The sequence below is a fragment of the Sturnira hondurensis genome, unplaced genomic scaffold, assembly GCF_014824575.4.
Source record: "Sturnira hondurensis isolate 20B ecotype Veracruz unplaced genomic scaffold, ASM1482457v3 Scaffold0003090, whole genome shotgun sequence".
Lineage (NCBI taxonomy): Eukaryota > Metazoa > Chordata > Mammalia > Chiroptera > Phyllostomidae > Sturnira > Sturnira hondurensis.
Genome location: NW_028075721.1, coordinates 8,155,123 through 8,388,851, shown reverse-complemented (window position 1 = coordinate 8,388,851; position 233,729 = coordinate 8,155,123). Strand labels below are relative to the sequence as shown.

Here is a 233,729-nt window from a genome sequence, read left to right as displayed (position 1 = left end):
ACCCTGTTCTGACTGTTCCCATCAAGTCCCATTCCGATGATTCACTCTTAACACTCAGAACCTCCCTCACCTGAAGATTTCGCCACCCTTCCCAGAGACACCCCCCTCCTCCCCACGGGCCTTTCCCTGACACCTGTAGACTCGTCTTATATCTCAAGCCTCCCCCTCTCCCTTTTTCCAGAGCCTTCCTCACAAAACCCTTCTCTTTTACTTTCCCCAAAACCTCCTTCCAGCGCTCGCCTAAGAGCCGTCTGAATGTTCACTCCCTGTACTTGATTAAGCTGGCAAGGGCCAGGTTGCTCACTGCGAAGTTCCTGTTTTTCCCCTTTGTAATTAAAAAGCAATATGTGGGAGACACTTAGGGACCAGATAAACACCCTGGTTTTGTTTGGGAGGAGAAGTGAAAGAGTCCTGCCTGAAGGGACAGGCTAGGAGTCAGGCATGGACTGAGGGCCAGGTGGCCAAGCCAACTTTGGCTATATTAATAATATGTTTTCTTCTAGCCCAGAACACTCTTCTCCCTTGGATCTTCTGGGCCTTTCTTTTGTCTTGTGCTCCCACCCTTTATCACGAGCACTTCCTCACGCAGCCCAGGTTGCTGTATCACTTTCAATGCTAGAGTTGATACCTGGAGAGAGAGGGAGTTCAGAAACATCAATATGTGGCCGCCCCTCCCATGACCCCCACCAGGGGTCCAGCTGCAACCCAGGTTGCTGTGACGCCAATCCGTTTTCACATTCTGTTTTCTAGATGAAACCCTGCTTTCTCTTTCTCAATATGGTGAAGAGGACAGACTGTAGAGTCAGATCCATCGAGGTTTGAACCCCAGCTCTGCTACTTTCAAGCTCGGTGGCCTTGGGCCAATAACTTAACCTCTCTGTGCTGCAATTTTACAGCATAAAAACAGTAGTGGCACCTACTTCACAGGTCTATGGGGAGAATTAGACCCGGTAAACCCTGTAAAAAACACTTACAACGCTGTCTAGCAGATACTAAGTGCTCAATACTATTATCACCAGACCCAGGGCTTTTCTCCTGCCACTTTCCCCTCCTTGAGACCATCACACACCCTTTCAGTTCCTTGCATCCTACAAGCTTGGCCACCTCTACCTCCTCTACCTTCACCTTGCCATCCTCGACTCCTTGTTACTCTTGAAGTCTCACCTTGAAGGTCACTTTCAATGTTAGAGTTGATACTTCTCTGGTCAGCACCCTATCCACATCCTTCAGAAAGTGGCATATTTGGGGGGGTGTTTTAAGATTTTATTTATTTTTAGAGAGAGGGGATGGGAAAAAGAAAGTGGGAGAGAAACATCAATGTGTGGCTGCCTCTCATGTGTCCCCTACTGGGGACCTGGCCTGCAACCCAGGCGTGTGCCCTGAGTGGGAATCGAACTGGTGACCCTTTGCTTCACAGGCCTGCACTCAATCCACTGAGCTACACCAGCCAGGGCTTGTGTGTTTTATTTTTTAAGATTTTATTTATTTTGCCCTGGCTGGTGTAGCTCAGTGGATTAAGCGCAGGCCTGTGAACCACATGAGTGCGGTTTGATTCCCAGTCAGGGCACATGCCTGGTTGCAGGCCAGTTCCTGGCAGGGGACGAATGAGAGGCAACCATACATTGATGTTTCTCTCTCTCTCTCTTTCCCTTCCTCTCCCTCTAAGATAAAGAAAGAAAATCTTAAAAATTTTTTTAAATTTATTTTTAGAGAGAGGGGAAGGGAAGGAGAGAGAGGGAGAGAAACATCAATGTGTGGCCGCCCCCCCATGACCCCCACCAGGGGTCCGGCTGCAACCCAGGTGTGTATCCCGACTAGAAATCAAACTGGCAACCCTTTGGTTTGCAGGCCCATGCTCAATCCATTGAGCCACACCAGCCAGGGCAGAAAATGGCATATTCTGTAATCACCTCTTTGCCTCTGCCATTGTGAAAATAGCAGGAGAGTGCAGACTGAGTCAGCACGCTCATCCCTGGCTCACCCAGCACTCACCACAGTTGGAGGCTTTCAGTGCACACCGGGTGACCCACAAGTCACTTACCAATTCCAGAGGGGAACCTGGAGGTCAGCCCTTTGACCATGAATCAAACTTACCTTGCCCCCGGGCCCTCTGACATGATGCACCAAAAAGGGACATGCTGTCTGCCAAAAAATGCTTAATGTGAGTCTAATGACAACGACGCCAGCAGACAAATGCAAACTGGGGGACGTGCTACAGAACAGCTGGCCATTGCTCTTCAAACGTATCAGTGTCGCCGGAGAAGACAAAACTCTGCAGCAGCATCCTTGATTAAAGGGGCCTGAGAGGTACAACTAAATGAAGTCTATAATTCTAGATTTGGTCCCGGGTGACAAAGGCAGGAAGGAAAGGAGGGAGGGGGGAAGGGAAGGAGACAAAGTACAGCGAAAAGAACACAGCACTATTGGGACTATAGGGGAGATGCGAGTAGGAGATATATGTGTACCTTACATAGTAGTGTTATCCAATGTTGGGAGTGTGAGAATCATACTGTGGTTATGCAGGAGAACCTCTTGGTCTTAGAAGTTACATGCCACGCATTTAGGGAAGAAATGCCAGTATCTACAGCTTAGCCTCCAATGGTACCCCAGAAAAACGGCTTCCCATGAGCACAAGCAAGCACATAGGAGAGGGAAGCAACTGGGAGAAATGGTGACAAATGGAGAAGGCAGTTGGACTATGTGAGCATGCGACATTTTGGCAGATTCAGAAAAAAAATGTTTTAAATGTTATTTATTTAGTTTTAGAGCAAGGAGAAGAGACAGAGAAGGAGAGAAACATCCGTGTGATAGAGAAGCATCGATCAGTTGCCTCTCTCGTACAGGACCCCACGGGGGACTGAACCCGACACCCAGGCGTATGCCCTGACCTTTCGCTTTCCCTGACGCTCAACCCACTGAGCTGCACTGCACTGATCAGGGCAGATGTGAAAATTTTCAAAGTGAAAACTAGAAGAAAAGAAAGCATTTGTGAAATAAGTGGACTTGGGAAGTTGATTCCTGCAACCTGCAAACCTCTGTAAATCTCTGTCACACAGGAAGACATGAACGTTCTCAATTTCTTTTTTTTTTTTAAAGATTTTATTTATTTGTCGTTAAAGGGGAAGGGAAGGAGAGAGGGAGAGAAATATCAGTGTGTGGTTGCCTCTTGTGAGTCCCCTGCTGGGAACTGGCCTGCAACCCAGGTACGTGCCCTGACTGGGAATGGAACCACGATCCTTTGGTTCGCAGGCCCGCGCTCAATCCACTGAGCTACACCAGCCAGGGCTCATTCTCAATTTCTTAATGTAGCCTTAGGATTTCCTGGCAAGTTCCTGCCAACTAGACAAGACTAGAGGTTCTTAATGCTGAACCCTCGTATGAACTCTCTGGGTTCCGGGAACCCTCAACGCCACGTGCAAACTTTGTGGGTCAGTGTGCGTGCATTCTCTCCTGAGCATCCCTGAGGTTCTCAAAGGAGGCCATGACCTACAAATGGTTCCAAACCGCTGGTCCAGCCCAGGCTGGGGCCCCATTCCTTGCCTCCACCCTCGCCCACCTCTGAGTGCATCTACCCTCCCAGCACCTTCCTCTCATCCTCGCCACCTAACCCACACCCATCTCACGTAACCTGCTCCCACACCTGAAGGAGTGCCTAAGGATCCACCCACACACACTCTGGTGCAACATGCTCCTGGATTTGGCTGACGCTTCACTAACGCGGCCCTGAAACCTGCAGTCCGTCCTCCCATGACCCAATGGAGTATGTTTTGTTGGTAAGTAGGTTGGGTACCCCATGGAACTGGCGAAGACCTACCACCCCTCCTTCCTGCTAGCTCACCATCAGTGTACTTGGTGTGAATGAAGATGGGCAATTAGACATTGTGCCACCCATGCAACCCTCACTGAAGGAGTAAGTCTCATGGCGGCTTTGTGGGGGCAGGTATGTGTGTGAAAGAGAGAGAGAGAGAGAGAGAGAAGGAGAAAGGGAAAGACAGGGCAGGGTGGTTCAGTGAACCTGAGTCAAGTTCTTTTCATTACTCTGTGCTGGGGGTGGGGGTGGTGTGGGGGGGTTTGGGGATGAGTGTAATTCAGGGTTACATAGGGGAGAGGGAAATAAGGCCTCCTGAGTTGGCCAGCCCAACAATTTTATACCAATCCCGCCTATGACCCCAAAGTCTATCCAAAGACCCTCCAAAAACAGAACAAAAACAAAAGTGTTAAATCCTCAGAACACCTCCTATCTCCATAAAGCCCATTTCCAAAACATTTAAGAGGTTTATAGGCCCTGGTTAGTGTAGCTCAGTGGATTGAGCGCGGGCCTGCAAAGCAGAGGATCATGGTTCAACTCCCAGTCAGGGCACATGCCTGGGTTGCAGGCCAGTTCCCAGGAGGGGACACATGAGAGGCAACCATACATTGATGTTTCTCTCCCTCTCTCCTTTTCTTCCCCCTAAAGATAAACAAACAAACAAACAAACAAATAAACAAATAAAAAGAGGTTTATAGGCTTTTGTCTTGTATTGCTGGTTCTAAGAACCTAGCCTAAGGAAATAACGCAAATAATGGTCAAAGAATTATTAAAAGTGATGACAATTTGTGTGTTTGATATTAGTGAATCCTGCAAAAATTCTGAGGCCAGAAACCATTGAATTTACACTTTAAATGGGTGAATTGCATGGTATGTGAATTATATCTCAAGAAGTTGTTTAAAAGTTCTACAAGATTAGGTTTGTCGTCAAGATTGCCTTTTTGCAGTCTAGGAAACCAAGGCTCTAATGAACATACCACTGAGGGGAGCTAGGATTTGAACTCTGGTCTTTTCAACCGCCTAGTCTATTGCTTACACCCTTTTATGATTCAATATACTCCGCCAAAAGACCCAAAGGCATCCTTCATAAAAAATCATCATCTTTAAATTATGCAAGTATAAAACAACTTAAATATCCCAAATTGGGGATCACTTAAATAAACTGTGGTATATCCTGCAGTGAAGTATTAGACGTCCCTAAAAATGATAGTTATCATGAATTTTTAGTGATGAGAAAATTTTTTTTTAAGATTTTATTTATCTTTAGAGAGGAAGAGAAGGAGAGAAATATCAATGTATGGTTGCCTTTCATGAGTCCCCTGATGGGAACCGGCCTGCAACCCAGGCATGTGCCCTGACTGGGAATCGAACCGCGGTTGTTTGGTTCGCAGGCCCGCGCTCAATCCACTGAGCTACTACACCAGCCAGGGCTGAGAAAAAAATTTTATATAAAATTTTTAAGTACGTGTGTAAGTTACCTAAGTAATTGTGGTAAGCAGGGTAATGCCACCCTCCTCACCTTTTGTATGCAATAGGAATGCACGAGGCCACCTCTGTTCTTTATTTTGCTTTGCTTTGTTTCAAAGCAGGAAACCAGAGTGCCCGTGTAGGTACTCTATTACTAGGCACGTCCTGAGGCCTGTGACGAATGCATGGGAAAAGAACTGCAAGGGAATGAACTAACTGCCTTTGGGTCTGGGGATCATTTGGTTTTACTCTCATAGTCAGAAAAAAGAACCTATATTTACAGGCTGTTGACTATGCTGGCCCTTCCTCCAACAAGGGGTTGGGGAGGAGGGTCTTATGTCTTCTCTATAATACCAGGAGTACACAGGGAAGAATGGATTTTCACGCTGGTTGTCCGATGCCCCAGCCAGGTCACTGAAATGTGTCCATTAGGGGCCCACAGGCTGCGCTCCACCAGGGGACATCTGCACACAACTTCTTTGGGGACATCACTTACTGATTTTTTCCCCCTATCACTCTTACAGTGTGACTCACTCTGCTTTCCACCCAGAAATTGCCTTCGAGTGGGGGGGAGGACATAGGGCATAGTGTGTCCAAGCTTGGAGCAATAGAAACAGAAATTTTCTGCTGATGGGTTTCCTTGTTTTATTATTTACCCTTGTCTGACTGGAGAGTTTGAACTCGCTGAGATTCTGGAAAGAGGTGGGTGTTGGGGAATGGGGGCCAATGCTCTCTGGGAAGGGAGGATAAACTCCCGGAGACCGGAATGTAAATGAAAGCTCTTTAAAAGGGATTTGCATTTTAAAGAGGGTCAGGACTAGGATGGATAAAGTGAATAAAGATGGAGTTTAACCTGGAGTTACCTGTGTGAGTGACATGGAGGTGGGAGGGGGTATGGTATCTAGGAGGACAGGCCTGAATTGCCCGAGGGCCACACCCACTCCGAAGTGGACATTTGGAGGGGAGTGGGCTGAAATCGGCAGTAGCAGGCAAAGCCGTTGCGCTCTGCAGACATTCATCCTCTTCCTGCCAAACTGCTCTTCCGAACTGTTCAGAATCACCATCAACTCCCACGTGGCAACCATCACCAAGTCCATCTGGCTTTCTCTGCAGATGGTACCTCACTGCCGCCCTTCTGTCTCGATGCCGGGAGCCTGGGCTATCAGCCACACCGTCTCCTAGCACAGGGGCTTTCAGTCGGCCCTCTCCAGCAGGGATGTCTACGCCCTCAGTCTTGCCAGGTGCTAACTCGGGAATCCTTGACCTGGGCTGGTGGCTAGACCTCAGTGGATTCATAAACTTGGATGAAAAAGATTACATCTTTATTCACTGACCTCTAAATAAAATGTAGTGTTTCCTTCCATTATAAATGGAAAGGAAAGACAAAAACGAAGCACAGTAGGGTTAGTGGTGGTACCTGTGAGTGTGAAATCAGAAAAAGTCATTGTCCTGCTGCCTGTCACTACCAGACCCAATGAGCAGAGAGACAGGGATTGAATCTTTGTGGGCAGTTTATTCAGATGGCTGGTGATTTGAGAAGACGGCAGTTTTGTAACCTAACAAGCTGTCTTAAATGCCATTTTATTTTATTTTTTTAAAGAGTTTATTTATTTATTTTTAGAGAGGGGAAGGTAGGGAGAAAGAAAGAGACATCATTGTGTGGCTGCCTCTCACGTAGCCCCTACTGGGGACCTGGCCCGCAACCCAGGCATGTGCCCTGACTGGGAATCGAACTGGTGACCCTTTAGTTTGCAGCCTGTGCTCAATCCGCTGAGCTACACCAGCCAGGGCTTAAATGCCATTTTAAATTGACCCTTTTTATAAGGAGAAGAAAAGTGTAGGTAAGTGGCTTGGAATTCAGGGGAAAAGTTAATCAGATAAAAGCTGCAGCGTTCTCTCATCAGTGTCCTGGACGGGTGGGCTCTCCCCTTGGCACACAGTGGCTCAGATACCATCTTGAATTGCTTGCAGTCCTCCCGGGGCACAAAGGTGGAACTGCTTATGGTCTCCTGGAGTCAGGGTGGGTCATACCTTCAGTTCCTGGAACAATAGCATTTTACGCACGTTCATTACTAAGCTTATTAGCTATTACGTGAACTAAAATTTTCCAAGTCTCAAGTCCCCCATCAAGCTTGTCACCAGTAGAAATCACAAAGAGTGGCTCGTCACTAGGCAGCTGGTGTTATTTTAAAGCAGGGAAGTTTGCTCTTCAGAAGAACCAACTGCTGTGAGTGTTGGAGGCAGATGGATATGAAGGAATCTCCCTGACCTTAAGCTCTTTCCCTGTGTTTCAGCCTCTACTCTTCCTCGCTTTAGTGCATCTGTTTAGGAGACTCTGAAACCGAGATGTGATAGCTTTTTATTCCCCTAACAGATACCAGAGCATACACCCTAAGGATTAAACACACACACACACACACACACACGTAGACCCAATGGAACTATAAGATGATGCACCTGTAAACTAAGCTCTACTTTTTGTTTTAGGAAATATGCCTCCTTTCTGGATGCTCACAGGTCTTCCTGTAAGACTGGAAGCTGACACGCAAAGCCGAGATGCTTGCATGGACTCTGTGAACTGGTGGGGGTGGGGCAGGGGGGCGGCTGCTGGCTCTGCTGCCCACAGAGCACGGAGTACAAGGGAGGTTCTTGTGGAGGACCTGCAGCCCTGGAGAGCACAATCCAAGCGCAAGGAGATCAGAACTCCTCACCCCCTGGGTGAGGGCCAATCCCTTCATGGAGAAGGTGGAGGAGGAGACACAGAGACAGTGAGAGAGACCTTTGGGAGAAGGTGGTCCTGGTTGCAAGCACAGTAGATGTCGGTGGCATTGCTGGTGCCACTTTGAAGTCGAGCAGGGACTTGCTGTAATTAGTGCAAGAATGGTGTCATCCTGCCCTGGCTGGTGTAGCTCAGTGGACTGAGCACAGGTCTGTGAAGCAAAGGGTCGCCGGTTCAATTCCCAGTCAGGGCACATGCCTGGGTTGCAGGCAAGGTCCCCAGTAGGGGACACATGAGAGGCAACCATACATTGATATTTCTCTCCCACTTTCTCCTTCCCTTCCCCTCTCTCTAAAAACAACTAAATAAAATATTTAATAAAAAAAAGAATGGTGTCATTCTGCCAATGCCGTAAGCCTTGCACCCCATTCTAAATTACCATTTGCCCCAATATTGTCTTTTACAGCAAAAGAATCTCCTCTGGAACCACATGGGGCATTTATTCATCATGCTTCTTTCTTTTTTTAATCGAGGTAAAATTGACATCCAACATCATGTTAGCTTCATGTGTACACCCTGATGATTCGGTGCGCGTATAAATTGTGAAATGAGCACCACGTTAGGTCTGGTTATCACCCACCGACACACAAAGTTACAGTTATCCTGTTTCTTTACTCTCTTCCGGTGCAGAGCCGTTCCTCAGTGTCTTGTCCGAGATTATAGGCTGGTTGTTTTGCAGCCTGTTCTTTGGTTTGGGGTTATCTGATGTTTCCTCACCATCTGCCCCAGATCATACCGTATTTTGCTGTGTATAATGTGCACCATGTTTTGGGCCCAAACTTTCAGGAAAAAAATCTTTCAGTTTAATTTTTTAATTCAACATTTTATGTATTTATTCTTAGAAACAAAACCGATGATTATATTCCAGGGTATTATTTGGCATACAGGTATTGTTACTGCTTTCTAGAGCCACACTTTTAATGCATAAACTTAAAAGAATTAAAACCATTTTTATACCACCCATGCATAACATGCATCCTTATTTTTCCCTCAAAAATCTGGGCAAAGAAGTGCGCATTATACACAGCAAAATATGGTACATCTGTGGCAAAAATATCACAGAAATTATGCTGTGTTGCTGTGTTCTCCTCACATCTTATCAGCTGTATGCAATTTCTATTTGTCCCACTGCACTTGAGGCATAAACTTCAATCACTGACTGTTGAGGTAGCGTCTGCCAGATTTCTCCATCATAAAGTCACGTTTATTTTGCCTTTTTAAGGAATATGTATTTTGTGGGGAAGTATTTTGAAAACGATGCCATTATCCTGGTCCCAGTCAAACTTTCTATTTACTTATTCGCATTGCTATGAACTCATGGACTCCTCTTCGAGTCCATGAGCTATATAATCAATTATTATCATTTTGATGTTCAAATAGCCCCTTATTTGGCTCTGCTAGTTGGCTCCTGCATCCTTTTGATGTGTTCCATTGCCCTTTGGGCCCTTCCTTATATTTTGGCACCAAAGATGTCCCAGGCTCATCTTATCATTTTCCTGCCCCAGGCCTGGAACCAACTCACCCTCCCAGGGTCTGCTTCCTTTCAGTGGAGGAGAGCATTTGGAAGCCAAGATCTGGGCACGAGGGATGCTCACTCTCATTGGACCATTGCTGCTTTCAGGCCTCCTCCGGCTCACTGAGCCAGAGAAATATGCACACACACACTTCCATCTGCATTCATTCTATATATATCTGCATCTATTGAAAACCATGAATTCACTCCACATCCCCAGTTCCAGGCTAACACCATGGAATCCATTCTAGTTCTCCCTCTTCCTACTTTTGCGACCGTCTTTTCTGACAGTGAGCAATCTGGCCTGTACCAGGCTCTTTTAGGTGGAGGACAGAGGGTTAAGAACGGTCTCTCCGCAGAGGCGACATTTAAGCTGAGACTTGAAATGAGGGTATAAGCCACGTAGGTTCTGGAAAAAGAATGTTCCGGCCAGAACACACCGCAGTTGTCCTCACAGTGGCCCTGAGCGGAATCAGGCTGGTGGGCCTGGGGAAGGAACAGCAGGAGGCCTGCGCCTGAGCCTGAGCCAGAGGGCAGATGACGTCAGCCAGGTAAGGGGAGAGTTCAGGTAGCAGCGTGCAGACCATTGTAAAGGCTCTGGTGTTCCTGAGGAAGGCAGAAAGCCCCTGAAACATTTCAAATGTAGGAGAGACGCAGTTTTGTAAAGGATTGTTCAGACTACAAGTAGGGAAGCTGGAAGACCGTTGAGGAGACCCGGGGAAGACCAGTGAGGGGCGTGGCTGGGCAGGTGGTGAGAAATGGTCTGATGGGGGTGGGGGGAGGATGTGTGATAAAGTAGTTGTGGCCTGTAAAGTGAGAGACAGGTGGTGGCACGTGATGCTGTGTAAGTGTTCCTTAAATAAATAAAACAGAAAATTGTATGCAAGCACTTAGCGCCGCAGGTGACTTAATGATACACGAATCAATTGATGAATGAAGTTGAAAACTTTCCCAGCAGGCTCCTTTTCCCCACCTATTTGATTCTGGCCACCTTGGCAACCTGGAACAATACCTCCTGAGCAAGGCTACCCTTTCTCAATCAGGGCTCCCTCCCACCCCTCCCCCATTCCTCCCAATGAGTCAAAACTCCCACTTCCTCCAAGCCCGGTCTCTGCAGGGTGTGGGTCGGCATCTGATAAGCTCATCACAATAAGTTAATGACTTCTTGCAAGAGGCCTACCCCTCCCAGAGGTATTTGCATTTTTTAAAAGGTGGCAACTTATTTGCTTCGGTCTGGGAATGTGGTGGGATCTCAGACAGTGTGGCAGGGTGGCAGAAGAGGACACTTGGTTTTGGGCAGCACGCACATGACACCTCCCAGAGGTCGGGGCCACTTTCAAAGGAGCTCAGAGGCAGCCCAGGCTGCAACACCAGAATTCGGTGGGCTGAGATGTGTGGTTTACGAGACTGGAGCTCTGGTGCCGGAATCCGGAGCTTCCATGTGGGCATGGAGGCTGGGACCAAACTTTCAGGAAAAAAATCTTTCAGGTTAATTTTTTAATTCAACATTTTATGTATTTATTCTTAGAAACAAAACCGATGATCATATTCCAGGGTATTATTTGGCATACAGGGATTGTTACTGCTCCATGCGGGCATGTGGGTCCTGGGANCTCTGCAGGGTGTGGGTCGGCATCTGATAAGCTCATCACAATAAGTTAATGACTTCTTGCAAGAGGCCTACCCCTCCCAGAGGTATTTGCATTTTTTAAAAGGTGGCAACTTATTTGCTTCGGTCTGGGAATGTGGTGGGATCTCAGACAGTGTGGCAGGGTGGCAGAAGAGGACACTTGGTTTTGGGCAGCACGCACATGACACCTCCCAGAGGTCGGGGCCACCTTCAAAGGAGCTCAGAGGCAGCCCAGGCTGCAACACCAGAATTCGGTGGGCTGAGATGTGTGGTTTACGAGACTGGAGCTCTGGTGCCGGAATCCGGAGCCTCCATGTGGGCATGGAGGCTGGGACCAAACTTTCAGGAAAAAAATCTTTCAGTTTAATTTTTTAATTCAACATTTTATGTATTTATTCTTAGAAACAAAACCGATGATCATATTCCAGGGTATTATTTGGCATACAGGTATTGTTACTGCTCCATGCGGGCATGTGGGTCCTGGGACCACCACGCTGTAAGGAAGCTCAAAATAGCCCACGTGGAGAACCTATGGAGTGGGCTCAAGACTAAGAACAGAGAGGAGAGAGACAGAGAGAAGAGAGCCGGATGCCTGGACGTCTGCTCTTCCCATTTTAATTACATTCTGGCTGCCACCTCTTGAGAGACCCCCAAGCCAGAAGCACCCAGCTGCGACTTTCCCAAATTCTTCAGCCACAGAAACTATGAGAGATAACAAAATAAATGTTGTTGCCCTGGCTGGCGTGGCTCAGTGGACTGAATGTCAGCCCGTGAACCAATTCCCAGTCAGGGCACAGGCCTGGGTTGCAGGCCAGGTCCCCAGTAAGGGGTGTGTGGGAGGCGACCGCACATGGATGTTTCTCTCCCTCTCTTTCTCCCTCCTTTCTCCTCTCTAAGAATAAATAAGTAAAATCTTTTTTAAAAAATGCTGCCGTTTAGGCTAGTCTGGGGTGACTTTTTTCCTTAGCGGTTAAAGCTGGGCGAACCCCGGAGGGCCTCCTTCAGTTCCGGTACAGCCCGCTACCCCTTTCTGGCCCTGGCAGGAGTCTGTTGGCAGAAGCCGCTGGGCACAGCAGAAAGCGGGAGAGGCACTATACTAAAAGCGGCGTTGTATGGGAAAGCCCCTAAGCTGACTCTAAAGACCCCAGTCCCTCCTACCAATAGCCTCGAAGGGTGCTGCCAACAGGGCCCCTGTCCTCACTGCAGTGGATGACTGGAGAGTCACCTCTGAAGAAATACCAGAAAATTAACCCGTGGACACTACGAACCAAGCTAAGTCCCCATGTAGCAGCGAAGCCTCAACGGTGAGTCTTTTAAAACAGATGTTAAATCTCGCTATAATTCATATCCTCAGAGAACTAGGGTATTGCATCCTTGAAGCAAGGATAGGATTCCATTTTTTTTTTCAAGTATCTTGTTTGCAAAATAGAGGCAGACTCGTAGATGCAGAGAACAGACTGACGGTTGCCAGATGGGAAGGGAGTTGGGGGGCTGGGTGAAAAAGGCAAAGAGATGAAGAAGTACGGATTGGTAGTTACAGAATGGTCACAGAGATCCAAATTACAGCATGGGGAATACAGCCAATAATACTCTAACAACCACGTATGGTTCCAGGTGGGTACTTGAAATGCTCGGGGGAACGCTTGTCAAGTGTGTGACTGTCCAGTCACTACGCTGCACACCGGAAATTAATACAGACTAACGCTGGATGTAAACTGTCACTGAAAAAAATTTACAAATAAAAAGTGTCTTGTTTGGGGTTCCCCAGACTCTGAGATGACGCTTCCAGGGTGAGTGATTGTTGGCAGGTAATCCCAGGAAAACACTGGCTGTGGAGTTGAAAAGCGAGTGGAGAAGAGAAAGAAGCCAGTTAAAGGCGCCGTTCTAGCCGGTCACCACTGTGGGCACCTGGAGTTTGATCTGGCCGGGAACCCCTGGAGACAGCCGAGGACAGCCTCAGAGGTACCCCAACCAGCGTGCAAGGCCCCACAGCTGCTTCCAAGGGGCGCGACCTTCATGACGTCCACTTCGTCCTGCGCTTGGGCTGCGAATGTCACTTGGAAGAAAACAGTCTCTGGGCAGAGCTCTGCAGATATTTGCCGTAAACAGCCTGGGGCAGCGAGGTGCCAAGGGGTGAATGCCAAGGGCCAATGCCAACGGTGTCCGCTACAAGCAGCACTCAGAAACGGGATAGAGTTATAGATCAAACAAGTGACAGCAGGAACAACACACGCAAGGAGGGGCGAGAAGGAGAAAGGTGAAGACGTATTGACTTCATCGATCTGGGGTGCGGGCTGGGGGCCTCGGGATCGTTTACAGCTCCCTGGGCGCAGTCACACTTGAGAACCACTACTTGGCAGGAAAAAAAGAATCCTTTCAGGTCCAAATAATGCAAACAGAGAATCCTGATTTAACCAGAAAATCATAACTATATGGGAGGAAGGAAGAGAGGGGAGGCAAGGGGGTGGGGTGGTGAATATGAAACATTACACCATCAGCATCAGCCACTATAGGAAGCAACAGCCCATGAGCATAGTTCTCTGAAATATGGAGGTGAATGCCAGGAGGAACAGCTGAAGGGCAGTCAGTCATTTTCTCCGAGGGCAAGACTCAGAGAGGATGTGTGCGCCTGTGTGTGCGCATGTGCCTGTGTGTGCATACGTGTAAATGGGGGGGGGGCGCATTACTGATTTTTGCTATAAACATTATACTATTATTTAATTGTTAATACCATGGTCTTGCACAGATCTGATCAGAATTTTAAGAATAGTTGTTAAAATAGTCACTGTCAAGGAAAAGGTGAAACACATTATGATGTATGCATTCAGTAGAAACAAGGTGGCTGCATAGGTCCTGACGTGGATGGATCTTCGACTCAGCATCACTGTGACGGGCAAATCAAAGGCATGCTAAGCCAGCATTTGCACCGAGTGCGTGCACACAAAAATTGAGCTGGAGGTTTCCCATAGAAACAGAAAAAATGTCCACATAGAAACACACAGATAAAGATAGACTCAGCTGGGGGTTAAAAGTCAAAGCAGATTTAGTTTGGTTTCATTTTTCCCCAGAAAAAGATACATTTTTTCTTGTCGTTTGTAAAATTAAATTAAAATTTAAAAATTGAATATGAACAAGAGGATGAAAAGACAAGCCACGGATTGGGAGAAAATACTTGCGAAAGACACGTCTGACAAAGCACTGTTACCCAAAATACAGTCTACAAAAAAACTCTTAAAACAATAAGAAGATGAGCAAGCTACTTAAAAAATGGGTCAAAGACCCTTACAGACCCCTCACCAAAGAAGATACAGAGATGGCAAATGAGCCCATGGAAAGATGCTCCACATCCCGGGCCCTCGGGAAATGCGAAGTAAAACAACGGTGAGACAGCATCACACACCTAGCAGAAGGGCCCAAATCCCGAACACCGGCAACACCAGATGCTGGTGAGGATGCGGAAGAGCAGGCACTCTCCCTCGTGGCTGCCGGGGATGCAAAATGGTACAGCCGCTGTGGAAGACAGTTTGGTGGTTTCTTACAAAACTAGGGATATTCACGCCCAAAACATTTGGGTGTGAAAACTTATGTCCACACCCAAATCTGCACGTGGATGTCTACGTTCCTGCTTGCCAAAATTCGTAAGCAACCAAGATGTCCTTTAGTAGGTGAATAGAGAAATAAACTGTGATACATCCAGACAATGGAATATTACTCAGCACTAAACAAGACAGGAGCTATGAAAGCCATGAAAAGATATGGAAGAAACTTCCACGCATATTGCTAAGCAGAAGAAGCCAATCTAAAAAGGCTACGCACTGTTCCAGTCCAACTAGATGACCTTCAGGAAAAGGTGAAACTGTGGAGACGGAGAAGAGGGCAGTGGTTGCTGGGGGTGGGGTGGAGAGGGGGGTGAATAGGCAGAGCACAGAGTTTGTTTCTTACTTTCTTCTTTTTTACACAGAGGATTCTTAGGGAAGTGAAAATGTGATACCGTAATGATAAATATGTATCATTATACATTTTGTCTAAACCCACAGAATGTACACCACTAAGAGTAAGTCATAATGTAGACTGTGGACTCTGGGCGATTACGATGTGCCCTGTGGGTTCATCAATTGCGACACATGTGCCACTCTGCTTGGGGATGTTGGTAACGGGGGGTTATGCATTTTGGGGGGCAGGAAGTATACAGGAAATGTTCGTACCTTCCCTTCAATTTCGCTGTGCCCCTAAAACTGCTCTAAAAACACCCGAATAAAGAAAACTGAATATGCGTTATGTAGAATCTAGAATGTTCCACCATGAGCTGAACAATGCTTTCCTTTGGGGCGTGGATTGAGGTGGAAGGTAAGGAGGGAAGAAAAACCTTTTTTCTTCCTCTATGTCGTTCAGTAATAACTGTCTTACAAAGACTGAGAAAGTATGAGAGACGCGAGTAGAATGGGGTTCTGGGTAACTCTGTCTAGTGTGTGTCTCCTGTTTTTGACCAGGGAGGAGGGAGAAGGTTCTGGCTTGGCAAGGACATGGCCCAGCTCCAGGTGGATCTGGTAGAACCAGCTGTGACATCAGAAGGACGTGTTGACAGAGTGACTCACTTTTCAGGAGAGGTGGCAATAGCTCCCTCCCCTCCTTCTAGGTGAGGTGCCTGCCGGTGGGGCTGGAGCCTGCAGAGGGCCTTGTTTCAGCAATCCTAAAGGAGGAGTCCTTTCCAAAATTAATAGATGCGAGGGACCGTTTCAATCCCGCACAGAGCTGTCTTGGAGCCCACCCAGGGATGGGACTTGGGGGGATCTGTGGGCCCTTTGGCCTGGGGGGAGGGGCTGTAGTTTGGGATAGTGAAAGCTTCATTAATGACCTGTTGTTTGCAGGGAACTGGATCACATCTGGTGCCGAGTGGGGATCCCAGAAGCCACCAAGAGCAGGAAGCCACTGCCACTGTCAGCTGGAGGGCATGGGAGCAGGTGATACAACTGGAGCCCAGGGACCGGGTTCACCTGCAGAAGCAGGGAGCGTGACAGGCCTGTCCTCCGGGAGCTGGATCCCTGGAAGAGCTGCAGTGACAACCGGAGGCATGGTCCAGGGGAGGAGAGGGAAACCCCTCCAAGTTACTTCCTTTCTCTGGCCCTTTAGCTGACCCAGGAGCCTGGGACATGCAGCCTAAAGGGGTCGTTGCAGCCCCCTCCCTCCCTCCTTGCAACACAGGGAAGGAGAAGAAATAGACCCCAGGGCACAGGGGGCCAAGACTAGCCTATGGCCTTCCCACCTGGGTATTCCAATAGTTCATCCAGGGCTTGACGCAGAGCTGGGCTCCATAAATGTGTGTGAACAAGGGCCCAGCTGCTGGCGAAGGAGGGCACAGTGCCCCGTATTACTGACTGTTTTAGAAAGTAGAAATCTGGACTGGGCCTGGTAGCTCAGTTGGTTAGAACATGGTTAGAACATCGTCCAGAAATGCCAAGGCTGTCGTTCGATCTCTTTTTTTTTTTTTTTAAAGATTTTATTTATTTATATTTAGAGGGGAAGGAGAAAGGGAGAGAAACATCAATGTATGGTTGCCTTTCGTGTGCCCCCTGCTGGTAGTCGGCCTGCAAGGAACCGGCCTGCAACCCAGGCATGTGTCCCGACTGGGAATCGAACCGTGATCCTCTGGTTCACAGGCCCGCGCTCAATCCACTGAGCTACGCCAGCCAGGGCTGTTCGATCTCTTGTCTGGGCACATACAGGAGTCAACCAATGACTGTGTGAGTAAGTGGGACAACACAGTGATGTCTCTCTCTCTCTCCCTCTCTCAAATCAATCATTTTTTTAAAGTGAAAGTCTGGGTAACTGCTGCCGGGCAGTATCTACTAAAGTCGAACACACCGTGACCTAGCAGCTGCTCCCCTAAGTGTATACGTAACAGAAGTGTGTACACAGGTTCATCAGAAGAGGTTTACTAGAATGTTCTTAGCAGCGCACATTACAATAATACCCTCATGCTGGAAGCTCCCCAAAAGCTCATCAAAGAACAGTGAATAAATGCAATGAAATACAGTCAGCCCTCTGTGTCTGTAGGTTCTGCATCCAGGGATTCATCCCACTGCAGATCAAAGTTATTTTAAAAAGCCCTGGCTGGTGTGGCTCAGTGGATTGAGCGCCAGCCTGCGAACCAAAGGATCGGAGGTTCAATTCCCAGTCAGGGCACGTGCCGGGGTTGTGGGCCAGGTCCCCAGTAGGGGGCGCACAAGAGGCAACCACACATTGATGTTTCTTTCCCTCTCTCCCTCCCTTCCCCTCTGTCTAAAAATAAATAAATAAAATCTTTCAAAAATTATTTGAGTGGACCCTGGTTGGTGTAGCTCAGTGGATTGAGTGCAGGCCTGCGAACCAGAGGATCGCGTTCGATTCCCAGTCAGGGTACATGCCTGGGTTGCAGGCCAGTACAGGGGACTTACAAGAGGCAACCATACATTGATATTTCTCTCCCTTTCTGCTTCCCTTCCCCTCTAAAGATAAATAAATAAAATCTTTTAAAAATTATTTGAATGGAAGTAAAAGACAGAAAACTGTACTTGAACAGTTAAAATTTTTAAAAAATTAAAAATATATTAAGCTAATGTGTACTATGTAATTCAGCCTAGTTAACCATAGTTACCTCTGCCCTGAACACACACAGACATTTTTCCTTGCCATGAGCTCCCAAACAATACAGTGTGACCCAGTACAACGACTGTTTGCAAAGCGTAGATGTTGCATTAAGTATTGTAAGTGATCTGGAGATGATTTAAAGTATTAAAGTACACAGGAGGAAGTGTGTGGGCTATATGCAAATACTGTCTCATTTTATATGGGGGACTTGAGCACCTGAAGATTTCGGTTCCCTGAAACTGAGAGCGAGGGGGTTGGGTTGGACACGGACACCAAGAGAAAGCGCCCAGAAAACTCACCCTAGAAATGAGGTCCAGGGGAGCCTCCAGAGGACAAGGAGGAAACCCAGGAGGTGGCGAACTTCTCTGCTTTGGGGAGAATCACAAACTGACCTTCCTTCAATTCCCCACACCAGCCCACTCTGTGCTTGGGCCCCCTCTGCACAGGGACCCTCCTCTCCCAACCCTGCTCTTCCCTGGGGCTTTGCTTGGGGCTAAGCTTGTGATTGAGTTTGGAGTGATGAGTTTGACTCACCTGGATTTGAATCCTACTCAGTCTTTAAGTCTCGGCTTACAGCTCACCTGAGTCAGCTTTTCTCCGCCCCTTGAAATCTGCCTACATTGTATTTCTCTCTTACAGCGTCCACACCACTGTAATTCTTCACATCAGACTGCAGGCTCCCTGTGAGCAGGCACACAAGCCTTGCTGCTCACTGTGCAGCCCCAGGGCCAAGTTCAGAGCAGGCGCTCAATGTCGTTATTGAAAGAATAGAGGAACGTGCTCTGGCAGCCATCAGAGGAAGGTCCACCTCACAGGGCTGGTCTCTTTCCTATAACATGCAAATAGTCACTTGCCTGTAAGCCAAAGTTCCTCTGTCTGATTTGCCAGCATCTTCTCTTGGGGGGAAGAAAAGACCAGGCATTTCTTATTAATGGTTGAAGCTTAATACCTCAGGTGGGTCTGACCATATCATTCTGAAGGCAAAATGCAATGCTAGGCAGGGGACAGCATCCACATGGGGAGAGTAGAGGCTGTCAGAAGAAGGGGTCCTAGAAAAGTGGAGGTGAGGGCAGGCTCTAGACTTTAAGCTGCTCTGAGATGCTTTCTGTTTGTTGCTGTCTGGGTTAGTACAGGCACGTGCTCATTGCTTTCCAGAGCAGAAATGCCTCCTTCTAGAGCTTCCCAAGCACAGCACTATTGACATTTGGGGCCAGTTCATTCTTTGTAGTGGGGGCTATCCTGTGCATGGAAGGGTGTTTAGCAGTGTAGTGGGTTGAATAGTGCCCACCTCCCAAAATTCGCATCTACCTGGGAACTCAGAATGTGACCTCGTTGGAAAGAAGGATCTTTGCAGATGTAATTAAAGATCTTTTTAAAAAGATTTTATTTACTTTTAGAGAGGAAAGGAAGGAGAGAAAGAGAGAAACATCAATGTATGGTTGCCTCTCGTGAGTCTCCTGCTGGGAACTGGCCTGCAACCCAGGCATGTGCCCTGACTGGGAATTGAACTGCTATCCTCTGGTTCGCAGGCCTGCACTCAATCCACTGAGCTACACCAGTCAGGGCTTCAAATGGCTTTTTTTTTTTTAAATTATTTATTTATCTTTAGAGGGGAAGGGAAGGAGAGAGGAAGGAAACATCAATGTATGGTTGCTTCTTGTGCATCCCCTGCAGGGAACTGGCTCCTGCCGGAAACTGGCCTGCAACCCAAGCATGTGCCCTGACTGGGAATCGAACCGCGATTGTCTGGTTTGTAGGCCTGCGCTCAATCCACTGAGCTACACCAGCCAGGGCCTCAAATGGCTTTTTCAAAAAAGACTTCATTTATTTATTTTTAGAGAGAGGAAGAAAGGGAGAAAGAGAGGGAGAGAAACACTGATCAGTTGCCTCTCGCACACCCCCAACCGGGGACCTGGCACGCCAGGCATGTGCCCTGACCGGGAATCGAATTGGCGACCTTTCGGTTTGTGGGAGGATGCCCAACCCACTGAGCCACACCGGTCAGGGTTGAATCACCCAAGTTCTGTCCTTATTAGAAGAGGATGCACAAGGCACAAGGAAGTCGGCCACGTGGAGATGGAGTGATACAGCTGCCAAGGATTGCCAGGAGCCACGGGAGGCTGGGAAGTACTCTTCCCTAGAGGCCTTGCCAACACCTTGCTTTTGGATTTCTAGCCCCCAGAATTGCGAGACAATACATTTCTGTGGTTTCAAGCCCCTCTGCTGGTGGTTATTTGTTACATCAGTATCAGGAAACTAATCCCAGTGCCATCTCTCTGGCTTCTGTCCTCTAGATGACAGTAGCACCCCCTCAGTAAACACAAGCAAAAATGTCTCTAGGCATTGTTGGATGTGTCCCTGGAGGGCAAAACCGTCCCTGACCTACCACCCCTGCCCCCCAACCACTGCACTAACAGGGCGGATATGATGAGAAGAAGGAGCACAATGGGATGAATCTGGGTTTGCATTTCAGCCCCACCCAGTAAACCTGACCTTGGGAAAGCTGCTAAACTTCTCCGAAGCTTGGTCTCCCCCTGGGTGAAGTGGAGGCTGAGAAGGTACCTGTATCTCGCAGGACCATCACGCTGATGCAATGCAGTCATGGGTGGAGCGTGCTTAGCACAGTGCCTGGCACAGAGCTAGCACTCCGGAACAGTAAATGAAACAACACTTGTTGTAAGTGTTTTTATTAAGCAATAATAGGACCTAATGGGTAATAAACATATTAAGAAATAACAATGGCAACTGTCATTATTCTTATTTAAAGCTTGCAAGCCGAGTCAGTGTTTCACGTCATCATCTACTATGGACGGCGGCCAAACCGACTGCCAGGAGCTGTTTCTCGAAAGGCACGGAAGTGCCTGCTGTGGACTGCATGGTCTTTCCCCCAAATCCCAGGTATCGCATCGGGATTTCCCCACTGCATCTTCCTTAACACTTCACGCTGCTTGCTTTCCCGCCGCCAATACTGCCAGGACCATTGGGTCTGCTGTACGACACAGCCCATGAACAGGGCCGTTGGCGCCGAGGCTCAGGCCTGCTGCAGGTCCCTTTCCGTCTCCTGGTCTTCCTGCGGCTGGCATCCATTCATGACACCAGGTCTGTGAGCATGTTAAACACTTCTAAATGTGGTCCGCGTTGCTTCCAGAGCCCGAAGAGGCCTACCAGCCGCGAGAGAAGGTGGTGGCAGGGCTCAGCCTCTCTGCTGTCATCTGCAGAAATCCACTGTGGCCCCAAAGTTGTGCCCCTAAGCGGCAAGACAGAAGTCCTTTGGAATTTAGTGACTACATTTTCCTTGTGGGGCCAAACTGCTTCTCCTAAGCAGTTTATCAAGGCTTGCTCTTTCTTTCTGTCTGTCTTTCTTTCGATTTTATTTATTTATTTCCAGAGAGAGGAGAAGGGAGGAAGAGGGGAAGAGAAACATTAGAGAGTGAGAGAAACATGGACTGGTTGCCTCTTGTTCGTCCCCAAATGGGGACCCCGCCCACAACCCAGGCACACGCCTGGACGTGGAATTGAACTTGCCACCCTCTGGATCACAGGCAGATGCTCAATCCACTGAGCCACACCAGCCAGGGCACAGCTTGCTTTCTTACCACATCCAGCATCCACCCACCCCCAGAGAAATTTGCCCATCCTGCCCTCTTCCACCTCAATGGGAGTAGAGAGAAAGCTACCCCGCTGCCTCTCCCATCCCTGCCATGCACACGTCTGTGCGGAAGTTACCACAAATCCCTGTGAGGCCTGACCTTGTTGCTGTCCTCACTCCACGTGGCGACTGCTGGTTTAGGGGCTGTTCCCTCCATTTAACCGGAAACTCCTTGAGAGCTGGAAATGGTTTGCTCTCACCACAAGCATTCTGCCAAGATGCTCGGGATGTACCCGGTGCCTGATTAAAGATGTCTATTGAATTTATACCCATTTAATAGTCCGCCCATTTTTTTCCTTTCCTTTCAGGGAAGCAGGGTACTAGTATCTAAGAGAAATGCAGTTAGTGTGAATGAAGCACCGGGTGGTGAACAGAATAGAGGCCTCACAAATCGAATTTACTTCTTGGGTCTCAGTTTCTTCGTTTGGAAAATAGAGTACTGGATATTTATTGCAAAGCTGTTGCCAGGTATTCTAAATTATGCTTAACACGGTGCCAGGGGCATAGTAAGTGCTGAATAAACAGTAGCTGCTATTATTATCGTTTTAAGATTATTGTTGAAGAAGTAAAAGCAAACGCACTTAGGTGTCTGGTTATGGCAACAACCTCACTCTGGTCTACGCGGAGATGGGCGGGGCCTCCTGAAGTCCCGCCCTCATATTTGCATTTGGTCGCCGGGCAACGCTCGGCGAGATTGCAGTGGGATGGACGCGTGGCTGCTAGCACCAGGCGCGCCTGGCTTTACTCCGCCTTGGTAAAGGCCGCTTCATAGAAGGATGGCTGAAGATGACGCAGAGATGTCTCCCTACGAGCTGAGGGTCGTGGAGGAGCTGCCTGTTATCCAGCTGTGCGGGCTGGTAGAAGAGCTCAGGTACCGGCCTGCTGGCTGCCCGGGGCGGCCCCTACTCACTGTGCGGACTCGGACCTTGGTGCAGCATGGAGACGATCAAGTCCACATTGAACCCTGGGGAAACTGAGACCCCAAACAGTGGGGAAAGCACATGCCTTTGCCCTATATCCCTGTGTGTCCACCGCCACTGAACCAACAAGCCATTGATGGAGCCAGGACAACGCGGAGGAGGGAGGGCTCGGGGCCGGTGGTGGGGAGCCCAGAGGGTAACTGGTGAAGCAGGAGCTTCAGCCTAGTGGGTCTCCAGGTGCCAAACTGGGCGCTTACCCGTTGCTCAGCTCTGCCGCGGCAGGATGGAGCAGGTGACCTCAAAGCCCCTTTCCAATGCTAGGAATCTATGATAAAATTAAGGTGGCAGCTGAGATATTTTTAGTATGAGTCAATTTATGACTGAGCCAGTATATAAGCATGGAAATGGACAGCCGAGAATGACTGGCCCAGTGCTCCCGTATTTTTAGCAGTCCGTTTTACACCTACTACAGAAGGTGAATTGGGTATCGAGATTCCATGACATAGCTGGGGCACTTGTACAACTTACTGGTCGCACACAGAACATCTCGGCTGTGACGGCATGGACGTTCTGCCACGCATCTGTAACTAGTTCAGGTCAGCACTGAGGTATGATTACTAACAGCTCCTATTTTTTTGAGTGCTTCTTATGTGCCAAGTATTTTGCATATGTGACTTTATATAATGGCACAGTCATTCTAGGAGGTGGGTGAGGAAACAAAGACGCACAGGTTAAGTCACTACCCGAAGGTCACACAGCCAGTCGGTGGCACCCCACTGCCTGCGGTGGGGACATGAGGCTGACCAAGAAAGGTGTTTGATTTATTGGGCTTTCCATTGAGCCTTTTCCACTCGTCTTAAAATTCAGTCAAACAGGAATTGACCCATAACATATGAAAATACCAAAACTGTTCTCTCTCTTACATAAACATATACATATACATGTGCTATAAGTATGCATACTACATATATGTATATATGAAGTGAAGGCGTTAAAGAGTCACAATCCTGGCATGTACAGGATAAACGAGGTTTGTCATCCCAGTTGTTTAAAAACCATTTGTTCAAGCCCTGGCTGGTGTCGCTCACTGGATTGAGTGCTGGCCTGTGAACTAAAGGGTTGCTGGTTCGATTCCCAGTCAGGGCATATGCCTGGGTTGCAGGCCAGGTCCCCGGTAGGGGACTTGTGAGAGGCAACCACACATTGATGTTTCTCTCTCTCTCTTTCTCCCTCCCTCCCCTCTCTAAAAATAAATAAATAAAATCTTTTAAAAAATTAAAAACCATCTGTTCAAATCTTCTCCACCATTTAAAATAAACTTCCAGTGGATTCTTCATCTGTTGTCTGCTAGAAACTAAAAAAACCTGAGAAACATAAACCAAAGGAAACATCTGAAGATTATGGATGTGTGTAACTTTAAGAATGTAGTGATTCCAAAGGATTTCACAGTGGGTTAGGTTATTATTAATAATAATATTAATAATCCAGGGGTGTCCAACCTGTGGCCCAAAGGCTGCATGCAGGCCAGGATGGCTATGAATGTGGCCCAACACAAAATCATAAATTTACTTGAAACATTATGAGATCTGTTTTGCAATTATGTGTCACAATGTATTTCATCTGCGGCCAAGACGACCCTTTTTTCCAGGGTGGCCCAGAGACACTAAAAGGCTGGACACCCCTGAAGAAGATACTTGAAGGTGAAACTTGTAGCTTCATCTCAGCCGCAGTTTTCAATGTAATACCAGTGCTTTGGACTCTGCAGTTCATTAGATGTATTTTAAAAATAGACCAAATACTTAAATAGCACTTGCTATGTGTCAGGCATATAGTCCTGTAGGCTTTGTATTCCTTACCACAACCCTAAAGGATAGGCGCTGTTATCCACTTTACAGATGAGGAAATTGAGGCACCACAATGTTGAGTACCTTGCATACATAGCTGGTAAGTGTTAAATACTACTCACTTGGTGTTTAAACTCCTTTTAACAGAACTTACTCAGGTATGCTCTGTCTTACAGCTATGGAAACTCGGCTCTCAAAACCGAGACAGAGATGTTTGAGAAATATTACAATAAACTGGAATCCAAGGAGCAGCGACCTCTACGATTATCTGAAATTAAAAGATCAGGAACAGACTTTGCTCAGGTACACAGTGGAGATTTAAGAATTGTTTTATTCTCTCTGTCCCTTTAGATGCAGGTGGTGTTTGTGTATCTGCCTTTGGTGTGCTTTCTTTGGCCAAGTGACATGTGGCTTTGCCTCTGTCCTTATTTTGATTCTTCCTTCCCCTTCAAGGTTTCTCTTTCAAGTTCGTGTAAAGGGAATCACATTCAGTGAATAGTGGACTAACTCTCCCAGAATATCTTAGCATGTTTGAAATAATGCCCTTCAATTGGGAGACTCCGTTTACAAGGCACAGCCAGCCACACAAAGAGGTGAAGGGGGCCCAGTGTGTGCACCGGAAAGTTCCTTCCTCATTTAAAAGGGCCAGCCAGGTGGACTGATGTTGCCAGAGTAATTGATTTTTCAAGAGAAGCTGGAAATCTGAGCTATTTTGGTGGGGAGTTAATTTTTTAAATTTAAAATTGTGTGTAAGCCGGTCCTTTGAGAGCCCAACGATCCCATCGTGAGGTCGACATATTTTCTGGGCCACCTGCTTAAGACTTGTGGCTTAAATGCATAGGAAATCCCAAAATTGGGTCTGTTTGCTTGTGTGTTTTGGATGAACACTGCACCCCCAGATGCCATTTCTCTTCTGTGTTCAGTTCAGGAAGCCACAAGCTCCCAACTTCCCCTGACACTGACTTGCATGCTAATCCATTGCAGGCTCATGGTCTCTCCAACCTCGAGGCACTTTCCTTTATTTATTTTTCGTTCCTGGTCAAGCACAGGCCTTTGAAGTATTTAGCTCAGGCCTTAGGTTGACTAGTGAGACAGGCGTCAACTCAGACTTAATGTCGGAATCCTTTCGTATTGACTATGTTTTCTCCGGCTGTCGTTCAGCTCTTTTCCAGCAGGCCCGAGAGGTCATTCTGATGGCCGCCTCAGGCTGCTTTATCACCAACTCCTACTTGACAGTAGCTTTGTTTCTCTTGAGCTATAGCTGCGAGGCAAGCACAGATCCAAATCGCGCCCAGGTATTGAGCGGACAGCAAGCCTCAGCGTCGACCAGAAGTGCGAGCTTGTGCAAAAGGAGCTGGAGGACACGAAGGACGAGATAAGGCACCTGAGGGCCAATGCCGAACGGGACCTGCAGTATCACGAGGTAAACCTTTCTCTCTGCAGGGCGTCCCTCGTGGGCTCCCTGTTTCTACCCCGCCAGGGAGTACCAGTGCTTTGGACTCTGCAGCCAATTAGATGGACTTAAAAAATAGATCAAATACTTACATAGCACTTACTATGTGCCAAGCATATAGTCTTATGGGAGGTTCCCCTAACTGCTGGCACTTTGAGAAGGAATACAAGTGGATTAAGACACACCGAGGATCTGCCTTTAAGGAACTTACCACTGGTCGTAGGAGACAACACATTTTAAACTTTTTGAAAAGGAAAATTTCAAAAACATACAAATGGATAGAGGGTAGTGCAGTGAAGCCCTACGTACTTAAAAATGCATAATAATTTCTTGATAAGATAATACAAGGAGTTTGAGGTTTAAGTGTCAGCGGAAAAGCCCCTAAGCCGCCCCCCACGTGCCCGACGGTGGTCCGTGTCTCATTGGAGACAGACCCGGTCGTGTTCCTCCGGAAGAGAGACATCACTGGGAAGGAGCGTGCCCACGGGATGGAGCTGTTGGCTGGTGTTTGAGAGCCTCGCTGTGGGAAAGGTGTGTCTTTCTGCTCTGTCCCAAACGGGGGCACACGCAGAAGCACAGGCGTTGTCTCTGGGTGGGGAGGGGAGAGCCCAGGGCCGAGGCCTGCCAGTGAAGGAAGGCACTTCTGCCTCTTGGCCCACAGGGATTTGCTCTGCAGCTGCGGCCAACTTCTCATTTCTCCTTTAAAGTCATATGTGTTTCTGTGCGTCCTCATTTAAAGATAACCTCCATGTGTTGCAGCACAATTTACACGCACAGGTAGGCTAGAAGAAGCACATTTGAAAACACATGTTCATGTGCCTATGTGAAATTCTTTATGAAAAGATATCAACTGTATTTTCACTGAATAATGTCTTTTCATGTCAATACATGGATTCATTGATAACATTTTCTTTCCAAATTACTGAAGTATCTAGCAGGGTGCTTCTCTGTCTCCCTGCTGCTAATCCATCTCTCCTGAGGCGACTGTGCTCAGTGAGCTGGTGTATATCCTTCCAGACATTTTTACATTATATTGTATTATATGACACTATATTTAGCATTGTTAATGAGTAAATAATACTCGAGACATGAAAATCCATGTTTATAATGATACCTGAGCCTGTTTCTGTTTGCTTCCTTTTTTATGGAAACTATTAACTTTCTCGAGGCATGCTTTGAAATAATAACATTCATATCGTCAACTTTGTATCTTAAGGATATATTTCTAAGACTAAGAAGAAACGTTAGGTACTGAGACACAAAGGGGCCTGAGAACGGAGGTTTCTTTACAGGGTTAAACCCTTGGGAATTTTTGGAAACCGCTCTCCCTCTGTGCCGGCCCCTCCAGGCTATCATTGAGGAAGCTGAAATTCGGTGGGCTGATGTTCAGAAAGAAGTGTACGAGTTTGAAAAAGATATTCTGAAAACCATCTCCAAGAAGAAAGGGAGTATTTTGGCCACTCAGAAAGTGATGAAGTACTTTGAGGACATGAACCGCCGGAGGGTGAGTCGACAGGAGGTTGGGGCTCAGGAAGGGAGAAGACAGTCATAGAACGATGACTCGGGGAGGCCCCACGGGAGGCGGCCCCACTCCAGCTGGCCCACCGACAATGTTGTGCACGCAGGCGGAGGTGTAACATCTCCCAAAGTGTGTGTCTTTTTTTTTTTAAAGAATTTACTTATTTATTTTAGAGAGCTGGGAAAGGAAGGAGGGAGAGAAATATCGATAGGGAAGATACATCGATCGGTTGCTTCTCGCATGCCCTCCACTGGGGACCCAGCCTACAACCCAGGCATGTGTACTGACTGGGAATTGAATCGGTGAGGCCACCACTCAATCTGCTAGGCCACGCGAACCAGGGCTGTGTGTGTGTGTCTTAAAATGCAAGTTCATCAAGGCTAAAATCAACCAGACAGGCTGAATATCAATAGTATCTCAGATAGGTGACTTTTTTTATATCTTTCTTTTTTTTTTATTCTTTTTTTAAAGATTTTACTTATTTATTTATCTTTAGAGGGGAAGGAGAGGGAGAGAAACATCAATGTATGGTTGCCTTTTGTGCGTCCCCTGCTGGGAGTTGGCCTGCAGGGAACCAGCCCGCAACCCAGGCATGTGCCCTGACTGGGAATCGAACCACGATCCTCTGGTTTGTAGGCCTGCGAGATGACTTCTTTTTTATTATTGCTATTTGTTTCAAGATCCTATATGTTTTCTTGAGAAATGTGTGAATCTATCTAATCAAGTGACTATGTGGCATGGGACAGGTACATCTCAAGGTCTTTGAGTTCCATTACTATAAAAATGATGCCCTGGCTGGCGTGGCTCAGTGGACTAAGCAACAGCTTGGGAACCAAAAGGTCACTAGTTCGATTCCGAGTTGGAGCACATGCCTGGGTTGCGGGCAGCAACCACACATTGGTGTTTCTCTCCCTCTCTTTCTCCCTCCCTTCCCCTCTGTCTAAAAATAAATAAATAAAACTATTTTTTAAAAACTTGTTTAAAAAACAAAACAAAAAAACAAAGAACGAGGCATAAAATGCTCCTTCACTTCCAAAGATTTTGTAGTATATCAAGCTTTGGACCCTGGAGATAGGTAAGCTTGCTAACCCTCAGATGTTAGAGGTCATAAAAACTATATAAACTACCAACAGAACAAAAGACCAAAGAATCATAAGGTCCTGCCCTGGCTGGTGTAGCTCAGTGAATTGAGCGCAGGCCTGCGAACCACACGATCGCGGTTCGATTCCCAGTCAGGGCACATGCCTGGGTTGCAGGCCAATTTCCGGCAGGAGCCAGTTCCCTGCAGGGGATGCATGAGAAGCAACCATACATTGATGTTTCCATCCTCTCTCCTTCCCTTCCCCTCCAAAGATAAATAAATAAAATATTTTAAAAAAAAGAATCATAAGGTCCTTTTGTCAGGAAAGGCCTCTATACCCAAATTATCTTGAGATTACAAGCAATGGAACTCTTGTGTGGAGCAGACGCACCTTACTCTGCTTCTTGATCATGAATGAAATGTTATAGCTTGGGTAGATGTAAAAAAAAAAAAAAAAACCTTAAAATAAGTGGCTGATTGTCAGGGCTCAAGGTAGCTGCAGACTTATCAGCCTTTCAAACCAATAAGGAAGAAGAAGAGAAACGGATTAAAATTCACTTTTCTTTTTAGGATCACATGAAGGAGAAATTATGTTTGAAAAATATGTCTCTCAAAGTCCAGAGGAAAAAGATGCTTTTACAATTGAGGCAGGTACGTGGCTCTTTCTTTTTTCAAGTTCACTGCGGTAGACGGCATGGTGTCCAACCCAAAGACACCCATGTCCTGGTTCCTGGAATCTGAATGTGTTGCCTCACACGGCAAAAGGGTCTTGCAGACGTGACCCGGTTGAGGACCTCAAGACCGAGAGACAATCTCGGATTCCCCAATGGGTTCAGGGTAGTCACAGGCCCTCCCGAGGCAGGCAGGAGCTGAGAGAGAAGGTGTGGTAACAGAGGCAGAGCTCAGAGTGACGTGCTTTGGAGACAGGGGAAGGAGTCACAAACCCAGGAACGCAGGCAGCCTCTAGAAGCTTGCCAACGACCAGGAAACAGAGTCTCCTGAGAGCCTGTGGTAGGAATGCAGCCTTGGCCACACCTCGATTTGCGTCCAAAGAGCAATCGCTGGCTCTGCCCTCCTGAGCTGTAAGACGAGAGATTCGTGTTGTTTAATAAGGCCCTGCGTGTGTGTGGTCTTTTGTTACGGCAGCTGCAGAAAACCAATGCGGTTAGTGAGCTGGTAATCCTGCGGTTGGATTGGCTGGAATTTCAAAGTCCCTCCTGTCATACTTGCTGATCCTTAAGGGGAACATGGCCTGGGTGGCAGTGTTTCCGGTGTGTCTTTGAACTGTTGGCCCCATAGGCTCTCGGCGGAAGGCAGAGATGCGGACACGGAGGGTCTGCAGAATGTGCCCGCGTGGCTCCCCCCTCTCCTAGCTCTGCGTTTTCGTAACGAGCTTGAATTTGGGCGCTTGAGGGCATGTGTCCAGGAACACTGTTGCTTGGTCGACTTGGGGTCTCAAAAGATTCAACAAGCAGGGACAGCTTTAAGAACCGAAAGTGACTAGGGACAGATGTAAGATCCTCTGATTTGATCCCCTGCGTATACACAAGCACCGGGTGGCTTAGCCATGATAAAGTCGGCTCGGGGAGGGGGGTGATGCCCGGGCCTCCGCTGCACTCAGAGGACCACCACATCTCACCGAGGAAGCAGTGGTCTTGCTCCAGTCTGTTCTGAGCAGCCCCACCTGGAGCCCTGTGAACCCACATCGCTTAGGTGCTCCTTGGGGCCAGGGAGTGTCCCGTTTACTCAGACCTCTGTCCCCAGGGCCTGACACCCAGCGGATCCGCAATCCCTGTGTGTTGAGTGACTGAATGATGCCTGACTCCCCAAAGGTCACCTGGGGAGGCAGGGTGAGAACCACACGTGCGGCGCCCACAGCCTATGAAGTCACGGCCTCATGTCATTTCTCTCCTATTCCCGAGCCGTAGAAGGAAGAGGTGGGCGACGCCCTCCACGACGTGGATTTTCAGCAGCTGAAGATAGAGAACGCTCAGTTTTTAGAGACGATCGACGGGAGGAATCAAGAGCTGATCCACCTCAAGCTGTCATCTGGAACCACCCAGCAGGTCCTCAATTCTTACAAAGTAAGGTCCTCCCCGATGCCCAGGTCCCTGGGGGGATTCCCGCCCCCACTTTCCCGGCCACAGTGAGGTTCCCACAAGGGCTTAGACACCCTGAGCTCTCCCACTGTTCCCCGAGTTCTCCTGTGAGACCCACGTCTCCTGAAACACTCGGAACGTTCCCACAACCCCAGCTGCACGTTAGAACCACCTGGGAGCTTTTACTTTTTCAGAAGCTGTGAGGACATCCTAGTCTCACCCCGACCAATTGAATTAGGGGATAAGGGCCATGGATCTTTTTGTTTAAACTCCCCAGGGGATTTTCACGCACAGTGAGTTTTGAGAACTACCACACTTAGGGCTCTGTTTTATTTGGGCATATAATATGCGCTTCCCTGCTTAAAACCCTGCGAAGGAAAACCATCTTAGCTGCAAATCAGAAAACTACTACATAACCCCTTGTCTGCAAAGAACCTGTTTTGGAGAAAATGAGGCACTATTAATAAAGGAGGACCACAGGCACAAACAGGGCCTGTCCCAGCCTGTCCGATCGCCTGGCTGGTGCCAGCGGTCAGCTAATGTGGCGGTTTGTACTGCCCACCGGCCGGGGAGCTAAGAATGGTTTTTACAGAACATTTGCAACCTGTCTGATAGAGAACACTACCTTTGAAACCCAACTGAACAACATCACTTTCTCCTCCAGAAATCCTGTTCTTCTTAGTACACCTGTAGTCCAAACCATTGAACTTAATTGTCATCGTTGAAATTGGTTCAACAAAACCTTTGTGGAAGTTTTTTTTTTCCCTCTTGTTCATATACCTAACTACACAGTAGCCTCAGTTTTGCCTCCTGGCCCGCAAAGCCTAACGTATTCACTATCTGTCTGGCCTGTCACAGAGCAGGCTTGCTGGCCCCTGGCCTGGGGCCCGGGGGGCGGCAGTGACTACGGCCATCGGTGGCTTACAGATGGCGTCATCTGAGACTGTGGGTTTGAACGTGTAAAGTCGAGGCTAATGTTTGTCCAGTATTTCCCTTTTACAAGTGAAACACCGGAGGCCCAGAGAGGCAGAGAAATGGCCAGATTCAAACAACAAGTTTGGGACAGAGCTTGGAGTCACAGTCCAGCCCGTGTCCCACCCGACCCTGTTGTCTTGTCCTGGCACAAAGTATGGGGACAACACTGTGCTGGCATCCTGAAATCCACGGGGCTGAACACCCAGCGGGTCCTCCATTTATTCCGAGTTGAAGCCAGCCCCCGTGATTCCCAGGGCCATGCTGGCCGCAGAGCTGGGCTGCATGAGGTTACAGCGCATTGGACCTTATCCGGCAGCATCCACACGGGGCCTGCCTGGTCTTGTGGGGGGAAAGCCAGGGGTTCGGAGTGGAGCTACTGGTTTACACAATGAAATAGCCAGGCCCCAGGGCCCGAACTCTCTAGCACAGGCTGTTTGCAATACCTGAGCAGCAGGGACACAGGCCGCAGTGGGCAGAACGAGAGTCATTTCAGTCTGAATCCCAGGGGCCAATGTGCTTGCAAATAACGGTAGGCAGATGTTCACGGGAGCCCTAAGAGGGACGCAGCAAGCCCTGGGGGAAAGGGAGGCAGNGGGCCATGCTGGCCGCAGAGCTGGGCTGCATGAGGTTACAGCGCATTGGACCTTATCCGGCAGCATCCACACGGGGCCTGCCTGGTCTTGTGGGGGGAAAGCCAGGGGTTCGGAGTGGAGCTACTGGTTTACACAATGAAATAGCCAGGCCCCAGGGCCCGAACTCTCTAGCACAGGCTGTTTGCAATACCTGAGCATCAGGGACACAGGCCGCAGTGGGCAGAACGAGAGTCATTTCAGTCTGAATCCCAGGGGCCAATGTGCTTGCAAATAACGGTAAGCAGATGTTCACGGGAGCCCTAAGAGGGACACAGCAAGCCCTGGGGGAAAGGGAGGCAGAACAGCAGTGAGCTGTGGGCAGATGTCTCACCTCTGGGAGCTGCGTTCTTGTGCCTCAGGGCTCTGGCTGCTCTGCACTGGGTCCCCAGCACCAAGGACAGTGCCTGGACGAAGCAGGCGCTTGGCTGCTATTGTCGAATAGCCCGCTATGGTTCCTGTGTGTGTTTAGGGGATGGGAGGGTAGGTCACAGGGGGGACTACTGATATGTGTGTGTGTATTTATATATATATATCAAACACCCGAGTGTGAGATCTTATTGAAAACATGCAGCTCTGGCCGGTGTGGCTCAGGTGATTGAGTGCCGGCCTGTGACCCAAAAGGTCGCTGGTTTGATGCACCTGGGTTGCTGGCCGAGTTTCCCAGTTGGGGGCCGAGGAGAGACAATTGACTGATGTATCTCTTGCACATCAGTATCACTCTCCTCTCTTTCTCACTCCCTTCCCCTCTCTCTAAAAAAGTAAATAAAATAAAATATTCAAAAAAAACCATGTAGAATAACTTCCTGTACTACCAAGTGTGCCGAGGACTGGCAGCATGCCCGGCACAGGGTTAGTGCAGCGGGCACAGCTGGGAGGGAGGCACACTCGTCTGCTCTTTCCTGTGAGTCTGGTGGGGGAGCCCCGGTCACGGGGTCAGGGACGCCTTGTTCTCCCAGTCTGTGCCCGCAGTCTGGCACGTAATAATCATTTGGCTACTGCTTCAACATGTCCGTTTTAAAAAGACATTTATAGATCGAATGATTTGAGAGTGTTTAGTAGACATTAATTAACTGGGTTTTTGAATTAAGTTTATTGGAGCAACACTGGTTAATAACTTACCAATTTCAGGTGTACATTATAATTCAACATCTGTAGACGCTGTTGTGTGCTCACCACTCAAAGTCTGGTTTCCTTTCGTTACCACATATTTGACCCCCTTTGCCGACTCCACCCTCCCATGTCACTCTTAACTGACAATGAACTAGTGGTGCCTGGTGGTAGGGAGAATTCTAAGATGTTCCCCAAGACTCCCCACCCCCAGTTTCTGTACCCTGCCCTGTCCTTGGGGCTGTGAATAGGATGCATTCTGTCCTGTTCTGTCATTAGATTATATTGTACAGCACAGTGGACCTTAAAACAGGGAGATTACCTGGGTGGGCCTGAAGTAATCACATGCATCTGAAAGCAGAGAGTTTTTCCTGGAAGAGGAAGTTGCAGATTTGAGGCAGGAAGGAGATTTCCTGGGCGAGAAGTTCCCCACTGCTGGCTTGGAGACAGAGCGGGCCATGTGGAAGGGACCTGAGGGTGGCCTTTGAGAAGCTGAGGGCCACCCCTGCTGACAGACGGGAAGAAAACAGGGACCTAAGTCTTGCAACTTCAAGGAAATGCCTCTGCCAACAACCCATGACCTTGGAAGAGGACCCCACCCCCAAATGAGACCCACAGTCCTGGCCCATACCTTGATTTTAGCCTCGTAGGACCCTCCCTGGGCAGAGAATCCAGTCACACTGTGTCGAGACAACACACCACCATCCTGCTCAGAATCACAGGCAGCTCCAGTCACATCTTCTTAAAGGCCCTTCCCTGCGGGAGCCAGCCACTCTTTGAGGTCCCTTCCTTCCTGTCCTGTTGCTCTAGGGGACGCAGCAAGCCTGGGGGGGGGGGAGGCAGAACAGTGAGCTATGCAGTAAGTTGTCGGGGGATGTCTTCCTTCTCCTTCCTTCCCTTCCGAACCACTGGGTTACCATGAAGTCCCCCCTGCCCCCTCCCCCCAGCCAATTTTGGGGGGTTGCTCTGCTCCAGGGCCCGCCTCCCTCCCAGCTCCTTTCAGGCTCTCCTTCCCTTTTACCTGGACATACTTGACTTGACCTTTCAGCTCTTCCCATCACCCCTTCCCCCAGGGAGACCTTCCTGACCACTGGCCTCACATTCTTAGCACTTGGCCCAGGGGCAGTTTTATGTTTTTTCTTGCACCTCTGTCCAGCTGGCGAGCTGCCCCCTTGGCAGGGGGGGTCTGTGTGGTCTCCCCAACCAGTGCGAGGTACCTGGTGGCTGGGTTCTCCGGGTCTGTTGAGCGAGCTCCCTGGACTCGCTTGGCTCCCTTCTTACCTGAGCAGAGCCCATCCCAGCTCCTCCAGGATGACTCTTTTTCACCGGAAGGTGGGAGTTCACAGGGGACAACTCCAAGAAGCATGGGTCCGGGGTGGGGTGGGGGGCTGCAAACAGCGCCCCAGGAAGCGGCGGGGCAGTCCTGCAGGACCCCTCCCATGGCAGCAGGCCAAGCCCGGGCCCATGTGGCGGACAGTGGCGAGGCTGGTGGACTGTGAGATGGCACACTGCCTGTGTGTCAATCCTGGCTCCTCCTCGTCTCAGTTTGACCCTGGACGAGTCGATTCACCTCCCTAAGAATCAGTCCCCTCCCCTGCGCTCCCCACGTGTCAGGCACTGTGCTGAGCACACTTAGTCAGGATTGAACTTCTCCAAATCCTATGCGGTGACCAGACCAAGTTTAGGGAGGTTCTAGAACTTGCCCAAAGTTTCTCTCAGTAAAGTGTTGGGTGGGATTTGGACCCTGGTGTCCGGGCACTCTGCTGGTGAGGACGAGACTCCCGGGGTTCCCTCGTCCCCCGCCACCTAGACACCAGGATCTGGAAACCTGGGCGGCTGGGAGAAGGGCAGGCCCAAGTTCCTGTAGGTCCCTGCTCTTCTCCTGCTCAATAAAGAGCCGTCTAGCCTTTGTACCACTCTGACTGATCATCTTTGCTCAAGACTTGCTGTGTTGTTATATTGCAGACCAGGCTAAACCGAGCAATGGAAATGTTCGTCAGTCTGGAAAAGGAGATCTCGCAGAGAAAGGAGTTACTTGAAAAAATCGAAAGAGAAATCCTACAAGTAGAGGAGGTAAGAGAGAGTAAAATGTGCCATTTCTGGTATTTGTCCACAAGCGCTTCAGTCGGTGTCCGGCGACATCCATGCCTAGACCCTAAAAACCGAGACCCCTGGGCAGCGCCCAGAGGAGGAAGCAGCGCATAGAGACTCCCCACGTAGTAGTGCCGCGTGTCACTGCTGGGCTAGGTTCTGGAGGCAGCTCCTAAGGCAGCAAACACGTGGAGTCCAAATACTCCTCGAGATTTCCTTAAGTGACCCACAAAACAAAATATATGAAGTGCTATACATACATCCTTGCAAAAACTGCATAATGCACATAATAAGGTAACTGATATGAGAAAAAGCACATGCACCAAATACAGTTCTGAGTCAGGGGCAGAGAGGGATTTTTAGACCTGTAACTCTCAGTCGGCACGGCAGATGCTCGGGCAGTAGACCTGCGACCCGTGTCCTGGGCTCGCTCTGGGGCCCGTGGTCACCGTGTGAAGTGACCTGTGGCATCATCCGTCTGGGGACCTAGTGCTCTCATCGACTTGCTGGGCGCATGCAGTTGAGTATGTGCAGGGTAAGCGCCCCTAGGATGTGACCCGAAGAGGGGTCTTTTGGAAAGGGGGCGATAGAGTGAGCGCTGGCCTTGTGGTCAGAAGGCCTGGCATCAGGCTTGGTGTTGCTGAGTTCCGGCCTTGGAGTTAGGACTCAGTTTCCACATCTGTAAAATAGCCACCACAGCGCTGGTGGCGATCAGACAGGGACAGGACAACGCTTCGTCAGCCTCTAAAACGGTGAGTGCAGTCATTGGTGTCATCATCTCGAACGGGCCTGCAGTGTCCCCAGCAGTGGCTGGGGCCCCGAACCTGCCTACAACAGCCAAGCAGCACAGCACGATTCCATCTGAGCCGACACGCTCCTTCACCAGGCGGCCAGGCTCAGCTCACAGTGACGAAGTTCTGGCGGAAGTCCGTGTGCTCTCGCCACGCGGAATTCCTGCGTGTTTGTTTGCGCTGACATTTCTGAGACGACAGGTAAAACAGGATGTCCGTTCTTAAAAGCCGGGCATGCACTGCTCACCATATTTCTCTTTTCCATCAGCTCTGTCAGGTACAGTCCATACACCATGTAATGAACCCACTTAAAATGTTCATTTTAGTGGTTCCTGGTGTAGTCACAGAGTTGTGTAACCGCCAGGCCAGTGACTGAAGAACATCTTGTCACCCCGGAAAGAAACCCCTCCCCACTTCCCACCTCACCTCGCTCCCCGCTCCAGCCCCAGGCGACCACGAATCCACTTTCTGTCTCAGTGAATTTGCCTTTTCTGGACATTTCCTATAAAAGGAAACAAAATATGTGCTCTTTTGTGACTGCTTATTTAATTTGAATATAATATTCGTGTTAAAGCACGTGCCAACCCTTTCTTTTTGGGGCTGAATACTCTTTCCCTGCGTGGACAGGCTCTATTTTGTCCACTCATCAGCCGATGGTTGACGCTTGCTCTTCCCCTTTTTGGCAACTACGAATAAGGCTGCTGTGGACATTTACACACAAGTTTTTGTGTGAATGTAGGTTTTGCTTTCTTTTCTCTGGAATATATAGCTCCAAGTAGACTTGTGGGTTACATTTACGGCAACTCTGTGTTTCACGTTTACAGAACCTGAGCCAAACTGTTTTTGCGAAGTGGCCGTACCATTTTACGTTCCCACCGATGCTGCAGGCGTGAGAGCTCCAATTCTGGCACATCCTCACCAACTCTTGTTATTTTCAGGGGTTCTTTTTGTTGTTATCTTTTAATGGCTGCCCTAGCATGTGTGAAGTGGTATTCCACTGTGGTTTTGATTTGAATTTCCCTAATGACTGACAACGCTGAGCAGCTTTTCATGTGCTTGTGGGCTACTTACCTATCTTTTCTGGAGAAATGTCTATTCAAGTCCTTTGCCCAGGTTTTTGTTTTTTTTAAGATTTTATTTATTTTTAGAGAGAGGGGAAGAAAAGGAGAAAGAGAGGGAGAAAAACATCAATGTGTGGTTGCTTCTCACATGCCCCCTCACTGGGGACCTGGCCTGCAACCCAGGCATGTGTCCTGACTGGGAACCGAACCAACTGTGGGGACTTTTCTCGCAAATCCCATCCTCCGCCACAGATGAAAGTAAACATGACATGACATGATCTGCTTGGGGAAGAGAGGTGGCCAATCCCTCAAGAGGGAAGGGCCGTAAGCAGTGGCCAGTTTCTCAGGGGAAAAAGGCATTGAGCCCCCTCCTCCAGGGGCTTTTATTGGGTTGTAATACACAGAAATACAGGCAGTAAGGATCAAATAGTAGATAACATTTCAAAGAAATCTGAGGGCTTAGTCTGAGTCTGTCAGGAAAGGGGGTTGCAGAAACTTTGGGAGACATACTCATTTCCTCTTGGACCCTTAACATATGAATGAAAGCACTCTTAGCAGAGCAGATTTCACAGGGTTTTCAGGAATTCTTTGTGATGCCAGATTTTTCCCTGGGACACGCTATAGCAAGGCAAGGAGCTGCACCCCTCCCCAACAGGTATTCAGGCTTAAGGGGATTAGAGCCAGGAAGTACTTCTCCCAGAGGACATGGGGACACTGGCTATGTCACACAGCCTGCAGGCATGGGTCTATTGCTCTCTCTTTGTTGAAGCACCCCCCCCCCAAATCCTTCCATCATGGCCTCCCAAGTGGTTGAGTCTGGCTTAGGTTGCTCCCTGCTGTGAGGGGTCTTACCCATCATGGACTTCTGACCATGCTTTGGGGGCAGGGAGGAAACTGAGGCAGCATTTGCTACCAGAGACAAGCTTTGTCTCCTGTCGCTCAAATTCTGGAGGTCACTCACAGCCTTAGCCATGGGGCAGGGGCGGGGGGGAGGTGGGGTGGTTAGGGTTACCATTCCTGAAACCAGGCAGAGTGGTCCACAGCCAGCAACCCTTTGATTTATAGGCCCATACTCAATCCACTGAGCCACACCAGCCAGGGCCTTTGCCCAGTTTTTATTTGTTGTTTCTCTTTTTGTCACTGAGTTGTAAGAATCCTTTATGTGTTCTAGACTCATATCCCTTATCAGATATATGACTTGAAAATACAGGGTGGGGCCAAAGTAGGTTTATAGTTGTGGGTACATGGAACAGGGTTAATTCTTGTATTATCATTTCTTAATTATTGTATTATTTTCCATACAAACAACTGTAAACCTACTTTTTAAAAAAAGACTTACTTATTTTTGCCCTGGCTGGTGCAGCTCAGTGAATTGAGCACAGGCCTGTGCAGCAGAGGGTCACTGGTTTGATCCCCAGTCAGGGCATATTCCTGGGTTGTGGGCCAGGTGCCCAGTGGGGGGGCACATGAGAGGCAACCACACATTGATGTTTCTCCCTCTTTCTCCCTCCCTTCCTTTCTCTAAAAAAATAAATAAAATCTTTAAAAAATTTTTAAAAAGACTTTTTTAGAGAGAAGGAGGGAGGGACAAAGAGAGAGAGAGAGAGAGAGACACCAATGCGTGGTTGTCTCTTGTACACCCCCTACAGGGGACCTGGCCCAAAACCCAGGCATGTGCCCTGACTGGGAATCGAACCAGCGACCCTTTGTTTCGCAAGCTGGCACTCAATCCCCTGAGCCACACCACCCAGGACTGTAAACCTACTTTTGCCCCAGTGTGTATTTTCTCCCATTCTGTAGGTTTTCTTTTCACTCTCTTAATGATACTGTTTGCAGTACAAAAGTTTTTCATTTTGATCAAGTCCAAGTCACCTATTTTTTTTTCTTTTGCACTTTTCCTTTTGGTATTATAGCTAAGAAATCATTCCCTAACCCAATATTGTTCAGATTTACTCCTGCGTCTTCAGAAGTTTTACAGGTCTTACGTTTAGGTTTATGATCCATTCTGATGTGAGGAAGGGGTCCAGAAGCTGAAAGGAAGGAAGGAGATGGAGCGTATTTATAGTGTGTTGTACTGACCTTCCTAGTTACCGTCGGTCGCTCTCTCCATTTCCTCTGTGGATTGGAGTGACCTTCCGGTGCTATTTCTTATTCAAACACCGCTGCGCTTCAGCCTCCTCCTTTGGGCTGTTACTGTCAAACACACAACCTCTTTATACGTATAGGCCCCCAGGACGATTATATGCACATTGTTTTATGAACTGCTTCTTCAATCAGTGAGGAGAATACTGTCTTTTATAAAAAATTACCACCTAATTACCTTTCCTTGTGCTATTGTTTTTAATGTGGATTTGTAACAAAAATAGGAAAGTGAATTGAGACAGATCAAATAAAAATGTACTTAACTATATAACTGTATTGAAAAGAAGAAGTGAAACTTAAGAAATCAACATAAATAAAACATAGTTCAGAAGGAAGGAAGGAAGGAAGGAAGGGAGGAAGGAAGGAAGGAAGGAAAGAAGGAAGGAAGGGAGGGAATGAGACTTTCAGGTTATAGTGTTTCTGAACTGGAAGAAAACATCACAGTCTGCTTTTTAAAAAATCAGAATTGTGTGATTCCTCCCTTCACTGCTTTGAAAACTTGAACGCTGATTTTAGAGCCATACAGAAAATGGGTAGAGACGGGAGGGCCAGCAAGTCCCAGCAGGCCTGAAGCACCGGGGAGGGATCCTGGGGTTTAACTGATCCTTCCCAACCCAGGACCGGGCCAAAGACGAGGCCGTGAACAAGAAGCTCCGGAGGCAGCTGAGCGAGTTCCGCGTGCCGCCGGTGATGCAGTACGTCAGGGAGAAGGTCCTGAACGGAGACCTGGAGAGGGCCATCAGGGTGTGGGAAAGGAAGGTGGAGATTGCTGAGGTAAGTCACAGAGAAGCCCCCAGGTAGGCGGTCTTTCGTGGCCTTCATGTTTTTGTTGGGATTTTGTTTTTCAAGCTAAGGATACAGGTGTCTGTTTGGACATGAGACAGCTGTGGTTGTCTCAACTCTTTTTGTTGGGATTTTGTTTTTCAAGCTAAGGATACAGGTGTCTGTTTGGACATGAGACAACCGCAGTTGTCTCAACTCTTACGCCAAAATAAAGCATGACTTTTTTTAATCCTTCATTTTTCATTGTTAGGGGCAAAGCCTTCTGTCGCATTATCAGAAGAGACTCTGTAGTAATGGTGTGTTTTTAGTTCCTTGCTTTCATAATGAATTCTGGAAGCTTCTTAAGCCTTCTGCTCATCATTTCGTGATTGCTACCCTATACATGAAGCCAGTTTTTAAAAAAACTGGGATAATCATGGATTTTTAGTATTACTCAGAACCTGATTCCATGCATTTACATAGTTGCCAGAGGTCTTTTCGTTTCTGACTGACCCCGCAGCCTCTCCCTGTGACACAGTGCGCAGAGCAGCCCTGTGGCCCTGGTGAGCTGTGGAAGAGAAATGGGAAAGTGCAAAAATGCACTGGCATCAGAAAAAGGGGAGCACAGGCTGCCCAGGGGGCCAGGTTGCCCTGAGCGCACTTAAGACACCATTCGGAGCATGGCGCTCTCTTGTCCAGGCCCTGGCTCCACGCCCCGAGGCAGGGAATCGATGGGGACCCACACTCAGGCCCATCAGATCTGAAGTTGAGAAGTAGCAAAGAGTCACAGCAGGGACCTGCAGCTTCTCACTTCACTGAACAGAAACAAGCTCTCCAGAAGCAACTTCCAGATGCCCCTAGGTAGCCACGCCCTGCCGCATGTGCAGCGCCATCCCAAGGCCGGATGGGGCTGTGTTCTAAGGAGTCACAATTGGTTTTTCCCAAGTGACCTCCTCTCCTCTCCCCCTTTCCTTTTTGCAGATGTCCTTAAAAGGCTTCCGCAAGGACTGGAATAAAATGAAAACCACCAATGAGCAGTTGCTGGCCATTGGCTCCGCTGGGAAATAGCCAGAGGCAGGTCACGGCTGCAGACCAAAAAGAGATCCATTAAAATAATCAACTCTGTTCTAGTCCCGGGGTCCTCTCACTGTTCCCTGTGTTGGCTGGTGTCCCCGACGCTCCACCCAGGCTGATGGCCACCTCCCAGGCCACATCTGCCTGTGCGTGGCAGGTGTTCTCGCCGCCTGGCCCCTAGAACCCTTACCCTGAAAGAACCACAGGGCACTCGAATGGTTCCACTTGTTAGCCTACATTGAGTTCACGAGCACAAATGAAAGTGACCGTCCCACACGGGCAAGTGGGACAGAGGAGGGAGAGCCACGGGCCTGCCCGCAGCTGCCCAGGTGTGCGCTGAATGCCTGGCCCTCGGCCTCCCGAGCTGGAGGGCCAGCTCCTAGACTCTACACCATGACAAAAGGAAACACAAAGGAAAACAAGATAATTTCTCGGCGCTCCAGTAACCTGTCCTGACCTGAAGGAGACCCCCTCTCCCCAGCCTGCTGCTCCGGGTAATAGTCAAAGTACTCGGGCTGCTTGGCCTCCTCAGAAAGGCTGCCCATCTCCCTTATGCCCTTCCCCTGCGGGTCTTCACTCTCTTCAGAGCTGTCTTCTGGTTCTGAAGTTGTGGCCGTGGTGTTTTCTTGTTCTTGGGGTTGAGTTTGGGTCCATGTAACCTGGCTCAGCCCAGACTGTTTTTTCTGTGCCATGGTGGCCTGTGGCGAGTAGCCGTAGACAGGCGCCGAGTTCTCCCAGTGGTACATGGCAGAGAGGGGGAGGCCGGGCGTCCCAGTCTTGGACTCGATCCAGTTGCTGTAGTTTTCCAGCCTGATGTACAGAAACAGGCCAGGGCACCGCTCGCCCCCTTCGGTCAGGACTCCTCGCAGCACCCACAGATACGACTTCTGTAGCTGGCACATCATTGGGTTTCCTGGGTCCCCCTGTGGCAAAGGGCAGAAGGCTTCGAGTCTAAAAAATGTTTCTCTTTAAATATATCTACGCAATTTACTCAAAATGTTTTACACTGGTTTTCTCTGGAAATGGGATGGACGGTAGGATACTTTTTCTTTTTTTATTATATTTTTTCTTCCATCACCCTTTAGTCCCCTTATGTCCCCCTCCCTTGCCTGCCAGCAATCACCACGCTATCGTCCACATCCATGAGTCCCTTTTCACTCAATCCCTCCACCTCCTAACCTCCCCCCTCCCGTAGTCGGCGTCCTGCTCTCCAGCTATGAGTCTGTCCAGGATTACCCTTTCCGATCTAGGCAGCTACCACCACAAATTCCAACCAAACGACTTTTCCTTTTATTATAGAAATTATCTGTAGACTTCTGCAGTTTGCCTGTAGCTCCCCGGCTCCTATTTCATTGTCTTGCCCTTTCCAGCACTTAATCTAGACCCTCTCCCTGTTTTGGCTTCTCATTCCTCGAATGTCGATATGCCTTTCCTTTCTGGCCTGGACTGGTCACATTTCTCCCTCTCCTCTCTCTTTTGTCTCCATCCTTCGTTCTAGGTGCTCCCGCCCGCCCAGAGTCACACTGCCCCGGGAGCAGGCATTGGACCAGGGTCACGGCTCTTCACCAGGGTAGGTGCCTGTTCACTGCGCCTGCTCCCAGCACTCCCTGCTCCCGAGGAGCAGTCCTGGGGGCTCAGGGACTCTGCCAGGCTGACCTTATCTCACTTCAGATAAGAGGGTGGAAGCTTGGCACTCTTAACTAGGTATGTGACCCTGGCAGGTTGCCTGAGTTTGAAAGTGGAACCGCTTAATCATGTTACACTGAAAAGGGTGCCTGGCTAGTCCATTCAGCAGGTTTTTGCTGAGTGCTGGCCAGCTGCCAAGTGCTGTCCCCCACAGGGACAGCCAGGAATCTCAAGGGCTGGTCCTGTGCTTGTGAGTTCACCACCCCTGGAAGTGACCGCGGCTCGCTCTCAGCGCTGAGTCACACTCACTCCGCAGCGCTCTTACCAGGCAGACGTTATCCGTCTCCTCTGCCACATGAGTGCCACATCCCATCTTCTGGAATCTGGGGAAGGGACACTGGTCAAGGTCGTTCACAGAGACTTTCCTCAGGATACTCATCGTCATGTGATTCCCTGTCTGGACCGTGCAACAGAGAGCGAAAGAATCACTAACAAGAAGACATCCCCCAGGTCAACGCAGCGACAACTCCCGTATCCAGATGGGAGCGAGGGGAAACTCGCTTGAGGAACCCCTGGTCCTCACCGAAATCAGAACCTGTGCCTGAGATTTTGCCAAAATGACCTTTGCTTTGAACTTGACTGTGAATATAGGCAGAGACAATATTCATCCTACCTTGACATGGATAGAGGATGCGTTTCCTCGTTTGTTTCCCAAGAATAAAAGAAAACAAGGATGGCTTGCCCGAGAGAACGATTCCCTTTAGTTCAGGGAATGATGTCCCCGGTCCGTCTACATGTCTACACCCTCGCACTAATTTCAGGCTGCCAGCGGCCCATGCACTCCCAATTCTAGTGCAGGACTAGACGAGAAAGGACCGAGCGTAGGCGTGGTCTCAGGAGGGGCGAGCACTGGGAACCCACACTGGGGAGGCGAGGCTTCCAGACCCATTTGAGAGCCAAGAGCCACCTGGCTGCTGCCCCCGACAGCTCATCCAAGTCACCCCACAGCCACAGGCAGCACACACACAGCCCCCCCTCAGGGAAGGAAGGCATTAACTGCAAACGTGGGGTTCCATCCTGCCACCCAGCAGTTCTGCAGGGTGAGCGGCAGGTGCAGCCTTCTGCTGAGGAAACAGATGGGTTGGACCAGGCCGCTGAACCGCATCGCAGTGTCTGTCTTCAAGAGGGCTAAGTTATTGGTCGTCTCGGCCGCATTGAAGTCCTCGTGGAGGATGATGGTGCTGACCGGGTACTCCTCGTGGGCAAGCACTCTGGCGTCCATGCTGGCTATGCCCACGACAGCGACCGCGGACTGCCTGCGGGGAGCAAGAGGGTCTTGAGAAGCCAAGGCTCCAGGGAAGCTTGGCACATCCCCGTGTTCATATTTACTACTTTGTCAGCCTGGAATGAAGCCATCCGATTCCTCTTTCCTGGGCCAAATTTTACTCACCTTTTGGGGCCCCAGGAAATCTTATCTGAGCCCCTATGCTTGTGCCCTTCTTTGTAGGCCCACAGAACCTTGGGGATTCTTCCATCTTAACATCCTTTGTCCCACCGCCTCAAGACAATCTGTTATGTTATGGCTGATTATCTTTTTTTCTGTGCATTTTTTTTTACATAGTTGTAGTCCAAACAAAGATGTAATCTTTTTTTTTCTAAGATTTTATTTATTTGCCCTGGCTGGTTTGGCTCAGTGGATGAATGCTGGCCTGTGAACCAAAGGGTCACCAGTTCGATTCCCATCAGGGCACAGGCCTGGGTTGCGGGCGGAGCCCCCTGTAGAGGGCACACAAGAGGAAACCACACACTGATGTTTCTTTCCCTCTCTCTAAAAATACATAAACAAAATCTTTTTTTTAAAAGAAACTACTTGAAGACAAATTTCGCCAATTCTAGTGCTGAATGGAGAAAATCCAGCAAAAGGACTGTCAGTAAAGGTGGAATTCATTATAACACTAGATTGAACTAACACAAAAACTTTAAGAATTTAGGTGGGAGTACAAATGTGAACCTAGGCAATGATCAGATGGTCTAACCAAAGCTGAAAAAGAAGCCAGAGGGTTTCCCCTCATCCTCCATCGAAGTCTAAACGTGATGTACGGGTAGCTGACACACGCAGGGACAAGGATGCGCAATCACGCCTACAGCGCACGCAAATCTACAGAACCGGGTGAGGGAGGAGGAGCGAAGGCGTGAAGGAGGAGCTCCGGCGCCAGCAGAGTCTAGAGAGGACGGTCCAGAGAGAAACAAGACTAAACCTTCCGTGCGATCGCAGCTTTAAGATGAACCCACAGCAGAAATTCAAACTTGCCAAATTTGTCAGCAGAGACATACAAAGCAAAGGCCATGTAATGCAAAAAAAAGACGAAGCAGTAAAAACAAAAAAACATAAGCTTCAATGAAACTAAGAAGCACGAGTTTCGTCCTGAACATCAGCAGAAGAACGTGAAGACAACCAGAGGCTCTTCGTGGTGAGAACGGCCCCGTCTACAGTGACGACCTGACAGCTGGAAACAGCAGCAGCAAAGGACGCAACGTCCATGGAGCGAGCACTCCCGGAGGCCGGGTGGGCGCACACAGAGCAAAGGCCCTGTGAGGGCACAGGGAGGAGGGCGCCGCCTGCAGGCCGAGGGGAGTCCTCAGGAGAAACCACCCTTGGCAGCACCTTGCTCTTGGACTTCCAGCCTCCAGAACAGTAACCAATCTCTGTTGTCTAAGCCACCCCATCTGTGGCATTTTGCAGACTGACACAGGAGGGAAAGAAAACCCTCCCTCTATCAATGGGTAAAGGAATCAATAAATACAGACCTACAGGCGCACAGATACCCTTCAGTGCGCGGAGCAGAGACTGGAGACAGAGCCGCAGGGAGGGGGCCTAGTAACGGAAGTTCTGGAAAGGCAAGGGCTGGCTTTCTTCATAAATCCTTTGGTTCCTCATGAACATTATACTTTGTATATGTATTTTCATTTAACAATTTTTATTCAATTTTCATTTAACATATTTTAATTAACAATATGTATATTGTTAATTAAAATATAAATAGCATGTTCAAAACTTCAGCAGCTGCATAATATTCTATTAAAGGTTTATACTCTAATTTGTTTTGCCAGTTATAGTAATTACACTCTTTCCCCCATACTCTGTGTGTGTATATATACACACACACAAAATTGTGTATAAACAGTATTTATATATTATATAAACATATACAACATACTATAATTGTATATACTATTTAGAGACTATATTATATAATTTACACTATATGTACTATATAAAAGAGTAACATACTATAATTTATTTATCCCTGACAATAGTGCATTACGTTCCAGTGCTCTGCTTATTTACTATCCTAGGAACAACTTTGTGCATAAAACTTTTCCAGTGGTTGAAATTATTTCCTTAATGTGGAGTCCCAAAAGTGATATTACTGGTTCAAAAAGTAAGATATTTTGCAAAAAAAAAGTTATTCCTTTACTAACATTTTGTGGGTGTTTTCTGTCTGGTTTAAAAGAATGCACATTTACTGTAAAGAATTTGGAAAACACAGAGATGTTCACAGAAGAAAACCCGAGTGCTTCTGAGCACGTGGAGATGAGCGCCCCTGGAATATCTGTGTGTCTCCTCGAGGCACACATTTACATGTGTGGCAGTCACACTGTTGAGGTCTGAGGCGTGTGTTTTCAGATAAAGGGTCCTCTCAGGACTGGGGCCTTTGTGATCACAGGACAGTGGGAAGGAACATCCTTCCTGAAGACACTGGAGCGACAACTCTTCCCCTTTTGCAGATGAAGACACCAGACAGCTCCAACTTCGGCATCTGGGACTCCCGGACTCCAAGCGAGTCCCGAGCCGGTGAAAAGCCCTTCCACCCTGTCGCCAGGAATCCACCTCAGGCCGCCTCAAGTTGAGCAGGGAACAGAGCCCCCCAATCCAGCCCCAGGGGGCAGTGCCAGCCCAGGGGCAGGTGTACTGGCCTGTGCTCAAAGGCGGATGCGATGCTGAGGATCCAGAACTCACTGAGGATGCTGCCGAAAGCCAGGTGGGTGTGGTGGGAATCCTGCAGGGACACCACCCACGGGAACTCATTTTCGCTCACCAAACCCTCCTCAGAATCTTCTATGATGCTGGCTTTCTGGACACCACAGCCTGCAGAGGAAGTATGCAGGGGCCTCACTACTGGGGCAAGAAGTCTGTGGCCTATGGCCACCAGCACCGCACCAGACTGCAGGGCCCCTCCTGGGTCGGGGCACTGGCATTCTTTAAAAAAGCTCCCAGGCAGCCCTGGCTAGTGTGGCTCAGTGGGTTGAGTGCTGGCCTGTGAACCAAAGGGTCATGGGTTCGATTCCCGGTCAGGGCGTGTGCCTGGGTTGTGGGCCAGGTCCCCAGTGAGGGGCACTCGAGGGGCAACCACACATTGATGTTTCTCTCCCTCTCTTTTTCCCTCCCTTCCCCTGTGTCTAAAAATAAATAAACGAAACCTTAAAAGAAAAAGCCAAAAAGCTCCCAAGCAGATTCCAATGTGTGTTCTCAGTTGAAAACCGCAAGTGTTTTTGGGAAGGTCCTGGACGCAGCATCCCAAGTCCAGGTGACCCCTATTTGGTGAGACCTGGGGTAAGCCCCCTCCCATCTCTGGGCCTCAGTTTCCCGTTCTGAAACCTGGGGTGACACTCCCCTTGGAGTTGTAAAGATGATGTGAGGTGAGGTCATGGGGACGTGCTTTGCAAATTGTATCCCGTGACTGATAATGCTAAGCCCAAGGGCAGAATGGATTATCACTGGCCCCTCCCCTACTGCTCTGGTCCCTGTTTTCACATCCCAAACCCCAAGTACCCCGGGCCTCTTTCTAAATCAGCGGCCTTGAGTCGGGGATGTCACGTGATGGGTACCACTGGTCTACCATGGGTCACACCATTGGGTGGCTGCTTTTTCAGCCATTCATGCCACCACACACACTGCCCTGCCACACGCTGAGCCAGGGGCTGGGCTTGCAAGGGAGGATCTTAGGATCCTGGTCAAGGGTACAGGGCCTGGGGGGACAGACGCTGAAGTGTCATAGCCACACAGAGAGACCCACAACACAGGGGAGTGTGCCCAGAGTCTGCGCAGGAGGGGCCGGAGCTCTGCCCGGAGCACTCAGTGTGGGAGGGCTTCCTCCCCCTGGGGCAGCCTCTGAGGCCAGCCCCGAAGACCGAGTCTCCAGACCGTGACCCTGAAGTGGATGGGAGCTTTTGGTGCTGTCATTAAAGGACCACAGCAGCCTTCCCCACGATAGGGCAGCCGGTGACCAAACACCTTTATGAACTACAACTGGGACAATGAGCACACTGTTGGCAAGATGATGTCTCTAAGGCCACTAAGTCCTTCAGCATCACCTGGACAGGAATCCCATTTTCCCCATGGGACGCTGGCAGTCTACAGTGAATGAGCCAACCCTTCTTAACCCAACATGAACCTACAGGGTGTGGTGCCCTCTACTTTCTCAAAGCTCTAGGTGGCTAGTTCATCGACCTTGTAAAACCCTTGTAAGGCCAGGATACAATGAGGAAATCTGACTCAGAGATGAAATGTTGGACCTGGGTCACTTGCCTGAGGTGTGAGCGGCCCTTTCTGTGTTTTGTGGGCACCCCTTGGTCTCCTTGGGGCGCAGGGAGGTGAAGCAGGCCCGGAAGGTGGGGAGTTCTGTGGATGTATGTGTGGGGGGCTCTCTCCTGTCACCCACCCAACTGCAGGAAGACAGGGCGGAGCCTGATGGGGGCAGCAAGGTTGGGCAGAGCCTGCTTTAGTTAGGGACCCCTTCCTAGGCTGGAATCTTAGTCCCCGACAATCTAGAGGTCAGGGAGGGGACCTGCAGCTGCCTCAAAGCCCCTCCTGCCTCCCTCCCGGGCCCAGCCCTGCAACTGGGGTCGGTTTAGCAGCATGCTCTTTCAATGTAATCATAAAAGTCTTCCTGGGGATGGCCATGCTGTGGAAACACAGGAGGGGCCTGGCTCCCACGTGTACCAGGCTCTAGGAGGACACCTCCACCTGCCGGTGCCTGGGGGACACGCCCCCGGAAGAGCAAGGTGGGAGGCTGTGAGTGGAGAGCCAGCCCAGGCCCCCACCCCCTCTGTCCAGGGAGGCTCACTTTCCCAACTGCACTCTCTCCTGAGGATTAACCCTGACACCGGGCAGCTAAAGCTCCGTTGCCCTCGGTCCATGCCCCACAGTCCACTTCTTTGCCTGGTCCCCACTAGTAACGCATGCTCCCAGAGCAAAATGCTGTGAGTCATCTTCCCCAGGATCGTCCCTCGGACACCGACTGTTTACTTTTCTGGGACAACGCCCCCTGCCACGTGTTCCAGGACCGGCTAAGTCAGGAAGGGAGGGGGCAGCACACTCACTGGCAGCAGCGCGGGACACGGAGTCAGAGACGGAGAGCAGCACCAAGAGCATCCAGGCCGTCCCCGCCATCCCCCAGCAGAGCCGCAGCAGACACCATGGGCAGCTGGGGAAGCAACGCACAGGCTTTCAATGCTTGCAATGTCCGAGGCCCACCCCTGTCCTTCCTCGAGGTGAGGGACAGACCTGTCCCCGCCCTGTGGCTTGGTTCCGTGCAGTAGAGAGGCAGGGACCAGCCGCCCGGCGCTGAGATTCTGTTAGGATTCGGAGATGGCCCGAGGAGAGGAGGCAGCCACGCCTGTCAGTGCGGCCAGGGTCCCCGGCTGCCTGGAGAGCTGGGTCTCAGAGAAGCGTGGTGTTTTGACTCACGGAATTCAACCCTTGCCTTAACTGTGTAGCCATAAAACGCTGCTGAAAGAAAAAAGCAGGGGCCTCGGAGCACGCCCACGCAGGTTTTGGCCCCCACCACTACACTCTGCGGGCTGAGACCGGGCTGGGTTCCCGTTACCCAGTGACAGTTCGTGCTTTCACACAGCCACGACCCCAGCACTTTGCTCAGTTTTCCCACAATCACCCTATAGAGTTCATGCTATCACTCTCCCCATTTTACAGATTCGGAAGGTGACACTTTGAGACCCCGAGAAGCCTGCCTGAGGGCAGATGGCTGCCTAGTGCTGAAGCTGGAATCCAAGGTCAGGTCTGTCTAAATCCAAAGCCCATGAGTCTTCATCACCAGCCGTACCTCCAGGCCCACCCTTGCCTCAAACAATGCACAAGGGCCTGTCTGAGGAGCCATCCTCAGTCACCATGTTCCACTCACGACGCCGGAGGTTTCCTGTCGTCAGGATGGTCCTCAGAGTTCCTCTAGGGACTGTCCCTGCTAAAGGAGAAATGAACTCACTCTGCCCGTGCTCAGCAAAGCCCAACAGAGGGATTCCTTCTGCCACCTTGGGGAGAATGTTCCATTGTGGCATCACGGTTACCGTGGTGCCGCCAAGCAAACGTCTGGACATGGGACTCTGGAGGGGCCAGGATGAAAAGTCTGCCTGTTTCCTAAACTTAGCCAGGCACGGGTCAGACCCAGAAGACATCCCTTTCGCTGGAACGCGAAGTCCTGTCCAGCTGCAGCCCTGGTCCGTCCACCTCCTCAGCACCCACCCTCACCCTGCGTCTGCATGCGTCTGTCGGACGGGATGCAGGAAGCCCATGGCAAGGCAGGGCTCGGTTTTCCCACCCCTGTGAGCATTCTCAGACTCCCGGGGTGGCTCTCTGCAGGCTCAGCCCCGTTGTCTCCAGTGGCTTCAAACCGAGCTGCCCAGCGAATCCTGTCCAGTTGAGCCCTGTCCAATCACGGGGCCAGATGGGCGCTGCGCCCCAGCCTCTGTGAGCAGCTGATTCCAGCACCGATGCCAGGACTGAGGAAAGCGTTGACAACGCTGTGGTAAGATGCAACCCCATGGAACCTGCGGGCTCGCAGGCTGCTGGCATGGGCCCTCAAGAAGCATTTACTGAGCCATAGATGGGTGACCGGTGGAAGGAGGGAGGGCCACTGTCCCTTCCCCCTGCGCCCTGAGTGTCTCATCATCCTCTAACACCTTTAACACCAAGCAGGGCCTGGTTTCTGCTTAAAGAACAGATTGGGAAAATTGCTGGCTGTGGGAGAAGCGGGAATCGATCCTTCGGTAGGTCCTGCATAGTGGGCCTCTATGAGCTTTCATATNTGGCATGGGCCCTCAAGAAGCATTTACTGAGCCATAGATGGGTGACCGGTGGAAGGAGGGAGGGCCACTGTCCCTTCCCCCTGCGCCCTGAGTGTCTCATCATCCTCTAACACCTTTAACACCAAGCAGGGCCTGGTTTCTGCTTAAAGAACAGATTGGGAAAATTGCTGGCTATGGGAGAAGCGGGAATCGATCCTTTGGTAGGTCCTGCATAGTGGGCCTCTATGAGCTTTCATATTTTCTTGTTCAAAATTCACAATCACCCTTCCCGGAGGAAGGAATGACCAGAGCTTCCCAGGTGGATACTCGGGCTCAAACCCGTCACTTCCCCGAAGCCACACACCTGGAAAGTGGCAGGGGCAAGGCTTCCGACACCAGGGTGGTGACCCATCTCTACGGCTGTGTTTCTCAGCCTGGCCCCTGTGCTGCTGCTGTTACAGGGGGTGGAAGCAGAACTAGGGACGGAGCCAGAGTCCCTGGGCCACCGGGCAGGAGTCGGGAGCTGAGTGAGGTTAGTGCACCTGACCCCAACTGCCTCCAAACTGCCCCTGGAGTCGGAGTCGTCTTTACGTCCCTGCGCAAAAAGCAGCCCCAGGCAGGCCGACAGAAAGGCAGTTTCCTTGTGTGACCCTCAAGAAAGGCTCCGAGTCCTGCCATGGACCTGGTGAACAGCAGGCCTCAGAGTTTCGCCCTCTCTGGGCCACTTCGTGCTGACCGCCGACTTTAGGTGAATTTTTAAAGGAGTCATTACAATTTTAACAATTCTTATTGAACTCTTCCCAGTTAGTAATAATAGTAATAACGGTTTTATATCTTTGAAAGGAAATTCACCTGCAATCTGATGCCAAGGGCTCCATGTCCAGGATGTGACAGCGTGAAACAGGTAGTTTCTCTGCCAGTCACCCTCCATTTTTACTCTCTACCTTCGTGAAGTCGGAGAATCCCACTCTCAGTGAGAGGATTTCTGGAATCACAGTGGGTTGCAGCAGCTGTCAGACCGCTCTCGATGTTCACATTGGACATGGATCCCAAAATCATGGAGTAATTTTTTTCCCCCACTGATGACGGCTCTCAGGTGCTCCCGGGCTCACCCCATCACACTCAAAACCGGGGAAGCTGAAAACTTCTTCTGGGAAGTTGAAGGTTTTATCCTGGGAGAGAGTGATGGGTGGATTTCTAGGCTGCTTGGTTGCTTCTCCCGGAAAATGTTTCTTCCCATTCTGCTGTAGACTTGGAAAGTGGTTTTAAAATATGCCAATAAGAGGCCTGGCTGGCATAGCTCGGTGGATTGAGGGTGGGCTTGGGAACCAAAGGATTGTGGTTCAATTCCCAGTCAGGGCACATGCTTGGGTTGCAGGCCAGTTCCCAGCAGGGGACGCAGGAGAGGCAAGCATACATTGATATTTCTCTCCCTCTCTCCTTCCCTTCCCCTCTAAAGATAAATAAACAATAATCTTTAATTAAAAAAAGAAATATTTCAGCCGGAACAAAGGTAAAAAATAAAATAAAATATGCCAATAAGAGCTTTCCTATGTTTCAAAATCTCTTGTGAAGTTAACAGAACAAGGAATAGTCCAGGACTCCTTCATTTATGTACCACACACCACCTGAGCAGGGCTTCCTACTCACCACTGGTTTGTGAAGTAGTTAAGCAACGTACCTGCCCACCCAAATATGGTGCGGGCACTGCTCGCCTGCACTGATAGAACACCCCACAGTCTGGGGCACAGCCGACTGCACCTGCCCTAAGGCAACCCTTCCCCTCCCAGCTGCTGACAGCTCAGGCCTCCACATGTTTTTCCTGGACGCTCCTCCAGAAGCTGGTGAGAGCAAAGGTGACTCCAAGGCGTGTCCTCTGCCCTGCTTTGCAGGGCACGGTGAGAAGTCTTTCGAGACCCCCTCTTCTGCGGTGATGCTCAGGGCTGAGGGATGGGGCTTTACTACAGACCACACACACCAGAATTTTCGGTAGAGGAAAATGTAACTTCTAGGTAGCCACTGCTGAACTCACTTTTGTTTGTTGTTGTTGTTGCTGCTGCTGTTGCTGCTGTTTGGTTTTGTTGACAGATTTTTGGCTGCTTACTCAAACTCATGATCCTCTCAGATTCACCTGTCTCGGCATAAGGGAATCAATCACCCTGGAGAACCTGGGCCACTCCCTTTCTGATACGCTTCTATTTTCCATCCTATTTTTATCCTTCACGGAACCTCTCTTAGCCATCCCCTCGTTTTTGCGAATTAGAGTAATACCACCACACAGGCCTGATAACCCCTCAGGGGCGGACCTGTGAGCCACGCCAGGCTCACCAGGGCCTCCCATTCCTGGAATTCCAGGCCTGAGCCAAAGGGCAGAAAGAACAAAACCACTGGCGCTGCCGAGCCAGGCCAACAGCAGGCTCCCCGGCTCTGCAGCGGCACTGAGGGTCCTTCGCAGTTGCATCCTGCCCGGGACCTGGCTCCTCTGAACCAGTGCAGACCCGACCAGCAGACTTCTTTCCTGACTCACTAGGAGTGAGGCCGTTTCTGCTGCCTCTGACCAAGGAAACTTGACTGGTCCACTGGTCTGGTGCTCGGAGTGTCTTTCCCGCCTCGGGATTTTTACGGCACGTATGACAAACGAACGTTGATTCATAACGTCTCTTCGACAATAGGAACGGCAGGGGCGGGTGAAAAGCAGGCACTATCCCACTTGGACCCATAACTGGATGGCATGCGTGATACAACAGCATGCCCCACACACGTTCAAAGCCAAATCTTTCTGAAATTGTAATCCCTTTTATTGTCACGAATTCTTTACCACTCATCACTTCTAGATGCTGGCTAGTCTTACTGTGGTTTATTTGTAATGGAATCTTCAGCTGCATACTTCTCAGACAGCTATACCTTCCTCACCTACAAACCGAAAGGAATAGCCTTCGCTTCCACAAATCCGCCCTCACCTTTTCGTGAAGCACCCCACCTTGTCCACTGACCGTCCATTCCCTAATTGTTGATGGAGGCCGGTCCCAAAAACCATTTCACGTTCCTCTCACCACTGCCGTGAGGAAACAGCGAAGCAGACGTGATGATGGAATGCCACAACACCTATCAGCATCCGACCAGCATCGTAGGTCGGATGAATCGGGAGCAATGGGGCCTGGGGGCACTGGAGAGCAGGGCTCTTGTTTAAAGGGGGCAGCCATGGCCAGACCCCGTCTGGGACCTCCAGCTTCCACACAGTCCGTGGGAGAAAGGACATCTGGCTGCCTGCTAAGAAGGCCAGAAAAGCCCCAGGCTGGCAGGAACGTGTGTGTGTACACACTTGGAAGATTTCTAAGGCAGGAGGACACTGGGAGGTGTGGACTTAACCTCAAATGCGGGACCTAGAGAGCTCCCAGCCCTGGTTTGTGTCTCCAGTGCAGCACTGATCACAGCAGCCAACGGTGGAGGCAACCGGAGTGTCCATCCACAGATGAACGGATTAGAAAAAAAGGGGTGTAGACATACAATGGAACATTATTCGACCTTAGGAAAAAAAGGAGGAAGTCTTGTCACATGCTACAAGAAGGATGAGTCTTGAGGACATTATGTTCGATAAAATAAGCCAGTCACAAGGAGGTAATTACTGTACGGCTCCAGAGGAGTCAAGTTCAGAGAAGCAGAGAACGGAGTGGTGACTGCCAGGGGTTGCTGGGGGTGGAGTCACAGCGCAGTGGGGACCGGTTTGGTCAAGTGCAAACAGTGCTGCAGACCTGTCTCACGACAACGTGACGGTGCTCACACTACTGAACTGCATGCAACCTGAGAAATGGTGAAGATGGCCAATTTTCTTAGTTGTTTTTTCTTTTTATTTTTTTTTACCACAATAAAAAAGAAAGAAATTAACATCACAGGTGCAGGCGAAGTCCCAGATGTGCCCTGGAGGAAAGTCAGTCCTTCCCTCCCTCCCTCCCTCCCTCCTTCCCCCAGGGCATCACCACCAGGACCTCCGGCACTCTCTACACTTTCACTTAAAATCGCACACATAGCCACAAACCCTACGCAGCATTCTGTGCATTTTTAGAACAGTCTCACACAACATACAACATTCTGCTCCTTGCTCTTTCATATTATTCTGAGATCTAGTCCATTCATTATCCTTGCTGTCAAATACTCTGGTCTATGACTATGCCTCAATTTATTTCTTCCTTGCCCTGCCCAGAGAAATTTGAAGTATGTCCAGTTTTTAAAGTATTAACAGTCCAAGAAATGTTTTTATACAGGTCTTCCCATACGAGCATAAATGATTTTCTTTGTGTCCCACAGTGCTAGCTGATTACATGCTAAAAAACATCATTTCCTGAGCGCACTGAGTGAATATTACAATTAGTTTTCCTGGGAGGAACTTTCTCTGGATATAAGTCATTTCGTCATTATATTTCTCAATGTCAGCGACCAAAGCCCCAGAGGAAACGGGAAAGGTGACCTAAACATGCCCGTGTTGGGGCTCTGGGATCCCCCACAGCAAGAATCCGATCTGGCAGCAAACCCACGTATCTTGCCCCCGCCTTCTCTTGTTCAGTTCCACCTAGGATCCTCGTGATGCCCCGGGAAGGTTTGGAGTTTTCATGGGTTCAAGGCACATGGCATCCAACACAGGCTGGTGCTTTATGAAGGACAAAAATGGCTCTTTTCTCAGGATCCCTTTGCAAACTGCATTGGTGGCTTGAGGTCTGTTTCCTAAACAAGATGGCAACATTCAAGGCCCCCTTTGCCCCAAGGGCAAGTTCTGCATGGACAGGACTCTTCACCAGTCCATGGAGGGGTCTCAGTTCAACACCCAGACCTCCAAAAGAGCCTGGCTTGCTACTGCTAAAGGAGAAAAATGAGCTACAAAACAGGCTGCAGCATGTGACCTCATTTCTGGTCTGGGTGGGGTTTTTTTTTTAAAGCACATAATAAAAAAGATAAATGTAGAAGTGTCTGGCAGGTCACATCCACACCCTGAGGAGCAGATTAAGAATGTGGGGAGGGGGGCAGATTAAGAATGTGGCGGGGGGCGTATTGCTTTCTCTTGAATAAGCATGTGTTACTTTTATATAGGAAGGAACATTTACCAACAGCCCTCTGTGGAGCTCAAAGAGTAAAGTAATTTAAAAAACCTTTCATTATAAATAATCATTAACACAAATGACTATTTCAAAAAATACTTCATATTGTTCACACTTATTGGCCAATAAGCACTTACTGAATAAGAACGAGAATGATACTCGTACCTACTGCCATAATCAGTTTTAGCACATTTTCATTATCATGAAATCTGTGCTCATTGGCAAGTCACTGCCTATTTCTCCCCAACACCCACTTCCAGCCACAGCAAGCCACTAATCTGCTTTCTGTCTCTATACATTGCCTATTCTCAATACTGTTGTGGGACAACCTTGGTTCTTCTTGCCAACGCAGTAAAGAATTACAGATCGGCAGGTCCATTAGCACGCAAGCAGGGATTATGGGTGAAATGTTCTCATGGAAGAGAACGGCCCTCACCCAGGTCGGGGAGAAAGGCAAGAGCAGGGGTGGCAAGAGCCCCAGGTCCTTGGTTCTGAGGACTTATATAGCTGGTGGGATGGGGGTGAAGAAGTTACATATTGATTGACAGGTACAGGTGGTGCCAGTTGGGGGGAGGGCGTGAATACCCAAAGGGGTTTATGGCTTTCTTCCTTTGGGCACTATGGGCCCTTTCCCGCCTTATAGGCCTTGGGATGGAAGTACAGTTTCGAAGGCTTTCTTTCCCAGATAGTGCCAACGATACCTAGAATTTCGAGGACTGCCCTCCTCCTCTGTCTGCACGGTGTGTGCTGTGGTGTTGGGACACCTGGCAGCATTATGGGGCCAGGGTCAAGACTGCGGCGTCTGTGGGTGAGAGGTGCCTCCCTTCTCCTCTCTGCCTCGGTCTGCCGTCTGCCCTACCTACTGATCACACAAATGGAGTCTGACTGTAGAGTGTGTGGGAAACAGGAAAGGAGCGTGGCTTCGGAGATGGGCCTGGGGCTGAAGATAATAAGCTCTGGAACAGACGGCGGTGCCACAGTGTACGTCTGCTGAACTGAAGCGCACACTTTGACAAGGTTTAAAATGGTCAAAGGGGTCCATTTTACGTTATGTGTCCTTTTTACCATACCTTTAACAATCCAAGCTAAGGGAAGCCGGTATTTGTAAAGTCATGGGACAGGATCATATTTAATTTTCGAGAAGTAGTCATGACTACTGAAGAGAATTATTTTTGTCACATTGTGTTCAGAGAAACAACCACCATTACCAGCAAAATATCACCCCAAACAACAATGAATTGAAGTCGTTTCATTAAAATGAGGAGGTTAGCCGTTTTGTTTCTGCAACAGCAAGGTCCAATAATTTGAACGAGCACATGGAGATGCACGTGTTTTAGCTGTAGAAACAAAACAGGCCACTGTTGCATTTTAATAGACTCGGCTGTGCCAGTGACTATGAAGGCGTGCCTGTCAGGTCACGGGGCTGGCTTCACTGGGCTTTATTTGGCAGACGAGGAGAGAAAGAGAATCCTCAGCTTTTCCAAGCCGACAGTCTCTCACCCCAGCAGCCACACCAACAGTACAGGCTGTTTCGTCAGCAGCACTAACCGTCTCTCCCTCACCCCCGGGGAAAGCCTGGTTCCCACCGTGGACTGGACGAGGGAAGTCATCTCCCCCCAAGGCTGTCTGTCTGATCCGAGAGGTGGCTACACGCAAAGAAATGGCATCAAGTTCTAGAGCAAATTCAAGGCGTCTGTGCCATTGTGCTAAACCTCCTTCTGTTTCCATGGGAGGGAACGTTGCAGGCAGTTTCTGGATGGTTTGGGACTTAAGAGAATAACGGTATTCAGGAATACAGCAGCCAAGCATTCATACAGTGGTCTGTGATACTGGCCACACATTAGAATCATCTGGGCACTTAAAACCCCTCCACGCCCCGGCCCCACCCCAGACAAATGGACTCAGGTGCTGGGTGTGGGGTGTGGGCATCAGTAGTGCTTTCAAGCTCGCCAGCGACTCCAGTGGGCGGAAGAAACTGGTGTAACGAACTGCGTGGGAAATCGGGGAAGCAAACTTTTTGCCTCAATATGAAGAGTCCCAATGGTTCCAGAAAGCTTGAGCAATAAAGGGTAAAACTCTTGGAAATATTCTTGTCTCCTCCCGTCAGGGAGCAAAACCAGTGTGATCCATTTAATTTATACACATATAGACACACAACACAAATGTATTTTTACTGCTGGGCCAAACTCTCTGCCCAGTGTGTTAACACATACTATCTCACTTAATCCTCACAGCAACCCTGTGACACTGAATTTATGATCCACATTTTGAAGATGAGGGGACTCAAGGCCCAGAGAGGCCAAACAACGTGCCCAAGGTCACACGGCCAGTACGTAGTGGGGCTGGGACGCACACCCAGATCAGTTCAACTCCAACGGGTGTGCTTGAAATGACAAATGTTCTCTTGAAAAATACGTGTCAGGAAAGGAAGGGCCTGCTGAGCGGGACAGGTGCTGCACCCACATGGAGTCTGCAGAGGATTTAAAAAGGGTATCCACGGGGCGCGGTTTAAAAATACAACGCCACACAAGTGGAATGAAAGACTGTGTGGCCTTTGCAGAGAGGGACCTGGTAAACACGTCTGGTGCGCGCCGCCACCCAGCCTGGTACAGGGCACAGGCCATGCTGGTAAAAACTGGTCATGGATGACAAATCACTTCCTCATAAGGAAGGGTTCTGTTATTCCTATGACCCTGCAAAAGGATGCGTTCTGTGGAAGAAGTTATGGGTTAGAGTGATAGTTAAAACTTAATAACTGACGAATCCATCAAACGATGTCTTTTTAGAGCTTCTATTTCACATGGCGAGTTTATAAAACATTATCCATTTTGGACCACACAGGTTGTTCCAGAGGCTTAGAGCATTTCAGGAGAGTTGCAACAGAAATGGGAACATTTCCCCTCCAGTGGGTACACTGGGGCTTTCATTCATTTCCTGAAGTAAATAAATATACATCTTCACTTGTCCATTGTCCAAGAAAGTCCAGCCAGTGAAAACTTAAATTGACTTGCTTCCCCAGCAGCCCAACCAATCAAATGCCACCCTGGTGTTTGTGTGTCATGATCATTTCTGCAGGTAGGTGGCGATCTTGCTTGCGACATCCACAATCCTGGTTTCTCTAAAGGGCCACCAGCAAGGACACACCAAAAAATTAACATAAAAAAGGTTTCTACGACTTTCAGGCTAGAAGGGATTGGCCAGAATTATTCAAAGTCATGAAAAGCAGGGAACCTACAACCAAGACTGCTCTACCCAGCAAAGCTATCATTTAGAATCGAAGGGCCGATAAGGAGCTTCCCAGACAAGAAAAGCTAAAGGAGTCCGTCATCACCCAACCATTATTATGTGAAATGTTAAAGGGACTTATCTAAGAAAAGAAAGACTATGAACAATAAAGTGGCAATAAATACGCATCTGTCAACGACTGAATCTACAGAACAGACTAAGCAAACAAGAACAGAGACAGACTCATGGATACAGAGAGTGTTTTGATGGTTGCCAGATGAGAGGGGGTGTGGGGGGTAGGTGAAGAGGTGAGGGGATTAAGAAGTACAAATAGGTAGTTACAGAATAGCCATGGGGATGTAAAGTTCAGCATAGGAAGTTAGTAGCTAAAGAGCTTACCTGCATGACCCATGGACATGAACAATGAGGGGANATCTGTCAACGACTGAATCTACAGAACAGACTAAGCAAACAAGAACAGAGACAGACTCATGGATACAGAGAGTGTTTTGATGGTTGCCAGATGAGAGGGGGTGTGGGGGGTGGGTGAAGAGGTGAGGGGATTAAGAAGTACAAATAGGTAGTTACAGAATAGCCATGGGGATGTAAAGTACAGCATAGGAAGTTAGTAGCTAAAGAGCTTACCTGCATGACCCATGGACATGAACAATGAGGGGATTGCCTGAGGGAGTGGGGGGTGCTGGGTGGAGGGGGACAATGGGGGGGGACTGGGACAACTGTAATAGCATAATCAATAAAATATAATTTTTGAAAAAAGGCTTCTATGCTGAGGACTCCTGGGAAGGGACTTTGCGAGCTGCGATAGTGAAATGCTCAAAAGCAAACGGGACTTCCTGGTTTCTGATCACTGTTTTCAGAAATAACTGGTTTTTTTTTTAGAAAGAAAACTGCTTGCTCGTGTCAACTTACTGAAGCTGTTAAAATTACAGTTTTGGTGTTTCCTCTTTTCTTCCCCGGTGTCAGGTGGCGTTTGCATTCGCCTCATTTCCAAGGCGGCTCAGCACCCGGGCCTTCTTCCCAATGGACTCTCCAAGCAGAGGCTGAGAGAGCCAACCGGTCCCGCAGGAGAGCGGCCGTCTGCGGTGTCCCATCCACGTTTCTCCCTCTCTCCCTCTCCCTGCCTTCCCTGCTCTCTAAAAGTAAGTAAAATGTTAAGAAAGAAAAATCTGGCCACCAGCAAGGCGAAGGTGTAACATCTTACATTAAAATGTCCGATAACCTTTTTGAAACACTAGTTTGCTACGTGGGAGGGACTGTAACACAATTTAAGTGAGTTGTACCTGGGAACTCATATTGATGGAGAGTTCTGAAAAGATAAGAATGTCGACAACACTTTAGAGTTAGCACTTTCTAGGCTGAGTGAAGATGAAGATTATAATAAAATTTCCCTATCTTTTTCAAAAGATTTTATTTATTTATTTTTAGAGAGAGGGGAAGGGAGAGAGAAAGAGAGGGGGAGAAACATCAGTGTGTGGTTGCCTCACGCGCATCCCTCACAGGGAACCTGGCCCACAACCCAGACATGTGCCTTGACTGGGAATCGAACCAGGGACGCTTTGCTTTGCAGTCCAGTGCTCAATCCACTGAGCCATGCCAGCTAGGCTAAAATTTTCCTATCTTTTTGATGTACCTACCCAAGTCAAAGAAAAATAAATGTAACCTATTTTCCTTCTATAGGTGGCAATACTTCTACCATTAGCATCATCTTTGTTAAAGGGAGATTGTTAGGAATAATGTTTCTCAAAAAAAGTTAAACCTTTTTACTTTGGACGATGTGAGGCATACATGAAAGTAGAGGGCAGTATAGCGAACCACACTCCACCGCCCATGTCTACAGTCACCATGGCAACAGTAACCATGGCCAGTCTTGTTTCATTAGCCCAGGGACCCTTCCCCTCCTCTGGACAATTTTGAAGCAAATCCCAGACTATAAAAAACCTACAAAAGAAAAATAAAGTTATGATCCCACCCATAAAACACCTCTAAGGAATTCTGGGAAAGCCCATGGAATCTTAAAAAATAAATAAATGGACAACTAAGAAGTAAAAAGCAAACTTTTGCTTTTGAAGATGAAAGACATTGAATGCCATATCCTATAACACATGATGTGCTAAACCTCTGTCTATCAGACAATGTAGGAGTGTTTGTATTTTATAGGTAGGGGGTAGTAAGGCGGGACAAGAGGCGATACTTCATGTCCGAACAAGAGAAGCTTTTAATTTTTCTTAAGGCAACAGTGAAGCTACAGAAATGACCAAACACTAAACAAGAGCCTACATGGCATGCCCATCCCTACGTAGGGCTAAAAAAGTAAGAAGACCAGCTTAGAAGTTCTTGCAGAGTCATTAGATATTTTAAGGCAACCCGAGCAAGCCAGGGGGATGGAAAATTACCGACTTGTTAGAACAAAGCAGCGGCAGCTGCTGGCTCTAAATTTAGGAGCAGAGACAAGAAATCTTCAGAGCACCACCAAACACATCACAAAGGCTCCACCCACCCAGCACCTTTCGGAGGGATTTTCACCCTTCCAAGGATCCAAAGCACACAGCCACTGCCCGGGTGGCTGCCCAGTGGTTGCCCTCTTCCCCAAACCTCACGCTCAGCGAGACCAGGGCCTCTTTTCTTTCTCTACAGAGGGCCGCCCTTGAACGACTGCTCAGAGGGAAAGAAGGGACAGAGAGCACGCGCCTCTTTAAAGACGTCTGTGTTCTCCATGATTGTCGGGACTTTTATGATTTCACAGGTAATCTGAAAGGGCAGCACACGGTACTTACGTCTTCACACACCCCTTGAGCTCTTCCAGCCCAAATTCGGGAAATAAAATGATTCCCTGAAGCACTCGACTTGCACCATGAGGGCCACAAACACTCCCAGACAGCTTGGTGGGAGACTCCTCCACCCACCTCAAGGAGAAACCTAGCCAGCACCAGTAAATTCTTTTTCAACTAAATAAAGCCCCATGTAAACAAACCAAGTGCCCATCTGCAGATGAGCGGCTATACAAGCTGGGGTCCCCGACACAATGGAGTACTACTCAGCCATAAAAAGAACGAAATCTTATCACTTGTAACAGCTTGGATGGACCCAGAGGGCATGATGCTCAGTGACATGCCAGTCAGACGACATTTACCGCAGGATTACACTTCTATGTGCAATTTCAAGAACAATAAAATGAACAAACAAAATAGAAACAGACTCAGAGACACAGAGTGATGGCTGTCGGAGGGGAAGAGAGGTGAAGGACTGGGTGAAAAAGGTTAAAGGGTTAAGAAGCACAGACTGGTAGTTACAAAATAGTCCAAGGGGTGCGAAGTACAGCATAGGGGGTACAGCAAACAATATGGCAGTAACTACGTATGGTGCCAGGTGTGTACAGCAAACATCAGGGGAACACAGTGTAAAGTATGTGAGTGTCTAACCGCTATGCTGACACCTATAACCAACACAAAGTAACACTGAATGGGCCCTGGCTGGGGTGGCTCAATTGATTGAGTGCCGGACTGTGAAACAAAGGGTCGCCGCCAGCTCAGTTCTGACAGGGCACATGTCTGGGTTGCAGGCCAGGTCTCCAGGAGGGGGCGTGGGAGAGGCAACCACACAGTGATGTTTCCCTCCCTCCCTTCACCTATCTCTATATTAAAAAAAAAAAACCTTTTAAAAATAATATTGAGTGAAACCGTAATTGAACATTTTAAAAAAATTTTTTAAAGAAAAGGCACGGGGGAAAAAACCCACATGATAAGTAAACAGAGCAACTCAGGATACTTAAAAAGCAATTTCAGGAGCCCAAGCTTCTAGTCAGGGCACTGCCCCGGAGTGACTGAGGAGGTCACACAAGCCACGTGGGGCTTTAGTTTCGTCCTCCAGCAGGAGGGAGCAGCTTCTGCCAAGTCTCGGAAATATTGGTAGGGATGGCCAAACTACCGTAAACATATTTTGAATACTTTAAATGCTAACAGCTAGCTGGCCCAAGGGATTCTTGCGCTCTGGATGGAGTTCTAGTAGAGGATGAGCACCATTTCTTCTCTTTTCCTGCTGCACTTGAACCTGGAAGGAGGGGCTGTGGCCACCTTGCTTGCACGGGAAGCCTGAGAATGAAGTCAACACCCAGAGCAGAGCCGACAGACAGAGGGACGGAGGCCTGAGAGCACCACTTCCCGGTCCCGAGGCCAGCTCCCCCTGGGGCTGCTCGGTTCTGTCCACACATTCTTGTTTTGTTTAAGCCACTGGAGGCGGGGTCTTCTGCCACCCCTCACAATCGCCAGAACCCTGACAAGACACTCACTCAGTAACTCGGTACAAGGTACCTAACAGGGCCAAGTTCACTCTATCACAATGTACAGGGTGGGGCAAAAGGAGGTTTGCAGTCGTGAGGACACAAAACGCCAAGTTTATTCTTGTATTATTATGTATTCATTGCATTATTTCACATATAAAATTGGCAAATGTCCCTTGGGGGGCAAACTATCCCTGGTGGAGGACCGCTGGTGTACAGGGTCAGCCACGGAAGCACAACGGTCACCGAGTCGAAGCCGAACTGGTTACATACCCACACGGCGTGGGGTGCCGACCGGTACCGTCAGTATGAAGCTAACAAAGAAGCTGCCAACCATGGCTCGTGTGGGAAATTCCAGACATAGAATAAAATAAAATAAGGGCTGATAATACTACGGTGTTTAAAAATTCAGGCTACAATATATGTGGAGTGTTTACAGACCACAAGCAATTTCAGTTCAGTGCAGTTGTTTTTTCTTTAACTCACTATTTTAGTGTGAATGGCTACAAAGGCACAGGGTTTGTAGATTTTTCACTTCCGTGAGGGAGCTAGAGCAGTCCAACTTAGGGAGACAAAGTAGGAAGGTAGTTGCCAGGGGCTGGGGAAACAAGAAATGAGATTGGTGTTTAATGGGTGTGGAGCTTCCGTTCTACTGTACGAGATGAAAAGGGTTCTGGACATCAGTTACGCAACAATGTGAATGCATTATTTTTAACACTGCTGAACTTTATACATTTAAAATGGTGAAGATGTTGCATTTTATGTCATGTGTCGCTTACCACGAAAACACTGATCAAATTCACTTCATCTGTAGTGGAGAGTGAACGCTCCCCATGTTGACGAACCCAGAGAAGGGCTCTGATTGGCCTGGCTTTGGATAAGCGCTGGTGTGGACCAATCAAGGGGGGACAGATGGGGGGTGGGGGGCACCAGGAGTTTCCCAGGCTGCCGGAAAGCAGGATGATCAGATACCCATCCCTGACCCAATCAGCGCTAGCTAGGGATGTGGAATCTGCAACGGCCAACTTTCCTGCAAGCCACGTAGCTGGAGTGGTCAGAGAAGCAATTAAAATGTATACACTAGATATGTATGCTTTTTTGGTATATCAGTCTCACCTCGGTGGTGTGAGGGGTGTGTGTGGGCTGCCTCTAGCGGTCAGATTTGTAGAAACAGACAGCAGAACGGTGACTGCTGGGGCTGGGGCTGAGGCACCAGCGGTGTTAGGTACTATGGTTTTTCCCCTTTTGCAAATTTGGAATTGGCTCAGCACCTCCCATCTTGCAGAGAGGCTGGCCCAGGATTTAAACTCAAGGCAGGTGGCTTCCATTGCCTGTGCTCTTAACCACTGTACCACACTGCCATCTATTTAAAAACAATTCTTTTATTCTCACTTAAGGGCGTGCTTATTGATTTTAGAAAAAGAGAAGGGAGGAAGAGAGAGAGGGAGAAACATCAATGTGAGCAAGAAACATCAATCTTCTGCCTCTCACACGCCCCCAACCAGGGACCAAACCGGCAACCCAGCTGTGTGCCCTGACCAGGAATGGAACCGGTGACCTTTTGGTGAGTGGGATGACATGCCCACCAAGTAAGACACACAGGCCAGGGCATGGCATCTATTTTTCAAGGAAGATTAATTACTTGAGCCAGGAAAAAAGACTCAGTGGAATGGAATCAATACATCTCTGAGTCGTTTATTCCCCTAACAGAGGCTCAGAAAGGAAGAAAGCTGTAGCTTTTCTGTATCCACGGAGCGGCTTTCATAATCTCAAGGCATTTTCTAATCAAAGGCAGTTCCCAGAGTTGTCGCAAAAATGAAATGTAACTTCCACAGTTTCGGGCTGATGTGCCAGACGCATACGGCTATGCAAGCTCTTAGATCACGGGTTGACAGTGCATTGGCAGGCCTTCATAATGTATGGGACCATGCAGCTCTGTGTCAGCACCTCTGAGTCACGGCCGGTACCTGTAGGAGCCAAGTGGCATCCGCTGTACCGGGCCTGACTCGCTGATGTAAGCACCATTAACTTGACAGAGTCTGATGCTATGAAATTGAACAGGACTCCCCAAATTGTGATTGCTTTTCAATCTCTGCATGTAACAATGATATGATTTTGGTGTTCCAGGAACTACAACCCCTGTCACACAGCCTGAGGACTGAGCAGGCTAACGCGAGGTGGCTCTCAGAGGTCCCCTAGAGTATCCAATTTCCAGTGACAGAATCCACGCCCAAAGGGGACCCTGAAGAGAACTCTCTTATACACACTCACACCCCACAGGGTTTGGCTTTGCCTAATGCTGGCCTTATCTGTGAATTCCAAAGTATGTCAAAGATCTAACTCCTACGTAGCCAAGAGCATTTTCTACGAATAAGAAAAGGCTTTAATAAATGGCTTTATTAAAAAGTCATTCATTTTCAGTGAACCCGAGATCTGTATCTTCCCTAGTGTCTTTGTGGCATTATTTCTAAATGTGGCAGCTGCCAACAGTACTGCTTTTCTGTGTGTCTTCCTCACACTGTACGGCTGGCTGGGACACTAAATGCTCGGTTGCTGGCATTAAACACGTTTCTCCTGGTATCACTGTCAGGAGAACCAGCGTGGCTCATGTTTTCTGCAGTCAGCAACGTGGCGGGTGGTGTGATGAGATCAAGAACAGGAGGTGTGGGGAGGGGTCATGTTCTGGTGCATGGGTTTCCCGTCTGCTGAGCACTCACAGATTTGAGCACTGTTCAGGTCTGCAATAGTTTAGATCTTTAGTGGTCTTGGAGATGGAAAAAGGGAAAGAGAATTTTTTTAAAGTACTTGATTGTGGAATCAAATCACACACTTTGCACTTTAAATGTCACATTTGAAATCTCAGCTGTGTGCTAATAATGCCTTTTGTCTAGTGGTACTGTGGGATGCAGGCTATGTTAAAAGTGCATTTGTATAGATAGCCCTGGCTGGTGTGGCTCAGTGGATTGAGTGCTAGCCTGCAGACCAAGGGGCCGCCAGTTTGATTCCCAGTCAGGGCACATGCCTGGGTTGTGGGCCAGGTCCCCAGTAGGGGGCACTCGAGAGGCAACCACACATCGATGGTTCTCTCCCTCTCTTTTTCCTTCCCTTCCCCTCTCTAAAAATGAATAAATAAAATCTTTTTAAAAAAGTACATTTGTATAAACTATTCAGTTAATTTGTCTATCTTCTGTTATATAAAAATGTTTATCTCTTAAAATAGGTTTAACCAACAAACATTAGGTGAACAAGACCACTGTAAATAAGATAAAAGAACTCAGTGATGACGAGGTGACATGGATCATCCTTAACTGAGTAAACAGGCAACCGCATCTCTTTAGAAAAAGCGAGGGCAGTAAGTAGCTTCGCCGCAAGGATCGGAAGGCGCAGAGGGGCGTTCCCGGTTCCGCTGGAAGCGTGGGCCTCTGCTACCTTCAGCACACACTCCGACTCAACAGGTTCATACATAAGAACACCTACGTGGCTGGGCCTGATGACTGACTTTAAATTTTAAATTATGTGTAATGATATTCCAGAAGATAAAAGCTTCTCCTGGGACTGCACCTCGGCAGTTCGTGGGGCGCAGGGACACCCTTCCCACCCGAACTATTACATTAGGAGACACAGGTGGCCTCCCAGGGCTGCCTGCAGCTGGCGCCTGCCCGGAATCCACCCTCCCTTCTCCCACTAAAAGTCCCTATTTCCCCCATTAAAGGGGGCACAGGATCCTTGTAGTAGCGAAAGGGATGGTCGTGAGGACTCACCTTGGCTTTTACTACAAAATAAATATTTACGCTTCACATTTGCTTTATTTTTAAGTTTCTTGATGTTTTTGTAAAATGTGAAAGTCATACATGCACAGGCTGGAAATGTCCAACCATGAAAAAGGTCACACAGTGACCTTTGCCCCAACCCTCGACCTCCTAGTCCTCCTTGGAGGAAACAAGTTACTGCTTTTCTTAATATCTTTCTAGAAATACTCTATGCAACAACAAGCATGTCCATAAATAGACAGCCCCCATTTTCCCCAAAATGGCAATACGCTACCACGCTGTTCTGCATCTCACTTTTGCCAATTACACCTTTTTATTTATTTATTTAAATTTATTTATTTATCTTTGGAGGGGAAGGAGAAAGGGAGAGAAACATCAATGTATGGTTGCCTTTCATGCATCCCCTGCTGGGAACTGGCCTGCAGGGAACTGGCCTGCAACCCAGGCATGTGCCCTGACTGGGGATCGAACCGTGATCCTTTGCTTCGCAGGCCTGCACTTAATCCACTGAGCTACACCAGCCAGGCAATTACACCTTTTTAGATAATTGGAGGTTTACACGCAATGATAAAAAATGACACAGAGAAGTGAGGGCCTACAAACTAAAGGGTCACCAGTTTGATTCCCAGTCAGGACACATGCCTGGGTTGCAGGCCAGGTCCCCAGTAGGGAGTGTGTGAGAGGTAGCCACACACTGATGTTTCTCTTCCCTCCTCTCCCTTACCCTCTCCTCTAAAAATAAGTAAAATCTTACTTAAAAAATGACACAGAGAGACCCACGTACCTTTTGCCCAGTCACCCTCAATGGTGCCAGGCTTGACACTGAAGCTATCTTGGACCCTCCAGGCTAGTCTCTGCCACCTGAATGCTACCAAGTGACTGTCTCAGTGTCGAGTGACACAAAAGATTCATATGCCTTAGCCCTGCCTGGTTTTGGGTTTCACAAAATCGCGAGCGACAGTGAAACAGCTGATGCACATCAGTAAACTCTGGAGTGTTTTAAAATTTCTTTATGTAGACAANGGAGTGTGTGAGAGGTAGCCACACACTGATGTTTCTCTTCCCTCCTCTCCCTTACCCTCTCCTCTAAAAATAAGTAAAATCTTACTTAAAAAATGACACGGAGAGACCCACGTACCTTTTGCCCAGTCACCCTCAATGGTGCCAGGCTTGACACTGAAGCTATCTTGGACCCTCCAGGCCAGTCTCTGCCACCTGAATGCTACCAAGTGACTGTCTCAGTGTCGAGTGACACAAAAGATTCATATGCCTTAGCCCTGCCTGGTTTTGTGTTTCACAAAATCGCGAGCGATAGTGAAACAGCTGTTGCACATCAGTAAACTCTGGAGTGTTTTAAAATTTCTTTATGTAGACAAGCAGAACAGAATCTGACTCTTCAAAAAGCCGAGTTGCGGGCCTCAAGGGGAAAGGCGGCAGGTCTGTTGAAGGGTTTCCGCAGCCAAGGGCGAACCCTCGACCGGCTCCTGTAAGATTGACCAGGTTACAAACGCTTGGGTGACAGCTGTGCAGATGTGAACGCAGATTATTAGATCATATTTTCGGAAACTATTATTAATTCTGTTAAACTATAACACCTCACATCTTTGCTTGAAGGGGATCCTTGGATCCAGAGGGACCCCTCCTCACATCTGTGGTTTGTCCAGAAAAGTCTTCCCCACACTCAAAGGCCCCTTTCTGACGCCCCCTCCCCTGGGAATCTCATGCAGCAGGGAACAGGGAAAATGAAACGCAGGGTGAAACAAGTCCCTCTATTCTAGTGGTGTGACCGCGGCTTCTGTGTCTACTGATGAGGGCAACACACAGACACAAACACAAAATCTCTCTGCTGTTCCCAACTCCTGCTGGGTCTGGGGGGCGGGGGCAGGCAGCGGAGCCTCAGGCAGCACACCCACACAGGAGGTCCCCGCGTGACCACCAGTTTATTTTGATCTCATCGAAGGCGTTTTGGCTTGGTGCTCAAGAAATAGCTCCACCAAAAGAACATTTAAAATATATAAAAATGCACTCCAGAGACTTAAATCCATTCACCTTACGTAAGATTTCAAACATAATTCTGCAGTTTCAAAATGCAAAACAAAACAAAACAAAACAAAAAAACCTTCGATCATTGGAACCCATAGAAGATAAATTCTACCTGAATTTTGCAGGAAGAAGTTGAAGAATTATATCATCTATCACCCTGAAGTACATTTAGAAACTGGAATTGAGGACGGGGGTGTGCAGCCAAGCTGAGATCCATGAGGATAATGAATGGAGTTAGTCATTTAACACACACCCACTGAGTGTTCCCTGCGCGCCAGGTGACATGTGAGGGGCTGAGGACGCAGCAGTGAACAGACGCGCAGGAATAACGATGATGAGGACACTTACAGCGCCCTTCCTGGAGGCCAGGCCCAGAGCTAAGTGCCCCGTGTATATATATTTGACCTCAGGGTGCACAGATATCTAATTAAAATGTGGTACACCTGGAACTTATAAAATGTGATTAACTAAGGTTACCTCAATAAAAAATAAAAATAACTGGAATTAAACCATCTGAATTGTTTAATCATTTCTGCCTGGCAATGATGGACGAGCTTTACATATACACCCTGTATTTCTGTGCAAATTGAACCCAATAAAAGCCTGTGAAGGCGAGGGCCAATGTGCCCTCCCCTTGAGAGAGTAGCTGCGCCATCCCTTTTCCTTCACAGGACTTGGTAGTCCCTGGGAATTTATCCTGTCTCATCCATAATGCCGTGGACCCCAGGAGGCGGGATCTGCGTCAATAACTATACTGAATACACTCCGAATAGTTTAAACACACTGAAATTCTGTTTAGTAGACTGGTTGGCAAAATGCTAAGGAACACAAGCTTTCTTAGAGAAAAGAAGTCTTCCTGGCTTGCCCTGGCAGGTGTGGTTCGGTTGGATGGAGTCTCATCCAGTACACCAAAAGGCCGTGGGTTCAATTCCTGGCCAAGGCACATGCCTAGGTTGCGGTCTGATCCTGGGTCAGGGTGCATATGGGAGGCAACCAATCGATGTTTCTCTGTTTTCCTCTCTCCCTTCCTCTCTCTCTCCAGGCAATGAAAAAATGTCCTTGGGTGAAGATTTAAAGAAGAAGAAGAAGAAGAAGAAGAAGAAGAAGAAGCAGCATTTCTGGTTCTTATAATTTAGGGCATAGATAGATGTATACTGGATAAACTATGTACCACTTTTGTCAATAAATTGTTAATGCAATTATTACGTCATAAGCTCAAACTGTCGCTAATTTCACTTCTGGTGTGTCCACTTATTAGTTCATGAAGAGGACAGATTAAACAGAGTAAAAATATACAAGCGGTGACTAATTGCTTCATGGCCAGCCAAGGCATTAAATAAGAAAAACAAGGCACTCTGATGTTATCTTCAACAGGGGCCTGCTACCGCATACTAAAATAACTGTGGTATCTGAGCTTAGAGCCAATACTCTGGTCTGGGTACAAAAATAATGTCTTTCTTTGGCATGGAATCACTAAGCATCCATCTTCACTGTTTCAACATAAGACAGCAGAATAGCTTCCTATCTTGTCAGCAAATAGCCTGCGTTGCCTCCAATTAGACAAATTAATTTCTATTTCAAACTATATCCAGCATCATATATTCATTTCATCAGAGAAATGATCAACGTTGATTATGAATAGTTTACTTTTGCAGTGGATACTGAGGCAACATGAACACTGAAAATATGATAAAGGAAAAAACTCTCGTGTAACTACCTTTAAATAGATGCCTCCTAACTCCGAAACCTGGAGGCTGGTTTCTCGCCTGGGCTGCCCACGGGCCCGCCTAGCAGCTCTGGACTCCAGGGAGGCAACCTGAACTCATCTTTTGCCTCCCACTGCCCCTCTTCCTGTACTCTGTACACCTGTTCATGACATCTCCATCCACCTGCTCAACTAGGTTAAGAACTTGAATCACCCTTGACCCCTCGTTACCCTTCACTTCCTATATGCAGTTAGTTGCCGGGTACTGCCCCCGGAACAGCTTCTGAACTGGCTTCCCTGAATCTAATCTCTCCCTTTTCCACTGCACTGCCAGAATTCTCTTCTTAAAACTCAGACTTATGTTACTGCGTGTTCCAAAATCTTACACGTGTTTCCCCTTTTCCTATGGAATAGCCTAAACTCCTTAGAACAGCACCCACAGCTTTTCACAGTTTGGCCGGTTCCTCCGCTGCCCCTGGTTTTGAGAATACCCAGGATTTAATTTATGGAGGTGACTGAGCAATGATGACACAGAGTGGTCAGCTCGACTGGAAGTTTTATTGCTCATAGTTCTTCAAAGATGGAGAACATGGCCCAGGGCCTTTTTTTGTGGTTTCTCTGGGAGGGAATGAGCAAGGCCGAGCAGGCAAGTTTGAGAGAGCATAGGGCTGGATGGTCTGAATAATGTCGGTGGACTTTGTGTTACAAAGGTGGTCTCTAATTGTCCAGTATTTGACCTTGGGGTGATTTTAGAACAGGTGGCTTGGGATAGGAGAGTGAATCAAGGAAGTAGTTGGAAATATGGGCTTTGGATTGGTGGGTTTGTATATGGAAGGTAGGTTTGCAGGCAAGTTGTTTGTAAGTCTAGGAATAGCTCATCCTGGGAGGGGCAATTCATCGATAGGGCCCCAAGATGTCAAAGTATACAACACAGAAAATTAACAAAGTATGTTAATTTTCCCCACCCCCGACTAGACCAGTGACAGCGCCTGACACAGGCACCCAATCTATAGGGGGGCTGCCAACCCATGACCCTTGCGGTCTGCCTCAAAAAGATGAACTGAACCAATCAGATTTCCTCTTTTGTTGAGGGCCAGGGGAACTAGCCAGAACATAGCTGTAAGGANGGGGGGCTGCCAACCCATGACCCTTGCGGTCGCCTCAAAAAGATGAACCGAACCAATCAGATTTCCTCTTTTAAGTATTTAACTCAAAAGCCACAAAAGGAGATTGCCTGTTTCTTTCACGTCGCAAGATGAACAGAGATGCATAGTGACAAAACTGGTAAATAGGTCTGCCTGGATCAGGCCTGGAATGGAGGACTCAACGACGCCTTCGTTTAAGCCCCCAAACCTGTAAAGTGTTTTACATTTCATTCAAAAGTTTAAAGGACCACATAAACACAATCTAGTGCAGGCGCATCCTGAAGCTTTAATAGGCTTTTACAGCTTCTTTCTAAACTGGGCTACACGCTGAGAAAAGAAAACTTCCAGAGGGCCGACCCACTTACAGCTGCCCAGTTCCCCGTCTCGGGTCGCACTGAAAGAAATCCTTTATCGATTGCTTCTGCCTAGGCTGACACGCCTGGATCGATTATTCCAGTCTGGCCCGCCCCAGGCGCGGGAAAAGAGTTTCAATTCAGATTCGCGTTTGCAGCGACCCATTCAACCCCGGCAATTCCGACCTACCTCTCCTTCCTCCTGCTTTTGCATCTCTGACTCCCTGAGGTCTCCTGAATCACGCGACTGGAAGCAGAGAAGCTCAAGCCGCCGCAATGTCCGAGGCTTATTTTAGGGTGGAGTCGGGGGCGCTGAGATCTGAGGAGAACTTTCTTTCCTTGGACGACATCCTGATGTCCCACGAGAAGCTCCCGGTGCGCACAGAGATCCCCATTCCACGCCTCGGCGCTTTCTTCCCCGAGCGGAGCGGAGGGGCAGACACAGACAACGCGATCCCACAGGTTAGCCCTTTGGCTCGACCCTACATGTAAAGCCTATAGTTCCCGGTGGGCGTGGCGACCTTGGGGCACCGCCTCCCCGGCGCGCTGTCTTCTGGGATTTGTAGTTTCAGAGGGAGGCGGGAGACGGGCAGTGTGGTACCCGCTAACGAGAGTGTCCTCGAGTCCCGGCGCACTGCAGTGGTCTCCCCACCTAGCCTGGACCACCTGTACGGAAACTAAATTTAACCTAGGTTGATACTGACTGTTTTTGCAACTGTACACATCCAGCAGTGTTCTCCCCACCACCACGCCTTAGAATTGGCTCCTACCCGAACACTTCAAGATCAGGGTTCTGATCACGTTTGCCTTAAAACAATAGCGTTGGGTTCGGTAAGAGCATGTAATCAGTCTGGGACCCACAAATTGTTAGATTCATCCCCGCATAATGAGGACGGTATCAGCAACCACTGACAGAGAGCTTTGGCGCCAACGTGGATGGAGTGGGGAGGGTGTACTTTTCCTTTAATTACCCCTCTAATTCTTCAACAACCCTGTAACTAGGTGTTGTCACATACAAGGAAACTGAAGCCCAGGAAAGCTTGGGCAGAGTCTCAGGGATTCGAACTGGGGGCTATAGGATTTCACATACAAATATGCCCCAGGAACATGGCCTGCAGTGGTTAGTTTTGATTTCCTGTTTAACTTCAGTTTTGTTTAGAAGGTGTTTTTGTTTGGTTTTTATCAACGTGACACATACACGAAGTTAAAAAGTCAGATAGTACTAAAGGATAGAAAATAACTGGCTCTGCCTTGTTCTTCCCTAGGTCTTTTCCTTTCTGGCTCCGCGTGGTCTACTTTTTCTAGTATTTTCTTCAAGATTCACCTCCATATTTTTTTAAATTTATCTTTAGAGGGGAAGGGAAGGGGAAAAGGAGAGAAATATCCATGTATGGTTGCCTCTTCATGCGTCCCCTGCTGGGAACTGGCCCGCAACCCAGGCATGTGCCCTGACTGGGAATCAAACCGCGATCCTTTGGTTCACAGGCCCATGCTCAATCCACTGAGCTACACCAGCCCGGGCCGCCTCCATATTTTTAAATAATGGTCTTATCTTGATTTGTTGAAAATGTGGACATTACATATTGACTTTCCATTGTAGTAAATAAGAATTAATTCTGTCAGACACATGGGTAAACAGAGGCAAGCTGCCCACACTTTATTCAGATTTCCCTCACTTTGACCTCAAGTTCTTTGATGTTCCAGGGTCCCATGCAAGCGTACCACATGGCATTGAGTCATCTTGTCTGCTTAGGCTCCTCTTGGCTGTGACAGTTTGTCAGACTTAACTTGTTTTTATTGAGCATGACAGTTTTGTGGAACCTTTTCATTGACTCCTTCTACCCAGTTGTTTGCCTTAAGAAAAAAAAGATTTTATTTATTTTTCGAGAGAAGGGAAGGGAGGGGAGAAAGAAAGGGAAAGAAATATCAGTGTGTGGTTGCCTCTCACATGCCCCCTACTGGGGACCTGGCCTGCAACCCAGGCATGTGCCCAGACTGGGAATCCAACCAGCGACCCTTTGGTTTGCAGTCTGCACTCAATCCACTGAGCTATACCAGCCAGGGCTTTTTTCTTTTTCTTTTTCTTTTTTTTTTTTTTGTATTTCTCTTAGTTTCTGGTCTGCTATGGCCATCTCCTCATGTTTAAAGAGTTATGAGAACTGATAAGGCTTTAAAAAGGGAGCAAAACATTTCTCTCTTCCGTCATCCTAACGCTGTGGAGTGTATTGGGAGGGAGGGGCTGTAGCCTGAGTGTGGGCTGATCCCACTTTTCTTTACATCCCCCAGCGCCCAGGGTGGGGCTTAGCAGTGGTAGCCACTCGTAAGTGTATGTGTGGACTAGATACTGACTATTCAAAGAGAGTAGAGATGTTCATTGTACCTCTGAAATATCTGGAATAGGACAGTTATGCCTCTATGCCACATTTTTGCTCTCTCTGCTTTGATTGTATAAAACCATTTTCTCCATTCCATCACGACATAAAATCAAACCTAGGTCTGTATGACTTCACACACAAGTGCGTCCCCAAGAGGACAGGTCATTATATTATGCATGCAACGTGTATTTCCTTTTGTCGCACACACATTTACTTGGCTGTCATTCTTAAAATCTTCGTTCTTGTCTGATGCAGGGCTCGAAGCTGGATCTCCCCTTGTGGTTGGCCAAAGGGCTTTTCGACAACAAGCGGCGGATCCTCTCCGTGGAGCTTCCCAAGATCTACCAGGAGGGGTGGAGGACTGTGTTCAGCGCAGATGCCAACGTGGTGGACCTGCACAAAATGGGGCCCCACTTCTACGGCTTTGGCTCCCAGCTGTTGCATTTCGACAGCCCGGAGAACGCAGACATTTCCCAGTCTCTCCTGCAGGCAAGTTCGGGTGATGTGAAAACTGTGGTACTGCCCGTGTGTCAGGGGCCGGCTGTGGCTGCCACCAGACGAAGTTTAGAACATACACAATTAATGTATTACTTATGATTTCAGGTCAGCCGACAGTTAGATTCTATTTGCCCATTATATGTATATTTAAATAGGACTTCTCTACTGCTTTTTACATTTGCTTGCTAAGAGTTAGGACCAGCAGAAAATCCTGGAAATGTGAGGGGTGATGGTGATGGCAGGTGTCATGCGCTTAAATATACAATCGGGGCTGAGCCCCGGGCCTGGTCCGAGGGGTCCTGTTGGAAATACCTGCAGCAGTCGGTCATTGTGCCCTTCCCTTGCTCTGGGGCTAGGACCTGGCTCTGCTGTGTGCTGGCTGTGTGACTTGGCCCAGCTGCTTGACCTCTCTGGGTATCAGTTCTTCACCTGTAAAAGGCTGTAATAATAGTGCCCCAATTACAGAGTCCCCGTGTGATCGGGTAGAGCCACGTAATCAATGGTGACTTTTTACACAGTCACTTGTCACTATGTTACTATCCTTTATGATATAAACTTAGTCTAACTTTCATAGTTATTTTTTAAAATTTATTTCTAGAGAGGGGGAGGGAGGGAGAAAGAGAGGGAGAGAAACATCAATGTGTGGCTGCCCCCCACATGGCCCCCACTGGGTTCTGGGGCTGCAACCCAGGCACATGCCCCGACCGGGGAATCAAACCCGAAACTCTCCAGTGTGCAGGCCTGTGCTCAATCCACTGAGCTATACCAGCCAGGCTCGTAGTTATTTTTTATCCTGTTAAAATGAGACGAAACCTTTCTGCCTTCTGTTTTACTTCCTCATCAGTAGCTTTATCAAAACTGTTAAAATGTTAGCTCCCTGGGCTGTGCCGACACCCTCCAGGAGGCTTAAAGGTTGCCTGGCCTAACATACACTGGTGCTGTTTTTAACGTGGTAGCTACATGGGAAACTACTGCTATCCACTCAGAGACAGAAGTCAACACACAGACTGTAGACAGTTCAAGCTTATGAATCCCTTCTGGGCAGAAATCGTTCGCCTTCCAATGTCGCCAGGACACGTCCTTGAACTGGAACACTGCCCTTTTGGGGGGAGTTAGTGTTGTCTTCCTCCCTCACTGCTTTGAAGTGCTGGGGACGGGAGTTGCTCACGTGTGGGGTGAGTTTGCCATGGGATGGTTGCCGAACTGAAGCAGGGGCTGTGGCTTGGGCTCAGAGCCCTGGACTGATCCCCCTAGCTTGTATGAGTTTTCGTACTGCTCTCAGACTGAAAATAGCAGAAACTGCATTCAGTTAAATCGGGAGTTTTTCTGGTTGAAACCTGTCTGCAAGGGACCACAGTGTAGTATGACGGCCTTTGTTGCTAATGACAATAATGGGTAACGCTTTCTAAGGAGCTTGCTCTTGCCGGCTAGGTGCTCTACTCACGTTACTTCGTTGGGTTTCCACAATGACCCATTTCACAGGCAAGGAACTAGAGGCTCGGCGATATGGAAGAGCTTACGCAGGCCTCCTTCCCCCTGCCTCCCGAGAGCAGATTCTTCCCTTTCGTGCCATTCAGATGTTTGGGGATAATAGTGAATCTGATTTCTCTTACTCCCCTCTTCTTTAGACATTCATTGGACGCTTCCGCCGCATCATGGACTCCTCCCAGAATGCTTACAACGAAGACACTTCGGTGCTGGTAGCCAAGCTGGACGAGATGGAGAGGGGCTTGTTTCAAACGGGGCAGAGAGGACTGAACGACTTCCAGTGCTGGGAGAAGGGGCAGGCTTCCCAGATCACAGCCTCCAGCCTCGTTCAGAACTACAAGAAGAGGAAGTTCCCTGACCTGGAGAACTGAGGGCCGGAAGAGTATAGAATTGCTCCCTGTAGGCTCCTCCCTCTGTCCCTGTTAAGAGCCTGGGGAACCCTGTGATGGGCCAGAGTCATACCTCTTCTCATGGCTTTTGTCCTGCAGCCGTCTTGGCAGTGGTGTCGTCTGCTTGGGAGGGTGCCCCCTGGCCCCGTAGTTCTTCCAGAACTATCCCACCTTCCTGACCCACAGCCCAGGCCTGTGTCACCCAGGAAGCCACAAGGCAGAGACATCAATGTCCTTTATAAATAAAGATGGTTAATACATACAATTGCAATAGAAGTGGAACTCCTTGAGCTGGGTTTGGACAGCCTTAGATGTCCAGTGTCGCCAGCTCCGAAGGACAGATGAGGCCATCTTAGTCTGTTTACAAAATCTTCTCTTGAGCTGAGTCGCCTCGTCTTCCTGGTTGCACGGAGGACAGCGCCCCGATGATGCTGGTCTTGTCAATATCTCCTGCCACTTGCCCGTGGGGAGTTGCCCCAACTTCCACAGTCACAAGAATAAGGAAGGGAAAGGCAGCCGAAAACCATGGCTTTTACTAAGAAGGAGGCGCTGCTTTGCTCCTCACGGAACTTTGCAGTCAGCCTCGAGGGGAAATGCTTTTCAAGGGAGCTCGCTTTTGATCGTTGTAGCTCCCTCAGCCCTCCATTCCCTCCCCAGAAAAAGCTGCCAGGCAGGTGGATTGCAAAGTAGTTATTAAAGGGCGTTAACCAGCCCTTATTCCCTCAAAATTGAGACTTTAGTTTGCTGGTTACAAAGAGCCGTGTTGTTTGTTTTTCTTTAAAAAAATTTTTTTTTGAAGATAGGAAAGAGGGAGAGAAACATCAATGTGTGAGAGATACATCTGCCCGGTACCTCTCACGCGCCCCCTACTGGGGGGCTCTCACCTGCCACCCAGGTGCATGCCTTGCGTGGGGAGCCACACCAGCCAGGGCCGAAGGGCCCCGTTTGAGAAGTTTAACACGGCAAATAAGTGCACAGGAGGCCTTGGTTATGGTTTTTTTTTCCTTCAGTCCATTTTGCAACATATTTACATAGAGGACTCCTGACCATTTGCTGAGAATGTGTTCAAACGAGCACAAAACTCTTTCCCCAGAGACCCAGGAGGAAGCCTCCAGCTGAGTAGGGACCGCATTCCCCGGGGCCACTGGACGGTCTGAAGGACAGTCGTCTTTACGCCACTGCACTGCGGGAAATTGCCTTTGTCGCTGGAAACCGGAGAGGGACTTGGGTGTTCAGACTGTGTCCATGTCTCAGTGCCAACTTAGAACGTCAGAAATGCTTTCAAACTGCCTGAGACGGAATCGATGTTTCTACCATTTGATTCTGGCGCTACATAAACAGCCCACTGTGCGGTCCGTTTTGCACAAGCACCGTTTCTGTAACTCGACGGCTGCCGACCAGCAGGCAGAGGCATCAGAAAGCTTTGTGTTTGGTCGTCTTTGACAAACGTACCCCCGTCAATCCGTGTTTTAGCGACCGCTCAGTTGCTTGCACAATATTCATGAATAGGAGTGACACTGAGAACATGCTGTGTCTCACAGACAAGGGACTTCCCTGGCGACCACAGCACTGAAGTGGGGCCTCCAGAGAGAACTCGCAGTGAAAACGCATGTTGGTTAATTACTGGGCTCCTTATTTTCACAGAGAGCTTTGTATTTAACCCTAGGGCCGCTGCCATTTTCTTCTCTTAATAAAAACAGAAACGAAAGCCGAGTGCTCGGGCCACCTACCAGGAATAGGTGGGTACACAGGGGCTGGGTGCATTCCCTGTTTTAAATTTTGAACAGATTTTATGACAAGTAGCTTTTGAAACCCGTTTCCAATGGCGGATTTACCTTTGAGCCCATCAGTTGCTACCACTTCTCCCCATAGCTGTCTTCAAATCGGTCTTTTGGGTTGCTATTTGATCCCTTCAAAGAGGCAAATCTTTCAAAATGAGTCAACAAATTGCCTCAAATACTAAATCACTCTTAAAATTAAGGGGGAGGAAATGTGTGTCTTTCCCCTTAAAAGCTCTATATCGGGGCAACTCTGGAACCATTAGGCTGCAGAGGGGAGTTGAGCTAGTCTTGGTCTCCTGGGTCAGTTCCTCCTGACCTCTGACCTCTGGACCTCTGCAGGCTCAGTCCAGAGATCTCTTATAGCCGTTCTCCTTCCCTACTGGTCCGGTCCAAGGTCGGGCTTTGAATACCAACTACTTGGTGATGACTCCAAATTCTGTCCCCAGCTGAGCTGTCTCTAACTCCAGACTAACCCCTGCTTGACATGTCCACTCCCACGTCCGACCCAACGTGGCTAAACCGAGCTCCTAATCTTGCCCTCACAGTGTGTCTCGTGGTCTTCCTCATGTTGTCTGACAACTCCTTCCTTCCCTATTTCTCAGGACAAAACCCTGCATGTCCTCACCCTCCTGCCATTACTCAGTTATCTTGTGTGTCTGCCTCTAGGTCTTTTGCAGAACCTGGCCCCGCCTTCTCCCCACCCCACTCCTGTCCTGGGTGGTCTGTCACCCCCCTCCTGTCCCCCAGCAGTCTCCCTCAGCCTGGCCTCAGACTTGTCTCACCGTAGCAGCCAGAGTTGTCTCGTTCACAAGTAAATCAGATCTTCATTTTCTGCTCAAAACCGTCCCATCCCAGAAAACAGCCGCTCCACCATTCCGGCACCGTTTGTTGAAAAGTCTACCCACATGATTTGGTGTTGAATTTCCTTACTGTTTCTATAGCAGAAGTAATTTGTTTCTTATTTTAAATAAGCATTTCACCTTCTGCCTAAGAGATTTCTGAGCTTCTGGTTGACCTCTCAGAAGGTCAACCCTGGACCTGAGAAGTTTCTGCAGTACTGGGAAGTACAGAGTGACTCACTCAGGTTTACACAGAAATTCAAGTTCACTCAGTCCTGCTCTGGGTCTGTTTGTTCTCTTCTGTTCCATCATGCTTCCCGAACTCCCAGGGGAGCTTCTCATCCTTCTGCTTGGAACAGTTCCTTAAGTGAAAAGGCACTTTTACACTTGTCTTGGCCAAAGAAAATGACGGCAGAGGCCACGTGCGTTTCTGAAAGTGGGTATCTCTGTGTTAACTTGTTGAAGAAACTGTGGAACAGACACTTAACTCCAAGAACCTTAATTTCAACCACCCCTACCTAGTGTAGGTGAACCAAACATTTTAGTATTGAATACACGTAGAAACAACTTTCAGAAGACAATTAAATGCCCTGAGTCTAAAGAAAAGTGTCTAAAACGTGGAATTCTGTTGCTAAGTCCTGACACTGCCATTCTGGACGAGCAAGAAATCTCCCATCCTTGGTGTGTAGTAATTAAAACGTACAGTGAGTCACAGGCCAGTCTGAGAAAACATACAGTCACTTACTGTGAACAGGGCATTAATACAGGCGGATTAACCCTGTATTAGCCCTGTATTATAACCCTTTTGGAGCTCATTCTGTTCATTTTCTAGGCCTCTGCATTTCCGCCTAGCTAATCGAAGGAGACATGGTGTAACCAACACAGCTCATGCGCTGAGCAGCCCTTCTCTGGGACACAAGCGTCTCCCTGTTGCCTGTGATGTGGTCTGAAGCAAGGTGCCCATGAGGCCCCCTCCCGAAGCCAGAGGCCTCGGTCTGCCTGGTTTTCAGAGAGCCAAGTCATGTCAACTAAAAGGGATATCATTGCATTAAACTTTTTATGTGGACGTAATTTTAGATTTCTAGAATAGTTGTAAAGATAGTAGAGTGTTCCCGTGTGCCCCTCCCCCAGCCTTCCCTAACATCTTAGTCATGACCCAAGTGTCCAACATGGTCACTAAGCCAATGGCTTTATTCGTATGTCACCAGATTGTCTGCCAATGCCTTTTTCCTGTTTCAGATTCCAATAATCTGTTGCATTTAGGGGACAGTCATTTTTTGAAAGCAAAACGGAGCAGCAGACTCTTCCCTACATAAATTTCCCAAGTCTGGCTTATTGGAAAGGCTTTCTTGTGTGGGCGTGGGTGCTGTCAGGCCGTGCGGGCCCTGGGGCCAGCTGCTGGTGAACCAAGGAGGGAAAGAGTATTTGCTTTTCACTTGAAAATTAAGCCTTTCTCCCAATACTTGCATCTGATGGAAAAAGGCCTCTTGGATTTGCCTTAAAAATTTCTAACATTCTCTCTCTCTGATAGCAGTAACTCGATTTCCCATCTGGCACATACCGGCTAATTCTGTGTCTAAATGAGCTTCAGATGAGCGTGGCTTTACAGACGAAGTTATTAACAAGTGTCAGCGCAGCTCCCAAAATAGTGCCTGGGTGCTGCTAACTTTTCTGAAAAAGGAGCCGTAAAGGGAACACAGAACCAGATAATCCTCGTAACCCTCTCCCATCTCTGGTCAGTTAAAACAAAACAAAAGGCCAGAGTCATAGATCTTCCTGGCATTCTCTGCTCTCCCGCGTCACCCGTGAGAAAGAAGTTTATTTGACTCCCACGTGATTTGCGTGGCTCCCTCTTTGCAACTAAAATTGCTCCCTGAGGACAGCATCTTTAGTTTCAATGAAGAAAAACAAATGACTAGCTAAGGAGTACAGATTCCAGCTCCACCAGTGAGGCAGGTGAGAGAAGAGTGGTACAATTCAGTGAAGGAACAGGGTGGCGAGAATGCGTTTTGATGTTCAAAGAAAGGCCGGAGACAGAAACCAGCTCAGAGCCAGCCGTGCCAGGGGCACGGGAGGGGAGGGCGGCCTTATCTTAATGGGAACTTGAGGACTCGGCACTTGGCTATGGCTCTCTTAGGTTGAGGAGGAAAACATTTTAAAACCTTTTTAAAACACGCTGTCATTTTCTAATTTAGCACACTTCATGCTCACTCCCTGCTTTATCCAAGATTCCAGATAAATATTAAGTAATAGGATTTTTTCCCTAATAACTGAATGACGTCTGAAGCATTTTTTTCAGGCCTTGAGCAACAAACATTCCAGAGGATGCTACTGGCTGAATTTCTGGGTTATTTCGAAGGTTTTTTGGAAGCACACATCATAGAACATGAGACACCCTGTTCATGTATGACCAACAGGGAAAATCAAGTTTCCAGTGTTTAAAGCATTTTTGAAAGACATCAATAAAAATGGAAAACTTCACCTTGTATGGAAAGACTGCTATTTTCATAGATGAGTGAGATTTTAAAAGGCGTTTCTGCCCCTGCAGAGGAAACAAAGAAAGCACAGGGAAAAAAATGTGCCTCCGGTTATTGTGTGTGTATCTGCCAAGAGAACAGTGTGCCCCCGAGTTACAGGGAGATGAACGTCTCGCTTTGTTTAATTACAGCTCCAGCTCCCCCACCTCCTGGATGTCACCCACGCGGCATGGCAAGACACCTTGGGGGACTCACGTTGCCGAGCAAATCTCTCAGGAGAGAAGTGACATCTTCAAGCCCCAAAGATACACCTTAACTCTGGGAGCCAAAGCAAGAGAACTGATTTTGGGGGCACTGCTTGATGGTATTCTCCGTGGGACCCCTTTACTTAGGGCTACCATTTCTGTTTCCTTCTAGAAATGTCACGGGTGGTCGATGCCTGCTTGTTGGCCCACTTTCTCCCCGCCTGACTTGGGTTAAGGCGCAGGAAGGTGTGGGCCAGTGAATTTCCCCAGACCATCCACAGTTCACCCGCCCAGCTGCCTCCTGTCCAGGGAGCATTCTGCGGGCCTCTCCCAGCCTCCAGCCTCCACTCTGGGTGGTGTGCCCAGACTTTGTTCTGGAGGCCTCAGGGGCAGGGACATGCCTGCTCCTTCCAAATTCTCCCCAAATAAGCAGGTGACAGAGTAACAGAAACAGTTTCTTATCAGAGCTGCCTAGGCTAGTAGCTGCTCTGTAGTAGCTTAGAGCTGAAAGGGCACAGGCTGTTTAGGAAACCTCTTTCTCGTGTCGTATTCAATACATGTTAAAGAGTATATGCGACACATCTTTAAATTATGAAGTGTTAGAATAACACGAAACCCCGTGAATTTCCACTCCTCTAAGCTCTGCAACATCGGCAATGCTCTGTTCCTTCTGCTGAGTTCCTCAGCCTAGATTTTGTGTTTATTAGCCCCTTGCTCTATACAGCTAATTGAATATATTATTTTGATTTGCTTTTGTATTTCTTAAGATTTTATTTATTTGTTTTTAGAGAGAAGGAAAGAGAGGGAGAAAGGGGGAGAGAAACGTCAGTGTGTGGCTGCCTCTCGTGCTCCCCCTACTGGGGAACCTGGCCTGCAACCCAGGCCTGTGCCCTGACTGGGAATCGAACCAGTGACCCTTTGGTTCACAGGCTGCCACTCAACCCACTGAGCCCCACCAGCCAGGGCTGCTTTTGTATTTCTTTTACTGGGTTTTACGTCTTGACTTTCAGCAATGCTATTTCAGTTCATTTTTACTGCTGGAGGATGCTCTAAGGTGACCACAAGGCACAATTTCTATAAGCTTTCTCTTATCACTGGACATTTGGGTAGTTTCCAGTCTGTTTTTACCATTATACAGGGTGAGGCACGAGGAGGTTTGCAGTTGTGAGTATGTGAAACACAGAGTTTATTCTTGTGTTGGTACTTATTCATTATCGTATTGTTTTCCATGTGAACGACTTTTTTTCCCCTGTGAACCAACTTTTGTTTCCTAGAAGTATTTTTTTCCATTGTTTTCCCCTGTGAACCAACTTTTGCTCCACCCTGTAAAAGGTAACTGTTCTGGGCATAGCCTCCTACGCATCTGAATCATTGAAGAGTCTCTACAAGTGAAATTGCTGGCTTGTGCGCTCTGTGTGCACTCAATTTTGCAAGGTTGTGTCAACTTACTATCCTCTCAGCTACAGGTAAGCATCCCCATTAGAGATTTCTTACTTTTTGCCTATTCGATGGGTGTAAAATAATACCTTATTGTGACGCTGCTTTGTACTTTTCTTGGGACTCATGAGGTTTTTTATTTTTTTAAATATTTTTAAAAATTTAAAAAATATTTTAAAATATTTTAAAAAATATTTTTAAAATATTTTTAAAATTTTAAAAAATATTTTATTTATTTATTTTTAGAGAGAGGGAAAGGGAAGGAGAAAGAGTGGGAGAGAAACATCAATGTGTGGTTGCCTCTCGTGTGTCCCCTACTGGGGACCTGGCCTGCAACCCAGGCATGTGCCCTGACTGGGAATCGAACTGGTGACCCTTTGCTTCACAGGTCCGTTCTCAATCCACCGAGCTACACCAGCCAGGGCAATATTTTTTAAATTTTATTTATTTATTTATTTGTAGAGAGAGGGGAAGGGAGGAAGAAAGAGAGGAAAAGAAACATCAGTCAGTTGCTTCTCTCCCGCACCTCAGCCAGGGACCGAACAGGCAACCAGACACGTGCCCTGACTGGGAGTCAAACTGGTGACCTTTTCCTTTGCAGATGGTGCCCAACTGAGTTGCACTGGTCAGGACTTGATTATTTTTTTATATATTCATTGGCCATTCATGCTTCCCCTTCTGTGAAATACCTTTTTATGTGTCTTGCCCATTTTTCTACAGGTCCTTTGTACCGATCTATAAAAACATCCTGGATACTAATCCGTTGTCAGTTAATCTGTGTTGCAAAAAAAGCTCCCAGTCTCTGGCTTGTCTTTTAATGTTCTTTGTAGTCGCTTTTGGTGACTAGAAAGCACCTTAACCTACCTTTTCTTTTTTAATAGAAGAGAAAATAGTCACAAAGAGATGACAGGAATTCCTCACTATAAATATGTTACTACCAGAGGATGAGTTGGACCCTGACCTAACACCATATACAAAAACTAATGCAAGTGGATTAAAACCCCATCAGAAGATGTTTAAAAAATACCTCTAGGAAAAAAACATAGAGGGAAAGCTTCATGACATTGGACTTGGTAATGATTTCTTAGGTTTGACATTGGAAGCAAAGGCAACAAAAGCAAAACCAGACAAACGGGACCTTGTCAAACAAGAACACCACACATCAAAGGGAACTACAGAGTGGAAAAGCCCGCTGCAGGATGGGAGAAAAGATCTGTAAACCATGTCTCCCACAGGGGGTTAGAATTCAGAATGTATAAAGAACTCCTACAGCTCAACACCAAAAATAGTAAGAATAACCCCATTCCTCAAATAGGCAAAGGACTGCACATCTTTCTCCGAAGATGACGTGCAAGTGTCCAACCAACAAACGAAGATGCCCGGCACCGCTCGTCATCTGGGAAACGGAAGTCGAAACCACAGTGAGACATCCCCTCGTGCCGATCTGGATGGCCATCATTAAGGAAATAAAGCAAGGGCTGGCGAGGGCGTGGAGGATCGGGACCCCCTTGTGCGCCATTGGTGGGAATGGGAAATGGCACAGCTGCACGGAAAACAGTATGATGTTCCCTCACAAAATTAAAAATGAAGTGACCATCTGGATCCAGCAATTCCACTTCTGGGTCTGTATCCCAAAGACTCAAAAGCAGGAGTTCAACGAGGAGTTCGATGTGCACACCCGCATTTACAGCAGCGTTGCGCAGAAAAGCCAAGGGGCGGGAGCACCCCGAGGGCCCGTCAGTGGGTGGGTGGATAGAGAAGATGCGGCCTACACAGGCAGTGGAATGTTATTCGACCGTAAAAATGAAGGAAATTCTGACACCTGCTACATGGACGAACCTTAAGGACATGATGGTCAGGGAAATGAGCCAGCCAGAAAAAGGCAAATACTGCCTGATTCCACTTCTATGAGGAGGCCAGAGTAGTCAGACTCCTGGAAGCGGAGAGGAGAATGGTGGTTTCCAGGGACTCAAGGGAGGAGGAGTGGGCATTGCTGTTCAAAGGTATGGAGTTCAAGTTCAAGTACACGAGCTTTATTGCACACCTGCTGTCCCACACACTTAGAAGTGGTAGGAGGGTACATATTATGTTATATATTTTTACTACAATGAAGAATATTATTTATGAAGAATATTATTTTAATGATTTTATTTATTTTTAGAGAGGGGAGGGGAGGGAGAAAGAGGGGGAGTGAAACATCAATGTGTGGTTGCCTCTAGTGCACCCCCTACTGGGGACATGACCTACAACCCAGTCATGTGCCCTGACTGGGATTTGAACCTATGATGCTGTGATCTGCAGGCCTGTGTTCAATTCACTGAGCTACACCAGCCAGAGCCAACGAAGAATGTTTTTAAACATTGTTAAGTGTTATAACTAGCCACAGCTGTCGTTCATTGAGCACTTACCCTGGACCAAGCCCTGTGGTACCAGCTTTACAACATTATCTCGTTTACTTACTTTTCACAACACCCCTTGGAGATGCATTGCTGTTTTCCCTCTTTTTCCTGAGAAAGGGACAGGCTCAGTGAGGCTGAGTAACTGCTTCAGGTCACAGCAACAAGTGCTGAGCCCGAGGCTGGAGTCCAGGGCCGACTGATTCTGCACATTTGCCTCTTTGCGGCTCTATCCAGTGACCAGTGAGCAGCAGAGCCAGGCCAGGAGCTGGGAAGCCCTCCTTCCTCCACACCACTGGGTGTCTCTTCCTCCGGTTCTGGTCCTTCCAACGCAGTTTCCACAGGCAGCTCCACGCCGTCACCCGTGAGCGTCTCCTGTGGGAAAATTGGCCTGACCTGTGCCCATGTCACATGACCATTATCTGCAGTAAAAATAGGACTCCTTCTGTTCCAAACCAACATTCACGTCATTGACGATTCATGCTCATTCCCGAGATTGCATGTTGCTATTTTTGAAAAGTTATTTCTCATGGCCTCTCGCCCCAGGGGCCCTTGGCCCATTTAATCTGGGCGTCTCAATCTGAGGAACACAGTGCAGCCCTCTGGGTTTGATTAGATGTGTCCAGTCTACAATATTGGCTGTTCCAAAGACTCCCCCTGCCTCCCTCCATCCCTGCCCCACCCCTTGCTCAGAACAAAGTGCCAGATGGCTGCTGGTTGGCCTGATGGAAGAGAGGTTTGCAGAAAGAAGAGCCCACAGGACAAGGCTGGCTGGTGTCCAGCCTTTTCCTACGCAGATTTCACTGAGAGCAGAAACTAATCCCATTCTTTCATGTCTCCAATGACGGCCTAGAGTGCATCAGTGCTGGGCGCGGGGTCCGCAGTGAGGAGCGGAATGGTCCCTCCTCCCTGCCCCTGTGGAGTCCGCACCCTCGAGGGGCATTAGACCTGGTTGCTCCAAGCCCTGTGATGGGAAGTAAAGAGCGTGTGAAGGGGAACCACCAGGGGCAGCCCCTTTAAACCGTGCGATTATGGAAGGCTTGTCTGAATTATGACGCAGCAAGCATTGCCCCCGGCAGTCTTTGGCTAGAAAAGGGGAGCAAAGGGAACTAGACACTGAGTTAAATAACATGGGAAACACAAGCCTGCTTGCTAGCCAGGAATCTACAGCTTCACACCCCAGGGGACCACAGCATTGCTCCGCCACGGGAGTTAACACCACTCCCTTGCCTCCTCTGGTACTGAATTGTTTGGGGGTGAAGAGGAGGTGCTGGACCATAAGAGCCTCAGAAAGTTTGGTCATTTTGAGAAAACACCTGGTCCATCCCACACCCAAGGTCCTGGTTATCATCCCAGGGCGCTCTCTCTCTCTCTCTCACACACACACACACACACACACACACACACACACACACACACAGGATTGCACTCACCCAGGGGCTCCACAAGGACTAAACTCTCTTGCTGTGACCCCCACTTGCACAGTGCACACACCTGTTCTCTCCATGGCCCTCAGGAGGGAGCATGAACCCCGAAGCACAGCAATGGACGGCAGCTGGAAACACACGTGGAGCTGGCCGGAGGCGGGGCTGGACCTCGGGCTAATATGGAGCAGAAAGCCTGGGCAGTGGCCTTGACCCAGGCCCTGCTGAAGACGAGACTGGGCTCTTTCCGCAGCAAGCTGGGTGGTTCCAGAACATGCCCTGGTGTTCAAATGCAGAGTTGTGTGGTGGGGGCACAGCGCAGCCAGCAGGTGTGTCCCCCAGGCCTGGAACGAGGACAGGCAGGGCCCAGTCACGTGCATTTCAAGGTGCAAAGGTAGACACACGAAGGCCTCTCTCTAGTTCTGCGCGGTGAAACTTCACACTTGGTCTCCGTGTGCCCTGGGGCGGTGCTTAAATTTTTAGGAAGTGTGAAAGGAATTACCATCTCTGTAGCAGGTAAGAAGCCTTTAGTTCGGAGTTAGAAAAATCAGGCAAAAATAATGAAATTATGTGATCTTCAACTTCCCTGATGCAGGGGGAATGTTACCAAATTATCTGCTAAGAAAACCCGCCTTGGGCTGAGAACAAGCCTGAGACTCCAGCCCCAGGGGGCCCTTTTGAAAAGAAAGTTCCCTGCAAACCGCAGAACAGCTGTTCACGTCAAAAAAAGCCTGACTCCTCCACAGCCTCCAGCCTGACATGCTAATTGCTCTCGCAGAAACAAGTTAATGGGGTTTTAATAAAAATAGAACCCAAATAGGCGTTGAGTCCCCTATTTTTTGCAAACAGAGGCGCTGCCAGTTTCAGTTTCCTCAGGTGTCAGGGCTGGTCCCTGACGCAGCAGGGCCCAGCTAAGAGTTACATAAGGGCAGTGAGCTCATCGCTGCTGCAGGGCTTTCAAAGACCACACAGAGCAGTGGAACACCATTACCCAAGGCCTGTTCTATCACCATTACCTAAGGCCTGTTCTATCAGCATTACCTAAGGCCTGTTCTATCACCATTACCTAAGGCCTGTTCTATCAGCATTACCCAAGGCCTGTTCTATCCCAGACCTGGGGAGAAAACAGGTCAAACCTTGTCCTCCAAGTTGCTGCAGGCAGTAGGAGCTTGGGGGCGGGGGGGGGGGTCCTGTGGGGTTTGCTGTCCCGCGCCACTGTAACCAGGGAAGTCCGTGGGCTGCTCCTCAAGCCCGTTCAAATCTTCAGCAAGTAAACTAGGGGTTGGTTTAACTCATTCGTGGTTCCCGGGAGGATGGCCCAGGCTCTGTGCGGAGGCCACTAGCGTTTGTATCCCAGCTTTGCCATTTCAGAGGTGCCCGCCTTGGGACAGGTGGCTCATCTCTGGGCCTCACCTCCCTGATCTGTGAGATGGGGTCATGATTGTGGCTGGGTCCACCCTTGCAGGGTTGAGAGCAGCAGGGAGCAGGTTGTATATGAAGTGCTCAGGGTAGCGCCCAGCCCAAGGTAAGCCCCCGAATACTGCTGGCTGGTGGGGAAGATCGGGAGTAAACCAGTAGAAATGAAGATCTCAGCCCGGAATGGCGAGGAAGATACACAGGCTGACGTGGTGTGGGGGCGACAGGGGTGGGGTGCTTCAGACAGACCCTTCGAGGAGCCCACGGGGCAGCCAGGCACATAGGCAGGGGGCGCAGGAAATGCGAGGTCCCTGGGGTGGCAGACAAAGAGGCCAGTGAGGCCAGAGCACAGAAATGGACCAAGGGAAGGAAGCGAGAGGTGGGGGCGTTGGGTTGGCCAAAAAATTCGTTTGTGTTTTCCATAAAATAAAAGACATATTTTCCTTTTCATTTTCACGAGTTACTTTCTTGATTTGGATATTCTGAGTGTGTCGGCTATCTCTCCCTATTGGCTTCCAGCGGGTAGAGGCCAGGGGGGCTGCTAAACATTTTCCGATGCACAAGACAGCCCACGGCAGAGAGTTATTTGGCCACAATGTCAATAGTACCAAGAAACTTCGCAAAGCACTTTTGACACGTTCGATCAGTCACAGCACTTCTCCATACACTGCACACATCTTTTTTTGTGTTTCAGCTGTGTTTTTACCTTGCTTGAAATAATAAAGCATAATATACCAAAAATGTTAGGTATTTTCTTTCATCTTCAAAATTAGAATGGCTGCACAAAAATTCACCAATTTTGATAATTTTTTTAAAATGCATGCTGATATGACAGCTGTCACAAAACAATCTACAAAAATTGTTTTGAATGAAGTTAACGATGACTAAGCGCTCGTATGGAAAAAATCAAACGAACTTGTTGGCCAGTAGAGGTGGCCAACCCAGTAGAGGTGGCCAACGGCCAGGTCACATCAAGGCTTAGAGATCAGGGTGAGAAACAGGGAAGTGACACCACCTGAGTCACCTTTCCAAAAGGCGGGAGACCATTCTGATCTGCTGCAGAGGCACAGACGGGGGCCGGAGACATGGCCTTGAAAGACCAGTTAGGAAGCTGCCGTGATAATGGGGGTGACACCTGAAGGTGCCCAGACGGGGTAGGGGGTGGGGCAGGTGGCAGTGGGGATGCAAGAAAGTGAAGGGAGCCAAGAGGATGTGGGGAGGACCACGCGGGGAGTGAGAGCATGTGGGGGTCCAGGCGCTGCAGGCTGCGGCTTCGGCACTGCCATGGGCGAGCCCCATGGAAAACCAGGTTCAGGCCCACCCCACACGACCACCAGGCTGTGGCCCTCCGCCTTCCTCCTGGGCACGAACACGTTCCCACTTGGCTGTGCAGTTGCCCACATGACTTTTGTCCGTGTCCACACTGCTGCAAGGTCCTCACCATGATGACTCCGTTATGGTTCTTGGAGCATAAAAGCATCCTGGAGGCTGCGTCACCTACACCCCTCTTTGGTGACCAAGCTGATTCCAGTCCTGACAGTCACCAAGATCCATGGCCCTTCCTGAGAGGTCCTGTCAGCTTGCACATGGAGCCCCTGAGCAGCTTAAGAGGGGAGGGGGCATTGTGGATTTTGGAAGCTTTTTAAAAACTCTTCCCTATTTTTTACTATGTACTTTTTAATTGATTGCATAGGTAACACATGTTCGTGTAGGCATGGACTTGTAAAAGCTTTAAAGCATCCAAAACAGAACAGAGCGCCCCTGCACCCTCACAGCCCACACCCCAGCCCTGGCCCCAGTGCCTCCTGGGGGGAGCCCCACCAGGCAGGGGGCGTCCTCCCTGGCCTCTCTCAATGCCTATACTCTCTCGCGATGGCCTTTGTGTATTTGGGCCTTGTCACACACTGTGTCCTGTGCCCCCTTTTTCTACCTCGCAGTGTATCTCGTTAGCCAGCCACTTACTTTGGTGTTTCTGTTGTTGTTTTTAACAGTGGCAACAGAAACAGTGGTGTTTCTGTTGTTGTTTTTCTGACGTGGAGATGTCACATTTCGTGTGACCACTCACCTTCCCCAAGGGTTTGAGCTGTTGACGATTCCCACAGCGCTACCACTACCCAGTCCTCTCCCCAAAAGCTGCCCTTTTCCTTAAAAAAGAAAAGTTTGTTTAATGGCGAAAGTGGTTTACGTTCTTGCAAAAAATGTAAAGAATAGAAACAAGACCAGAAAAGAAATTGTAAGAACACTTGTAATTCCATCACCCAGAAATACGGCTTTTCACATAGAATCTACTTATGCAAGTCCTGTAAAATGTGACGTTTTCATGAAAATGTGGTCAAAATGTACACTCTTTTTAAACACCTGTTTTTTTGCAGGCAACTCTATGTCACAAAGATTTTTCCAAGTTGTTAAAAATTCTTCCATGTGAGGATTCTTTAACCCTGGCTGGTGTGGCTCAGTGGACTGAGTGCAGCCTGTGGACCAAAGGGTCACGGTTTGATTCCCAGTCAGGGCACAAGCCTGGGTTGTGGGCCAGGTCCCCGCTAGGGGCCACGTGAGAGGCAACCACACATTGATGTTTCTCTCCTTCTCCTTCCCTCGTCCTCTCTCCAAAAATAAATAAAATGTATTTGAAGAAAGAATCTTTAGCATGAATTCTTCTAGCTTGTTATGTGATCTAGGGGCAAGAGCGGAAAGCTTATGTGGAAGGAAGGAAGCTACAAGAATCCTTTCTTAAAGACATCGGCAACCCACTAGTGGGGTATGTTCACACAGACTTATTTAGGTAGAGAATTCTTCTACAACCCTGGTTCTTGGATGTCTTGGAGAACCTGATAAAGCCAGCTGCTTCTCAGTGATGTGCATGATCCCTCAATTTGTATACTATTCAGGGATGCATGGCCGGTCCCCTCCCCGCCCCCCAAATATTCCATCATTTTAAATGGCTGGAGCACAGCTTGGTGGTCAAGAATGTGGGCCCCACCCTGGCTGGTGTAGCTCGGTGGATTGAGCGCGGGCCTTCAAACCACATGATTGTGGGTCGATTCCCAATCAGGGCCCATGCCTGGGTTGCAGGCCAGTTCCCAGCAGGGGACTCATGAGAAGCTACCATACATTGATATTTCCCTCTTTCTCTCTCCTTCCTTTCCCCTCTGGAAATAAATAAATAAAATCTTAAAAAAAAGAGAATACGGGCCCCACGTCAGATCCTTGCTGGACTGCCTTTAGTCCCTCCGCCTAGCTCCTTACTTGTAAAATCCAGGCAGCAGGGGTGGGTGGTGGGTTGTTTTGAGGGTTAAGGCATTTGCAGGCATCAAATGTTTAGAACAGGGGCTGGCACATGGTAGGTACTAATTAAATGTCAGCTCTTATTATTCCCAGTGCGTTGCTTTTGTAACATTTCTAACTCTATCTTTGTACACATCTACAATTACTGCCCAGGGATAAACTCCTAGACGTGGAAGAGCCGGGTGGAATCATTAGCGTGTTTATGAGGTTGGGGATACATAACGTGATAATTATTCTAGGACTAGGTGTATGGTGTCAGGCAAATGGAAATAAATCCATGCCCTCGTGGGGTTTACCTTAGGAAGGAGGTAGACAGTACACAAATACAGAAGTGATCTATTTGGAAGGACCATGGAGAAAAAGAAAGCAGGGGTGGGGTTTGGGAGTGATGGGATGGGGTGGGGGTGCAGTTCTAAGGAGGGTGGTCCAGGAAGCTCCCCGAGAAGGTGACATTGGAGCAGAGACCTCAGAAAAGGAGGACACATGAGAACACCGGGGGGGGGGGGGCGTGTTCCAGGCAGAGTACATAACAAGTCCCAAGGGTCTGGGGCAGAAACTTGCCAGGCTGTGCGTGAGGGGGAACTGGGAGGAGAGGGGGACAGAGCGGGAAGGGGGTGGGGACACGTCACCTAGACCTGCGCTTCTGGAGCAGTTTGAATGTTGTCCAACCACAGGTCCAGGAAAGGGGAAGCAGGTGTTCAAGGAGAAAATCAGAACAAACTGAAGTGATGTTCTCCCGTGTCCCTCTGTGCCCGAGAGCACTACAGGGAAGTGAGCACTCCCGCTGTGCCTGCCGGAGGGATCCGAGGGGCCTTGTTCTCGGAGTAAAACGTGTGACTGTTTCAGATTCTCGGGTCTGGTCCCATTTTCCTGGGACAGTACGAACCCAGAGCAAAATGAGAGGACACCGGGCTCGTTTTGGTCGGTTCCCAGGCCGTGGTCCCGGACAGCCTGTCTGTCGGGCCTGCAATTTTGAGACAGTGTTTATCAGGGGAACTTAGTCCACAGGGCTGAGATGACAGTGCCTAGGATCAAGGGTCCCTGGGCCCGATGGCCACAAAGTATCAGCCCCAGAGACACAGGGCGGAAAGGCCAGCTCAGGGGTAGCAGCTCAAGGCAAAGAAGTGTCCAACCACAGGTTCACCTGGGAAAAGAAGTGCCCTGGCATTTCCACCCACTTCCTCAAACCAAGGAACCTCTCAAATAAACCAGGACTTTCCGAGGGCTCGGGAAGGACCACCAGACTTTGAGCCAAAATGGTTACAAAAGAGGGGAGACGCACCCGTGGTGTGGAACTGAGGCTGGTGGGTGTGGCTGTTGTCAGATGGGGTCAAAGAGAACCCTGACCCGACGCTCCCTCACTTCTCCTGCCCAGGCTTCACCTACCTTTGCCGGCTCGCCCATCTGCGACTCAGTTAGTGGACAGTATGTCCCTGCCCACCTGCCACAGGCAGGCACAGGGCTGGGTGCCACAGGAGAGGACAGGAAGCACCTGCAGCACCTGCCAGTGGGGCGGCGGGGAGACACTCTGCTCCACGAGAGGCGTGGCCAAGTGCCCCCCAAGCCCTGGCTTCTCCACATTGACATGAGTCTGCTTGTTCTGTCTTTTCCTCCCGCTTTCCTTCCCTCTTTCCTTTTCCTCCTTCTCTCTGTCTTGTGGGTGGTGCGGTTTCGCTGGTAGGGAATGGGACAGGATCGATAGCTTGTGCTGATAACCGTACCTGCGTTCACTTCTCAGCGGAAACCAGAAACACTTGTGGACAAAGATAAGACCAGACGAAAACACCCCCAAGAAAAGGGCACCTCTTCACCACTTTCACTGGGTGCTGTCCCCTCCCAAGGTCCTCATTCAGTGTTTGCTTTGCACAGAAAACGGCTCCGCGCACGCGTGTGTTTCTGTGGATAGATTTTCCATGGAACAGGGCTGCACCCCTCCTGCTTAATTCACGGCTGCGTTCCCCGCTCCTGGTTCACGAGAGGCAGGAGAATATTTGTTGATAAAATCAGTTGTGAATTTCTGAAATTTGTGTTTCTTGTTCAAAACGCCATGGACACCCTTTCACGGCCTCTGTCTCCTGCTCCGCGTGGCGGTATAGTACTCGCCCAGAACTCCGGCCCGTCCCCACGTTTCCGGTACTTGAAGCCATTGCGCCTACGTCCTTGTACACTCCTGCGACTACTTCTGCCGGCAGCCGTGGGGACAGAACAGCAGCCTCCCGAAGATGTCACCTCCTCGTCCTCGGAACCTGTGACTTGGCTGCCACATGTGACAAACGGACTTGCAGGTGTGATGACAGTAAATCAGCATGTACTGTTCCTCGGGCCCTGAGCTGGTGGCTTCGCCTGCACTGTCTCATGGAGTCCTCCGAGGGACTCGGCGAGGTACAGAGGAGGAAATTGATGCACAGAGAGATTAGGCAACTTGCGCAACATCACACAGGGCAGGGGCCCTGGGGGTCCCCCTCCCAACCTTAACTCTGGACCTAAAGGCTTCCTCTCAGTGCCTGAGGTGAGGAGGAGGAAGATGATCCTTACTTGGTACACTCTGGGCTACAACACTCACAAGAGGCCACTCAAGTCCCTCCCCGTGTACGACATCCACACACACCCTCCTCTCGCAACACACGCACGCCCACACACGCCACCCACCCCTGCGCACACCCTGGCCACCGGAGCCAGAGCCGTGTGGAGCGGTGGGTGACTCTGGAACGCAGCTGTTGGTGCGGCTGCTGTGCTGGGGAAGTGGGCGCAGGCCACGGGGGGTGGGCTGGGGGTGGGCTGGCTTGGCAAAGAGGAGAGGAAACTGCTCACAAGGTGGTCCCCATGGGTGGGGAGAGGGGACAGGCTGTGCCACACACCAGGAGCCTGCTGGGATCCAAAGAAGCTTCGAGGGGGAGGGGAGGAAACAGAAGGAAGGTGAGGGGGAAGAAGCTGCCCTTGGCCCTCTCCAGGGGACACAGCAAGGTCACAGCTCTGGCAGGCAGCATCTGGGCGCCTGCAGGAGGTGAGTAATGGGCCATAAAATAATGCGTCAGAGTAGGGCAGAGGGCAGCTGGTAGGAGCGGGAAACTGTTTGGTGAAGCTTCCAGGGCAGATAAAAAGGCTTTTTCAAAGGGGACCGGAGGAGATTCTGTTGTCCTCTGGGACGAGGGAGGAGAAAATGGGGTGTCTGCAGTTACCTGGAGAGCAAAAGGCTGGTTCTGCACCAGGGGATCTGACATGTTACAGGAGCAAGGGGGTGGCCCAGGAGCAGGGGGCACAGGATCCGGTGATTGCTGAAATTCCAGAGCCAGACTGAGGCCAGCACGCAGCCTGCTCACTTCCTCATTCCAGCCTCCTCACCCTCTGCTGGGGCAGGCCCAGCATTCTCCACCCGCATCCAGGAGCTGGTGGCATGAGGCCGGGTGCAGGGCACTCAGCTCCGTGCCTCTCCAGCTCAGCACCGGATCTGGCTGACCCAGTGTATGATGGGTGGGTGGTGGATGGACAGATAGACGGATGGACAGATGGACGGGCAGGTGGGTGGATAGATGGTACTCTCGCCCAGCCATTTCCTTTCCCATCTCCTGCAGGCCCTTCCCCCAGGAAGCCCTTCCTGGCCCCTGCAGGCTCCCACTGGAACCTCAATGACACAGTTTAGCAGAGTCTGCTCAGTCCCCATGTCATGGGACTCAGTGCTGGTTTCCTTCATCCAGGCATTAACCCTAAAGGCAAGGTCAATGTCCTGGTCAGCTCTGATTCTCCAGTGTACCCCCCCAGCCCAGACAGGGTTTGTCACCGAAGAGGCCCTCAACCCACTTTATAAAGGAAGAGAAATGATCCACTTTTGCCCTGGGGGGCTATGAGACTCAGGATTAGAGAGAGGGGGAGTGTTACTGGGGTTGGGGGGACAGTTCCTGCCCCCCAACTCTGCCAGGAGAGGAAGTTTCCATGGCCGCAGGCTCAGCAGCTCTCCTACTCCACCTGTGAGGTCTTTCTATTTGCTCTCAGTCATGGTCACGAGGGGACTGGAGAGGGAGGGTGACTCAGCCCAATTCATCATCACAATGGAAAAACCCAGTCACCTGTCCTCCTGGCACTGGGACCAGAGCTCTCTGCCTCTGGAAGGGCAACACACACCACACTCTTCAAGGTCCTTTTGTGTTTCACCTGCTCCCAGAACGAAGACTGGAGTGTGAAGGAGCATGGCTGGTTGACACTGGATTTGTGGCATGTCATGAATCCCAGCGACCAGAGATCTTGTGTTCCCTCCATGCCAGGCACTGCATTGATGACCCATGTGCATCACCTCAGAGTGGTTTCCCAACATGCCTGTGGCACTGGTTACTCTTTAGCCACCAGCGTCTGACAAGCCATTCCCATGGGTGTGGGGCCCCCCACCACTAGAGGAACTGAGAATCCCTCTGCCCGCCTCCCTTGCAGCTTTGCAGCTTTGGCAGAGTATGTGCTGTGGGCACCTCCAGTCAGACACACCTTTTTTTTTACTTAAATGTATTGGGGTAGCATTGGTTAATAACATTATATAAATTTCAGGTGTACAACTTTCTAATATGACATCTGTATACTCTATCATGTGCCCACCACCCGAAGCCTAGTCTCTTTCCATCACCTTGTCTTTGAGCCCCTTTACCATCTTCTTTGTCCCCGCCCCACCTCCCCTGTGCTAACTCCCATTCTGTTGTCTGTATCCATGAGTTTGTTCATTTGTTGTTTTTGTTTTATAGCCCACATTATCAGCGAAATCACACAGTCCTTGTCCTTTTCCATCTGCCTTGTTTCTCTTAGCATGACCCTCTCCAGATCCGTCCAAGTTGTCCCAAATGCAGACACACCCATTCTTGACTGTGAGTTAGAAACCGGCAACATGAGGGAGCTCAGACCGCAAGGAATCCCACCTTGGGCAAGGATGCTACTTTGGGAGCAACACCCCCATGGGCCCCAGAGGCAGCTGTGGCCCCAGTGGCAGTGTGCTGTGCCCTTGCCCAGGGGTGCTGCCGGCTGCAGCATCTGTGACCAGGGATGGGCAGGAGTGGTTTTGACACTAGCCCTGCAGCGTTGGCCATGACTCCTGAGGTCCTGAGAGTGTCCACCCTCCTAAGAGAGCCCCTGTCTGCTTAGCCTAGCCCAAGGTTAGGTGACGTGCCACAACCACCCAGGCTGCCCTATTAGCCTGAGTTTCACAAACGGGAAACAAAGGTTCGGCGAGGCCATGCCTCCTCTCCAGGTGAGGAACAGGCTGACCCCTGGCCCATTTTACACCTGGGGGAAGGGAAGTACGGAGAAGGCAGCAACACGGGCAGCATTTTGTCATGTATAATGTGCACCCATGTTTTGGCCCTAACTTTTAGGAAAGAACTCTTTCATTTTAATTTTTAATTCAATTGTTTATTTACGTATATGTAGATACTAGTTTTTTGTATTATAAAAAACTTTAGCGTATAATACTGCAAGAAATTTTATGTAACAAATAATCACAAAACACAAGGCCAGATACAAGGTATTTCAGGCACTCCCCACGTATAATGTGCATCCTTAATTTTCCCTCAGAAACTTGGGCTAAAAGTGCACATTATACACAACAAGATATGGTACTTAGGAGCAAGGCTGCAGGATAAGTCCCGGCAATGACGGGGCCCTGGGTCCTGCTCTGCTTTCCTCTGCTAAACACCCTGCATCCAGCCGGTCCCCAAACACCACGCCCCCTTAGGAAGGATAAGGAGGGGGAGGGGCTAAGAGCCCGCCCTCCGTCCTCCAGAAGGGGCGGGGCCTTCTCCCCGCCCCTTTCTTCAGCACCTTTATCTGCTGCAGTGGCCCCCCGGAAGAGGGGTTGTTCTTGCAACTGCATTTCTTCATCATCTGTTGTCTCCACTTCTAGGGTTCAAATCCGCAGCCTCGCTCACCTGAACGCTCACAGGGGGTTCAGGAATTATCTGAGCCCAGGGGGTGGCCTCTAGGAGTTCAAGGCCGTGGCCGACACCGTTCCACACGTGGACAGACAGGTCACAGTTTCCAAGCTCTTGTGTGGCAGACTTATGAACCGCCCCCACCCCGGGGGGGGGGGGCTACACTCCTCTGACAAGTTCAGAACAGGCTAGGCCTCGGGAATCGTGTCCCCGGGACACCAAGACTTCGTTGCGTTCAATGACGAGGTCTAGAATTATTGAAAAGGGTAGAACTCAGGAGAGCCTGGAAACCTCTCTGATGCGGTAACAGTTTCATCGTCAATAATAAAGGCGGCTTTTGGCTGAACATGTCAACCCTCCGCCTGGCTCTATACTGAGCACTTTCTTTATGTTCTGTCATTTACTTCTCAGGGGAACCCTGTGAGGCCAGCATCATTCCACCTCCACCCAGTGTGACATGGAGGCTCAGAGAGGCTAAGGAACCCACTGGACATCACACAGCCAGGAAGCTGTAGAATCAGCCCACGTTCTTAAGGGCTGGCTCCCTCTGGGCCACAGGAGCTTGCCAGCTTCCTCGGCCAACACTGGTGGTCCCATCAATTCGATGCCATGGCAGCTCCCCTGGCCTCACCACAAAGCAGCCCAAGTGAAGGGGTCTGGGAGGCGCTGCAGAATTTTCTGGACTTCCCACCCTTCAGCCACACCAGACCACCCAGGGGAGCCGGCGCAACTAGGCCCAAAGGCTAGAGCCCTGGCCAGGAGGCGCAGGTGGCTGGAGTGTTGTCCTGTTCTCCAGAAGGTCGTAGGTTTGATTCCCCGTCCAGGCACAAACCTAGGTTGTGAATTCCAGGCCTGGTTCTAGGCCGTAAGGGAGGCATTGGCAGCTGATTGAGGCTTATCTTTCTCCTTTCCTCTCTCTCTCAAATAAGTAGGAACAGATACAGACGTATATACCAGAGAGAGGGTTAAAAAAACAAAAACAAAGGCTGGAATCCGGGAGGGGCAGAGCCCGACTGGGCCCCAGGCGCCCTTCTCTTGAGCTGTTGCCCAAGTCCGTTTTTTCAGGTCATCAGATTTCCATTCTCCCGACATCAGGGGCTTTATCCAGGGGCTTTAGCGCTCCCTCCTTGGGGCAGCAGGTGGGAGCAACGCCACTGGGTCAGACCAGAGTGAGCCTGAGGAAGACGGGGTCTCCCAGGTCCCTTTCCCATTCGGATAGTGGAAGCAAATTGAGGGGGCCGAGGACCTTGTCACACCGGGGCGGGGGAGGAGTGGCGAGAAGGGGTAGCTGGGGGCCCATAACGTCCGCCTGGAGATGGTCTCTCCCGCGCGCATTCCCCAAGGAAACCCCAGCGCTCTGAAGACCAGAGCCCTGAGAGCCCGGTTCTTCCCGACCCCCCAGGGCTTTCCCGGAGCGGTTCCCAGGCAGCGGCGGGGTCGGGGAGGGGTGCCGCCTCCTCCCGGCTGGGGTTCCCCCTGGTCATCTAAACAAAGACCGCGGCGGAGGCCGCCCCATCCCCCGGGAACTCGACGCCACACGGCTGCAAGGGAACGGGAGGATGCGCGCGGGGCCCCCTCCGCACCCTGCGGAGTCCGAGCCGCGGGGAGCCTTCCTCCCGGTGCCTGCGGGAGGTGAGGAGCGGGAGGGAGGGGTGGAGACCTACCCGAGTGTCTCCGCCACGATCCGGTGTCGCCCGCCTCCGCATCCACCCACCTGCCCTCCCCCTGTGGCTGCGGAACGGCCTCCCGGGTCCAGCCAACCCCGTGGGCCGAGCGCCCCACCCACCACGCCCACGCGCGGGCACGCCTCGCGGTGCCCCGCCCCCGCCCGGCCTCCGCCCCCGGGAGCTGCGCGCGGCTGAGGGGCGCGGGGCCTCCGCACCCGCGTGTTGGCGGCGGTGGCGAGACTCGGCTTCCCGCCGGCGCGTCTGTCTGGCCCACGTCGCCCTCGGTGAGTTGGCGCCGCCCTCGCTCCTCTGTCACTGGGGCCGCAGCCACCCCCCTACCCCCTCCCCCGAAGTAGCCGCAGCGCACGACCCCAGACCACCGGAGCCCGGCGCCCTGCCCCGGGAGGACACCTTTCCCCGAAGCGAGGGCGGCACCCTCTCCTCCCCCACCGCACCCCGGCTCTCCCCCCTGGCCTTCCCAGCCCGGCACCTCCAGGGCCACGATCCAGGCGACACTCGAGAGGCGACAAGAGGGGACCCGCGACCCCCGCCCCCACCCCGACACCCGGGTGGCGGGGCCTCTTTGTTCCCGCTGCGGGCGCACGGCCCCCTCCCGTCGCCTCCCGGCCGTCGCCGCACCCACCCCGCGCGCTCCCTCCGCCTCCCGGAGCTCACCCCGACCAGGTGGCGGCGGCGGGCGCCTTTTAGGGGTGCGCGGTCGTCCAATTGGTGGATTTTTAAAAGCGTTTTGGAGGGGGGAGCGCGGCATGGGGCGGGGGGGCGGCGGCGAGAGCACTTCTGGCTCCGGCTGCAGCTCCTCCTTCGCTCCTCGCTCTCCGACTACTTCGCTCCTCGCCTCCCGCGTTCGTGTCCCCCGAGCCGGGCAGCGCCGGGCGCCGCGATGAAGGTGCTGGGGCACAAGATCGAGCTGCTGACAGGTACCGCCGGCCCTCGCCGCCGAGCAGGAGCGGAGCGGGGCGCGGCGGCCCGGGTTTGGGCGGCTCCGGCTGGAGCTGCAGGAGGGGGTGCGGACGCCCGCTGATTCCTGGCCCGTGTGCTGCCCGTTCGTTCGTGCGCGGAGCCGGCCCCTCCCGGCTCTGCTCTCCGAGTCCCCAGCGACCTCCTGGAGTCTCAGAGTGATCCAGCTCCAGTCGGGTCCCCAAAGAGGGAAAGGAAGCTTAGGGCCCCTGCTTTCCAGTCAGGTCCTCTAAGGAAGGAGCCCCTGACCATGGCCTTGGATTCCTGCTTCCTGTGACAGTCTGAGCCCCTCTCCTAGGGGAAGTGTCCTGCTAGGAGTAGATGCCGAGTGGCACAGGGAGTGGGAAGCCAGACTGGACTCTGGTGACTGGGGACCCTCACTCAGCCTTGGAGCCCCTCTGGAGAAGTGGCCAGATTCCGCGCTGGAAACCACATCCAGGGTGCTGTGGCCAGAGATCCTCAGAGGACATATGGGAATGCCCAGAGGAGGAGGCAGGAAGGAGCAAGGGCCAGGGGCCAAGGGGTTGAAAGGGGGACACACTCTCCTCAGGCGCAGGTGGCCTCCATGGTAGGGGTGGTGGAGGCAGGCAGGGAGGAGGAGGGCTAGGAAAGGGAAGCAGTCCAGATCCCAGCGGGGCCTGGACAACGGGGGTGACTGATCGGTGCATCTGGGATGGACTCATGGGTTCTGGTCAATGTCCTCGGCACCTGGGAGGTGCAGTGCCTGACTTCGAGAACCTTACCAGGAGATGGGGCACAGAAGCCCTGTTAGGAGAAAGGGGCAGCAGTCGGGGGGGGGGTGCACTCAGGAAACAGTGGGAGTCTGAGTGAGGACCCAGGGGAGCAGAGAGATTTGAGCAGGTGGCACTGTTCACACTGGACCAGAAAAGACAGGATTTCGTGGAGAGGGAGATGGCATTACAGGCTGATGGGTGGAGGCCCTGGCCCAGGCCCTGGGGTGTGAGGGAGGTTTGAACTGGGAATGATGTAAAGTGGAGACCAGAGGGCCTGGGGGGGGAGGGGTGTGTGTGTGTGTGTTGCGGGGTTAAGTCTGGTGAGGTGTCAGGCTGTGAGTACCGGTAAAGCGACAAGAACTGGCTGCTCCTTGGCTCTGTGGCCGCCTCACGGAGAGGGGAAGAGGGCTGGGGGTGCTCTTCCAGATCTGAGCCCAGTTAGCCACGGCGGGTGGCAGCCCCCTCAGTCCCTTGCTGACTTCTCAGAGCTCACCTGAGGCAGCCTGCCCACCTGACTTCACAGGGAACTGGCTGACCGCCGAAGGGAAAGTTTCCCCCGTCCCGTGGGGTGTAGAGCCTTGCAGCGGGGACAGAACTCCTGGATCCCTCCCGTGCTCCTGCACCTGCCCCAGAAGACCGAAGTGGGGATGCTCTCAGGAGGCATGTGTGAGGCTCCAGTGGGGGCCCAGGGTTCGGTGTGGGGACCCTTATCTTGTGGGTACAGAGGTCAGGGCCTACCCCCCCCCCCCATCACATGGGTCTGGCAGACTCTTTAAGCCCTCGGCCAGCCGGAACGGATGCCCCTCAGTCCCTGTCATTGATCACAGTTGCCCTGAGAAACAGTGCGTGTCCTCAGTCGCTGTCTTGTGGTCTTTGCAGCCCTCTCCCTCTCTGGAGGTCCCTGCCGTCCTCTGCCCTGCCCCACAGGTCTGGGTTCAAGTCCCAGCCTCACTTTGGGCAGCTGTGTGATTTCAGACAGGTTCCTTCATCCCTCAGACTTCAGTTTTCTCATCTTAGAGACTGTTGACCTCTCCCTCTGAGAGTTGGAATGGCTCACTCAGACAGCACCGGTGAGCCGCCTGGTTGGGGCCCACACTTCAGGGGCTTCATCTCCCCTCTGATTCCTTGGTCTTGACTGTCCCTGTAATGGAGAACTCCACTTGCCCTGGCTGGTTGCCCACTAGGAAGTTTGGATCTCTCCCCTCCCTGCTTATTTGCATTTGCAAGGTTTTGGCCCACATTTCCCATCGGATGATAGCAGGTCACAATCAGGGTGGTAGCCAATGTATTGTGGAGGCATACAGCAGGTGCTCAATAATTGTTGACTGACTCCAGGCTCACATGTCCCACCGTCAGCTGTCTCCCAGATAATTTTTTTAAAATCTTTTTTTAGAGTTTATCTTTAGAGGGGAAGGGAAAAGGAGAGAGGGAGAGAAATATCAATGTATGGTTGCCTCTCATGCGTCCCCCGCTGGGAACTAGCCTGCAACCCAGGCATGTGCCCTGACTGGGAATCGAACTGTAGTTGTTTGGTTCGCAGGCCTGTGCTCAGTCCACTGAGCTACACCAGCCAGGGCCAGGATAATTTCTTAAAGACTGCCAATTTTCTGCCCTTGCGCCGACCTCAGAATATTGTTTCGCTGGATCTTTTTTAAAAAGTCGTATTTATTCAGCTGTTGATAGTTTTCACATTCTTCCGTTTTATCATCGTGCCTGTTTTACGGATGAGGTCAGTCCCTTCCCCGCCTCGTCCCGCCGAGAAGAGGTGGAGCTGGGTGTCACACCCGCAACCCGAGCACCAGGCCCTCCCGTGAGTGGCAGCTGCCTGGCTTTGGGCCGTTCCGGCGGCTGCTCTGCCCTTCGCCTTCCTCCTCTGTAACACGGGGTCACCGTGGTTCCCGCCGGGTCATGGTCCTCAGCAGTAGAAGCGAGAGTGTTAGTGTTGAGTGCAGCGTCGGGCCTTCTGTCAGCAAGTGACAGTGGTGGGGCTGTTGTCCCCAAGCTGCCACCACCTGTGTCCTGCAGCCTTCATGTCCCGCTGTGCTCCACTCACCTGATGCCCTCCTCCGGGATGTCCCAGCTTCTTCCCTGAGTTCTCCACACAACCCAGGACTCCCTGGGAGTCTCTGAGAGATCCTGCTTGGGACTCAGGCTCCCGTCTAATGGGACAGGGTGGGCGTGGCAGGTGGCGTTGGGCCCTGCTGGCCGGCCATCCACAGCTCCGACACCAGGTGGGGAAAGCCAGGTGCCCCCACAGGCGGAGCTGGAAGGATGCCCAGGAGCTGTCCTGCCTCACCTGAGCGTGTCTTCTTGTTCTGGAGAGAAGAGGGCAGGTGGTAGGGGCTGTCTGGGGTGGCTGCAGGGGCGAGGGCGACTCGTGCGTCTCTCAGACGCCCTTGCAGGGTCTTGGGGGCTCAGGCAGGGCAGGGATTTGGGAATCAGGGTGTGAACTTCAGGGTCAGCTCCTGAGCAAACCCGTGACCTCTCTGAGGCTGAGGTCTCCTCGCCGGTTCAGTGGGGATCAAGGCCCTACGTCGTCGTGAGCATTGTGGAAAGGAGCCCAGCTCGGCCCCACCCACACACGCTCGCTGCGGTCCCCAGAGGGCAGACACCTGGCGCCCTCGTAGCGGGTGCTTTTTTTCTTAGTAGTTTATTTTTATTGTATTTGTTTCATTACCACTTATCACCTTTATACCCTCTTCTACCTCCACCTCTCCCCCACCCCCTGTGGCAGGTGCCTTTTTATTTCCCAGGGTGATGTGGGGAAGTGGGACACTAATCAGCAAGTAAACAGATGGCGAGTTTTGTGCGTTTGCACCCAAACGTCGCATCTCCACAGTAGTTGGGAGTCAGAGCGTGCTCTCGAATGGCGGATCGGGCTCTGAAACGGCCCCTTGGGGGCCTCGGGATGGGCTGTTGGACATTTTAAAAAATATACTTGATGTGGACTAAAGAGCAAAACTTTTCGGTCTGGAATGTGGGTGTCATTGTGACACATGGAGTGTGTCGTCTCGCGCAACTTCGTCAACTACATTGAAAAGGTACCTGCTTGGTGATGGGGGTGTGGACCCACATGGGACACGTGGGGGAAAGGGAAGCATGGACTTACTGCAGGAGGCTGACAGTCAGACCCCAATCCTTATTTCTGGTTCTCACGTTTCGGTAAACTTGACTGCTTCACCGGGGCGTGGCGATATAGGTGTGGGGCGCATAGGTAAGATGGGAGGCGTGCTTGGCTGGAGGAAGGGAGAGGTGTACAGTCACCAAGTGCACCCAGGGCCACTAGTGAGGGGCCTGTGAGTGATGAGCAGGCTGAGGGTAGGGGGTGTAACTTTTATAAAGGGCAAGTTGGTCGCGAGACATCAACAGCTTAAATATGTGGGTGGTCTGTGACTGGGCAGTGGGATTTTTTGGGACAGATGAGGATGTGTGCAGGTGTATTGGTTCAAGGATATTTATCCTGTGGTGGTTAATAGAGGACAAAAGAGCCCTGGCTGGTGTAGCTCAGTGGATTGAGCGCGAGCCTGCGAACCAGACAATCGCAGTTCGATTCCCAGTCAGGGCACATGCCCGGGTTGCAGGCCAGTTCCCAGCGTGGGACGCACTAGAGGCAACCGTACATTGATGTTTCTCTCCCTGTCTCCTTCCCTTCCCCTCTAAAGGTAAATAAATAAAATCTTAAAAAAAAAATAGAGAACTAAAGAAACCTGGAAGTAGTCACCTCAACGCCTTGCCGCAGGGGACGTTAACTAGGCAGGAGTGCACTCAGACCAAGGAACCCCAGGCAGCTGCGAATTCCGCTGCCGAAGCTGCTGCTCCGCCTGCACAGATGTCCCCTTTATGTACTACCCATGTCATAATAATGGCGGTGACAGCTCGCACTTCCGTGGCATTTGCCGTGTGCCAGGCACAGTCCTCAGTGCTTTCTCCATAGTAACTCATCATCATAGCAACCTGTGTGAGGGGTGTGCGATCATCCCCCCTTTTTAAGGGTAAGGAAAATGCGGCACAGAGAGGGTGAGTAACTCTCCGTAAGTCACACAGATATTAAGTGGCCAGCTGGGATTTGAACCAGGATATCTGGCTCCAGGGTCCAAAAGATGTTTCAAAACAGTTTGTGTTTTGTTTTGTTTTAAACCTTTTGCAGTATATAGATGAGCACTGGACAAAAAAGTCTGAAAGGATATAAGCAGAAAAATAGTAACAGTGGTTTCTGCCCTGGCTGGTGCAGCTTAGTTGGAGCATTGTCTCATACACCGAAAGGTCGTGGGTTTGATCCCTGGTCAGGGTCATGCCTGGGTTGCAGGTTCGGTCCCTGGTCGGAGCACGTACGAGAGGCAACCAATAGATGTTTCTCTCTCACATCGATGTTTCTCTCCCTCCCTTCACCTCTCTCTAAAAAATGAATAAATAAAATCTCTAAAAATAAATAAGTAAACTCTGGGTCTAACTCTGAAAGGATAAAGTACCCCAAAAAGTACAGCAAGCACAAAAAAGGGAAAAGGTCTCAGTGATCACTCAATATGTACACGTAACAGCCCTGAAGTTACTGCGTACACAAGGCATGAATGAACATACAGGTAAAAGTATTATGGATGTTGAGGACCGTGTTTCTCATCACGGGAGAAAAAAGTTGCCAGTGAAAAAGAGGGGAAGTTAGAATAAGCTGTGTGGTGTCGAATTGGAATTAAAGGTGTCGAACTGGAATTATGGCTTCTTCCTTTCCAACCTGGGCCTGGCAGAATGGCTTCTGCAGGGAAACGTCATGAGAAGGCTCGTTCTGTCTTCCACGAGGTGGTGACCAGAGAATAATACACCAGTGACGTCCACGAGCGCCCCCAGGGAGTGGGTTCCAAGAAGTGTGCCCCTCGGGCACTCAGAGAGATCCAGAAGTTTGCCAGGAAGGAGACGGGAATCCAGATGTTGGCGCCGACACCAGGCCCGACACAGCTGTCGGGGCCCAAGGAATGAGGGACGCCCCCACCACACCCAGGTGCAGTTGCCCAGAAAAGGCAATGAGGGGAAGATTTACCAAACGAGCTCCGAACATTGGTCATCCGTGTACCTGTCACCACTTTGAAAAAGCTGCAAACAGTTAATGTGGATGACAACTACCTGCTGATTGTCGAATAAAGTTATAAAACTGCCCTCCCCAAACCACAGCAAAAACGTATCAGTTTTTATCAGACCACAGGCAAACTCAAATCGAGGAACACTCTGCAGATGTAACGGGTGAGTCATCTTCAAAAGCGTCGATGGCAAGGAGGACAAAGACAGACTCGGGAGCTGTCCCTGGTTGGAGGCACCTGCAAGACCAGCAGATGCGTGTGACCTGGTGTCCTGGGTTTGGGCGTTACTGGGAAACTGGTGACTTGCATGTAAAGCGTTGGGTCAGTGTTTCCCGGTTTCTTGAGTCGCATGAGACAGCATGATGACGTTAGGAGAAGCCGGGTGAAGGGTATGTGGGGAATTTCTGTGCTTTGCCTCCTCCTCGGTTTTTCTATGAGTCTAAAATTGTTTCAAAATAAAAGGTGAGAAGTTGGAGAAAGTATTATGTCCTCATTTTGGCAGTGTTTTTTTCCTTTTGTATTGGTGCATAAAATGTGAGAATGAATTATGATCAGTGAAGCTGTAGAGTTGATGAAATCTGCTATGTGGACTAAAAATCTCCCTTTTTAAAAATGTGTTTATTTTTACAGAGAGGGGAAGGGAGGAAGAAAGAGAGGGAGAGAAATATCACTGTGTGGTTGCCTCTCGTGCACCTCCAACTGGGGACCTGGCCCACAACCCATGCCTGTGTCCTGACTGGGAATCGCACCTGGGACTTTTTGGTTCACAGGCCGGCGCTCAATCCACTGAGCCACACCAACCAGGGCTCAACCCCTTTTCTACACCCTCCCAAACCCACGTCCTTTCCTAGAGACAAGAATTGGTCCAGTTACCCTGAATCATTTGAGGACCCTTTCTTTTAAATTTGCAAATGCGTGCACCTATATTTTTTACAAAAATGGACGTATTTATACTTACTCATCTACGACGTGCCTTTTTCTCTTACCTGCATATTTTAGAATGCTTTCCCTCTCTGTTTGCGTGGAGCTTCCTCCTCCTTTAATAGTTGCGCGGCGCGCTGGGCCTTGGTGTCCGGAGCTCACGGCCCGCTCTCCCGACGCGCATTTGGGCTGTTTCCACTGTGTTGCTTCTCCCAACAGGGCGGCCGCGAGCGTCCTTTGTGCTGACGCCCAGCGCACACGAGGGGGCTTTTCTGCTGGGATAACCAAATACTTAGAGACAGAAGTGCAGAGTCGACGGACATCTGCATATTTATAAACTGCCAGGTTGCCCTCCAAGTGGGGTTGAACACCCCCCCTCCCCCGCCGGCGGCCCAACCGCGACAGTCGGTGCTGTGTCCCACCACCTCGCGACACAGGGCGGTCCCGATCCCTCCGCGGTGTGCGGCCTCAGCAAAGAGTCCGTGATTTGTTCATTCATCTCACCTCATTCAACCAAAGCTCGCAAGCGTCCGCGGACAAGAGGCGTGAGTGTTTTTGTTATGGATATCACTTGTGTAGAGGTAGGGTGGGGAAGGGCGTTCTGGGCAGCGGGGACAGCAGGACACAAGGCTCGCGCTCCCTGCAGGCGGGCTGTGTGTGCCTCCTGAGTCAGCTCGGGTCTCAGCGCTGAGTGTCCGATCCAAACACAGCCCAGAGAGAATGTGCTGGAAGGATGAGTGTGCGTGTGTGCGGTGAAGAGACGGGAATTCACGGGCCCACATCGAGGATGAAGCAGGAGAACTGGTCTAGTTCAGGTTGGGCACAAATGAAGGGGCTGTGCCCAGAGGAGGAGAGGATGGCTGGGACTGGAAAAAAATACTGTGTCCCTGATCCCTCCTGCCCTCTCCGTCCCCGTGGGGAGGCAGAGCTCTTGTGGACTGGGGCACGGGCCCTGGATTCCCTTACAGACTCTGCCACAGGGACAGGTCACTCCGTCCTTGAGCCTTNACATCGAGGATGAAGCAGGAGAACTGGTCTAGTTCAGGTTGGGCACAAATGAAGGGGCTGTGCCCAGAGGAGGAGAGGATGGCTGGGACTGGAAAAAAATACTGTGTCCCTGATCCCTCCTGCCCTCTCCGTCCCCGTGGGGAGGCAGAGCTCTTGTGGACTGGGGCACGGGCCCTGGGTTCCCTTACAGACTCTGCCACAGGGGGACGGTCACTCCGTCCTTGAGCCTTTTTTCCCTTGCCTGTGAATGAGGACATGGAGCGGGGGTCTAGTCCCAGTCCCAGCCCCCCCTCCCCGCCCCCTGCCCCAAGCTCAGGATGGGGACTCAGAGAGTGGCTGAGGGGCCATCCACCTGTAGGACTCCGGGCTGCCTGCAGTTGACAGACAGTATTATACCAGTATCACTTGTGATTGGACATGTATGTATCTCAACAAGGTGGTCACCCCGACAAGTCTGCTACCCACCTGGCACCACACAGAGGTGCTACACTATTGTCGACCCCAAACCCGGTGACGCATTTCACATCCTCGTGACCATTCTGCAACTACCCGCTTACATGAATCCCTTCACCTTTTCCACCCAGCCTCCCAACCCCACTTCCTTCCGGCGACCACCGAAATGTTCTGTGTCTGAGTCTGTTTCTGTTCTGCACAATGATTTTCTTAAACCATGACTTTCCGAGGAAGAAACTTCCCTGCTCCCCGCGCCCCCACCCGTGGGACTGTGGGCCTCGGCCTCTGTCCCGGAGCCCCACGGCACAGCCTGCTGCGCCCTGGGCTGTCCTTGATTTCCGTGGGCTGAAATGGACCCAGTTCTCCCAGTTCTGAGGTTTCTCTCCAGCCCTCTTCCCCTGCGCCCCGCCACTGCAGGCCATCTGTCCCTGCACTGCCCACTCTCAGCCCTTTTAATAGCACTGTCCTTAGGGCCGATGGTCTGGAGCGTTTCAGAGCAGACCTGGGCCAGGGCAGGGGCACCCAGTGCTGCCGAAGTGTTTGATCGAGTTGGGCGCTCAGCGAGGCTGGCAGTTTAAAAAGTCCTGAAAGAGTTTTCCAGGGTGGGACCCGTCTGTTCACTCCCCACCCAGGTGGGCGGATGAGCATGCAGCCATCAGAAAGGATGGAAGAGAAAGGGGTGGGGGCGAGGGGAGAGGACGCCTTGCTAAAAATACAGCCCATCTGCACGGTGTTAGCTGGTTTCCCCGGAAACCGCTGGGAACCAAGTGCTCCCGCATGGCGTGGAGATGCGGGACCTGGGGGCCCGGTGGGCACTGGCCTCCCTGTCCAGCCTCTGGGGACAGGGCTCTCCCAGGGAGCTCCACGGCTCCAGATTAGCCCCCCTGAGGGCTGGTGGCCTGGCCTCGCCCAGCCCAGCCCCGGCACATCTCAACCCCAAAGTAGACTCTGGCGGCCACCCCAGGCATTGAGGCAGCAGCGCCTTTGTATCGCTCTGAACAGCTGCTGCTTCATGCTTCTGACCGGAGGGGAGGTCTGGAGCTGCAGCCTGGTCTCCTGATGGTCCTGCCACAGCGATGGGTTCCATCTGGCCCCTGTGCCCCTGGGTCGCCGGGCCCACCCTCCAGTCACTGGGCCTCCCACAGGGAGAAGCCAAAGCAGCAGTGATGGGCAGGGGCAGGATATGGCCCGGAAGCAGGGTGCATCTATGGACCGACCACTGTGGGATGGGCAGCCTTTGGGGCAGAGGGGAAAGTCGGAGAGCTTCACACTTAAGAAAAGCTGAAAATAGCCCTGGCTGGTGTAGCTCAGTGGATTGAGCGCAGGCCTGCGAACAAAAGGATTACAGTTCGATTCCCAGTCAGGGCGCGCGGCCAGTTCCCAGCAGGGGACGCACAAGAAGCAACTGTACATTGATATTTCTCTCCCTCTCTGTCCTTCCCTTCCCCTCTATCTAAAGATAAATAAATAAAATCTTTAAAAAAAAAGAAAAGCTGAAAATAGAGTTGGGAAGGAAGAGAGTGTGGGAGGGAGGAGGAAAGGAAGAAAGGAAGGAAGGAAGGAACAGAGGGAGGGAGGGAGGGAGGGAGGGAGGGAGGGGTGGGCTCACTGGGTCAGGCACTGGGCTGGACTGGACTGGGAGTCCAAAGACCCCACTTCCATCTGGACCCGCCTGTGATCTCCCCTTGGCCTTGGCTTCCTCATCTCACTGCCCATAGGGGTGAAATCAAATAACACAAGAAAGCGCTTTGTGACCTATGGCATCCTGTGGAAGAGTAAGGGTTTGTCACCAACCTTCAACCAGATAGATCGACTTTTTTTTTTTAAATGTTGTTTTTTACTGATTTCAGATGACAGGCTGTAGTTTTCCATCTTCCAACGGGGATGATGCCAGGACGTTTGTGCTTCTCGTCACTTGGATACTGTATATTTTATAATGGCCTTTTCAGTCTGGTAGACACAGGCATTTCCCCATATTCCTCACTATCTTTTATAAGTCACGGACCCACAGTCTCACAGTTTGTGTGTCTAACCCCCTGTCTGCGGAGACCTAGTGTCTTCCGGTTTTTCTCTGACACTATAAATGGCACCGTGGTGGGCGTTTTTACAGGTGGGTCATTAGCTGCCCTCTTCAGATTCCTTAAGGAATTCCTTCCAGGGAGAGGATAGCTGAGCCCAAGAGTATGAATCTTGTCAATAGTTTGAGTTCATTCTGCAGAACTGCCCTCCAGAAAGATGTGTCAATGAACACACCCACAGCGCCCTGAGAAAATGCCAATTTCCATGCATCTCTGCCAGCTCTGCAAAGTTCGCCAGTTCCTTTGGCCAAAAAAAGGTGGGGGGGTTGCTTTAATCTAAATTCCTTTGACTTCTAGTGAGCTTTACTATTTTCTCATGTATTTATTCTGATCGAAGCCATACTGAAATGCAGGTGAGGGGTGGTGGTGCCAGGCTCAATGGATTGTGGGGTCCTGGGACCCTCTCCGTCTGCCCCTCCCCACCACTGGCTCCTCCAAACACACACACACAGGCATGTATTTATACACATATGTGCATGTATGATCCTCTCTTCTACTGAGGTTCAGTGGCCTGGGGTCTTCCAGGGCACCCTCTAGGGCCCAAGGCCTACCTCTTGGTGCCTGTGGGTTCAGTGGTTGCTGTGTGCCACCCCTCCCTGAGGGTGGTATGTCATGACATGCATCCCCCAGTTTCAACATCATTCGGCCTGCCACACTGCGGGCTGCCCCCCCCCCACACCCCTCTCAGGGCCACCTTCACCCAGGCTTGTCCTGCAAGGCCCTCTGGACACCCCCTGGCTCTGGTCCCCTCTTCATCTCCAGGAACCCACTGGCCACTTGGAGCACAGGGGGCGGGGGTTGTCCTGTATTGCTTTTCTTTTTCTTTCCTGTTTTTCTTCTTTGAAACGTATTTTAACCTTTAAGGACAAATAATGCAATGACATCCCGAGCCAAGCAGCAGAGCCGGGCGGCCTCCAAACCCCCCTCCCCCGCGTGAAGCTCTGGGATGGGTCCACAGGTGGGCCCCCCCCACCCATGGATCACTTGGGGTGGTGCTGTTCTCCTTCCCCAGCCCGGGCGGAGGGCGCGTGCTGGGAGAGTCGGAGCAAGGACCTGGCGTCCCTGCCGCATCCGGCCGCAACCCTGATCCTCGCCTCTCCCCAGGGCTCCTGCTCCACGACATGACCATGGCCGGGCTGCAGGAGCTGCGATTCCCGGAGGAGAAGCCGCTGCTGCGGGGACAGGACGCCATCGAGCTGGTGAGTCGCCCCCTCACCGCTCTGGGGCAGAGGGCACCCCCTCGTGGCCAAGAAGAAAACTGCATGTCTTCCCTCCCGTCTTGTCCCACTGACCCTCTATGGGGCGAGCCTCGCGCTAGGAATACTCAGGCCGGGGGTCCCCAACCCTTGGGCTTTGGACCGGTACTGGTCCGTGGCCTGTTAGGAACCGGGCCCCAAGGGAAGCTCGCCTGAGCTCCGCATCCTGACCCTCCTCCACCCACCGCTGTCTGGAAAAACCGGTCCCCAGGGCCAAAAACGTTGGGAACCGCTGACTCAGGCCACCCTGAGAAGCCTTGTCCCCGCCTTGGGAGTGTTCCTGGCCAGGCTGAGTGGCCACGTGACCACCACGCAGCCAACCTCGGTGGCTTTGGCTTTGAGGCTGGGAGGCTCTTTAGGAAAGTCACTCCTATTGCAGTGATGAGAAGACTGAGGCGCTTGGCCAAGGTTACACAGCAATCAAGGACTGAGGCTGAACCCAACCCCTGGTTCTGGGAGGCCCTGGGGCCCCAGGAGGGTGTCCGCTGGGCATTGCAGTGGGCAGCGGGGACCCTGTGCTTGCCCACCTGTGGGGGCCTTGCCTGGCCTGCAGCTTCCCCACCTTTTCCTGGCAAGCGCGGCAGTTTGAGGGCATGGGTCACCAGCATTGGCCGTGGACAGAGGCACCTGAGGTTGTTATTTTGTCCCAGAGGGCCCTCATCAGGGCTCTAGGGTTAGATCCCAGACTGATTTCTACCCCGCACCCCTCTGCGGTGGTGATGCGCACCCCCCCTTCCCTCATTGCCAGGCACAGCGTGGGTCCAAGCTCACTGATTCCTGGGGCCTCTGGCCTGGGGCTTTCTGCTGGTTGTGCCATCCCAGAGCCCATCCCACCTCCCTGTGTACAGATGGGGAGCCAGGGACCCAGTCCCTGACCTCGTGGGTGCCCTCCCCCAGCCTCCCACTGGAAGGAGGTGAGCCCTAGAGCCACTGAGTGCCACATGCTGGGACAGTGTGGCTGGCCGGGGCCCCATAAATTCGCCACCCTACCCCCAGGAGCGTGCGGTCTAATCTTAAGCAGAACCTGGAGTTAACTCACAAGTCCTGATTACCAGAGGGTGCCCCCAGCTAGTGAGCTGCCCACTCTGCAGGCCGCTTGTTCTAATCCTCCCTCCACCGTCTCTCATCCAGGCACTTGCGGGAGCCTCCTCACAGGCCCCTGTACTCTGCACACCCTTCTGCAAATGCCTCATGTCACTCTCCTGCTTACAGCTGGCCTGTGGCTGCTGCCTCCCTCGGAGTTGCAGCCACAGCCCTTCCAGGGCCCAGGGCAAGACCCCTGTCGTCCTCCACACTCTCCCCTGCCCGCTCCTCACCTGCCTCCTGGGCTCTCTGCCCTCTTGGCACAAGTCGGCCGGGTTCCCAGCTGTTCCTCATCCCTGGGATATGCTGGCCCGGGACGTTTTAGGGCTGGCCCCTCATTTTATTCAGGCTCTGCCCAAGTGCCTCTTCCCCAGAGAGGCCTCCTCTGGGTGCCAGCTCTAACACTGACACCCCACGAGGCTTCGTGCCTGGCCCCGGTGCTCACCTCTCCTGGGTTCTGCCAGACCCTGTGGGTTTTGTGGCCCAGCGCCTTAAAGCACCCAGCACGAAGCTTTGCCCACAGTGAAGCTGTAGGTGGGGGTGTAGCTCAGAAGGAGGCCAGCAGAGACCAGCCTTCTTGTGAGGACATGATGGGGCACATGGTAGCCCTTGGGGACCCCTGCCCCCGTCACATGAGCAGAGGTGGAGGGGTTGGGGCAGGATGGGGGTGTTGCTGGCTGGAACAGGGTGTGCGTCTGTGGGCGGTGCAGACAGCTCAGCACACCTCAGCTGACCTCAGCCGCACATGTCCTGTGCCTGCATCTCCCACCCCTCAGCGGGGCACCCCAAGAGATGCCCCCTTCCCCTTCTGGGGTGGCCTGGCTCAGTCCTTCGCTGCCCCTCAGAGAAGACAGCCCGTGTGACCAGCAGCCTGGCTCCGCCTTCCTTCTGCCGCCTTTGGTGTCTCTCGCCTCATCCCCCCTGGACCTGAACGAGGGTTTGCATGAGATGCCCCCACCCTGCACGAGGGTCTGCGTCCCAGTGACGCTGGAGGCCTTGGGTCCCCAGTTTCTTTCCTCTCTCTGCTCAGCACAAGTCCCATGCTGGGGACCTGGTCACATCTGCTTCCTCCAAAGGCACATTAACTCCCTGCCCCCAGCCCCCCAAACACCCTGGGTGTTCCCAGCGTGGCCTTGGTCAATGGCAGTGACACTGGGTACAGCCCTGCCTCGCACCGAGCGGCCCGGCTACCCTTCCCCAGGTGGTCACACTCGCAGGCAGAGGCCCCTTTTCCGGCCGCAGTGTGTCTGTGTCTGTCCCTTTCGGTTTTTTTTTTTTTCCCTTTCGTTTTTTGAGTCCAGTGAGGAGTGAGTACTTCCACACATTTACCCCCTGGCCCCGTCCCCCCAGGGCAGTTCCTCCTTGGCCTCTGGGGTCTCTGGGTTGTCTCTTATCATTCCTGCTGTTTCTGGGTTTGTGGGCCTGCCCCCCCGCCCCCACCAGCACCCTGAGAGCACACGGCACACCCTGTCATTCTCAGCCTCATCCTTTGCGCTGATTTTGTTTTTAACAAAACCGCCCCTTCCTGCCTCTGAGATGACTGAACCCTTGGGGTCTTGAGGACAAAAATGTCTCACATCTCTCTCCCTGGCCCCCTTGTGCCTGGTCCTCCAATGTGAGGGGGTACACCAGTAACCAGCCTTGTCCCCCGAAGCCTGGCTTTCGTCCCTGGCCTGAGACCCTCCAGTGCCATTGGATTATCTGCATTACCCTCTCCACCCCCCACCAGGGGCAGGTGGCTTCTGGTCTTCATTCTTTTCCTCCTCCCACTGCCGTGACTTGAGGTCATCTTCCCTGTTGATGTGTTGGTGTAGTAGAGGCATGGGGCACCTCGGTGGCATAGAGTCCCACGCGGGAGTGTCCACTACCCAGGACACACCCACAGCCACGCTTCTCCTCTAATGTGATAAGACGGACTCTACACTTGACCCCGGCCAAAGGGCGGAGAAGCAATCCATGTGGACCTTAAGCAGCTCAACCTCACAGCTCGGAGCAGAGAGGTTTCTGGCAGCTCTGCTCTTTCTGGGCATCCCCCCTCCCCTGAGGTTTCCTTCCCCGAATGAGACCCAGAGAGGATGCAGTGTCTGCACCCATGGGATGGAGTCCCCACTCCCCCGCTCCACACGTTGGCCACCTTGTGAATAGCGGGTTCTTCTGAGCCACGGTCTCCACGTTCCCGAGGGGAGACCTGTTCCCCCAGGTTTCTTTGCCAGGCTCTAGGCGGACAGCAGAGCCAGACGTGGTCCCAGTGGGAGAAGCAGGCGCCAGTCACAGACACATGGGTCAGCATAAGTGAGCCTGGAAGCAGGGGGCCTGGTGTTTCGACAGCACAAGGAGGGAGTGTGTATGCTGGGGCCTCAGCCTCCCGGTCCCTAAAGTAGGGGTGGAGGTCATGGCTCTTTGGCCGCCTCCCCGGCCCCTGACCTGGTGCCCTGACAGTCAGACCTCGGGGGCAGCAGGACAGAGTGGCCAACAGCGAGGACTGGCAGGCAGAACTGCCACCCCTCGGTGGCCCTGTGACTCAGCCTCTCTGAGCCTAGCCCCATTCTCCTGTCAATGGAAATCTTCACGTTTTACGTGAATCGGGAAAATCGATGTGCGTAGCTGTTCTTAAGCTCATCTGTCAGGCACCTACTGGCCTGGCGCCTGGCACTTGGGAAGCCCTGGATCACTTTTGTCAACGCTGAGATGGACGGGTCAAGCCCCTGTGGACACCCTGGCCAGCTGGGCCTCACAGCCAACCCTCTGTGTTTGCTCCCTCAGGAGAACTCCGACCCCTTCCTCTTGCCCGTGGACACAGACTGGAAGGTAGGTCTCAGCTCTCAGCCTCTCCGGGAGATGGGGACCGAAAGCTGGCTGGCCCCTCACCCACCCAGGCTAGTCCCAGAGAAGGATCACACCCTTCCAGGTGCCTGGAGCAACAAGGGCTCATCACCTCGTCTGCTGGCAGCCTCCAGGACCACCTTCACTGCGTACAGGGGCTCTGCTTGCCCCCTGCCCAGTGGGGAGATGTCCCCGCCCTCCCTGAACAGGGTGGGGGAAGGGAGGCCAAGGGGAGTGAGGATGGAGACCATAGGAAAGGATGCTGTCATCTGAATCAGCATTTTCCTCCAATGATAGCCAGGCTGATGCTCCAAAATAGCTCCTGTTTCCATGGCAGCTGTTGCCGGGACAACCATGTCCTCTTTAGTTTGCTGCCAGATTCCTTGTGAAAACTGAAATTGTTCTTTGTTTTTATTCCTTTTTACAATGATTCCTCTCACTTGGCCAGCCATCTCTTCCCTCTGAGTTTGTGGTGGCCATTTATCTCTGGGTCAACACAGTGGTCGACATTTATTGACGGCAGACACAGTGGGCGCTTCGCCAGTGTCAGGTGCTGCTGACCGCCACCGCACGCTGGACAAACTCAGACCCTGTGGGACCTTCCTCCTGGCCCAATGGCCTAGGCTCTAACTTCAGTCTGGGTCAGTCTCCGGGCCCTAGGACAGCCCCCACGTCATGGTCTGCACTCAAGGGTGGTGTGGGAGATGGGGCGGCAGGCTGGCTCCTCCCCCCGATGGTCAGGCAGCTCTGCAGTGAGGATCCAGCCCTGGGTCACGAGCCCCTTCAAGGACGCACAGTCCAGCTACAAACACCAAGGGCTCTGGAGCTGGGAAAGACAGGATGGGGCCTGGGGGGAGGGAACAAGCAGGAGCTTAGGGAGAGAGCGATGGGAGGGACGTGGCCGCCAGGTAGCTGAGGCCCAGTGACAGATCAGCGTTGGCCCACCAAGGAGTCCTCTTTGTCCTCCTTGCTCCGAAAGCCCGTGGCACATGGGGACTTCCTCCTCAGGAGGGAGCTGGTGACATAAAATCCCAGAGCAGCCAGCCCCTGCCTCAGTTTCCTCATCTGTAAAGTGGGTGTTAGGGAGATAAAATGAATGCTAGGGTGCGAGTAAGCTTCAAGTTTCCCGATCCTTTCTCATGGGTTTGTGAACACAATGTGTTATCCTTACAGCTGCCTGTTCAGTAGGCACTGCTGTTTGCCCGTTAATAGATGTGGAGGCTCAGAGAGGTTGACTGACTTGCCCAAGGTCACACAGCAAAGACGTGGCAGGGCTACGGCTGGTGATTGGGTTCAGCTAGCAGTACCACAGCCTGCCCTGTTCGGTCACAACTGTGCAGCCTCCAGGGAGGGGCTGGCAGTTTGGGAAGGCACATGGGCCGTCCCATTTCTTCCAGACACTGGCAAGGCCTGGGCAGGCCTGGGGTCAGGTCGAGAGTGATTTATGCAGCCTTTTCTCACTCTCAGAGCCACCCCGTGTGGGAGTAACAGTTCCTGCTTCCAGCCGAGGAGCCCTGGGCACAGGAAAGTTAAGCTTTGCCCAAGGTTGCTCAGCTGGTGGGTGGGGAGCTGGGACTGAAACTCAGGTCTGTGGATTTGAAGCAGGTGCACTGAGCAGAAATGGGCCCCTTGGCTTGGAGTGGGCAGTGTCCGAGGTCAGCTTCTCACCTGAGTCCAAGGGTGGGAAGGTCACTGAGAGGTCAGAGGTTGGACTGGGCATGAGATTGGACAGGGACCACGGAAGGGCAGAGGTTTGGTGGCAGAAAGTGTGGAAAGGTCACTTCGAGAAGCGAGTGGGAGGGTCTCATGGCTGCAGCTTTGCAGCCTGCCTCTGTGGCTACGGCCTCCTCCTGTGTCCAAGTGGCTTCTGGGAGAATGGCCAGGACTCGAGGGACTGGGCGACACCCCGTTGCACACCCTGGCTGCCCTGGGCAGGCGCAGGGCCCAGCACTCTTTGCTGGGCCTCCAGAGCGAGAGGTCAGCGGTGGGGCAGGGAAAATTCCTAGTGCCCCCCAGGCATAGGACATGGCTGGGAATAGCCTCCATGGCAGGTGTTGACCAGGTCACCAGGTACCCAGAGACAAGGAGGGGACTGCCTCCCCCCAGAGCAGCCAGCCTGTGTGCCGGGCTGTCGGCGCAGGCTAGGGCCAGTGGCACGGTCCTCCACCAAAGAGACAGAACGGGGGCACGGGCGCCCAGCGCCCTCCCTTCTCCCTGTCACTCCTTCCTCTCACTGTCCTTGGGCTCCCTCCTCTGCCCCCTCCCTGGCCTATTTCCTCGCCTTCTCTGCTCTCCTGTGCTCCCCTTCTCTGTTTTTTCTACCTGCATGTCCCCACCCAAAGCCTTGTTTCTCTAAAGGACAGGGCATGGATGGAGCCTGAGGGGGCTCAGGTGCTACCTTGCTCCACAGAGATCCGAGTGGGCCTGTGGGGGGTGGGCATGTCCCCCCGCCCCCCGTGGCCTCCAGTCCTTGCAGTGGGGTGGTGGGGTGGGCAGAGCTGGTGCAATGCCACACCCTATTGCTGGTACCCCTGGCCCCAGAAACCCCCTTTCAGCAGTGCAGACAGACATGGGGAGGGGGTGCTGGCAGGTGAGGCTGCCCTCGGGGAGGCTCTGGGCTGGTGGAGAAGGAGCAGCCTCCTGGAGCAGGGTCATGACAGCAGGGTCCCCTCATACCTCCTCAAGGCTGTGATCTCGCCTTCCTGATGTGGTGACTGGGCTTGGGGCGGTCTTAGGCCCCTGCCTCCCCCCCAGGCTATGTGCCAGGTGCTGTGCAGTCCAGGGCAAGCCCCTGCGGCCACCCTGCCCCATATTGGTGTGGGTGTTGTGAGAGGCTCCTGTGTACCAGACACAGGGCCCACCTGTGCACGTGGCCCAGGGTCCCACCTCCCCGGACTCGGTGTGCAGCTAGCTGCAGCCGTCGGCCTGTGCTGGTTTAACGGGGGCGGCAGGATGCAGGGGCTGGGGGCAGCCAAGGATTCTGCGTGGCTGGTGGATGGGGAGGGGGTGAGGGGGTGGGGAACAGGAGCGGGGCCTGGGTGAGCGAGGGCCTCAGAAGCCAATTGGAGCCAGGGTTGTCTCCTGACAGCCAATCTGGAAGGCGGGGCTCGCAGCAAGCGAGTGGCTGCTCAGAAACCCCGCAGGGAGGAGGGACCGGCCTAGGGCGGGCAGGCCCTCACATATAAATGGTCACGGGAGCGGCGCCCCGTCGCAGAGCCGCTGATTTCCCACTGGAGCTGCCGCGTCTTCTAGACTCTGGTGACTCAGGCCTTTGTTTGCCCTTCCTTGTGGAGGCGTCACGCCGCCCTCGGCAAGATGCCCGAGTGCTGGGATGGGGTGAGTGAGGGCTGCGGCGGGGCCTGGAGGCGGTAGGGGAGGTAGGGGCATCCCTCTGCCTCTGTCTGCGTTGCTCTCTGGCTTCGGTCGCTTCACTGTGCAAGACCAACAGATTCTAGACTCCTGGTGACCCTGGCCCGCGGCAGCGATTAGGGGTGAGCTGCCCGTGAGGGCCTGCGGGGAAGGCTGAAGTCTGCAGCACAGGGGCTGGGCTCTGACTTAGCTGTAAGTCTGTGCGGACCGTGCTCAAGCGTGGGTACATCCCACGGACGTGTGCCCTTCGCTTGGCTGCCTCACGCCTGTGACCACCGCTGCCCTGGCCAAGGCTGTGCTCCCTGCGCGCGTCTGGGCGTCCGTGTGCGCAGGTGTCCGCGCTTCTGACCCCGCGGGTTGTGCGTGTTGGCGTGGCTGCACCGGAGAGCAAGTAGGGCAGCGTCCTCCTTTCTTAGGAGGTGCGTGCGGCCCCTCCGTGGTCCCCGGGGCACGGCGGGTAGGTCGGGGTGCGGGTGCTCACCAGGCCTTCAGGCAGGAGTCCCTGCAGGGGAGGGGACGCGGTGGGGTCTGATTCCTTATGCTGTAGGTGCGGACGACGGGCCCCAGGTGGGCTCCAGCGCGCCTCTTCCCGCCCCGGCAGCGGTGCCCAGGGCCGCGGCTCTTCCTAGCAAGGGAGAGGCAGGGGCGCACCTAGCCCTCCATCCCCAAGCCGGACTTGCCTTGCCGAGTCCGCAGACTATGGGTCTCCTGCACCCAAGGCAACGACGTCAGCGCCTCCCTGCCTCCCTCGGTTCCCTGAATGATTGATGGGGGGGGGGGGAGGTGACGGATGGAATCGCAGTAGCCCTTCCACCCCACCCTGCTCTGAAACCCAGCTTCAGGGGCCGCCACCCTCAAGGTCAAGGGCGAGGGGGGACTGGCTGCCGCAGTGCCTCCCGTGGGGCTCCTACCTGGGGGCGGGGGGGGGGATGGTGACATCACCAGGAGCCAATGGGAGCACTCGGTCGGGGGGTTGGGGGCTCGGAGCCTACCGCTGCCGGCCTTGAGGCGCCCCCTTGTGCAGTCCCCCGAGAGAGACGGAGACATCCGGCCTCTCATCCTGCTGAGCTGAGTCTGAGCTCCTGGGAGGGCGGGGGCTTCAGCCAAGGTTACCGGGCCCGCGGAGGGGTGCCCGGGCCGATACCCATCCCTGGGGAGCTGAGCCTCAGTAGGGCAGGCACCGCCACTGAGTCCTGCTGCCCAGGGGATAGTGATGGGGCGATCACCCCAGGGCTGGGAGAGGACAGACGCCCCCTATTTACACCCAGGGACTGCCTGGGTGTGAAAGGCTACCGTACTGCGCCCCATTTGTGCCTGGAAGGGCAAAAGGTGGCCCCTGCGGCTGAGGAACTGCCCTTCCTGCCGCAGCAAACGCACTGCAGCCCTTGTTAAAGGGGCACCCTCCTGCCCCGGGCCCCACCCTCGGGAGCCATGGGGACACCGCTGTGGAGAGGCTGCCTGCTGGGAAGCCTCCTGGGTGGACCACAAAAAAGGCCACCTTCAGTGCGGTCCCCCGAGGTCTGCCCCTGGCAAGGCCTGCCCGGTGGGCCGTGCCCTCTCGGCTGTGACCTTGGGCAAAAGTTCCCCCTTTCCCAGCCTGAGCTGCTCCTCTGCGGGTTGGGTCGCTGTGGGAGTGAATGAGAAGACGCAGGAAAAGTGCGCAGCCCCTGGTCGGGGGACAGGAACCCTCCCTTGTTTCCCTGACCCTTAGGGGGGCAGGCCTGGGCCCCCCCAGGGGATGACAGGGTGTGTCCCACAGGACCCCACAGCAGGAGTGTGGCTCCCCGGGTGTGGTCTTTGGCTGTGGGGCTGGCACCACCTTGTCACTCCCCAATGGAGACACAGGCCCTGACAGTGGTCCGCTGAGCCCAGACCCACAAAGCTAGTCCCCAAGAAGCTGTCTCCTACCTCCTGAGTCTGTCCCCTTCCCGTGGGGGAAGGAACTTTGGTTCCAGGGCAGGTGCGGGCAGGGGAGGCTGGGCCCGGGGGAGGTGGGGGCGTGGGGCTGGTCACGGGGGCTGAAGCTAACCAGCGCCAGCAGCAGCAGCCCCAGAAGGGTTCCGAGTGGAGGAGCAGCAGCCCAGGGCAGGACGCAGGCCAGGCGGCCCTGAGATGGGGACACTGGCCTCACGGGACCCTGGGGGGCTGCAGCAGCTCATTCCACTGGATAGTTTGCAAAAGGGACCAGAACTTTCCAACCTGTGTCCATTCACACTGTCCCTGTGCCGAATGCCCCTGGGCAGGGGTGCCCTACCTGTTACCTCCCCTCTGCCAACCACTTTGAGCGATGAGGATGGGATGTCCCACCCCTATGGGGCCTGGTGGCTGCTCACCAGCCTTTTTCCCCAGAAGAGGCAAGAGTGAGGGCCGCCCAGAGCATCCAGCACGGTCCCTCCCCTCTAGGAACACGACATCGAGACGCCATACGGCCTCCTGCACGTGGTGATCCGGGGCTCCCCCAAGGGCAACCGCCCGGCCATCCTCACCTACCATGACGTGGGCCTCAACCGTAAGTGTGCCCCCACCTCGAATCTGCCAGAGCAGGGCGGCCTCCCCTCCCCAACCCAGGGCCCCGTCGGCCCAACCACTCTCGGCTGTGTCCTTGGTTTCCCCACTGGACCCCGAGGCTGATGCCTCTGCCTCGCCCTCCCTCCTGGAGCCAGGGCCGCCCCGCCCCTGCTCAGCAACAGGTGTGTCCTTACAGACAAGCTGTGCTTCAACACCTTCTTCAACTCTGAGGACATGCAGGAGATCACCAAGCACTTCGTGGTGTGCCACGTGGACGCCCCCGGCCAGCAGGTGGGGGCGTCCCAGTTTCCTCAGGGGTAGGTGCCCTGGAGCCCCCTCCAACCTTCCCCAGCTCTGCACCCCAGGCCGCTCCTGGGCCTGACCCCCTGCCCTTTTGCAGGTACCAGTACCCCTCCATGGAGCAACTGGCCGCCATGCTGCCCAGCGTGGTGCAGCACTTTGGGTGAGTCCCCCGACCCGCCTGCCCTTGACCCCGGGCTGAGAGCTGAGGGCCCCCCCTACCACCACAGAGCCCCCAGGCTCTGGCTGAGGTCTGAGGGCCATGGCGGGGCCTGCTCGGATGATATGTGTGGGAAAGGGCAGCCCTGGCCCTAGAATGACAGCCCTGCTCTCCTCCAGGTTCAAGTACGTGATTGGCATTGGGGTGGGAGCCGGAGCCTACGTGCTGGCCAAGTTCGCAGTGAGTTTCCCCGACACGATGCACTGCCTGCTGAAGGCTGGCCCTCCAACTCATCAGCCACGGGAACCTTCCTGTTCTTTCTTCCTTCTCCCTCTCTTCTCACTTCCTCTTCACTTAGAAAGGCCTTTTCCCCCTTTATTTGTCTCTAAGGAAGGGAACTTCTTTTGAAAAAGGTTACTTTTCCATACATTTCCTCAAAAGATGATGAACTATAACTGGATTAACTATTACCTAAGGCCACAATTTCTGTTAGCAACACGCTTTACAACAAATTGCTCTAGCCAGGAAATAAGGATCATCCTAATCACTCGTTCACTAATTAGGGTAGTATTTAAACAAGTCCTGTTTAAACCAAAAACCACAGTTAGCTTCAGTTTGTCGGTTTCACAAAAGCCCCATTTCCAAAAACAACCTGTCGGGGAGGAGCCACACGCTTTTTGTTCCTAAAAACAAAAACTTAATTTGCAGGATTCCAATTATTTCTTTCTTCAAAAGAAATGACCAGAGACTTTCAACTCTAGTTTCCATTTCAATGCTTAGCCATTTTGGCAGCTGCAGACCGTTTCCTGGTCCCTCAACCTTGACGTGATGTGAGCATCGTATATATCCTGCCCCTGCACACAGGCAAATGGCTGAACAGAAAATGCAGATTCCTCTTACCATGTCTCCCCAAACCGGCTTCAGCTCCCACATAATCCACATCACTAGGGCTTCCTTGTCTATAAAAAGCAAAGAAACAAAAAAAATTTTCAAGATTTTATTTATTTATTTTTAGAGGTAGGGAAGGGAGGGAGAAAGGGAGAGAAACATCATCGTGTGGTTGCCTCTCACACGCCCCCTGCTGGGCACCTGGCTTGCATCCCAGGCATGTGCCCTGACTGGGAATTGAACCTGCAACCCTTTGGTTCGGAGGCCAGCGCTCAATCCACTGAGCTACACCAGCCAGGGCCAAAATGTTCTATTGAAGATGTTTAATGCTTATTTTACAAAAGCAGCATCTCCAAAGACATATTAAGAGGGGTGAAAAACAGCAATACAGGCACAGATTCAAAAGAAATCAGAATTTTGGAAGGTTCCGGTTGGGCAGAATGAGCGGGGGCAGCTGGAAGCGGAGCCCACCCAGTTTCCCGGCTGTGGCCAGTTGGGCCCATGCGTGAGAATGGGCCAGAATTTTACAGCCCATGTAGTGGTGGGAAGTTTGGGGCTCCCTGCAACCTGTCCCACCACCGCCCCCCAAGCCCTGTCTTCTGTCACCACAGCTTATCTTCCCGGACCTGGTGGAGGGACTGGTGCTGATGAACATCGACCCCAACGGCAAAGGCTGGATCGACTGGGCTGCCACCAAGGTGAGTGGGGTCCCCCTGGGGGGCGGGGGGCAGGGAGAGGTGCTCTCACACTGACCGCCTCGCTTGGTCTGCAGCTCTCCGGCCTGACCAGCACGTTACCTGACACGGTGCTCTCTCACCTCTTCAGCCAGGTGAGGGCGTGGGACCACATTCATAGGTGCCAGGGCTGGCCGGGCTGGTGGTCCTGGGGAACCTCAGCAGCTGCGGAAGGTCCTGCCTCTGCCCCCTCCCAGGGACACCGGGGGGCTTCTGCTGCCTTGCAGCGGGGCAGGAGGGCAGGGGGTCATGTGGCACCTGACCTGTAGCACTCTGTCCTCCGCTGGGACTGTGGTGCTGAAACACCTGAAGGGCAGGCGGGGAGCCTCTCCTCCCCTCAGAGGGTCCTGCCTCCCACGTTTGGCGGGGCTCCGCCCACCTCTCTGTGGGAGTGGTCAAACGCTGTTCTGGCCGTGACACCTGCCCGCCCCCTCTGAGCCTGTGTCCCCTCCCTCCTGGGCCCAGGAGGAGCTGGTGAACAACTCGGAGCTGGTGCAGAGCTACCGGCAGCAGATCGGGAACGTGGTGAACCAGGCCAACCTGCAGCTGTTCTGGAACATGTACAACAGGTGCGGGGGCAGGGCGGGGCTCCGAGGCACGCAGGGCTCCTTCTCATGGGGACCCTTCGCCACAACCGCCCCTGAGAGGGGCAGGCAGACACGCCACACTGTCCCCAGGTTGTAGATGAGAGGACAGCTAAGCCTCTGAGAGGAGGCCCTTCTTGCCCAGGGTCATACCCGATGAAGGAGCAGGGCTCCAGACTCTGGTCCCGGGGCTTGTCCATTCCTTCTCCAGGGGGTGTTCCTGGCGGGAGCAGTGGGGGTGCGGGCACATCCCCGAGCTCTACAGTCCTGAACCTGACATGTGTCCACGGGAGGAGGTTGGATAGAGCCGATGGTTTTCAAGCTCTGGTCCTTAGTGCCCCTTTCGGGGGTTGCCCTGCAGGAAAGTGGCCAGGCCCCCTACTGGCCTGCCTCCCCTTCTCTTGCTCCTACAAATACTCCCTAAGCGCCAGCTGTGTGCAGGGCGCTGGAGGGTCAGTGCAGAAGGAGCGGCCCGGAGTCCCACAGCCCAGCTGGTGCCCGTCCACACAGCACTGGGTTGGGGCGGGGAGAGGCAAATCCGAGGGCCCACAGGTACGAGTTTGGGGGTCTAAGGTGAAGTCATGAGGGGAGCCCGAAGGCCCCTGTTGGTGCACAGCAGGTTCTCATCTCCGTTTTGCCAGCCAGGGCCTCCAGGGATGTTGGGCCTAATTGCCATAGTAGGGGAGGGAACAGGGGAAGGGGACAGGGGCGGGCTTGGGACACACCCCACCCAGTCCTGGAACGGCCGCCCCTGCCTCTCCCCGCAGCCGCCGAGACCTGGACATCAACCGGCCTGGAACAGTGCCTAATGCCAAGACTCTGCGGTGAGTGTGCCCTCGCCCTGTGGCCTCGCCCTGCCTCCCTCCACCACCGATGCCCAGGCCGGACAGCCCTCCCCCTCTGTTCCCACAGCTGCCCCGTGATGCTGGTGGTCGGGGACAATGCACCTGCGGAGGATGGGGTGGTGAGTGAGGCGCTGCGCTCTGGCTGGGGGTGGGGACAGGAGTGGGGGTCATGGGCCCCTTGACCCAGCTCCTCATCGCACAGCCCCAGCACCGCGACCAGTGACCAGTGTCACTGCCTGCCACAACCCTGATCCTGCGGGTTAGGGAGGCCTGGGGACCCCCTCCCACCACCCGACATCAGGCCCAGAGACTAAGATCTGTCTTTTCTCTAAAACCTGACCCATTCGTTATGAAACAGGTGGTTCCTGAGCACAACAGCGGTCCCCTTTGACCACTGTGTTTGGGAATCATGTGTCCCCTTGCCTGGGAACTCTGGGAGCAGACAGCCTGGGGGTTCATGGCTCCTCAGCACAGAGAATCGGGCTCCAGGAGTGCCCCGCTCAGCCCTCTGTGCACAGGGAGCTGGCCCTGTCTTCCCGGGCTGGCTGCTTCAACCCAGGCACAGGCCCTGAGGCTGGCTCCTGCGGTCCCAGGTGCTTTCCGAGCCAGTCCTGCCAAAGTGGGCCCTGCTCCCTGTGGGGACGCTGCCAACCCCCCCCACCCCCAGCAATTGTGAGTAGAGTTCAAGGTCCTCTGGCCCCTGGGAAGGTGGTGTGGGGAGGTGCAGCCTCAGCCAGGGCCTAGGAGCTGGCCTGGGTCTGCCCCACACTCCCTGTTGGCACCAACAGAGCCCCCAGCTCTGGGGACACAACTTGTATCAGCAGTTGGGGCAGGGCCTCCTCCGTCTGCTGAAACCGGCTGCTTGTCCTCAGGTGGAGTGCAACTCCAAACTGGACCCAACCACCACGACCTTCCTGAAGGTGAGACCCTCCTCCCCAGCCCTGGGCCAGCTCCCCAGAGGGGCCTGCTTGGGGTCCGGGGCGGGGTGTCGTATGTCTGGTCAGCGGGCCTGTCCAGGTGTGAGGGCCTGGCAAGGGGCGGGGCGGCCCCTGCCCTGCTCACCCCGCTCTCTCTCCTGCAGATGGCAGATTCCGGGGGGCTCCCCCAGGTCACACAGGTGAGAGACTCTTGGCCCTCTCTCCCTCACCTGCCTGGGGCTGGGGGAAGCCTCCCTCCCCCACAGTCTTTGACAGCCAGTCAAAGCCCGTGTCTGTCCCTCCTTCCCGCAGCCGGGGAAGCTGACTGAAGCCTTCAAGTACTTCTTGCAAGGCATGGGCTACAGTAAGTATGCCGCCGCCCCAGCGCCTGGTGCCAGGCAGCACGGGGGGGCAGGGCGGGGGGCACCAGCCGGGGGCTGCTGAGCAGCCTGTGGGAGGACGGGCCCTGTGGGCTGGGGACCTGGACGCCGGGCCGCTCTCACCACATGCTCCCCCTGTGGCCAGGGACGCACAGAGGCCTGCCACCCACACTGTAAGTCGGTGGGCCCAGGCTGGGCCCAGCTCTCCCAGTCCTTGGGGAGCCCCTGGGACACTGACACAGCTGGGCGTATTCGGATGTGGGGCTCCCCTCCCAGCCCCTGGGGAACCAGGGCTCAGGCTGGGGCAGCCTGCCTGAAGGTGTCATATATGCCACCCACCCTCTGCTGGGCCTCCAGCACCTGAGAGGGGCTTTTGTCACAGGTGCATCGGAAAAGTGGACCTCGGAGTCTGGGGACCAGTGAGGCACGTGGGGCTATCTGGGTGCTAGGAGAGCTGAAGGTGCCTGGACTTGGGGGCGGCGTTCTGAGATCCTGGGGGTGTAAGGGCTCCGGGCAGTCCTGGCCCCTCCTGTCTCCAGACTTCCCCTGTGCTGAGATACAAGCTATGCTTGTATACACACACACACACGCACACATGCACCTCCCCTCCCGCACCCCTCTCCCTGGCTTTTTGTTCCCCGGAGGCAGCCTCTGGAGCTTGGGCCTAGGAGCAAGGACAGGTCTGTGGGGGAAGACAGGCAGGCACACCCTGGAATAGCTCTCCCTCTGGCCCCGAGGGGCCTGCCGCCTCTCTGTGCAGAAGTAAGGCGAGGAGGCCAAGGCTGGCTGTGTGGATGAGCAACAGAAGTTCTGCCCAGCAGCCCAGGAGCTGGGAGGAATTTGGGAGGTCGTGCAAGCCTCCCCACTCTGTACCTGGGAGGCCCAGCAGAACGGTGAGGGTATTGGGCAAGGACATGGACGTCAGCACCTCAGTGCCGCTGCCTGGCTGGAAAGATGGTTGGGGGGAGCGAGAAGCGCCCCTAGCCTGCTGCTGGGCTCCCAGGGCAAGGTTGAGATCAGTCTGTGCTGTGTGGTGCCTTCTGTGGCTGCTGTTTGGTGGGTGGGCAGGAGCCTGGCCCTGCCTCCAGCCCCTGGTGCCTGTCCTTGGGTCTTATCTCTGGTCCATCTCAACACCCCTGCCTCACTGTGTTCTGTCTCCTCCACCCCCACCTCTCCCTGGCTCTGTCTTCTCTCTTAGTTGCATACTTGAAGGACCGAAGGCTGAGTGGAGGAGCAGGTAGCCCTGCAGCCCCGACCCCAATGCATGGACCCCGCCTCCAGGCCTGCCCTGCTCCTTCCTCTGTGCTGTGCCGAGTCAGGCCACACCTCGCTATGGTTTGGGACCTCTGTCCTGCTTACCTCCAGAACCCAAAGAGTCCTGCTCGTCTGTAGCTCCTGGCCTGTGTGGGCTATGTCCCTTTTTAGGGCTGTCGACTGGCTGGGCTTTAGGGGCTGTCTTGCTTCTCGGTTGCCCTGGGCTGTGTGGCTTCCAGAGCAATGTCAGGTGGAACCAGACTCAGAGGCCTGAGCCCTGCTTGGCCGGGGAAGGGGCACCCTGTGGTGCCTGAGCACGACAGGTGGTCGGTTGAGTTCAGAAGGGCTTGAGTTTTGCTTGTGAAACTCTGGGTGAGGACAGAAATGGGGTTTGGGGCTGTATGAGGCCGCCGCACTTGTCCTGAGAAGTCACCCCACTCCCCCAGCCCCACTGTCCTCTCGAGACCAGCATTGCTGACATCGTGACCTGTCTTTACACCAGCTCTGGGAGACCCCGTCCACTCCCACCCACCCTGCCCTAGCCGTAGCTCTGGCCAGCTGTGGTGAGAGGGTCCTGCTGGTGCCCGCGGACCCTGGGCCCTGGCCCTTTGGCTCCCTCACTGTCGCTGAGTTGCATGCCTTGGCTTGACAGAGCAGATGCCACAGCCCTGGCCTGGGACGGGCCCCTTGTGCCGTGGGAAGAACGAGTCTCGCTGGCCGCTTTGCTTGTGTGAGTCCTCCCGCTTGCTGGTGCCCGGCCCTGCCTGCTGGCCCTCACACCGGGTCCCTCTTCTGTCCACAGTGCCCTCAGCCAGCATGACCCGTCTCGCCCGCTCTCGGACGGCGTCCCTCACCAGTGCCAGCTCGGTGGATGGCAGCCGCCCGCAGGCCTGCACCCACTCGGAGAGCAGTGAGGGGCTCGGCCAGGTCAACCACACTATGGAGGTGTCCTGCTGAAGCCCCCGGTCCCCCAAAGACACCCACGTGCCCCCCACCCTCATTGAAATCCCACTGCCGTCCCTGCACCAGCTCCTTTTCTCTTTTGTTTATTTCCGTGAGGGTGAAAGGGAAGAAATGGGGGTGAAGGCGAGGAAATGGGGGCTACGTCTCTTAGATGCTACTGTAGAGCAGTCTCCAGAGGGCCCCCCACCCCTGCCTCACGCACTTTGTCGACTTGGCCAACCTGGACTCCTCTCTTCCAACTCCCCACCCCCGGGGCAGGAAGGGGATCTGCCAAGGAAAGACCGAGTCCTTCCCTGGCCAGGATCCAGGGTACTATCCTGGATTAAAGAAAGAGCGTGGGGTGACCCCCTCGGGCAGGCAGGTGTGGAGGTGGGGTGGGGTTCTGAGGGATTGGGTGCAGGAGTGGGGGTGCAGCTGGCACACTGGCCTGGGAGCAGCCCTGGGGCTCTGCAGGGCCCTGCACCTGCCTAGCCCCTCCAAGCACATCTGTTTCTGTCTCGTAGCACAGGTGACAATCGTCTGAACAGTAGCCACAAGGGGGCGCTCCTACCAGGCCCTTGTTTTGCTGGTGCTGTTGGGGCCAGGCAGGCAGGCAGGGGCTGAAGGAGGTTTCTCTGTCCAAGGGAAACAAAACGAGGACCCTGAAGACCAGAACCCCACAGACTGTGTCTTCTAGGTGGCACACTCTGCCACCTCCTGGCCCTGTCCCATTTCTGAGCCAAGGCCCTGAAGCCGGAAAGTCATCCAATCTTCCATCTCCATACGAACCTGACTTGGGGGCTGAGGTTAAGGCTGGGATGGCCAGTGAGGAGGATTGGGTGTCCCCCTGAGAACTTCATGCAGTCTGCCCGTGGGAGCCAGCATGTGGCCGAAAGTCCCAGCAGATCCCTTTTTGCCCCCGGGTTCCACGGAGGACAGTAGGGCCAAGCCCACCAGAAACATGGGGTCCCTGAGGCAGAGTTTCAGTAGAGATGTGCCAGGCTTCCCCCCCCCCCCCGCCCCCGCATCCCTAGGGAAGGGGAGGGAGTTTGTTTAGAGCAGGCCCAGGGTAGCGAGACTGCATGCCTGTCACCAGTCACCATCTCAGCCAGTCGGAGTGGCGTGGGCTGGGGCTCGCTGGACCCCAGGGTAGGAGGTGAGGTTTCCTGGGGTGAACAAGGGCCAGGTGGGGGAGGAAGTCTCCCACATGCCCCAGCCCCCTCCTGCCCCCTGCCCCCCAGGACAGTGCCACGTTACCCATCCACTACCTTACCAGGCAGACTCTCCCAGCCCAGAAACCAGAAGCCATTGGTCTCAGAGCCTCAATCAATGGCCATAAGCCCCCAAACAACTCAAAAGAGAGAGGAGGAAGCTATGAAAATGGGGGGCTGGGGTGTGTATGGGGGGCTGTAGCTGGGAGGACCCCCGCATCTGCATTCCCTCTGCACATACCCCGCTTTTACAATGTTAAGCCAGAGCCTGGTGGGGTGTTAGTCCATCCCCAGTTCTGTTCACTCGAGTGCTCCCTTTGAATATCGAACGTGACTGCTTGTGAAGCTGGTAGACTTAATCCCTCTCACTGTAGATAACGCTGCAAGTTGGGTTTTGTTTTGTTTTGTTTTGCTGTGTTCTTTCAGATGATATATCTATAAATATCTATACATTATATATATATATATGTATATTGGGTTCCTCCTGTGTGTGGTTTTTCCATTGGAAGTTGTCTCTTCTTTGGTCAAAGTGAACTTTTAATGGAGTTTATTATTTTTCCTCTCTGTACAGTGAAGAGCCTAATTTTGTGTATTCTAGTGGCCGATGTCATGAGACTCAGAAATGACAAACCGTAAGACAAATAAAAAACCCTTGCCAATGTAGAAGGCGTTCACTGTCCTGAAAAATGAATAAAGACACTGAGAAGAATGGGAGTCAGTGATGCCATTGCCCCCTGGGAGGCTTTCCAAGAGAGTGTCTGGGCTGTTGAGGCTGGCGCCCCTTGGGTGTGGGTGCAGAGTGAGGGCAGGCGTTTCCATCCACCGCCTTGTTCCCACTTCTGGTCCCACACACGGTCCTGCCAATCCTTACATTCATCCTACAGGATAGATATTCACCGTCTCAGTTTCACAGCCCAGGAGACTGAGACTCTCAAGGTGGCCCAGTGGGGACCAGTGGGGACCAAAGAAAGCCCAGTGGGGACCTGGCCTTAGCATTGTTTGACTTTGAAATACAAGACTGTAACCTGTATATTCACTGCTTCATTTTTTTTCTTTTTAATCCTCACCTGAGGTTATGTTCATTGATTTGAGAGACAGAGAAAAACTGATTGGTTGCCTCCACAGGCACAGCCAGCTGGGGACCTCATCTGCAATCTAGCTATGTGCCCCGACCGGGGATCTAACCTGGGGACCCTTCCGGCGTGTGGGAGGATTCTCCAACCAACCTAGCCACCTAACCAGGGCACTCACTGCCTCATNTTTTTTTCTTTTTAATCCTCACCTGAGGTTATGTTCATTGATTTGAGAGACAGAGAAAAACTGATTGGTTGCCTCCACAGGCACAGCCAGCTGGGGACCTCATCTGCAATCTAGCTATGTGCCCCGACCCGGGATCTAACCTGGGGACCCTTCCGGCGTGTGGGAGGATTCTCCAACCAACCTAGCCACCTAACCAGGGCACTCACTGCCTCATTTCCTTAAATTTAACAGTAGCTACTGCTTTCCCCAGTAGCTACTGTTTAACCACTTCTGATTTACTCAGCCATTTACCCAGTTGAGTTCCTGCTGTGTCAGCTAATAAAGCACGTAAGTAAAACCCACGATGTGCAGTCAGTGAAAACCGGTACACGGGCCAGTGTTCCAGAGGGTTACAAAACGCCAGCATACGGAACTCTAAAACAGACGTGTGGGCTTGACTGCCCGCACCAAGACTCCCAACGCCAGAATTTGGCAAAAAGGAATCATTGATTTAAAAGTTACACAGATTTATCCCTGGCTGGTGTAGCTCAGTGGACTGAGCGCGGGCCTGCGAACCACACGATCGCGGTTCGATTCCCAGTCAGGACACATGCCTGGGTTGCAGGCCAGTTCCCAGAGCAGGGGACCCACAGGAGGCGACCATACATTGCTATTTCTCTCCTTCTCTCCTTCCCTTCCCCTCTAAGGATAAATAAATACAATCTTATAAAAATAGATAAAAGTTACACAGATTTACCGTATTTTGCCATGTATAATGCACACCCACGTTGTTTCCCCAAACATTAAGGAGAAAAAATCTTTTTAATTCATTTATTTTTAGAGACTTGTTTTTTTGTATTATAAAGGAATCTTGCATTTATTGTTGAACATTATGGTACAAGAAATTGTATGTAAATTACAAAACACAAGAACAGATGCAAGGTACAAGAAATTTTATATACTGGTTACAAATGAGTACTACCCATGTATAATGCACACCCTTATTTTCCCCTCAAAAATTTGGGCAAAAGTGCACATTATACACCGCAAAATATGGTAGAATAGTGGCGAGATTCTGCCATTAAGTTCCAATCCTTTTCAAATACACACACACACCGCCTCCTCCGTTTTGTCAAATCAGGCCAGTTTTCAGAATATGCCAGTCACATCTCAGCATCCCCCTGGTCTCAGTTCAGAGATAATTTTTTTAATAGAAGAAGGTGGGCGAGCGCCCATCTGAGAGTGCTCTCAACCGCAGTCTCACTACCCCAGGTTCTCAGCTGTCGCGGCCAAAGGGAAGAGTTGCGTCTGGCTCAGAACCAGGCTCGAGGTCACATGGGGACATACCTTCAGGTATCCGACCGCACGCTTTCTAAACCCAAGTGGGGACACCCAGACTCGCAGAGGGAATGGGACCAGGTACAGATCCTTACTCGTCTTCTGCCTGCGTTTTGACACGAGCCCCACGTGGTCTGCGTGGCAGGTGGAGCTATAAGCCCCGCCCTGGGGTGGGGCCAGGGACGCCGGAAGCGTCGTGCGGCGCTTTGCGCCGGGCCGCACGCCCTCCAACCATGGCGGTTCAGGCGAAGCGTCGGCGGGTGAGTCGCGCGCGCCCGGCGGAAGCCCACCGCCCTTCCCAGCGCCTCGCGCTGCTCCGCCCGGAGTCCGTGTCGCGCGGGGGTCTCCTTCACTTCCTCGTTCCCGCAGGACCCTCGCGACTCTCGGTCCCATCCCCCACCCGGAGCCCGTCTCTCCCCCTGTCCCAGCATGCGCTCCAGGGTGGGGCGTCGCCAGTGAGCTCCCTTGTCTTAGGTGACCGGGCCTGTGGACAGCGGCGACAAGAACCTGGACCCGGATCCGGACCCGGTGGCCGGCTTCCTGAGCTGGTGCCGGCGCGTGGGGCTGGACCTGAGTCCTAAAGTGAGTGAGAGTTGGGGCTGGAGACGGGACCGGCGTGGGCCAGCTCTGATCCTCTGCTCCTCAACCCCCTCGGCCTCTACTTAGGTGGCGGTGAGCCGGCAGGGCACTGTGGCCGGCTACGGCATGGTGGCCCGGGAGAGCGTACAGCCTGGGGAGCTGCTGTTCTCGGTGCCGCGAGCCGCGCTCCTGTCGCAGTACACCTGCTCGATCAGCGGCCTGCTGGAGCGAGGTGGGCTTGCCGGCGGGGGTGAGCACCCAGGCGGGCTCGCGGGCCGCGCCGGGGCTCTAACTGCTGTCTCCCCCAGAGCGAGGCGCACTCGAGAGCCAGTCGGGCTGGGTGCCACTGCTGCTGGCGCTGCTCCACGAGCTGCAGGCCCCGGCCTCACCCTGGAGCCCCTACTTCGCACTCTGGCCGGAGCTGAGCCGCTTGGAGCACCCAATGTTCTGGTGAGAGCCGTAGCGGGGGCTGGAACCGCCCGGGCCCGGGGACACGGCTGCCTCCCGAGCAGTGGTCCCGGGAGAGTGTAAAGGGAACCTTGGCGGGGTCCCCGCAGGCCCGAGGAAGAGCGCCGGCGGTTGCTGCAAGGCACAGGGGTACCGGAGGCGGTGGAGAAGGATTTGGCCAACATCCGCAGCGAGTACTACTCCGTTGTTCTGCCCTTCATGGAAGCCCACCCTGACCTGTTCAGCCCCAGGGTTCGCTCCCTGGAGCTCTACCACCAGCTCGTGGCACTCGTGATGGCCTACAGGTCAGTGAGCAGAGCTTCCGAAACCCCTTTTCCTTAGAGCTCTACTGAGGGACAAGAGGGTAAGAACAGGGAACGCCACCCCCAGCCTCTCACCCTACACTGGGCTGTAGCCAGGCTCTTTCGGTAGCTTTCAGGAACCACTGGAGGAAGAAGAGGATGAAAAGGAGCCAAATCCCCCTTTGATGGTGCCTGCTGCAGACATCCTAAACCACTTAGCCAATCACAATGCCAATCTAGAATACTCCTCGGTGAGTGGACAGACCCCTCCCAGTTCTTGTTCTGTGCATTGGTGACTGGGAGTGCCTGTCACTTATGCTCCTGCCTGGTAAATTGGGCTAAATGGGCTCCAATTTCCTTGTCCTAAAAAGGTGAAGCTAGCACCTCTTGTATGTATTCATTTGGATATTCCAGTGAAGTCAGCTCCTCATATAGGCACTCAATTACATATTCCAGTGAAGTAGTTTGAGCATAACACATCTCCTAGCCCTCAAGAGTTGTGATTAACCCCCTGATGAACTTGACTACCATCGCTGACTCGGTGCTGGAGGTCGGCTGCTCTGCACAGACCCAGGGCTCCGCTGTGGAGTGCCAGTCTGCGGTTCCAGCACCAGGGCTGGTTATGTCGGTTTTGTTCCTGTGTGGACAGTTACTGTTGGGCATGGGCACAGCATCAGTCCCATCACTGAACTGAACCTACTGGAAGGTCTTCCTGGGAGGGGAGGGGCCACACCACTGGTCTGGAAAGGGTCTGGTCCCAGCTTCTCCCTTCCACTCCAGAATTGTCTTCGGATGGTGGCTACTCAGCCCATTCCTAAAGGCCATGAAATTTTCAACACTTACGGGAAAATGGCTAATTGGCAGCTGATTCATATGTACGGTTTTGTTGAACCATACCCTGACAACACAGATGACACAGCTGACATTCAGATGGTGACAGTTCGTGAGGCAGCTTTACAGGGTGAGTGATTCAGTCAGTCTTGGACGTTTGAATGTGCATCTGTCCCGGCCCCAGGTGCTCTGCTGAACAGCAGTTGGTTTTTGGAGACTAGGTGGCAGACTCAGGCTCGCTCTTTGGCGCACAGACGTCACACTATTACCTCCCTGTCCGCAGGAACAAAAGGTGAAGCTGAAAGGCTCCTGCTGCAGGAGCGCTGGGACTACTTATGCAGACTGGAGATGGTGGGGGAGGAAGGAGCCTTTGTGATTGGGCGGGAAGAGGTGCTGACGGAAGAGGAACTGACCACCACGCTCAAGGTAAAGGGCTGAAAACAGCCACTTAATGCTGAAAGCAGGCCTGAGTATTTGGTTGGCCAAAGAGGCGGGTTTTCCCAGTTTGATGGCTCTAATAGTGCTTACTCGTGTTTAACTTCATTTGAAACAATTTTGTTAGATTGTATTGACAGCTGTTACATCAGCGTGCATTAAGAAAAATTGTGCAGCCATTTTAATATTGAAAATGGAACATAAGCAATATTTTCAGCATATTATGCTCTATCATTTCAAGGAGAAAATGCAAAAACAAGATCTGTGCATTGTGTGGAGAAGGTGCTGTGACTGACTGAACTGTCGAAAGTGGTTTGCAAAGTTTCTTTGTACTGTTGACATTTTGGCCAGGTGATTCATTGCAGTGGGACTGTCTGACACACTGGAAGATGTTTGGTAGCACCCCTGGCCTCTACCCACTAGAAGCCAGTATAACAAGAGATAGCTGACATAGTCAAAAACATCCGATTCCATAGTTACTGGTGAAAATGAAAATGTGCCTTCTGTGGAAAAAATGTAATGGACTTTTTAGCCAACCTGGTATTTAGAAGCTAAGGCCAGGTGAGGAGGGAGGGATGAAGAGGAAACCTGAATGCTGCCAAGACAGGTTGGCTTCCCCACACGAATTTCAGAAACGTACCAGTAGTGCACCCCAAGTTAAGGACCCTGTTGCTGTTTCTAGGTGCTGTGCATGCCTGCTGAGGAGTTCAGAGAGGTTCAAGACCAGGATGGATGGGGAGATGAGGAAAGGGAAAAGGACGGCCTGACAATCACAAATATCCCCAAGCTCAAAGAATCATGGAGGCAGCTTCTACGGGACAGTGTTCTGTTGACCCTGCAAACCTATGCCACAGACTTAAAAAGTGAGCAAGATTTGCTCAGTAATAAGGAGGTGTACACCAAACTCAGCTGGAGGGAACAACAGGCCTTACAGGTTCGTTACGGCCAGAAGATGATCTTACACCAGTTGCTGGAACTGACAAGCTAATAAGTAGGTTCCCTGTGCATGGAACTGGAACATCAATGGGAACTTGATTCTAAGGTGATATTCATTGATGCTCAAAAGGGAGGAAATTCTGGATCTTTGTTTGCTGTTTGCTTTTCTTATTAAATACCAGAAAGAAAAGGAACAAAGGTGTCTTAAGATGAACTCTGAGGTAAGGGGACACGTTTAAGGGTTGGGGATAGCAGACTTGGGAATGGCTGATTGTCACCAAAACCAATACCTGCTTTTTTAGTTATTAGCATTTGTTGTCTTGTTTTCAGTTTGCATCAAGATTAGCAGCAATGTGACTTGGATCATGAAAGGTCTTACTGTCATCTCGGGTTTGATAGCACAGACTTTGAAAGGCGATCTGGCGCTTTACCTTCTATAAAACAAACTTTGTTTCCTTCCTGTTAGAGGACAGAGTAAGTGATGCCACTGGCACTTAGAGCATGTTTCAACCCCTCAGCAGTCTGAAGTCTGCTCTAGGTGGCACCTCTCTCCTGCAGGGAAGGAAGCGCATGACACCAATGACATCAAAGCCTCACTTCATGTAAGATTTCCTGTTTAACCCTGGACACTTGTCTTCTCTGGCTATAAAACTTGACAGCCATTAAAGGTGCAAAGTATATTATAAGTGGGATAAGTTTTAAATATATACCTATTCCTTTCTTTTAAAAATAGAGGGCATTTTTTTTAACTGTTAGAGCAGGTTTCTATGGTTAATTCTCTACTGTTGAAAAGGAACAGAAAAAATACTATGTAAAAAAATCACTTGTTTATTTGAACATGCAGATGTCCAAAAGTAGTGGGAAAGATCTACCATTCAGCCAGAAGCTGGTGGTTCCCAAAGACCTTGGGCTTTGCAGGGTGGGCTGTCCACTTTCCTCCTTACCTCCAGCACTGGCTGTTGCTACTGAGAAAAGGCACAGTGGACTCAGGTGTGTGTCATGACTTTAATGTTGCATTGACTACAGTATGCATACACATACAAGAAGGAGGGGAGCTAAAGCCCAGGAACTAAAAAGGCTACAAAATACAACACGGACCAATACATTTACAAAACACTCAAAATCCTTACAAAAGGGACTGACAGTATTGGTCCTTTGGACTTTTGTTGGTATTCATTCAACTTAGCCTGGGATAAAGGGGGAGGGCAGTTGATACTATTGGTTCCCTTTCCTCAGTTTACAATGAACAGAGATGGGGGAGCTTTAGGCCTGCTCTGGTTTCCCTTGATAAAAAAGGGATGCTTTCCAGCAGTCAGCTTTAAGTTTGGAGAAGGGACAAAGTAAAACCCCGTGGGATTGTAACTGTGGGCTCTTTCCAGGTTCTCTGGTATACTAAATTCTACCACATCCACATTTCAACAACTTGGGAATTTTCAAGGTCCCCTGTCCACATTAAAAAAATAAGTTACATAATATTTAAACTGGCTTTTTGGGGGTTTTTTTGCACTACTTCTTTGGGACACCAGGAATGTCAGAAGACATGGAACTATGTCCCCAGACAAGTGCACGGCAGCAGCATCTTCAATTATAAGCTGGACAGGTACCAGTTTATGTACTTGCCTTGGACATATTTTGCACAAACCCAAGAAGTTCCAGACAAAGGTTTTCTCTGTCATATATTTACACAAGTTCAAAATGATATTCACAGCATTTTCTAAATTTTGGCCAAGAGTCAAAAAATGCATTTAAACTTTGGAACGTGCCCACAGAGACAGGAAACTGACCCAAACAGTAATTGGGGCAGGTACCCAAGAACCAAAGGGCTGGGAAAGTCAGAATAGCTGAACGGGTTCCTCAGCCAGTTTATGAACTCGGTGCTCTGGGACAGCCAGGCTGACAGTTCACAACAGAGATGCGGTTCCATCTAACTGGCACCCGTCCCTTCCATTACTTGCTGAGCCTGCTTCTGTCCCATGCAGCACTGTGCGACCGACTGGAACAACCTGAAAGAGAGAGTGCAAGTTCGTGAGAGAAGTTCAGGCCTGATAATATTTTGTGTCTCATTCACTTTAACAACTACCACCTTTTTAATAATCTACCCAGGCTGGAGCTATCAAATGATCCTCATTCTGTCCCATTAAGACAATTAAAAAATTACTTTTAACTTACTTTTCAATTTCTGGGGCACAGTGTACAAACTCATGGTTCCAGAACTTAAATGCTGGATTTTTAATCAGCTCAATGAAGGTAATAAGCAGACCCCAAGGATGTGGCCTATTTACAATCAACCGTTCCAAGAGAACCCTGTGGAAGGAGAGAATATGTTAATATACACAGAAACACAACAGATTCAGAACCACTTTTCCGATACTTATTTTTTGCCTAACTCTTCTCCTGATTATTAGACCACATGCAAAAGTTGTTAGCTTTACTAGAGACTAGTGGATCAACCTCTATACTGCATAGGTAAATGTAGGGAGAATCTGGAGTTAAGAAACCTAGCTTTGAGTCCTGCCTATTCCCCTGAGCCTAACAGACTAAATAAATTACAGTCAAGTAAGGACATGGTGCAAGAAAGTAATCGCTTAAAGAATGCACTAAGCCTTGGCTGGTGTGGCTCAGTGGATTGAGTGCTGCTGGCCTGTGAACCACAGTCTCCAGTTCAATTCTCACTCAGGGCACATGCCTGGTCCCCACTCCAGTAGGGGGTGCATGAGAGGCAACCACGATTGATGTTTCCCTCTTTCTCCCCACCCGCTTTCTATAAATAAATAAATAAATAAAAACATTGAATTTAAAGAAATACATTCTAATACCACTAGTACATGTATAAACTGGTACTTTTTTTGAATGGCAGTTTAGTACTGGCTTAAATATTCGTATCTTTTACCTAACCAACTATATTTCTCAAGAAAATAAAGCATAAGAACAAAGATTTAAGTTCAAGGAAGTTTACTACAGCTTTATAAATAATTACAAGACAGGACATTATCACTACTTAATTCCCAGTGTATAAATGTACCAGACTGTTACCTAATATCCACAAACTACTATTAAGTGAAGGGGCAAGTTTAAAAAGTCTGGCCCAGTTTGTCAAGTACATGCATCTATACTTCTCTCACTAGAATCTACCCATTTCTCAATCTCCAGTGCTGTATATTGTCCAAGCAATACATGAAAGATTCCTAACTATTGTCAGGAAAGCACAAGTATGATCCTATTATTTCTGCTGCTTAAAAACCTTTTAACCTAGTTCACATGCTTTAACATGGGCTTTAATAGGCCTGTGTGACTCAGGACTGTGGTTCAAAATTGCACTGCCACCAACACAAATTTAAAAATGTTGGTGTCTTGATGCAAACTACTTATTTCAGCAATGATTATTACCTGTAACTGCATGTCATTCATTGATCACAACCATATCCCATATTAAACACATGTAAGAGATACTCAGAGAATTCATAATAAAAGGGCTGAGGCACAATCCAGAAGCATCTGAAAAATCTCTTACCTTGTGATCTGTTCTTGGATAGCTTCAGTGTTGGCTTCTGCAAAAAGGTATAGCATGGTGCAGCTGAAGTAGTGAGTGTGGCTATTTGGGTACCGCAGCTGATTTGCTATTGCATTTAAGAAGAGATACCGACCTACAAATTAAAAAAAAAAATCCAGCTTAGTGAGGACTTACTCTATAAGGCCAAGAAAGAAGACAAATCATTCTGACTGATTAGGATTTACATTTCTACTACAGGTTTTAAAATTATCCTACAGTTCTTAGGTCCCCAAGAGTTTTTTATTTCTGTGCATTTTATTTCAGTATTTCTACATTAAAAAGTTCCCCCCCCCCCAAGAGACGCAGTTACGAGTGTCACTGGTTTAATTCGACAATCTCTTTATTGTCACTGAATAGAAGACAGCTGGATTGTCATTTCTGCCTTTGTCCAATTTGCTCCGTATTACATTTCATGTAGCCTCTGGAAAACTCCATACACTCATTATAATGTGAGTGCAAAACCAAGATACTATGAACATAGTTTTGACCTCACAGCCCTTCTAAAAAGGGTCTTGAACTCCACACCAAGGATTCTCAGACCACAATGTGAGAACCACTAGTTTAAACTATACTGGAATGAGTATTTATTAACTTGGCTCAGTTGTCGGCCTCTGCTCAGTATTACTCATGTTTAACGTGTCCCTAAGGACTACTCTCTTTTTGCTGGGCTCTGGACATGATACTCAATTTTATTAAATCTTGATTTTAAGCTGACTCAAATCTCTGCTACAAATAGGCCAACAGTATATACATACTCAAAACTAACTAGCTTCTCAAAAATCCAAAGCAAAGTTAAAAATAGGCAAGCATTCTTCTAAAGTGTATGTGTGCTAAGGTGAGGAGTGGACAGAGTTGGTGAGTACCTAGTGAATCTCTATTACATAAGAATATAGAACATGGGCCCTGGCTGGTGTAGCTCAGTGGACTGAGTGCAGGCCTGCGAACCAAAGGATCACAGTTTGATTCTCAGTTAGGGCACATGCCTGGGTTGCAGGCCAGCAGGGGATGCACGAGAGGCAACCAGACACTGATTATTTCTCTCCCTCTCTCCTTCCCTTCTAAAGATAAATAAATAGTTAAAAAAAAAAAAAGAATACAGAATATGAAGAGAAATGTAGTTCACAGGCAACCTAGAATAAAGTTATACTGTGAGCTTTTTGCAAAGCAAGTAGAGAAATTCCCATCCATTCAAGTTTATACACCTAATATTAACGTGCTGCCTGCCAAGTAAGCCCCAGTAAGTGAAAAGGGTAAAGGCAGGTTAACAAAACAATGTAACATAATGCTATTTTTAAAGAGAGGCTAATGAGAGGAACACATTTATTCTGCACACTAAAAAGTACTGCAGTGACATATACTGGAATATTAACTGATGTGGTAAGCACTCTGGATGGTTCTTTCCTTTATGCTCTTTTGCACTGAGCAGATACTATCCAACTAAAAATCGCCAGGCAGACCAATAAACATTGACAGAACATTCTTTCTCTCTTGTGGCTTAATGTATTTTTATGACTGGACTGTGCCATAAAGTACAGAGAACTTGACTTACCTTCAGTGTCCAAGTCCACAGCCAGGTTCTGGAATATGTCCATGTGAGCGGAGTGGGTGATGGTGCTCATTGAAGGTGTGCTGCCCTTGTTGTGGATGTGCGCAATGGCCTGAGTCCCGACATAGAGCACCAGTGCGTTAATGAGCTGCAGGTTGTAGCGATTGCCAGGCTCATTGGATACCTAAATGAACACAACAGAGTTCCCGACTTACTCTCACAAAGGGTTAATTCGGGCATTAGTGAGATACTAATCTCTAAACCCTTTTCTAGGCCTTCATAGAAAAGCTGAACTGCTCTCAACATTCTGTGTAATTTAAATTAATTACAAGTTTACTTACAATTTAGATAAATTGCCTTGAGTTTGTTAAGGTTACTTAACAAATACACACACAAGAAAGCAACAAATACCATTTCCCTTGGGAAACCAAAACCTTAACAGGTACTAGCGCAAAAGTAAAGGGCACTATCTCAATTATATAAAAGATTTGTAGAGGGAAAAAGCTGTGTTTCCTAGATGTGAAACTACTGGAGAGATAATACAATCTCAAGTCATTTTCTATACAGCAAGTTAAACCCACGTGGTTAGGAAAATCCCTGGAGTACTGGCAGGGAACAGTTACTGGCAGTCTATCTCTGACGGAAAATCAGTCCACTCCTTGGTCACCTCTTCGAAGGTCTTGCCTTTGTGTCACTGATGCTATATAATCTCATTCATCTCACCCAACCATTAGGAAAGACTGGAGTGCTGAACACTAATACAATATACAGATGGTGTACTACAAAGTTGTACACCTGAAACTTGTAATTTATTAACCAATGTCACCCTAATAAATTCAATAAAGTTTTTTTAAACAGTATGTATTAAAATCTTTTAATCAAGTTAAAAAGACTGACTCAAACAGGCCACACATAAGGACTAGGTATAGAAAGTGCTCTGTATCTAAGACATAGCTGAGAATTAGTCAAACCAATTAACCTGCAGGTTGCTGCGCAGATCAGATAGAAAAGTGACCGGTGACCGAGTTTTAAGATAGGAATCCAAATCCTTTTTGAACTGAGGTGGCATCACTCCAGTAAAATTGGTGAGAATCCGGGGTGCGATGTTTATTTCACTCAACATATCCACCTGCCACAGACAAATACAAGAACTGCAGCCAGAGCATTTGTAAGAGGTAACGATAAACTGTACCTGTGCCACAAAGTGGTAGAATCGTTTTTCTACAACTATACACATCATAAATATCTTCAAGTTCCCTGCAGGCCAACTCCCAGCAGGGGACGCACAAAAGGCAACCATACATTGATGTTTCTCTCCCTCTCTCCTTCCCCTCTAAAAGTAAGTAAATAACTAAGTAAGTAAGTAAATAAACAAATAAAGGGCATTATTTGCACTGGACCCTGTGGAATGAGCTACCCAAGCACTAGTCTTGGAAAAGACACCCCAGAAGAATAAACATTATCACACTTGTTAATTTTTTAAAACATTCATGTGAAAAAAATGGAGTAGAAAATACATAAAGATGACAGTGCCCATGCCAGGGTGGTGTGATTGATTTTAAGCGGTCCTTTCCCCCCCCTTACTTCAACAATTTAAACAAAACACCTGTGAAATGCTGACCTTACAAAAGGTCTGTCTGTTCTGGCCCTGGCTGGTGGCTCAGTTGGTTAGAGCATCGTCCCACTATGACATGGCTGTGGGTTCAATCCTCGATCAGGGCACATATAAGAATCAACCTATAAGTTCATAAGTAAATGGAACAATAAAACTGATGCTTCTCTCTGCAATCAATAAAAATAAAAAAATTTTTAAGGTCTGTTCTGCAATTCTGTGCCATGGGGCCACCCAAATGATTGGCCTGCCACCTATTTCCCAGAGAAAGAACTAAAATATTAAGACATAATTTTCTTTTCATTGAACTATTTCAAACTTTACCTTCAGATTAGGAGTGAATGGGTCTGGAAGCCTCATGTTTCTTGGGAAGGCACTCAGGATTAGATTTCTTAGCTGGATACAATTAGGTGGGATCACATCACAGAATCCATAATGGTAATCACAAAGGAATTCAGGGAAATCATGCAGAAGAACCAGCAGCACTCTTAAAGTGCCCTATATTTTTTTTAAAAAAAGAGAAAGTATTTGCTGATTTCACACTAAGAAAAAACCTCCAGGCCTAGGTGCCTTCACTGGCATAGCCTTACAAATATTTAAGAAAAAAAATTAACGTCCTTTTTACAAACTTACAAAATACAAAGAGAGAACATTTCCCCCTCTTAATTAGGTTAGCATATTGTTGGTACTAAAATGACATGAAAATTATACATGAACCCTGTTTTTGAAGTATAAATTAGTGATATATTATGACCAAATGGTCCAGGAATGCAATGACGATTTAAGCATTTGAAAAATTAACAGAATTAAAACAGTAACGGGAAATAATTGCCCTGGCCAGGTAGCCCAGTGGGTTTGAGCATCGTCCTGATATGCCAAGGTTGTGGATTTAATCCTGGGTAAGGGTACATAATGATAACCAACCAATGAATGCATAAATAAGTGGAACAACAAACTGATGTTATCTGTCACTCTCTAAAAATCAATGAATTAAAAAATTTAATTACAGGATCTTGGAATGCAAAAAAGTACTCAATAAAATTCATACCCATTTAATGATTTACAAATTCTCAGCAAATTACAAATAGAAGGGTATTTCCTTAATCAGATTATGGTATCTATAAAATAAATAAAATGCCAGGGGATTGAGCCAGTTTGATTCTCAGTCAGGGGCACATGCCTGGGTTGCAGGCCAGATCCCTGCAGTGGGGGCACACAAGAAGCAACCACACATAGCTGTTTCTCTCCCTCTTTCCCCGCCTCTCTGAAGATGAATAAAATCTTAAAAAAATAAAAATAAAAACGGTTACATCTTAATTATTTTTAACCTATAACTCCAAATTAATTACCTTGTAGAGGATTTGCATAGGTTTGGTGAGTTCCACATTTCTAAGGAAAGGTGCTAAGTATTTGAATAAATCAATCAGTAACTGTGCATACATTGGCCACCCCTGAAAGAAAGAAATGTAGTTGAATCTTACTCAGCTGCTATTCTGCCATCAGAAAAGTTGCTCATCAGCTACACTGTGATTTCTTCATATTAATATAACCAGAGAATATTGATGTTAAGTACCTCTCTTAAAGACTGACTGGCATTAAAATGGAATAAGCATAATTTTGGAGGTAGAGGGAAACAAACTGCCTTCCAAAACGCCAGGACACAGAGGTCCTTGTGACTGCAGCAAAATTTAAAGAACCGGAGACGATCATGAGGAAATTCCACAGATATGGAACACTTGCACAACTGAGAAACTGACAGGTAGGTTTGTTCTCAATTCTTTCTTTTAATTAAGTCCTGAATCTTGACCATTTCTTTTCCCAAAGCCAGATCCTTAATTCCTGGCAAATAGCCTCACCTAATTTATATGAACCCTTTACTTTAAGCCAAACTTGGCCTGCTCACCAATTTTCAATTGTACTAATTATGTTCACTCTTGGGTAATTTGATTCAATATATTGTGCTCCTCTTCCTGGAAAGCACTTCTCCACCAAACAAAACTCCATCTAATGATTATTTTATTCTCTCTTTTTTGCCAAATACATACATAAGCTTTCCTTTGATCTGAAAGGCCAGTCGTTTGTCATTTACTGCAAGATGGGAGAGAAACTTTTCATGTTGTTTTTATTCACAACTATGTTAAAACTCTTTACTAGAATCTGATCCTAATTTCTTCAAATGCAGTGACCAATGGTCCTCAACCTTGAGTGTGAGAGCCTTCATAGCTCCATCACCCAGATATAAATGGCTACAGAGGTGGTCCAAACTTTCAACTTTAAAAAGCCCTTATGGTGCTGACCCAAGTAGCTCACCACAGACCTGGAGACACAATACCACAATACCACTGAGGAATGACTCAGGCAGAGGCAGTCAAGTACTTGCTAAGCCTCTTTCAGTGACTTGACTCCACACATTAAATAGAAGAATTCCCAACTAAGCCTGAAAGAGGCGTAATCACGACTACTAAATGACTAATAGTGCTAGTGAGCCTCAGGTAGTTACAGTCTTCATCTGTAGGAGATAAACTGCAGCCACACCTTCTGCTGTGGCGTATGTGCCAGCATTCTTGCAATAAATATCCGATGGGAGATCAATTCGAGCCAGGCATACACAAAGCCAGGAGCTTTGGTAGGCCTCAGGATGTGGAACGTATTGCTGAAAGAAGAAAACCTTTGTCAGACGCACAGTCTAACTTAAATATAGTGAACACAAAAAGAAGTAGACAAGCCTGTTACAAATAAACGTGCCTAAACCCGTAAGTTGAACTTGTTCTACTTCTCAAATTTTACTATACTAAAACAGTAATCTTCACCAGGAAATCTCTATTAAATTGAACACTACTTACCAGAAAGCTGTAAGTGTCTGGAAATTAATGGTTTCCAATACATGCTCAGGTGCATTGAGTTCCAAGAGCAGCATAATAAAAATTCGATGGTAGGGAAGCTGCTGGAATTCACTTTGCCGAACATCATGGTCCTGCAGGAGAACTCCCACTACTATACCAAGGACCTACAGAACACACAGATACGACATGAAGTTGACAAGAGGCAAATGATGTATAGTTCTCTTGTCACTAAGTAGACAGGGACCAGGACCAGGGAGAAGCTGTCAGGCTGCAGAAATGTCCTGTACTTCTTATACAAAGAACTGTCCCAAGTGTCACTTGATTTTCCCACTTAACAGTGAGGAATATGACAACCTATTTGCAATTATGCAAGACTGAACTCTTATGTCCATTTTTGCACTAATTTACTACTCAGATTTCTAAGAATTCCACTGTATAAAATCAAAAGAAAACTGTACTTTGTTCCTTGCCAGAAAAATGAAGACAATGATTGCAGTGCTGCTCATGGTATCTGGGTTGCCAATCTGGGTTATCAGTGAACATATCTAGCCACCTGGTGCAATGATTCTGTGTCTGAGGACAAATCTCATAGTAACTAAATACCTTGTAGTTACTTAGCGTTACCAAACGTTAACATACTAAAATACATTATGATTTTCTGGGGAGCCCTTCAGTTAAAGCAACAAACTCTTCTTTTAAAATTTGGTGATTATGTTTACCTTATCACCTATAGATTAATTTCAGTACAGGAAAGGGAGTGTTACAAAATGTTCTGGGTTTAAGAGCTGGGTCCTGAGGTTTTAGGAACACTGATGCAGGCTTCAAAGTGTACCTTGAGTAAAGCAAGAAAGGATGTCAGACCTTGTTCAGCAGATTAATCTTTGTGACAGTGTTGCTGGCCTCCCCTGAGTGCTTCACTAGCAGTGCAATGAGTCGGACGAAGGCATCCAGGTTGTGGTAGCACTTGGCTCGGATCATGGTGGGATTAGCAGCAGGATTGTGCTGCTGCTCTGCCTGAGCTCGGTAACTGATCTCGACACACATCTCAGTACACAGACGAAAGAACCTTGTTATGAGGTCATCAGTCTTCAGGATTCCTTGCTGGTGCATCTACCAGGGGAACAAAAATAGAGACATAATGAGATAATACACATAAATAAATTTAATTTCCATGTTTAAGTAATATTCTCTCACTTATTCCCATTGTCACATTTCTAATTTTCACTCTGTAAAAAAGCTGTCATGAAAATGCCTTGGTCATTAAGGATCCATGACAAAATTGCTCCAGTTTTAAGTTTAATGGAGAACGGAGAAGATGGAAATTGAGAAAAGAGGTAACATGGCAATTTTGAACAGCAGTCATAGCCAAGTATTTTGGAAAATACACAAATTAAACCAACTTTCAGTAACTCACTAAGTCACATTAACACCTTTCTGTCCAAGGTGTATTTTCCCCAAGGAGATGAAATTACAAATATTTAACTTTCTCACAGAACAGAAGATAATTTCTTCCAACTGACTTAAGCAAAGGTTTTATAATTCCAACTAGATTCACCAGGAAAATGAAGTAATAATTTGTAGAAGTAGGTACCCCATGAAAAAATACCTACAGACCATACCCCATTACATTAATGTAAATTAAGTTAAAATACAGTGGGAAGGGCAAGTTTATTCTTTCAAAAATAGATAAAGAACAAATTCTATGACATACAAACTGGAAGGGAAGCAGCAGAGAAGTTATTTTGCTAGTAAGAAAGGTAAGACAGTGACAAGCATTCAGGCAGCAGGAGGAGAAGGTCAATGCTTGCTTAACAGAGAAACCAAGCCCAGAATGAACCCTTGATTGTTATCTTGGGAACTTCAACTGTCTCTTGATAAGCAATACAACAGCTGAACTGACAATCATGTAACCCTAGCCAAGAGAGGAGGCCAGCAAAGGGACTTTTGTATATTGATCTAAAAAGTAACATGAGAGGAAATGAGGACAGACTGCTATAATCAAGATGGAGCACAAGGAAGAAAGAATTCTCAAAAGGATGCAAAAGAGAATAGAAAAGTACAACAGATTATCTTTTTCAAATGGAGAGCAGAAATGACAGCTAATAAGCTAGCAGGAAGAGCTGGGTCAGGTGCCACATCCATACCCATGAAATACCAATGATCACAAAAACCAATTGATTCAAAATTCTTCCATCCAAATCAGAAATCGAACTATAAACATGCAGTAATTGCTTTTCAATAGGTATGTTTTGTAATTTCCTCTATTTTTTAAAGGGAGAAATTTATTTAGTATGATTTACTAAGTAATACCTATCTTGAAAAACTAAATCCAATTTCTATCTCCTAAAATTCAAATCTGCTCTTCCACAACCAACTATCATTTATTTGATAACAGGTCTAATTTGTAATCTTTCTTTGATGCACACCCTACGCTCTGGTCTCAGTTTAAAGAAATATAATGGTAAGTCTGCAGAAATAAGCAGGTATGACTCCCTGAACAAACATTACAAGAATTCTACTAAAGGAATTCTAAGGCCAGTTCAGGAGAAGCACCACTCTTGCGGCCAGTCAAGTACCATGATTAGGACACACTGATTTACTGGGTCTGAATGCCTCACAGTGGTTGAAAGCAGCCAGTGAGGACCAAAATCAGACTGTTAAATAAATGATACTATGGCTCTCTTCCTGCATTTTTTCCTGTTCATCCTGTTCACAAGTATTCCTGCCAAACCTAGTTTTTAGCTATGGAGTCGTTCCCTAACACTTTAAGTCAAAATTCAATTTAGATCAAATTGAATGAAAACAAATACTGGAAACTATTCCCCCCAAAGAACATGTTCATCAGTTTTAGTTAGATAAGTCACTTAATTTAGAAAATAAATAAAAAGCTCTACCACTTAAATATTTAAGTTTTCTGTTTTGTTGTATTTTCTTATTTTTTAAACATGGACTATAAGAACTTTTAGCCCATACTCTCATCACTACTGATTACCAAGCTGGTAAAATTACTATATACCTAGTAATTTTCATTATTCATTATCTGACCTATTACACACTTATAGCTGTGACAACTGAAATGGGATAAACAGAACTAAAGTGGAGGACTAAGAATGTTGACTTTGCTGCTTAGTGACCAGTGATGAAATAAGCTGTACCAATTTAACAAGGTTAATAAAATGATGACATTTTTGGTTTACATGAGTATGGAGGTAACTGTCTGACCACAGATACATAATACTGAGCTTTAATATTGGAGGCATCACACCCTACTTATGTTGAATAAAAAGCACCTTTCTTTCCAAAAGCTCTACCTGTCCAACAAACGCAGAGAAAGCTTTGGTACTGTCACGGCCAGCTGCTGCTGAATGGTAGAGATTCACCCATTCCCTCAGAAGATACTCTGCCTTCTCCCTCAGGCCTGGAGGATCATCGTACTCTGAGGCTTGAGAGATCCCAGAATGCATCATAAAGTTAGGGCCTCCATGAGCACGATCGATCATCGCTTCATAGTTGGATCGCACTACTTCCATCAGCTGGGGCAATCTAGTACAATAAATCCAGAGTGAAAATCAGTCTACTCATGGTTGTGATTTGAGACATACAGTTGGACAATTTGCTTATTTAGTAGAAACCACAGGAGATGATCACTTTACCACTCCCATATTTAAACAAAACTATCCTCAGTCTCTTCGTTTCTATTTATGCATGAGGACACACTATGCAAATAACTGATCTTAGTAAGCCACTTCTTGACCAAAAAATGGTGCCCTTTAAAATGGAGCTGATATTCATTCTATGTATTCACTGCATACCTTCTATATGACATGACTTATGTGATGTGTCTTAATTCTGAACAGCTCATTGAGATACTATTTCCATTTTACACAAGAAATAGCTTTAGGGAAGGTCAATCAACTTACCTAAAACGAGACAGATTTTCAGTGGCAGGGCCAGGCTTAAACATAGGACTCTGATAATAAGTCTAATGCTAATATATATGTACTGCTGTATAGCAAGAGGGCTTGGCAGTTAGTTAAGCTTTCATACCTCAGGGGCAGTATTAGGCCTCTCTATGGCTTCCCATATATTATAGGTAAAGCAGTTATAACAAGTATTGTTAGTAAGTCTACATACTCATTTCTAAAGCTCCTTCTTAAACTGCTGAATACACACAAATCCCAAGCATTTCATCCTCACCCTTCTGGAGCATTGCCTCTGGAGTGAGCATTAATTCTCATGAGGGTCTCAATGGTGTGGAACAGATCTGCCTCAGTAATATGGGCAACACTCCTTTCATCCACCAGCAGGATTTTTACCAATTGCATAGCAAATGCAACAGCCATGTAGTTTAAACCATTCTCCATCGACTGGCAACACAGAAAGCACAATATAAGAAAGGCAACAGTTATAGCAAACACACTTCCCAACTACCAGAGTTCCTTCTCCTGATTAAGTAGACCCCTTCCATACCTGAGCTAGGTGAAGATCATACTGCTGCATGTTAACCAAATGGTTGCGAATTAGCAACTCCACTGCCTCCACATTATATTTATATTCATCCCGACATTCAATTAGGCACCTAGAAAAAGTCAGTATTTCTTTATTCATAAAGGCTCAACCAAACACTGTAGCAGGTAAAATAAAGAGCCCATTTTATTCAACGATAATTTGTTCTAAACTAAGGATGCCTTGAGAACCAACTGCAAATCAAGATTCAAAATAGCCAGTAATGAAGAACAGAGGGCAATGTTAAAACTCAAGCTTGTTCTCAAAGCCTAGAAAACAAAGCATTCTGTTCAAGACATTAAAATATTTACATATAAACATCACTGCTATAAAAAGCAATAAAACCTTTTGAAAACAATGATCTACCATTTATCCCTCAAAGCAAAGTACTGGTTTTCTGTACCTGTCATGGGCACCAGGTGTGGAAAAAGAACAATCTTTCAACAATAATCACTACTTAGAATTAGAAATTCCAGCCCTTGGTTGGTGTGGCTCAGTGGTTGAGCATCAGCCTGGGAATCAAAGAGTTGCCAGTTCGATTCCCAGGTCAGGGCACATACCTGGGTTGCTGGCCAGGTCCCCAGTAGGGACCCGCATGAGAAACCATTGATGTCTCTCTCCCTGTTTCTCCCTCCCTTTCCCTCTCTAAAAACAAATAAATAAATAATTAGAAATTCCAAAAGTCCCATTTACCTTCCAGATTCAAGGGAAACCTCTGCACCCTAACAGGGCCATGTACAACAGAAGGCAGTCCAATAAACGTTACTCTTCTATGATGAGTACTGACCTTGTGATCTGTTTGTTACACCATGGAGACCCATATGCCCGGCCATCTTGAAGAGCTTTTAAGACCAAGAGGTGACATTCCCTGTAACGCAGCAGTAGGTCAGCATCAGCACCACTTGTAGCATCTAATAAGCCCTCTACAGCCTATGGGGGAAAAAAGTGTTCAGAACCATGGAAAATATAGTACTCAGCCTAACTATCAAAGCCAAAAGCAAAATCTTAATGCAAACTACAAGATACCTTCTAGGGCCCACAGTTAACAATCTCTCCACTCACCAAAGTCCTTTTCATGGAAACACACACACACACACACACACTGTCTGGTTTCTGCTGTGTTCTTCACTGTCACAAAAGGCTCCACTGCCCCTCCACAGTCAAAACCCAATGCTTTCCCTATACCTGTACCCCATCGCCCAAACACTTGGGTCAATGTGTCCCTCAAAATCTTTTAGCACTGGCTGGTGTAGCTCAGTGGACTGAGTGTGGGCCTGTGAACCAAAGGGTCGCCAGTTTGATTCCCAGCCAGGGCATATGCCTGGGTTGTGTGTTAGATCCCCTGATGGGGGTACGTGAGAGACAACCACATGCTGATGTTTCTCTCCCTTTCTCCTTCTCTTCTCTCTAAAAATATTTTTTAAAAGGAAAAAATCTATCTTTTGAAGTTTCTTGAATAATGATGTGCCCACACGATCTTGCCTTAAAAAAATTTTCCCCCACTTTACCCCCACCCTTTTTAAAAGAAATCGTTATTCTGTCACAGTTTCCCAATTTCCCCCATCACTTTACCATTTTTAACTGCCACAACTATAGTTTGCTCTCAAGAGAATCACTGGCTTATTACAGAAAATTTGTGCTGACTGGTGTTGCTAGTGTTGAGTGTCAGCCTGTCGCTGGTTTGATTCCCAGTCATGGCACATGCCTGGGTTGCAGGCCAAATCCCCAGTTGGGAGCATGTGAGAGGCAACCAATCGATGTTTTTCTCACACATTGTTGTTTCTCTCCTCCTTCTCCATCCCTTCCCCTCTCTCTACAAGTGAAACTCTTACCCCCCCCAAAAAACCAACAAAAACGATAAAACCACACACACCAAAATTTGCTTCATATTAACTTTTAATCCTAATTGTAACCTTAGGAGATAAGGGTGCATTACAAGTCACTGGATGTTTACAAACCTAGTTTCTTCTGAAATTAATAGTTTAAGAACTAACCTTCTGGAGCAATCCAAGAGCAGCTATGGCATCCCGAGAATTTCGAGATAATACTACAACCTCCAAAAGACTTCTAAGAGCCTGAGCTTGAGGGTTCATGGCCAACGTTGGTGGGATGGCATGTAGGTGCTGCTCTAGTTCTGTAATGCACTTATCATAAATTTGAGCTACATCATCTGTTGCCCAAGCTTGCTGTTTTAGAGAAGAAAACAACCAAAAAGAGAAACAAAAATTATAAAGATTTTTCATTGGCGCAAGTAGCAACCGAAATATTTTTCTCCGTCAAAATGTAGAGGGGCTCTTCCATCCCCCACTCTGAACTATTCAGCCTTTAGATGGGGCAGTGCAAAGCAGACATGGGGGAGGAGGTACTTCGCTTGACAGTGGAAAAACTGACAGACACCAACACAATCAAGTGATCAAAGAGAGCCTAATGAATAATGAATAGGCTGACAGCAGCATCACTTGTGGCATCTCTCTACAATCTACAAAAGTTAAATAATCCAAACCATGGAAAACAGAGTACTCGGTCCAACTGTCAAAAATTAAACCAACCTCATGGCTATTAAAAAAAAATTCCTTGTATGCCACGCTGACCTGATACAGAGAATAGAGAATACTTATTAAGGGACAATAACATTCATATTAAACTGTAATCCAAGACAAGTATTTACCTTCATGGGCTGAGCTAAAAATCCTGTGGGTTGACTTAAATCATTCGTAGGCAAGAAACCAGGCACATTGCGTGCAAATTCTTCATAAACAGCCAGCTGTTTGGGGTCCACACCACCGACCTTGGAAGAAGAAAAACATGTTGACAGGATCCCCTTCACAATCAAAGGAAACTTTCTTGTGCAAGTGGCAAGTTTGCATGGCCGTAAGCACAGGGGTTCTGAGAAGGGACACAGGAGTCATTACAGTGTGGTGCGGCACGGTGGAGTGTGCACGTGCATGCATGCACACGCATACACAGTGTTTCCCAAAGTCCTGTCGGAGTCACCAGCACTTATAAATTCATTACGTTTTCCACTGGAAAATACCTCAAACAGGACCATACTACTGCAATTCTTCAAAGCAACTGGTAAAAATGATCAGCGAAAAGCAACCAGAAACAAAAACACAAGTACCCAAAGGAAGACTAAGGTGGAACACATTAGTCCTTAATGTCCCATTAAGGACTAACAGGCACATGAACTCTTCACAACAGCACTTCAATAACTGGGGGCTGGGAGCACACACCTAAGCTATGCTTATACCTTCTCCACAGGTTGAAGGTGAAACGCTACTGACATGAGATACTTTTATTCTCTAAACAACATTTAACCCCGATGTCCTAGTCCTGGTGAGGAGTTTAAGGAAAAAAAAAAAAAAAAAAAAAAACCCCAGAAAGAACACAAAGATAGGGTATGGAGAGAGAGAGCCCCCAATTCTTACTTTCAGCCTGATTTGCTCTGGCATCCGCTCAGCCTGGTATGTTAATACAACAGGATCACAGTACCTGCGTCCTTCTTGCCTAGCATGTTTTCTCAGCTCAAATTCCTGCCAAAAAAAAAAAAAAAAAAGTAATTGAGGTTCTTGTTATGAGGCACTTTCTTGAACATTAAAAAACAACAACAAAACTGCCCAAAACACAAAACTTTAAAGGCAAATGCTAAACACTTACGGTTGCTAATCTCTTGTCCATCTCAGGGCCTGCTTTTTCTACTGCAGTCTTCTGAATAAAACAGCAAGCTAATTCACAATTGTCCTGAGCTAACTGAGCAGCTGCCTGATCCATCATTTCCCTTTGTTGTGGGGAAGCAGTCTATTGGGAGGAGACAGAAAAGGATTTCAGGTTTTTGGTAGACAGGACAGACAGGGTCATAGAAATGCAGTACTTAGACATATACATTTAAGAGTTCTGACTTATGACTCATTAGCTATGACCATGAAATAGTCTAACAATCCTCTTCCTCTGTAAGAAGAAAATACCATTCATCCAAAATATTTTACCAGGTTGTTATAAAGATAGTAAACGAAATGAAAACAGTAAAACAGTAAACAAAGGCATTATTATCATCATTTTTTTTTAGAGAGGGAAGGGTGGGAGAAAGCGAGGGAGAGAAACATTAATGTATGGTTGCCTCTCACGTGCTCCCCCACCGGGAAGTTGGCCCGCAACCCAGGCATGTGCCCTACACTGGGAATCTAACCTGTGACTGGTTCGCAGGCCAGCACTCAATCCACTGGGCCACACCAGGTAGGGCACAAAGGCATTATAAACTGTGACATTTGAGACCCGAAATTAACCAAATTATTTCAAGAGAGTGAATGCTGTATGTAGGCACGAAGTCACTTTAAATATTTTATACTGTTTTACTCCAAGTGCTTTAATTTAAATTCTTTTTTTAAAAGACTTTATTTTTAATTTTATTTATTTATCTTTAGAGGGGAAGGGAAGGAGAGAGGGAGAGAAATATCAGTGTATGGTTGCCTCTAGTGTGTCCCCCGCTGGGAACTTGCCTGCAACCCAGGCATGTGCCCTGACTGGGAATCGAACCGCGATCCTCTGCTTTGCAGGCTCGCACTCAATCCACTGAGCTACACCAGCCAGGGCTAATTTAAATTCTTCATGGTAAACTGAATCATAACTATTAACTTACGCATTAAAAAACCCACTTCATTTCTTTAAAGCAGTAAGTATGTACGTGTCTACTATCTGCCAAACACTGAGCTGAGGACACAACAGTGAGCAAAAAGACATGATGCTTCACACCTCACAGAATTAACAATCTAAGAAGGAGGAAGACATCAAATATGGTGACTATTAAAGTAGAAATATAAAAAGAAACTCAGACAAGCAGCAATCAGTTTTGTACTATGGCACGGAAATAGTCAACTTACACGAAGAGCTGAGGCAAAACTGTTTTTCAGGTTGGTGGATATGCTCATGAGCAAAGGTTCCCTGCAAGTAATCATAGCCATTCCAGCTGTCAAGTTACGCATCATGTGATGAGCTGCTATTCGCATTCGAGATTCCTCAGAATCCAGGGCAAAATCCTTCCTCACTATTTGCTCGCAAGTAGTCATGGCGATCTTAATTGATCGATCCACCACAGGATGGACCAACTCCTGGACAGCACGTTCGATTGCCTGGCGCACGCACTGCTTCAACTGTGGGTGGGCCTGAAACAAGGGAATCTAGGTGGAGAAAAACAAGATTAAGTCCACAGCTTGACAAGACAACCCAATTTCTATGGGTAATCACACCCAGGATTTTGGAATAATTCCAAGGTTAACTGCCAACTACCAACTTTAACCAATAAAAAGCTCAGGAGTGAGAAAACTGGTCTACATAGAGGTAGCAGTATACCTTGTGATACAAGATAACACGTCTTTTGTTTTTAAAAAGTTCTATTGTTCATTTCAAGATGCATTTATACCTGTTTAAAGACAAAAATACCTGCTTAGTTAAAATGTGTGACTTAAATAAATCTTAACAAAATAAAAGAATACTTAAGTCACACATTTAAAAATAAATAAATCTTAACAAAATAAAAGAATACTTATTTTTAGAGAGGGGGAAGGGGAAAAGAGAGAGAGAGAACATTGATCAGTTGCCTCTCACACAAGCACAACCAGGAACCCAGCTCACAATCCAGGCATGTGCCCTGGTGGGGAACTGAACTGGTGACCTTTTTGGTTTTCGGGACAAGGCCCGAACCACTGACCCATACCAGCCAGGGCTCAAGTACTCTTATAAAAAGTAACTTCTTTAGTAGTTTGGGAAAATGGAAAAAGAATCAAGTTTACAGAGAAAATGCCTTCTACAAAAACTTTTATTAATACAAATAATTCCTCAGAATAGTAAGCATTTTATATGAAGCCTTTGCTTTCACTTGAAAGATTGTTTCCAATCTTTTCTCTGGTAGAAAGTATGCCTTAATACCCAGTCTCTTTAACTTACTGAATTTATAAGAAATTTTGGCCCTGGCTGGCATGGCTCAGTGGATTGAGTGCCGGACTGCAAACCAAAGTCGCTAGTTCAAATCCCAGTTAGGGCACACACCTGTGGTTGTAGGCCAGGTCCCCAGTTGGGGGCATACAAGAGGTAACCACACAATGATGTTTCTCTCCCTGTCTTTCTCCCTTCCCCTCTCTCTAAAAATAAATAAAATCTCTAAAAAAAAGTATTTAAATACAAAAGTATCCCAATTACTGGAAACAATATAAAGGAAAACCACAATTTCTAAATCTAGGTTTTTCCTTCAAAAACTAAGTGCCATATATATAGAAAAAAAAAAAGACCAGGTTAAAATTATATCTTTAAAATGTTTCAAGTCCTTTAAATACAAAAGTTGAATGGATTAATAATGTCACTTCTATATCTGTGAACATTTCCAACTTCTAAAAGCAAAGACCGCGAAAACTCCAAGTATCTGATTTTAAACTAAACAAATGTTAAGCAAAATAAAAGACAAGATAATCAATTACCATTCCAAATACAGACAGTAAAATACAACCTTAAGTAGAGGGGGGGAAATTGATGAGAATTTATTTTATGACATTAGACCAGACTACCTCCCAGAACTAGGCCACAGAAACAAATTATGAACTTACTTCCAGACCTTGACCTGGAGATTTTATATACACATAAGTCAGCGCAGTTTCAGCTATCTGCCTAAAGAAATAGCTTAAAGCAAAGGCAAGGTGACATGATAATGAAAATACAGAGCAAAAGTTATATACACTGAGGGTCTTCTACCCTAATCACAAGGACTATTTTAAAATAGGGGGGGGAACCCCGCTGTACTATATGCAGCAGTCCCAAGCCCTGCTCTCTGCACAAAAACCTATAACCTAGAAATCCAGGAAGGAAAAAAGGGAAGGTGACCAGTGTCACGAAGTAGAAACTGGGGGGTGGTGGCATGGTGTTTACTTACTGTTGGGTTTAGAGTAATGTGTGGTCCAAGGCCTGCGAGGGAATACACATTGATGTCATGATAGCTGTACTGTGGCTGTGGTGGAACCGTGGCTGTACAGGTGGTACTGGTAGCTGGTGTTGTAGAAGTTGCTAAATATAAAAAGATAAAATAAGAGCTAATAAAAAAGAACAGATTTCTTGACTTTACTATACAAATAGAAGGGCATTAGTAGCTTGTATTAAATCAGTGGGTGGGATTCTGGGGTGACAGCACAAACCACATCCTCCACACCCTGGATTATTATAAGGGAAGCTCTAGCTGGTTGGCCATCCCCAGATTTGAGGACTAACACAGGCTGTCATGCCAATGAATTCTTTCTAAGACCTCAAACAATATAAATGGTAACCAGATTTAAGAATACTGTATGCTACTCAGATGGAATCTAATATGGTATAACCATGTCTAGACATGGCTAATAATTTCCTTAATAATTTAGAAGCCCACCAGAAAGTATGTGAGTTTCAGCACCACATAATGTTGAATAACTATAACTTGCTATATGCATGGAAATGTTCCATTTAAGAGAACATTCTGGTAAGTAAATGGCTAGCTAACTACCACACTTACTTGTGGTTGTGATGGGAGGGAGTTCTTCTGGCTGCTTGACATCTTTCTTTGGAGCAGAGAGCTGCTCATCTAAGTTCTTTAGGCGATCTTTATCCTTCAGGAGGTTTCCAGGTTTTAGCTCATTGATGTCTAATGCAAGGTTCTTGCAGAGGACCTCAATCTCAAACTTCAAGTTTAACTGCAGAATTTCAATTATTTGATTAGAACTTTAAAAGTAAATTTTTATTTTTATTCGTAATATACACTATTCTCCAGTTATTACAATGCCCCTCAATGCTCTACCTTCCCTGTTAATGTTAATAATGTGAAGACAGAGAATGTTCCAAAGTATGAAGCACCAAAAAATTTACCTTTAAGTCATGTTCCTGATGTAGCTCAGCTAATACATTCATAATTGCCATTGTCCAGGGGTTGGGTGGCCTAAAAACCTAAAGAAAACCTATTATTATAAGCTGGTCCCCAAATCACTTCAATTTGTATTATTTAAAACAGTTAAGCGCTTACACTTAAGTGGCCATACCAAAAACCTCTATACTTCCCAGCTATATATTTCAGAAAAACACCAAAACCCAAAACCACCTGTTAGCCATCAGTTCTTTAATTCTACTTAGCCCCTCACATTGGAAATGCAACTTAACCCAAGGAAAACTGATTGAACTACAGCTGTGCATAAGAACTAAGGATGTAACTTCTTCACCTTGTGCTGAAATCAATTCTTACAAATTTAGCCGTCAATAAAATATTAAATCTACTCACCACACTACGAATACTAGACTCTAAGACTTTGGCAACAAAGGGCACTACATAGAGCAATTCTTGCTGTCCTTTAACATAGGCCTCTAGCAGCAAAGATTTTACATCCAAGTCCTAAAGGAAAAAAAGTATTTTTAAAACCTGAGCATACACTTTAAAACCCTTCACAAAGTACACAAAGAAAGGCAACTTGCTAAACTCTTATGACTCTTGCCTTACAAGAAGGAAAGGGTGACAAATATACTTTTAACTGGCTTTTATTTATCCTGCTAAATGATGTGAGGCCACGAGCATGCAATTACGAATTCAAAACATTTGCCAAACTCTTATGAATACCCAATAATCATTAAAATAGCCCCCCCCCCAAAGTTAAGACTTTTAGACACAATATACTGTTTGAACACTCTCAAGTTTTACATAAACTTTTAGCTGGAACTCACAGTATGTAAGATGGGTTTATTTTTAGCTAGTGTAATCATTCCTAGCCAATGTCCCAAGTTCTTCAGCAAAGAACGATCTGAGAAATTGGCTGCAGCTTTATCAGAGGTCAGTAACACCTAAAAAAAAAAAAAAGTAAGATTAAAACAGGTATGAAAATGAGCTTATGGGAGAGGGAAAAAATCTCAACTAAATGTTTGAAAATTCCATTATTCTATGTTAAAAACAAGCCACTGATTATGAGAACATGTCCCCAAAGTAAATCTACTCCATACTATCATAGTACTATTTTGTTTTGTTCGGTGACATTTTTAACCTTTAAATGTCTTTCTTTATGTTTAATAGGTAATATAACTGCATCACACAAAAAGGCAACATACACATGGTCCAATGTGTCGTGTGTGCTCCTACAGAAAACCATGTTATTCAATTCAAATGAAGACTCTATCTATGCTTCTAAGTCCATCAAGACAGCAGGCAAACGGTTACGAGGGTGTGACTAAAACCACAGTATCTACTGCAAACTTTAGTGTTATCCATCCAGGTTACTCACTGTACAACTCTGGAGATAAGCTAACTTTCTGAAATACAACATAGTATTGGCATATACACTTCTTTGCAAATTTCTAGAAAACCCAATCCATTTCATTAACCCTTTTTCCCAAGATTTTATTTATTTATTTTTAGAGAGAGAAAAAGGGAGGGAGAGAAACATTAATCAGTTGCCTCACAGCCGTCCAACTGGGGACCTGGCCTACAATCCAACAGGCCATTTCATTAATTTTCTAGTTCTTTCTTTTGTAAGGGGGATAGATTTATCACATACATCCATTTCCTACATGGTACCTCAATTTATGGCTATAAATTAAAACGTATAAATTTAAAACTTTATTTGAAAGGACCTTGAGATTCCACTTCCAAATGTGGGGCATTTCTGTACATCCCAAACATTCTTACTATCACACAATGAAGTCTAAATATAGTTATGTTTCTCAGCTCTATCTAGCAACAGTGAAATGGCACAATGTCCGCTGTGCACCAGAAAGAGCCAGGAATTCTTTTGCACTACAGCGTAACCCAGAATGGGGAAAATTCCCATCCACAGGTTTAAATATAGTGCTAGCTCATCAGCCAATGTCCCAAGTTATTCAGTAAGTAAAGAATGATCATAGCTGTATGTTGATTCACACTGTGTACTCTAGAAGTTATTCCTCCTAATGAACAAAATACTTGAATTTTATGGAACAAGGATTAACTCATTAGTAGTAGTTTAACCTTAAAATAAACAGAATCCTAAACAACAAGTAGTCCACAAACAGGTCTAGAGTTGAGAGATATCTGGCACTTAAGACATAAAGGAAAACATTCACTGCAACACTGTTTCTGTAATAGTGAAAGTTAACAACCTAGATATCCATTAGCAACATATATCCATACAACGAATTTCTACTAGAACTATAAAAAAATCCCACAGGGATTCTAGCTAAGAGCATACTGCAAATAATGTGTAGTGGGGAGAAAAGCAAGTTGAAATTACACAAAGGTGAAGGAAAAACCATGCACAGGATGATGAAAACAAATTCAGAACAGCAGTTACTTTTAAGCAGCACAGAGTATATCTGTAAGACTACATTCTTCACAAAATTCAGTTCTGTATTTGAAACAAATGCTAGAGCACAGTTTCATAGACAACATGTACGAAAAACAGCAACACTCTCGAAACAAAAAGAACAGAAAAGAAATACAAGAACTAATTTACTTTGATGTTTCTGTAGGTCTCATTTAAAACCATCTTATTAAATTCAGGATTCTTCAGCGTGTCAAGGAAGTTTGAATACAGGCTGTGAAAGTTTGGCTCAATACTGACTCTCTTCATAACCAGGTATTGTGAAACCCAAGGCATGAATTCTTCCTTCACAGTTTCCTTTAGTTCTTCAACCTAGCCAACGAATGACACGGGAAGTATACAATTAAAAGATGAAAAAATATGGTTATGTGTTTTGTTTCTGAGAACTGTACTATGAGCACATGGCTCCTTGCAAAATAAGGTACTAAATCAAATCATCATGCTACATCTTTCCCCCAGACCAGAGAGACGCAATGAAGTACAGTTAACTTCAATTCCATAAACTGTGGGTGATCAGGTTGAAACATCCATGGTAACTTTGAACTTTAAAATTAAAAAAATATGTATGTAGTAGTCCTCACCCCCATCTTAGCCAACTTTCCAGTGGATCAAAAGAGAATACATGACTAATCTACAACCTGCCCCTAGAAGACCTAACACCGTAACTGTATTTTCCTCAATTTCCACCTCCAGGAATCATCTGTAAAGTTTAATGATTCTTTTCCAAAAAAGATATTGAATGCTTTAATCCCACTTAATCATTTAGGGTGGGATTTGAAAAGACACTGCATATGAGGTCTGTCCAGAAGGTATCCACCATGTAATATGAAAAGTACACATTTACTGAAAAAGGTGTAAGATACAAGAAACTCTAGAGGTACATAGGACGATGATGCCTCAGTCCCTTTCAAAGTAGGCACCTCAGGACCTCACAGTTCTCCCAATCGCCATTAGCTGCCCCATCATATTTTCCTGAATCTCATAGATGGTGTGAAATCTCTTCCCTTTCAAAGGTGATTTTAGTTTTGGGAAAAGCCAGAAGCTTTGGCACAGGGTGCCAAATCTGGCTGTAAGGGGTCTGAACCACCTAGGTGATGATGTTTCAATAAAAAATTCTGCAGGACACATGATGAATGAATGGGCTCTTTGTTGTGATGAAGGTGCCTATCACCAGCTGCCCATAGCTGCAGCCTTCTGAATCAGCCAGTAGTTTCCACAAAAAAATATTCAAGATGAACACAAAACTTGATGCAGATTCGTTGCTGTATTCACTCAGTCATTTTGAATGCAATGGCCACACAGTACACATGCTCACTCGACAGCATCTCCTGCTCCCATTGACCAGTAGAGTGAAATCATCACTCTTCACACATGTACATTCCAGTCCACTCTCCTTGGCTGCCAAGTTACATCGATGTCAGCAAACTGTTCTCATATATTAACTTTGACTGGACTTTTTCCAGACAGACCTCGTATATCACAAATCCATTTGTTTAGTCTAACCTTACTGGCTAAAATGTCTATTTGTAAGTATTGTCTTAGCATATAATCTTGTAAGGGAAGCATCATTCCTTATGCTTTTCACAAGGTATACCTCAGTTATTAAGCTCCTAATAACTGCTCTGAATGATTTCTGGGAGGGATGTAAGTTGTGGGTAGAACAGGGGTGTCCAACCTTTTGGCATCTCTGGGCCACACTGGAAGAAGAGCTGTCTTGAGCCACACATTAAATACAAACACTAAAGAAAACTGATGAGCAAAAACCAAGGTCTGTGCATATTTTTCGTGATATCCACCACTACAGATGAACAAGAAAGCACTCACATAATAACCCAAATTATGTAGCTGCCATTTTGTAATCTTTTCAAATCACCAAGCAGGTCCCGAGTTTGTGATCACTAATATATAAAATGTACATATCTGGGTAATAAAACTAGGCAATGTTTTAAGTAAATTTACAATTTTGTGTTGGGCTGCATTTATAGCCATTCTAGGCCATCTGCAGCCCTCGGGGCACAGGTTGGACACCCTTAGAGTAGAAGTACTTCCTATCATTAGATCATGAAGTTTATTTTAAAATGCTTGAAACTCACCACAAAACAATGCATTTAAAACGATTGCTATTTCACATCTACAAAACCATAAGCACTAGTGGTATATCCACATTCCCCACCCCTTTTTAAAGATTTTATTTATTTTATTTTTAGAGAGGGGGAGGGAAGGAGAGGGAGAGAAACATCAATATGTGGTTGCCTCTCATGTGGGCCCCACTTGGGGACCTGACCTGCAACTGAGGCATATGCCCTGATTGGGAATCAAACCGACCACCCTTTGGTTTGCAGCTCACATTCAATCCACTGAACTATACCAGCCAGGCACATTCCCTTTGCTTTGGTTCTATTATGTTCTACTTCTAAAGTGAAGTATTAAACACGATGCAGAGTATGAAATAACCCTCCCCCCCAATTCATTAGGGATGACAGTAAGGAGCATTGGTGATAAACATTATAGAAATAGTGATAGGTAAACTACTACAGCATACTCACCTTTTGTGTCATATTCGACTGTGAGAGATTGTTGAAGATAAAAGCAATTTTCTCTTGGATATTTTCTGGGGGCTCTACAATTCTTTCCGTCTGGTCTGTGGCCACAAGCAACGTATCTATATTTGTTGTATTAATAGAAGGCTAAAGAAATGAAGTACATAAAATAAACAAATTAAAATGCTTAACTGACAAATCCCAGAAAAAAATGCATACAAATTCCTTTAGTATAAAATACACATGGGTGTGTATGATTGTGCGCTGAAGTGTTGGCAAGAATATATATTAAACTATTCATCGTGGCTGCCTCTGGGAAATCTCGGGAGACAGAAAGGAAGAGATGCTGCTCTTTATACCCTTTTTTTAGCAAGCATGTGCTATTTACAGTACAATTAAAATACACGCTCATTAATGCATATATTATAACATAACAAATCTTGGATGAGAAAGAAGGTAGACCTACTTACTGGCACATCTTTCTTAAAGCTGACTCCGGTAGGCCTGGTGACAGTAACCGTTTTAGCAACAGTTGTGGTTGTTGAGGTGGTTACCATAGTGCTAACCTGACCAGCAAGAGGTGCTTTTGCTGGAACTTGGGCCTGAGCTTGGGCCTGAGCCAGTGCAATACTTCCAGGGGTTGTGATAGAGCCCTGCATTTTCACAGGAGGATCTCTGGACTGCTGTCCATACTCGATATACTGTAGAGGTAGAAAGAGAAAAACACACAAGGAAAGTTCTTAACAGAAACTGAAAGTTTTGAATTACACGCCCCTTACTTCTGAGAGGCTAAAGATCATTACAAATTACTCGTGGTTCATCTATCTTTCTTACTCCTTGCCCCATCTTGGCCCATCTTCCCTAAAATATAATACATAAGTGGATATACCACAGCCTCTTTGGAGGTAAAATATTATTACAAAAGAAGTCACCTAGCAAAATAACCTCCCCAAAAGCAGCCACAAATGCCTACATATAAATTCTTTAAAATTCCTTAACACACATATTTTAACTACTTTAAAAATTTATACAGTAAGCTGACCTTTTTACTGGGTGTTGATGACAAACAGAAGGTCTAAAATATACACTGTAATGTGAATTACCTCTCAGTTAACCTATTACTACAAACAAAACAAAACACAATGCCAAGCTAACTAGAGGGTAAGCGATGATAGCGGACTAATGTTCCAGGACAGGTTTAGAAATTGCAAGAACAGTTATATAAGATGGATTAAAAAGTATATTCTCTAGGTCCTTTTCCTTTGGGACTGCCTCCTTTTTAAGAAACACTTCAAAGTAACCAAAGCAGGGTAAGAAGGCTATCTTTTTTAGTAACACTGGTCTAAGTTTTAGACAAAACAGCCTTGAATAATATTTAAATCAAAGGAATCACTTATTTATATTCAACATTTAACATTTGCATTCCAAATACTTTTTAAAATCTGGCAAAGTTTCTCTTGGTAACAGTAAAAGATGTCTATCCTTCGATAGCATTACCAGGTTAAAAGCCTTTATCAAGCAAAACCATTACTTACAAAAGATAAAGAATGTATTCTTCCACAATCTATTCTAAGATGCAAAATAAGCAACAAATAATATGCATACCTGTATCATGCCAATCATTAACAAATTGTAATGCCATTCTCAACATCTAAAGTCAAATCAAAATAGATAAACCCTCCAACCATTAGAATGGTTTTAAGGTATGGAAGATACTTACCTCCTGTAAGTGATGTGGAAATTGCATAAAGTGACTGATAGAAGCCAAGTGCTGACAATACTGGGGATAGTCCTTCAATCTGCCAAAGAAAATACGCATTCATTATTTCAAGTAAGAATAGAGGCAGCACAATTAACACAAATTTTCTTCCAAATGCTAGTCTAGGCCATCTCTCCCATTCTATCAACTACCTTATTTAAAGAGAATGCCAAAAGGAAGAATACAAAAGTAGAGGGGAGAAATATTTATAAACTTCACCTCATTTTACATCAGAAAACAATGTTTTTTAAAAGGTTTTATTTTACTTAAAGTTGATTACAATGAGCCAGTAAAACTGCTATCTGGAAACAACCCCAAATTTTCACAAACAGGTGAATGGAGAAACAATTTGTAGTTAATCCATACAATGGGATATTAGTCGGCAATAAAAAGAAACTACTGAAACATGTAATAACGTAGATGAAATCTCAAAAGCACTATGCTAAGTGCAAGAAATCAAATCTACAAACATATGTTTGGTTTAATTCAAGTAACAATCTGGGAAAACTAGAGCTAAATCAGATCAGTGACTACCAGGGATTAGAAGTAGGGGAAGGTGAACTTTAAAGGGAAAACAAGAGAACTTCTTGGGGGTGAAGAACATATTCAGTATCTTGACTGTGACTGTGTTGGTTATACGACTACAAATTTGTCAAAATTCAAACAACTGTACACCTAAAATGGTGGCTTTGACTGTGTAAAAAGTATACCTCAGTAAACAAGCCCCCCCGGCCATTTCATTTTATCAGATACACATTCTTACCTTGTATCTGTTAACTATAATTATTGAATTTTTTACTTCTTCCCCCCTACTTCACGGTTGTGAGGATTAGTTAACATAGATACAATAATGTGGCATGGTAAGAACTAGTTGGAACATGAGTTATTTCCCCTTATACTAAAAAAGAGAAGTTTCACAGGAAACCTATCCACTCACCTATTTTTAAATCTATCTAGTGCAGCAATCCCGAAATAATACATTTTGGATCCAAAAGGCTTGCGTAAGGCTTCAAGAACGTATCTCAGGGCTAGGCCTAGTGCCATGTAAGTGACCAGTCCTTTTTCAATTATCCCACCAAACAGGCAGGCTGTTATATGTAATTCTTTATCAGGGTACTGGGGGAAAAACCGATATTCTTCAAACAAGTTCCTTAGCATACAATTAAATACTTCTCGTTCCCTCTTTATGGTGGAGTCTTTAAATCTCTGTAGCATTTCTAATACCTGGAAAAACCAAGGCAAAAACAAGACACGCATAAAGGAAACTATTATTAAGAGCCTCCCTAAAGTGCTATTAATAGAGTTATTAGTGGAACTTTTCATAATAAATTGAGCTTGAGATAAACATTAAAGTTTCAAATGATACACAGACTAATCAACATACTTTGAGATAGATTTCTAAAAACTGTAAAGGGCATTTAAGATTTACCTAAACCATAAAGATTTCTATCATCCTAGACACTCACCTCATCAACAGACATAGTTGGATGTGGTGGGTGATTATATATTCTCTGGAAATAGCTGTTTGCTTCATCATCTATCTCTTTACTAAAGTGCTGATTTGCCTCTGGCCACACCTGAGACAAGTCCGCTGTTAGAAACAGAAAAGCAACCAGTGGGCATTTAGGCTCTTCCTTTACTCCCCCATAATGCACACACAGAGCCAGAGAGACCAATTTTAAGGGGGAAAAAATAAAGAAACTGAAGACAGTATTAAGTGGTCAAGTCTTAATATTCAGGTGTTCTAGTACACATAAAGGATTTTAACAACACTGCCTTAAAACTATAGGTCTAACTTAGTATTTTCTTCCTGAAGATTCATATGTTCAAATTTACAATGCATTTACCCTTAATACAACCTCACTCAAGGTTAGCAAGGTAGTAGCTTTACTACTTTATAAAAATAAAAACTATATTTACCATATAAGAATCATCAATGCATGTGCATGACATACTGATATAAACACAAAGCATGCTACAAAACATAACACTCAGACAGGCCTTTCACACTAACATTTGGTACAGTCATATTTTGCATAATGAATACTTAGCCCCAACAACTGTAAGTCAATACACCTTTCTATGTATTACAAAGACACTTCTCTGACTTTGGGATAACTAAGGTAAAACTTTAAAAATTGTTTTAAGTAACATCATATATATTAGCCAATATATGGCAGTATTTATTATGTGTAATAAGGTTTCATATATCATAAAGTTATAACCTTAAAACAAATGAAAAGTTGTTTATTTTATAAACTGCCCAAGTTGAAACAGAAATCTGAAATCCTCCTGGCTGTTCTTGTTGATCCAAAAACTTTAGGATTAGTGTAAGATTGTCTTTTTACTCAATAAAATTCTAAGTATAAGATTTTACTTTCCTCTTTACTATATATCTTACTTTAAGGATAACACCCCTAAGGATGCTAACTCTTATTAACCGTCACTTTTTTCTGGCAATCCAAATCAAGGGTAGAGTGATACATCAAATTTTCATTTTAATAATTCAAATGCATGAATTTGCTCCCACTGATCTAAGAAGTCCATCAACATATGGCCCCACTGACAATACAGTAAGTCAATGTTTGTTTTTGTCCATAACTGCAGGGACAACAAATTGGACACAAAATTAAAAAAAAAGGTTTGTGTGCATCAGTCACGCTTCACAATCACAGACAACACTACCACTTACAAGGTTTCATCTTACTCTGCTGGAATGTAGGCTGGTTCAGTCCAGAGGTGCCCAGTTTCCTCTGTACAAAAGGATCGTTATTCACTGCAGGAAGTCCAAGGGCCCCAGTTCCTATACCAGTCAGGCTGCCTGTGCCAAGACCACCTACTAGAAAGAACGAAGCAGCCAGAAGTTTTATCATTACTCACATTCTTGACTGTATTCACATTAAAGATGTAATTTCTTATTTTAAAAGGCAGAGTTCTCTATTAATTCTCTTACAATGTCAATTTAATTTTAGAGAATCTAAACTAGTCAGAGTATATGAAAACAGACAATGCCAAAATTTCTTTAGCACTTAAGATTAATTCTTTATATTCTTGGTAAAACAGTAATATGCAAAAATTTTAACTGTAAGGTAATCAAAATAAGACCTGGCTTGCTTTGCTCAATGATTACAAAGAATTTTGTGCTACTATCCACTAAAGGTTAGCATGAGCCAGGATTCTTCTTGATTCCTGTTAGTCTAGCAAATAGAATTCTAATAATTAGGACTTTATTAAGGCCTTACTAGACAGGGTAAATTTGGTTTAAATCAATGAACAATCAGGGCTAGAACCACACAGCAACAGTATTAACTAGGTTACAGGGTGATTACAACATTTTCATCCTTAGGTTTTAATACTCTAAACTTATAGTCTGAAAGATCAAAGGTGCAGCTAACTTAGGACAAAGAAGTGGGTCCCAGAGAAGGGGGGGGCGAGGGGGGGAGGAATCTTGACTTCAATATAAAGCTAAAAGCCTAAATATATGAAAAACTTAAAAAGTTTTAGAAATTTACTATCGTTTTCAAAGTAGATTAAGTGCAAGGAAACAGAACAACCACCTGAATCTGATGAGTGAAATATTTCTACCTTTATTAAATCAACCTTCAGTAATTCTTAAACCCGTGAGTTCTGATCTATGCCAATGTGATATCCTTTAAAATTTGTGCTTAACAAACTGTTACTCTTTATAATATTGTTTGGTAATACAGAATCCTTACTGAATAATTCAACTAACTGTACAACTAAAATATCTTAACTGCAATTCAATTAAATTAATATTGTAAGAGTATAATGTTTTCCTCTTCCCAATTATGAATGTTGAAGCCAATTTTCACAATTTAAGCAGTTTTTCTTATCACAGTCACACCACAAAAACTAAGGCACAATGAATATTACAAATAATCTGTGTCCATCACACCCCCTTACCTGGCAGTTGTGATGAAAGTCCTCCAATACCACTGAATGCAGTTGTTTGATTTGGGGTAGAAAGGGGTGGAAACGCCTTTGCTGGTGACTGAGGGGTACTGAATGCAGAACCCAAATTTGGAGGAAAACCCTGCATACTCTGGGTGTGAGGGGCAGCTGAACCACCTATACTAAGAGATGCCATTCCAGCAAGAGGGTCAATCTAAAGAAAAACATTATAAAAATATATTAAATATACCTCAAGCAAAGAGTGACACATGACACAGGTAAAGCAATTTTTAGTAACAGGTCTTTGTGTGCTTAATAAGTAAACTGCAAAACCCATACAATCGTAATGATACATAAATCCCAAAATCAAGTTATCAAGTGTGCCAGTCTTTTTTATTCCTATTATTAGAGATGGAATGGACTTAAAGAGTAAGCCCCTGCCCAAGTACCAGAGCCATAATACAAGGGCTACAAAACTCAACATTTAAGATGAACTGCTCTGAAGCTGTAACACTGAATGAACATTTAGTAGTGACATAGGACAGTTATTACATTAGGTCTTTACAATTTCCCTTTAAAACAAAAAGAATCTCTCATTTAACTTTCAGCACAATAAAAGCATTATAAATTAGAATCATCCAGTCAAAACAATCAAATCTAGTCAAAATTTGAAAATCTTAGAGACTGGAGAGGATTAGCTCTAATTCAATAAAAAAGAAAAACAGTAACAAAAACAAGGTATGCTATTCACTAAGGTTTTTAAAAAATATCTAATAACTACACTTTCAAGCTTAATTTGTGGCATTGTTTCAGAGCATCATGACTACAGAAAATGATACGCCAAATGCCTTTAATAAAGTGGCCACTAAGATATCACTAAATGTTCCTTCTTTTCTTAAACCCCAACCTGTCATTCAATGCGGGTGAAAACAGAAGCGAAATATGTTGCTCCCAGAGAGAAAGGGGTGGTTGGTGTCAGGGAGTAACTTAAATGTACCTTGTTTTTAAAAGAGCAGTTCAGTTGAGAGCTGAAGAGCCCCAGTTATAACAAGTCCTTATGCTCTAGCACTGTTGCTTGGCCCGTGAAGCTACAAACAAGACACATCAGGTTCAAAGGCAGTGCTTATTTCTCAAGTCTAAGTTATTCTTATTTTAAAAAGCCCTTACATTTACCTGCATAAATTACTTTGTATCCTTCCTCTCAGAGTCATGTTCCATTTAATATTAAAAATCTATTCTCAACTACAATACCTATTTATGGATCTCCTTTAAAATGTAGTAGTGTACACTAGACATGCAGTTATCTAAAAATGTAACAAACTCAATTTTCCTTTGAGTAGATTGTTAATGATGATGTAGAAGTTTATTCTATTCCACGTCTACAAAAAAATGCAGATGTACCAAATACAGAGGTACAATTACCTGAACAGGAGATATGGCATCTAAGCTGCTAGCACTAGGAGGGCGACCTTTTGGCATAACTCCAGGTGGTGGCTGCCTGGCCTTATTCATAACATTACTGCAATTGGCTACCATGGTGAGGATGGTTTCTGATAACTCCTGAGAAACACTCCTAAAGAGAAAAGTGAAAAATATCATGTTATTTCCAAGAACAGCTAAAAAGACAAATATAATTCTCTAATAAAGAAAATTTGCTGGAACAGCCCTGGCTGGTGTAGCTCAGTGGATTGAGCATGGGCCTGTGAAGCAAAGGGTCGCCAGTTCAATTCCCAGTCAGGGCACATGCCCGGTTGTAGGCCAGGTCTCCAGTAGGGGACACATGAGAGGCAACCACACATGAAACCTTATGTAGTACAACCAATAAATGTTAAAATATTCCAAGTAACAATCCATGTTCTCAACCACTTTGTCAAAAATGATGCTCAAACCAGGACGTATCAAGCAAATAAGCAGTTTTTATACTAGTTTCCCATAGTCAAAGATAAGACATTTATTTAAATTTAGGTAAAATTATCACACAAATAATCATTAAGTATTTTTGGTAAGCATGTGGAAAACTGATTTCTAAAATGTCGAGTACTAGGATAAATGTTTAACAGAAAAACCCACCTGCCTATCTCAAAGTGTTATGGCCTCATAAACCTCATAAAACTGTGGAACGCTTGGTACTCATAAGCTATGTAGAAACTTGATACTGTCTTAGATCTTTCCTCCTAAATTCAAAATCCTATTACTGTCATTAAAAAGTAAAAGTAGTCACTCGGACAAGACAGAATAAGTAAGAACAAAAGACTACAAATCACCTAGACCTAACAGACATATATAGAACACTCCACCCAACAGCAAAACACACATCCTTCTCAAACACACATGAAAAATTCTGCAGGACAGACCATATGACAAGTCTCAAGTTGTTTAAAGAGACCAAAATCATAAAAAGTATGTTCTACCACAATCAAACTAAAAATTGGTAACAAAAGTAAAACTCGCAAATTGACAAATTAATATACTTTTACAACCAATGGGTCAAAGAAAATTACCAAATACTTTCAGCTGATAGACCTGACTTTTGAGTGGTGAACACTAAATACAGTAAGTGGAAGATATGTTACAGAATTCTACATCTGAAATCTATCATTTTATTAACCAATGGCACTCCAATAAACTCAATAAAAAAATGAACATTGAATCAATTTCTAATTTCCCATAATCGAAGAATAAACATTAGCATGGTAAAAAAGAGAAAAATCTCAAAAGCCTAACCTTTCATCTTAATAAATTTTTAAACAGTTCAAACTAAACCCAAAACAAATAGAAGTTTAGAGCTTAAATAAATGAAATGGAGAACAGAAAAACATGAAAAACAAAATAAAACATTGGTTCTTTGAACACGGTAACAAAATCGACAAACATTAGCTACACCAACCAAGAGAAAGACAGACACTCACAATTCCTACAACCAAAAGGAGATTACTATCAACCTTACATAAATAACTGTCAGAATATAATACAAAGCAATAACATGCCAACAGATCAGATAACCTAGATGAAATGGACAAATTTTGACAAGAAAGAGAAAATCTGAATAGACAGAATGATACCAAGTAGATATAGTGAATTACTGTATTTTTCTGCACTCTTGTGAATAATGTGTATCCATGTTTTTGGCCCAAACTTTTAGGAAGAAAATAATCTTCCCTTTTAACTTCTTAATTCAATTTTTTATTTATTGACATTTAGAAACAAAAAACAATTTTTCCATAGTATAGTCCTTAAGCACCGGCCTATTAACCAATAAGCAGCTGGTTCAATTCCTGGTCAGGGCTTAGGCTGGGGTTCCACCAGATCCCTGGTTGGGAGCATGTAGAGAGTTAATTGATACATGTTCGTCTCTTACACATTGATGTTTCTCTCCTTTCCCCTCTCAATGGATGAATGTATGAATGAATGAATAAAATTTAAGAAACTGGATTATCTAAGATGGTGTTGCTTTTAATCATTCATCCTTCCTTCCCCAAATCAACAGTTATCCGCATATAATACAATTCTAAAATTAAAGGATCATTTTCAAGCATGTGCTTCTTACCCCGCACAAGCTTGTAAACAGGCCAACATTGTTGCCAGAGTTTCTGGAGGAAGTTGAGCACTTTTGGGCTGATCTTTCTCTGGGGCAAGTCCACCCAAAATAGAAGGGCACCGTCTCTTTAAAAAAGTCATGCATGCTTGGATAAAAGGCTCCTGAGAAAGAGAAAGTCTTTAAGCATATTTGAAATTGACCTTAATTGCTTTCAGATTAAATATAAATTGATTTCAGATTAAAGACTAAACACCACGACTAAAACCCAGAATGACATCATAACTGCCATATAAAAGGTTATTTTTCTTTAGCTCTTTTAGCCACCAATATTTAAAATCAGTAATAAATGGACAAATCCTGCTTACTCCATGTTCTCGAATTTTATCTGTGAGCCATTTGTCAAGTTTGAGGTATTCACGACGTGAAGCAAGTGCAGCAAGGTCGATAACAAAGGCAAATGGAGTACCATTTAGCAGCATTGACAAGGCCTAAAGAAATAGAATTTTGGAAACTATAAGTCAATCAATTAAGTAACTTTCTGTCTCTGTCCTATTTTGCTTCCTGCTTTTATTTTAAAAAACAAGTCTAAATAAAACATATTACTAGTATTTTCTTCCCCATAATTTTTTAAAAAATATATTTTATTGATTATACCATTACAGTTGTTCTATTCCCCCCCTTCGATCCCTTCCACCTGCACCCACCCTCCCCCACCATTCTCCCCCCCTTAGTTTATAACCACGTGTCTCAAGTTCTTTGGATTCTATATTTCCCCCACTATTCTCGCCCTCCCCCCTATCTATTTTCTACCTACCATCTATGCTATTTTCTGTGCCTTCTCCCTCCTTCTCCCACCCCCCTGTTTCTAACCCTCCATGTGTTCTTCATTTCTATGGTTCCACTCCTGATCTAGCTGTCCTCTTGGTTTGCTTTTGTTTTAGGTGTGGTTGTTAATAGCTGTGTGTTTGCTGTCCTTTCACTGTTAATATTTTTCATCTTCTTTTTCTTATATAAGTCCCTTTAGCATTTCATATAATAAGGGCTTGGTAATGATGAACTCCTTGAACTTGACCTTATCTGAGAAGCACTTTATCTGTCCTTCCATTCTAAATGAAAGCTTTGCTGGATAAAGCAATCTTGGCTGTAGGTCTTTGGATTTCATGACTTGGAATACTTCTTTCCAGCCCCTTCTTGCCTGTAAGGTCTCTTTTGAGAAATCCGCTGACAGTCTGATGGGTACTCCTTTGTAGGTGACTGTCCCCTTATCCCTTGATGCTTCTAGGATTCTCTCCTTCATTTTGGTCTTGGCTAATGTAATTATGATGTGCCTTGGTGTGTTCCTTCTTGGGTCCAACTTCTTTGGCACTCTCTGAGCTTCCTGGATTTCCTGGAAGTCTATTTCCTTTGCCAGACTGGGGAAGTTCTCCTTTATTATTTGTTCAAATACGTTTTCCACTCGTGGCTGTTTCTTTCCCCCTTCTGGTACCCCTATAATCCGGATGTTGGAACGTTTAAAGATGTCCTGGAGGTTCCTAAGCCTCTCCTCATTTTTTTGAATTCTCATTTCTTCATTCCTTTCTGGTGGGATGTTTTGTTCTTCCTTCTGGTCCATTCCATTGATTTGAGTCCCAGTTTCCTTTCCATCACTATTGGTTTCCTATGCATCTCCCTTCATTTCAATTAGTTTAGCCTTCATATATTCCTCTAATTTGTGACTTTGTTCCTCTAATTTGTGACTATAATCTACCAGTTCTGTGAGCATCCTGATAAATAGTGTCCTGAATTGTGCTTCTGAGAGGCTGGCAATTTCTTGGTCGCTGAGAGTTATTGGCTCTTGGACTTCGAGTTCTTCTTGTGCCATCTTTCGGGTTGTTCGTGCCTGTTCCATAGCAGGATCAGAGCCCGTCCCCGTTGAACGGTTAGATGTAGTCGGACTTCCGTATAATTCAATTTTCTGTCCTTTGGTTGTGTGTTTGTTTCTCCAAACCTTTGTTTTATTCAAACTTGGTTGTGGGAGAAGGCACAGTGTTTCCACCTATGCCTCCATCTTGGCGGAAGACTGACTCCCCCATAATTTTTTAAACAGTGTAGTCCTTCAATGGTAACATCACTACCTACCTAAAATAAGGCGAATGTTTCAACCTGGCTCTACCTGAGAAATAAACTTTACTCTGTGCTTTTTCATATAACTAAATCTAAAGCAGAACAAGACAGAAAGTATGAAAACTAATCCTAACCCATTTTTAAAAACCTAAACTCAGGCTTATGTAACCTTAGCAAAACTATATCACCAAACTATGGCCCCTAGTTATCAAAGACATCAAAAGTCAAACTATTTCTCAAAAGACACTGTTAATGCTAATGAAAGCTGCCAAAGGGCTAAAACCCAAGCAGCTTCTTCAGAAGTTGTATCTCTCAAAGCCCTGGCCAGTGTAGCTCAGTGGATTGAGTGCGGGCCTGCAAACCACACAATTGCGGTTCAATTCCCAGTCAAGGCACATTCCTGGATTGCAGGCCGGTTCCCTGCAGGCCAGTTCCCAGCAGGGGACTCAGGAGAGGCAACCATACATTTATATTTCTCTCCTACTCTCCTTCCCTTCCCCTCTAAAGGTAAATTAAAAAATGTAAAGAAAAATTAAAAAATAAAAAAGAATTCATTTGTTTAAAAATAAATAAAATAAAAGTAAAAAAAAAAGAAGTTGTATCTCTCAGATTACAACTGAGGTCAATTATGAATTGCTTTAAAACAAATGTCATTGCAAACATTACTGAAAAACCAAACAAAATTCAGTCCAATGTAAATAAATTTTGCCACTTAGATATTTTTATATTATCTAAAAACTACTGTGCTTCCAATCTCTTTCAACTTACAAAATTTGTGTCTCAACCCATTCTAACTAAAAGCTAGTTACATCTTAATTACTCCTAAGGCATCTATGTTATATAAAAAATTTTTTCTTATTATTAACAAATGAAAGTGTTATTTTTGTCCCTCTGAGCTCACCTTCAAGTCCTGGGCCACATCAAGTATTCGAGACAATTTGGCCTGATCGTACTGCTCCCCTCGCATGTACCATTCTGCCATTGCATGCATGATAAGTTGGCGGATGGAGGGAGACTGTCCCTAAAAAAAGAAAAGGAGGGTTAAATAGCAATCTTAGAGAACATTTTATTTTTAAATAATTTGTTACATTATTTATTTATTTTAGATTTTATTTATTTATCTTTAGAGGGGAAGGGAAGGAGAGAGGGAGAGAAACATCAATGTATGGTTGCTTCTCATGTGTCCCCTGCTGGGAACTGGCCCACAACCCAGGCATGTGCCCTGACTGGGAATTGAACCAAAATCCTTTGGTTTGCAGAACCACGCTCAACCCACTGAGCTATACCAGCCAGGGCAGAATGTGCTTTTTATAATTATTCAATTTTCTTTTTAACCAGAAAACAACCTGGCTTCGAGGACTGACCTGAATGCTTACAGCGAAATTATATAAACAAATAGCTGAAATTTGGTATTTTTCATAGAAGCAATGGCAAAGCAATTACTATTGCTCTAACTGTCCTAGAGTGACAGAAAGCCCAAGTGTAAAAGTACTCAATGAAAAGTGAGGTGATGCAGCTCCTTTCATCTTTTCTGTTCTATCCTACAGCTGCAGTAGTGAGAAAGACATATGAATGCCTGGGCTGCAAACTTTTGGTTAAATGTTAAACATTCCATAAACTACTAACCCTACCATGTAATTTGAGTTTCTGCAAACGGAGGAGAACTGACTGAATGGCATGGAACGAAGACTAAAACTTTTCATTTAGAAATAAGAGTATCTGATTTTTTTAAAAGCACTTATATATAATTTTAAAAAATACTGTAATAATGACTTAAGAAAAAAAGGAGCCTCAAAAGGCACTTGATGTAAAGGAAAGATGATTGCTTTCTTTTCTTTTTCTTTTTTAATTTTTGCCCAAGGATATGTTTATTGATTCTAGAGAGAGAAGAAGGGAGAGAAGGAGGGCACAGATTTGACAAACACTTATCAGCTTCCTGTATATTCCCTGCCCAGGGATTGAACCCCCAACCTAGGTATGTGCCCTGATTGGGAATTGAGCCCACAACCTTTAGGTATAAGATGATGATGCTCCAACCGAGTAACCCAGGCGGGGCTGAGTGCTTTTTCTCAAACCTGCATTTGTCATAAAAAATGCAGGCTATTAGTGTCCTGATTAGTGTGTATCAGTGGGTTGGGCATCATCCCACAAACCAAAAGGCTGTGGTTCGGATCCTGGTCAGGGCACATGCCTGAGCTGCAAGCCAGGTGTCTGGCTGGGTGTGTGTGAGACGCAACTGATAGATAGATGTTTCTCTTGCACACTGATATTTCTCTTTCTCCCATCCCCCCATCTCTCTCTAAAAGTAAATGAATAAAATATATTTTTTAATGTAAGCTAGTAGGCTTAAAAAAAATCAATGCACAAAATAATATTTACTTGTCAAACACAATTAAAAAAATTAGGTGGTGAAAAAATGCCCAAGAGCTTGCATGGTATGTCAGCAGAAACTAAAATAAAATTTAAATGCCTGATTTGAATAAAACAAAATAATGTCCTGTGAATTGACTTGTGATTTTTCTGTCATTTACCTGTCAAAAGGTAACATGGAGTACCCTTCTGGTTTTGTGATATAATGATTAAGCTCCCTACTCCTATCAAAAGGATACTGAGACCACAGCAATATAGAGCTTTCACAATATAGTACTGAATTTTTGTAAGCTCCCTTACCTCCTTGCTTTTTTTAATTTTTATACTTCAATACCCACATGATACAAAAAGGTAAAGTAAGCTTTGTGGAAATGTGACTTTTCCAAACTGTCACAATTCCAAGATTGGCAACTTCTATCACTGAACATCCTCCAATAAAGAGTTGGTCATGTCTTACCTGACCATGCCATGCATAGTGCAAAATAATAGCAGAGTTAGGATGGTTTCCGAGGAATATTGGCATCAGAGTGGAGATGAGTTCATGGCGCAAGGTGTGCCAGGAGGTGTTGATTTGTAATAAGGCCAATACCAGCATGTCCGGACAGTGTTTGATAGGGAAGCTGAAGAGCTGTTTGACTTGCTCATACTGACCCACCTCTGCAAGCCTCAGGAGAGATTCAATCAAATCCAAGCTCTTCCTAACAAGAATAGAAGTAAAATAATCCATCAACCAAAACCTAGGTATACGAAATTCACTTTCTGATTAAGTGATACCAGCTATCAGGATAAAACCAAATTGTTGACATCTTTTAATATTTGAAAAATGTTTAAACTGGTGCTTTTCATCTCAAAAATACATGATGCTAAGGTATGAGACTAATTTTAAAAGCAGTCACAGAAAGTAATGAAGAAAAGAAGACACCACTAACCATTTGCATGATCATGGACGCTCCTATTACTGTGCTGCAAAAACACCATTTTCCCACAGAGCTGGTTGTTAACTAATCCTTTAGAGGAAATGTTTACCATCCTTTGTTTTAGAAGATCTAGCAATACCTAAAGGGCTTTAAACTGTCCTAAAACTACCACCCACAGACAGAAAATAAATAAAAACAGCAATCCACTATGTATCAGAGAAGTGTGCCAGGAGAGTATGGTTTTGAAAAAAATGAAACATTATGAAGTGGATGCCTCTGGGGAACAACCCAGCCCAAGCTCCCTTCCTATAGCCAATGTGTGTATCTCAGCAGTAATGAAAGTACTTTCCCCATCCTTCCCTCATATCCCTAAAGAGAAATGATTTAAATTCCAGGAGAAACCTACTAGGCCAGAGTCAGATTCTCCCTCAAAAACTTGGAATTGGAACTCAAGAGAAACTAGATTAATTTTGCTATACCGATGGGTTGACCATCTTGAGCTATTCTTGAAAAGAAATCTACAGAGAAGAGATCCTTATATATAGTTCAACATTTAATAGTGTCAGGAAAATATCTAATGGTATACCTTATAAGAGAAAAGATACAACTATCTAGTGATAGAGGACTAAAAATGAATTTTTATTCACCATCACCCCTCTATAAAAATTTAAGGTAACTAGGTTAATTAAAAATATTATTTCACTTAAACCTTTTAATTAAGTAGTTGCCCAATACTCATTTTCTATTTCACAAAAGTAAAAGTGACCCTTTCAACAAAAGCAAAATGAGTGCTTACCATGTGGCAATTTCTCGATTGTCATCCTCTGGTGGTGCTTTCAGAATATCAGTGGCAACAGTATGACAGGGATAGTCAGCAAAACAGAAGATCTCTGGATTTATAAGGGAATGCTGAATGAATGAGAGCTGGAACAAGAGGAAAAAGTCATTATCACCATAAATGACAGTGAATGCTATAAAAATCGAAATATTTTTGTTAGGCTACAGTCAATCACAAGGTTATTAGAATGACAATTTCTCTTTAAAATCTTAATTATTCGCTCTTTCTAAATCACCATCAATTCAGAAAGATTAAAGGTAAACAATGAGATGGCCTTGGAGACAAACATCATTAAACAGTTTCACTGGTATACTTCAATTGAGTCTAACATTGACTAAACTCTGATAATGTTCCTTCAGAATTTATGAGGTTCTACTTTTCTGAGCCATGTGAAACAAGCTCCACTTTAAAAGAATATTTTAACCAATGGATAGATGGCACTATATAACAACAAGTCATTAATTTGTTTTCTTTCTACAGCTAAACACTGTTCATTTACCTGGCCTTCTGCATGTTTCCAAGGTCTATATATTAGGTCTACTGGGAATACTTCCATACCCAGACCCCTCTGAATGCCATAAACCACATTATGAAGTCCTTTACTGTCACGAATTTGAAATCCAGGATGGTCCAGTTCATAAGTTACTTCCTTAAAATTCAAACTCGGGTTCTAAAAAAAAATTTCAAAGTTGAATGAACAAAGGTGTACATATTTTGATACTTTATCTAAAGAGCAGAATTAAATCTGAAGTTCAATCAAGATATTCTACTTGCAAACTCAAAATCATCTGAATCTTTCTGGCACTTCCAGAGAGCGCTAGGTAACTCTTTTTTATATTCCAACAATACTGGACCCACAAGCAGGGTACTCTAATAGCTCAGGTCATGACACACTTCTGTTGGCCCTGTGAGTACACAAATAGGAACTCTTTCCTCCCCTACTGAACCCAGTGAACACTCCATCCCAATATGGTAAATAAGTAACTTTACTCAGCAGTCTCCTCTTTATACCAAGATTCTGTTACCTTGGAACAAAGTTGCAAAAATCAATTATAACAACATGATATCAGGAAAAGTCTAGATTCTTTATATCAAAATGACTAAAAATTTAAGAAAATGTTCTATGAAAAGGTATTTTAAAAGGCTATGTGAATCCTTAAAAGAAGCACAAAGCAAAGGAAACATTTATAGAAAATAATTTGCCAAACATTCTGCACAAAGTAATCAAAATAAATATATTTAGCCCTGGCTGGTGTGGCTCAGTGAATTAAGTGCCAGCCTGGGAACCAAAGGGTCACTGGTTCAATTCCCAGTCAGAGCAAATGCCTTGGTTGCAGGCCAGGCCCCCAATAGGGAGCGCCTGAAAGGCAACCACATATTGATGTTTCTCTCCCTCTCTCTCTTCCCCTCTCTAAAAATAAAAAAATAAAATCCTAAAATAACCCCAATACCACAAAATAAGTATATTCAATGTTTGAAAGAAAAAAAGACTGTATACACTATGTATTTCAATCTCCAAAGCAAGCACCAATCGGTTTAGTTCCACCTTAAAGTGACTCCTGTTAAGCCATGAAAAAGATAATGCTTGGTTTGTATATGGTACAAAGAACAAACTTTCTCTAAGGCAACAATAACATTCAGGAAAAAAAATTATTTGATAAAACTTGTTGCAAGAACTGACCACGAAAGAACAGAACCATAAATGTACCGTTAAGCAGTGTTATCCTAGATAAAATAAGTTTGGTAAATCCACAGGCGTGCTGCCCTGCTCTGGTTTCCTCTTTCCATCCCTGGCTGGCAATCAAAAAAACCAAATTACAGACCCAATATGTATCTGAAATTGTCTTGTGCTTCCTACCTCCAAAGATATACAGAAAACTCTAATATAGTAAAACTAAAAGGAAGAAAAGAGGTTACTGACTCAATTTTTCAGACCTACAGTGCAGGTTCTCAATTACAGACTTTGTACTCTGAAATCAGAACAAAATAGGTTCAGGTAATATGGAATAAATCAATGTCTGCAATTTTTAAAAAGAGCATTTTGGGGCAATAAAATATAAGATGAAAACTGAGTGAAAAGGGCATGTTTTTTTCACTTCTGCAAGACAACCAGAGGATAAAACAAAACACTAACCGGTTTCCACTAAGTGATATAACTAAAAGGTTTTTATTTTTCCACTTTCTGAGTTTTCTGCCATAATCTAGCATTATTTTTTCACCACTTTATTATTAAATAGGTTCTAACACCTTAAATTAACCTACTATTAAGAAAGATAAAAAACCCAACATCTGGCTAAGACGGAGGCATAATTAGATAGGCTTTGCTTCTTTACAACCAAACGGAGAACAACAACAAATTTAAAAACAAAGAAACATCCAGAAGTGCCAGAAAATTGAACCTTATGGAAATCCAACAACCAAGGAGTTAAAGAAGAAACATTCATCTAGGCTGGTAGGAGGGACAGGACAGACTTCAAAGCTGGGGCTGGCAGACTGGGGGTCCCACATGTGCATATGGAAAAAATGGGAGGAACACCTGGGGAATGAGACAGGCTGTACAACTGACAGTGCTGGTGCAGGGAAAAAAAGCCTAAAAACCTCTGGCTGTAAAAATCTGTGGGGGATTTTGGTGGTGAGAGACTCCCAGCCTCAGAGAAGAGCTTATTAGAGAGACCCACAGGGTCCTAGAATGTACACAAACCCATTCACCCTGGAATCAGCACCAGAAAGATCCAATGAGCTTGTGGGTAGCAGGAGAAGTGACTGAAAGCCGGCTGAGAGCTGAGTAAGTCTCACGTTCCTCTGACCCCTCCCCCACATACAGCACCACAATACCTAAGGCTCCACCCCTTACTATGTAACAGGTACAACCACACAAAGAAATATGGCCAAAATGAAAGAACAGATCAAAACTCCAGAAAAAGAAGTAAGCTTGAAAAATAATTAAATTAAAAAAAATAATAAAATAAATAAATAAAAAAATAAAAACAATAAAAAAAAAAAAAAAAAAAGAAGTAAGCGACCAGGACATAGCCAACCAGGTTTGTCAGATGCAGAGATCAAAACACTGAAAATCAAGATGCTCACAGAAATTATTACATATGGTCATAAAATAGAGCACGAAGTGAAGGCTGTACAAAGCAAAATAAAAAAATATATATAGGGAACCAACATTGAAGGAAACAGGAACTCAAATCAATGATTTAGAACAGAAAAAAGAAATAAACATTCAACCAGAAAAGAATAAACATTCAACCAGAAGAAACAAGAGCTCAAAAAAATGAGGAGGCTTAGGAACCTCTGGGACCACACTTTAAGAGTTCCAACATCTGAATCATAGGGGTACCAGAGGGAGAACAGAAAAAAACTGAAAACTTATTTGAAAAAATAATGAAGGAAAACTTCCCCGATCTGGCAAAGAAAACAAACATGCAAGTCCTGGAAGTGCACAGCACCCCCCAAAAATGGGCCCAAGGACACACCAAGACACATCATAATTATATTACCGAATATTAAAGATAAGGACAGAATCTCGAAAGCAGCAAGAGAAAAAGAGATAGTTACCTACAAAGGTTCCCGTAAGACTATCGGCTGATTTCTCAAAGAAACCTTGCAGGCAAGAGCAGGCTGGAGAGACATATTCAAAGTCATGAAAGGCAAGGACCTAACATCCAAGATTATTCCATCCAGCAAAGCTATCATCTAGAATAGAAGTGCAGATAAAGTGCTTTCCAGATAAGGTCATGTTAAAGGAGTTCATCTTTACCAAGCCCTTATTATATGAAATGTTAAAGGGACTTACCAAAGAAAAAGGAGAAGATCAAAAGTATGAACAGGGCTTCTGGCCAAGATGGAGGCGTAAGTGGAAACACTGTGCCTCCTCGCACAACCAAAATTAAGGACAACAAAGATTTAGAAACAAACACACAACCAGAACAGACAGAAAATTAATCTGTACGGAAGTCCAACAACCATTCAAACAGACTGGTAAGAGGGGTGAAGTCAGCAGCCGGTAGAGAGGGATTGTGGCAGGAAAAGGAAGTGGCAGCCAGACCCAGGAGCACAGGTGGCGCGCAAAAACTAGGCAAAAACAGGCAGCAAGACAGACCTCGCAATCCGGGGCACCAGCGACAGGAAATAAAGCCTAAAAGCCCAGACTGAAAAGGTGCCAGAAGAGACTCCCAGCCTCACAGGAGAGTGCGTTGGAGACCCACAGGGTCCTAGAATGTACACAAGCCCACCCACCCATGAACCAGCACCAGAAGGGCCCAATTTGCTTGTGGCGGCAGAAGGGACTGAAATCCAAGAAGAGAGAGCGGAGCAAGCACTACTGTTCCCTCTCTGACCCTGCCCCCACATACAGTGCCACAACCCAGCAACTGGGTTGCCCTGCCCTGGTGAACAGAACACCTAAGGCTCCGCCACTCAAATGTAACAGGCACACCTGACCAAAAATGGCTCAATCAGAAGAACAAATCAAAGTTCCAGAGCCAATACTTTTAAGTGACCAAGAGACAGCCAACCTATCAGATGCACCGTTCAAAACACTGGTGATCAGCATGCTCACAGAAATGGTTGATTTTGGTCACAAATTAGATGAGAAAACGAAAACTACACTAAGTGAAATGAAGGAAAATGCACCGGAAACCAATAGTGATGGAAAAAAAACTGGGACTCAAATCAATGGAGTAGACCAGAAGGAAGAAAGATATGACCAAACAGAAAAGAATGAAGAAACAAGAATTCAAAAAAAAGAGGAGAGGCTTAGGAACCTCCAGAACATCTTTAAACGCTCCAACATCCCAACTATAGGGGTACCAGAAGAGGAAGAGAAAGAGCAAGTACAAAACATTTGAACAAATAATAAAGGAGAACTTCCCCAATCTGGCAAAGGAAATAGACTTCCAGGAAGCTCAGAGAGTCTCAAAGAAGATGAGCCCAAAGAGGAACACACCAAGGCACATCATAATTACATTACCCAAGATTAAAATGGAGAGAATTCTAGAAGCAGCAAGAGATAAGGGGATAGTCACCTACAAAAGAGTTCCCATCAGACTGTCAGCGGATTTCTCAAAAGAGACCTTACAGGCAAGAAGGGGCTGGAAAGAAGTATTCCAACTCACGAAAGAAAAGGACCTACATCCGATATCCAGCAAAGCTTTCATTTAGAATGGAAGAGCAGATGATAAAGGGCTTCTTAGATAAGCTCAAGTTCAAGGAGTTCATCATCACCAAGCCCCTATTATATGAAATGTTAAAGGGACTTACCTAAGAAAAAGATTAAAAAAATATGCACAGTGAAAGGACAGCAAACTCACAGTTACTAACAACCACACCTAAAACAAAAGCAAACTAAGCGGACACCTAAAACAGGAGCAGAGCCACAGAAATGGAGATCACATGGAAGGTTAATAACAGGGGAGTGGGAGAATAAGTGGATAGACAGTGGGGAAAAAATAGAAAGGGGAAGGGCAAGAGTAGTGTGGGAAATACAGAAGCTAAAGAACTTAGGACACATAGACATGAACTAAAGGGGGGGAATGTGGGTGGGAGGGAGTGTGCAGGGTGAAGGGGAATAAAGGGGGGGAATGGGACAACTGTAATGGCATAATAAATAAAATATATTTTTAAAAAGTATGAACAGTAAAATGACAACAAACTCACAACTATCAACAACTGAACCTACAAAAACTAAACAACTACAACAGAAAAAGAATCATAGAAATGTAGACTACACAGAGGGTTATCAGTGAAGAGGTGGTAGGGGGAGAATAGGGGAAAAGGTATAGGGATTAAGAAACATAACTGAGCCCTGACTGGTATGGTTCAGTAAACTGACTGCTGCCTTGCAAACCACAGGGTCACTCACTGGTTCAAACCTGTCAGGGCACATGCTTGGGTTGCAGGCCAAGTCCCCAGTTGGGGGCTACCAATCAATGTTTTTCTCCATCCCTTTCTCTCTCTCTCAAAACTAAAAATCTTTTTTTTAAATAAACAAGCAAGCAAATAAATAAATAATTGGTAGGTATAAAATAAACAGGACGAGGTTAAGAACAATATAAGAAATAGAGAATTAATATGTTATGTCCCATGGGCATGAACTAAGCAAGGGAAATAATGCAGGGAAGCGGAATAGAGGAGGCTAACAGGGAGGAAAAAATGGGACAACTGTAATAACATAATAAAATATACTTAAAGAAAAGAAAAACCCCACTGATGCTGTTAGTAAGGTTATATCATAGGACAGCATAATTTTCTGTAACTAAATTTTACCAATGTTACATATGTGTTAAATTAAAAATTAAAAAGTTTCATTTTGTGTTTCATTCGGCTAAATATTTCAACATTTTAGGAGAAGTTATTTGTTTATCTGGGAGTCAATTAACTTACTGGTTTGCGGACATTCCAGAAGTGACAGTAGTAAGGTAAGCATGGATTTTTATTTTCCCTATCCACGATGAGCAAGGTTGGCAGGCTTTTTGTTATACCTTGCAGAAAATATTCATAAGACTACCCTACTGTTCTCCTCACTGATTCCTTACACAATCATTACTTTCCATCCAACTGTTCTCTCAAAAAATACCACACACATACCTATAACCCACCAAATCACCTGAGCAGTGCTACTCAGAATCGCACTTCAACAACTCCAAACGAACAAAACTGGAATTTGATGATGTACTATTTCCAGTACATAATGAGCAAGTCAGGAATTAAAAAAAACATTTCTGACCTCATTGAGCTGGGCATTTTATTCCTTAAAATTTACTTTTTGTGGGCTACATCACACCAACACCATGAGTGTAAAAACAGGATTGCGTGTACTCACCAGTTCTTTGAGAACATCAATCAAGACTTCTACATTCCACGTATGTGCCTGTGCTCCATCACTTTTATCTTTCCCGTCACTCCAGATCCCACTGCCAGGAGCAGAGATACTCTGTAGAAGTAAAGTTTCAATTAAATAAACCCAACTACTTAATGTAGTCGGCTCCTGACTGGTGAACAACCAATCATATTGTAATTTAAAAAATAAGGGGGAGGGAAAGGACAAACTTCATTCGTGTTGTAAAATAGCTGATTTCTACACTTACCTGTAGTGGAATTCCATCTGTTAATCCTGAATGAGTTCGAGCCATCATTCCTAAAACTCTTGCAACCTGGGCAGCTGTAACCTCCCGAACACCAAACTGCACGATTATATTGCGACACTCTTCAATACTGAAACAGAAATTTAACTTCAGAAAAACAACTACCACCATCAATACAAAGGTTAAGAAATGCTAACATAAAATGAGCCCTTGAGTGAAATCCCAAACTTCATTAATATAAACACAGTAAAAAGCTTCATTTCTTGACTTTTATATAGTTAGGAAATGTAAAAACCACCTACTTAAAAAAAACACTTAATGGAAAAGTCTAAAAGGTCAATAAGGAAAATATAAGCAAGAATAATATGTTAAGGCACATATAAATGAGAAATCAGCTGACATTCTTATGGCAACTCCTTTGTAGAAACCTTGTAGGCAAGAGGAGGCTGGAAAGAAGTATTCAAAGTTATGAAAGGCAAGGACCTACATTCAAGATTACTCTATCCAGCAAAGCTTTCATTCCGAATGAAACACTAGATAAAGAGCTTCCCAGATAAGGTTAAATTAAAGTAGTTCATCACTAAGCCTTTATTATATGAAATGTTAAAGGGATTTATCTAAGAAAAATAAGATCAAAAGAACAGTAAAAATTGACAACAAACTCACAACTATCAACAACTGAACCGAAAAAAAAAAACCCCAAAAAACAAAAACAACCCCCCCCCAAAACTAACTAAACAACTAACTAGAACGGGAACAGATTCACAGAACTGGAGGCCACAAAGAAGGTTATCAGCAGGGAGAGGGAGTGGGCAGAATGAAGGAAAAGGTATGGGGAATAAGAAGCATAAGTGGTCAGTACAAAACAGAGGGGGTGCCCTGGCTGGTGTTGCTCAGTGGATTGAGTGCCAGCCTGAGAATCAAAAGACCTCTGGTTCAATTCCCACTCAGGGCACATGCCTGGACTGCGGGCCAGGTCCCTAGTTGGGGGCATACAGAAAGCAGCCACACATTGATGTTTCTCTCCCTCTCTTTCTCCCTTCCTTCCCCCTCTCTAAAAATAAGTAAATAAAATCTTTAAAAAAACAAAAACCAACAAACAAAAAACCCCACACAGACAGGGAAGTTAAGAATAGCATGGAAAATGGGGAAGCTAAAGAACATATACGTACGACACATGGACATGAACTAAGAGGGGAGGGAAAATGCAGGTGGGAGGGGAGTGCAGGGCAGAGAGGATTAAAGTAGAAAAATGTGACAACTGTAATAGCATAATCAATAAAATGTATTTTTTAAAAAGACATATATAATGTTCTTCTCAATCTTTAGTCTGGATTGAGTGACTCTTAAAAATACTGATATTCAAGTTAAGTTTGATTATTCTGATATGTACGAAATCTTGAAAATGCATGCTTTTTACTTTGCATCCTGACGTTTAATTAAACAAAAGTTTTATGCCAGGTACAGGACGCACACATGCACACACACCCCCCAAATACACTTTCAAACATATGTGGAAATGCGGGTTACACGAGTTTTAAAAACATTATAAAAATTACACCTAAAATCAAAGCATAGCACATTAATGCCTTAATAATTGCTCTCATAAAAATATTATCAACTGCCCTGGCTGGTGTAGCTCAGTGGATTGAGCGCGGGCCTGCGAACCACACAATTGCGGTTCGATTCCCAGTCAGGGCACATGCCTGGGTTGCAGGCCAATTCCCAGCAGGGGACTCACGGGAGGCAACCATACATTGATATTTCTCTCCTTCTCCTCCTCTTTAAAGATAAATGAATAAAATCTTAAAAAAAATATTATCAACCTACTATATCACAACCCTTGGTGCCCCTGGCAGATGAGAAAAATGTCCAACAGTCGGGGTATTAAAGACAGAAAAGGAAGGGCGCAGATGAAGGTACAGCCAGGAAATTACGTGTTGGGCCAGGAGGAGAACACTTTGCCTCAGTGTTCTATACCCTCCAAATGAGAGCAGTATCTATCCTGGCAACTAGGCCAGGGACTACAAATGCCTTTATTTGAGAATGGGGAGGGGGAGGAGTAGCAGAGATAAAGATTTAGCCACCAGGATACCTATTGCTGCCACCAAAACTACTAGATTAAATTTAGAAGTAAATTCTTGAAACGTAAAGATGGTTAACACAGTAAATCTTAAGAACGTCCTTTAAAGAACTACATTGCTCTTAACAGAAGAATAATCCGTTTTTTGGCTACTAACCTTGCACAAAAGCCATAGCCTACTTCTTGCATGAAATCAGCCAAAGAGCTCTCCATCATGGTTTTAGCTACCCCTCCAGAATCAGGCAGGATCCTGTCCATTAGAATGTCCCGTTTTTCAGGGTATAAAAGTGGTGCAAGCACCACAGGACAGCGTTCCTGGGGAAAATCTGAAGAAGACAAAATAAATAAAAAATAAGTTACGGGTGCTATACTGATTAAAAACAAACTTTCCTCTTTTACTGTCTCTAAAGGCCCTTCACATCTGAATCTTCCACAAGTTCTTATTCAAAGCAGGTTATTCAGTTTTCCCACGCCCACTAGCCTGACTTCAGCACCAATTCTAAAATTTGACTGTTTTCATAGTACAGGAATTGCTCATCAATATATTTTCAATTTTGTATATTAGAATCCAAATTCACACCCAAAGCATTACTTAAAACTTTCACAATATGGATATCAATCTCAATACAAGAAGGGCATCAGAAACAATTCAAATATTAGAATTTATTTAAATCAAGTGGGAAACTGTGAAATTGAACTACAGAAACACAAATAATAATTGAAATAAATACAAGGTGGTCCATTGTCAATGATTTGCCTTAAAAAAGACTCCGTATCCCTCTAAGAGAAGGATCAGAGGAAGAAAGGATGCAACAACAGAATCAGGAGCTATCTTAACCTAACAAGACCAGTAGCCAAGGAGTTAAAGTGGGTATATAAAAAGTGACTGAATTTTTAGCCCTGGCTGGTGTGGCTCAGGGCACTGAGTCCCAGCCTGCAAACTGAAACGTCACCAGTTCAATTCCCAGTCAGGGCACACGCATGGGTTTCGGGCCAGGTCTCCAGTTGGCAGAATCCAACAGGCAACTGATGCATATATCTCATACATCAATGTTTCTCCCCCCCTTTCCCTCTCCCTTCTCAGTGTAAAAAATAAAAAAAAATTTTAAGTGACTATTTTAAAAAATATTTTATTTATTTATTTTTAGAGGGGAAGGGAAGGAGAGAGGGAAAGAAATATCAATGTATGGTTGCCTCTCATGCGTCCCCTACTGGGAACTGGCCTGCGACCCAGGCATGTGCCCTGACTGGGGAAAAGTGACTAATTTTTTAAACTAAAAAGAGTGTATATCACAGAAATATACCTTCTGTCTCCCCAAAGGAGAATAAAGATTACATGGAATTATATCACTTCTTAAAACTCAGACTACACTAACATTACAAGATTACTCTTACAAAGTTAGAGACATTTTATACCTTTACCATGAGGTTTTCATCACTTTCATATTTTAAATGATAAAATTCTCGCATCCTCAAAAGATTACCACCTTGAGAACTGAAAGGTGAATCACTGTCTTCACATATATTCTGAACCTGTCATGTTTGAGTTCATCCAAAGAAATCAACTTTTGTAAGCTACAGACACTTCTTTACCTCTGCGCAATGTCTTAAGAAAAGCGTCTATCTGCTCCTGTCCAACTCCAAAGGCTCCCTTCTGCCCAAAGAGGAGATGGGAGAGGAGGAGGTGTAGGACCTCTATTGCTATATCCTGGAAGCCACCTTCTTGATTTCCACTGACGTCTGCGTCAATGTAAGAACGCAGAAGATCTGGGAGCTTCTGTTTGATAAACTGGGCAGCTAGAAGTCAGGTAAACCAAAAATCACATGTTATTTTTGCACCACAATAGGGAAAAAGTCACATATCATCAAAATACATCACTGTCATTCACCAACTCACCTTTCACCCTCTAATGTCTAGTAGGTAGGTATAAGTAAGACAGCAATTGCCAGGGACTGGGAGGAGAGGGAAATAAAGAGCTGTTCCATGGGGTATAATGTTTGTTTCATAAGATGAAGAAACTCCCTAATCTGTTACACCACAATGTGCAGATAAAGGTGATTATGAAGCTAAATGTAATGAGTTTTTGCCATATATACATACGAGACTGCCCCCCCCAAAATATTAAATTAGTCTTAGTCTCTAGATTTACAAGTACGAAGCCTCAAAAGATTCAAAAACCCATGGACTTTACTGCAGGATATGTAGGCAAATGGGAACTTACCAAAACCTCTGAGATCTGAGCTGGAAGAATTCAAGAGGGCAAGGCCAAAAATTACCTGAACAAGAATGGTTATATTGATCAGAGTCAAATAACTGTTTTTAATTTTAATTCTGCCTACATTTCTTTCCTTTAAATTACTTACCTCTTGTACTTTGCTTAACTTGAGAACTTTACTCAGCTGGGCAAATAAGTGGGGTGCAGGCTTTAAACTCTGAAATGAACCAAACTTTATTGTAAAACAAGAACTTGCAATTTTTAAAAAGTTTATGAAAGCGCCTATTCACCCACTTATGAAACCACATGGTGTGATGTAACTCTGTAGTGCTGCTAGAAACAATATACACCATGTCCTAGAACTCTGGACTGACAAGCTTAAGCTTTCACATGAGCTTGCGTTAGTAAGAATATCTTCTATTTATTATTAATCTCACGGCCTTGATTTTGTTAGAATGCTATAAAGACCCCAACATAACTACTTAAAATTTTAAAATCAAAAGGTTAATGGCCTTTGTAGAAAGTCTAGTAAGAGATCACATTCTTAGGACAACTAAAGATAAAATAATACCAACCTTCTGATAGTGCAATGGATTATCAATGGCATAGGACAACGTGGAGATAAAATTTGGCTTTGTAATCAGCGACGCACACTCCTGAATCAGAAATTGAGTCTTTAAAAATAAAAAATAAATTTTAATTAGCACTAACAGTCATCACGTTGCAAACAGAAGATGTACTCAAAACACTAAAGTATAATCCAATATTACATACTGTTTCAACATTATCAAAAGCTCTTTAAAACTCCCTTTAAACACATAAAATATTGGGTTGGTCTAAAAGTTTGTCCATTTTTTCCTGTAAGATGGCTCTAGTAGCACTTAGTTGTCTTTTAACTTCATTTGAAACAATTTTTGTTAGATTGTATTCTAACAGCAGTCATATCAGTGTACATTAAAAATATTATCAATTTTTGTGCAGCCATTTTAATATTGAAAATGGGAAGAAATAAGCAACATTTTTAGCACATTGTGTTTTATTATTTCAAGAACTGTAAAAATGCAAATGTTACAGAAAAAAGATTTGTGCAACGTATAGAGAGGGTGCTGTGACATGAGGGTGCTGGTTGAGCATGTCAAAAGTAGTTCATGAAGTTTCTTTGTTGACATTTTGACAAGTTTCTTGCTGGAGATTTCTCACTGGATGATACTCCTTGGTCAGTAGACCAGCTGAAGGTGACAGAGATCCATGTGAGACATTAATTGAGAACAATCAAGGTTATATTATACCACATGGGAAATAGCTAACATACTCAAAATACGCAAATCAAGCAGTGACAATCATTTGCACCAGCTTGGTTGTGTTAATTACTTTGATGTTTGGGTTCCATGTAAGTTAAACAAAAAAAATCTCCTTGACCGTATTTCCTTATGTGATTCTCTACTCAAACGTAGTAAGCCCTGGCTGGTGTGGCTCAGTGGATTGAGTGATGGCCTGTGAACCGAAAGGTAACCAGTTCGGTTCCCAGTCAGGGCACAAACCTGGGTCGCAGGACAGGTCCCTGGTTGGGGGTATGCAAGAGGCAACTGATGGATGTTTCTCTCCCTCTCTTTCTCCCTTCCTTCCCCCTCTCTTAAAAAAAAAAAGTAGCAAAAACATTCAATTTTTTAAAACAAATTGTGACAGGTGATAAAAAGTGGATACTTTATAATAACATAGAATGAAAGAGATCATGGGGCAAGCAAAACAAACTATCACTAACTACACCAAAGTTCAGTCTTCCTCTGAAGACAGTGATGTTGTGAATGGTGGGATTGGAATGGAGTCATCTATTATGAGCTCTTCCCGGAAAAACCAAATGATTAATTCCAAAACCAAATGATTAATTCCAACAAGTACTGCTTCTAATCAGACCAACTGAAAGCAGCACTCAACAAAATGTATCTAGATTTAGTCCACAGAAGAGCACATAATCTTCCATCAGGATAACACAAGACCACAGGTTTCTTTGATGACCAAGCAAAAACTGTTACGGTTTGGTTGGGAAGTTCTGTTTTATCCACTATATTCATCAGACATTAACACCTTGGATTTCTATTTATTTCATTCTTTATAACATTTTTTTAATGGATAAAATTTCAATTCCCTGGAAGACTACAAATGGCACCTGGAATAGTTCTTTGCTCAAAAAGATAAAAAGATAAAAAGATTGGGGAAGATGGAATTATGAAATTGCCTGAAATATGGCAGAAGGTAGTGGAACAAAATGGTAAATACCAAAGTTACTCATGAAAATAAAAAACGTGACTTTTATTTTTACTTTTAAGCATAACAACTTTTTGGCCAACTTAATATGTTAGCAAGAAGTGCTAAACCATACCAAACCTCTTCAGAATAAAGTCCACTGACCAAATACTATAAGGAATAATATGATAAATTGTTTCCAGATTGAGAATCAAGCCAAAGAAACTCAATCTAGAATATGAGATTTCCCCTCTGCCTCACTTGCTGGTCAAGCAGCCCTTCTCCACATTCCTCCTTCCTTTAGGCAGGTCTGCTCACCAGCTCTGTAACCCTGAACTAGGTAGCTGTGATGGTCTGCAGCCAGGCAGGAGGAGGGAAGGCCTAAAAGGGAGGAGGTTCCACTATCTTTCAACCACTCAGTTAAGATTATTTCTGGATGCTCTTTGTAAGCGCTGTTTTCTACATATACTTATGACCAAAATGCAATTCATTTGATCTAAGTCAACAAACCCAGTAAGCCCCAAATACCTGATGAAAATCTTTGCCACTGCTTTTACCATCGCCACTGAAATCCACATGCGAAAATAGGCAGCGTAATAAATGCCTGTCTGCCTCAGGACCGTGCCGATTCACAATCTAAAATGATGAAAAAGAGTTTGTACTCAACATTAAGGGAATTTTAAAAAAAGAAAGAAAAATCAATCTCTAGGGCAAAGTCACAAGTTTCATTAATGGTTCATTTTGGAATAAGAGTTACAGGAATTAATGAGATAGAGGTACCAGTATTTTATAACATTTCAAAAATGTTTCCTACAGTCGCTAGCAGGAAGCACAGAAGAAAAAGCACCAGTAAGAAGCCCTTATAACAGCTTTGGTCAACATCCACAATGAAAACAACAAGCATAAATGACATGTAGTAAGAATACTTTTGAAATTGTAAGGCAACAATTTTATAACTGGACTCAACAAGAGCATCACTTTTCCTATGCATTATTTTTACTAAAAAAGTAACCTGAAATCTCTCTAACATAGCTGTGAGTGACTCTTTACAAAAGTCTACAAGGCAAGGTTCTAAAACAACTGGTCTATCTTCAGTATTTTAGCTGCTGCTCCTGCGCTTCATTAATTTCTTGCTGTTCCTCAATTCACTAATGTTTGTACTTGCTATTCCCTCTAACTGAAAAGCTCCAGTTAGCTACAGCACTTGTTCTCTCAACTCCTTTAGGTTTCTCTCTAAAGTCACCTCATCAGTGAGGTCTTTCATAATTACCCTCTCTAAAATAGCACAAGAACCCTTAACCCTGCTTTACCCTTTCTGCACTGTACTTGCCGCCACCTGATTGTATGTTTATTTTCTATGTTCCTCTGGATTTTTAAGTTACATAAAAGCAAGGAGTTGTGCAGCTGTGTTGCTTCACATCTGGTCTAGACAAGGGGTTATATGTGTGCAGAGTAATCACTGCTTATTAAATGCTACATTAATAAACTATAAATAATAACTATCTAACTAACTACTTTGGGCTAAACTGGTACTGAGCCTCCAGTGGTTTACTTTTCAACAACCCCGATGAAAATTACTATCATTTTACAGATGAAGCAGAGGACACAAAACAGACACCATGACTCTAAAATTCAATTTATTATTTGAGAAATCTGGATTCTCAGTCCAACTCCAAAGCCTATTCTTTTCCACTGTACCATGGTAATTATGTGATGGCTCCCTGAGTTAACTTATTTCAGTTTTCCCATATCCAGAAAATGTGATGAGAGTCAAGTAAAACCAATGTCTACATTTTCCCATTGACATCTTAAAGTTAAAATCCACATAATCAGATAATAAGAACCTCTCCAACTCTACAGATTGTTAACCTAATTATATCACAATGTGTTGGTTTTGTGGGTTCTTATCATTGCTTCAATTCTATACAGGCAGAGATTTTTTTGCCTATCCCCTGGAAAGATGAAACCTTACCTTAAACAGCCAAATCAAATTAATTAAAAAATTACCTGTGCTCCAACCAAATAGACCTCACCCTCAAAAGAGCAAAATCACTTAGCTTAACAAATACTTGCCAAATACAAGCAATATACCATTCAAGACACAAGTAAATACAGCAGCAGAGGAGACCAATTGGTTCCATAGCTTTCATGAAGTACATTTTCATGGGGGGAAGAAAAGTACAGGCAAAGAATTTCTGATAACGTTTAACTGTTGTATGAAGAAAATAAAACAGGGGTATATGACACTGATGGGAGAGGGGTGGGCGGTACCTCAGAAGAGACCTTCCCTAAAGATGTAACATGTAAGCTGAGACTTCAGGTAAAAACCAACCACACAGAGATGAAAAAAATAGCATTTGAGCCCTGACTGGTATGACTTAGTTGGCTGGGCACTGTCCCGTAAGGTGAGAGGTTGCCAATCGGGGGGCACATGCCTGGGTTGTGGGTTTGGTCCCCAGTGGGAGGGTGCTGAGAGGCAGCCAATACATGTGTCTCTCCATCTTTTTCCTCCCTTTGCCCTCTCTCTAAAAATAAATAAAATCTTGACTGGCGGGGGCACAGGAGTATAATAGGACTAAATGGCAACGGAAAAAATAAAATAAAGATTTTAAATAATAATAAAAGAAAAAATTTAAACACAATCTTTTTTAAAAGAATATAAAATGCTTGAAAAAAGAAAAAAAAAAAAGAACTGCATTTGAGAAGAATGCCAGAGGAAATTAAGGGACTGATCATAGTTAATGAACATGCTGACTTATACCAACCTTTAAAAAAAAAATGGAAGAGACATGCCATTAGTCTGCCAATAGTTAAAAACAAAAAAATATTGAGGTTATTGTTTTAACTAGAATCAGCAAAATTTCACAAATGTCCCTTTATATACTTACATTTATTTTGATAATTATTTTACAATGGCTTTTACAGCTCCTCAATCTTCACAACCCTCATACATAGACAAACAAGACCAGGCTGTTATACATAAGCTGTTTTGTTTGGTTTTGAAGTCAAGGTTGTACCCTGGCTGGTGTGGCTCAGTGGATTAAGTGTCGGCCTATGCATCCAAACTTGGCTGGTTTGATTCCTGGTCAGGGAACAAGCCTGGGTTGCGGGCCAGGTCCCTGGTTGCACGAGTGCGAGAGGCAACTTAGTCAATGTCTCTCCCTTTCTTTCTCCTTCCTTTCCCCCCTCTCTAAAAACAAACAAATAAAATCTTAAAGGAAAAAAACAGTCAAGGCTGCAATGACTAAAGAGAAATGCCATATACAACCTTGCCAGCTAGTGATAGTATCACAAGATAAACTTTACGGCTACTAGGTGAATGGAATTTTCCTTCTGTGATATCGTGCTGTCCCTCACTAAGAGCAACTGTTCTTTCTTTTAAAACTAAAGTGATCCTGGCTGGTGTAGCTCAGTGGATTGAGCGCGGGCCTGTGAACCAGAGGATCACGGTTCGATTCCCAGTCAGGGCACATGCCTGGGTTGTAGCCCAGTTCCCTGCAGGCCAACTCCCAGCAGGGGACTCACAAGAGGCAACCATACATAGATGTTTCTCTCCCTCTCTCCTTCCCCTCTAAAGATAAATAAATAAATAAAATCTAAAAAAAACACAAAAACTAAAGTGATATTATAAAAACATGATCTTGGGTTGCGAAGATGCTGAAACAAGATTTTATTAATCCTATAAAATTAAGCCCTAGACCTTTTTACTTAAAATTCATACCATTCCACCCACTGGGCAGGGAAAGACTAATAAAATAATGTACCATACAAATAATAAAACATCTTTATATTTCTTAAGCTTATTAAACACGCTGGAAGTCTTTAAATATGCATCCCAGGTTTTCCCTGTTATGTGGATGAATACTTGGAGATACTTTATAAACAATACCACATATATTCAAAACAGTTTAATATATTGAAAAGAACATGAAAACAAATCTTTGCAGCAAATATAGAGTTACTTTCTACACATAAAGCATTGATTTAAAGGAAAAAATGTCAAATTTTTAAGCAAAAGATGTAGAACTAAGTTCATTTTTTTCTATTCTAACTTTTCCAATAATTTTTTAAATTCCACTCTCAAAAAAAAATTCTATTTTTAGTAGTGATCCCAATGATATGATAGATAGTTTATTCTTACCACCTCAAATGACAAGCCAAATGTAGATTTCCATTTGGGACTGATAAATCCAGAAATGAAAATGTTCAGGACTGATAAATGTCTCAAAATATATAACTGTGTTTTGATCAAATAATGAGTCTGGGGCACAGATGAACTATAAAAAACAGACTGTCCATTTAGAGAGCCAGATCAACATACAGAAACTGCAGAAAGGCAAAGGAGATAGACCTGAGGTAACAACCAGGTCTAAGATGCAACTTTTACTGGGGTGGGGGGAGGGGTGGGGAGAAATGCAGACAACTGTAATCGAACAACAAAAAATTTTTTTAAAAAGTGGGATGCAACTTTTAATGTCTGTGAGCAAACCAGTTAGCCAAAGGAAAATGCTGGAGAAAAAGAATAGGAGGAGGCACCCATTACCAATTATGAAAACAAAAATGGCAGACCAACTTAACACACTTTCCCATCCTCAAGACGGTTTATATGTGAGTAAATAACTGGGTCAATTTAAAGACAAGCAAAAATCCAAACACTCAGAATGAAACCTATTTGAAGAAACTAAAACAGAACCAAGAAACAAACAAGACTGGTAAAGAAGACGCATTTCAAAGGACTTAGTCAAATAAACAAACAGAAGAGTTCAAATAGAATTCCATGCCCTCACAGTTATTACAGAACTGCTTTGTTTTGTTTTGTTTTGTTTTTTGAGGAGAAAATCCTCAAAAAGGTGTAACACTGGTTCAAAAACAAGATAACAGAAGGAAATGAAAGCAAACTTGCAGTACTTACGAAAGAAACATATGGCAAAAATCTTATAGAAAAGATATCACCTAATAATCAATATCTCACAAGCCACAAAAGAAATTAAAAAATTTTGTAAGAAAATAACAAAAATACCCCTGCACTACTTAAATCTAAAGATTCAAAGGTATGTCACAGCACAAGAAAGGCTGATACAAAATAATCAATACTACAACATAAACAGGAGGTTAACAAATTCCAATTAAAGCAAAATACACAGGATATTAAGGTTAGGAATAGGTATAGGCAGGAAAGGTTAGCTTATCTGCACCAACAGAAATGCCTCCCTTCTAATGATGTAACTGATTCTCTTCTCTTTCTCATAAATACCCTTTGCTTTTGTCTCCCAATCAAACTATTATTTGGGTTTCTGACTAAATCAATACTTTCTGAATAAATTTTTGTTAAAGAAAGAAATCAAATAGGGACTAGACAATTTTAAGAATTAAAAAAAATTCAATTAAAGTTCAATTCCCAGTCTAGGGCACATGCCTGCGTTGTAGGGCAGGCCCCCAGTAGGGGGTAAGAGAGAGGCAACCACACATTGATGTTTCTCCCTCTCTCTTCATCACTCCCTTCCCCTCCCTGAAAAGAAATAAATAAACTCTTTTTAAAAAAGAAAAGAAAAAAATTGATCCCTGCCATTAGAAAACAAAGCAGAAGAGTTGCCCAGGCTTGAATTTCTAGGAATATATCCTACAAATACACTAACATATACATGCAAAAAATGATCATGTAACAACACAGTCTGTAGAGGAAACGAAAAATTTCTATAACTTAAATGTCCATCAACAGTAAGTTATGATTCATCCATACAATAATTTACCATGCTGCCTTAAAAAAAGGTATAAAAAAAGCATAAAGAAACTTTTCATGTATGGATTAAAGTGTGATTTCCAACATACAACAGTAAATATTTTTTAAAAAAACAAGATGCAGAACAATATATATAATATGCCACCGAATAAGAAAAAGGAAGGAAAATATTTTCCTCTTTTCTATATGCAAATATCTTTGGAAGACCAGTTAAGAAACAGCTAACATAGGCTGTCTGTGGGTAGGAGAAATGGATAGTTGTGGTTAATCAGGTTGATATATTATCCATTTTAAAAATAAAATTAAGCCCTGGTTGGTGTGGCTCAGTGGACTGAGTACAGGTCTGCAAACCAAAGGGTCGCCAGTTTGATTCCCAGTCAGGACACATGCTTGGGTTGCAGGCCAGATCCCTGCAGTGGGGGCAGCGCAAGAGGAAACCACACATTGCTTTTTACTCCCTCTTTTTCCCTCCCTTCCCCTCTCTCTGAAGATGAATAAATAATTAAAATATATAAAAAATAAAATTAAACCACAACCAGAAGTCCTACATCCACATCCCCCCAAATAAACAAGAGAAAAAGGTTCCCTACAAGCCCTCTCAATTCCTGGATTTGGTTCAATTAGATACCCATTTCATTTATAAGTTTGTACTTGCATACTTAGTTTTATAGCAACTATAACTTATAACGTAGAGGGAAGAGAAGAGAATTTTTTAATGCTTAATTTCACTTAATTCTAACAAGATGCCAAGCAATTGTTTTTATTCTCATTTTGGTCATGGAACTAATAAGTTATAATCTAACAATATATACAATTCTAAGTATGATACTCCGTTTGACTTAAAAATGGGAAGGGGGTATACAATGACTAAATCTAAGTAAGGTATAGTATACTATTTAACTTACTTAAAAAAAAAAGATTTTACTTTTATTTTTAGAGGGGAAGAGAAGGAGAAAGAGAGATAGAAATATGTCAATGTGTGGTTGTTTCACACACACACCCTACTGAGTACCTGGCCCGCAATCCAGGCATGTGTCCTGACTCGGAATCAAACCAGTGACCATTTTGGTTCACAGCCCACACTGAATCCACTGAGCTACACCAGCCAGGGCCACTATTTAATTTCATAAAGGTTGAATTCAATGTTCCATAAGTGTAGCTAAAACTACACATGAGAACAATTTTAAAAGGCTTTTAAAATCAAAGCCACAAAGATTTGATGAACATTTCCCCCAAATATACACAAATAAGTACCTGAAAAGATGCTCAGCATCATTACCTACAAATCAAAACTTAATTCGATACCAACCAGTTCACACTAAACAGAATGGCTAAAACAAGAAGACGTGAGTGTTAATGATAAGTAAGGAAAAACTGGAACCCTCACACATTGCTAGTGGGAATAAAAAGTGATGCAGTGCTCTGGGAAACAATCTGCTAACTCTTTATAAAGTTACCATATGAGCCAGCAATTCCCTTCTTTGGTATATTCCCCCCAAATTGAAAAATAAACATCCATCCAAAATCTTATCAAATGTGGATAGCCATGCTATTTATAATAGCCCCCTAAAAGTAGAAACAAACCCAACATCCAACTAATGGATAAATAAAATGTGGAATACCCACACAATAGTCTAAAGTGGTAAGTACAGACGCATACTCAAAATGATGATTAAAAGCAAGCTAAATGAAAGAATATAGACACAGGAGTCCACATATACAGTGATTCCATTTATAAAAAATGTCCAAATCCACACAAGTAGAAAGTAGATTAGTGGCTGCCAGGGGCTGGAGTGAAGAGGGAAAAAGAGCAACTGCTAATGGACTGAGATCATTCTTTTCAGAGTGACAAAACATTATAGTTAGATGGTAATGGCTGGATGGAGTTAGATGTGGATGAACTAGAAAATACTAAACTTTCCATTTTAAAAAGGTGATTTTTATAGTTTGTGAGGTTTATCTCATTTTTAATAGAAAAAATAAATGGGAATAGAATTCTGTACAAAACTGGGAGGAGGTTGTATATTAAGCTGAAATCACCTGAAATAAGGGGCAAAAATTAAGATATTTTTCATGTAACACACCTACATAAATTCCCAACTTTCTTTCTACTACATACTCACTCGTTTAACAGTACTACTTGTTTACTTACATGCTGTATTTCCTGCTGGCTGGCTCGGTAGTTTTTCTTGGTTAAATTGTCCACCAGGTAGCTGATTTGAGACAAGGCCAGCGAGAGCGAGTCAAGATTCATTGCTGGTTGGGGCGGAAGCAGGCGGCCGAGCCCGGCGCAAAATCACCATTATTCCCCTTTAGTCACCTCAGAGGCAGGTTAATGCTTTCTCTGTAATTAGCCTATATCTGGTGTCTGTATAGTGTCTTCAGTTCTTCTTCACCAGGGGTCTTACTCTGATCTGAAACATGGCACCTGTTTTTTAAAAAATCAAGATTTTAAAATTAGTTAAATTTTTACTAGGGAAAAAATGGTTAAATCCAGTACAATCTATATTATTTGGTAATCTATTTACTTATTTCAAAATGATTTCTACTATAGCCTCTTAGAAGGAGCAGGAAAGTACTTAAAATGAGAATTTGTTGAAACACTCACCTGACATTTTTTTAAAATAGATTTTATTGATTATACCATTACAGTTGTTGTTCTATTCCCCCGCTTCATTCCCCTCCATCCTGCACACCCCTCCTCCACCATTCCCCCCCTTTAGTTTATGACCACGTGTCTCAAGTTCTTTAGATTCTATATTTCCCCTACTATTCTTGCCCTTCCCCCTATTTTTTACCTATTGTCTATGCTACTTCTTTTCTGTACCTTTTCCCCCCTTCTCCTCCTCCCTCTCCCCTGTTGCTAACCCTCCATGTGATCTTCATTTCTATGGTTCCATTCCTGATCTAGCTGTCCTCTTAGTTTGCTTTTGTTTTAGGTGTGGTTGTTAGTAACTGTGAGTTTGCTGTCCTTTCACTGTTCATATTCTTCATCTTCTTTTTCTTATATAAGTCCCTTTAACATTTCATATAATAATAAGGGCTTGGTGATGATGAATTCCTTGAATTTGACCTTATCTGAGAAGTGCTTTATCTGTCCTTTCATTCTAAATGAAAGCTTTGCTGGATAGAGCAATCTTGGATGTAGGTCTTTGGATTTCATGACTTGGAATACTTCTTTCCAGCCCCTTCTTGCCTGTAAGGTCTCTTTTGAGAAATCCGCTGACAGTCTGATAGGTACTCCTTTGTAGGTGACTGTCCCCTTCTCTCTTGCTGCTTCTAGGATTCTCTCCTTCGTTTTAATCTTGGCTAATGTAATTATGATGTGCCTTGGTGTGTTCCTTCTTGGGTCCAACTTCTTTGGGACTCTCTGAGCTTTCTGGATTTCCTGGAAGTCTATTTCCTTTGCCAGACTGGGGAAGTTCTCCTTTATTATTTGTTCAAATAAGTTTTCCACTTGCGGCTGTTTCTTTTCCCCTTCTGGTACCCTTATAATTCTGGAACGTTTGAAGAATTCCTGGAGGTTCCTAAGCCTCTCCTCATTTTTTTTGAATTCTTGTTTCTTTGTTCTTTTCTGGTTGGATGTTTCATTCTTCCTTCTGGTCCACTCCCTTGATTTGAGTCCCAGTTTCCTTTCCATGAATATTGGTTTCCTGTGCATTTCCCTTCATTTCAATCAGTTTAGCCTCCATATGTTCCTCTAATTTGTGGCTAAAATCAACCAATTCTGTGAGCATCCTGATCACCAGTATTTTGAACTGTGCATCTGAAAGGTTGGCCATTTCTTGGTCACTTAGAATTATAGGCTCTGGGGCTTTGAGCTGTTCTTGAGTCATAATGTTTGGTCTGTTTGCACCTGTTTTGTATGAGGGGCAGAGCCCTAGGTGTTCCCCAGGGAGGGGCAACTCAGTTGCTGGGTTGTGATGCTGTACATGGGGGCGGGGTCAAAAGAAAGTAATGGCGGTCCCCTCTGCCACCTCCCACCGCTGGGGCCCGCACAGTCATCCCACTACACGCGAATGTGTGGCCGTGGTCAGCCCGCTGCCTTGTGCCCTCACTGGGTCCGCCTGATGCTACCCTGGCCGCCTGTGTGCCTTGCATTCCTGGGCCGGGGGATCTTTCCTGCCCTACCCTGCTCTGCTGCTGGCTCCGCCCCTCTTACTGGTCCCAGTTGAATGGCTCGTTGTTGTTGGACTTCTGTATAGTTCAATTTTCTGTTCTTTGGCTGCGCCTTTGTTTACTAAACCTTTGTTGTATTCAAACTTGGTTGTGGGAGAAAGCACAGTGTTTCCACCTATGCCTCTACATCTTGGCGGAAGTCTCACCTGACATTTTCAATCCCTATTCCCACACTATCCACAACCTAGTTACAATATTTATTCACTTTACTCCTAGGTACTACTTAGGAATGACATAGTTTGGTCCTCAAGTTGTACCTTAGGTATTCGAATGGCTGGCTCAAAAGCAGGTAAGAGCTCCAGAATTCAAATTCCTTCCTGCATTAATGAAAACATTTAGAAAGGGAAACCCAAAGCAGTGATATAGTTAAAATGACAAGATGCTTATCTTTTTAATTTGAACCACTTGAGAATCAGAGGAACTAGCCTGTATTACCAAAACCAACCCAACACAGCAAGTGCTTTTAAGAATTCACCAAGTACCAGTGTTGAAACACAAAAATCTTTGAAAGTAGGGAAAACTCAGCTTATCCAGTTTCAACTCCTGACACGAGTTTGTAAATTTATTAGAATCAGAACTGTGTAAAATACAGAAAATTCATAAAGATTAAAATCCCCTTGGGTAAAGGTATTTAAACATTTATCTCAAACACTTTCTTAGCAATGGAGAAGACCACAGTGTTTTGTTCTGTTTTCAGAAAACAAAGGTTCTACCTATGCTCTCTCTCTATATATATCCTCCTTTAAAAAGGGTAGGAGAAGCATGGGAATGCATCAAGATATTTTTTTGTTCATTCTAAAGCAACAATATTATGAAAAGTTAACGATAACTGTACTTATAGAACTTGCCTGCTATAAATTCTAAGAACAAATTGTTTCTTTCATGTTACACTGGTAGCGAGACTAGCAAAAATCCAAGTTGGAAGACAACAACATAATGAGGATATATATATACAGGCAAACAAAGAACCTATCAGACTCTTAACAAGAACATTAAGTGGCACATCATTTGCAGAAACTTAAATTGGCAATATTGTAAAAAGTGTTAATTGCACTATTCTTGAACCTATAAATTCTACTATTAAGAATGTGCACCCCTTGCCTCAAGAACTCAAAGGAAACAGAGATTTCCACTAAAGTATTGTTTATCATAGCAAAAATTAAAAAAGTAAAACAGTAAAAAAAAGTGACTGCTTAAATCTATTATGGTATATCTGAACAAAGCAGTTACTTAAAAGAATAAAAACTGTGCAGGAAAGATGCTCAGTAAGGGAAGAGAATAAAATTCTTTAAAGAACTTAAACGATTCCCCTAAATATAGAGTATGGAAGCTTTCCCTTTTCACCTTCTTCAGCTTTTAAAATTGTTTTTCCACAAGTATTCACTCATTTTCCACCTTCATTTTTTAAAGTTTACAGAGAAAGGGGGAATGGAAGGAGAGGTAGATTTGGGGTAAAATAAATTAAAGAGAACTCATATGTCCTGGCTGGTATAGCTCAGTAGATTGAGCACTGGCCTACAAACCAAAGGGTCGCAGGTTCTACTCCCAGTCGGGGCACATGCCTGGTTGCAGGCCAGGTCCCCCACAGCGGGGCATGTGAGAAGCAACCATACATTGATGTTTCTCTCCCCCTCTTTCTCTCCCCTGTTTAGGACCTGAATAAACATTTCTCCCAAGAGCACATACAGACAGCCAACAGACATATGCAAAGATGCACACATCTAACGATTACACATAATTTAAAAAGGCAATAGATTTCATGACAGGTAAGAGTTTGGAAGAAAGAAAGTTTCTCTTTGCTCAGAATTTACATTAAAAATGCTGACATAGCCTTGGCTGGTGTGGCTCAATGGAGTGGCCAGACTACGAATCAGAGGGTTGCCGGTTCAATTCCCAGTGAGGACACATGCCTGGGTTGTGGGCCAGGCCCCAGTTAGGGGCCTGTGAGAGGCAACACATGTCAATGTTTCTCTCCCTCTCTTTCTCCCTTTCTGTTCTCTAAAAAAGAAAATAAAATCTTTTTTAAAAATGCTGACACAAAGAAAACAACAAAATAACTTCACCATGACATAGATGCTTGATGGACTATTTTAATTATTGTTTTACTTATGATGCAGTATGAATTCAGCAAAACGAGGGCTGAATAACCTTCCAAGAAACAATTCCTCAAATACAACTGAGATCTCTGCTCTTCAACTACATCATCTCTTTTGATAAGGAGGCCCTATGGCAAGGACTATAGCCATTTCACCTTAACATCTAAGAGTTCTAAAGATAAAAATACTACGTAATACAAGTTTCAAGAAGCCAATCTTCCTTATCTTGGTAAGTTTACACACTGAACTAATGACCAATTCTGAGCCCTCACCTTATCAGAGCTAGTGACAATAGCCTTTTATTAACCAAAGTAGAACACTTATGCTCTGGATGGTGTGGCTTAGTGGACTGAGTGCTGACCCGTGAACCAAAAGGTTGCAGGTTAGATTCCTGGTCAGGGCCATGCCTGGGTTGCAGGCCGGGTCCCCAGTTGGAGGTGTGTAAGAGGAAACTGATTGATGATGCACCTCTCAGACATCGATGTTTCTCTCCATCTCTCCCTCCTTTTCCCTCTAAAAATAAATATTTTTTAAAAGAAAATATTTAGCCCTGGCTGATGTAGCTCAGTGGATTGAGCACAGGCCTGTGAAACAGAGGGTCGCTGGTTCGATTCCCAGTCAGGGCACATGCCTGAGTTGCGGGCCAGATCCCCAGTAGGGGACACAGGAGAGGCAACCACACATTGATGTCTCTCTCCCACTCTTTCTCCTTCCCTTCCCCTCTCTCTGAAAATAAATAAATAAAATATTTTTACAAAAGGAAAGAAAATATTTAGCATCTTGTTCTCCACATGCCCTGCAACACATACACTGGTGTATGGCTCTAAAAAAAACAATGTACCAAGAAAAGTGAGAGGCCACAGAACATGCTAAACTTTTGGCTAAGAAAATGAAGGCCAAAGAAAAATGCCAGAGACATAGGCAGTCTTCTCTGATAGCGTCTACTTCTAAATATGATTCCAGTCAAAAATGAGATTTTCTAAGAGTAACAAATAAATAAGGACATCAAAAAAGCTGCTGTCCTTTCCCCTTAATGACGTCTCACCCATACAAAATCTTTCTCATCTCAAGCAATACCAACTCTATCCTTAAAGTTACTCAGGACAAAATCCTGGGAACCTTCCCACACCACCCCACTTTAGTTCTATAAATCCTTTAATTCCACCTATAAAATGAACCCTGAATCTAGTCATTTCTCACCATCTCTTACAGCTTTGATATGAAGGACTATTCTCTCACACTTGGATTACTATGTTAATTTCTTAAATTGTCACTCTATTCTCAACACAAGTCAGAGAAAAATATTTTTTCAAATATAAAAACTGAGGTCATCCTGTGCTCAAAACCGTCCACTGACTCAAACTGGAAACCTGAGCCCTCGTGAGAGCCTATGAACAAACACACCTTTACAGCAGAATCTAGCCACGGTACTCTTGTAGCTTCCCTCTTCTACTTTTCACTTTCTTGCTCAATTTCTAGTCGCAATGGCGTCTTTTCTTCTCCTCTAGCACACTCTCACCTTTGAGCCTTACATCAGCTGATACCCCTGCCTGGAATGTTCTTCCTTCAGATAACTACTGAGTGGCTATTTTACTTCTTCAAGTCTGTAAATAAATGTCACCTCAGTGAGGATCACCCTGACCTCAAAATTGCAGCCCCCCCACCATTTTTTCCATGTCACATCACCTTTGTAATATACTTGCTTTTTAAATAAACATTAATTTCGTATCAAGTCTTAACAGTCAGAAGAAAAGAAGGCTACCAGCCCTAGTCAGTGTGGCTCAGTTGATTGGAATGTCGTCCCACAAACCAGGGTCATGGGTTCAATTCTAGGTCAGGGCAAATGCTTAGGTTGTGGGTTCAGTCCCCAGCTGGGCATGTACGGACAGCAGCTAATCAATGTTTTTCTCTCACATTGATGTTTCTGTCCCGCTCTTTCCTCTCTAAAAATAAAATCTAATTTTTAAAAATCCAAAATTTGTATGAAACATTCAAGACCCTAAATAGCCAAAGAATGAGGAAAGGGTACAAAAAAACTGGAGGCATCAAGCCTCCTGGTTTTAAACTATACTACAAAGCACCCTGGCTGGTGGAGCTCAGCGGGTTGAGCGTGGGCTGCAAACCAAAGGGTCACCAGTTCTATTCCCAGTTGGAACATGCTTGGGTTGTGGGCCAGGTCCCCAGTGGGAGCCATGTGAGAGGCAACCACACACTAATGTTTTTCTCCCTCTCCTTCTCCTTCCCTGCCCTTCTCTCTAAAAATGGATCAGAAGAGAAACCAGAATTAAAGACTTAAATATAAGACCTGATACTAGCCCTGTGGCTCAGCTGGTTGAAGGTGCATGACTGGAAGGAAGAGCCTAAGGAGGAAGAGGAGGGAAGAGAGGAAGAGAAGTGGGGACAGAGCAGGAGAAGAGAGGAGGAATAGGGGAGTGGGGCAGCTGTACCCATACAAGATGGGGTACAAAGGACCAAGAGCTCTGATCCACTGGACAGGTGGATGTGGCCTTTTGGATTCCCCTCAGGGCACATGCCTGGGTTGTGGGTTCAGACCTCTGTCACATACAAGAGGCAACCAACCAATCGATGTTTCTCTTGCACATCAATGAACCTCTCCCTCTTTCTCTCCCTCCCTTCCCCCACCCCCCAAATAAACAGCTAACAAGACCTGATACCACAGAACTACTAGAAGAAAAGCATAGGGAAAAAGCTCCTGGACATTGGCAGCTAGCAACAAGAAGAGTAAATGTCAACAAGGATTTGGAAAAAAGAGAACCTCTGTTCACTCGTTGTGGGAGTGTAAATTGGTTCAACCAGTATGGAGAACAGTGACATTTCCTTAAAAATTTAAAAACAGCCCTGGCCAGCGTGGCTCAGTTGGTCAGTGTTGTCCCACAAACAGATCTCAGGTGTGGTTCCCAGTCAGGACACCTACGAAAGAACCAATCCATGTTTTTCTCACATTGATGGTTCCTTCCCTCTTTCTACTCTTCTCCTCTCTAAAATCAGCGAGCACATCCTCGAGTGAGGATTTAAAAAAAAAGAAAATAAAAAATTTTAATTTAAAAATAAAATCGTATGAGGCACACACACATAAAACAATACTATACTATTTAGCCATGAGAAAAAGGGAAATCCCACCATTTTGCAACATGGATGGACCCTGAAAGACATTATGCTAGGTGAGATAAATCAGACAAAGTATTATCAAAGGCAAGCAGGGTTATGATATCCATTATATGTGGAATCTTAAAAAAAAAAAAAAAAAAAGACTGGTGGTTGCCCGAAGAAAGGGGAGGTGTGTACAAAATGGGTAAATGTGGTCAAAAGGTACAAGTTTCCAGTTAGAAAATAAGTCCTGGGGATGTAATAAATAGTAAGGTGGCCATAATTAGAGTAAATCTTCAGTTCTCATCACAACGAATTCTTTTTTGTAACTATGTGTGGTGATAGATGTGAACTAAATTTATTGTGGTGATTATTTTGTGTATTTGTCCACATGAAATGAGTATCAGCTGCATTTCAATAATATATTAAAAACCAAACTCAAAAAAACAGGGTGAAATGGTAGCTACCAGGGGGTGAGGGAATTGGTATTTAACGATACACACTTGTAAATAGCAAGTCAGTCCTAGAGATCTAAAACATAATACAGTGATTACAGACACACACACACACACACAAAACTGTATTATAAACATTAAACTTAAGAGATAGTTAACTGTTTCCACCACCAGAAGAAATGATAATTACATGATGTGCTAGAGGTATTAGCTAATACCTACAATGGCAATCATGTTGCAGTAAAAAAGTATCAAATCAGTATTCTGTACATCTTAAAGTCACACAATGTTATATGTCGACTGTCTCTCAAGAATGATTATCCTAGGCCTGGCCACTGTGGCTAAGCTGGTTGGAGCATCATCCTATAAATTAGGAGGTCACGGGTTCCTAGGCATCCATTTGGTCCTCAGTCACCAATTGGGGCACATATAAGAGGCAACCAATTGATGTTTCCCCCTTCTCTCTCTAAAATCAATAAGCATGTCTTTGGGTGAGGATATATATATTCATGTTCATTTTTAAAGTCACTGTCCGCCGCCGCCCCCCCCCCCCCAATAAAAAAGAGCATTTACCACCCTGGCTGGTGTGGCTCAGTGAATTGAGCACTGGCCTGGAAACCAAAGGGTCACTGGTTCAATTCCCAGCCAGGGCACATGCCTGGTTGCAGGCCAGGTCCCCAGTAGGCACAAGAGGCAACCACAAATTGATGTTTCTCCCCTCCTTTTTCTCCCTCCCTTCTCCTCTATCTAAAAATAAACAGAATCTTTAAAAAAAAAAAAAGAACATTTATCTTCAAAATTTTAAATTTTTTAATGACACTAAAAAGGTTTTAAATTGTTATATATGCAAATGAAGTTTCTACGTAGCCTTTTAAAGCATAAAACCAACATAAATCTGATTATAGAAACAAGCTCAAGTTCATTAAACTTTGAAAATATTTTTAACCAAAAAATTTACTATTATTATCCCTAATTTTACCAGGATTATATAAAATGTCCAAAATGATCCTCCTCCTCCTAGTTTACTCCATTGCACCATATAAACATCTGCTAAACGTAGCCCTCCTATTAATTCAATGATTTGATACTATATACAATAGATGCTATAAAAACCACCAAAGTAAATACTCATTTGAAGCACCTAGTAGAATAAGTAAAGATTTTACGATAATGCTATGTGACTAAGGTAATTGTGTGTAAGAATGGGGAGGCGAGGCAAGCTATTTAATATGCTGATTCCTGCACTGGCTAGTACCTGTCTGTGAATCAAGGGGTAGCCGTAAATTCCCAATCTACAGCACATGCCTGGGTGTGGGCCAGGTCTGCAGTGGGGGGTGTTCAAGAGGCAATCACACATTCGTGTTTCTCTCCTTCTTTTCTCTGTCCCTTCCCCTCTCTAAAAATAAATAAAATCTTCTTTAAAAATGCTAATTTCTAAGAACCCCCCTACATCAAAAGAACCAAAGTTCTTGGGGAAAGAATAGGACATGGTATTTTAAACACACTGTGCAGGTGATTTTAGTTTATTTTAATGTTTGAGAACCACTTTAATAGCTCTGGGAAATGTTTAAGAAAAGTACACTAAATCTCGATGCAATCACTAAAAAAGGAGTTAGAAGGACTGCAAAATCTCTATGGGGGAAAATCAAGTTACAGAAAAGCATTCTGTGTATGTCTTTATATGCGTAGTATCTAAGATACAAATAACTATCTGAAAGCTTAAAATAAAGAGGCTGAGAAGTGAATTGAACCTTTTTTCTCCACTGAAATAGATAGTTTTCTTTCTTTGTTTTTAAGATTTAGTTGCTTGCTTCTCTCATGTCCCCAAATCCAGGCATGTACCCTGACTGGAACAGAACCAACCAGTGACCCTTTGGTTCACAACCCGCGCTCAATCCACTGAACTACACCAGCGAGGGTGAAAAATAACTTTCAAAAACAAAATATTAGGTCAATAAAGTTTTGCAGATTCCAAGACTCTCTATACAAAACCCCAGTTACAACATGCACTGTGTAGAAAAGAGGTAATATAAAAGGCCTAAGATTGCTATCCTACAAAGATTTGCCAGTTTGGCCCTGGGCCCCTTGGCTGGTGTCAGAACTCAAGATTTTAGGAGCAAACTAGTTAAGAGTGGCTAACTGCCTAAACTGTTTTTAAAAAAAGTGGTTTATGTTGAACACCTGCTTTCCTTATGGAAACTCACAATTTTTGGCAGAAGGTCCCCGTAACAACTCTAGGTACCTTGAAAGAAGGAATAAGGAAGAAGTGTACAAAAAGGGGTCATCATCAAATACATAGTAACATTTCCAGACCAAGCACCTGAGTTCTGCTTACTTCTAACATGAAACTGAGGAAGAGAAAGTTTGAAGGGCAAGAAGAATTAAATTCAATTTGGGACTTGTATGGAGTAAGGCATAGAGATGTAATCCAATGGGCAGCTGGATTTAAAGTCTAGAGCATACAAAATGTGGCCTGCAAACAGATCTGGAAGTCACCAACCAACACATGGATGAGATCGTGTGGGAGAACTGCAGATGTATAAGGAAGCTTAGCATTCAAAGGTGGGTAGAAAAAAAAACAACAAAAGGGTTGCCATTGACGTCTAAGAAACTTAAGAGTGCATAACAGAAACCAAGGAGAGTAGTAAAACCTAAGAACAGATAGCATCCCTACCAGAGTCCCAAGAACAAATCTCTGGGAAATGTTCATTGTGTAGGCAATCTCTAAAGTAATTCCAATGATCTCTACCTAATATTTACACCCTTATGTAAAACCCCTTCCCTTAAGTGTGAGCTGGACCTTAAGTGTACCTTTGAAAAAGGATAACGCAAAGTCAATCCCAAAATTAAGTTACGAAAGATTCACTTGTTTACCTCTCTCTAGGCTTGTACTAAGAGAAGATGTCAAGTTATGAGTAACCCTACAGAGATGGGACATGAGACAAGAAACTAAAGTCTCCCAACCAACAACCAAGCTAGCAAGGATTTGAGAAACCTGCCAACTGCCACACAGGTAAGATATCCCCACCCTTCAGGCTTGAGATGACTATAGCCTGTGGGTGCCTGCATTACAACTTTGTGAGAAACACTGAGTCAGAAGCATCTAGCCAAACGGTGCATGTGAAATAATAAAGAGCAAGAAAGTTTTAAATAGATAAATATCGGAGTGATTTGTTATGCAGCAACTGCTAATATAGCCATAGTCCACGGGAAACATGGGGAAGGTATTTTAAAAGATACAGTCAGCAGTGCAAAAAATTTTATTAGTAAATATCAGAATTAGCAACTAGATCATTGATGGCCTTTAAGGAAGAAAGTTACTGGTCACTGGGAAGCAGGCCAAGACGCCTCCATAAAGGAGATAAAAGCATCAGATACTAAGTCAGGGTTTAGTTCAATCCCCAGCCCTGCAAAACCTCCCAAACCAATTCAGATCACCTAGAGAGTGACTGATCTGCTGATCTACCTCCACTCTCCCTTCAATATGTATGATGCACTATAAAATCATTCACTATTGTTTCATGTATATTACCCTTCCAATCAGTTCCTGGAGTTCAATCTCTCTCACCAACACTCCCAGCCAACTAGCTTTGAGGGCACTAAAAACTTTAAAGAACCAGGTAAACCCAGTATCAAAATTCAATTTGTAGGTTCCCTAAAATGCAATTTGACTAGACTTAACAGAAAACAAAATGTAGTTGAAGTTTAAGAATTTTCTTCCACCTTCATCATCCATCAGAGATGGAGGCCATTTTCCACAACACTTAAGGTTGATTTGTCTTTAACTGTAATAACATTGTTATTTTATGTATCATTAAGAAGGTTTACTTGGCAGTATTTTAATTTTTTTTTACTTTTATTTATTTATCTTTAAAAGGGAAGGGAAGGGAAGGGGAGAGTGAAATAACAATGTATGGTTGCTTCTCGTGCATCCTCTGACTGGGCACCTGGCCTGCAACCCAGGCATGTGCCCTGACAGGGAATTGAACTGCAATCTTTTTGGTTCGCAGGCTGTTGCATTCTTTCTACAACGTGATGCAACCCAATTTCAAAGATGTTACCATACTGCAAATCTGTTTTACAGTCAGCAAAATAAGGTGTTCTTTTTCCTTCTGTAGTCTTTCACATATGCCACTGTAAAATTAAATTTTAAGTAACTTGTGACTTACACCCATAATTGGATCTAAAGTAAATAAAATAACCCTGACAACAAATCCGAATGTCAAGAGTATTTACTGGAACCACACGATCGCGGTTCGATTCCCAGTCAGAGCACATGCCTGGGTTGCAGGATGGTTCCCTGCAGGCCAACTCCCAGCAGGGGACACACCAAAGGCAACCATACATTGATGTTTCTCCCTCTCTCCTTCCCCTCTAAAGATAAATAAAATCTTTAAAAAAAAAAAAGAGTATTTACTGGGATAGACTGGAGGGCAATATAATCTTCAAAAGCATTTTGAAATGTATAGATGTGGGAGAGCCACTGGCATCTGAGAATTAGAGATGCAATAACAATAAACATCTTGCAAGGAAGGACAGCACCACCAACAAAAAACTACCCTGCCCAAACACCAATGGAGAAAAAGGGCTTTTACAACCACTTTCTATAAGGTAGGTTCCAGATGTAAACACCTCAAATTTGGCTTTCCACAAAGTTAACACAAAACCCAGCACAACTCAAATTCACCGGATGGTAAGAAATGGTATATGGCTTATGTGAAGTGGTGACCAGAACTTAACAGAGAAACAGTTTAAGCATTACTGTTATGTGTTTTAATCTAGTCAAACATTTGTTGAGCACTTGCTGTGTATCAGATATTTGAGGTACACCAGTAAATAGATATACATACAACCCTGCACTCCCACTGGAGGGGAGAAATATTAATCATAAGAAATTATAAAGCCCTGGCTGATGTGGCTCAGTGGACTGAGCACCAGACTGCAAAGCAAAGAGTCAACGGTTCAATTCCCAGTCAGGGCACAGGCCTGGGTTGCAGGCCAGGTGCCCAGTCATAGGTGTGTGAAGGGCAACCACACACTGATGTCTCTTTCCCTTCCCCTCTAAAAATAAGTAAATAAAATATTTTTAAAAGGAAGAAATTATGAGGCATTTCAGGAGATGCTACCTACTACGGGAAAAGAAAAACTGCAAGGTAAAGGTGTGAGAGGGTTGCAATTTAAGCAGGGTGGTCAAAGTGAGCCTTAGTGGAAAGTAGTATTAATATCTGAGCAGATTTGAAGGAGCTGAGGGTACAGCTACACACATATCTGAGAAAACAATGTTCCAGGCAGATGGATCGGTGCTCAGTTTCTACAAAGGCTTCCTCACAGAGTACATGTCATGTGCAAGGAAAAGCAAGCAGGCCAAGTGTAGCCAAAGTAGACTTAGTGAGGGGGGGAAGAGAGTAAGCTGGGGGAAAGAGGAATGCCTGAGGAGGTATAGGGCAGGGCTATATTCTGTAGGTGATGAAAGGACTGTGGCATTTACTAAAGACAATCAAGAATCAATGAATGGTTCTGAACAAGATGACATGATATGGCTTTTAAAATTCAAGAAACACTGTGGATGACGAACTGAGAATAAACTATAGGGGACAGCAAGGGTAGAAACAGGGCAGACTATAGCACATTAAGAATTAGCCACTTAAACCTAAACAAAGAAGAAAGTACTCTATAAGCTATACACAATACTCCAAAACTAGATTAGTGTATTCAAGTAAGTTACCACACCAGTATTTTGTGCTGGCCAAAGTCCTCAAGGGCTTACTGGTTGGAGATTACTAAAAATTCAAAATGAAATACAAGTGCCGTGGCTGGTGCAGCTCAGTGGACTGAGCGTGGGCCTGTGAAACAAAGGATCATGGTTCAATTCCCAGTCAGGGCACATGCCTGGGTTGCAGGCCAGTTCCCAGCAGGGGACGCACGAGAGGCAACCATACATTGATATTTCTCTCCCTCTCTCCTTCCCTTCCCCTCTAAAGATAAATAAAATCTTTTAAAAAATGAAATACAAGTAATTTTACATTTTTACATTTTATCTTCAGACAACCTCAATTTCTGTAATCTTTGGTATATTTGTATGTAAAAGGGAAATATTCTTTAAAAGTCCATGCCGTAAAAGTGTGACATATATAATATACTGCACTTGCAGGTCCATTACCCAATTAAAAAATAAAAACATAGCCCTGGCTGGTGTAGCACAGTGAATACCAGTCTGTAAACTAAAGGGTCACAGATTCGATTCCCAGTCAGGACACATGCCTGGTTTGCAGGCCAGGTCCCCAGTGGAGGTGTGCGTGAGAAGCAACCTCACATTGGTGTTTTTCTCCCTTTCTCCCTCCCTTCCCCTATGTCTAAAAATAAATAATCCTTTTTTAAAAAAGAATAAAAGCATTTAGTGTGAATAACCCAAATCATGCGCATCCCAAACTTATGCATTCCTGGTTTTAGGACTTACATTAACATTTTTTTAGAACCCAGCTGGCAAGGGATAAGAATATATTCAAGGAGCCCTGGCTGGCGTAGCTCAGTGGATTGAGCGCGGGCCTGCGAACCAGACGATCGCGGTTCGATTCCCAGTCCGGGCACATGCTTGGGTTGCAAGCCGGTTCCTTGCAGGCTAACTACCAGCAGGGGATGCACAAAAGGCAACCATACATTGATGTTTCTCCCCCTCTCTCCTTCCCCTCTAAAAATTAATAAATAAAAATTAAAAAAAAAAAAAGAATATATTCAAGGGCATAATGGTCAACAAGTAGTAAATTGGTTTCAATAAAAACTCTGCCAAGGATAAAAACAAATGGATCAGGAGTTGACTTGCTTCATAATTATGTCACTGTACTTTAAACAAGCATTTTATTGATGTATTTATTAAATGAAACTTTAACACTAACTTTAAGGAACATTTAATAGCCTGTGTGGTTATCTTCAGAATTTTACAAGAATTAATTCAATCCATACATTGGTATAGTTCAAAATATTGCAAACAGATCCGCCCTTTTTAAAAGAGTATATTTATTTATTTTTGGAAAGAAGGAAAGGGAAGGAAAAAGAGAGGGAGAGAAACATCATCGTGTGGTTGCCTCTCATGCACCCCCTACTGGGAATGTGGCCTGCAACCCAGATATGTGCCCTGACTGGGAATCAAACCAGTGACCCTTTAGTTCTCAGGCTAGCACTCAATCCACTGAGCCACACCAGCCAGGGCAAATCCCTATTCTTAAAAGGGCAAAAAGTGAAGAGAGCCAGAAAAGCATGCTTACTCCAAAATCAGGTCTGTTACCATGACCCTAACTTGTGTGGCTCAGCTGGTCAGGCACCATCCTGCAAACCAAAAGTATACCCAGTCTGTGGACTGGTTAATTCTTGGTCATGACACAAGCCTGGGTTGCAGGTTTGGTCTGGGTCAAGGCGCATAAGAAAGGCAAGTGAAGGGAAGGGGAAGGAGAAGGAAAGGAGGAGAGAGGGAGGAAAAAGAGGATAGAAGAGAAAAAGAAAGTTACCATCCTGGACAGGTAGCTCTGTGCCATCCCAATATACCAAGATTTCAGGTTCAATCCCCAGTCAGCATTCATACAAGTATCAACCAATGCATAAATAAGTGGAATGACAAACCAATGCCTGTCTCCCTCGCTCTCTAAAATTAATTTTAAAAAATAAGTTACGAAGTTCTTGCTCGAAATCAACAGAATACTGTATTCAGAAGCGTGTTCCCAATAGTATTTGCAAAATTATCAAGCTATGCAGTACAAAAGATACTCGACTAAAAAATAATGAGGAGTGTCCTTAGCTACTTTAAAAATAACTACACCAAGAGAAAACTCACTCAAATATCTGTCAGAATTCAATTTATAGTGCCAAAAAATTTTAAAACTAAAGTTCCTCCATCCTTTGCACATCTCTTGACAAAAGTGCAAGTTTCATTACACTGAGGTTAAATAATGACCACTCACAATAATCTAACAACAAAAAAGACCATCTTTTTATCAGGTTAGAGTTTTATATAAATTTTCATACTGAAGAAATGAATAACTCAAATTTTGTGTCTTATCCTCTAAAAATTACTATGGAAAAAAACCCTGTATTTGTTTTGGTCACAACTAAGAAAATTTTATCCAATAAAAACATTGGGATTATTTTGCAAAATAATATATGTCAAGTCATTATGCTGTACACATCTTAAATTTACGTGGTGCTGTATGTCAACTGTATTTTATAACTGGGAAGGGATCATATTAGGAGTAAAGAAAAAGAATCTCCTTAGGTAGCTCAAGGAATTGCCAACGATTATGGAGATAGTCATGATGTTCTAAAAATTTCAATCCACTAAATGAAAGTGAATCCTGAACTACAAAATCAATCACTCAACACTTTAGCTGCACGACAAACTTTCTTTTAAAAAATCAAGTGGGTGACCACATAGAGTATTCTGACGTTTTTGATGATCAAATTCATAGATTTTTCCCCCTGTATTGAATTCAAGCACTTTAGAAGACAGAATGAACATCAGAGCTAGAGTAGAAAAATCTGCCCTGGCTGGTGTAGCTCAGTGGATTGAGCGCAGGCCTGCGAACCACACGATCGTGGTTCGATTCCCAGTCAGGACACATGCCTGGGTTGCAGGTTCCCGGTTCCCGGAGGGGGACGCATGAGAGGCAACCATACATTGTATTTCTCTCTCTCTCTCTCCTTCCCTTCCCCTCTAAGATAAATAAATTTAAAAAAAAAAAGAAAAAAATCTGATCTGACCTTAAACTAAGTCACCTCATTTTCCTAGACTTCTGTTTCCTAAAGGATGTTACCACAATTCTGTATGACTACCTTTTAAAGTTCACCCATTTAAACATGTCAACACAATTTTAAGTACAAAACTCCAAGAAAGTGTGTGCTCTCAAAGAACAAAATTCAGGGTATACTCATTCCCAAGAATATGATGGAGTATAACAAAGGAAGTATTATTCAATTAACATTCAGAGCAATTGTATACGTGTTTGGGGGGAAGGGATAACTCCTTGCCCACCATTAGATGAGACAGAAAACTTACAAGGCAATATATGGTATAGCTAAGTGAAACTGGTCAAAAAAAGGTAAGAAGTTAATTTTGCTTAGTAACATCAGAGAAAACATTTATAGACAGTACATTTGAGTCTGAACTTGTATAACAGATGTTTTGGTAGATACAAACATTGATATTCCAGATAGAAGGAGTAACGAGTACTTGGAAGCCTCTCTGTAACAGTCTTCTGACTAAAGAATGAAATACTAATATGCTGTCTCAGGTAGGAAGGAATGAACACACAACTCCAGGCTTAAGGTACTTGAACTTTAGAGCAGAGGATGGCTATTTTTCAAACGAATGATTTAGGTGGCAAGTTGGTAGTAATGTAAAGAACTGTATTCCACAATCATTTACAGTTAAGATGCATTCACATGTTACTGATGTAATAAAAATATATAATAAATAAGGGGAAAAGAGACTGGAGATTAATTAGGAAGCTGCTGTGAAAAAGACAAATAGGGGTAACTATTCTGATGGGTCTACATAAAATTTAAAAAGTGATACTGTGCCCTGGCCAGGTAGTTGAGGAGCTTAGAGCATCACACCCAATATGCTAAGGTTGCAGGTTCCATCACCAGTCAGGGCACATACAAGCAGCAACCAATGAATGCATAAGTAAGTGGAATAACAAACACTTAGTATTTCATACAATTCAGTCCAACAGCTTTAAAAACAAAAACAAACCCTTCTCATTCAATATTTCAGGACTTTCCTTCTAACAGCTATAACAAAATTAACCAAGACATTCTATTCTGGAGGTTTATGCTAACCCTTCCAGCCTTAAAGACAGTATTGCATTTCTTAAATCTACACTCTACCCTCCCAAAGGCTGCATTTTCTTCAATCTCCACTCAGGTGTCAGAGAAAGTCTACACTTCCAGTTATTAACTTCTTAAACAATGCTTTTCAAAGAACAATGTGTTTTATTTGCTTTGCTTTGGTATGAGTGAAAAGTACACTGAAATCAACTATTGTGTATACATAGGGCACAACAGATTTTGAGCCCGCTTTAGCTTTGAAACATGTTTCTTAAAAACTGTGCAAACAGAAAAGGAACTGCAGGATTTTTCTACATACAATATTAAGGTTTTAAAATAAAACTCAGTGGGATGCTATCTTAAAACTACACAGCAGGAAGTTCAATTTGGTTAAAAGGCTATTTAAGAAATGCTCTGGCTAATATTTTTTATTTAAAAATGCCACATTCATAAAATACATATTTCAAAATGGAGGGCCATTTTGTTAATTCAAGAAACAAACATCTTACAAAAATTAATGTCTTAAAATATTTGAGCATTCAATTAGAATTACTGTGGACAAATTTCCTCCCAAGGCATTGGGTGCCAAAGATGTGTTATGTCGTAGAATAAAATAAAGATTCAAGGTCATAAATTTAAGCTAGTTAAAAAAAGAAAGCTTTCCATAGCTAGACCTGCATCTCACAAAAAAAAAAAAAACACTTGGAAAAAGTAACATACAAGAACAATTTGAGATTAGCTTTAAGCAAATTTTGGAGAGATAAGCATTTCCTCTTCTGTCCTGCAGGTGTTTTGTTTTGTTTTGTTTTGAATGACTTAATGCAAAGTTAGGAGGATGTCCCAGTACCGAGCCTGAAGAGAGAGCCTGAAGAGATCCGTGTGGAAGAGACGGGATTTAAACCGCCAGCAGAAATTTAGGGACTGGAAGAAACCGAGCCAGGGATCCATCGGAATGAGTTCGAACCGAGAGGGTTTCACTGCCGCTCCGCCTTGCCGCAAAGCGCTGCCTTCAAATTTCTAAGATTACAATCTTGGGCAAGAAAGGGAATGTCAGTTATTAATGGTCACGGCTTTGTGCCTTGATTTTAAAGTTTCGCTTCCATTACAGGACCTGGGACCGACCCACACTTGTTGAAAACTGACGAACTGCCCTGGCTGGTGTGGCTCAGTGGATTGAGCGTGGGCTGCAAACCACACAATCCCGGTTCGATCCCCAGTCAGGGCACAGGCCTGGGTTGCGCGCCGGTCCCCAGTGGGGCCCTGTGAGAGGCAACCACAAACTGTTGTTTCTCTCCCTCCCTTTCTCTTTCCTTTCCCCCTCTAAAAATAAACAAAGAAATATTAAGAAAAACAAAAACAGAAAGCTGACAAACTCTCCAAACGAGTTTTATCCACAAGCTACCACTGAGTCAGCGCACAACGCAGGGCCCAAACCCGACGTCGCCCCAGCCCCTGCCCCCCCAGCCCCGGCGACGGCCCGCGGCCCCGCGGCCCGAGACTCGGCTGGACCGCCACCGCCACTTCTCTAAGAGCCGAAGCAGGGGCCCCGGCCTCGGGGGGGGGNGCGGGGGCCCCGGCCGGGGGGGGGGGGGGGGGGGAGGCGTGTCAGCCTGGCCCCGCACGACTGACGCGGGACCCCCAGGACCTCCAGGACAGCAAGGGTCTTCTTCATCCGTCTGAGCTGCTTCCCAATCCCCTGCCCGCCCTCCCCCGTTCCCACCCGTATCTCCATTCCCATCAAACAGGTTGTCCTAGAGGAAACGTCCGGAATTTTTCTCCACAAAAAGCACTCATCCCATTCATTAATGTTTGACTGTTACAGGAAACCCCTCAAGGCAAGCGAACTTGGAGAAATGAGGGGGCGGGGGCTGGAGGTCAAATACGGCCCCCCAGGTCCCGGCGGAGCCCGGCCGTCGCGGAGCCCGGCGCCGCCTCACTCAGCGACGTCGGGGGACGCTTCCTTCCCGGGGTGCCCCCCGATCGCCTAGCTCTTTTCTTTTTCCGGGCGGCAGAGCGCGGCCCGGGGGGCGGGCGGGCGACGGCCCGCGTGAGCCCGGCGGGGGGAACCCCGAAAGCGACCCTCTCGGTCCCCGCCACTTCAGAGCCGCGCGGCTCACCGGGGGACACTTCGCGCGGCGCCGGGAGAGGAGCCCGCCCCGGAGCGGGGCCCCGGCGCCGCGGAGAGTGTGAGTGCCCGGGCGCGCGTGGAACAAAACCCGCGGCGCGAAGTCCTGAGGAAGTGCCCGCGCCCGCCCCTCCCACCCGCGAGCACCCGAAACGGCCCGGGCCGCCAACGTGCCGGGGCCGGGAGCCGAGCCCGGAGCCCGCCGCGGGCCCGGAGCCCCGGGAGCTAGGCCGCGGGGGTCGCCGCCCGCGCCCGGGAGTCCGGGCAGGAAAGGGCAGTTGAGGAGCTCGCGGGGTCTCAGGAGGCTGCAGCCCGCCCGAAGCGAGGCCCGGCCGCCGGAATTACCGCCACCGGCGCCCTCCGAGTCGCCAGGCCCGGCCCGGGCCACCGGGTGGCACCCCGCGCTCTGCCCTGCGCTCCTTGGAGCCCTCGCCCCGACCTCCACTCTTCAGAGCCCGAAGACTCCGCCCGCCGGGAGGAGAGTCCGCCCTCGTCCGCCTCGCCACTTCCCCGTCCCGACTGCCCCTCACTCCGCGGAGCTCCGGCAAACGCTCCCCACGGCCCCAGGACCACCCCCGCCGCTTCCCTCACCCGCACCCGCGTACCGCGGCTGACGCCGCCAGACCGCCCCAGCCCCTGACCCCAGCCCACCTCACCTCAGGCGGCTCCGGCGGCGCTGGACACAGGAAACTCCTGGGTCCCCCGACTCCGGCTCTCCTCGACCCCCTCTTCGGTTAACTCCGCTTGTTTCTCTACAAAATGGCGCCGGAGGTCGCGCGCTCACGTCGCGGCCTTTCCCCTCCCCGTTCTCATTTCATCATTTGCTGCCCGCCCGAGGAGGGACGGCCCTCGCACCAGCCAATGACTGTAAACCGCCCATATCCCCCACCCAATCACCGTCAGGTGCCCGCGGATTTAAACCAATCACACACTATCACTTGCAGAAGTCAAGGAAGAAACCAGGCTCTTGCTAGCAACCACCAATCCGGACTCCCACTTCGCAGACTTCGGCCAATTGCGGCTCACGAGCCCCTAGGGACTGGCTCGGAGCCTTCGCGCCTGCGCTCCAGCGAGGACCAATGGGGAGATGCACAGAACTTCGATTTGGGGTTTCACGGACTTCCCACCTGCCCTGGGGGTCCTACCAATGGGGGCTTAGCATTACCCCTAAGAAACAATAAACAAGGGAGGGGACCATAAACCCTTGCACTCTGCGCTGGAACTACTTTGAAGTTAGACTTAATTAGCCTTCCTTTACTCTCCTACCTCTTTCGAAGTGTCAAGTCCCGTAGACTGCGGGGCTTCCCAAGTTTAAACATTCCATGCCCCTCCCCTCGTGTCCCCTGGGCGTGGAACACCAAGCATCGGAAAGCAAGCCAGCATGTAATTTAAGTGGTGACGCTCTGCATCCCGGGATATATAGTGTTTCCCCACACACACACACACACACCCAACCCGCCCCACTTTTGTCGCAAAAGTAGTGCATCTTCTTCCGTCACTTACGGCGCACTAGGAGGAGTAGTGCGTGCTGGGAAATGTAGTCTTCTACGCGCCACTTTCAACGAGACAACTTTCCCTTCTACCTAATTGAAGAAGGATGTCTTACAGAGGATGGAAGCTAGGGTTCTCTTTTTGGCTTACGACTTGTAATCGGTATCAGAAACGATACCTGAGGCCTTTACGCTCAGGGGAGAAAAAACACAAAAACCCACCTTTTGCTATAATGTACTATGTATAGTCGATCCTAAGATTTTTATGGTCACCTGGTTTCAGAGGAGGGATGCGAACACAGGGAAGAAAGAGTCGACCGGTTGCCTCTTTAAACTTTTGTAAAAACCTATCCTCTTCACCCTGGTCTAAGACTAGGCACAGAAGCACTACCTTTGTGCCTAAAAAATACCGTGTGTGTGTGTGTGTTAAAAACACAACAGACTTTGGTGGGGTAACGCAGTTGGTTAGAGCGTGGTGGAGTACACAAAGGTGGTGTGGTTAGACCCCTCCCTGGTCTGGGCACAAGCAAGCATCAACCAATGAGTGCATAGAGAAGCAGAAGACCAAATCAATGTTTCTTCCTCTCCCTCTTTCTCTTTCTCTCAAATCAATAGGTAAAAAATTTTGAAAAAGCACACACAACATAAAATTTCCTCTTAACCATTTTTAAGTATCATCGTACCTGAGTGTTAACTATACGGCTGAACTTTTTCATGATCTTAGACTAACAATTTATACTCATGAAACAACTCATTTCCTTTCTCCAGTCCCTGACACCCATGGTTCTACTTTCTATTTCTAATAGAAAGAGTTTGACTATTTCAAATACCTCATTTAAGTGGAATCATGCACTATTTGTCTTTTTTGTGACTGGCTTATTTCACTTAAATATACTTTTTGACACCTGCCTTTCCTTGGTTAGAGGCCAATTATTTCAGTAAACATTTACTGAGTGTCTTGTGTTTGTTTTTTTTAAGATTTTATTTACTTATCTTTAGAGGGGAAGGGAAGGAGAGAGGGAGAGAAATATCAATGTATGGTTGCCTCTCGTGAGTCCCCTGCTGGGAATGGGCCCACAATCCAGGCGTGTGTCCTGACTGGGAATGGAACTGCGATCCTCTGGTTCGCAGGCCCACGCTCAATCCACTGAGCCACACCAGCCAGGGCTGTCTTGTGTTTTTAAACAACTGAATGAGACCCAGGGACCCCCAAATATAGAGAGGGCAGGGATTGCTTCAGCCTTGTTCTCAGCTGTATTCCCAGCACCTGGCACCATGCCTGGCCCACGGTAGACATGTGAGCAAATAAATGTTGAAAAATCAAAAGAAATAGATTTACAACATTATAATGTTAGTGGTAAAAGTCTCCTTAAGAAGACCAAGGATGAGGCCCATCCATTCATTGTTTTATGAAATTTTTGAAATTGCTAAACACCCTTACAGATAGTAGGATTTTGGCCAAGCTTATTAAAACTGAAAATTCACAGACCCATTGACTCAGCAATTCCATGTCTAGGAATTTATCCCATGGTGAATGTTGCAAATCCATACAGAGATGAATGTATCAAGATATTCACTGATGCACTATTTATGGGACCTCAGAACATTGGAAGCAATAAGAAATATGTTAAATAAACGCATGGTTCGGTCATTCAGAGGCATGCTGTGGAGTTTTTTTAAAAGAGTGAGGTAACCCTATATTTACAGATACGAAATGATGCCAAGATTTTAAAAGATGGAATGATCAGTATGTTACTATTCATGCAGGGGAAAATAACTACATTTACATGTAACTAAATGCATAAAAAGGTTTGGAAAGAGGCGCACGTGCTCCACAACTGACACTAATTGTTATCCCCGAGGAGGGAAGTGGAATGAGGAAGAGTAAGGAGAAGTTTTGCTTTTTATTCCCTATATTACTATCTTACTGGAACTTTTTACAAGGAGGATGTATTCATTTTTATTTGTGTAATTTCAGGCATTTCTTTTAAAGACACAGAATGTGATACCCATACATACCAACAGTCTAAGGTCAAGTCCAATTCTACTCCACAACCAGTTCAGGTCTCAAACATCTATCTCCTAAAATAAGATCATGTGAAACAAAGCTGAGTTGCCTTTCCCCACCTCAGCCTGTCTTTGCCAGAAAATGGTTTGCTACCTTATACGGAAGCTGCTCCCAGACCCTTAAGGCCCCTGCCAGCCCCTCCCCCAGAGCCGCACCACCAACACTCCCAGCATTTGACCTCACTTGGGGCCTTAACCAAATACTTGCGGGATTCCACAATAGCCTGGACATCAAAGTCTTTCAACTGTGTGTTAAGAAGTCATGGTGACTTGTACCTCTGATAGAAAGCAGGAGACTGCCACAAACTGGAAGGGGCATGGAGATCACCTGGTGTCCTTGTCTTATTTTACTGAAGGATGTGGTTGGAAATCATGCCAGACAAACTATTTCACTACAGACCTTCACAAAGAATTCACTGAATCACCTTGTAACTCAGCAATTATGTGCCCTAGCATTCAAATGTATTTAGAAACAGGATATTTCAGCCAGCTGTTAATTCCTCACCTGGCCTCTTGACTTAACTCTCTTCCAGTCTTCCTTCTCCCCCACCCCCAATCAGTTGTGCATCCAAGATTCTCGAAGAACTTGACAAACTCTTTTAAGAATGACGAAGGCCTTAGTGAATTGGTTTGGGGTGCAGGCAAAAATACATAGAAGAAAAAGGACTTTGAGATTTGGGCAAAATATGTTAAACAGTGTTTGAAGGTGCTGGGGAGAAGGGTGGTCAGAAACAAAAGGCTTTAAGCCCTGGCTAGCGTAGCTCAGTGGATTGAGCACAGGCCTGCGAACCAGAGGATCGTAGTTCAATTCCCAGTCAGGGCACATGCCTGGGTTGCAGGCCAGTTCCCTGCAGGCCAACTCCCAGCAGGGGATGCACAAAAGGCAACCATACATTGATGTTTCTCTCCCTCTCTCCTTCCCCTCTAAAGATAAATAAATAAAATCTAAAAAAAAAGAAAGAAACAAAAGGCTTTATTATTCCCTGTTCCTGTTTTCAATCCCATTTTATCAGATGAGTCAGAAACTATGATTTACAATGGCTTTGACTACTTTATGATTCTCTGTCCTAACCAAAGCCACGCATTGACAGCCTAACTCTGAATTCTCATGTCCTTCAAGGCCATTTCCACTGCTGATTCATTTTCTGATTCCCTGGGCCACTAGGGTTTGGTATTACTTCTGTGGCTCTGTGCTGAGGAGAGGATGTCTCGGCACGCACGTTGCAAAAAGCCTATTGAGGAATCCCAAACCCCGAGTTGTAACACGGGCTGTGACCCTACGTTTTTGTCTAACCTTGGAAAAGTCACTTCCCCTCCCTGGACCTCTTTTACCCTCTTCACTAATCTGATGATATTGGACCAACATTGCATGGCTCCCAGACTGTGGACAGTGAACTTCTAGGATGCCAAGGACTTACTGTGAGGTCCTGGAATTCTTCTGTGCACGTAGTTTCTTTAAATCAACCGATATTGTCTAAAAGTACCATATGACCTACTTTATCTCACCCACAACTTGGGACTCTGTGACCTAGGAATGAAGTTATATACCCAATTTTACAAATCATAAAACTGAGGCTTAGAGAGGTTGCCTCACCTGTCCTAGGTCACATACCTGGTCAATGGCAGGGCAAGTGTTGCGACCCACGCTAACTTCAGAACTCACATTCTCAGCCACCTCACTCTAAGCTGTGCTTGGGAAACCCCCTGCCAGGGTGACCTCCCAGCTGTAATGTTCTATGGCCCATTAGTAACCAGACAGTTTCCAAACCAAGAAACACGACGCATAGTGTAACAGGGTGTCATAGTGCAACAGGTTCTGAAAATACTGCTGCATGTTTGGTGTTTACCAATTGAGTTTACATTCGAATTCTTTTTCAATTTTTTCCTTCTTTTTTAAAGATTGTATTTATTTATTTTTAGAGAGAGGGGGTGGTAGGGAGAAAGAGGGAGAGAAACACCAATGCGGGGTTGCCTCTTGGGTGCCCCCACCTAGGGACCGGGCCTGCAACCCAGGCATGTGCCCTGACTGGGGATCGAACCAGCAACCTTGGTGTATCAAGACAACCCTCTAATCTACTGAGCCATCCAGCCAGGGCTACATTTGAATTTTTACATTCTGTCCTGAAAAAGGAGAGTGGGATACACCTCAGGAGAAGCAGATTGGGAGGCGGGGGATGGGAAGCTCCAGCCTCTGGGGAACCCTCCCAGCTGCTGAGAAAGATCACAGGAAGGAAGGAACCTGAGCAGGCCCGTGTTGGGGCACCAGGGGTCCTGAGCCGAATGCAGAAGAGACATCGGCCAAACCGGACTAGCTGACTGGATAGCGTACATCTCTGTAGAACAGCGGCTCTCCAAGAACAGGCTCCTGACCAGCAGCAGTACCATCTGGGAACGTGCCAGAGTGGCAGAGAGGGGGGACATTCCAGCAAAGGGCTAAGCCTTCCAGAGATGATCTCCGAATCTTCCAGGCATCTTTGAAAAGCAGAAAGACCAGGAGAGCTGGAGCCCAAAGATGTATATGGAGGACTGCCAAGGCCGCCAGGGTCAGCCCTCTGCCCTGAGGGTTCTGGGAAGGCTTCAAAAGGTCAGGTGCCCAGTGGGAGAAGTTGCTGGAACAATAACCAGGACACTATCCCAGGAGACTGGGAGAGGTGGTGGCAGTGAGAGGGGAGGGAAGTGGGGCCCAGAGATGGGGCAGGTAAAGGTGTAGGGCTTTGGCAACTGACGGAGTATGAAAGGTGAAGGAGAAAAAGTAGATCGTGTGCCACTGGGTGCCTTCCATCCATGAAGCAAGGAGACTGGAGAAGCAGGTTTGGGGGGCAGGGATGGTAAGTCCACTTCCGAGTAGAAGGTGCCTGTGATTCACCCAAATGGAGAAGTCGGGTGGCCCCCACAGGCCAAAGTTCTGGGGACCGGAGCTGCCGATGGAGAACAGGATCCCGGTGAAGCAGATGGCCCTTGGGGAGCCTTCCCAGAGCAGAAGCCCTGAGCCCTTTGAAAAGCTGTGCTTCTGCTTCTGCTTAAGGAAGGAAGAGTCTCCAGCTTCCTGGGAACAGTCCGACCTCAGAGGCTGAGAACTGCTGGGGGCTGAGTGAGGTCCAGAGGCTCAGACAACTGAAGGACTGTGTTTTTGAGCAGTCAAGCAAGGAGAGGACTGACCAGGCCTTGGGCTATGTGATAGAGCCCTGTGACCTTGGAGAGAGCCTAGTCCAAGAGCAAGGTCTCAGAAGCCAGACTTCTGGCCAAGATGGAGGCATAGGTGGAAACACTGTGCCCCCTCCCACAACTAAATTTAAAGACAGCAAAGTTTTAGAAACAAAAACGCAGCCGAAACAGTGAAAACTGAACTGTACGGAAGCCCGACAACAACGAACCACTCAGCCAGACCGGTAAGAGGGGCGGAGTCAGTGGCGCAGTGAGTTCAGGCTAGATAGATCGTTCGGTTCAACCGACCCAGGAGTGGAAGCAGAGGTGGTTGGTGGATCCCAGGTGTGGGGTGGCAATGGGCGGACCCAGTGAGGGCGTAGGGCGGCTGGTTGACCGTGGTCACACACATGCACGCGCAGATAAACCAGGCCAAGGAGCAAGCAGTGGGACAGACCACACAGGCTAGGGCCCCAGCGACGGGAATTAGAGCCTGAAAGCACCAACTGGAAAGACTTTCTCAGAATCGAGGGGCCGGGAGAGGCTCCCAGGCCCACAGAGTGTTCGTTGGAGAGACCCACAGGGTCTTGGAGAGTACACAGGCCCACACTCCCGGAAACCAGCACCAGAGGGGCCCAATTTGCTTGTAGGAAGCTGCAGAGGGGACAGAAATCTGAGAGAGAGTGGAGAGGAGCAAAGCGCCATTTTTTCCCCTCTCTGACCCCACCCCCATGTACAGCGTCACAACCCAGCAACTGAGTTGCCCCTCCCTGGGGAACACCTAGGGCTCTGCCCCTCATACAAAACAGGTGCAAACAGACCAAACATTATGACTCAAGAACAGCTCAAAGCCCCAGAGCCTATAATTCTAAGTGACCAAGAAATGGCCAACCTTTCAGATGCACAGTTCAAAATACTGGTGATCAGGATGCTCACAGAATTGGTTGATTCTAGCCACAAATTAGAGGAACATATGGAGGCTAAACTGATTGAAATGAAGGGAAATGCACAGGAAACCAATATTCATGGAAAGGAAACTGGGACTCAAATCAAGGGAGTGGACCAGAAGGAAGAAAGAAACAACCAAACAGAAAAGAAGGAAGAAACAAGAATTCAAAAAATGAGGAGAGGCTTAAGAACCTCCAGGACAACTTTAAATGTTCTAACATCCGAATTATAGGGGTACCAGAGGGGGAAAAGAAACAGCCATGAAAACTTATTTGAACAAATAATAAAGGAGAACTTCCCCAGTCTGGCAAAGGAAAGAGACTTCCAGGAAATCCAGGAAGCTCAGAGAGTCCCAAACAAGTTGGACCCAAGAAGAAACACACCAAGGCACATCATAATTACATTCGCCAAGACTAAAATGAAGGAGAGAATCCTAGAAGCAGCAAGAGATAAGGGAACAGTCACCTACAAAGAGGTGCCCATCAGACTGTCAGCGGATTTTTCAAAAGAGACCTTACAGGCAAGAAGGGGCTGGAAAGAAGTATTCCAAGTCATGAAATCCAAAGACCTATAGCCAAGATTGCTCTATCCAGCCAAGCTTTCATTTAGAATGGAAGGGCAGACAAAGTGCTTCTCAGATAAGGTCAAATTCAAGGAGTTCATCATCACCAAGCCCTTATTATATGAAATGTTAAAGGGACTTATCTAAGAAAAAGAAGATAAAAAATATGAACAGTGAAAGGACAGCAAACTCACAGTTATTAACAACCACACCTAAAACAGAAGCAAACTAAGAGGACAGCTAGATTAGTAGCGGAACCATAGAAATGGAGATCACATGGAGGGTTAGCAACAGGGGAGTGGGAGGAGGAGAAGGGGGGAGAAGGTACAGAGAATAAGTAGCATAGATGATAGGTAGAAAATAGACAGGGGGGAGGGCAGGAATACTATGGGAAATATAGAATCTAAAGAACTTGTGACACATGGACATGAACGAAAGGGGGGAATGGTGGGGGAGGGGTGTGCAAGGTGGAGAGGAGTGAAGGGGGGAATGGGAAAACTGTAATGACATAATCAATAAAATATATTTTTTAAAAAAGCCAGAGGGGAGTGGGCTCTGGGGTTGAGAGAGGGAAGCTGTAGCTGGAGAAGAGGGGAAAGTATTTTACTTGTTTTTTTTGTATTGTTTTGTGTTTTTTTTTTAAGATGGAAAGATTGGAGCATATTTAAATACTAATAAACTTCTTTTGAAAAGAAGTTAGCTCTCTTCCCAGTGATGTGATCTGGGTGGAGCTTGGCTTCAGATAGCTGGAGGGACAAAGTCTTCTCCTTTGTTTTCCTAAAGAAGTACTTGGGCTTTGATCTTCCCTTCAGCCCTCCTCCTCCTCCTCCAGACGAGTTTGGGACTCCCAGACAGGGTCTGTCCAGAAACAGCCTGCTGTGGGGGGGCACCGGAACCCAACTCCTGCCCAGGCTGTTGACTTCTGGAAGGAGCAAAGGCTGCCTTCCTCCACGCCCATCCAGGCCCCTTCAGCTCTCCCTCCCTCAGGGCACCGTGCCCTCACTGGCTGCTTCAGGGCCTCTGCAAACCTCTCCCACCCAGGAAACTGAAAGCCAGCTCAGTGTCCTGTTGTGGACGAGGTCCAGGAGGTCATTCTGCAGCACTTCCCAGAAAAGAGGGGCCCTGGTACCAAGAATTAACCAGGGACCTGCTGGAAGAATGAGCTGAGGGTGTCCAGGCAGACCGGGCCTATTCTGAGCCACTGGGATGTGGAATTCCCAAGGTCCCTTTTCACCCCTGCCTTTCCAACCAGCAAGAAGTGGCTCCTAGATGTGAGCTTACCTGCTCTCCCAGGGTCACAACGTTCCCACACCCTGTTCCTGGGCTCTGGGACCCTCACCTCCATCCCCTCCGCTTCCAATGGCGGCAGGTGCCTCTCTCATCCATTCCCCCTTTCAACAAATATTGCTTACTACTGTGAAAAAAAAAAACAAGATTTACTCAGCAATTCATGAACTGGGCAGGGTGTACAAAATGGAAGATTTTTATAGGGACATCTTTGGGGGAGATGAGGGGAAAGGTTAATGTCACGCAGTTTGCCTCTTCTTTTCTCTGGGGGATGGAGAGGGCCCATGGGACAGATTGCTTTCCCGGGGCTTGGCCGGAGAATTCCCACCATCCTGAGCACCTCACCATCCTAATCCCTTTTAGGCTCAGGCCAGGCTCTACAGTCCAAGGCTGCCCCCACAGAAGACAACCAATCAGAGCAGGTTCCTATTCCAGCTCTCCCCTAGGGAACCTTGCCCTGGGACACCATCTCTCCAAGCTTCTGTCCCTTCCTCTGTGCAGTGGGGATGATGACAGCACCTACCGTGGAGGTTCTTTAGTGGGTTTGACGAGATCAAGTACGTAAAACAGTGCCTGGCATGGAGGAAACTCGTTCATTCGGTGATTCATGCAACAAATAGTTTTCCTTTATTTCACTTTTAAAGATTTTATTTATTTATTTATTTATTTATTTATTTATTTATAGAAAGTGGGTAAGGGAGGGCGAAAGAGAGGGAGGGAAACCTCGGTGCGAGAAAAAAACATCAATTGGTTGCCTCCCCACTCAGGAATCAAACTGGTGACCTTGCGCTTTGCAGGATGACACCCAACCAGCTGACCCACACCAGTTGGGGCTACAAGTAGTTTTTTAAGTGCCTCTTATGTGCTAGGTATTGAGAATGTAGCGGGGGGGGGGGAAAAAGCAAAGCTTCTACATTCATTGATCGTGCATTTAAATGGGAAGGGGGTGGGGATCAGCAATAATAAATAAATAACACTAGGTCGCAAAAGGGCCATGAACACTCGTGAAGCAGAACAAGCTGCTGGAGTGACAAAGGTGTGGTCAGGTGGGAAGGTGGGCAGCTATTTTGGTTTGAGAAGACCTCTCTGATCGAGGAGCTAAGCCGAGAACTAAGGGGGGAGAGGGGCAGCCAGGTAGATGATCTGGTGGCGGAGGGTTCCAGGCAGGGGGCCGGACTATGCAAAAGCCCTGAGGCTGAAGTCTGGGGAGGCTCCAGATGACCCCGGAGCAGAGCAGGGTGGTAGGGGAGGAGGCAAGTGGTAGAACACCCGGTCAGAGGAGCCGGAAGTGTGGGCCCCGGGGGCCATGTGAGGACTGTGGCTTTCCTCCTAGGAAGAGGAGCAGCCATCCAGGATTTTGAGCTGAAGATGGGGAGCTGGCCTCGTTTTGGAAAGGCTGCTGCTGCAAAGAGAGACCAGAGGAGAGTAAGGGTGGCGGCAGGCATCTCCCAATTAGAGGGACGTTGGAATCGTTCAGGCAAGAGATGATGACGGACAGCTGGACCAGTTGCAAAGATGGAGAGAAGCATTACCTATGCGTAACAGTGTTAAAGAACAAAAATTCGATCCAGTAGATTGGAAAATCTAATTGGCTTTATGGAGCAATTCATGAATCAGGCTAAAGAAGCCTGCAATAACCCAACCTGCAATTACAGAGGAGCCCTGGAGAGACTACACAATGTGGTCAGTATGGAAGGCCTTCATAGGCAGACACGGTGGTGGGGTGGGGTGCGCAAGAACATTATTAGTAAACGAAAAAAAAAAACGGGTTGTTTCAGGCAAGGTTACCTTCCTTTATGGGATGGTAGCGGTCTTATCAGTCAGATTCTTTCAGCTTCCTGGGGACAGGGGTCAGACCTCATTGGAACTGACCAGAAAATTTCAGAATAACCAATTAAGAGCATATTCCTTAAGAGTACATCAGGAGCCCTGGCTGGCGTAGCTAAGTGAATTGAGCACAGGCCTGCGAACCAGAGGATCGAGGTTCAATTCCCAGTCAGGGCACATGCCTGGGTTTCAGGCCAACTCCCAGCAGGGGACGCACAAAAGGCAACCATACATTGATGTTTCTCTCCCTCTCTCCTTCCCCTCTAAAGATAAATAAATAAATAAAATCTTTTAAAAAAAAGAGTACATCAGGAGATGTTGGACACTGCAGTTAGGTCAGGTATCTGGTCTAGGTTTCATGTCACAGGATTTAGCACAAGTGACTCCAACTGGGGCCTGTGGTTTTCTCTTCAACAATAATTATTTACAGAATAGAGGGCACAGCACTCACCATCTCACACCCCAGATGGATTGAGCGGGTCAGGATGGTATGGTCATAGATCTCAATAAATTTAAAAAAAATAGAGCAAATAAATGGAAAAAATCGCAGTGCTAAGGTTAGACAAATCACTTTGGTAATGAAGTCATAGCCAATTCCAAGCCCTAGACTAACTCTCAGTCATTTGCATCCAGATGTGTGCACCCTCTCGGGACAAAGAGACAGAGTAGCCCTGGCTGGTGTGGCTCAGTGGATTGAACGTCCGCCTACAAACCAGTAAGGTCGCCGGTTCCATTCTTAGTCAGGGCACACGCCTGGACCAGCACAAGAGGTAACCAGTCGCACACACCAATTGTTTCTCTCCCTCTCTTTCTGCCTTCCTTCTCCTATCTCTAAAAATAAATATGTAAAATCTTTACAAAGAGAGAGAAAGAGAGAGAGAGGAGGGATGCTGTGACAGTGAATATTGAAAGAGGAGTGGAGGACGGTCTTATCTGAGGAGGCAGAGTGAACATCATCTCTGATGTAGGTCTGGACCTATCTGCCTCGAGTTTTGCCCAGGGCTTTGTAGATTTCTTGTGGATTAGGGCAGGGTAGGGGCAGGGTAGGGGCAGGGTAGGAGGGGGCCTGTGAGATACTACACAGCCCAGGGGAGGAAGCCTGCTCGTGGACAAGAAAACCTGAATTCTAGTCCACACTCTGCCTTTTATTGGCTGCAAAGCCAAAGAGTAAGTTTATTTTTCTATTTTCCTACAAGATGGGAATAATATTGCCTATTCTGAACAACAATTACATTGAGTCTGGAGTATACTCATTTGAATTTGTAATGAGGACAATATATTGCATTTGCAATTTTAAAAGCAAACAAAGTGTTCTTCTCACTATTTTTAAATTTTCCTGTTTTATTGAGTTATAATTGACATATAGCATTGTATTAGTTTAAGGTATAATTATTTGACATATGTATATGTTGCAAAATGATTATCACAATAAATTAGGTTAACATCCATCGCCTCACAGTCACAATTTTTTTGTGTGATGAGAACTTTTCTTTCTTAAGATTTTACTTATTTCTTTTTAGAGAGGGGGAAGGGAGGGAGAAAGAAAGGGAGAGAAACACTGATGTGAGAGAGAAACATTGATTGGTTGCCCCTCCCAAGTGCCCCAACCAGGGACCAAACCCACAACCCAGGCATGTGCCCTGACCGGGAATCGAACTGGTGAATCTTCCCTTTGCAAGACGATGCCCAACCAACTGAGCCACACCAGGCAGGGCTGTGATGAGAACTTTTAAGATCAACTCTCTTGGCAACTTTGACAACTGTATGTAACACAGCATTCGTAACTACAGTTACCATGCTGTACATTACGTCCCCAGAATTTACTCATCTTACAACAGGGTGTTGGTATGGTTTGACCACCTTCACCTATTTCCCCCAGAAATAAGATATTTTTAGAAAACAACGACATGGGCTGCATCAATCTGCCCACCTCACAGGGTTGCTGTGAACTGAATTGGAGTTGTGTGTGTGTGTTGCGTGTGGTGCGTGTGGTGCATGTGGTGTGTGTGTATGTGTGTGTGGGGGTGGACAGCACTGCGCACTGGAGCTCTGAGCCCTTGCTTTGCTTTTCTCTGCAGCCAGCTGAGGAGGAGAGAGATGCCTTCTTTCCAGCCCTCACCAAGGAGAGGCGTGACTCGGTGCATGGAACCCGCCGTCCTCGGTGTTGCGAAAGAAGTTGCAGGCATCCTCGGAGCAGTGGCAGGTGCTGCCGGAAGCTCAGAGGCTGTGGGCAGAAGGCTGGAGAGTCAGGCAGTGAGGGCGTGGACACCCCTGGGCTCACCTGTGTTCCCA

General features: G+C 46.8%; 7 protein-coding genes and 2 non-coding genes across 22 annotated transcripts; 4 read left to right on the top strand and 5 right to left on the bottom strand.

The window, feature by feature from the left end:
- Positions 1-22,158: 22,158 nt before the first annotated feature.
- Positions 22,159-41,018, top strand: CFAP263 (cilia and flagella associated protein 263). Its single transcript, XM_037041612.1, has 9 exons — positions 22,159-22,344; positions 24,414-24,540; positions 25,499-25,660; positions 27,039-27,194; positions 28,861-28,941; positions 30,219-30,374; positions 35,069-35,176; positions 39,807-39,962; positions 40,932-41,018. The coding sequence occupies exons 1-9, from the start codon at positions 22,250-22,252 to the stop codon at positions 41,016-41,018; spliced, it is 1,128 nt and encodes a 375-aa protein (XP_036897507.1). The 5' UTR covers positions 22,159-22,249.
- On the bottom strand, positions 40,657-43,963 carry LOC118983919 (inactive serine protease 54-like). Its single transcript, XM_037041613.1, has 3 exons — positions 43,708-43,963; positions 42,976-43,107; positions 40,657-41,947 (listed from the first exon to the last, which is right to left on the bottom strand). Exons 1-3 carry the CDS (start codon positions 43,930-43,932, stop codon positions 41,411-41,413), a joined length of 894 nt encoding a protein of 297 aa, XP_036897508.1. The 5' UTR covers positions 43,933-43,963; the 3' UTR covers positions 40,657-41,410.
- A 2,404-nt stretch (positions 43,964-46,367) lies between these two features.
- Positions 46,368-49,828, bottom strand: LOC118983789 (inactive serine protease 54-like). The gene is made up of 3 exons (XM_037041368.1): positions 49,775-49,828; positions 49,035-49,158; positions 46,368-46,800 (listed from the first exon to the last, which is right to left on the bottom strand). The coding sequence occupies exons 1-3, from the start codon at positions 49,826-49,828 to the stop codon at positions 46,544-46,546; spliced, it is 435 nt and encodes a 144-aa protein (XP_036897263.1). The 3' UTR covers positions 46,368-46,543.
- Positions 49,829-72,494: 22,666 nt separating this feature from the next.
- On the top strand, positions 72,495-77,372 carry GINS3 (GINS complex subunit 3). The gene is made up of 3 exons (XM_037041611.1): positions 72,495-72,822; positions 74,991-75,224; positions 76,862-77,372. The coding sequence occupies exons 1-3, from the start codon at positions 72,637-72,639 to the stop codon at positions 77,090-77,092; spliced, it is 651 nt and encodes a 216-aa protein (XP_036897506.1). The 5' UTR covers positions 72,495-72,636; the 3' UTR covers positions 77,093-77,372.
- Positions 77,373-100,151: 22,779 nt separating this feature from the next.
- On the top strand, positions 100,152-131,138 carry NDRG4 (NDRG family member 4). Of its 5 annotated transcripts, none has more exons than XM_037041610.1 (17): positions 100,152-100,264; positions 112,326-112,420; positions 116,324-116,368; positions 122,156-122,261; positions 122,457-122,577; positions 122,661-122,723; positions 122,900-122,960; positions 124,220-124,306; positions 124,381-124,437; positions 124,808-124,911; positions 125,694-125,750; positions 125,839-125,890; positions 126,644-126,691; positions 126,853-126,888; positions 127,001-127,052; positions 128,267-128,305; positions 129,125-131,138. In XM_037041610.1, exons 2-17 carry the CDS (start codon positions 112,343-112,345, stop codon positions 129,277-129,279), a joined length of 1,161 nt encoding a protein of 386 aa, XP_036897505.1. In that variant the 5' UTR covers positions 100,152-100,264; positions 112,326-112,342; the 3' UTR covers positions 129,280-131,138. The 5 variants fall into 5 exon arrangements, with proteins under 5 accessions (XP_036897505.1, XP_036897500.1, XP_036897501.1 ...); XM_037041605.1 differs by lacking the exon at positions 100,152-100,264 and adding an exon at positions 100,795-100,918; XM_037041606.1 differs by lacking the exons at positions 100,152-100,264; positions 128,267-128,305.
- Positions 131,139-133,214: 2,076 nt separating this feature from the next.
- Positions 133,215-138,746, top strand: SETD6 (SET domain containing 6, protein lysine methyltransferase). Of its 4 annotated transcripts, none has more exons than XR_005065819.1 (10): positions 133,215-133,312; positions 133,527-133,634; positions 133,719-133,863; positions 133,940-134,081; positions 134,189-134,383; positions 134,511-134,631; positions 135,161-135,341; positions 135,495-135,637; positions 136,329-136,803; positions 138,109-138,746. XR_005065819.1 is itself a non-coding variant. In XM_037041604.1 (9 exons), the coding sequence occupies exons 1-9, from the start codon at positions 133,286-133,288 to the stop codon at positions 136,632-136,634; spliced, it is 1,368 nt and encodes a 455-aa protein (XP_036897499.1). In that variant the 5' UTR covers positions 133,215-133,285; the 3' UTR covers positions 136,635-138,746. The 4 variants fall into 4 exon arrangements, 1 of the variants encoding a protein (XP_036897499.1); XR_005065817.1 differs by having other exon boundaries at positions 136,913-138,746; XR_005065818.1 differs by having other exon boundaries at positions 136,329-137,184.
- On the bottom strand, positions 138,079-221,479 carry CNOT1 (CCR4-NOT transcription complex subunit 1). Of its 7 annotated transcripts, none has more exons than XM_037041598.1 (49): positions 221,379-221,479; positions 200,486-200,761; positions 193,122-193,229; positions 190,925-191,023; positions 190,498-190,566; positions 190,356-190,410; positions 189,727-189,930; positions 188,291-188,459; positions 186,054-186,180; positions 185,789-185,899; positions 179,459-179,629; positions 178,918-179,045; positions 177,662-177,902; positions 175,736-175,855; positions 173,097-173,219; positions 172,741-172,892; positions 170,616-170,766; positions 169,206-169,407; positions 167,974-168,120; positions 166,748-166,872; positions 166,219-166,505; positions 165,243-165,321; positions 163,993-164,223; positions 163,529-163,669; positions 161,115-161,294; positions 159,358-159,474; positions 158,921-159,031; positions 158,515-158,592; positions 158,165-158,342; positions 157,556-157,686; positions 155,517-155,813; positions 154,297-154,437; positions 154,068-154,172; positions 153,308-153,427; positions 152,634-152,825; positions 151,427-151,569; positions 150,604-150,712; positions 150,331-150,500; positions 149,424-149,676; positions 146,995-147,243; positions 146,134-146,297; positions 145,826-145,943; positions 144,640-144,741; positions 143,615-143,788; positions 142,658-142,807; positions 141,682-141,862; positions 140,094-140,226; positions 138,752-138,886; positions 138,079-138,585 (listed from the first exon to the last, which is right to left on the bottom strand). In XM_037041598.1, exons 2-49 carry the CDS (start codon positions 200,585-200,587, stop codon positions 138,507-138,509), a joined length of 7,152 nt encoding a protein of 2,383 aa, XP_036897493.1. In that variant the 5' UTR covers positions 200,588-200,761; positions 221,379-221,479; the 3' UTR covers positions 138,079-138,506. The 7 variants fall into 7 exon arrangements, with proteins under 7 accessions (XP_036897493.1, XP_036897492.1, XP_036897496.1 ...); XM_037041597.1 differs by lacking the exon at positions 221,379-221,479 and adding an exon at positions 220,769-220,895; XM_037041601.1 differs by lacking the exon at positions 221,379-221,479 and adding an exon at positions 220,769-220,895 and having other exon boundaries at positions 149,445-149,676.
- On the bottom strand, positions 160,339-160,476 carry LOC118983984 (small nucleolar RNA SNORA46). The gene has a single exon (XR_005065838.1). It is a non-coding gene; the product is annotated as a small nucleolar RNA SNORA46 (small nucleolar RNA).
- Positions 170,183-170,318, bottom strand: LOC118983986 (small nucleolar RNA SNORA50). The gene has a single exon (XR_005065839.1). It is a non-coding gene; the product is annotated as a small nucleolar RNA SNORA50 (small nucleolar RNA).
- Positions 221,480-233,729: the final 12,250 nt, after the last annotated feature.

Bases quoted from the DNA above. Each gene is read 5' to 3' on its own strand.
- CFAP263 (XM_037041612.1), top strand. From the start codon at position 22,250: ATGGCTGAAGATGACGCAGAGATGTCTCCCTACGAGCTGAGGGTCGTG. The intron at 24,541-25,498 runs GTACACAGTGGA...CTTGAGCTATAG, and splicing joins CAGGAACAGACTTTGCTCAG to CTGCGAGGCAAGCACAGATC. The intron at 27,195-28,860 runs GTGAGTCGACAG...TTTTCTTTTTAG, and splicing joins AGGACATGAACCGCCGGAGG to GATCACATGAAGGAGAAATT.
- LOC118983919 (XM_037041613.1), bottom strand. From the start codon at position 43,932: ATGGACGCCAGAGTGCTTGCCCACGAGGAGTACCCGGTCAGCACCATC. The intron at 43,108-43,707 runs GTTAATGCCTTC...TGCACGGTCCAG, and splicing joins GATGGAACCCCACGTTTGCA to ACAGGGAATCACATGACGAT. The intron at 41,948-42,975 runs GTAAGAGCGCTG...CCTTTGCCACAG, and splicing joins AGACGGATAACGTCTGCCTG to GGGGACCCAGGAAACCCAAT.
- LOC118983789 (XM_037041368.1), bottom strand. From the start codon at position 49,828: ATGGCTCCTCAGACAGGCCCTTGTGCATTGTTTGAGGCAAGGGTGGGC. The intron at 49,159-49,774 runs GTACGGCTGGTG...AAGCATTGAAAG, and splicing joins AGGCAAGGGTGGGCCTGGAG to CCTGTGCGTTGCTTCCCCAG. The intron at 46,801-49,034 runs GTGAGTGTGCTG...CTTCCTCTGCAG, and splicing joins CGTGTCCCGCGCTGCTGCCA to GCTGTGGTGTCCAGAAAGCC.
- GINS3 (XM_037041611.1), top strand. From the start codon at position 72,637: ATGTCCGAGGCTTATTTTAGGGTGGAGTCGGGGGCGCTGAGATCTGAG. The intron at 72,823-74,990 runs GTTAGCCCTTTG...TGTCTGATGCAG, and splicing joins CAGACAACGCGATCCCACAG to GGCTCGAAGCTGGATCTCCC. The intron at 75,225-76,861 runs GCAAGTTCGGGT...CCTCTTCTTTAG, and splicing joins TTTCCCAGTCTCTCCTGCAG to ACATTCATTGGACGCTTCCG.
- NDRG4 (XM_037041605.1), top strand. From the start codon at position 100,882: ATGAAGGTGCTGGGGCACAAGATCGAGCTGCTGACAG. The intron at 122,724-122,899 runs GTGAGTCCCCCG...GCTCTCCTCCAG, and splicing joins AGCGTGGTGCAGCACTTTGG to GTTCAAGTACGTGATTGGCA. The intron at 124,912-125,693 runs GTGCGGGGGCAG...CTCTCCCCGCAG, and splicing joins TTCTGGAACATGTACAACAG to CCGCCGAGACCTGGACATCA.
- SETD6 (XM_037041604.1), top strand. From the start codon at position 133,286: ATGGCGGTTCAGGCGAAGCGTCGGCGG. The intron at 134,384-134,510 runs GTCAGTGAGCAG...CTCTTTCGGTAG, and splicing joins GCACTCGTGATGGCCTACAG to CTTTCAGGAACCACTGGAGG. The intron at 135,342-135,494 runs GTGAGTGATTCA...CCCTGTCCGCAG, and splicing joins TCGTGAGGCAGCTTTACAGG to GAACAAAAGGTGAAGCTGAA.
- CNOT1 (XM_037041598.1), bottom strand. From the start codon at position 200,587: ATGAATCTTGACTCGCTCTCGCTGGCCTTGTCTCAAATCAGCTACCTG. The intron at 154,173-154,296 runs GTAAGTGTTTAG...TTTTTTTGGCAG, and splicing joins TGGACAAGAGATTAGCAACC to GAATTTGAGCTGAGAAAACA. The intron at 138,586-138,751 runs GTAAGTTAAAAG...TCTCTCTTTCAG, and splicing joins TGTGCCCCAGAAATTGAAAA to GTTGTTCCAGTCGGTCGCAC.